At 40.1% G+C, this 271,999-nt stretch overlaps 24 protein-coding genes and 2 long non-coding RNA genes across 36 annotated transcripts; 17 read left to right on the forward strand and 9 right to left on the reverse strand.

Moving 5' to 3' along the window:
- Positions 1-2,464: 2,464 nt before the first annotated feature.
- Positions 2,465-2,871, reverse strand: LOC117149409. Its single transcript, XM_033316774.1, has 2 exons — positions 2,724-2,871; positions 2,465-2,658 (listed from the first exon to the last, which is right to left on the reverse strand). The coding sequence occupies exons 1-2, from the start codon at positions 2,832-2,834 to the stop codon at positions 2,500-2,502; spliced, it is 270 nt and encodes an 89-aa protein (XP_033172665.1). The 5' UTR covers positions 2,835-2,871; the 3' UTR covers positions 2,465-2,499.
- A 4,236-nt stretch (positions 2,872-7,107) lies between these two features.
- LOC117149271 (phenoloxidase-activating factor 2-like) lies at positions 7,108-8,320 on the forward strand. The gene is made up of 2 exons (XM_033316762.1): positions 7,108-7,457; positions 7,521-8,320. The coding sequence occupies exons 1-2, from the start codon at positions 7,134-7,136 to the stop codon at positions 8,286-8,288; spliced, it is 1,092 nt and encodes a 363-aa protein (XP_033172653.1). The 5' UTR covers positions 7,108-7,133; the 3' UTR covers positions 8,289-8,320.
- Positions 8,321-8,344: 24 nt separating this feature from the next.
- On the reverse strand, positions 8,345-13,457 carry LOC117149255 (C3 and PZP-like alpha-2-macroglobulin domain-containing protein 8). Its single transcript, XM_033316761.1, has 9 exons — positions 13,313-13,457; positions 11,674-12,864; positions 11,351-11,612; positions 11,066-11,291; positions 10,990-11,010; positions 10,872-10,928; positions 10,699-10,807; positions 9,552-10,647; positions 8,345-9,463 (listed from the first exon to the last, which is right to left on the reverse strand). Exons 1-9 carry the CDS (start codon positions 13,372-13,374, stop codon positions 8,411-8,413), a joined length of 4,077 nt encoding a protein of 1,358 aa, XP_033172652.1. The 5' UTR covers positions 13,375-13,457; the 3' UTR covers positions 8,345-8,410.
- A 1,666-nt stretch (positions 13,458-15,123) lies between these two features.
- Positions 15,124-16,705, forward strand: LOC117143979. 3 transcript variants are annotated; one of them, XM_033308937.1, is made up of 5 exons: positions 15,124-15,344; positions 15,384-15,454; positions 15,509-15,907; positions 15,978-16,288; positions 16,370-16,705. In XM_033308937.1, the coding sequence occupies exons 3-5, from the start codon at positions 15,537-15,539 to the stop codon at positions 16,624-16,626; spliced, it is 939 nt and encodes a 312-aa protein (XP_033164828.1). In that variant the 5' UTR covers positions 15,124-15,344; positions 15,384-15,454; positions 15,509-15,536; the 3' UTR covers positions 16,627-16,705. The 3 variants fall into 3 exon arrangements, with proteins under 3 accessions (XP_033164828.1, XP_033164813.1, XP_033164821.1); XM_033308922.1 differs by having other exon boundaries at positions 15,398-15,454; XM_033308930.1 differs by having other exon boundaries at positions 15,398-15,454; positions 15,514-15,907.
- A 1,776-nt stretch (positions 16,706-18,481) lies between these two features.
- On the reverse strand, positions 18,482-20,115 carry LOC117143326 (retinoid-inducible serine carboxypeptidase). Its single transcript, XM_033307986.1, has 3 exons — positions 19,985-20,115; positions 18,905-19,816; positions 18,482-18,829 (listed from the first exon to the last, which is right to left on the reverse strand). Exons 1-3 carry the CDS (start codon positions 20,058-20,060, stop codon positions 18,534-18,536), a joined length of 1,284 nt encoding a protein of 427 aa, XP_033163877.1. The 5' UTR covers positions 20,061-20,115; the 3' UTR covers positions 18,482-18,533.
- Positions 20,116-20,535: 420 nt separating this feature from the next.
- LOC117145759 (retinoid-inducible serine carboxypeptidase) lies at positions 20,536-21,971 on the reverse strand. The gene is made up of 2 exons (XM_033311528.1): positions 21,005-21,971; positions 20,536-20,949 (listed from the first exon to the last, which is right to left on the reverse strand). The coding sequence occupies exons 1-2, from the start codon at positions 21,969-21,971 to the stop codon at positions 20,639-20,641; spliced, it is 1,278 nt and encodes a 425-aa protein (XP_033167419.1). The 3' UTR covers positions 20,536-20,638.
- A 2,728-nt stretch (positions 21,972-24,699) lies between these two features.
- On the reverse strand, positions 24,700-82,028 carry LOC117144382. Its single transcript, XM_033309518.1, has 7 exons — positions 81,634-82,028; positions 59,642-60,362; positions 27,547-27,758; positions 26,347-26,482; positions 26,031-26,287; positions 25,800-25,971; positions 24,700-25,335 (listed from the first exon to the last, which is right to left on the reverse strand). Exons 2-7 carry the CDS (start codon positions 59,709-59,711, stop codon positions 25,199-25,201), a joined length of 984 nt encoding a protein of 327 aa, XP_033165409.1. The 5' UTR covers positions 59,712-60,362; positions 81,634-82,028; the 3' UTR covers positions 24,700-25,198.
- On the reverse strand, positions 33,725-34,874 carry LOC117144392 (phenoloxidase-activating factor 2-like). Its single transcript, XM_033309531.1, has 2 exons — positions 34,650-34,874; positions 33,725-34,524 (listed from the first exon to the last, which is right to left on the reverse strand). The coding sequence occupies exons 1-2, from the start codon at positions 34,821-34,823 to the stop codon at positions 33,763-33,765; spliced, it is 936 nt and encodes a 311-aa protein (XP_033165422.1). The 5' UTR covers positions 34,824-34,874; the 3' UTR covers positions 33,725-33,762.
- LOC117144403 lies at positions 37,662-38,370 on the forward strand. Its single transcript, XM_033309542.1, has 2 exons — positions 37,662-37,770; positions 37,882-38,370. Exons 1-2 carry the CDS (start codon positions 37,698-37,700, stop codon positions 38,115-38,117), a joined length of 309 nt encoding a protein of 102 aa, XP_033165433.1. The 5' UTR covers positions 37,662-37,697; the 3' UTR covers positions 38,118-38,370.
- Positions 43,951-46,287, forward strand: LOC117144354. 2 transcript variants are annotated; one of them, XM_033309481.1, is made up of 3 exons: positions 43,951-44,172; positions 44,234-45,254; positions 45,465-46,287. In XM_033309481.1, the coding sequence occupies exons 1-3, from the start codon at positions 43,963-43,965 to the stop codon at positions 46,199-46,201; spliced, it is 1,968 nt and encodes a 655-aa protein (XP_033165372.1). In that variant the 5' UTR covers positions 43,951-43,962; the 3' UTR covers positions 46,202-46,287. The 2 variants fall into 2 exon arrangements, with proteins under 2 accessions (XP_033165372.1, XP_033165364.1); XM_033309473.1 differs by having other exon boundaries at positions 44,234-46,286.
- Positions 61,811-63,155, forward strand: LOC117144374. Its single transcript, XM_033309506.1, has 3 exons — positions 61,811-62,367; positions 62,429-62,724; positions 62,782-63,155. Exons 1-3 carry the CDS (start codon positions 61,811-61,813, stop codon positions 62,985-62,987), a joined length of 1,059 nt encoding a protein of 352 aa, XP_033165397.1. The 3' UTR covers positions 62,988-63,155.
- On the forward strand, positions 76,749-78,280 carry LOC117144368. The gene is made up of 5 exons (XM_033309494.1): positions 76,749-76,859; positions 76,916-77,014; positions 77,066-77,464; positions 77,559-77,887; positions 77,950-78,280. The coding sequence occupies exons 1-5, from the start codon at positions 76,825-76,827 to the stop codon at positions 78,201-78,203; spliced, it is 1,116 nt and encodes a 371-aa protein (XP_033165385.1). The 5' UTR covers positions 76,749-76,824; the 3' UTR covers positions 78,204-78,280.
- LOC117144410 lies at positions 79,424-80,827 on the forward strand. Of its 4 annotated transcripts, XR_004459638.1 has the most exons (7): positions 79,424-79,575; positions 79,723-79,868; positions 79,930-80,101; positions 80,171-80,251; positions 80,313-80,484; positions 80,554-80,634; positions 80,699-80,827. It is a non-coding gene; the product is annotated as an uncharacterized LOC117144410 (long non-coding RNA). The 4 variants fall into 4 exon arrangements; XR_004459637.1 differs by lacking the exon at positions 79,424-79,575 and having other exon boundaries at positions 79,647-79,868; XR_004459639.1 differs by lacking the exon at positions 79,424-79,575 and having other exon boundaries at positions 79,647-79,868; positions 80,576-80,634.
- A 17,200-nt stretch (positions 82,029-99,228) lies between the features above and the next one.
- Positions 99,229-99,955, forward strand: LOC117147270 (dynein light chain 1, axonemal). The gene has a single exon (XM_033314105.1). The coding sequence runs from the start codon at positions 99,284-99,286 to the stop codon at positions 99,830-99,832; it is 549 nt and encodes a 182-aa protein (XP_033169996.1). The 5' UTR covers positions 99,229-99,283; the 3' UTR covers positions 99,833-99,955.
- Positions 99,956-110,494: 10,539 nt separating this feature from the next.
- Positions 110,495-122,644, forward strand: LOC117137529. Its single transcript, XM_033299019.1, has 4 exons — positions 110,495-110,684; positions 121,870-122,024; positions 122,076-122,286; positions 122,343-122,644. Exons 1-4 carry the CDS (start codon positions 110,495-110,497, stop codon positions 122,456-122,458), a joined length of 672 nt encoding a protein of 223 aa, XP_033154910.1. The 3' UTR covers positions 122,459-122,644.
- On the forward strand, positions 120,715-160,941 carry LOC117150405. Its single transcript, XM_033317268.1, has 8 exons — positions 120,715-121,411; positions 133,984-134,331; positions 152,320-152,531; positions 154,115-154,250; positions 154,497-154,630; positions 157,077-157,199; positions 157,273-157,462; positions 158,898-160,941. The coding sequence occupies exons 2-8, from the start codon at positions 134,169-134,171 to the stop codon at positions 159,560-159,562; spliced, it is 1,623 nt and encodes a 540-aa protein (XP_033173159.1). The 5' UTR covers positions 120,715-121,411; positions 133,984-134,168; the 3' UTR covers positions 159,563-160,941.
- Positions 123,123-123,802, reverse strand: LOC117150406 (keratin-associated protein 5-5). The gene has a single exon (XM_033317269.1). It carries the CDS (start codon positions 123,586-123,588, stop codon positions 123,208-123,210), a length of 381 nt encoding a protein of 126 aa, XP_033173160.1. The 5' UTR covers positions 123,589-123,802; the 3' UTR covers positions 123,123-123,207.
- Positions 124,703-125,030, forward strand: LOC117150409 (male-specific sperm protein Mst84Db). Its single transcript, XM_033317274.1, has one exon. The coding sequence runs from the start codon at positions 124,849-124,851 to the stop codon at positions 125,008-125,010; it is 162 nt and encodes a 53-aa protein (XP_033173165.1). The 5' UTR covers positions 124,703-124,848; the 3' UTR covers positions 125,011-125,030.
- Positions 125,086-125,616, forward strand: LOC117150407. The gene is made up of 2 exons (XM_033317271.1): positions 125,086-125,171; positions 125,241-125,616. The coding sequence occupies exon 2, from the start codon at positions 125,263-125,265 to the stop codon at positions 125,503-125,505; it is 243 nt and encodes an 80-aa protein (XP_033173162.1). The 5' UTR covers positions 125,086-125,171; positions 125,241-125,262; the 3' UTR covers positions 125,506-125,616.
- On the reverse strand, positions 125,913-126,440 carry LOC117150408 (male-specific sperm protein Mst84Dc). Of its 2 annotated transcripts, none has more exons than XM_033317273.1 (2): positions 126,301-126,440; positions 125,913-126,230 (listed from the first exon to the last, which is right to left on the reverse strand). In XM_033317273.1, exon 2 carries the CDS (start codon positions 126,228-126,230, stop codon positions 126,042-126,044), a length of 189 nt encoding a protein of 62 aa, XP_033173164.1. In that variant the 5' UTR covers positions 126,301-126,440; the 3' UTR covers positions 125,913-126,041. The 2 variants fall into 2 exon arrangements, with proteins under 2 accessions (XP_033173164.1, XP_033173163.1); XM_033317272.1 differs by having other exon boundaries at positions 125,913-126,249; positions 126,301-126,439.
- A 1,183-nt stretch (positions 160,942-162,124) lies between the features above and the next one.
- On the forward strand, positions 162,125-164,115 carry LOC117148309. 2 transcript variants are annotated; one of them, XM_033315645.1, is made up of 3 exons: positions 162,125-162,594; positions 163,139-163,309; positions 164,028-164,115. In XM_033315645.1, the coding sequence occupies exon 2, from the start codon at positions 163,151-163,153 to the stop codon at positions 163,283-163,285; it is 135 nt and encodes a 44-aa protein (XP_033171536.1). In that variant the 5' UTR covers positions 162,125-162,594; positions 163,139-163,150; the 3' UTR covers positions 163,286-163,309; positions 164,028-164,115. The 2 variants fall into 2 exon arrangements, with proteins under 2 accessions (XP_033171536.1, XP_033171527.1); XM_033315636.1 differs by lacking the exon at positions 162,125-162,594 and having other exon boundaries at positions 162,982-163,309.
- Positions 164,116-164,241: 126 nt separating this feature from the next.
- On the forward strand, positions 164,242-168,847 carry LOC117148301 (protein bicaudal C). Its single transcript, XM_033315624.1, has 9 exons — positions 164,242-164,568; positions 164,628-164,677; positions 165,002-165,071; positions 165,135-165,214; positions 165,281-165,607; positions 166,049-166,174; positions 166,235-166,616; positions 166,739-167,866; positions 168,078-168,847. Exons 1-9 carry the CDS (start codon positions 164,262-164,264, stop codon positions 168,323-168,325), a joined length of 2,718 nt encoding a protein of 905 aa, XP_033171515.1. The 5' UTR covers positions 164,242-164,261; the 3' UTR covers positions 168,326-168,847.
- A 1,287-nt stretch (positions 168,848-170,134) lies between these two features.
- LOC117140394 lies at positions 170,135-201,744 on the forward strand. Of its 3 annotated transcripts, none has more exons than XM_033303265.1 (8): positions 170,135-170,820; positions 176,198-176,284; positions 195,140-195,348; positions 196,676-196,811; positions 198,146-198,279; positions 199,894-200,016; positions 200,087-200,282; positions 200,549-201,744. In XM_033303265.1, exons 2-8 carry the CDS (start codon positions 176,221-176,223, stop codon positions 201,004-201,006), a joined length of 1,320 nt encoding a protein of 439 aa, XP_033159156.1. In that variant the 5' UTR covers positions 170,135-170,820; positions 176,198-176,220; the 3' UTR covers positions 201,007-201,744. The 3 variants fall into 3 exon arrangements, with proteins under 3 accessions (XP_033159156.1, XP_033159172.1, XP_033159164.1); XM_033303281.1 differs by having other exon boundaries at positions 200,579-201,744; XM_033303273.1 differs by having other exon boundaries at positions 170,135-170,382.
- A 13,345-nt stretch (positions 201,745-215,089) lies between these two features.
- LOC117147041 lies at positions 215,090-216,029 on the forward strand. The gene has a single exon (XM_033313777.1). The coding sequence runs from the start codon at positions 215,113-215,115 to the stop codon at positions 216,007-216,009; it is 897 nt and encodes a 298-aa protein (XP_033169668.1). The 5' UTR covers positions 215,090-215,112; the 3' UTR covers positions 216,010-216,029.
- Positions 216,030-253,979: 37,950 nt separating this feature from the next.
- On the forward strand, positions 253,980-254,843 carry LOC117147074 (protein CDV3 homolog). The gene is given in 2 exon segments (XM_033313838.1): positions 253,980-254,058; positions 254,061-254,843. Coding segments are annotated over 2 exon segments (723 nt in total). The 5' UTR covers positions 253,980-254,012; the 3' UTR covers positions 254,738-254,843.
- Positions 254,844-255,153: 310 nt separating this feature from the next.
- Positions 255,154-255,707, reverse strand: LOC117147732. Its single transcript, XR_004459865.1, has 2 exons — positions 255,600-255,707; positions 255,154-255,537 (listed from the first exon to the last, which is right to left on the reverse strand). It is a non-coding gene; the product is annotated as an uncharacterized LOC117147732 (long non-coding RNA).
- Positions 255,708-271,999: the final 16,292 nt, after the last annotated feature.

The raw sequence follows: 271,999 nt of genomic DNA on the forward strand, positions 1-271,999 counted from the left end.
ACATTCCCAGTTCGACTTAGCAGCGTCTTGACTTACTTTCCTCCAGCTTTCACTTGCGGGCTGGCAGAAGTTTCCAACTTTTTGCGCTACGTGCGTTCCTCGATTTGCACATGTATCTGTTTGCAAACGTGTGAGTGTTAGTGCCTGTTTGGGCCCAGCGCCAAAAAGGATGTTAAGCGCTTTGGTCCCAGTTTGCAGGCACACTTTCGGGCCCAGCAGGACCAGAACCAGGACCCTCGAACGCATAGCGCATACGCATACATATTCGGATCTGGTTTGCGATTTATACGTGCATGTAATATGTGTAATTTATGACTGACGGGATGTGAGCGCTTAAATTATGTGCAAAATGCTCGCAAAAGCCTCGGTGGCTTTTGGAGGCTAGCAAACTTTTGCTCAAAAGTTTTCCACCAGCCCCGCCTCGAATATCAAAATATTGGCAGTCACGTGTGGATTAGTTATTGGGATTGAGTTGAATACGAGGGATTATTTTCCAAAAATTTGCCAAATCGATTTAGCTAAGATGAATTTTTTAAAGTTCTTCAAACATTTAAAAAATACGAAATTGTTGTAATATTTGCAAGGAAATTAATTTAATATATTTAATTTGCCGTAAATTAATGAAAATATAAACACCAATTTGACAATAAAACTTGAATCCTTCATAGACTGAACAAAGTGTAAAGCTGCAGTAGTGTTTTTCCAAAGTTCGGTAGAGGCTATTGGTTACCCTTAAGAAAATGGTTGTTATGAGAATGAGTTTCTTCTGTCGTTGAAAAGTGTCCATTTTAAGGGCTCGTTGAAATGACAAAGCTGAATCGGATTATGCTTTATGCCCCTTCAAAGACCCCCAGTCCCCTGCCCGGCGCATTTGCTCATCCCGATGCGGATCCTAAATGAATTTTCATTTCCAATTACTTTACAATTTTGCTTTTGTGTGCCTGATAACTGGGATCCCTCACCCACAAACTGCCTCCCCTTTGTTCTTCGTCCTGCCCCTGTTGGCATTACAATTCGATTTCCTAATTTTCAATTTTACACGTTTGGCAAACACTCGAGTCGAACAGCCCAGATCGAAAACAGGACAAGACCCGAGAGCCCATTCCTAGTCCGGATCTGGATCCGCATCCACATCCGCATCCCTATCCAATCGCTGCGCCATCCGTATGCAATGCACAGAGACTTTTGAGAAATTTTAATTAAAATTGAATTTTCTTGCATTTAATTAAAAGCTTAGCTGGCGCGCATGAAAAATGAGAGAAGCCAAAGAAAAACTATGCTCGATGTGGATGTGGCTGCGGGCGAGGGTGCGGACGAGTATGCGGATGTGGCAGGGCACTCGAGCAGAAGTGCATGCACTGGCTGCACTAGAGATATGAGAATCATCATCGTCAGCTGGCTAAGGCGCATCCTTGAAATCCTCTATATCCTTTCATGTATTCCATCGTAAAAGGAAACATAGATGCGAACGTGTGTTTACCCGGTCCAATACGGGATCCTGGCTTCCCGGAACCGGTGCTAAACGGAACACTGACAGCTCCTGTCAAAATAAGCAACTAATCTCCCTGCTGCAATATTGTTTGACATGTAAGCACACAAACAATTGGGCCAGCTTCCATTCAAACTTCCAACCAAACTCCCATTTACAGCATGTACCATTGATTTTGGTCTAGAGACAATTGCAATGAAATTTTTGCCTCGGTTTCAGGAACAATCACCATCCCAATTGGATATCGGACTGCGGCTGGCTAATTAAGTTTTCCAGCTCTTCGCCCCCAAAATCCAGTGCAAATTGGCCCCTAAAATTTGCCTAGGCCGCAAAATTTTCCACCATTTCCGGCCACTAGATGCATCACAGTTGCGGACCGGAAGTCGCATCAGTTATATCACAGAAGGCGGCCATGCGGAATGATTCGTTCAATGATTTTGGTTCGGCTTAGCGATCATTCTTAATTGACCGCAATGACCCAGTAGCGGATCGAAATTGTCTAGTTTTTATACCCTTGCAGAGGAAATTTTGATTTCAGTCAGAATTTTGTAAGGCAGGAGAAAACACATTGAGACTATATAAAGTATATATATTCTTCATCAAGGTCATATCAGGCTTTTAGCTTGTCCGTCAACTAGATCATATAGCTGCCACTGGAATAACTATTTTATGTATTTGTCATATGAACAGTCGGAAAAACTTTGAGAAAATATTAGAAAGGAAAAAGTTTTATAAGTTTTTGCGCTTTTTAATAGTTTTTGATCACTTTAAGTTTTGGCTTGTCGAAGCTGAAAGTGGTTCTGAATAAATTTAAAACTTTGTTTACAGTTATTGTTATTGTCGAAAATAATAAATATAATTTTATATTATATTTTTCTTTCTAAAGGTTTTTTTTATAATTTATTTTTCTGAATTCTTATAAAAATCAATATTTAATTTCCATAAATTATTGTCGTCCATCTACTTAGTATGTCGCTTTGGTTTAGTTCTTGAACATTTCGGGTTTCCGATTAATGCTTGGGCCTAGGTTTCCTGGTATCAAGGGTGTTACTAGCCAGCAGATTTGGCATGCAATCCACGTTGGCCGGGACATCGCTGCCTCCAGCATTATCACCCGGAGGGGGGAAATTTGGCGGCAAAGGGCCGTCGGCATTCATTCGAGTCCCAATCTAGTAAAAATTATAAAATGTTGATTAAAATATTTTCCCAACCAATAAGAATACTTGGTACTGACTTTTTGTCGGTAAGGCCCAGCCTGATGGCGCCTGTTGTTGTGCTGGGCATTGGTCAGTCCCAGGAGAACGCAGCTGAGGACCAGAATTGCAAGTGCGAATTTAGGAGACATCTTTAGATTGGCTTGAGCGGCTGGAAGACACTGTGACTTTGGCTGGGAATCTGTGCGTATTTATACCGATTTGTCGAGGAAACCGTCAGCTTATCTGCTGCTACTACTCATGAGGAAATCGGAGTTAATGCATATTCAATTCTCAAGAAATATAATAAGATAATAAGTAGAACAAATGTTTCCAGGAAATAGTCATTGCTTAAGCTTCGAACAAAAACTTACACGTTTCAAAGCCGTTGGGCCAACTAGTCGTATGAGGTTGTTTTCAGAACCTTGATCTACAAAGTTGATATAATCAGGACCTATCGTCCGTTTCTACTCAAGCTCATTTCTCATATGCGTATAGGAAATTAATTGAAAATGGAAAATAAAATATAGTATCTTTTGTAAGAGACATCAGACTTGGCACAAAATATAATTCCTTCAAGAGTATATAGCCTTCTTCCTACTAAATCGATTTACTTTCTTGGTATCTCTGGACTATAAATTTCTTTTTAAAAAGTTTTCGTTTAATAAATGTACGTTAAGTAAGATTTTAGTACATTTTCGGCAAGTTTCCCTACTGCATTCTTGTCCATCAGCATCCAAAATGACCCCCAACGCCCCATTTATAAGGAGGTAACCAATCAATGCATAGTTGGTATTCCTTGCTTTGGCATCGCAGAATGCCATGAACAATTTCTGGTGGCGCTGGCGCCCAACTGACCAGCCAAGCGATCAATGGCCACCCATCCTGCTGCCGGAACGATGCGGCCAAAGCCACACAATTGTTTTAAATTTTTCATAAATTCCCCCGCAAAATGTTGCCCGATAAAAATGCGGCCCCTCGCCCCCACCAGCAGCTGTATGTAAGTAGTAGGTAAATTTTGCGAGTCTCGGCTTTCGAGCGCCACCCAGCCGAGACACCTCGAGATCCGGTGGCTAGGAGCCGAAAACCGAGAACCTAGGACCAGGCATAAATAGTTTAATATAAAGCGCAGACAACGGCCTGGAAAGGGAGCGGAGACAAAGTCCTTGCCTCATCTCGTGCCCGCATAGTTTGTTCAGCCCAACCTCATCCCCATCCTCATCCTCCGCACGGAGTCCGTGCAGCGTTTCTTTTGTCTTGCGGCAAGAGGGAAAATATTTAATGCACCCACAATATTTCGCTTGGCTGGCAAGTGATAATGCACCCGCCTTGGGCATCGGCTGCCTTGGCCTTTGGCAGAAGCACTGAGCACAAAGGAACCTCCTCCAACCATCCATCCAACCAAGCCCAGCCATTCAAAGTGGGCGTGCCGCTAGTCGTCAAAGCAAGCCTCCCCTGCCGATTCGCTTTTTATATGCATATTCAACAGTGTGGAAGTAATAAAGCCAACTTGCCGACAGTTATAGTAGCTGGTACAGTTGTCTGGAGACAGTCGGTGTGCCGGTATCAGGAATCAGGAAGCAGGAAGCACTCGTTGCCGGCCCAGACATTCATGGTCCAGGATGCTGGCTAGGACGGGATCCGGCACGATTGGCAACCCGAAACCTTTGACACTCGATTTGCGCGGTCTCTCAATGCACACAATTTATGCCATGATAACAGATTAATAGTTGCTTTAGATAAATTGGGGTATAAGGATACTTAAGGAAGGTGCGCAAAACTATTTCCATTAACTTATTAATTTTACAATTAAATTATATTACAATTTTTATTTATGGGGATTTATGGGAATGTGCTTAAAGTATAAACAAAATATATTTTTTCGACTTTCAGGAGCGTGTTGTAGGCCATTTCTTTTAAATTTAATTTTCCCCACAATTCGCAATTTGTCACATGACTTGATGCACAGCGCTCTGCTGACATAATTAAATTTCCCTTTGCTCCGATGGCGGCCTTAGAAGAAGAGCGTTTAGCTAATTTGCCATTCAACACACGCTTTAATCGAACCCACGGAGTCCGTAGTCCTGCCAGCCAGGCAACGAAATTGAAAGTGACATTTATGACACAGACATTGCCGACACGACATCATCATTTCCATCAGCAGTGGCGTTCCTCTGACGAAGCGAGGCGGTGCATTTTGCCCTGTGGCACTGATTTGAATTCTGTCAACAATTTCACATCGACGACATCTGCGGAGGTGCAAAGAGGTAGCTGATTGGCCGTCTCATTGCGGCATCAGACAGGAGGCAAATTTAATTGTTGTCAATCCGACATTGCCAAATTGGAGCTGCCGACGGCTGTCTCCGTTCATTTTGGCCAGATTTGTCTGTGGGTTAGCCGCCAGTTAATTTTCTCATGCTTTCCAGAATTAATTCAATGGAAAGCCAATCACTTGCATACCAGTTTGTGAATTATTTAGATTTAGTATTTTTATTTAGACTGCTTTATTATCAAAAGATATTATTTTATGAGTTTATTATATTGTAATAGTTTGTAATTATTGTTTGAACTAAAAAATCTACCTTTGTTGCCAGTGCTATGTCTGAGTTATCAATCAAGTTTGTCTGACTCTACCCCTGCAAATCTTAAAGTTCTTTTTCAATGTCATGGGCATAGAAATTGTCGACATATCCTGCGGCTCATTACCATGCTCCTGACATCCCCGGCCTGTTTCAACATACCTCTGTATACACTCCTAATTTGCGGTTGCCTCTCCTTCTGCTGCGCTTTTCTACTCTGCATTATTGTGATTTGGGCCATAATTATTTTTCTGGCTCCCTTTGAAATGCACTGGACGTGAATTTTTAGCCCCCACTGCACCGCACTGCTTAACCATCGTCCGATGTCCCAGGACGCGCCAACATTTTGCTTGTCACGCAAATGTTTCGTGTCAGATTTCTCTCCTCCGGATACTTTTCTGCAGGAAATATTCATTTTTAGCCGTATATATATATATGAAATATATATGGACCGCTGTACAGTTTGCCATATTCTTCACATAAACCATTATATATTTTCAACATTAGTATGTACGAGCTGTGTTCGTGGAAAACCGCGCTGCACGTCGACGGTCCACTTGCAGGAAGTCTGCCTGCCCACAGCCAACTGACCCATGTAACAACTCGTTTCTGCAGGAAAACTTGCCTATATGGACACAGTGATTCGTAAACCATTGATTCTGGTCTGAAAATATGGATATGTAGACATTGGCATTTTAATTTTGAATGATCAAATATTTGTATATAATAGGACTGCATTGCTAATGATAATGATAAGTGTATATAGATCAAATGTCAAGCCATAGAAATGGATGTGGGCCACTGTGCATTTTACGCTGCACGTCCTCTTGGTCGCACGCTATATTTTTCAATTTGTAAACATATCCTGCGGTGTCGGCGTTGAAAGCTGGTCTGAAAGGGGTGGCATTAGTTGGCCACGCCCACACCCCGCCACCGCCGGGGGTGAAATGCATTTGCTTCATTTGTTTGGCGTGTATTTCATGTCAACTTAATGTTTATTAGAAAACGTCTACTCGAATTGCGAGGGGCAGCAGAAAGGCAAAGGACGAAGCTCCAGCTGTCAACTGATGCAACCCCTGCCCAGTGGAGCTCATTCATCAGAAGAGTCCTTGCCGTTCTCTAAACGCCACTTGGGAAAGGTAAACTAGAATCATTCCAAACGGCTGGCGATGTTTTAATCTCCCATCCTCTGCTGGGCTAAAATGTCATCTAAGTTAAAAAGCTATTTTTTGATTAGCATAGCAAAGCGAAAGTACGAGGAACAGTGATTAAGAATATCAACACAATCCTAGGAAATAATGATCTAGTTAGAGATTGATTTAACTACGGAAATTCAAATCCACTACATAAAGTTGTGTCTGCTTATGTGAGACTTAAAAGCAAGCCTTATTAGAGCTTTAAAAAATTACTTTGAGGGTCATTCGAGTTATCAGTAAAACATTGATAAGGGGATTCTCAGTTCTTAAGAATTTAAATTCGTATCATCAGGGTCTCATATATGTGTATGACTTCTTTGGAATAAATATACAATAAAATCACTTAGTTATACTTCAAGAAGCAAATAATTTTACATTGTCTGGGGATCTTATATTTTAAACAATTAAAAAAAAGTAGTTTAAAGTGAGTCCTATAAATACATATAATCAACACAGGGATTAAAACGTATGAGATGTTGTTCACAGCTCGTTATCAAACTCAAATATGGTATTTATATACATATATGGATAAACATGAAGTACTCTACGAGTATTAACTATGCTCACAAATCAGTTCAGTACATGCAAATGCATCGCTCAGCTATGTTCTGCTGAAAATAAAAATAAATCTATGCAAATATCATAAATAATAGAATATCAAGTGTAATTAAAAAATATGTTACTACTAACAATAAGTTTGTTGGCCATTTTTTCGGGAGCTTTGGCAGAAGCAGAAGATATTGATGAGAGTGCAGATCTAGGATTCGGTTTACCAGACGAAACAATAATCACATCGACCACATCGATCCCATCGACCACTAATGATCCAATTCCAAAAACTGAAATTAAACATTGCGGCCTATTTAAAAACAAGACCTGTGTTAAGCGATCTGATTGCTCAACCACCATGCGCAGTGGTTCGAAACTCATAGTAGACCTAAAGGTACGGGCGAAAAGTGGCTGTCATTATCTTGAGGTTTGCTGCCATCCCGACGATATGGTAGGTTCCGGGGAAATAGTCTTTAAATTAATTGTCTATATTATTGCCTTGGCCTACTTTCAGCTTACTCCAATGAACGGTTCGATTCCTTTAGGGTACAAGCAATGCGGCATTGGAAATGTTGGTGGCATTTTTATGGATTTAATAGGTGGTCGTCTAGAGACGAGCCTCGCCGAATACCCTTACATGGTAGCGATTCTGGATACCGGTCACAGATTTATATGCAATGGTGTTTTGATTGGCTACAAAGTGGTTCTCACAACAGCCACTTGTTTATCACCGGAACAACCACTTGTCATAAGGGCTGGTGATTGGGATCTGTCAACTGATAGCGAGTTCGTGCCTCACGTGGACCGTGGTGTCCAGTATCGAATTGTCCATCAGCAATTTAATTGGGATTCAATAAAAAACAACATTGCCCTATTGGTCCTTGTCGAGCAGTTTCCTCGGGTCCAGCATATAATACCCATATGTCTGGACCACAACGGAGTGGATCTGGATTACGACAACTGCTTTCTCACCGGTTGGAATTATAGAGGGACTAAAAGATTATACCCGTATACCCGAAATATTGTCCTAAGGTTGGATATGGATATCGAGGAAACCATCTTCCCAAACACCTCAAGCTGTTCAGTGTTAACTGCTATTCCCCGACCGGAGCAGCCCATGTATACCAAAGGTGCTCCTCTAGTTTGTCCCACCGAGAGCAGCAGGTACTATGTGGTTGGCGCCTGGAGCACCAGCCTTAATGGAGCTATTCAGTTTACCGATATAAGAAAGCTCAAGGAATGGATTTATCGGGAGTTGCATCTGTACAATATTGTACTTTAAATAATATAGACAATTATTGCACCCTTTTTCCTCTTCAGATATTAATTATAAAAACCTTTTAAAACATACATTTTTATTAATTTTTGTAGGCATACAAAAAACGCATACCTAATTAATTCACTTCAGCACCCACTTCCGCACTCGTCGCCGTGGCAAATGTCACATAGAGAAGTGTCCACGTGATAAAATTCGGTGGCAGTGCGTTCGGTGGCATAGTAATCGTAGAGCCGAATCCAAGATGGTTTTAGATTGGCCACCGCATGGGTATATATGGCCTTCAGGGTCAGGCACTTGCGGTCACCAGGTAACAGTTTTTCGAAATAGATATGAACCTCGGTGTCTTCGTTTTTGGTCTCCACACGCTTTACGTCTGAAATGGCTTCGATAGCGGCAAAGGAGTCGGTATCGCAAACATAACCAGATGGTAGCTGCACCTGCATCAAAGCCATATTGGTGGGCTTATTCCCGTCGGAGGCTGCGATGGGGGTGTACTCGCCACAAATGCCAAGGATCAGCCGGCTTTTATCGGACTTCTTAACCGTAGTCGTTAATTTGAAGCTGGGACTCGCCTCCTTGGTGGCCACATTGTAGCGGTACGACAGCTGAACTTGTGCATGCCCCTGACCTGTGGCCAAGAACTTCAGATTGTTTCCGTTTTCAGGAAGCGTATGGGTCTGGACATTAAGTTCAGTTTCTTTAGTTATCGTTACATGTTTTTTATCTTCGATCGAAAGCCAATAGTCTATATTAAGAGAATCGGTTGATTCATGTGATTGGAGTTCGAACTTGGTTAAGGCCATAATACCGACAACGGTGTCCTGGGAGGAGACGAAACCTCCGTTGCTGTTGCGCTTGCTAATCAGCCAATCGACAATCGGTCTGTGTTCATTCGATTTATGCTGCTCGAGATGCTCGAGAAGGGCGAGCAGGACATAAGAGGTGATCTCTACATCGCTGCTCTTGCTCTTATCTGAACCGGTCCACCACTTGTGGTCACCTTGCCGACTGGCCAACCTTTCCAACTTATCCAGAACTATATTGGCTTTACGTTTATCTGCTAATGACAGGGCCAGGGCGACAATGGCCAGATCATACGGCTCATTTGATTGGCGCACCTTCGTATCCACAAAAGCCACAGCCTTATCGATAACATTCTGATATTTATGCATATATTCCTGCAAAAAAGAGGCTTAGGGTGAGTATCTCAATTTTAATTTAATAAAAATTACACATCAATATAGTAGAAAAACAATGCAAGCTCACCTTGTTTTCGAAGAAAGTCAGCAGGACAAATGATGTAAGTGCCAATGGACTTCCATGACTATTGTGTATAACCCTGCCCAATTCTCTAAACTCTCCATCTGTACCCTGTCGGGACACGAGGAAATCAAGTCCAGCTACCAAGACATTTTTGTCAATATCGATGTATTTGGCGGCCTGGTGAAAGGACCGTATCACATATGCAGTGAGCCATGTGCTGCCTGAAGGATCACTTTGCCCCCAAGCGCTGAAGGAACCGTCGTTAAGTTTGTAGTTGAGTTCTCTCTGGTAACCAGTTTCCACATAACTCTTAGCGTTATTTTCTATCTCTTGATCCTGTCGATTAGTTTCTTTTAAATAGCTTAACGCCAGTATACTGGGCACAAAGTTAAACATGTTCTGCTCTCCACATCCGTAGGGCAAGTGAACCAGATCGTCAAGGTGTTCCAGTTGAGGCGCTTGGCTAGTTCCAAACACTTCGAATTCGAAAAACTCGGAACCTTCAATAGCTTCGTCGACTTTTTCTATGAAAAGTGATTTTTCCGGTGGTGCCAAACTACGTCGTTTCAACCTTTGAACATTAATTAATACGGCTTTGTTGACGTACTTTTGGACGCCATCGGCCTCCACTTTTAGTATTTGATGGAGTCTGTCACCGGCATATGACGAAATGGCGGTGATTTTCAGAGTGGTCAGACCCACTTTCTTTGGGCGGATCATGAATGAAATGCCACGTCCCGTATTTGCGGGAATCCATAATGTTTTTTCCCTTTGTACTCCCAAATGATACTGGGACATATTAGCGTAGGTGGTCTCAATAAATTCGTACTGACCGTCAGAGTTATCCATTGATACTTTCGCCCTCACATCCATTCCCAAATAGTTAAATACAACCACGGGAATGGCAATCACTTCACCCCGCTTCACAGAGTACGGCAAGTTGGTGGTAATAAAGAACGGTTGGAACACACGAATTCTGCTAGGACTCCTGGTCACTGCAAGACCGGATTGAGGGCTGAGGGAGAAGCCTGTGATCACCCAAGAGGTCAACGTATCGGGAACAGTTTTTCTAATGATGTATTCACCGTTGGCGCCCACGCTGTAAACATAAATGTATTATGCTTGCGTTTGGAGTATAGAAATAACTTACTCATTAATATTTGAAAACAGCCATGTTTCGGGAAAGAGCTTACGAACTGGTGGAAGGGAACCTTGTGCTGTGGTTGAACCGAGAGTGGGAACAGGACCTGAGTTCTTTGCTAGAATTATTTAAGATGCCATGAGAGATGATAAGAAATTTAAGCAATTTATTGATGGGCTTACCTGACTCATCTTTAAACACCGTTCGACTAAAGAAGTTTCCAGTACAATTAGTTTTACCTAATATATGGGAATATTCGATTAAAGTTGATTAAATTATATGTTCGTTTTATTGACTTACCAGGATTGGTATAACAGCCACCTAAAGGTTCAATCGAATTTAGTATTTAAAACAGAAGCTTATGAAAATAACTTACCCGAGGTCCTGTAGATATTTATATTCGCATTTGTTAGGGTCACCAAATCAGTGGAGTATGTGGCGAGATTGTTCAATATTTGATCACGGTTCAGGTCATTTCCTGACCTTAAAAGCAGTACACTCTGGTCCACTCCAAGGAGACCGACGAAAGAGTGGGGATCGGTTTTCACCTTTAGACTCACTTCATCCCTTGGCCTTGCTTCGTTTGTTGTTGATATTTCAATCTGTGGGTAAGGGTATGGAAAATAGATTCGTGATTATTTTGTTGAATATAGTGTCTTACTGTGTTCTCAAAGTCCCTCTCGATATCCACAGTTTTCTCGTCAGATATCAAAACTCCGTCGAAAATGTAATGGACAAATATCGTAGCTTGAGGCACCATTACAAAGGCTGGCTCGAACGCAATTTCCTGACTCTTTTTTCTTCCTTCCAGGCTTATAAATTGACTCATAACAATGTTACCTCGTGCGAAAATAGTAATAATAAAGTAGGGAAGATAGGTATCGGATACAACATTGATTTTAAGCTCCTTCCTTAGTTGGGGCCTTTAAGATGAAAGAAATATGTGTAATTAGTCAATCCCAAAGCAACGCTATATTTACTTACTTCTTAGTAATGATCGAAATCATGAGTTTCTTATCAATCTTGTATATGTACCGTTCTAACTTTGCTGCAGTCTCAAAGGTAGACGTGACAAGACAACTTTTGCACGTTGAATCGGGAAGCATTATGTGCTGGGTGGCAATGCTATTTTGAAGTGAAGCTGAGAAATTTCTATAAGACTGACAGCACAACACGTTGAAGTTAACCATCTTAGAAGAGTCCATGACAGGAGAACCGTCCAAGTTTCTAACCACAGTCTTAAATTCATACAATACACCTGGCCTATAATTCGTTGGCCAAAGTAGATCCTCCTGCTTGTGGCGGTGTTGGTGGACTGTCACGTAGGCAGTACCGTTGTGTTTGAGGTCCGTCAGCTCCTCGGTAACAATGGCCGTTATTTTCAAAAGTCTCTTGGCTGTCGCTGAAATGGGAAACTCCACATTCACCTCTCCATCAATGGGCAGGCTCTTCTCTGTCGAGCTGCCCTCGATCGAAGCGACGATGTGGCCCTTTACGGGTTTCTTGAATGTGTACCTGGCTTTTATCGTTGCCCTAATATACCCAGCACTAGCCGCCACATCCTTAGCGGTTAAAATGAGCACCTCGAACTTCGGAACCACATACTTGTCCACCACTAGCACATTCGTCACGTTGCCTTCGTCTTGCACGGCGGCGGTTAAAGTCCAGTTGCCTAATACAGGTCTGTCGGACAGCTGAAGCTCTCCGGAATAGACACCCCCAGTCGGCTTGATATCTTTCCAGCTCTTAATCAAATTCTGGGCTCCATCGTGGATCTCAATTTGAATGGGCTTATCGATTACGGCAGGTCGGGTGTGCTTGTCTAGGAAGAGTACCCTAAATTGGATCTTATCGCCGGGCTTATAGGTGGCCTTGTCCGATTGAATGTATAACCAATTTAAGTCGGGTTCAAAGCCCAGCTTGGTGGAATTCTGGAATTCGATGCCTCCACTACCCAGTACTTTTAGCTCGTATTCGCCTCTGGTTAGTTTCGGAATGTCAAACCTAACCGTCTTCGAGGACATGGAAGGAACATCAACATACTTTCTCAAATTGAAAGAAGGTCCGGTCAGGCTGACTGAGACTTCAGTGGGTCGCGGTGCATCGTGGATGGCAACAACAACTTTATAAGCGCTGTTAGACCGTAGGGTTTTGGGTGCCACAACAGAGTACAGGCTGCGAAATGAAAAAAAAAAACATGAGAAATATATACCGCACATCTTACATCGAAATAACCACGATTAAATATATTTGTTAAGCTACTGTGTTTTCTTTTTTATATTTAAGAAGACCCAAAAATCTGCACAAAAAAACATCATATAAAATATAAAATTTCCCTTCCGGTTTGTTAATGTCTTATGAAATTCCCAAATGATTTCATAGTTTAAATTGTTCTATTAATGGGATTTAATATTTAAATTATTTAATCATCCTAATGATTTGCTGATAAGGGCTCGTTTTAGATCCATAGTCAAAAGTTATTTACGAGTAAAATTTAGTTATTTATTTATTTATTTAAAATTTTTTCATTATTTGAGAACAACTGTTCGAACAAGGTTTATGCTTTTATACCCTAACTCGTTTTATAAATTGAATTTCATATTAATGTCACTTTAATACGAACCCGTTAGCATTGATTAACAGCACACAATGCAAAATTGTTGAGCTTAGTATTAACCACAGCATAATGCAATCTTTTCTGCGTGTACTTATTCTTTTCAGTCTTTTAAAGAGCCACTGATTATTTGAAGACCTGCCAGCTTGAACGTCGAAAGTGTACTCAGCTTTTAATCTGAGATGGTCAGTTTATATACACACTAGGCATTGACACATACACAAGCGCAAAAGTATGTGTTTAAAGATTATATTTTCCTTCGGTTGTTTTCTCAAAATAAAATCACCCATTAGTTGGAATATGTTTTTATTCTACGAAATGAGAGGTACGGGCTTCAGCTTTTATGCTTTTGGACAATTTAAAAGTAAAAGATACATTTTAAAAACATGGCATGATATGACTAGTGAATATTAAAGTTGGTTAATTTGAAAGAAACTTGCATCTGGATACGCATTCCCAACTACCATATTTAGCCCTATTAATTCCTAGAATCAACTCTTTCGTATAGATAAGACGGAGGGTTTACAGACTAGTGGCTAGTAATCCTGACCAGGAACATATATTCATTACACCGTTGGAAAAGATAAGTTAAGCGCTTTACATACATTTAAACAATATGGTATTATTGTGGGTGCTCCAAAGCTTTTGCCTTAACCACATGTGCTGAAATTATCGCAAATGAAAGAACTCGCAGGGCACCAGCCCCCCACAGATAAGCGCCATCCAACGGCATTTCAAATTTTTTGTTCTTCCTCTTGCCCCCAGATACACCCACAATGGGATGGGGCCCGCAAATGTTTATACATTAGCAACATTTGTGCAAATGCTTGGGCGTCGTCACAGGTGCTGATTATATTGAAAATTATTGGTGAAACATTGCAGCATTCAGACTCCCGTGGAGTTGGGATAGTCGGTGGGCTAAAATGGTATGAAGTGGGCTGGAAGGGCGGTTTCCGCCGGCTAGGCGCTGCATGTGGGCTATAAAAATTGATTGCATACTTTGCGGCGCACTAAGTGCGCTATGACTGTTTGCGGATGTATGCGTGGGCTTGAATACGTGTAAGCATGTATTTAAGTTTCTTTAAAACCTTTTCAAGAACATCCGATTTAAAACTAACTACTCCATACATATTTACCTTTTTATTTATTATTACGTGGCCTATTTTTATTTCTTTTAATTCCATTGCAATGCATTGCTTGCTGTACTTGACAATAATTTGAAAACTGATGATGTGCACACAATAAAGTGTCATATATCGACACACATCAGCGCACTGGGAGGCCGACATCATGACTGCCGATGTGGGAGCTATAGAGACAGGACAGCTTTGGCAGCTTCGGAAAATAATATAAAAGTCCACACGTGAGTCGTGCCAAGAAGCAATGTGTGAAAAAAGGCATGGGAAAATCTACAAAAATTGATTGAGCGCATGAAGCGGATGAGTTGATCTGAAAAATAAAGTGGCGCTAAAAAATAAGGTGATTTGGAATTCCGCGGAGCAAGGAATCCGCAGTGCCTTCTTCCCACTTTATTACACAGTTTTTCATGTTTAATAATTTTGCTTGACTTATTTATTGTTTTTCTCTGTTAGCTTCAGCTGAAGGTATGCGAATAGGTTTCCAAATTTAATCAAAATTTGAATTTCAGTTTCTATGATAAAAATGAAATTATACCTGCAAACATTTTCTGTAACATCTGTTTCTTATCTTGCTCACTTAAATGTTTTATTTATTATCTCTACATAAAAGTTCTATGTTATTATTTAAAATCATTAATTCTGATATTTACTTGTCATTAGCAGTATCTAAAATGCTTTTCATTTGTTATCAATAACCATGTATACTGGAATGCGTTGAACTTACACTTGTGTTTTTCAATTGAGTTCCTTTTAATTGTTGCTGCAACACAAGACACGTGTTATATTTATATAAAATAACTACCACACACTCACAAACTAAATCGCGATTTTATAGAGATGATTTTTTTTGGGTCACCTGAAGCCACCATGGAAGATGACGAGGACCCAAGTTACGAGTCATAGTAAGTTGCGTCTGTTGCTAATTTCGTATATAAAGGCAGTCCTTTATCATAAGCTTCGAAGAAGAGAATATGGAAAGTTTCATCAGGCCTTTGGCGGCGAAATTAACCTGGTAATACAACCAATTGAGCCAAGAAATATTTCTACTTAAGACTTCTTCCCCAAGGACAGCTGTGCATCTTGTCGAGTAGAAGATGTTCATTGCTGCTCGCCGCATCCAATCCTTCTGGCGTGGTTACCGCGTCCGAAAGCTACTCCACCTGCGCTGGCAGGCTGCAATCGCCATTCAGCGCTGGTGGCGCGGCTTTCGCACGCGGCATATCCTGTGCGAAAAAGTGGAGCGACAGTTGCAGGGTATGATTCACGAGCACTTCCACCGTGAGGCAATTCGCATTCAGGCTTTGTTTCGGGGATGGTGGGTCAGAAAGTTCATCCACGACGTCCGAAACCTGCACCGGATGCAAAGCACTGCCGCCGAGGATCTGATAAATTGCATAATCCATGAGCTGCATCATATCAGAAAAACCGACTCCATACCGGGGGTCATCTCACTGCGAAATTCAGTGTAAGTGTTAAATTTGTTTCAAATATTGAGGAGCTTGAAAGACTTTCTTGAGAATCAATTTGTCTTCCAGCTGCCGTTCAAAAGTCGAAAAACTTTTGACCACAATGATATTCCGATTTCACAACGGTCGGGTGTTATCGATGGTGGCCAACAGAATGTCTCAAAAAGAAGAATATCGCAGGTACTTTAGGGACGCCAGATTCGTTACCCAGGTTCCCTATTCCGGACCCAACTTCGATGGACTATGTTATGTTAGGAAGGATGACCCCAGTGTACTTAAAGAAGTACCCAAAGATTTGCGTTACTCGGAAATAGTCACAGAATACGAAGAGTCGCAACTACACGAGCATTTAAGAGAAACCCATCTGCGATTTGATTTACGTAAGTGCTCAACGAATTTTCGTAAAATTGGTTTATCTTCATAGTTCACTAAGTTATTTAACTGATTTAATTTTTTTTTAGGCAAAGTTCAAAGGCAAATATATCACATCAACTCCCAAGAACTGCAATTGAAGCGTAAGTTCTGCGCAGATGTCATAGAGCGTATGCGTAAGTGGACTATATGGGATAGCATCAGTGGAAACCATAAGCAAAATGTTTATGAAAGTCGAAAAAATACACAAGTGTTCTTCAGGAGAGCGGAGCATCTGATGAGTGATTTCTGTGAGAGCAAAGCCGAAGATTCCTACCACGTCTTAAGCTTGAGCTCCTCCACATAAATTCCGAGTTAAGCATTTGACACATTGCACAAAATGATCAAATATGTTATTAAAACTTTTTTTTATTGAAACTTAAAAAATGCAATCGTAGCAATAGAAGAGCTTGGCCAAGTTCTCGATGTGATTTAGTTCAGACGCCAGATGCTGAAGAATTGGCAACATCTGCCGTTGACTGTTTACTAATTAGCACCTATTTATTCACCTTTGCTTTCTTTAATTTTGTTCTACACTCACCTTCTGCTTACCCCGTCCACATGCAGCAGCCGCATTTTTCATGCGAAGAATTTTCCTTTGTTTTCAGCAGGCATTTAATTTATTTTACTCTTGGCCGTGCCAAGAAAGAGCCGGCATACGGGAGCAATTTGTGAGCTGCGTGGTAAATCTTGGCATGCTTACCTATAAATATTTGACATGGCTACAATAGCCTTCCCCCGACCGGTGGCAACGTGGCAGCCACACATGATCCAGCCTAGGCCAGGATACCATACCATACCCAGGATAGAGCCTGTGGCATACGTGCACGAGCTTTATCCGCATTCTTGAAGCGGGGCGGGTCCTTATACGTGACTACCGTCTGCTGAGGTCCTGCAGTTGGAGGATTCGCGGTGGGAATGGGAATGGACGGGGGGTCTGGCAAATTAGATTTGCCTATAATTAATATGCACGATATGTGGCGTTAACTTGTGTGAAAATTACTCGGCACCCTGACGTGACGGTGCGCGGTTCGTGTGGAACGCGAGAACAAAGACCATGGACTCCAATTACAATCTATCTATTCGGCACTGGAGGTCCTGGTGCTGTTCGATTGCTATTTTCAGCCGTAAGTATTTCCTAATTAGTTGTTGATGACAAAGAGACGTGAGTGATTTCTGAAGAGGGGGCCTTCACAAGGCAACGCACAAAATTAAGTATGTACGGAGCTGGGCCACTTAAATCAATTGTCGAATTGGGTTAAGTTAATTTTCTGTTGTGGCACGACAAAGTGATTTCTTTGAAATATTTCAACTTTTAATTGATATCGTGGTATTATTATGGTCGGATTTAAATTGTGCTTAAAATACTGCCCTAAATTTGGTACAGAATAACGTCGTTTTCAAAGCATTATACGTACTAGTTAATTTTATTTCTTTCTTTCAAAATGAGAAACATCGCAGCCAAGAATGTAGGCATCTACAAGGCAGTCTTTCAGCAAGAAAGACACATATTCACTCCAATCAATTGACAGACTTCAGGGATTTTTCGAAAGGTCCCGGATCATCAAATTCCCAGTTCCTGTCACTGCTTGTATTCCTTTATTCCATCCAATTGAGGCGTTGCCGTAGACAAACTTTTAAGTTTTTAATTAATTTGTTTTTGCTGCGGTCCCGGCCGCCACAACGCTGCTTTTTTAAACTCAACTTCCGCCTGCTCATTTTTCCTTCGGTCGCCGGTCGAAAAAAAAAGGTTAAGTGGTTTCATTTGGCAAACATTTACCCAGACCCGAAACGGGAAGTTCCCCAGCTGCTCATCAATGCCCAAGTGTGTAAGACTTTTAATAGGCTTTTGTGTGGAAAATAAATTGATGCGGTGCACCTGTAAAGCGCTCCAACAATGGGGCTCCGCCTGAGCCAGACGAATGTCTGTCCGTGTGATGCGGCCGACCGCATCCCAGCCAGAAAGTTTGGAAGGGAAGGCAGTAGGGATTCAGTTAATTTTGAGTAAATTGTTAGAGAATTGTTTGCTGCTGCTGCTTCTGGGCAAGTCCCTTATGTGGGTGACTTGTGGCCTTGCCTCGAAATTATGGCATTTAATTACCAAGTGTTTTGAGATACTCCCGGGTCGGGAAGGTGATGTAAAGATGATTGAAATTCTCGAATTTAAGTTGTTGTCGGGCAAGCTCTGTAACTTTATTCGAACGAATTTGTACACTATCCATAGCTGGTGAAGTACCTTAAAATATACGCCATTGCCGCCGGGTTCTCCTGCTGTACCAGATGTCCCGCCCGAAAGACCCAGAACATACTGAGTCGTCCGCCGTGCTTTTCGTAACCCTCCAGCATCCCGTCGATCCGAATGGCGGTACGGGGTGCCTTGGCGTACTCCGAACTGCGGCTCCACTTCAGTCGGCGGATCCAGTTAACGGTGCCGGGCGTTGCGCACAGTAGGTCCAGAATGCCAGAATAAATGCCCACCTGTATCGGCGTCTCTTCCAGCAATTTGGTAACTGAATTTGAAAAGTTTATGATAAAATGTTCTTAGACTTGTCAACAAAACAAAAAGCATAATAAATCACAATTACCTATTTGATTCGCTGGCTTAAAAATATCCTGACTGAGTCGTTCGAAGACTGTAGAGTTTTGTTCCATCCACACGGGCATATTGTCGAGCCCCAGTGCCTTAGTTACATTGGACCGCATGAAGTGGCTCATTTGCGGATCTTCGCCGTACCGGTAGACCTCGTCCACGTGAACGCGCCGCTGGGTGTTGTAGAGGAAGACTCCGCCCGCACTGGTGGAGATCTCACCCTGAACTTCGGTCGCCTTCATCAAGGCGCGTATCCACTTTCCGCCATAGACAAGTGCGGCTAGCTCGCCGGCCAGTCGCGATATCCGACGATAGCCATCGTCATCCACAATGCCCGATTGGAGCAGAAAGGGGGCATAGGACAGAATGCTGTCCAGTGGTGAGGTCCATGGATTGCCCACTACAACGGATTTCAGTTCGCACTCTACTCCGCCCACTCTCTTCGCCAAATGCAATTCCAGCGCGAATTCGGGAGCCATTTTTCCGCCATAGCTCTCGGAGAATATATGCAGGGGCACCTTTTGGAAGTCCGGATACTTCGTGAGAAACTGCTTCATCAATTGGACAAGATCGAGGGCTATCTGCCTGTTGTTTCTGGCATAGAGGCTGTGATGCTCCACGTATGCGAATCCCGTGCCCACCGGACTGTCCACAAAGAGAACATTCACGTGCTTCAACCAACTGCTCTCCCGCGTTTTGCCCTCGATGTCGATGGGTCCTAGCTGCTCAAATATCCCGCTACCAGTGGATGCCACTCCGGGTCCCCCTTGCAACCAGATTACCAGCGGCCTCTCTGTGAAATGAGACACATTTGCAGTGGTGTATAGAAGCCAGTAAAAGAGGTGAGCGCCCTCCCGAACTTCCACATAGTCCCATTCTTGTACTCCAGGTCCCAGACCAACGCGTCCTGCAACGATATAACTAAACCTTATGGAGTATTTTTCTCAAACATCGAAATTTAAAAAGCACCCCATTTCGTAGATTTTAATAAACCACAATATTGCAACCACAATTACGCCATTTTTTGTTCACTTGGTTAACTATAGCGCATTAATGTCTGAGAACACGTACACACCTTGCACGCAGATCAGTGTTAAAAAAAAACACAGGGCACACGCCCATATACGATTTTTATTCTCATTGAAGTACATAATCGCGATGATCACAATGCAATGGAAAGGAAAGTAGAACTAAACTGCCCGCTTCGGCGGGAAATGCGCACTGACGCTGCTTTTAGCTGTTTGCTTACTTTACTAGGAAATACGTACATTTTTCCAGTAAACACTAAAAATGGAAATGGAATGGATACACGAAATGGAAATCACCCTTTCTTTTATAATATTAAAATTGTTAAAGAAATATATGTTTGGTTCATCTTGTACACTTACTGATATTAGGAATCCTGACATATTAAATCAACAGAAGAGTTTTTAATACCATGGAAAAAGTACTGTCCGACTGTGCTAAGAGTTTATACTTAATAAACCTGTTGGAAGTGCCTTGGTGTCTGCCGCCGCGTAACCAAAGTGTAGACCTCTAAACAAAATCGAACTTGTATATACACTGCTTTAAATAAACATTGACCCCCAGTCGATAGACCCACCCACAATATATATTAGCTCTGCACTTGGTTAAGACGTCAGCAGAAAATACCGAAAGTGGGCATCTGGCATACGACGTCTATATGGTAGAAATGCTTTATTCGATGTGTCTTATGTTACATATTAGATTATTCAGTTTTAGAGCTGTCATATTGCGTAACGGATTGAAGGACATACTGCATGGCCACTGGATTATCTGAAGGGGACATGTGGCCCGACCGATTTATCCAGTACATCCCGAAGTTGCCTCCGACCTTTTCGTAACCCTGAAGTATGCCTTTGATAACGATGGTTGTGCGATTGGCCTCCAGATATTCCGACTTGCTATTCCATGCCCAGTCCTTGATCAGAGCCAATGTGGCTGTAGTGGGCACTAAAGTGTCCAACTGGCCAGAATAAATATTTACCTTAACGGAAGTTTCATTCAACAGGCGCGGAACTAAAATAAATATTATAAAGTACGTAGAATATATTCGATATATTTAATTACTCACTCGTATTAATTTCCGATTTAAGGCGATCTCCGTGAAGGCTAGACAACACTTCCATAACCTGTGACGCATAGACACTGCCATTGATCTGCAGGGCTTCACTCACATTTCTCTCTATAAAGCGGATAAACTCTTCTCCATAGCCGTAGGTTCTATCCTCTGAAGCATCCACGTGGGTCTGTGTATTGTAAAGGTATACCTCTCCAGTCAGTTGCTGCATGAGTTCATACCACCTCAAATACTCATCAGTGGCCTTATCAAACTCGTGTTTCTTGAGAGCACTCAAGATTCGTTCCTCCTGGGCATCGAGAACAGCCACCCCATCCTCGTCGATCAAACCATTGACGAACAAATACTTGGAGTGCTCGCGGCTGATGTGCCGAGTTGATATCCAGGGATTGCCGAGAGTCACTGACTTGAGAGTTCCCGGTTGCGCCAACTCACCGGCGCGCATGGCTTCATCCAGTCGAATGGCCAGGGCGGGGGCCATTTTACCACCATAACTCTCCGAGAAAATGTGGAGAGGGACGTCCTTGAACTCTTTGTGCAATTTATAGAAGTGCAACATGAAGCTAATGAGGTCGTCGATAAGCTCCTCATTGTTGGTAACCAGCAGACTGGTGTTATCCGCATAGCTAAACCCTGATCCCACAGGGTTGTCAATGAACAGCACGTTGACATACTGTACCCAGTTCCCCTCTCGCGGCTCGCCATTCGTGTCCACAGGTCCCAGCTCCTGGAAATTTCCCAGGGCTGTGGAGGAGCCACCAGGTCCGCCCTGGAGCCACAGAACCAGCGGTCGATCAGTATAACTGCTCACATTGGCAGTGGTGTAATATAGCCAGTAGAACATGTGCGCCCCATCGCGGACGTCCACGTAACCCCAGTCCTGTTCGCCAGGACCAAATCCTTTGCGGGCCTCGGATATTCCGAACAGGAGACACACAATCGACAAGGCACCACACCACATTCTCAATTGTATGATAGAAAATCACTGGGCTCTTCGCGATCGAAATCGCGGCTATTTATCGGAGTGGAGAGCATTTTGGACCGGATGGAACGTGTCCATGAAAATTGTTAAGGTTCTCTTTATATCAGATAAAAGTTTGTTTATATGGATTTCTGTTCACACTCGGACTAAAGCACTCTAAAATAAGAAAGTATTTTGGTAGTTCGACAATAATGATTATCAGAACTATAATTATTACTTAAATTGGAACATAATTCGAAAAAGATACAAAATAAATATAATAACTGGCCGACTATCACTCACTTTAAATTTATTTATTTTTTTAATTTTATTTTATTGAAAGTACAATTTCTATTTAGCTTTGTCACTATGTAAATTATATAATTACGCGTTCCCATTTTCACCAGCTGAGTAACAGGTATCTGATAGTCGAGGAACTCGACTCAACGATCCTTTTGTTTATTTATTAATTTGACTAGCATCATCTCATTTGTTTACCATACCGAGGCATGAGCATCATTTTTTTAAGTGCATATAAACATCTCTTCCTTTTATTTCCTGAACTATTTACTCATCTAAACAATTAATTATCTTTTCATAGTTTTATTTTGCTATATTTAATTGCAATTAGGTGAAAATGATTTTGTATTTTTTTTTGACAAACTTAAAATTACATTTGCTGTACAATGAAAATAACCAATAGCTATAACTAAACTCTTATAAAAAAACTTTTCAATGTAGTTGTTAAACTTTAATCCTTATGTTAATTTAAGCGAGGAAATGAGTCGAAACTTTTAATATAATTTAAAATTATTTTAACATATTTTAGGGCCTTTTGTTGAATTTTTAATAGTGTAACATATTTTTGGGATCTACATATATCCGATATCCATTGTAGCATAAGTTAAAAACTTTTCTTCGCAACGTACAAATAAATAAATTAATATTTTTGGGAAGCCTTAATAAAAGAAAACATCTGTCTAACCTTTAAAAAATGCTGTCAATTATATACTTGGTCTACTATAATTAATTGTTGGCTAAAACAACATATAAGTTATTTCCAAAACTCCCTTCAACATTTTCAATTATTTGTCGAAGAAAGTTGTCTGCTTTTCATGTCCAACGCCAATGTTTTTATGTCGTAATTGTCAAAGTTAAAATTGCTTAATTTCAATTTCAACGCGTCTGAAACAATGGAAAATCCTGTGTCAAAAAAATGGAAGAATGGAACCGACTGTCTGAACGCCGGACAAGAGGAGTGGAAAATGAATCCGATTTCTGTTTTCTGTGGCTGCACCCGGGAAAAGTAATTAACAAATGTTTGTTTGTTCCACGCAAGTCAAAAGCAGGACGACAAAAAAGCTTACGATGCAAGCAGCTCCTTCGTCCTCGGCTCGTTGCGACTGCTTTTGACAACGGCAAGTGGTTGGACCCGTCAGGACCACCCACCCACCAATCAGGCCGAAACGAAAAGCACCCAACCAAACGACCCACTGCCAATTCCGTCCCGGTTGCAGTGCAGTTTTAATGAGTGCGCCACCTGGCGGCGGCTGCTGTCATCAGGGGCCAGTTGACGCTGGGATGCGACCGCAAACGGAAATCAATTTGCCACGGGAGCAAAACCGAAATTGCCAGTTCAATGCGTTTTCGATTGTCCATTAAGCAGCTCCAGCAGCTTGCTTTTTGGCCGCTGCCAAAAGTCATTTTCAAGCAATTGGCCCGACTGGCAGAGCAATTCTCCTAAAACGAGCTGGTTTTTATACCCTTACAGAGGGTATAATGGGTCGACTATATCATATAGCCTCTACAGAAATTAATTGAAAATAATAGAAAATAAAACATAGTTCGCGTCATCATAAAAAATTTCTGATATCAACTGTTGAATTTGTAAATACACTGTATAAAATGTACGCCATCCGTATGGCCGAAAAATGTTTTTGCAATTGTAGACTATTCGGTGCCCCTCGTCACTACTTGAACTAAAGTCACTAACTAACATCGTAACATTGATGGCTTGCTTACCAGTTTACCAGTTTAACTACGTAGATTTTTATATCTTATTATGTAACTTACCAAATTTATAAATCTCAATTCGAAACATATTCTAGGATCTTATAAGACTTAACGTTCAGCACAGTATACGCTCCTGGCCCAGTTTTTGCCCCTATGGCGATAGCTTAAAAGGGAGTTGGGACGCAGATATGCATTCGAGTGCGAAATTGCAAGCGGGGGCAACAATCTGTGGGATGAGCACCCCACCCACTGTGCAGCGCACTGTGCAACGTGCATGTTGCCAAAATCAGCAGCACCCATTGTACGCTGTTTTTCATGTCATTCCGCCAATTGCGACTCCAAATTTCCATTCCTGTTGCTAACTGTGCGTTGTTTTTGTCACGTAAAATACAAGTTTTCCATTTGCGGTTCAGCTTGAAAACTTTGTCCTTTGTTCTTTGTTTACTCCGTTTCAGCTGTTTTTTCCACATAAACGGTAATATTTTACATTTTACAAGAAAGGGTCAACCGAATCATATATACAATGAAAAGGATAAAGGTCGAGTGGCTAAGCCATGTAAATATTGGGCATGGAGTCTCCCGCAATAAGTTATTGTAATTTGGGTGTGTACTGATTGAATTTTTTAAATGAAACTAATTACTTACCATTGCGAGCCTTCAAAGTGAATAGAACAGCAACTAAGTGATCAAATAAAACCATCTTTATTTGGCTTTCATCAATACGCACACTTTCAACTTAAGATCACACTAAAGTTAAAGCTACGGATAATCATTTTAGTTGTACAGACACAGACGAACAGAACAATGAATCTGCCTAGAAACCACAATCTTAACAATAAATCGTCGAAAACCCAACGAAAGCAAACATTTAGAATCCTGCTTAGAGAGTAGATATATATATATATGGTATATATATGTATGTAGTATATATATATTCCTGTTGAGTATGCGAGGAAGTGCTCGATGCCTATTTACACTTTACTTAGGAATAGAGGAGTACGGGTCTTTGGAAATGCATTTGGCTTTACAGTTACGTACTTAACATAGATGTAGGTGTATGTGAGTAGGTATATTCGGTATGCTGAGGACCCTTCACTCTTGATTTGCTAATCGATTCGCTAAATGTGGGTTCCGTTATTGCCGAGCCTGAGCAGGGTTTCTCATCCGTCTCAAGTCCCGCCTAAAGTCCATCTCTCCTGCCATTGGCCATCCTATCACCGCACCGCCCTGCCGAAAAGTCGAGCCTCCAACAGGTTCCACAGCCAGTTCTCCCAGGCGCCCAAAACCCAGAAACTTGGCCACAACAGCAAAAACAGAATCGGATGCCAGGCAAATGGTCCGCAAGCCGCATCTGAAATAAAACAGAACAAAACAGATTGTTTTAGGCGGGGCTAGAGATTGAAATCCGCTTCGGAAAGGGCACTCGCCGGTGAAATTAATCTTTGAATTAATTGCTTCCAGCTTAGCGCAGAGCATTAATAAATCGCTGCCGGTCAGAGGACCAAACACACAAGGATAATAAGGTGCTCGGTCCTTTTTCGCTAACTTTGATTTAATGCCCCACAGTTTATCACTGTAATGGCGGGCGTATAAATGTTTCCCCTGTGCATATATGTATGGCTTGTAAAAACAATCAGGACAAGATCTTCAGGCCCGCTTGGGTCAGTTGGTTCCCTCATCTTCCTTACTGTGGGCTAATTTTTAGGCAGAACAAGCTCACCTAATGACGACCGAATGTATCTTATCATTTGATTGTCATTGTTCGAAAAGTTACTTCCTGATTTTTCCATGGGTGAATTTGGGAACGGTACTTACTTGAATGGATCAAGAATAGTTCGTTGTGCTCATCTCCATCCCCTGGCTGATCAAATGGATACATATTCATATCAGGTGATCTTCCAGAGGCCAGAATCCTGGGACGATCTTCCTCGATTAGTTTTTCGCTTTCCTGTGCGTAAATTTCGTGTATCCTTGCCGAACATTTCAACTGCAAAATTAATTAAACATTTTTGTTGGCTCCAGCAATGGTAAGATATGTCGACTTACCTTTAAGCGACTCTTGATGTAGTGATGTACTGTCACCACGAACTTGATCTCCAAAACCGCCGACTCCAGATGCTCGGCCACGTGCCGCTGAATGTCGTAGATGCGAAGGTAATTGGGTGGCACCTGTATGTCATTGATCCACCAGGTGAGATTCGCAGCCGGCTTGGAGTAATCCGATGAGCAGTTCCCATTTATAACGTCCCCCAGACGGTATCTTGAATGGATGCCAGTAATTATGGGTCGTTGGGTGGGCAATTCTGCGGCAGAACGCGTTGGGGGTTAGTGGGAGGGTAAGAGAAGCCACCTGCTTACTTACCAACCACCTCCATGTCGGCGGCCACGATGGAAGTATCGAAGGTGGGTGCATCTGCGGACACTTCGCAGGCAAATTTGCCCGATATTGAGGTGGGAACATTTCGCAAGAGAACGTGGCTGGCATTCGATTGGGCAGTCTGCAGAGTACAGAGAATTTGAAAAGTACTAGATGAAGTTAAGTCTTTCAATGTATACATTGAATGAATCATCAAACCCAACTAATAATTTGTCAACACCCATTGCCCTCCCTCCATACATATACTAATATATTGAATATAAATAATACATTTGAACAGTATTTTTTGTAATAAATTAATTGTGCGCAGGTAAATAGAGCTTGAAAGGCAACCACCAACTATTTGCTTTCAGCTTTTACGTACATAAGTGATTACATAAGATAGGCGTAACCTTCTTTGCTGTGCATCGACAACATTTAAATATACACTTTTTATTTCATGCGGTTTTTGTTCATTCTCCCGTTTTAATATCGAAATGTCAGCTAAAGTCAACAATGAGAGCGCAGCAAATGGGAAGTCAAAATTGTTAATTAAAACTTTTTAACATGCATAAAACCAACATGGATGCACACATGAACATCGAAAACAGGTCGATTGTTTGCAATGCCCCCTGCTGCAACTGCTGCTGTCGTTAATACCATCAGCAACCTCGCAGCAAGCTCGCAGCAGCAGCATCAACAACAACATTGCAACTGCAACAGCAGCAGCAACAAAGAAGCCCATCAGCAGCACTTTGCCTTCAGTTATTTAAAGCAATTTACATTGGCAACTTTTTGCCTTCGTTGCTTTGCCCCTCCGTGTCTGTCTTTCAGTTTCAATAAAGCCCGTCATCATCATATCACAGCACTAAGCGAGTGTTGCCAACTTGGCTATTAATAGCCATTTAAGCATTTTAATCAGAATACGACAACCAAAAAACGCAGAAAAACGAAAAGCTCACAATTCGCCTTTGTAACATCCTGTTTTGACCAATCTGTCTCAGTAAAAGCTTTCGCATGTTATATTTTCAACATTTATAACAAATTTTAAATGCAGACTTTTTACTTGTTTTTAATATTATTTTTATATAATTTAAAATTATGCGCAATTTTAAATTTATATATTTTATTTTAGTTTTTCATGTTAGTTAACATTAAAATTGTAGCCTTTTAAAATAGCCACTTAGTTGACATCTCTGCACTCACCTCGACATCGATTTCGTTCGTTTTGGTGAATATCTTCCAGGCCGGATTTTCCTTGGGCGTATAGCGGTAGAACTCCCGTCTGCCCCGATACCATTTCACCGTGTAGAGCGTGTCGTTCTCGATGTCATAATTGCAGATTAAGAGCGCATTATCGCCACGCTTAACGGCGGACGGTATGCGAACGTTGACGTTCCGCAGACCCACAGTGAGACCTGGAAAAAGAGGACGGGAGCGTTGTAATGAGTTGTTACCATGAACTCGGAGTGCGCTGAACAGTAGCAGCCGGGAGAGGCTTAAATATGACAAGTTATTGTGGCTTAATTATGATCCCCCAGTGGATTACACGGGATTCCACGCGTACGGCAGCAACTTAAACTGCTCCTCACCAAGGGGTAAATCATGGGAAATAAGCCCAAAAATAAACAAACTTTAAACATTTATATAAAACACACTCTTATTACACCTTCACAGCTGGTAATTTATTATGATATCTTTAAGTGTAAGAAAAACATTAAGAGTATAATAAAATATTTAGCACCTTGAATAAGAATCGTGAAAAAGCATGTTAAGGTTATTTGAGACTTACATAATTTAAAAAAACATGAAAAAATCCTATAAATAATTGTCCTATATTGGTATATTAAACATACATTTATTTTTTAATTATTTTTATTTTCATATTATTTTACTGCTTAAAGATTATATTTATTTTTTGCGCTGTGTACCGCACCTCTGCTGCGTGGAATAAAAAGTAGGTCACCGACCATGAAACCCCCAAAAAAGGCCAAAAACAAATAAACTCTCCGTTATACGAATAGCCCGCGCGTGTGAAAGAGACAACCGGAAGAGTCGCCCTCAAAAAATTGATTATAAAATACAATTGTGCGATCAGCAGTTGGAACCACTGCCTCAAGCTGTTCGCCTGTTCGAAATTATAAAAAGCTTCCTAGAAAATTTAAAACCGAAAGTGAATGCTTCAGAAGGGGCTGACCCTCCCCGAGAGAGCCGTAAATCATAAAGGGGCTCGGTTTTTTTCTTTTACAACCATCGATGACGAGCAAGTGAAGTCTGCCATGTAGGAAATCGAGTTGGGGCAGGCGACCAGGTGCCCAGAATCTTCAGGTGGAGCCCACTGTCAAAGGTTGCTGGGCAGCTAGCAAAGTTCATTGACATCCGGGAAAGAAGCAAAGATTTTGTGGCTGTGAGCATATTATAACAGATGTGAGTTCCGAGTAAGTGGTAGTTTATGGGTGCGTATCTGATGCTTTGGTATCTCAAGTGAAAAGTATCTCTCCGGTGATGGCATTTGTATCTCAATACTACCACTTGATAAACGAGCATAGGAGGTTGGATAGGAATCTGTTTAATTATTAGTTTTTACAAATAAATAAACTAAATTCTTGCATATACTTTACATTTATAACTTGCTTTTAATTATAAATATATATATATATTTTTAAAGTTTTTTTTTTGTTATACTGAAACCTTGCTCAACATATCCAATCCTCTAGGAGGCAAGTGGTCAGTAACCAGGACTTGTTTGTTCCTAAGCTATTTATAAATTGTTAATAGTAAATGGAAAAAAAAGACACAGTAACCGGTTTCTAGAGGTCCAACGAGGGGGTCTGTTTAAACAATTGCTTGTCCCCAGTTGGCAACTGAGCTCGTCGTCGACTGTTCGCGGTTCGTTTCTGGTTAACCTTGAATACTAATTGTTGTTTCACGTTGATTTTAATGGCACTGGCTGCGTACGGAGCGCGTTGTCGTTTCGTTTTGTTGTTTTCATATCAGCATAAAAATTTCATGCTGCCCCGTGTGCTTGGCAGCTGCTTTTTTCCAACGCTGAACGCCGGATCGAAATAGTACGAAAAAACTAATCTCATCCATATTGCCGGCTTTTCTAGCCGGCCGCCGTTTGTTGGCCAGCACAAATTTGCGTAAACAGAGCACTATTTGTTTTGCCGAATGGTGAGAAGGGTACCTTTTGAGACGGGGTAATGAGAGCGAACGACCATAGGAAGACTATTTAGAAACCGTTGCTGTTCTATTTTGGCCAGGCCAACAGAAGAGGGCCAACAACGCTGCTGCCAACTTGGCGGCACACGTATTTAACTTAAGGAAACCTTGGGCTCGTCGTCTCGATCGAACTGGAAAACCTTGGAAAACCTGAAGCGGACATCGGCTTGGAAAAAACCAAAAAGAAACAATAACAACTGCAAATGGATCGGAAAGGAGCCCATAAAACCTTAAAGGGCCCAAGAATGGATAAGATAGTCTAGAAGGTTATCATAATAATTAATAATAATTAATGTTGAGTTTGTTGTGCTGACACGTAGAAATAATTATGAACTATGAATAGTATAGCAGTGTTTCTAATCTAGCTCTAGTTCAGGTGCCATTATCTCCTGAATAGCAGCTTTAAGTGAACAAAAATGGACTCAAGGATGAAAACCAAGCTCTCAGCTTCTCGAAAAGAACATTGCCTACTTTGCCGCTATGTGGGGGAAAATTTTTAATCAGATGCTGCCTCACTCACAATTAGCTACGATGTATCCTCAGTTGTCCAGCTCATTATAATCCTTGCGCATGTATTTATTGTATCGTTAAGTACTTGCAAAAAATGTTCGTCTTACAGATTATTTTTCCTCTTATCAAAAGCAATATTCTCAATCTTAAAGTCCATGTTGCTTGCATCTGATTTCACGAAATCCCTCGTCGCTGCTCCAGACCGATTTGCCACTTGAGTGCTGCATTAAAACCAGCATTACGAGCGACCTGCTCCGGACGTCGCTTACACGTCGCCCCTCCCACTGCACAATCATTGTTTAAGTTTTGACACAAATAAAAACAACAAAACACAGAGAAACCAAAAAGCCAGCGCGACTGGAAAACGAGGCCACCAGAAGCGAACGGCCAACTGGAACTGAAGTGCGAGCCACTTGGCATTATGTTGGCCTGTTACTCGCTGCCCCTATATTATCGATCATGATTTGAAAGCGAAAGTGAAGGCGGTGGTGGCACAGAGCCCAACAAACTCATCCGCCGACGCACAGTGTCATTCATATGTGTAAATATAATTGTATAAATTTGTACGGATGTTTGAAATGGTAAAAAACAACAAAACAAGGTTTACAGATACGGATATGTGATGTGTAGATATATCAAGTTTTTAAAGATCTCGGAGATATTATAATACTTCGAGATTTAGTTCTATAAAACTCCCTCATCGATTGCGCATTTTTTTCATTGATTGCGTCCACTGTGCGTGGCAGATACAGATACATTCGCAGATACGAACGCAGTGGGGATTCAGATACGTTTCGTTGACTAGCGCTGTCTGTTCGCCTGGTCGTCGAGCAAAGCCGGCTATCGATTTCTACATAAAAAACGAAAGTGAATTTCATCCGGACGGCTGCGCGTTGGATGCTCTTCGCTGACCCACTTTTTTGGGCGCGTTCGCTGACCTCGGTTGGCCCAAGGTTCAACGCTCCAAGTTGAGTGGCCGCCAACGGTGTCACGTTCAGGGCCCGTCCCTGACCCATCGAGGGCCCCACCAGCCCCAGCAGCACCGCCAAAACCACTGGCACCCACCGATCGACGATTGAAAGAAAAATCAGACGCCTGTTGCGCCTACCAGGCGATCAGAGAACTCAACGCGTGACGCTGTAGAAGTGGTGCTTTCTTTTTCGACGGGTCAACGAACCCGGGCTCCAAATTTCGGAGATCGTTGACCGCCCCGGTGGTGGGTGAGTAAGAGAGACGGCAGTTGGTGGTGTGACAGAAACAGCGAGCGAACGACGAACAAAGCAAGTGTGAGTGAGAGGGTGAGTGGAATAAGAGAGGGAGACAAGTTGCTCGTGTTCAGCGGCAGAGAGACCGCTGACACACTTACACTTTTGATTGCCTCTGCAATCAGTTTCACAGTACGCACTCGATAAGGAAGAAAATATATTCTCACTTTCTCAGCAAATTAAATTTACAATTATTTTACTTATTTAATTTATTTAAAATTCAGTAAAATACAGTTTTATAAATAACGGTTAGCTCACTTTAATTTTAATTGTTTGCTTCTTGAAAAAACAAGTATTATATTTCCCCTAAATATAACTTAATTTCATTGTATAATTAAATATATTTAGTTTTTTCAAACCAAATTTTTTGTATTTTCGATCCAATGACTAAGTATTGTGCTAATTATATCGAAGTTTTCCTGTAACTTATGGCATGGTAGTGAACTTAGTATTATATTTGTCGAGCAACAAATTGTTACTCTGAGCCGTAAAATGCATGACTTCATCTCAGCTGCTAAACATCATTAACTTGTAGCTTGTCGTTTTCCATAGAAAACGCTCGAAAAGCAAGAGCGGCGCTGGAAATGTTTATAAACTTTAATGATCGCACACCCCTCACGCGAAAAAACATTATTTTTTTGTTAAATACGAAATTATAAACTTTTCATACCAAGCGACCAGAAACCATTTGAAAGCCGTTTGTCGAATGCATCTCGCACGCTCCACTCGAGTGGATAAGTGCCAAGGTTGAATTTGACTTGTGTAACCGAGCTATGGAGCAGAGGGGCCGCAGCGGAGGGGCCGAGAACCCGCTCATAAGCTATGACACACACAGCTGGAAAGAGATCGAGAATGATGTCGTCACTAGCCCTAGAATTCCCAAGTTCCCACAACAGCCATTGTGCAATAGCTTCAGATACATTTTGTATCCGGGGAGCCTAGGAAAACACTTTCCGTTTGTATCGCCGCTCTTCCACGCTGACCATTTATCCAAAATCCCAGGCGTTCAGTGATCTGGTGGAAGTACTTACGTTATGGATAAATTTGATTTTTACTGTGCACTTGGAGAAAACAATTAGTTAAGAATTCAAACAAAATTAAGCTTTAAAGCGACGAATGCAATTTGTTCTTCTCCTAAAAGGCACAACTGAAAACTGTGTAATATAACTTATTCCTAATAATAATAAGCTCGATAAAAGCATGCATGCGTAATGCATGTATAAGACTTAAACTAACTAATATACAAAAATATTTTTTTTAAATAAATTGAAATCTTGTTTTTTTTTGTGTTAGCTTTTTCACAGTATAGCCGACAGATATCTTCTAAAAATTTCATACATTTCATAAATAAATGTATATGTTATGGTCAATTAGTGTTATGTCTACAATGTCAAGGTTACGTTAAGTTTCTTTCAGTGCTTATGTGTTTAGGCAAATTAGTCTAAAGCTTTGTGAGAGTGCCAATAAGCAAATTACCCCAGTGCCAGACCCCCACCATAGGTATAAAAAGCAAACAGACGAATACATATATATAAATACATATATTTCAATACACGTGCGCACATAATCATTATCTGAACACAAACCCATATCTGTATATATACGAGTGTATGTCGGTGGTGAGCGTGTGTGGGTTCAGTCATAATGCCACTTATCAGTGGGTAGACGTCGCCATGCTTTTAAACGCTGCTCGCCTATTCGAATTAGTACAAAATAATACCGTATTTCCTAGAAGCTTACGGATTCACCGTTACGCCGTAGTCCCCCAGTGGTTGTGAGAGGGACGGCATAAGACGAGGAGAGCAACAACAAAAGGGCAATTTAGTACGCTCTTCGTACACACGTGCGTTTGTCCATATAACGCATACGCTCCGTTGCCTCGATCATAAACAAGTAAGTACCGGTCGGCCATGGGTGTAAATGTTTTTATTTTGTTTATATCAAAATTTAACAACAATTCGGATGGAAAAGTTTAAAACATTTTAAATAGTTTGCTAATAGAACAGGCGACCAGCACATTGAAATAGCATTCTGTTGCACCGAAAAAGCAAAATAGGCACCCGGTCAACGAATTGAATTTCACGTTCTCGTTCTCGTCGCTGTTTCGCTTTTTTTCAGTAAAAGTTATGCGTCATCAGTTCCGAGAACTCAGCAAAAGCTGGAAGTGATAAGCATGTGATTGTGGATCGATCGTGACCAGCCGCTTATGTTTTTGTTTCGGTTCCCACTAAGCTAGCGCTTATTAATTGTTTGCGTTTTAATTAAAGTAAAGGCAAAATTCTGCAATTTTAGTATTCATGGCTTTTTTATTATAAATAAATTATTATTACTTGAGATTGTTCTTTAGGCATTTATATTATATATATATATATAATTGATTAGCTTAGTTCCTAAACAAAAATTTTTAAAAATATGGAAAAATATTTTAAAGAGTTAAGTTTCTTAAAACAAATTCATTTTTGATCCAGGGCACAAATGGAGAAATATTAAGAAATCGAGCGGGTCTAGTATCTGGTTTCCAGTCCTTGCCCGATAATGCGAGTCCGGCCAGGACGTATCGCCCAACAAAGCAGAAAAGTCCTCCTCCAACATTGTGGGGACTGAACTCGTTGAACAAATCAGCGCCGCAAAGAACATTCGTATCTGAATACGAACCTGGTGGTACTTCAGCGAGACAATCCTCGTGAGTCATGACGGCGTAGTTTCTGAACCACAGGATATCCGATTGGTCGGAGGAGGCTGAACTGGAGGAGGGTTGTCCCCACCCAATGGTCCGGCAGGCGTCTTCGATGAAAACAGACTCCGGAAGAGGCATGCATATGGAAGCAATATGTGTGCCAAAGAACGGTGCATCCAGGAAGATGAGGGCCAGCTGCTCATGGAAGACGATGTTACTAACACAACGGCTGTGGTGCGGTTTCCTCTCCACCGTTCTCAGTCGATCCCAATCGCCAGCTTCCACAGAAATTTGACCCTGCGGTGTATTCTCAATCGGATACGCAGCAGTGATCACCACATCGTTTCGAATCAAAGTGGCTGCGGCTACATATATCCCATCGGCATAAATGGCCGCCATCCAGGGATTCTCACCGAATTGTGTTTGGAAAGTTTTGTTGATGGGAAAAACCTCCTGACCCATTGAACGCATGCCGCACGTATTAGACCCACTCAGACTCAAAAATTTGTCCTAAATAAACACATTTGTTTTGGGTTTTTTAAATTATTATTAGATTTTCTTTTGACGTAAGCAATTTTTAAAAGAGATATGGTATTTTGAAAAAGTTGCAATGCCTCGGATTTTCACGTGCTTACTTTTTTTTCTGGCCCAGATGTGGTTCGCTCTGCTATGTTTTCAGGTGGTCCCAGACCCAGGTCTCCATCATCGTCACTTTCATAATCTTCTTCCTGGGGCAAAGCAATCGTACAAATCGCAAGAGTCGAAATTAAAATACATTTAATAAATTCTGGGTAGAATGTGGTTCTCATGATCGGCGGCCGTGAGTCTTGAGATTACTTTTTTCCAACTGTGCAAGTCGGATGCTGCCAGCAAACTGAGTTAAATCAGTGTGCAAGTTTTTATTAACGCACAATCAGGTTATTATACAGCTTTCGGGCGGGTAATTCGTTGCGAGGGACAGCTAAGGAGTTGTCGTCCACAACACGAAATTTAATATCAAATGGACTGGTTTTTCGCTCTATAAGATAAAATCCATTTTCTTTGTACACGAAAAGAAAACTAACGAATTCTTGAGAAAATCGTCTTTCCGTCCGTTCCCACCGAATCTACTCTTTTAGCTTGAAAGCTATCTGCTTAAAAATGTCTCATAAAGCTGCTCTCAATTTTGTTCTTCCTGTTTTTCTGAACACATATTAACAGAAAGGGTATATAGGCACCGTTCGAAGCTCGCTAGCTTTCATGGTTTTCTCAGATGTTAACACTGTGAGAACGCGCATACACTTAGCCCAGATAAGAACCGTTTCAAACAAATTTAAATTCAATGTCTATTCAATGCGTGTTTGTAAGTGAAGTGATTCCTTATTTTATTGAATTTATAAATGCAGCCAGTTTTGCTGCTTAAAATAAAGTTGAATAAGTTGGCAGCCGTCTCTGGCATCTCGACTCTCCCACGATATTTCTGCAAAAATCACGTGTAAGCCGAACGAGCCTGCAGCTCGAAGTCGGCGAAGGTGAGACACTACCGTCAGTTGCCCTCAACCTCAACCTCGTCTTCGTCCTCACCCGCCAGCCTGTCCTCGACATCCGCATTGCTCGAGGGCTACTTTACACGGTGTCAGACGGGTTGGTCCTGCTGCCTGTTGCAACTTTTGCACATAATCACGTCACATAAACGGACGACAGGCCAGGGTATGAACAACAAGCTGCCGCTCCCTTTCATCCTGGCGACATGTGACGCTTGGCTTTAGATGGCCGCAAACAAAAAAAAAAAAGGGGGGTAAAAATAAAAATTGAAAGCAAGGGGAAACAGGGCCAGGAGTCCTGGGACCTTCCAACTTATTTCCCGACAGCCTGCTCCTTTCTCGCCCGGCTTTTCACTTTATGTTTATGTTGTGTGTTGTGGGCTGTGACGTTGGCCACTGTCACTTTGCTCCTGCCGCTGCTCTTCCTTTAGCTTTTCCGGATCCTGTCGCCTGTCTCGTACTTTTCGCAAGCGGATGCGACCAGGACACCTGGACACGCCGGGTGTTAAAATAACAGGCACCGAACATATTGACTTTTAAAATAAGCATTATGGCGGTAAATTTTTATGAAGCCCCTCCCTGTCACTCCTTTTCGGATCCTTGTGCTCCTGCCGCTGTGTGCGCCGGACAGCTGAGTGATTTATATATATTGTTTAATATTATTACAGCTGGCAGGTGGCCATTTGAACCCGCTTTCGCCTGGGCTACGTTCCGGCCGACGGATGTGCAAAATGCGAAAAATTGAGCACATTACAAGCTCGGACTACGACTCCTTATCCGTATCTGTGTCCATGTCCATGTCCAGATCCTTGTCCATGTCCACGTGTGGTCGGCAATAATTGTTAAAGTGTGCGGTTGGTTGGGAGAGGATACGGGGCGAATGATGAAGTGATGGCCTTTCGAATTGAAGCCAGGAAGCGTGGAAGTTTTCTTGCCGCTTGTCAAGCTCGAGAGGATTGGGCTCGTAAGCCATGAGAGCAGTTAATGGTAATTGCAATTATCCAGCGAGCTTTATTGGTTAATGAACGAGCACCGGCTTAATGTCCTCGGGATGGACAGATAATAATGCTCCTGGCAAATTGCCCATCTGGAGCTGAGGGCGGTCATCTAAGACGAATATCGAAAAGCACAGATAGCCCTCTTGAAAGCTCCCGATTAAAAGATACTCAATGTCTAAACAGTAAAGAGTGCAAAGATAATTTAAAATATAATACATATATTTTTAAGCGTTAATCCTATAAATGAAATGAAAGTTTTGAGCTGAAATTTGCTTCTAAAAAACTTTATTAATTTGTTGCCCGGAACAAGGAGGAAAATCAATTAATAAATAAATGCGGCCACAATTAAATTCCATTTTGCGATACGCCCGCGTCGCTTGGGCGCCCAATTGATTGCATTTTAAATGTGTTTGTTCAGCAGCAGGGGGATATTTTGCATTCGGCCAAAATGTATGCTGCATTTAATTCAACATTTTTTGCTCTCAGCTTTCCACCAACTGAAACTTTTTCAAACGCATAACTGCTGTGTGTTTGCGCGTGTCCTGGCAGATCATTTTGGTAATTATCGTCTGCAAAAAATGTTTCAGTGAAGAGGGCTTAACCATCAGTTCGAGTTGTGCAACCGAAATGACGGTATAATGTTGTAAGAGGATTAATAATGCGTTTCAGCAATTAAGAGTGGTAAATAAAGCGACAAAAAAATCATACAGCCTACAAGCAAAGGGATTTAAATAGTTAAATTAGGTGCATTTTATCACTTTTAAAATGTATGAAACGGTGTTGTTGCTTTTAAATATATGTAAGATGCTAATTTTATGTTACAAATTAAGTTTTTTCTTTTATTCAAGATCCTCAGAATTTTACATAATTATTAAACACCTCAATCTTAATGAATGTTCAATTTCGCTCGACTTTAATTTGGATTCGAACAATTTGGCTCAGGTCAATAGATTTAATGACATTACACTGGCGATTTCAAAGCGAAGTGAAAGCCGCACCGCCAAGCCAACCACAAAGTGCAATTGAGGCCTCGTGGTGGCTGCTTGTGGGTTTTAGGTCGCTGGCGGTGCCAATTAGGATACAGAAGTGGTGGGGTGAGACATTTCAAAGGAGCAGGCTACGCTTTTCCGCTCGGTCCTCCGTTTGAAACACAACTCGAAAAATGAAATTGAAGTATCAAAAGAAACACCAGCCGCTCGACCCAATTAAACAAGCACTTCGAAAGCTTGCACGTGGTGAGTAATGATACAATTAAGGCGCCCGGTCGATCTCATCCAAATATTTTTGAGGCTATTCAATTTAAAGCAGATGGAATAAGCTTTTAATGAAATACTTTTCTCCAACAGCGCTTGGCAAGGCTTTCTTATACCTAGGCACTCCACCCTTGTGTCCACTCCACCAGTCCAGTGCGTCGAGCCTACTGCACTGTCACTACCTAGGCGTCTGTCCAATCTGCGCCCTGAGCTCCTTTTCCGGAAGCGGGACATCATGTTCGAGTCCGTGTTCTTCGTACTGCGGCAATTCTACAACTTTGTCTGCCCCATGCAAATCTTCTACGAAATCGAGGATGCTGAACAAGTAGGACTCCAAGAGGAGTGGGATATTTGGAGGGAACTTTGAGATTCGACGGCATGACAACCAAACCAATTGATTAATGGCGGGCTGGGCGGAAACCGTTCGCAATAAAGAGATCTCTCGCTTTTCCTCTTAAGTCACCCTGGTAACACCACTCCGATTCGCACATAATTTTCGCATAAATTGTCAAATGTTTAAAGCCTTGCCACTGAGCAACAGTCAAGGTAACCTAAGCCTGCGGATTAAATTTATTGCTCCTAGCTCTTGGTTTTGTAATGGTGGGGGTGATAATGGTGTCTGTTATCAGGCATCATTGAGTGTCATTGAAACGCCAGTAATTGCGTATTAAAATTATACACCCGGGACCATTTGCCTAATGAAATGAAGCCGTGTCTAAAAGCTAATTAGGTTGTCGTTTCCCTGGTATTTATGCAAAGTAATTGAAGAAATACACAGAAGGGAGTAGTAGGTGGTATGGGAATAGTTCTCGCAGTCTCTGATCAGGATTTTAATTTTCCACTCGAACGAAGATCTTTAGTTAGCACATATCTGTGGATTTATACGGAAGGTGTCACCATCGAGCTGACTGGTTTGCAATTCAAATGTGGTCTGTGTGGCTCACCTTTGACCCCCATTCCGATTCCCATTTCCCAAACACCGCCTTTCAATAAGCCGGTCCGAGTTGCAGGTCCAGCCGTCAATCTGCCGGCTCGCATTCAATTTGTTTAGCTTGTCGAACCACCCACATGTCGAAAAGGCCTTGACATGTTTTCCGCCCTTTTGCCAGTCTTTTCTCGCCGCCCCAACAGTTGACACAATTTGACTTTTGGCATCCAAACGTTCGAACAACGCCCTGAACTTTTGAACTAATCTATTTGTATTTGTTTAGCTTGCTAGCGATAAAGTTGCCATTGTGTTGTTGTGCAATCGTGTGTATGCTTTTCACCCTCGGGCAGGTGCAAAATATATATGTATGTATGTGTGTGGATGTGTGCCAGGTGAGGCAGTTCGTTGGAGTTTCCATGATGGCTTCCTTAGTGGCGCAGACCCATCAGATTGGAACAAGTTGATTATGATGAGCAAACAAATGCTGCTATGTTAATCTACCTATAGAGATTTGCATAAAACTTAAAAGCGATAATTAAACATATTCCCTTACAATTATTAGTATATTATTAAAGATTATATTAGTAAGCAATAGAGCATACTTAGGAACTAGCCTGAACCTACTTTACTTCACGCAGCCTCTCATCCTGAGTGTTAAAGATATTTGGACCAAGGTTGCTTTCCTAAGATTATCGCGATTGCATTAACGATAGAGATATGGCATTGCTTTACCAATTATGGGGCTATTCGAGGAACCGCCCTTTCCGTTTGCTGTCATTAATACCGCAAATTAGCCCGGAAAGTGGAAGTAACCGGAGGGGAAAGCCGGGAGTCAAGGGCTCAACTAATAACTTCTACTTGCGTGAACAGCCCGTAAACCAATTTCTGCCGGCAGTGCTTTCATTAGCGCTGCCTCAATGGCCAAGGCACCCCGATTTCCAGGATTCGTCCTTGGCTCCGGCTCAGTCCAAACGATTATTGGGCTCTCCGCTTGTGCTAAAGTTTAAGCCTCTACTTCGCTGATTGCCAGATTTGTTAATTATGCACGTTATAATTAATGTTCGCTATCCCGTGTTGACCTGCCACTCCCTTTAACGCACTATCACCCACCCCAGCAAGCCCACTCCCACTAGCCAACTAATTGTCAATAAATTTGCCAGCCCAAAACATCATTTCCCAGCCGAGAATGTTGAGAACCATACCCATATCCTTGCCAGGGAAGCTCCCTGCTGTCATGCTGGCTGTCAGTTGCGCTTAATGCTTAAATGAAATCTAATCACGTTCTAATTTCAGTTAAGTGTCACAGCGAATTGTGCGACCCGCCCTTGGAATACGTTCTCTAGATCACCGATACCTCATCTTTGATCCCCTCCCCATTTGGCCCACTTCCGCTGCTCGTCTCCTTGTATTTCATTTCCCCCATTTAAGTGGCGCACTTCCACTTCGTCTGCTGTTTTATTCTTTTTTGGCATAGCGCCATTCGGAAAAAATTTACATTCAATGAAGGCCTGCAGTCGGGGGAAATGTTTAAAGGATATATTAGGAAACTTAAAGAGGATTGGAACTCTAACGAAAATGAGGTAATTAAAATATTAGGGTTATTAAAGTCCCCAGTAGAATCTATGGTAAATGACATGTATAAAATCTTTGGCATAATATACATAGGTCTCCCTTGATATTTATAGTGCTTTTTATTATACAAAGTATTTTATAAATTTTTTATTAATAATTTTACTGGACTCAATTTTACTGTTTAGAAGCTTATTATCTCCTGTTTCATTCTGCCCGCTAATGATCAGAGTTAGACGGTTTTCTCGACTGGTGGAAAAGTTGTATTCAATAGCGCAACTGGCGTTAAATCTCCCATGACCACATCCACCATCACTGCATGTTTCATAACTTTTCATTTGAAAACGACGCCGGAGGGGCCGGGAAACTATTTCGTTTTCAAATTAGCAAACGGTTTTCCCTTTGAAAATCTAGTTAATTAGCGCTCAACAACAAACAACTCGGGGAGAAAAAGCAACAGCGGCAGAATCATCACTATCATCGTCATCATCATCGTTTCGCGCCAGTCGGGCAACTTTTTTGGCGCAAAATAGTTAAAAAACTGGGTGGGAAAACTGCTCTGCAAACCACCCACTGGACACCGAAAAGTATGCAGTGCGAAAGTGTTCGTGAATTAAGCAATTAGCCAAGTCGAAGCAAAAGGAGAAATACAAGCGGAGAATTGCGAATCAGCCGGCATCCCAAGTTGCCTATATTGTTGCACAAGTCTGAAGCTGACCCACTGCTAATTGACCAATATTCCCGTCTTGGCCATTATTACCATCACGATACGGGTCCTGGCTTGGGTTTTGGTATTGATCCCCGTTTGGTATCCGTTTGGTTCTGGCATCGGCATGGTAATTGCAATTGCTGGCATTCCACTTTCCCATCGAAGCCCAGAGGTTGCGGGGACACAGCATAAATACAGCCAGCAAATGGAATTTATTCCAGCCAGCCACGAATTCCAATTTTGAGCATTAGCTTCCCTTTCCTTTGGTTCTTTCAAAGAAGCCATGGTGGCTTTTATGTTAACTGAATAAAGAAATGCTTCGATTTCTTATAGTAAAATGGGCATTTATCTCTTTTCATTGTTTAAAAACATGTGGCTTATATTCCTTTATAACTTTATAGAAAATGCGAAATCATGATTATCTGAAATAGAGTATTTTCCATTCGCATTGAGTTACATTGGAATACGTCTCTCTTTCTGTCGACTGCTTTTTGGCACATTGCTTATTGATTATTTTTACTAATTTATGTGCTAATAAAATTGTCAATTTGTATGCGTGCAGCGGCAGTTCGTTTTGGAGCGGATTCCACTGCTGTGAGTGGCTGCGATATCGTTGCGAAGGATTTCAGGGAGGAGTGAGTTGCCAAGGATGGCGCAGCTGACAAAACCATTAGACTTAAGTGTCTCCTGCTGCCCAGCGGCTGCCTCTCCTGTTTCCCTTTTTGTTCAAAGCCGTCGTCCTGTCTCATTGTCAGAGGGCAGAGTGCCAAAGGCGCTTACAAATGACGCTGCAGGACATTTCTGGTAATGATTTTCCGTCGGAGGCCAGCCAGCTTTGGCTTCAGTTTCACATTTTGGCCGGGAGCAGTCTCACCCATTCGCTGGCCAATCCAATCCTGTCTTTCCTGCGGTCTGGGATTTTAAACTGGCTTATTATGCCGCATTTGAGTTTAAATACGGCCGCAAGGATTTCGCCGATTGCCATGGGGCTATTGATAATCTTTCGCTCAGTATTTATGCAAATGTTCTGGAGAATTATGGCAAGCTTGGGAATTGAATATCAAACGAACAGAGTAGAGTTAAGGTAAGCCGCACACTCACAGGTTATCTCTAGAGAAAATAAATAAAAGAATAAATAAAGAAAATAAATATGGTATGTGTTCGATATAGGTTCAGCCGATCTGAGTTATCAGCAAGAGTAATCTGACTTTAATGTCTCATGCCTCTTCATAAGTGTCTATATATTCCATTGAAAGTGTGACGCATTTGTTGAGGGATATTCCAAATAAATGTGTAGAGCAAGTGATTGGAGCCGAACGCCTAATATAATGTTTTTCAAAGCTTACTAAAGCCACCTTATCCAGCTGTAATATATTTTCTAGGCGAACAATTTCATCACAGGAGCCCAATCTGCGTTTCCCCATCTTTGCGCCCTGAAATAAACAATATTTTCGCACATTTACCCAAAGCACCTACTTCCACTTAGCAACCTTTCGCCGGAGGAGCGCTGCTTTTACACCATTTGGTCCATTCGAAGAGGGTGGGAACAGGGGACCCTTGAGCAAACCACTTGATGACGAAGACATTTTGCCAGCTAAAAAATCGTATTTACAACATAATTTACACTCAAAGTGAGCAAGGAGAGGAGGTGGGGGAAAAGCCAGGCTGTGATGAAGAGCGGGCGAAAAGGGTGAACCTGGGCTGTGTGGCCCATTCAAAGTGCCACCACTCAAGTGCCACTTTGCCGTACTTGTGCCTGACCAGGATCCGTCTGAAAAATGGGACAATTTCATGGCCTTTAATGGCAAACTTTTAGTGGTCAATGCAATGGCTGCCGCACAACATCATCCAGATCCGGGAATTACCAGAACCGTCGTAAAGGAATGGCGAACTGGAGTGAAACTCCGCTCCTTACGTTAAATTATGTAAAAATATAATTCTCCTTAAAAAAAGAACGAGAAAAGCATTTGGTAGCTGGTGTATGGGAAAATGACGGAAAAGGTGAAAATTGTATTACACGAAGTCAAGTCGAGTTCTGCACTCGCTGATGCTTTCCGCTTGCCGCCCTTTGATGTCGTTGCGCGAAAATTGAATAAAAATAATTTGTAATGCGTTTGCACTGCGGCAGATGGCTGGTGAGTTTGTGGTTGAGCGCTGAATGAAATGGAAATTACGGGAAATTTTGTAAATTAATGAGATGTTAAGGGGGCGAACCAGCTTGACGTAATTAATGAAGAGAATGCGACCCAGCAAACCAATATATGGTAACGTATTTATAAATGCCCCCAAATTGGTGTTATTAGAGCCAACCTATGTTCGATCTACTTAAAGAATAAATGCATGGTTTTTCCTATTTTTTCCATACTATTTGTTGTATGAGTTGACAGATTCAAAGAAATACAATATATATAAAAATATAAATATAAACATATAAAAGAGCTAGCTTTCGCATATATGATTAAATTTAATGTTCTTGGTAAGCTTAAGTGTTTTAATGCACTATAAGTATATAAGTAAATATACACGACATGCTTCATCTTAATTCGTTATCGGCGGCAAGAAATTCGAAGAAGCCTTATCAAATCACAATACGAACAAGAGAGAGTGCTATAGTGGATTGCCTCGACTATCAGATACCTGTTATTCAGCTGGTAAATTAAAAAATAATAATAATAAAAATAAAAATTTTCAAAAGGTGTGTTTCAAAATTTAAAAAATAACAAAACAATCGTTACATTCTAGCTTTTACAGTTTCTGAGATCGAGGCGTTCATACGGACACACGGAAAGACGGACATACTTTATGCGGTCGGAAACGCTTCCTTCTGCGTGTTACATACTCTTCAACGAACCTAGTGTACCCTTTTAGTCCACGAGTAACGGGTATAAATTGAATTAAAGTTCGCTGGCAATACAATATGTTGACCGCTTAATCGCAAACAACAGTGTATCAAAGACAAGCGTTTACAATGGATCGCCTTTCCATTCTCCTCTTGCTTCTGGGAATCTCTCGGAGCCAGGCCCTTTTCTGTGGCGGGTCTATGGCGAAGGAGTGCGTACAGCGAAACCGTTGCCGTATTGGTACCGAAACGGGAAGGCCAATCATACAGTATAGAGGACTAATTAACGGCAATGACGGATGTGAATCTGGGCAGACCTGCTGCCCGAAAACGGAAATAGTAATGCTAATCGAGAGCTATCACTTGAATGTTCTTTTTTGACAGTTTATTGTCTTTGCAGTTACAATTTCCAGTACAGGTCGACAATCAACCGCTACCTGCTGACTGTGGCCATGCGAACCGTCAGGGATTGGGATTCACAATAACTAACCCGATGGACGTCGCACAGGACGGCGAACTGCCATGGATGGTGGCTCTGCTTGATTCCAGAAGCCATCTACCGATAGGCGGTGGCTCCCTAATTACGCGGGATGTGGTGCTTACATCTTCCACGAAGACCTACGAAGTTCCTGAGACCTACCTTATGGTGAGGGCTGGAGAATGGGACTTTAATAGCGTCACCGAGCAGAGAGCACATGAGGATGTTGCGATCAGGAAGATCGTACGACATGCCAATCTCGGTGTCGAGAATGGTGCCAATAATGCGGCCCTTTTGTTCCTCGCTAGACCGCTAAAACTAGACCACCACATAAATCTCATTTGTTTGCCGCCGCCGAATCGGAAATTTATCCATAACCGCTGCATCGTCAGTGGCTGGGGCAAAAAAACAGCCTTGGACAACAGTTACATGAATGTCCTGAAAAAGATCGATGTGCCATTGGTGGACAGATCAGTGTGTCAAAAGCAACTGCAAGGACCCTACGGCAAAGACTTTATTCTCGATAACAGCCTGATATGTGCCGGCGGAGAACCTGGCAAGGATTCGTGCAAAGGCGATGGAGGTGCCCCACTTGCCTGCCCACTACAAAGCGATCCCAACCGGTACGAACTGGTGGGTATCGTAAACTTTGGATTCGGATGTGGAGAGCCACTTCCTGCTGCCTACACTGATGTTTCCCAAATTCGACGCTGGATTGATTATAATATCCAAGCGAATGCAGTACACTATTCTCCCCCGTTCGGAAATGTAGGCCAATCACTTGTTTCTGTTGGTGGTGTTGGATATATTCCAGGTATGGGCCCAGGAAATTCTTTCGAAGGACCAGTTTCAGTCGGAGAATTTATTCCAAATGATGGCACCGTATCTGGCGGATTTGTATATGATTCAAATGGAATCCAAAATGGTGCCAATGGACTTCAAGGACCTCTTCAAATCGGAGGAAATGTTCCAAATGAAGGCCAAGGAAACAGTGGCAATAGATATGATCCAAATACGGAAATCGGAGCAGTTTCAGTAGGAAAACCTATTCCGAATGAAGGCAATCCATCTGGCGGTCTTGGATATGATTTAAATGGAATCGAAAAACTTAATCAATTTCCACATGTATTCCAAGGAAATGGTGGACTTCAAGGACCTCTTCAAATCGGAGGAAATGTTCCAAATGAAGGCCAAGGAAACAGTGGCAATAGATATGATCCAAATACGGAAATCGGAGCAGTTTCAGTCGGAAAACCTATTCCGAATAAAGTCAATCCATCTGGCGGTCTTGGATATGATTTTAATGGAATCGAAAAACTTAATCAATTTCCACCGGTATTTCAAGGAAATGGAGCCAATGGACATCAAGGACCTCTTCAAATCGGAGGAAATATTTCAAATGTAGGCCAAGGAATCAGTGGCAATAGATATGATCCAAATCCGGAAATCGGGGCAGTTCCAGTCGGAAAACCTATTCCGAATGCAGGCAATGTATTTGGCGGTCTTGGATATGATTTATATGGAGTCCAAAAACCGAATCAAGCTGGAGAATTCATTCCACATGTAGGCCAAGAAAATTATGCCAATGGACTTCAAGGACCTCTTCAAATCGGAGGAAATATTCAAAATGTAGGCCAAGGAAACAGTGGCAATAGGTATGATCCAAATCCTGAAATCGGACCGCCCACATTTGGTGCAACCGGTGCCGGAATGCAAGGAAATAATATCGATAATCATTATAATTACAATCTTGGCGACAGAGCAAAAAATGAATTGGGAGCGTTTCCTCTCGAAAATCCCAATAAGGATAATGTTATTAGCCTTAGTGATTTTGCATCCACAACCACCACTCCGAGTGCACCTATAAAATTGGTAATAGAAAAGTACTAACGTAGTTTTATAATTTTATCATAGAGCTACTAATCTATAAACATGTAATAAAAATATAAATCTAAAGCATTAAGATTACTATATAAGTGATTATAATTGATTTTTTTATTATCTGTCATTTAAATTGTGCTTTTTTTAAATGTTAAAAGCGGAGAAACACAGTATAAGCATGATTTGTTGATTAATTTTATAAACTGCCTTTAGGTCAGGCAATCTAATTTTTTGTTTAGTGGTAGCCATCTGCGTTTTTAGTTCCTGCTTGCATTACGCATTATAAATCTAGATTATAAAGCTAGATTATTAGCTAACATCAAGTTAGGCCATCAGCAGCTTGACACACTATCATCCTATTGATTCTGTGGCCCACCCAAAATCCGGCTAATTGTGCCCGAGTTTGGCTGGAGTTTATTACGAAGCAAGCTGGCCCCAAATTGCCGCCCACCAAATACAACCAATTTCGCAGAAACAACGCACAAAAACTGGCCCAAAATGGAGGCTTACTATAGTTACATGGCACTGAGAGGCGAACGTCGAATGTGGAACACATTGTGGCCCTATTGCTTTTAGCCAGAGTTCGCTTCTTGTTTATTTGTTTGTTTGACTGATTTGCTGTTGTTTATTTTGATTTCCGGCTCAAATGCCGAGTGGGCAGAGGCGGATCCTTGTCGATTTCTACATTGATTGTGTTGTCGCAGCAGGAGTTCGATTTCCTCTGCGGGAGTGTGTATATGTACTGGTGCTTGTGCAGCAGCAGATTAGTGTTGACAAACAGTCAAATGGCAAAAGGTGATGCCGGCTCCGGTGACATCATCATCAGGCCCTCCATAATCCCATAAACACCTCCCAACTGGAACCATTTCCGGGGGTGGAAAACCTTTGTTTGCCTCTCCACGCAGCAACATCAAAGGAACACTGAATCAGAATCCGAGTCTGCATGCGAATCCGGGAGTGGGCCAGTGAAAATGGCATTCCGATTGGCCTCGATAAGGAGTTTACTGCGCTTTTTGCCCTCCAACTTGGTCCATCGGATAGTTCAGACTTCATTATTATTTTGCATAAAAAATGCATTAATACGAAATTTATGTATTTGTTTTGCCGCTATATTTTTTTTTTGCTTAATATGTCACAGTCATAACTTCTGGTTTACTGTTTAACATCAACTGAGCTCAGCTCAGACATGGAATTACTTTTAGTGGTTCGGTAAAAAGCTTAATATTTCACTTTTATGCGGTATTTTTTACGGCACCTCGTAAGCGCAATATTTCTGCGAAATTTATGTTTATAATTTGAATGGGAGTGATTCATTTAAAAAAAATGCTTTAGGCTAATGAACCCGGATTAAAGGAGACAAACCCTATTACAAGTTTACGAGGTGAATAAGAATTGTACTAGACTAGCATTCTACTACTAGCATTCTAAACTTAAAAAAAAAAATATTTTGCATAAATAAAAAAGTATTATACAATTTAAACACCAACTTTCACTGTCCTGTTAAGCTTAATTGAAATTAAAATAATCTCTTTTCTTCATATATATGCATTACTGTGCATGTTGCAAGATAAGAAAAAATATATAATTGCTGAATAATATTGTTCATGTTTGCGTGCGCAAAAAGTCTTGGAAATTGTATTTGCATTTATTTCCTTTCCCGGCTAAAGTTAAACATTACGAATTAATTGAAATTAAATTATAATCATTCAGCTGGGAACGCAGTACGGTTTGTGTTTCTGAAGATAAATAGAACATAAAGGAGTCCCGAAGCACATGATATGTTAGTTCAGCAGAAACTCGTTTGCAGAACTTATGACGATGGACTTTGGACGTGCAAAAAATATGTGAATATATAAATTACAAGCAAATATATTGTGCAGAACCGAAGTGCCGAAAAATTCATTAAGGCTGCAAATGAAAAAGTAATTATAAACAATTATAAAAACGTCCACTTCACGCATGCATCCGTGAACTCCGAAAAAATAGAAGAGAAACGAAAATAATCGCAAACTTTTGCGCTGCAAACTTTTGCAAGCAATTAAATATATTTGTCACTTCAAAATGGCTGACAAGCCAGGGACCTTTTTGAAACCGCAACAGAATCGAGTGGTGCCGGGTGGTGCGGATGGCGGTGATCGTGGGGCTGTCAAACATTAAACTGAACCACATCTCCGGAACAACTTCTAGCCACCTCCCGGCAAATGCAAAGAAACCTTCAACCCGAGCATAAAGTTGCCTAGTAACTGGCACTCGTGACAAGTTCTGGCAAAGTTTTCTTTTCTCCCGCCATTTGTACTGCAGTTAACTGCAGTAGTGAAAATTTATAAAGTTTTAATCATGTGGAGCATTAGCAACTCATACTAAGCTGTTCGTGTGCTCACATCAATCAAGATGTCTTTAAGTAAAATGTATCATTTTTCAGCAAGTTATTTAAAAATCGAGAAGTTACTTGTCGGCATCGCTGTGACACATCAGATTATTTGAAATCCCACCTTTTCTAGAAAATAATCTCAAAAGCACAACATAAAATGAGGTTTTTTACGGTTTTTATGTTCGTTAAAATCAGCAAATAAGAAAGAATTGTAATGAATACAATATATATAAGTTATTCTTTGGAAACATCTAAGAAAGAGGGGCCATTGAAAATAATTCAATCATAAATCACGCGGAATTCTTAGTCAAAGTTAAGACAAGTCGAGGGTAATCATGGCCGAGCCAGATCCCAAACCAAACCGGTTTTTCGCTCATCGACCCCAACCGATCCCCAGGACCATTCTTCGTTCTCCGGCTGGTGAGAGTTACCAGCGGCAGGGACACTCTAGATGCAGCCAAGTGGAATCAATTAATCTTTGCTCGCAAACATTTGCCAGTGGCCCAGCCGAAAAAGCAACACCAGCATGCTGACATCTAAGGAGTCTAAGTCCGAAAATATGTAATGGTGGCCCTGCCGTTTCTCGCTCCAGTGCTGAGTGAAATGTTTCAAGAAAAGTGCAGCTTGCAGCTATGAAAAATGATAAATTTCACTTTGCAGCTCCCATTCCGGCCCCGGTTCCGTTCCTGCCTTCCCGATGCTATTTTATTATTTATCAAGCTTATTACGAAGGCAGCAGCATCCAAAGGGGGAAGCTTCGGGATCCTTCAGCTGCAACTGTGCAACGTCCTGGCAACCCTGCCATGGGATTGCCGCTCGGTTTGATATTGAAAAATTATTGCTTTTTATGAAATAGTGCCATAAATTATTCGTAATACATTAACAATTATTTAGTAGTTGTTTGCCTTCTCTCTCGCCGGCATCTACTCAAATGTGTGATATATGACTCGTACTTACTCAAGCGAGTCTCGACACACGAGAGGGCAGAAATTAATATTGTTTTGAAATCAATTACCTAAAACGAAAAAGCAGAAAGTGGGATACTTGGTATTAGGAGATAAATTTAATTTTAGCTTGTTCAATATATTAACAAAAGAAAAACAATTTAACTATAAAATCGAATCAACACTTAATTATAATGTTTTGTTAGCAAACTCTCAATATAATAATAATTCCTTGACGCTATATCATATCAAATCATATCAATATTAAACTAAAGATGCAGCCAACACGTATTCAAACAAAAAATTTTCGATCACAATTAATAAATAATATCCAAAATAGAACTAAATATTATAGCCATTCTTGTCGATAGTAATGTTATTACAGCACCACAACTTATCTCGAAGTTGAGACACAACCTACACTACTTCACTCTGGATCATCCTGCGCACTTTGCAATAAGCCGAAGATTAATCTTGAGCCAGACTTTATGTCACATAATGCTTCCCTTTTTTGGCATATTTACATCGACAAGGGAAGCCATCAGGCGGGTAAACACCCCCAGGACTCCTGCCCAGGACACTTTTATTGATTTATCACGTCTGGCGTGAGTTATAATTGGATGCCACGCGGGGCGGAGGACGTGTATCTGGGGGATCTGGGGGACCTGTCTCCCATCAAGTGCAAAGTGAAGCCGGAGCAAGTGACGTATCCTGGGCAAATTTATGGCATCTTTTACGAGTGTTGCCGCTTGTGTCTTAGCGATGGCTTCTTAAAGCCCTTCTTGGGTGGCGGTGCAAATTGTGTGATTAGCTGATGAAAGTGTAATTAAATTTGCGAGGCGGCACTTTGAGACGAGTGATTTATTTGTAAAGTGCCGCACAAGATTGCTTAAGTTTATTAATTATGTGTAATTAATTAACCGACTGGTTACGGTGTCAGATGTATTGTGTGAAATTAGTAGGGGAGCTGTCAAAAATTCTGCTTTTCGGTTTTTAAGTGTGTATTTAGGTAATTTAAGTCTTGATGGCCTCCTCAAATGAAGATTATATATTTGTTTAATTACGAAATACCTTCCTTTTAAAGTAACATATCTAGCTTTGAACTATGATATATTTTAGCCAATGTAACCCTCCAGCCACAATAAAATTCAGTCAGTCAGTATTATATAAACGACTATTTTCCAGATGTAAATATTCGACATGCGTTTATATTTGGAATGCCTAGCACAACATTTGCAAAATATTGCAGACACCGCTGTGAAAATATTCCACAGTTACACAGCGTGATGGAATATTTTAGGCTAACCATTTTTAATCATGCCGTTGGCACCTGAAGGAAAACAAACACCCATGAAACCAACTGCAGTTGCTGAATTTTCGGCCAGCCAGCAATTGTTTACCATGTGTCTGCGGCAAAATAGTTATCAAAATACAAACAAATTCTGGCGAATGCAATTAAAGGGATAGAGGGCGAGAAGAGGCTTCTACCATTAAACCATCTGTGGGCACAGGGGCCCACATTGAGTTTCCCACTTGTCAGGCGGCCCTGTTTGGGATCAGGAATCAAGATAGTATCCATAAGAGGGAGAACTGAATACATTACCCGTAATATTACACACATTTGCCTAGCAGGGAGCTGGCTCGCACCGCGCACTTCAGGAGCAGTAGGTACCCCTCCCTCTCTTCCTGCACAGAACTTCCTAGACCCGACACATATGCTTATAATGGCATTTCGCAACTGCCACTCAACCACCCATCCAACGGCAACCACCAGCTAGCAACCAACCACCAACAAGGAACTACGTCCGCAGGGCCAACATCACGAGTCCTGGCTGCTGTCGAGTCGTCATTGTTGTCGCTGATGTTTTCTATTGCCGCTAAAAGAGTTCATCGGCAAGCACATGGATTTGGACTTGCCCTGGAGTGTTAAAAAACAACGGTTACTAATATTTTGTTAGACCGATTTTTAGGTAAGTGTATATTGGATTTAACCAAAATAAATGACCTTATAAATAAAAAATTTCCCTTCTCGATTATTTAAGTTCAATGTAGTTTATCTAGTATAAGTTTCGTGGAAATTGTTACTATAACTTTGAATCGCAATTCACAGGCAGTGAATAATTTTGGCCATATCAGTGTATTACTTTTAGTATACTTTTAGCAAGGGTATTCTATGCTCACTTACTCTACAATTTTTCCTTTTCCCCTCGCCATGTTATTTCCTTGTTATTGTCATTTATGTAGCTGCACTTTGTTGTTGTCGTGTCCGTGGGTCGTGTTCTTTAATTGCGCCTTTTGCAGCAAATGTTGTTAAAACACACACACTCACAGACGCACTAACACTAGCAGCACTAACCAGACCGGAAGTCAATGACTTTTTGCCGGGAACTTCCAGCGGTTAAAATCCAAATAGAGACGTTAGCACTAGCTTAAGTGAGGCTCTACATGGCGCAATTGCTGTTATTGCTTTTGCGGATAACACGACCTTTAAAGGCACGCAAGTTGGCAAAAAGGATGTGAGCGGGACATTAAGTCATTTAGGTTTATTAGTCACAACGCAACCGGGCAGCATGGGGTTAAGTATATGGGTTAATTGCATAAGTTAAAGCCGAATGAAGCGGCTATTTAAATTATTGCATACCACGTGTGTCCCTCAGTTGGGCAAAAAAGGAGCGAAAGGCGAAGGAAGGTGGCGGCATAAATCATTGTTGGCATTTTTAAATTGGCTTTCTGGGCCGACACATTCCGCTCTTGCTGCTGTTGCGGCTGATGTGGCCGGTGCTCTTGGCCAGGATTAAGGCCAGCCCAAAGGAGCTCCCATTGCGCCAACGGCAGGTCCACAAAAAGGAAATGCCACGAAAGACAAGGCGAAGTGAACGGAAATTTAACCAAAATTGACTTAATTTGAATAAGCTGCGAAAAAAGGGCAAACAGAAATATGTGAAAGCAGAATTGAAGGTAGACAACAACGAAAGCGAAATAAAAAAGGCAAAAATAAGTTAAAAGATGTGAAACTCAATGTTCGATCCGGATATATTCACCTGGCCACTTTAAATGTATCTCTTCGCTTAACTTTTGTGGCAATGCCAACATCAAATATATTATTTTAATTTGATATTTATTAGCCAAACTATAAAATCACAATTTAATAATTATGTTCTAATTAAGTGCTATTATTGGTATATGCTAACCTTTCACTATTCGATTATCTATTTAGCAATTAATTATTCCTTTAATGAAATTTCCACCGGATATTGACACAAAATTCAATCAGCTCTCGGATGATCAGTCATTATTTTTCTTCGAAGGGACACGCCGAAATTCGTGTAGCGCGTCAAAGTTTCTCATGTTAAATCGAAATAAGTTTTCAGCAACATTTCGCCAAGTTTGCCAAACACTTGAAGGCGTCATCACGCACAAACAGACAGCCACGCAAATGCTGTCAATTGTAGCGCGAAAGTATGCAACACGAAATTATGAGTGGGTCTGCAAAAGTTTTCACGGAGGCGGAAAACCCTCGGACAGCCAACGTCCTTTTGTCCGGAGACGGAACTCGATATAGAAAGGAGACCTTCACGAAAGGGCCGAGGTTGTTGAGCTGTCCCATGCCTTGATTGATGAGCATGTCATGAACTTATGACTCTGATAGTTATAAATTATTATTATTTCGACATTGTGCTCTTGCCCGGAGCTAAATGCACAAAACTTTTTCCACGACGGCATCTTCCTTACTTCCATCGGGCCAAACATTTGACATCTAATTGACATTTAAAGTGCGCCCAGGAAAAAAGGAGTCGAATACTAATGATTACCGACCACGAGGTCAGTCAAGTGATGAATCATTTTGCATTTGAATGAAATATCTTCTTATTGCCTTCCTTTTAAAATGAGTGCAAGCATTTTTGTTGTTAAAAAGAGCACGATGTTTTAATGTTCATCTATCAAGATTGCAACACAGATAAAATACTTAAAAGTAGTTGATTTGTAGAATTTTGAAATATAAATATATTTTACTTCTCTAATATTTAACCCCACTTTTATAAATGGCTTTTCTAGCATACCCATTTAAAAAGCTCACCTTAAACTCATATTTCTACTAAACATCCACGGAAACCTTAACTTTCAAATTTCTTTAAAGCACTAATGACCAAACACATTTTCTATTTTCTGTTTGTTTGCGATTCTGCCTTGTCGCATTGCCATTGTTTTTGTTGCTGTTTATCATTTTGGCATCTTCATCGCTGTCATTAGGCGCACATTAAGCTGCCCACCTGCCAGTTTCAGGACCTTCCAGTTTCATGATCTCCCAGGAACTCGCGCCTGTTGCCCATTGGCCGCCTGCCCACCTGCCGTTTTATAAATGTTTCAAAAATACACCCAGAAAGCAAAATAAACGCTGGCACTACACGGTCGGAGACCAAAAGAAAAAAAAACAAATTTATAAAGAGGGAAATTTGATAAATGCTTCTTGCGGGTTTATTTAATGTGCGCCAAGTGCGTTCATTGTGTGAAATCATAAAAATAATAGGAAGAAAAAAATATAAGGAAAACGATGAAGGGGTGGTGGTCCATTTTTTATTAAAGTCCATGAGACCCTTTTGTGAAAGTAAGCAAAATAATGTATCGTCATTTTCATACACTACTGAGAACGGATCACTATATAATAGTGCTGCCTTAGGTATAATTAAAAATAAATAATTAAAATCAAAATTTACTCTCGTTGCTTTCACTATTGTAATGATCGAAGGACAATTTCTTTCTTTCTTAGCAAGAGTCCCAAAATTATTTGAAAAATAATAGAGACGAAATCATAGTTTTTTTGCATTAAAATAAAAATATGTTGTATTATACTGCAAGGATTTGCGTCTTTAAATGTGACTTTCTTAGGGGATACTTTGTTTCTAAGTCTTAAAGAAGTATATTTAGTCTTCGATTTTAACCGATTATGAGATATAATTCTGCCGTTTAAATATGCAATTTTATGAATTGCGTTCATCATCCAATTTAAATAGTTCTATTTAAAGCGGAATTATGATAAACCGAGCGTCCGCTGAATTTTGGATGACTTAAAGCTGCCAGGAACACCCGACGCTCGAAATGGAATTACCATTATTCAAAATAATTCCAGAGCTATGAATATGCAATGTGAAATTCATGGAACACGTTCTATGTCTTTGTTTGACAGCTCCGTCGAAAACTCAGGCATCAGTCCACGAATGCGAAAATGTGTGTATATATATTAATTTTCATGAGTCACATTGGCCACATATGACGCGCCACGATTATGAGGTTGGAGATAAGGGCTATTACTTTCATTGGAGGCCTCAACTTGCGTCTGAATAAAGTTTGGAGCTGCGTACTAGAAAAATGTTTCTTAAATTACATACATCATTTGGTAGTTGATTTTGTTTTATATTGAAGAATCGTCCTTATGTTATGCGTAACTATTTCTGCGATATTATAGCGAAAAATTTATGAATTTTGATTTTTTATTGTATAATTATTGAAAAAGTAAAATATTTACTTATAAAGTCATTCATAGAAATATGTATATTTTTAAAAGAATGGTTTTATATAATTTTTTTTAATATTTTGCAAAACAAATCAGTAGATAAGACACATTTTTTCAACAAAAATATCGATATGTAAACATCAGCTGCCCGTGTTGTTTTTGAATCACACAAATTATTATGAAATATAATACATATATTTAATATTCTTTGAAAGTTATTTTAGTTGCTTGTTTCTTATCGGGGATTATAAATAAAGAGAGTGCCATTGATACAGTCGCATTAATTTTCAATCCGAAGTCAAGTCGCATTGAATATGAGGCGCATATTTGCTCTTAAGGTTGTTTTGATATGGTGTCTTTCTGTTACAATCGGAAATTTCTGTAATAAACCTGTCAATTGGTGGGATTATGTAAGTAATTCATCACTTTGACCATTTTTTTAATTTGAACTACGTATCATTTTAGTAGCAATATAACCTTTTGAATAAAACTTATAAGCCAGTTAGCGACTCTCTGCCAGTAACCTACGATCATAATTATGGTGTTGCGTTCCGTACTGTACTTGGGAGTATAAATTTAAATAGGGTAGGAAAACACAGATTCCATGCCAAGAATTATCCATGTGACCAATACAACATACGATTCTATTATTGGCTTCATGAGTCCATCCCACGATCATGCGGGTCAGACTAATAGTACTATAAAGAAATTAAATTAATTTAAAATAATTAAAAAATAAAACTTGCGAAAATCTTCATTTTCTAGCAAAACCAATAATTATTTTATATTGTAAGGAAAAACATTTCCGCTTTCATAATTGGCAGATCAACAATAACCATGGTGGTACTGTGGCCTGAATAATTTGCGCACTTTCATTAAATTTACCTCCTGCTATTGTATATACGAAGTATATATGTATTCCCATTTTTTTCGTATTGGCCTTTGTTTTTAACAGCCAAGCCACGCCCCCATTGTCTGGCCGCATTAGCGCTAGGTCCAGTGAACCAACAACACCAGCCAGCAGCAACAATAAAGCATTTCTCTTCCTGTACGGGAACTTAATGAAAATAAATCTGAAAAAATGTAAACAAAGCAAAGGCGTCGAGAAAGAGGGGCGTGGCAGGGTAGTCGCCTGTTCACAGGTGTATGAATTAAAGTTGGAATTCAGCTTGGGGGATTTCTTGATGACGCATTCAACAGCTTGGAAGTAATAGACCCTAACAAACAAACCAAACAAAAAGCCTTCCCGCTGCCCTTAGAAAATGTAGTGCCAAATGAGAGCAGGAAAAAATAATTCAAAAAGGAGGTCCTGAAATTTAAGGAGGACGTGGAACTTAGCCAGGCAGTTTCTTTACAACTCAAGCACAATTACGGACTACTTGGAGCATGTGATATGCGACTTGCCACAGAAACATGAAGCAATTGTTTAAATAATAATGCCTTATTTGGGTTTCCCATTTCAAATAACTTTGACACTTAATCGATCCTATTTTCTCTCTTTTAATTGTGTTGATAACAAAATTGTAATTACTAAGCTCAAGAAATACATTTTATTAACGAGGCTCGTGCCTTAAATAATCTTTACATTAAAGCTATTTTTAGAGATAAGCATTTCTGGCATCTGACCTACTTAATATGCCCAAGGGAAGCCACACATTTTAAATCAATTACGAATATGCTACGTTCCATCTTTCAATCAATCAAAGTGAATTGGTTGCCGTGGCTTGTTTTTTCCCGCTCACTTAATATTGAATGCCATCAATAACAATAATTTTCATAAATATGATAAGACATAAATCACAAAGTAGCAGGCGCCACAAAGTGCCTGGCCAAGGGTCTGGATTTAGGTCCCCCTCCCGACAGGTCCATCAGTCGGGGTCACCACCCACCACCCATCGTCTGCTCTGTCACTTGGTCATGCGAGGCACGCGCTTCTCTCAGGACGACAGCGTCACAAAAAGAGGAAAAAATAAGAAGAACCAACTTTCAAAACCCGAAACTTACATACCCTGGCAATAATAGAATAATATTGATTTGTGGACCTATAAAGTCAGATGTACGCATAAAAGACCTTTACTTAAAAATGTAAGCATATATCTTATTTTAAATAGTTTGAAGCAAAGGTGTATATTATGTATTGTATTTATGTATTTATGATGCCAAATATTCTCATACAGAACTTCCTGTATTTGGAATGCTCTTGAATACAAGATGCCTTTGCATCTAAGATAAAAAATGCATAAACAGGTGCTAAATAGCCATATATATCAGATTAACATTACAATACCCTTTGCTAGGGCATAAAAAGAGCAGCTAAGCAGGGACCGCCCACTTGGAGGCGATGGGTGGGGGTTGTTTAGCGGCAGGACGCGGAAGGACGCGGCAACGTCACGTGGCGTTGTCATGGCGCAATAAAAATAAAAATCTAATTAGTATGCCGTTGACAGTTTAATCGTGATTACGCTGGCAAAAATGTCAGCTAAGCGTGGCAGAAGCGGTGGGTGGCGCTTGCCAGTGGGCGTTGGATGATGGGTGGTAGTGGGAGTGGGAGTGGTGCAGAGGCAAAGCGTCAACATCAACATGCCAACAGTTGATTCCTGGCTTTGTTGTTCCTGCTCTTGGACGTTGAGCTTGGCATTTCCGGCAGACGCCACATGCATCGCGTGCGTGTCACAACAACAAGTGTGTGTGGGCTGGCGGACGTGTGTATATGTGAGTGTTACCATGTGTGCGGGTGTCAAAAGTTTAGCACTGAAAATTGCCCGCCGGTCCGTTGCTGGTTTCCCGAGTGGGCGGCAGCAAAACGCTATACAAAAATATAAGAAATAATAAGCCATTTCTGGTGCAAAGGGAATAGAAGTGAACTGAAATCCGAGATGTTGTTCAATAGTTGATGAACATATAAAAAAATTACAAATATCTTTAAAAGAATTTTTCCTATTAAATATTGATAAAAACGTAGTTCTATGAAAAAGGTTGTAAAATAAATTATCAAAAGTTATGGGCTTACGAGGATGAACGTTCATTCCAAAAATTAATAGCGTTATTACATTTATTATTATAAATGACCCAAGCTTTCCGTACAACCAAAAAATATAAAAATAAGTTTTTCTTAACGATCTCATTCAAGTAAAAGCTGGAAACGGGGTATCAAACGAATATCGCGCTTGTGGGCCTTTTATTTTTTTTAATATGCTCCACGGCCAGACACTCTCTTTTTGGAAGCCCGCCCCAATGTTGGCCATTGAAATGCGTGTCTAGTGAAGGATCCGCGAGACGTGATTGGAAGTTTTTAGCAGGTCCTGTCGCCGTTTCCCCTTTGTTTCGATGGAATACGAGTGGTTTGCACCAGACGGGTGGGCGATGGCACACGTCTCTTTGCCAAATGCCAGTTAGTACGAACTGGAGGAGGGGGAGGCGTGTGACTAGCCCGAATTAAGAGCAAGCAAGAAGTGCAGATCTATCCCAGACCGGAACCGGAAGTTGCTGTGATGAATTGCTCTGCATCGACAGCCGCTTCCGTGCCTTTAAAGGCTGCTTCCCAAGTACATCTTACTGCGCCGCTCGAATCTTTCAGTTTTTAATATAAAATGCCTGGGATTTATGAGCGCCTCTTTTACAACTTTATTATGCCCCAATCTCACAATGAATGGCGGGCCGAGTAGGAGGGAATGTCGACAAGCCAAAGGAATATGAAACGAAATTAAAGCTGCCGGAAATGCAGACAAAGCGACAACTCATTGCAGCAGCTATTTTGCCCGGAGTGTCAGACAGAGATGACTGGAAAAAATCCTGAATAAAGCCGGAAAACTGAAATGAAATCCGAATCATATTGCATTTGGTGGGGAACGTCAAGAGTGACAAACAAACAGCTGAATGTAAGCTGCAGTCAGGCACCAATATTAAATTAAAATCCAGCAAAATTATTAATACTCGTAAAAGGCCGTTTTATATTGGGGAACTTTGACGGGCAAAAGGAATTGTGGGATATACAGCGAGGCAATGGAACAACGGCCGTCAACTTATCAAGGGAAATTAGCCGGGTATAAATGGATAGTACATTGTGCTTAGGTTGCAGAAGTTGAACATAATACCTAACAAATATCAGTCAGTGAAGCATTCATTTATAACAGCCGAAATTCAAGCAACTGCTTTGTTAATAGCATATTGAATTTACATTGCGTGTGTTCATAGAAATTACAATGAGGCCTTACTAGAACTGTAGCAATCTGATATTTGATTTCGTTTGAAGTAAAGATATTTCATAGGAGCAGCAACAAATTGCCATAATATGTATGTTTTATTCGCCACTTTTTGGAGCTTAATTCGATTTGTCATGGCGTTTTTCCGAAACAAAAGGAAGAAAGTTCACGTCCGGGGTTGAAACATTTTCACAAATAGTAACCGCAAACATAATTGAACCGCAAATGATGTGGGAGAGCAGTAAAACAGTGGGTGGCTTGCCCAGTTTGAAAACAGCATTCCCCATGGCCATAATTTTCGATTAATATTTCAGGCCAACTGTGTGTGCTGGGACATTTAAATTAAAGCTCGAGTGTGGTCAAATAGTAAAAGGTGATGAGGGCGTGACAGTGTTTGCTTTTCGCATTTAACAAACTTACCTGGCAAACTGGCTATGTAAACTGCGGTAATGATGAAGAGTCTACGCAGTTTAAGCGCTGGCTTTTGCATTTTATGTCCTTTTGCCAACAAATATGATTGTTTATTTATAAATCAGCTAATTTTTTATGTCACGCTGCCCTTCGCAACCGATTGACGTACATATATGAGCAATATCCGCTATATCCAGACCGCAGAAATCAATTTTTATATTCGCTAACTGGTTTTGTCATCCTTTTGTTTTGCTCTGCGCTCAGTATGTGCAATTTCCCCTTTTTTGTCGTTTGATTGGTTTTACTTTTTGCTCTATTTTGTGGTTGCATTTAATGCATTTTTCATTCGGCGCTCTTGCTTTCTTCGGTTTACCAGTCAGCCACAATTAGCAATCTGCACAGTGAGTCGCATTTGTATTCGTACTGTGACCAGGTCCTGTGTGCCCCGAACTACCTGAATGCCACTGCTGTTGCCTTGCATGTGAAATTGTGTAAATACGCTCGGCTTAGGGTTAGCTGCATTTCTCATTGAACTCGATTTGGCTATTTGCATTTTTCATATCCCTTCTGCCCTTTTTTGCATATTCATTTCCTGCTTTCCACAATTTTTCCACTTTGCTGCTATGTATTTTATATGACTTCGGCTCACTCCCAGCTTTTCCTTTTCCTGCTTGGGAATTCCACAATGTTGCTGGCTGATGATTGAACTGGATTCGGCTTCCGAATTAACCTAAAAAATTTATGAGCAGAGAGGGATAGAATTAGATCCAGTTGTATGCTTAGAAATATTTGAATTCATTGTAATTTAAATTTCGCTACGACAGCATTTTTTCAACATTTATCTACACCTTATAATCATGAAATCTTGTAAGCTCTCTGGCTCTGCATGAAACAGTTAAATAAATATTTGTAAATATAATCATACAATTTTATTTTTTGTATAAAAATTCTGAAAAATAACTTCTTGTGACATTGTTTAATTTTTGAGTTAATTATATTTTATTTGTATTTCCTATAGTGCGGACTGTACCGAATTTATTTAATCCTGTTATATTTGTGGCTTCCTTTTCCGCTTTCGTGGAAGTCTCAAATCTTGACAACTCCAATCATCATCAAATTCAATATCCCAGCCGAGGATTTACTGTCTTCGACTCGGAGAATCCTACGGTTCTAAATCATTGATGGACGCTTTAAGCTGCAATGGATTTTGGAGTTTTGCGAAAAACAATACACACGCACAGTGCATTTTCCAACTGATTTGAAAATCCAAAGTTGCCCATTAGCAAACCAAATACGCGCAGTTGCCACCGCAAACGGGGACGTGGCATGTGCAAAGGGCAGGGAGCAGGGAATTTCGACTTTGGCGCCACACGAAAAGCCGACTGACTTTACATGGGAAATTGGCAAAAGCCAAGCCATGAAATTGTACAACACGATTTTCACATTTCGTACATGACACCATTTCGTTTTCGACTGCCGAGAACAGGGACAGTGGCACACATGTGTGTAAGGCGCCCGGGTGGCTCGGTTGCCTAGTTGACATGCCTGTGTGCGTCGAGGAAAATTCACTTATGGAAATCGAAGATTTTCACTGTGCCCTCCATTCTTTTTCGATTTTTTTTAGGGAAAGCGAGGGAAAACTAAACTGATATGAAGTATCAGCATTCAGTATTCAATGTAAATCCTTTAAGCTGCAAGTGCGTTCGAAAGGAGACTCTCTGCCACGTATTCATGGATTCCTGGCTGACTGACAGGTTGACTGCGGCTCTGAGTGGAGCTCCTGCCCCATATTTGGTGGGTTCTGCGGGAAAAAGCGGAATGCGGTCCGTGTGATGAAGGCAGAGAGGGCGGTGCCTATATCCAACCAGAAACCAGTAACCAGTCAAGAGATGTGTGCCAAGTGGCGCAGCAGAGGGAGAACTTAGTACTTATTATCGTACCCATGGTGAGTACAGTATCACAGCAAAATAAGCCCAATAATTCTGCAGAATCAGCGTTATTCGCGATTAGTTGACAAGATTATCTTGTGTATTTTATGGTAAACGCTAAGTTTTTTTTTTGTAAAGGTGTTCCCTAGAATTTTCTATCAATAACTTTTTTGAATTCAATTGAACTACATATAGCACATTACATCAATACAGTTATACACAAAAACATACGCAAGAATACGACTTGACCATGTTCCTACAATGTCCTTCTGTGGTGCGAGGCTCTAAACACTTTTCTCAGCACATGAGCGATTTCAGTTCTGGAAGCCATCAGAACACGGACAATTTCAGCGATCTCTGGTTGGAGTCCAATACTAGTCAGGATTCGTACTTCGGTCAATCTAGTCGACTAAAACTTGCCCTTCTGGATTACAAGCAGTTCAACGCTGCAAGGACTATTCAGAGTCATGTGAGGGGATTCTTGGCCAGAAGGAATCGTAAAAGGCAGATCGATGCTGCCACCACCATTAGCAAGTGGTGGCGTGGCTTCTGGGTGCGCCACTCAAAGTTCTCCTTTATGCAGCAGCTGTTACAGCAGAGGATCATCCAGTATCACCACGATATGGCCACCAAGATCCAGGCGCTGTTCCGCGGATGGATGACTCGCCAGTACTTCCAGGACTTCCAGGGCATGAAGTCGCTCCGAATACAGTATGTGGAAGATATGCTCAGTTCGCTTTACAGAAAGGTCCACAGAATGCGCAAGGAGCATATGCTACCAGGCATTTATGCATTAAGGGAATCTGAGTAAGTCTTTCAAAATCGTTTTTCTTTCCACACACTAATTGTTGTTGTGTCTTATTTGCAGCTTACTAAGTAAGATCGAGGACCTTTCTAGTACCTTTGGCTATCGCTTTCATAACGGCCGTGTGCGAGCAGCCATTGCCATGAAGCGATCCTTCATAAACGACCGGCGACATGAGTTCCGAAAGGGAAATACTTATTCCAAAGTGCCTTATCCGGGACCCTATATAGAAAACATAAACGACTTAGAGTTTACCTTGCCAAAGCGATTGACACCGCGTTTGCAGCGTACGATTCTGGTATATGACAAGGCAATGAGGGATAAGAATGTGGAGAAGGTGTATATGAACTATTCAACAAGTAAGTTTCGCACCTATATTCCTAAATATGATAACAAACCACTATTTATCATTGCAGAACGTCGTATGAGCATGCATGTCATGCGAGAGAATATGCGAAATCGTTTTTGCAAAGATTTTGTAAAGCGTTTGGCAAAAAGGAACAAGACACGAAATGCACAGGATCGTAATATTAAATTCTATCTTGATGATCTTCTAACGACCGCTGATGAATATAATTGTTTTTGCAAGCCCCAGGTAAAAGACGATAGCTTGTGCCAATAGGTTGTCTCAGTAATTAACTTTCCATAAGACACTGAGTGCTGGGAAAATCTATTTTCACATTCGATCTGTTTTACATTATGGGCTCTTCAAATTGTGAACCTGTATTGAAAATAGTTGATGCATTAGCATGCAAAATAAATTAAAGTTACATACGAGTATGAAAAACTATAAAGCAATTTTACAACGTAAAATGTAAATAAACGTTCGTTCTCACTTTTCTTCTAATTTCTATAAAATCTGGGCAAAAAATTGATGCTGATTTACATTCTTATGCACAATACAACTGGCAGCCATTCAGATATAGCTTGAACATCTGTCCCACCTTCCATTTGACTATTCCAAGTGCCCGGGGGAAACGGACAAAATATTTCCATTTCTTACTGTCATCAGTCACAAAATTTCAGAAATTCCTCGACATAAAACTGATTTTGTCCCTCATCTGAAGACGAATAAAGCAGAGCGCTTAAACTTTTTTAATGTCAAGGCAACAAAAATTGGGGAAAAACGAATTCCGTTCTCCTTTGTGTGGATGACTGTGCGTTTTTAGCAGCTCGCAATTTATTTGCAAACATTTATTATAGTTACTTTTGTTTTATTCGCTTTGAGTACTTTCGCGCGTTGAGCGATGGAGATGGCAAAAAGTAGGGGTCACTTTTTTATGCGGCATTGTTTTATGGTCGCTTCGTGGCTGAAAATGTAATGCCCCAGCCATAAAGAAACTCCAACACCAGCCCTGGGCTGATAAGTCCTGTGAGAGAAGAAGGCAATCCAAGCTTGGAAACAAATTAGTTTAAAGATAAGTGGGTTACACAAATTCGAGTAGCATACTTTGTGGCATTAAGTGGCTGTCTTGATTAGTTCGTGCAGATGACTGACTGACTGAATGGCTCAGTTGGAAGTCGACCAGGACGAGAGGGCAAATACAATCAAGCATCAAGGCTGCAGACTGCACGTGAAAATGTTTAACAGCTGTCGATTGCAGGGAAAAGGGGGAGATTAGGGAAAATGGCATAGAGCAAACATCCTGGGAATCGAGCAGCAGCTCCAGAGCCCTCAGTACAGGACTCTCAGCCGAGGACCTTGAGGCATGCGCGTAATGCGCCTTTGGCCAAGTGCACTGTAAATACCAAAGCAATTTTCACTGCAAAATTAACAAGCGCCAAACCGCAACACAAGCCCGAGGTGCTGAAGTGGATTGGCTTGGCTATAGCCCAGTTGGCTAAGATGCCTGCCATACGTACAGTTACCACTAAGTCGAGGCGCCGGTCCATAATGAATTTTCCCAGCAGCTCCTCCACCTCATCGTCGTCTCCGTCCACGGTTTATTTGCCTTTCTTCCCATTTTTTCTGGCTCTGGCTCTTCCGACACACGAATGCAATTAAACTGCTCAGCTGGTTGAAAAAATCGAAAGTTTACCTTATTCCTTTTCCGTTCTTCATTGAATCATCAATTCACGGAATGAAAGCCCATTCTTTCTCAGTACCCTTACTTATAGGACTCATCTAAGTCCATAAACTTGGTGTAAACTAAGAATGTGCACTTTTCGGACTTATTACATTGAAAAAGGCACACCCTCGCAGCATGTTTATTTAATCCGTAACCATTTACAAAAACTTAAATTTACATCTGACCGTCCATATACATTTATTTATGATGGAATTTGTAGGCCATGATAATTTTATGATTACTCTCCACATGGCTAAACAATTTGCAGTAATCATCCAATTAAATAACCCCTTACCGCAGCCACTTATCCTACTAACTTGGTAAGGATTTTCAGTTTTTATTAAGTGCTTTGCTGCCCAACTGTCCATTAAGCAAAGACACGAAAGAATTCAAATTAAAGGCCCCAACCTTAATCTTAATTATGGCCATATACAGGACATGTGCGCGAGTGACCGAGTTGAAGATGAACCCGCAGACGTCCCGATTGGACAATAAACTAACACTAAACTGCCGAGTGCCGCCAAATGCTTGGGTCATCAAAATGTGTCAGGCCGGTCCATGCAAATTTTCCAACTTAATCATGGCAAATTATATTACGAGAGCCAGTCATTCCACTCTACAGGCCATTCTAACCCTTTGACCCTGGCCAAATGCCCGTTTATCAAATGACCCGTCCCACAACAGCTGTTGGCTCGAGAATAGTTTCCTTTATTCGGGTTCCTTTGCTCGTGGCTGTCAAATGAGATTAAAATAAGCTCTTCCGTCAATCGAAATCATCGACTTGGACTCTGCTGCTCCATTCCCCACACGACAATAGCAGGGTTCCCAGTTCTCATCTCGCCTTTTCCAGTGCCCAGCCCCAGTCTCCCCGTTACCAATTCTGAGTTCGTTCCCCACCCTCGAAAGCCACACCCAACGAGCAATATAATGGGCCAAGCGAATTTATAGCAATTGTGCACTAAAAGGGTTTTATCCACGCACAACAGCTTGACCAATAAAGCAACTAAGCGCATTTGTGCACCACTTCACAGGACCCGGATCGTGCCTCATATATACTATATAGTATCGGTTTGGGTTGGGGTTTTGGGTTTGGAGTTTAGGGCGTGGCAATCGGCCCAGAGCTCTGAGTGCCAGTTTATTGCCAAATTGAGTCCTCGGCGACAAAGCGTCGAGTGTATGGAGCGTTGTCAACAGCAGCTGCACAATTGAGATAAACTTCAATTTTCGTAAATTGTTTAGTTTATTGAAAAATCTGCGACATGTGAAGACTGCCAGCGGATCTATGCGAGTGTGCGAGTGTGTCCTGTATGTTTGCGGCACATTAAGCGCTCTGAATTTTAATTCAATTTAACTTTAGTTTCAGTTTTGCTGCTTCCGTTGCTGACGGAAGAGACAACCATTTATTGGCACATTTTATTTACGAATTTATTGGCTTTGATGGGTCCAAGCTGAAATGAATTGGACTGCACCCGAGCCAATGGCAGCTAGCAGCTGCAAAAAATTGCACAGCAACTGTACATGAGATTTTTTTAAAAATCGTATTAGGATTAAAAAAATCAACTTTACTTACACAATGCCTTTTAAATTAGTATAATACACATCATAATTAATGGCTGATACCGATGCACTTAAAAGTCACTAGAGATTCCTATTTATGGATTCATATGAAGTTACAAAATATGATGACCAGATCGATTGAATATGATGACTTGTTGATGAAAAGTTCTATCCTTTTAGTCTAAGCATTTTGAAATATTGCTGCCCTTGGCTTTTTCCCATCAGTCTCGGCTCCATTTGTAAGCAGAACAGCAGAGCGCAGATCGAACTTTTTCACCTAAAGCGACCAAAGATACATTTCTCTTATCAAAGGACCCAAAGGTCTGCCTAAGGCTCTCAGACACAATATCCGAGGGCCCCAACCAATCCCTTCGCCATGTTCTCGCATTCACGTACTCGCATTTCCCTTGAGAAAAGTGCTGCCTGTGTGAGCTGAAATTATGCGCATGTCGTTGGCATTTTCCTTCTCTGCTCAGCACGATTTTCAATTCAAATGTTTTTCTTTTCGGGGATTCGATTTCGCCGGCAGAAGGTGAAAGATGCGGTTACACTGACTCGGTTGGCGAAAACTTTTCGCATAAAATAAGGCAAGATAAATTGTTAATGCGTCTGTGGGGAAGCGATTAGCGGCAAATGTGCCGAGTTTATGTTGAAGTTCGTTTTGAAACCCATTTATTGCGAGCAGTGCAATTTTAATATTATTTTCCGTTTCCTTAAAGTGAAGCGGGAAGTACATCCATTTGAAGCAGAAACAGCTGCAACAACCGAATCAACTAATGTCTGGCCGGGACCAAAAAATATGTATGTATGAGAAACACAAGCAACAAAAGGTGAAATCAGACTGTCGTTGCCATTGGCAATTTATTTCCACAAGTCAAAAAACTCCAGTTCAGGGATTTAGTCCTTGGCCAAGGCAATCCTTACAGCCAGGATTGGGAGGCACTTCAGAACGCATTCAGGTGGGCAATTGGCAAATGCAACAGCTAGTGCAGCTCATGATAAATCGTTATTTATAATTTGTTTTGTAAGCGGAGAAATTTAGTATTTTACTTCGTTGTCCGGACTCCGGACTATAAGTGGTATATGTTAAATAAAGAAGAAAAGGGTATGTGGGCAAAGTAAATTGTCTAACCTAAGACGTTTTAATTCAAGAAATGGCTATTGTTATTGAATATCTATTTAAATGTGCTGAATTCAAAACTTTTTTCAGCTATTTGTTGGCCTAAAGAAGATTCGAGAATTAGAAATTTCAGGAGCATGTATTTATCCACCTCATGTAATGTATTTGTAGGGCATCTTATTATTTTCAGATAATTTAGATATTTTAGCCATTTCCCAACCACGTTTAGATTGAAAGTTTTCAGGTGTTTAGTTAAATCATTTTACATAACCATTTTCATTTTGCTCGCTCTTACCAGCGTATCAAATGCGTGGCTTATATTTAGCTCCAATCTGAATCTGAAAGCCGAGTTCATCTCTGACCCAGAGTCCTGGCCAAAAAGGAGGTAAATAAATGCAACTGTCAGTGGCAGCAGAGCTGCACGGCAACTGTCAGCGGCGGAATGCCAGTGACAAGTTTTGTGCAGCAGACAGTGTCAGGACTTCTTTTTCTTGGTAGCCAGGACTTTCCTCACAGTGATCCTGCCCAACTCCACCTGGTTTAATGTGCCTGATAAATTACCTGGACAAAGTTGCGTAACGAATCAGGAGTAAAGACTGGGGTTGGCAGACACTCCAATGACAGATGTTATTATTCATAATGATTCCCAAGCTGGCTAGGATCCGTAACTTGCTAGCCAGCATATATTAAAATTTAAAAGCACCCCAAACAGAATATCTAGAAAGAGCAATTAAAATAGTCCGTATTTTCTTAAGAAGTTGGCTTTGCGAAATTTATTAAAGCACAGTTTTCTAATATAATATGCGCGAAGGCCCACTTTCAGTTTTGACTCTATATTTATTGATTGAAACTTTGGAAACTATTTTGGTAAATGGTGTGGGCCTTGTAAGTGACTTAACCCAGAACTATTGCCTAGGCGACAATCAAATAAATCACAAGTCCTGCGTCTAATTAAACTTAAGCTGCGCGACCCTTAGCACTTGAGCTTGGCCCATTGTCTTAGCCGCATTCTCGCTCATTTGCATAGGGACGCGTTTTGCCGCCTACCAGCCAAAAGATCAACCGGGGAGCCATTTTCAGCCGCCGCCTACAGCGACGACCTCTCTCGCCAAGGATTTTGCGACACTCGAGATGTGTCTATGCATATGAGAGAAACTTTGTCCTTACCATCCTGTTCCTATGGCCCCTTAACCCCAAATGCCCCATCTCCTCCAAATAGTGTGTCACGCCCGGGTTTTGTGTCATATGTGCCAATTAAAGTCGCTGCCACGCCCACTCCCCAAAAAAGGGGGTTAAGCTTAAAGAAGAAAAACAATGAATGAGCTCAGTTGCACACTGCCCAAAACGAGGGAACTATAAAAAATGCAGTCATCATTTTCGGGCAACAGTTACAATATTTTTTAAAAGAATCAAGCGTTTTTTTATGTAACATTAACACATCCAAATGGAGCATATATCGTTGCCCTAAATATTTGCATCAGTTTTAATTCAAATTTAAGTTCCTAGAAAAACCAGAGCATAAGTTTTTTTCTCAGACAAAGAACTATCCAAGTGAATAAGGCTAGATCCTCTTGCTTCCACATCAAAGTACAGTGTATGGGGGCCCAAGTGGCTTGCTCGACTCCTGCTTTTCCTGCCTTTCGTCCTGCTCCGTGGTCCTGACTCCTGGCTGCTCGTTGTGCGCATTATTAGCTGTCGTTTATTTTACCCAAGCAGCCGCCAGAAGGAGGCGGCCTGCAAGGACCTCCAGTCGGGACCTCCAGCTGCTCTGTAGGAGAGGGGGCGAAACAAATTTCAGTTGTCGTCGTCATCGTCGCTCTCTGGCTCGTTGAGCTCCTTGTGCCCCGTCGAAAACTCACTGCATATGCCTTGGAAGAAAGTGGCTTCTCCATCCGGCTGCTTATCTTTGTACACTTTAAAGTCATTAGCCACCCTGGCTTTAACTAGATGCTTTTCAGGAAAATCAATGCCAGCCCCTCGTCCGAAAAAAGTCACTGGAAAAAGCGGGCCGCCAGGGCAAAACTGCAACTGCTGTCAAGTTAAGGGTTTGGCAGACGTCGCAAAAGAAATTATAAAATGAAAACAAAGTGCAAATATTTTTCTAATGTCTGACAGCAGCTGTTAAATGCTACGGAAAATCCCGACACAGACAAGCAGCAAAAGGAGAAAAGTGCTGGCCCAAAGGAGCAAAAAAGGGGCTTTGAAGAGGGGCCAGCGCACTAATGAACTATGAAAATAGCAGACAACAACAAAAAAACAAAGCGGAAGTGACAAAAAGTCCTGTCCACGAGAAGGCAACTTAAAGGACACACTGGCACAGAAGTCCCAAAAATAAAAGTTGCAGTAAAATTTTTTCTTTTTTTCAATGCTACATATTGATATAAAAAAATATATATATTTAAGTGATGATCAGAATCGTTGTCTTAAATTTCTTTGTACAACGAGAACTTTTGCGGCAAAATGTGAATCGATTATTTAATAATAGGTATACAGAAAAGCTTGTAAAGATATAAACAAATATATTTAAATTAATTTTGCTATTAATTATTTACCATATAATTTGCCCGAAGTAATTAGGAACCATATTTTCCAATTCCAACTTTTATAGAATTTTCTATTTTTTCTACAGCAAGCCCACAGTGTAGCATAATTAATTAGAAAACAAAAGCAGCTCACCGGAGAAAACAGAGAGAGCAACAAGCAATCACTTTCGGAATGGAAAAAATAGAGCAATATCCAAGTGCGGACTTGTGGAATCCACTCAGTAGTGCAGTCGCCACCGGAGGAAGCGGAAGTGGGTGGAATCGGTAGAAAGTGGAAGTGGGGTGGTGCCACCTCGACTACTCGCCACAAGATGGCGCTGTGCACTTACTTTTCTGCAGCTTGACAGCGCTCGAAATGAGACAAGTGGCAACAGCACGCGCAGCGAAAACGAGAAAAAAACTCAGACAATGGTGTAGAAGTGGGTGGTCCATCGTCAAAATGCTAATGCCAACGATGCAGAGGATGCGACGGGACGCCAGAAGGTCGAACATAAGGTCGGCGGTGGGGCGAAATCGAGTAAAATGCAATCGGTTTGTTGCCAGGGCAACTCAATGCGTTCAACTCGGGTTTGCTCTATTTGGTAATTTATGTGGCGACATTTTCGCCACCCAGAAAACCCACCAGGATTCCCGTTTGTTGTTGTTGTTATTGTTGCGAAATCAACCGCAAGGAACAAAACGAAAGCTGACGGGCAGCATTTTTGTGACAAGCGCACAAGTTTCACGCTTCAACGTGCAACCGAATGGCAAATGTGGAGGAGCGCAAGGATGCCTGACCTGTTCCCTAGTGGCAAGTGAGTTAGAAAATTAAAAGCACAATATGTTGGGGCTTGTTTGCTGCTATTTTTAGATCCGTTCTAACACGCTCTCATTGACATATTGACAATCATTTGGAAAGGGGCGTCAATTTTGAAAACTTAAAATATAAAAGGTGAAATTCAAATTCGATGTCCATAAAAGTGCTTCGTAGTCTTGGCGATCTAAGTCATACATATGTTTCTTTAACTAATTATTGGTTATAAAGACTGGTCTGTGATGTCTGTATGAAATATTCGGAATATTAAATACCCACAGCTGATATTCTACTCAACACTCGTACAAGTATAGCCCCTAAGCCCATGCACACTGATTTATTCACACAACTCATCCTAATTTAAAGCATTTAAAGGTGTAACCGCGTTGTACTTATTTTTGTCATATTTATATATATATGTATATATTTTTTTTTGCTACCTGATGTGAACAACTTTTTCTGTTGGCGACATTTCCTTCAAGTTTTTGCGTCTCGCCGCCCGATGGCGGCGGCTGTTGTTATTATTATTCAGTTACTCTGTTTATACAGGCAAGATATTCATACATTCATGAATATATATAAAGCACGTATCTTCCTTTTGGCGCTGCCCCAACACACAGGGCGAGAATTTGCATAAGCACCAGAGTACAACAATAACAAGATGTGTCTGTGGGTTGGCCAAGGAAAAGCGGGAAAGGCGGGAAAAGCATCCGCAGATAGCACGAGATGCGGCTTGGCTTACTTTTAAATTTGTGCTATGTGCAATATACCCTGTGCATGCGGTATCACAGAAAGAAAATATTTTCCAATGGCAAATAATATAATATAATATATTGGCTCGAAAATCAAAAGAGCTTTCATTGCATCATCGGTTAACTGTCAATAAATTTCACTGAAATCTTACCTTTTATATTTTATATTATAAAAATTTGTAGTCTCACATATATTTAAAAACTCTTTTCAGTGCATATATGTAAGTACGTGTTTCTTTCGCTACCACTTCTTCGACTTCGGCTGTACGTCTATATGTATGGGGACTTATCTTGCCACAGTCCTCGGAGTCGTATGCATGTTTATAAAATTGTCTAAATTTCCACAAGTTGATTTAAACTTTCTTCGCCTGCCTCGAGCATTTGGGTATGTATGTTGGTATTTTTTCAGAAATAAAAAAAAACCTTGCCTTTGTTAGTTAGATGCCCGGTGGTGCCGCTCAGGACTCTAATGCAAGTATCTCTTCTGGGCCCTCTGCTGGTTTTCCTGTTTTCCCGACCCACCTCGCGTATACGTTATATTTGTGCAAAAACCAGTTGGTTGCACACGAGCAGCAAAAAAGCGGAAGTATCGTACATTGTATTGTTGTTATTTCACCGGTATCCCTTTCATTGTAGAAAATGCTGAAAATGCACTCAGCTATTGAAATCTGAACCGCAGAAACAGCCCACTATATTCGGGCATTTGTCAATTTTTGTGGGTTTTATATTGAAACTCTATATTTACTTTATTTATACTTCTCTATATTCTCTATAACTCTATATTTACTTTACAGGTGTAAGGAAAGACAGCAGACAGGTGCCCGTAGCCAGGCAAAGAAAGAAATAAAGGTATGTGAATTAATTCTGAGTAAGATTCTTTTAAAACATTGAAATTGTACTACACAAACAACGAGATAACGTTAACGTAATGATGTATGAAATTCATACTATGAATACACCTTAAACAGAACCAAAAACTAATTGGTGTTAACCAAATGACGATTAAGACCACTCAACTGGAAATAATATATTTATTATATGTGACAGAAACGATTTGCCAATTTAATTAGATTTGTTTTAACATAAACAATTCGTGCCTCGAACTAACAATTCCATTAATTAATTCAGCTGTAAGCGGTTATGTTCTATTTGAACTGAAATGGGGAAACAAGTGTTTTAAATTTTTATTTAGCGTAGGCAGCAATTATGGTTTTTGGGCTTAATTTGAGATATGTTTTTGTTTACCTTGCAAACTTAAAGTTTGCAAAAAAGAATAGTTAGGTACTGCAAATCACGCATTAGATATAATAAGGATGTGCGTTTACATATACATAAATATGTACATATGTAGCTCGCTTGGTTCTTACATGCTATGAGCTTAGCCCGGTTGCAAGCCACTTGGCCCACTTACACACTTCTTTCGACGTGATCAAACTAATCTTCTTTCCAACATCTGTTTATAATTTTAGCCGAGAAAGAAGAGCATCTGGGCCTATTTGCCATTGCACTTGACTGAGCTTTGGCCCGGCGGCGCTCACATTCGCACTGTCACCCACTCAGATGAGAAGCGTTTTAACCAGCTAACCACTTCACTCGAGTGTTTGCTCACTTTGCGGGCTGTCTCCCCGAGAACCTTTCTCCTGCTTTCTCCCACTTTCGCCATGCCGCTACCGCTTCGGTTTGTGGTTACTGCTCTTTTTTTCGCATATGTTTTGACACGCCCTTTTTTTGTGCGCCCAGATGTTTTTGCTCCCCAACGATTTTCTTCGCTTTTCTTTGTTTTTTGTTTACGACCCCTCGAGCTCCCCTGGTATTTCCATTGTCTGTCGGCTTTCACTCAGTTTATTTGTACTCATGCATCATAAGGGTTTAATGGATTTGCCGTTGGCCTAGGCACGGCCTCGTTCCCGTTTGCTTTGCATCATTTACCCACTTTTCACACGCCCCTAAACGCAAAGAGTGTGTGTGGACCTACGCAATGATTATCATATTACGGCCATTGTGTCTGGAGCCACACCTCACTTTCCTTCCATTCCGCACTTACCACTTGGCTTTATGACTTTATTTTCGCCTCCCCTTCTCGACGGCAGTTAATACATTTTTATAGACTTGCCAAACTACTTAACAACCCCACTTTCGGCTTATTTTCCTTCCTCTGGTCTGTGTCTCTATTAGCTTTTCGCGTGCTTTGTCATTGCCGTTAATAGACTTACTTTCCTTCGTGCCCCAATTTCCAAGGCAATGTAGCGACAGACCATTAAAGCCAACGGCCCACCTGACCATCTGAGACTGACCACCTACTTAGCCATAAAAAATTTGGTCAACTCGGCGTATTTGTTTATATGCCTTTTGGATTTTACCAATTTTGTAGGCCTTGAACTATTTAGTTGGCCATAATTTCATAGTCGGAAATCGTATCTACACTATTTTATCAATTAAAAATAGTATTAATTTTCTGTAATTATAAAAGAATGGTAAGAATCCGCTTTTTAAACATATTAATTCAGAGGCAAGCACATATGGTATTAATTCCCATAACCACCATCTAGTGCACTTAGCTCAAGTTTTGCCAAACGCCTTCCGGAACAGTTTGCTCAGAAATTCCGTTTACATTTGCCAACATTTTTGCAGACTTCAGAAGCATCTGTAGTAGTCAGATCGAGTAGAACAACAATGAACACTACTACTGGTTGCATTCGGTTGCCCATGTACTTGGCTTGTTGTCGTCTGAATCTGTCTTCAACACACATCAATGGCATTATTAACACCGTATACAAGAGCACGGATTCTGAATGATGCCTTCAAGCTGGCTCCCAGGCCAAAAACCAAAAACATGCGTCGTTGTCCTTGTTGTGTATATGTATAAGTGGCTCTATGTGCGAGCGTATTTATGAACCACTGTGCTACGCCACACCACATATATATGTACATACACACAGCTAGCTGGTACATACGCATGTAAACTGCTTTTGGCGTGCATTAAGTGGTCTTAACTTCCAACCCAAGGACATGCTTTTTGGGTTTAAAGAATATTTTTTTGCAAGTGCGCCTGTGCAGTCAAAAGTAGTCTAAATAGTCTAAGAGACTATTTAATTTCATACGTATTTTACTAAATGCAAAACTTAGTGCACACTCAAGCCATGGAATTTTTTATTTAAAGTGTGTTTTCCTCACCTTCATTTTAATTGCATGCCGATCTTTATTAACAGCTTCATTTTTCATTCATATTAAAATAAAATCATAATAGGAGCACAAATTTATTTATCAGAAAGTTGTATACCACTACCTGATTAAAGATGCTAAGTGCCAAACATGCTTTTTTATTTCTTTTAACTTATCTTACCTGAATTTTGATTAAATTTGTTACGCCTTACCTTCGTTTACAACTTTATGCTTGCCCAGTGTTCAAAACACGTAATCCTACCTATTTGGGTTGTCTGGGCCAACTTTGAATTTACAGCTGGCAATTTGAAAGTCAGAACCCGTCTGACCCTTTTTACTTTCAGCTCATCAATGAACCAATAAAGTATGCTACCAAAAAAGGGCCGGCAATTGATGTTTTATTTCCTCGTTACATGTGTGAGCCATACAAATGCAGTTGGGAAAATGTTTACCTCTACATTTGCAGCCCTTGTTTGTTCTGCGAAATCAGGTTAACGAAGAGTCTTCTTCTGGCCAATTTAAGTGCGTGCGGAATTTCCTCCGATGAAGAGCTGGTTACAGTTTTCGACAGATACAATTAGCATTGTGAGTCTAAAACTAGCAAGGCATTCAAGGATTTTTAGAAACGCCCAGATGATATGGACGCAACTGTGGCAGTCTGATAAATTGAAATTTGAGCTGAATCGTAGAGCTGTTCGTTAGTTTGTTGCAGCACTTTAGCCTAGATCCAACCACTTCAAAGTTCGCGTTGTCGCCAAGTTCGGAGAGTAATGAAACTAACGTGCCTCCTTGTCTGACGTGGTGGCACTTTCACGAAGGCAGAAGAAAAGACCCCAGAACAAGGACGAGGACGTGACGGCGTCGAGTCGCAAGGTGGTTGAATTCAAATTAAATAGCAGTTTGATGAATATTGATTGATTGCCTTTGCCTTGGGACAAATTAGAAGAGCAAACCGACAAAGTTTTTTACTTGTGAGCCACAGGCGTTTATGCCAAGTTCAGTTTAACACGGAGCGTATTTGATTTCGAATAATTTTCAATTTCAATTTAAAGGAACTGCGAATTCTATTTCGTCAATAAGGTCAAACACAAAATGAAAATATTAACATATTATTATTTTGTTTGCCTCTTAAAGGCTGTTACTATAAACATAAGTGAAATTTTAAATTTGCCATCGATCCTAAAAATTAAAACCATATATATATATATTTTTTTTTTAGCTTGCAACCTTATTGTTTACAAAATTTCCCGCATAAATTTCGTTCCGCGGGTGTCGCTGTGCGCCTTGTTAAATATGAAAGGATTTCCTGGCTCTAGCTGCCGAGGCAACGTTAAACCATTTTCGTAATGGAGGCTACAAAGTAAGGCAGTCTTCGCAGACGACAGAGGACCCAAAAGGCAAGGCAATGTCCTCCGGACGAAACACAATGCAAGCGGCAACCGGAAATGAGTAAACAAGCGTCAAATAGTGAAAACAGCGGACCCAAGTACAATGCAATACCCAGTAGTCCTGGCTCCGTCAACATCCACTCCTCGAGTCCGTTTTCGTGCCTCGGTACGAGAGAACAAATAAATGAAACATTAAACAAGACAAGGAGCGGCACGAAAGGAGAAAAAGTACTGTGCTGGAGGGGGAACGCGCGCCGCATAAGGACGAAAAATGAGCACCGAAGACAACAACGGGATATCCTGGAACTTTATAAGGAGCTCCCCAAAAAATGACAACAACAACAGCGGCAACGGCAAGGACAACGAAGTTTATTTTAACTTTTGATTTCCGCCTTTTTCGGCGCAGCCCTCAAGTGCATTGGCAAATGATTGCATTGAGTGGCAAAGTTGCGCTTTCCAGAGAGAATATCGAGTAAGTCGGCTCAGCATTAAAAATGAATTAAACTGACAATATTCTGTTGTGTTGACGGAAGCTGCAAAGAAAACAGAGTACATTGATTCCTTTTGCACCTGACAAAAGAACCTGATACACACCTTTCACGATCATTTTTAAGTAATAGGATACTCTCTTAATAATGATTTTACTGAACCATCATAGGTCATTGGTATATAGATACCAAAGATTTTACAGCTTGAACGACCTTTGCCTTTATCAACACCTTAAAATATACAACGCCACAACTATTTTCGTTGGTTTAGATTTCTTTATGAGAATACCAGTTTCTTTATTAATACATATCCAAATTTTGAGCACTGAATCTTTGATTGAACAGAAAAAATTCCACCAGCCAATCCAATAACATTTTGTTAGATAGATTCTTCAGAGACAATATCACTTTAAGAAAGTGCTTTAAAAACAAATCTTCCTGTATTTGCTGATAAGTTTATTTTTAACAAATAAGCTTTTGCTTCATTGTCTATAGTTCTTTATGACTTTAGACTTTGATTTCATATAAAATTCATATACAAAATAGTACCACTGTCTCTGGAAGAGCTTTTTATATTTTGTAATAAAATGCCAAAGCCCTCAAAACAGGACTCTATCTCGTTGTAAGAATAGGTTGACCAAACGAACTCAATTTTTTTAGTATTATTTTTTTTTTAAGAAAATCCAGTAACTCATCAGTTTTTTTGGAAGAAGGCCAATTCGAAAATCTAGAGGAAGAGCATGAGGATTGCATAAGTTTATCCTCCGACTTAACAAGGTAAGTAATTTACGTTATAGTAAATACCTCTAAGAAAATAAGTTTCAATAGAGTACAAAGTGTTATTTTGGACTACAAGCAGTTCAAAGCGGCTCGCACAATTCAGCGTTATTATCACGGATGGCTAGTGCGAGAAAATTATCGAAAACTTCTGAAGTCTGCGATAATTATTCAAAAATGGTGGCGCCGTTTCGAGGCTCAGAGAAATTTGCTTTATGTGGCCGAAAGCGCTCTGCAGTCGGCTGTTTTGGCCCATTACGAGAAGTCTGCTACCCTGATTCAGACGCTCTATCGCGGATGGTGGTCGCGAAAACATATCTTTGATCTTACCATGCTCAAGAGCGTGCAGATTATGTTGGCAAAGGACCTGATCCACTCCTTGCTCAAATACTTACACGCGACGAAAAATTCTGAAATGCTTCCAGGCATTTACACGATACGGGATTCGAGGTAAGTGATTGGTCACATAAACAACTATTAGTGAATATGTGAATATGCAAATCATATAATAATAATAATATTCTGATCCTATACATTTTTCTAGCATATGTCTGGAAACTTTGGAGGAATTGATGGCAACATTTGGCTTTCGATATTATAACGCTCATGCTTGCTACAAAATGAAGGAAACGTTGTCAATGGTGGCACAGAGCCGAAAGGTGTTTACGTCCACATCCTATTTCACGGATGTACCATATCCCGGCTTTAATGATCGAGGATTTTGTGGCCCTCGGCAGCATTCTACCATGACCATGAATGCCAAAGATCAAGAACATTATGAATTGATTCACATATTCCTGACCGGTAGTAGAAAAATGGGCATGACTACGGCTAAGATCGAACAGAAAATAGCCAACCTTGCAGAAGAAAATCGTAAGTTCGTGTTGCGACTTGAACGTGTGGTACAAGCTATTCCTTTTTTTTTTAATTTACAGGCTTAAATATGTTGATAAAGAGGGACAACAAGAAAAAGAGTTTTATTAAAAGGATTTATCTTGACATGAAGAACTGGCATTACTCAAATGGAGATCCAATTCTTCCCATCAGCTTGTTCAAAAATAGTGAGATGCCTGCGGTCCTGGAAAGTGCCAAGAAAACTCTGGAATCAATTTTTGGTGAACTGGAGCCATGTGTTTGCCCAACGAACAAAGAAATATCTTACCTTTTAAATTATCTTAATGATTCTTAAGGAGTTTATAATCTTTGTGTATTATATATCTTTGTAAACCTTACGAATATTTCACAATAAAGAACCTTTAAGCTATATTTTACAATATGCTTGTCAATGTTATTTTCTATCCAAATATGGACTAAATCACGAAATTCATTAAAATTTTGAGCATTTAATGTTCAGTTTGACTATAGCTATTCTTTTTTTTATTTGAACTTTTGCTTTGGTGTAATTAAAATTAATCATTTTAAATGTATTTAGCGAATTTTATTATTATATTAGTCCGATCGATGGTAGTTTTGTAAAATTTCTAATAAAATAAAATTAATTTTAAGTAAACAAATAAAAAAAATCCTCTTCGTGGGTTAAGCTAGTCTGGATCGTATTTTTTATTTATACTCAAGCTTTTTAGACCTGACATTCCTCGTCGAGACTTTTCCTCTTTGTTTATTCCGCACACACAAGCATAAGTTCAATATTGGCAGCAAATTAAATTTAATGATGTTTGCTGCTTGCAGCCCAAAGAAAAACCGTAGCAAAAAGCCAAGCCAAAATTGCCAACTCTGGTAAATATTTGCCAACCGACTCTAATGAACTTAAGCATACAAATAGGGAACTAGCGTATAGGTCCCAGACTTTGGGCAATGCCAGTGTCTTGCAGAAGACGTTTCCCAAAAAAATGTACAGGCATTCGATTGTGCTGGATTTTGTTAAAGAGTAGAGTCTTGCCTGCTTCACAAAAAAAAATCCATTACTTATAAAAGAAAATTGGCTGAACATCAATAAACGTGTTTACACCAGAAATGTGTATTTAGACATTTCTCGTATTTTTGCGTGGGTTGGCCATTGTGATGCCACAAATGTCTATGCATAGCTTGGTCTAACCTAGTTGAAATAAAATGTTATCACATATGCTGAGACTTTTTCTGTCAATCGAAATTTCGTACCTAAGTATGAACGGGAATAATACAATTCAGTTGATTTCCGTAGTTCAAACAAGCAACACCTTCGGAATTGAACTCCAAATTCTAAGTGATTTTCGGTTGCCTTTTAAATTTAACAAATTTTCGGCTAGTTTTAAGAAAAAAGTTTTGTTATTTCATATTAGTTCTAAGTATAAAGTGAAATTACTTATATCGAATCATAGTGCACCAGAATTCTTGAAGCACCAAAAACTGACTCGGCTCTTCCTTCTTTTTTCGTTTGGTAAATATTTGTTATATCGTTTAATTTGATAAAATTGCTTCTGAACAGTACAGTTTTAAGAAAAAAGTTTTGTTATTTCATATTAGTTCTAAGTATAAAGTGAAATTACTTATATCGAATCATAGTGCACCAGAATTCTTGAAGCACCAAAAACTGACTCGGCTCTTCCTTCTTTTTTCGTTTGGTAAATATTTGTTATATCGTTTAATTTGATAAAATTGCTTCTGAACAGTACCATTTTTCTTTTCAGTTTTTTTTTTTTTTTAAGTTTTTAACACATCTCCATTTATGTTTTCGGGATATGCAAAACTAACAAAACAAACCGTTATAGTGGTAAGACTTATATGTGTAATCGCCTACGCTGACAATGGGCAATAAGAATGAACTCTTGCCCCGTATTGAGAGGATATCTCTTTGGAAACTACACCATACTTCGATGAAACACACCAAACTGGCAAAGAAAGCCTTCCGAAAATGGTAGATATTCGTTATATCGTTTAATATAAAGTTCCTGCCTTACAGTACCAATTTTTTGCAGCCATGATGACACCATTACATGTGTTCTTCTTGCAGGAGATTACATAATAAAATCAGAAACACTACCAGACTCAAAACCATATGATATACATCAGTTCGCAGAATATATGTGGATATAAAACTAAAACCGTTATACATAAGAATAATATAATATTTTAATACTAGTCATGGAGGTAAGATCATTTTACGCCTACGCTGACAACGGGCAATCAGAATTAACTCTTTCCCCGTAATGAAAGCAGATAACTCTCTCTCCTCGTTCAGACACACCATACCTGGATCAAACACACCAAACTGGCCAAGCAGGAGACCTTCCCTAAATGGTAGATATTCGTTATATCCTTTAATTTTAAGTTCCTGCCTTACAGTACCAATTTTTTGCAGCCATGATGACACCATTACATGTGTTCTTCTTGCAGGAGATTACATAATAAAATCAGAAACTCTACCAGACTCAAAACCATATGATATACATCAGTTCGCAGAATATATGTGGATATAAAACTAAAACCGTTATACATAAGAATAATATAATATTTTAATACTAGTCATGGAGGTAAGATCATTTTACGCCTACGCTGACAACGGGCAATCAGAATTAACTCTTTCCCCGTAATGAAAGCAGATAACTCTCTCTCCTCGTACAGACACACCATACCTGGATCAAACACACCAAACTGGCCAAGCAGGAGACCTTCCCTAAATGGTAGATATTCGTTATATCACTTAATATTATTAAGTTCCTGCCTTACAGTACCAATTTTTTGCAGACATGATGACACCATTACATGTGTATGGGGAATTACATATTAAAAACAAATGCTCGAGTACACTGAACATCAAAATACATTTGGATATAATACTAAAAACTTTAAATATAATAAATTTACACTTTTACACTTCAAGCGAATGTATTTATTTGGGTGACAAAGAATAATTAATTAGGCCGAAGTTAAGTAAAAAAACAAAGAAACGATAAAGCCAAAACGAAAAATATTAGTCATGGGCAGCAAAAAAATCAGGTTAGCCGAGTTAGCCCAAATATGCAAATAAATCTGCCAACAAAAATGGAAACAAGTCTGAGCCAAGTTGCACATTAACTTCCGCAGCTCATTAAGTCACTGTCAGCCGTTCGAGGCGGGAAGCTTGCTGGAAATACATATAAATTTTTGTGACGCCAACTGGACGACAGTCGACCACTGTACAAGGCCCCAGAATCGACCAAGAATTCGCATCGAGCTGGAAAACAACATTTGGGTGGGAGGTGTGTAACAAGGACACCCTACGTATTTAGATAAATCTACAGGGGTCGAAAAAATTGCTGAAAAGGTTGGAATGAAAATGTCGGCGCTTAAATTAAATACGCAGAAAACAAAAATATGACGCGTCCCGGCCTCTCTTTGCCGGAAGTTTAATTGGGTCGATTCCCTTATTTTGTTCGTCCAATAAGAAATGGTTGGTTTTTTTTTTTTAATTTTTTGCCATGCGAGGGTCATGAGCATTCCTACGGGGCCAATGGCCAGGGCAGGCCAAACTAATTAGTGGCCATTTTGTGGGTGCTCTCAGTTGGATTAATTTTAAATGTGAAATTAATTGAATCGCAGTAAAAAAGAAGGAGATCTCTTTAAAAATTTTTACGTTCAAAAATATTGCAAGTTACAGTAAAATTTACCCTATATATTATTGTATTGGGATGATAACTCACTTATTTGCCATTTTGAATTGCCGGCATTTTTAAATTTTATTTGATTTCAGTTCAGTCTATATCATTATCGCACAAATTTGAGAGGAAACCCACAAGCAGATTGCACACGATTAAATTAATTTGCTGGTTTCGTTGTTGTTTTTGCCAGTGGCACAGTAATCCACATGGTCTATATAATTAAACACACGCGCTGCGAAAAAACAAGCGAAGAATCAATGAGCCAAGTATTGGTTCGAGAAACTATGGCTAGTAAGTCATCAGCAGCATTACTTCTGAGCAAAACACGATATAGTGCATTACAGATGTCGTTTTTAACCTGTTTACTTTGTAAATTTGCAACCACGAAAACGAATTTTGTGACAGTGCAGCTGGTCGGCGTTTGACTGAGATCCAATTCGTTGCGCGTTATCAATGAAACTGCTGATTTTTCTCGTCATCGTCGCCAGCATCGCCCCAGAAAGGAAATACCTTCGTGGCTCCTCGGGTTTTTGTATTCTCCCTCTCAATGGCGCTTTGACAGGACCTTTTCTCTCAACTTAACGAAGGACCTCGGAGAGAGAGAGCCCAGGGATATTTAACGGTTGGAACGTTGAAATAGTCAAAAATAATTTTACTGTTACATTTAATTTTAAAAAAATTTTTATTCACCTTATACTATTATATTAAATTTTCTAATTTAAGAAAGAGTTTCGCCGAAAAAAATTTGGCAGTAAAACGTTGATTGTCCCAACACTGTTAAAATATTGGGATATTATTTAACATAGTTACGCCTGCAGAAAATAACATAAGTGAAACCTCTTTGATTGAAGGACTTTATTTCCAAGCTAAGCTATATCACAAGTTAGTTACGCTGCTTATTATTATACTTAAAATGAGTTTTCTATAATTATTAAAAAACATATTATTGTTTGTTGTAGGAAGTTCACGACAAGGTGGTGAGCATTTTAATTTGATCGAGTATACTCTTCACTCGAAGGGGTTGTCTATCCATTTATCCTAATGAAGTCTATATCTCGAGAAATATTAAATATGGATAGTTAGTTTAAGATTCACGAAACTCCAGTTGCGGAAAAAGTGGAATTACATACTTCTTTATGGTTTTATTTTACCTCACTAGGGAGGTATCAAATAGTCGAGGAATTCGTTTATTAATAAAAGCAATTGACAATCAATGAACTCCTTAATGAAACAAATCATATCATTCATAACACCTTTAACAGGGAATAGATTTTCATTTGCAAGCTTAATCGCTGGGTGAGGTTTAATTAATTGCCATTAATTAGGGATAATGCATTTACTGCTTAGTGCCAAGTCAAGGAATTAGGGTAAGCCCCTATCAGGGATCCCCTTACTCGAGAATCACGGTATTACCCCCACCTTTTCGTAAGGTTTTAAGGTGCTTCAATATGCTGGGCCCTATGCCGCATAACCGACTGACTCCTGCCTACTTAAAGTAAGGAAAATCTTTTATGACACGTTATTAGTTGGCCCTGAGCAAAGAGAAAGCCGCGAGTTGTGCGCCGCGAAGGGATATGTATGTATGCACATATATGTGCATGTGTGTGGAGGGGCACCGACTCAGACGCGGCGGCAAGCTTTAATATGCTTAATGTAATTATGAGAATCGCATAGAAGGGCACCGCATCCCTGCATACAAATGGAAGCGTAATTCGCAAAAGGATGGAGGGTGTCAGGTTGTAAAAAATGCCGGAGGACTTTTGTACCCGCCGTTGTCATAAAAACACACGCAATTTACGTATACAATACTCAGATTTTTTATTGTTGCGCGAGAAAATAAAGATTGCATTTTAAGGTCGGTCAATTACAAATTTAAATATTGTGCTTTAATTTATGATGCACTACAACTTGGCGGAAGAAACAGTTGAAAATATGTTCCGAGCATTTAGCGTTTGATAATAGAATATCCATTTACAATTACCTTTCTGTACGAACTTATCGCTCAGCGCACTAAGCCAGCTAGCACACATTTCTGGATCATTTTTTTGACAATTCTCGAAATCCATTTGTTAAGTGTCCATTTTTTAAACTTCTGCTTCTCAGCACCTGAGCCACATTAAAGAAAGTAAAACAAATCGGAGATCAGGCAGCCTACTTATATTTACATTAACATTGCAAACATATTTATTCCTTCGCTCCTAAATTCGTAAACTGACTTTGCGGCTAATGCAAATGGCAGGCGAAGCGAAGCGTAAAATGCTTTGTAAATTATTATGCCAAGTCTAAAAAATGGGGAGGGTCCTACGACCCCACATATATAAATATTTTTCCAGAGATAAACAAAGTATTTGCGCAGTGGGACGGCATGTGTCATAAATTTCAATTGACTTATGAATATGGAGGGCAATCTGTTCCCTTGGAAAGTTTTAGCTCCAACACGTGCATAAAAGCCGATGAATACTGTTTAAATTTACTTGCCATATTGCTGATTTTTTATGCTTTTATTGGAGTTTCGCGGCTTTAAGAACATAAGATGGTATAAAATATTTTAAGTCAAATGTTAATGATAAATAAAGATTAAAAGGATGCTTTAAAATATTTTTATTTTTCATCATATCCATACAACGGCCAACTTCGTAGATGTATTTATGTGTTTGTCAAATCTCTGGCCGAAAACAATACACAAACTTTCAACCGGGGCCAATGCATCATTTTTATGTGGAAAATTTTAGAACAGCCTAAGCTTTTAATGGGCCCCGCAGCTCAGTGGGGCGAAAAGTCCCGGCCAGGACCTTCACATACTCTCGAAGGCAGTAACACCGTGGCCAAGAGCACCCCAAAGGATATTAACAATAATCTAACCAAATTAACTCAAAGCACTAAAGTGTAAGTGACATTAAGTTAATTTTCGTGTGCGCCAGCGAAAGAATAAACGAGATGAAAAAGAAAACGCAAGAGGCGAAACAAAAAAAGTGGCAAATAGGGGGGAAAACTTACGTTTTATTTTCCGTATTCTATGCTTTTTTTTCTACTACTTTTTTGTACTTTTTTCTTTTGTCCCTGCTGCCGTTGGTTGCATCAACTGTGCAAAATTTCCCACGAGATCAATCAGCCACAGGCTGGAAAACAGGACGGCCAACAACAACAACGACGCCTGTGATGAGGTGGTCTTTGTGGGTGGGAAAAACGAGCAGGAGCAGCAGTTCCTGTCGCTCCTTGTTGTGGTTTTTGTTGCTATTACTGCCTCCGTTCAAGTTTTTCCTTTTGTGTAACTTTGACCTGCTCGGCTCCCAGAGCTTTTCTTTTTCCCGCTGCTTTATTGTCTGCAAGTAGTAGCAGCTTCTTCCCGAAAATATACGTATGTAGTAGGGCTCCCTTCCTTTTTTCACCTCTTGGCATTGGCCTTTGGAGTGTGCAGCTAATGAAGCGAGAGTTGATGAGCCAACTCGGGTCAGGGGCGTGCGAAGTTCAGTGCGAGGGGGCGAGCTTAGCAACTACTTCCAGAGTCATAGGTTGGGCAAGGAAATGTACGCCAAAGCCTGAGATTTTAGCGAATGCTTTGGATCCTTTTCAAACGCTTATTTAACAGATTCTTCTTTTACTCAGCATTCGAAATTATGAAAATATTAAATGTAATCTTATATAAATTATGTTTCTTCAACCCCCGAACAATGAACGTAGCTATGATGCTTAAATATAATTTCAAGCTACTAAATGGTATTAAGCCCAAAATATATTTCAAAACTAGCCTGCAAGCCGCCACCTCTGCTTGAGACACCATAAAAAAGCACCCGGAAGTCAGTGCGAGGCCAAAAGTTGTCGCTCATTAACCGAAGACACTTGAAGGAAGCGCATAAGTCCCGGAACTGGGCGCTAATTGTCGCAGAGTGCGTGTGTGAATTCGAGTGTCCTTTGACCGAATCCAGGAAAGTATGCCGCTAAAAGTAAGCCACTTCATTGATTAATGGATGTAAGGCGGCAGTGTCGAGGCGACAAGTGACCAAGTCAGGCTGTACGGGAATTTGCTGCCGCTAAATGATGTGCCAAGTTAGACACGGAATGAAGACAAGTAATTCTGGTGACCAGGGGGCAGCGATGATTCTTGGGGTCAAAGCTGGGGCTCCCCCAGAATGAAAGACAAAAGTGGCAAAAAGCAATAAACCGTCAAAATGGCGCCCGGCAAATGACAATAAAATTGTTTGAAGTTTCATTCCGGGATGTCGGTAGGCGGCTTGTATTTCGGCACCCTTTCCGGAAACATTTAATTTTGCTCCCACCCAGAATTCGATGCAGAGTTTCTTGCACAACTTGCACTTCCGTCTACTTTTGCATTTCCGCTGCATTTCGTTGGTCCGGACCACGAAGACCTGGGCTATTCCGATCTCGAAATGGAGTTCGGGGTCCATTGCGGATGTCCGCGTGGCAATTTTAATGCAATTTTTATGCGCCCGCTTTCGGCTTCCGATTTTTTATTTAACCCCCCGTTTCGTTGCCTTTTCTGTTCTTTCTCTGCCATTTACTTTTTATCGTGTGCCATAATAGCAGTTTGTCTCTCCCTCGACTGCAGTTTGTGGCCAGGGGAAATGGCAGCCGGGTCCTGCATCCTGTGCAGCGGAAGTCAGGTATGTAGGGAGCGGAAAAATTCGGTTGTATTTCGGTTTAGTCTGGGGTTGCTTGGGGCTTTAGCTTGTCTAATTGCGTCCTTCATTACATGGCGAAAAAGAGATTAGAGTTTGCCAGTGTCATGGGTGAGGATATGAGCCTGAGATAAACCGCACTCATATTCCGTCTGTGAGTTTTACTAGTAGTACTTTAGTTATACACATTTAACCCAAACCAAATCATACGTATATTCCATATATATATCTTAAAAAGTCTAACTATGGATTTTATTGGAATGTAAAACACTTTCTATGAAGCCTCAAAAATATATTATTTCGTAAACTTTATATTTCCAAAATATATATATATTTGAACCATACAATCATGATTTAGTTCTAAGTTTAACAAATTGTGTAGCTGCGCTTATTTCAAGTTGCTGATTGATCATAATCCATTACAGGGCGCTTGTCGCCATAGCGGAAATTTTCCACTCGAAACTTTTAAACAGTTTCCCCAAAAATAGACCCAAAAAACTGCCAATGGAAAATTTTTGCATAAAACCATTTTGCTTGCAGCAACCGCAAGACAATGTTGTAAACTAAGACCAGTACTCCCCCGACACCCCTTTCTCGCTTTACTGAGTTTTCCCGAAAAGTTGTTGCTATTCGAGAGCCCAAGAAAATTTCTATAAAAAGGCATAATAGACGTCAGCAAATGTCTGCGACAGCAGCAGCAGAAAACTACAACAAAAGCATCAATAAACAGTGTAAAAGACAGTAACTGGGTTGGAGTGCCAGAACGAGAGGATGGCATTGGGTGGGACAGAGAGGCAAGGACAAATGCACTACGCAAAAAGGCAATTAAATCGGAATTATTCTATATTAACCTCATTTATAACAAATTCTAAAATATTGCTTTTCTTTTCTCAAACACCTCCATAAAATACAAAATAATATATTTCTCGACTTCTTCGAGATCTCCATGTCACGCCGACAGTTAAGCGAGTTTTTTTCAGTGTGGTTGAAGGGACAACTCTGGACTTGAGGTTGCGGCTGAGCTCTAAAGCTTCCGTTCATATTTTTATCGGGCTTGGAAGGGGTTTTCGGTTGGCAAACGGGTAAGAAAGGGTGATTATGGAGCGGCGTAAACCATACGTCAAAGATGCTTTATTGAGCGGGACAAACAAAGCCCGTAGGAGAAAGGGGTGTCCAACAAATTTAAAGTTGTGCGGTTGCCGCACCCCGGGCCTCCTCGATTTCCAAACCGCCCACAGAATCAAGAGCTGGCCACCACCAACAGCTGCCAATGATGCAAACAAACAAAATGCTCCGGGCGGGATTTTAAAAAGCACTTTACGAAGGCCAACAGAAAATCTTGCGGGATGATGGGCGTTGGGAGGCGTGGCAGTTGCCGGGGGCAGCTATAAGCCGTGTGTGTGGTGACAGGGGCGGAACAAAAGGGGGTTCTTTGGGACAGCAGGCGGCTGGTTTGATGGCAACACAAATTTGCAAAATATTGACAAGCGACAATCGTCTTCGCTGGGGCATAATTTAATAAATCAATATTTTATTATCTGCAGAATATGCGTATGCAGATGGCAGCGAAGTCGTCGATTGGCAAGTTGTTAAGAAAGCATGAAGTGCATTTATATTTGAATTGATGTATAAGATGTAATGGGGTATAATTTAACGAATGTATTTATTTAAAAAAGTAAGCTTTTATATTTAGGTCCCTTGCAAAATAAATTAAATAAATTAAATCCCTGCAGTTAAAATTAAATGCTGGCCAACTTTTTGGTTTTGTTTTCTTGTTGTTCTGTGGCGCTTTACGCACTCGGCAAAAATGCCCAACTGGCTGCTCTTTTCATTACTTATTTCTTTATGACGCTAATGTCCTTAATTCGTCAGTGTTAACCTAATTTCGCAGAATGGCAAAAGCGACGCTGGCGGGAACTTGAGCGGCAACACGACGACAGGCGAAAGGAAAATAGAAAGAATTATGCCAAGAAAGTTTCCTATTTTGTCGCAGCGGGCAAAAGTTTTGCGGCCAATGCGACGACTCGCCCGAAAGTATACTACGTATCCTGGCCAAGTCCTTTGTGCGACACTCCCAGTGTCGGCTGTCTGTCCCCGATTTCTGTTTCCTTCTGCACTCTCTGTCCGAACGAGAGTGTGCTAGTGTGTTTTAGTGCGCATTCCCAAAGGCCATATAAATCATAATAATTTTGCAATGTAGCATTGGCCAAAGAGCATCCGAAGAAGCGCCGGCATATCCTTGTGGCATTTCTTTTATTTGCTACGTGTTGATGTCCTTTTGATGGCTCTCCTTCGGTCCCCTCATTTCCTCGAACTCCCGGCTTCACTCCTATTCCCCATCGCATATAGGCAAAAGCCCCCGGGGGCAAATGACAGCCCCACAAAACCGCCGACCGTCCGACGGACAAACCGCCTCACCGTTGAGTCCTGCCTTTGTCCTGCTTCAGTTTGCGCCTCAGTTTCTGTTCTAGGATCTGGTTATGGTCCTTTGCTCCTGTGCGTGCGTGCGTGCCGTCTTGTATTTGTAATTCCGGACGGCATGTCCAGCATAAAAATATACTTAAGTGATTTCTCTTGATTCACTTACATAGATTTGGGTTACATTTCTGCTGGCGCTCCTATTTCTGGTTCTTCAAAGCAAATAAATAATTTTTATGATGGCCTGGCTGGGTCCCAAACCCCAATTCATTCTGTGCCATCCCGACTGATCCTTCATTTAATTTCGCTCAAAAGCGTCAAAAGTTAAGCTGTAATCATTTAAATGATTTATGTTGCTTGATTTACCATATCCCTTAGATATTTTGCTTGGCTTGACATTTCCTCTTTTTTGGGGCAATGGCTTGGCATTTCCCTGGAGATTTATACCGACTTTCTTACGGGTTGGAGGACACACTCAATGATAATTTGTTGCGGCGTCAAAGTGATTATAATAGATTTATATGCGTATCGCTGGCAAAAGGTAAAATTTTATGTTTATTTTTGGGCAGCCACTCGACGAGGGTCATGCGATTGGAGGTGATTTTATGCCGCATAGAATTGTTTAATTTATTATTCAACAGCTAGTCAAAACCGAGATATTTCTGACTACAAGCTCGTCTATTAGAAATAATCTCTTGCAAAAATACAAACTGCTTGCTAATTGGATTCCATTTAACTCTGGGAATATTTATGTCCAGGAACCTGCCATACACTTCCTTCATTAATCTCTTGGGGAAGAGGAAAATCACTTTTCGATAAATATTCGAAAATATGCAACAACTTCTGGCAACAAAAGCCAGCTCAGCGCTTATCCTTGACCTCAGGGAGCTCGAAGTCATTAGGAGATTTTTGCATTGCACACAAAAATTGTTTTAATTGTTATTTACTTTTCCGCTTTCTGCCCCGCGGCAACAGCAGCAACATCAGTGCTGGAAAACAACGCTAATGACCAACTTTTGGCAAGCAGCTAGCAAAAAATGCATGCCATGCAATACAGGGTTGATCCTGCAACCACTACTCGTCCTTTTCCCTCCCCTGCCCATCGGATGTTCTCCTTGTTGCTATTGGCATAGTTGTAGTCGTCGAAAACACTCAAAACCCATTAGGAAACACTTTATGCTTAGTTTGAAGTTTGAAGGCACAAAAAACTGGCATAACGACAATATCAGAATCTTTCAGCTTTAATTTACCCTGTCACCTTTTAGTAATAAATATTTTAATATGATTTTATAAGATGTTTTCCTTGGACGCAGTTTTAAAGTTCTATCAACTATTTTCCCATAAGTGATTGATTCAGAAATTTTTCAATCATAACGCATTTTTAAAAAGGTAATTAAATGTTTCAGATATGAATTTTTAAATTCTTTTATGGAGCATCAAAGAAATATCATTTCTCCATGTATAGTGTTTTAATAACTGAGACTAAAATGGATAATAAATTAATATTTGAATCGATAACAAATAAATTTATTAATGCATTTACTAGAACTAACAATATACCCCAATTTTGTTACAATAGTGGGCATGAATACGCACACAAACATACCGAAACAAAAAAGTAAACGTGGAAGAAGACAGAAAAAAACATGAAGAGTGAGTTTTGCATATTAGCAGAGCGTAGTATAACATTGAGCGGCCTTTGTTGGCTGAGTTTCGGGCTGAAATATGTTTGCTGGCACTGTAAAAACGTGGCTCAGTTTAACAAGAACGGCAACTTTGAGCAGAGCTTGCTTACGAGAGAAGGGGGCGCCAAGAGGCGTGGCGGCAGGGTGCATTTAAAATGCAATTGGCATACGCGACGACGAAGAACTAAGGCGCAACACCCATACAATGCAAATGAGGGGCCACGCCCTCAAGGCCTACGCCCAAACTTAAGTCTTCACGCCCCCAAAAACATTGCAACTCTTAGGGAACGAGAAGCAGCTGCTCCAGGCGATGCGTTTACATTGAAAATTACCCCACTTACAGTGTTGACAAACGAGCTGAAGACGAGCGCACACGAGAACCAGATGAAGTGGAAAAATGGTCTGGGGATTAAACAAGGCTGTTAAAAGGATCAGCCGATCAGGGAGGGATTTCCAAGAGTATGGCAGAGCACTAAGACTACAATTACATGATCCTAAAAAATAAATTTTTTATATATATTTATTTTACAAACTTCATCGTCTAACTCTGCGTGCAACACGGAGAAAAGTTTTAATTTTATTCACTTTTTAATAGTTCAATCAGTGATAACATTACTTTATAACTTTTTTTAAAACACATTTATCGATTTCCATAATATTCATATAAAGTGCGGAATCTAACCCATTCCTAGATTTTCGAGTTTTCGCATCTCGGTTAAGTCTTTTGGTCCCATCATTTAAAGCCGCCCGACATTAACATAAATCGAATGTGCGGCAAAGGACGGGGTCCCACTTCGTCCCGACTCCTCTGACACTCGCAAATCACTCAGCGCCATGATAGATGCATCCTGCAAACACCACCTTTTCGTCCTTTCCCCGTTTATCCGCAACATCGTTTAACGCCATAGCGCCAACTATAAATTTTAAATTAATTTTGAAGTGCAGCCGGAGCCGTTGAGCTATAGGACTGACTCCCGGAACAGTCGGCGCACACTCGCCAAAAGGCAGCCCATCAACTTGGCCAAGGGAAGGGGGCGTGGCACTGGACGGGAGGCGGCGGATCGGCTCAGAGTGACGACACTCCCATGACACGCATTTTATTGCGCGTCAGTCGCCGCAACTGACTGAGGACGGAGCTTTGAGTCGGGTCCTGCGTTTTCGCGACAGAATCCTCTTTTACCCTTTCATGGGTTCCTTTTGAGCAGAGCTCGAGTTCGATCGAAATGTGTCACAATAGGAAGCTCGAGATAATTACTCAAGGAGCCTTGATAATAAGAACGATTCAATCTGAAGAATGTCTTTTAACTAATATATTTATAAAGTAAATAAAGGTATTACTATTAATATTATAATATTTAATTAATAGTGATAAAGTTTATGTTAATAGTTTGGGTGAACCTATTGCAGCAGTTATTCACAAAATAAAAGGTAACAGAGCTGTCAATGGGATGGGATGTGTATTTAATTAGTCGGCTATGGCCCGAAGGTATTTATTTTCACGCTATTTTTTTGGGTCCTTCTCGGATGACGACTCCTGGCTTCTTGAACGCTTTGTTGTCTGTCATTACAAGTGCATAAATTATTGTAACCACATTTGGCGGCGACAGAGAAAAGCAGTGGAGCGAGTTAAGGAAGACGAAGTCTGCACGATGGTGGTGGTGGTGTGGCTGTGGTGCAGTTGTTGGTGGTGCAACTGCTGGTGGCGGCAGTGGTGGTGCCATGGTGGCCATTGCAACAGTTGCCAGTTTTCAGTTTCCAGTTGCTGATGCCGCTGATGACATGACAAAATATTTTCCCAGCTGACTTTTGTTCAGCCCTCCATCCGCTGGGAGCAGATGTAGCATTTGACTTTGATGCCATTGCCACGCCAAATGTGTCACCACCCAGCCAACCGCCCAACCACCCAGCCCGCCGAATCCACACACTCCCACGCCCCGTGACCTTTGTGCAGTTGATGTCAGAAGGAGTTAAGGATACATACATACATTCATTCAGGGTGCAGGATGCGTATGCATCCTCCAACTTCTTCCCAGAGCCCTCCTTTTTGTGCATTTCATCGTAGATTCTATCATTTTCTGCTCGCATGCTTCAGCAAATTTTGGAATTTTCAATTTGTTCAGAAATTTTTGTAACAACGCCCTTTCGTACCGTTCTAGCATCCAAAAAGAATTTATTGAGTTTGTGCGGGAAAGAGAAGTGGTTACATACATGTAGGATATGGGTATAGCACAAGTGGGCGTGGTTCGTTTGAGATAACGTAACGTATTGACCCTAGCGTCTCTCGTAATTATAATATAATAGTAATTTTACACAGCTAAGATAGATAGTAAAGTTCTTGTATACCCAAAGACTATCAACTTCAGTATCAACCAACAAAGTTGAGCACACATATAAATATTTAATCTGACCATATCGAAATACATTGAACTTCTGTCGAAACAAGTCAATTAATTGACTTTCCAACTTGTGACCTCTGCGCTCCACAGGAGAATCGAAATCAAAACTCAATTTGCCAAACGCCAAACATTTCTTACTTATTAACCCAAACTCTACTCAAGTCCAAATTTATTGCTGACCAAGATGACTATAAATATAATTCACAAATGTATTCATTTAAGGCGAAAACTTTAACCAAAGCAGAGGCAGTCCAAATACAAGATATTTATGAAAGTATGGCCAAGCACTGTCAATAATAAAACGCTTGATAAATGCTTTGAAAATGTGCGCAGAAACGGTTTACATGCGAATTAACGCAATAAATTTGATGACCGACGAACAAAGGGCACACAAGAAGATTTGTTGGCCAGACATTTGTGTGGGCACCGAAAAAGTTTGATTGGGAAAAGCATTTGTGATTTATTTGCGCAAACATTTAATAAATTGCCATCGGAATATATTTATTTTATTCGACTTGGCTGGACCAATGACTTCGCTCTACTCTTACGTAGCGTAGTAAATCTCCGATTCTCCAGCGCCGGGCAAATAACTTGATTAAAAAACCGCAAAAACCTATTTGAGGGCCCCCGAACGACCGCAGCTCCTTCCGTCCCTTCCCTTTTTGGCCACAATGTTATGGCCGCCGCAATCCGATTCAATGTGTAATTTAACACGAAATGGAAAGCGATTGGCAGGAATGCCCATGTGTGTATGTGTTTCTGTTAGTGTGATGGCTCTGCACCTGTTTCGCCCACCTGAGTCGCCCAGCTGAACCGCACACCTGGTTTTCCCATTGGCCCCAGTGCCGGAGTGTTCCGGTCGAGGTGCCCGGTGTGTCCATCAGCGGACCTCTCTGGTTACCCGAAATCTCAGGCTAGTCGGTCCGCCCAGCCTGCCACATTTCCAGGTCACTTTATTGCTGTTGCCGAACTTTAAGGGCCGAATTCACATAATCCCTAGGGATTTGTCTTAGCGAAACGCGCGCATAGAATTTCGGTTAGGTGTAGCAGGAGGGCTTACGAATATTTCCATGAACGGAATCTATTTTGTAACTGAATTATATTTATATTTGGGGTAGAATGGAATTTAATCCCCAAAATATCGAGAACTGATAGAATAGCGACCGTTAACGAATTGAATATAGCGATTACATTGGATAATATTAATATTATCCTTATCGATCATGGGCGTTGAGACATTTCTTAATATATTATCACTCCGTTTTGGAATTAATTTAATTATTATAGAAATATATTCATGGTTTTTAACTAATGCAGAATTCTGCTCGTCCGCTTTTTTGACCAGGCCACCATTAAGTAAAATCTCAATTTGAAACCTTGGAAGAAGGGTGACCACATTTTCTGCAGACATTTTCGATTAAAATGCGTTGCATACTTTTATGCGCATATTCTCACAATCACTCACTTACACACACAGCCACAGATCTCCATCAAGGACTTCAGAGGCACAAATAATTAAGTTTTTCTCTAACTTTTTTTTTGGCACACTCTGTTAGTTGGTCCTGGTTGTCTCTGTGATCCTGCCCCTCGACACGTAACTTTCAATGGGTAAAAACTTTTGCATTTTATGTCCTGCACACCAACGCACGCAGGAACACAGGAACATCAGAACACCCACAGACAAAGAGCGGTGCATAAAATGTTTGTAAGTGACGTTGAAATTGAGACACTTGTCGCTTAATTGTTTTTCGAGTTTCCACACATAAAAAGTGGGATGGCTGGGCGGTCTCCTTTCTTTTGTCCTTTTTTGTTGGATGCTGAGACGTGCCAGGGAAATTGAAAAGGGATTTGCCTTTTGCCTTTTTAAGGGGAATCATTTACACTCCTCATTTATAGGGCCCTACTGCCATTAGATACCCCCCAGTTTGTACTTCCCGGGATCTGTTCTGTTTGCACGACTTCTTAGACCATCGCTTCTGGGTGGGCGTGGCCCTGGGCCGGATTGCATTCGCCTGTGGTTACTTGTCTGCAGATTATTTTAAGTAATTATCAAGCGATTTGCGTAAAGGTCTTAAGTGTTCTCAACTTCTGAAGAGGTCTCTGATGACGTTGCCGATGATGATGACGATGGGATGGAGGAGATGGGCGTGAATTAAACATGTAAATTTAAACAGCTAAGTGGAAGACAGTTGCATGTAATTGCGGTGGCATAGTGCCAGGGCCAAAGAGGAACCACTTTTATATTCTGCAGCCATGAAAAGGCGAAATTAAATTGTAGTTAAAACATGTTTTGGTATCCATTGGAAGTGTATACGGGCTCAGGATTTCCAGTGACCAATTATAGATAAATCGCACTATATTTGCTTTTGTAAATGCAAATCAAAATAGGTTAATTTATTTTCAATGAATGTGCCAATGTATAAACGTATAAGTTACGGCATACTAATTTAGTTATCGAAATCGAGCGACTTTAAATTGGCCAAGATAGATAGTGACTTGAAGTACAAAATTTAGACAATAGGCCCATTTATCCCTTTTTTTTAATTCCAAACAGTTTCAGCCCTTTTTTATGAACTCAAGTGCAAACTATTCTCTCAAAACAGAGGTAAGGCCATTTTGCACTCAGTTGTGCTGATGGATAAACGCTTTACGGTCGGTTAAATTACCAAAACACAGAACATTTAATACAATTTATTGTGGTGTGCGGAATCTATTTCATTGCGGAGAGGGAAACTGACTGACTGACTGTCAAGTTATGGCTTCCCTGTCCTGAGTGTGTGTGTGTGTGTCTACTGCCCTATGTTATATAACTTATTACGACCATAATTAACACTAAATTCCCCAAATGGCAACGGACAACTGTCAGCTGCAAAATCATTTGCGGTAAGGAGTCGTAGCAATGCTCGCATGCAGAATGACTGCGATGCGGCTGTCCCTGTTTTTGCTCCCTGTCATGTGGATGTGGACTCAGGATTCGGCTACAGAGTGCTCCTGATCCGTGTCCCAGGACTTCTGCTGACTTATGCGCTGCGTCGTGCTGCAGCAAATTATAAAATGTTTGCCCTGCTGCATTTTCCACACATCACACAAGTCATGTCCTGCAGGCCGCTTGGTTCGCCATAAGACGACGGGTACACTGCTGCATTAATTTTCGGTTTCCCTCTCGTAATCAAATTAGCAAAACCAAGTTTCATTGGGGTCACATCTTGCAGATGCAGATTCCAAAGCATTCACCCTAAATATATTTCCAAGAACCATACTTTTCCAAGTTATACAATATATAAATTCGATTTTTAGTTATATTTTCATATCAATTATATATTCTGCTTAATTTTGCAACAACTTTAGATGGTAATAATACTTACTACGGATTACACTTACATGAAACCTATTGCACACTTAATATCCTTGAGGTAAGTTAACAAATTATGTATAACAACGAGCAGGACCAACTAATTTTCTAAGCCCTGTCAGATAATATTCAATTTAACATTTCAACCATATTGATTATGAACATTAATCTGGACTAAAACAAGCTATTGTGTCTGTCTGCACTCATCCCTGACGTTATGAGGACTATCTAAGATGGCCCAGGCATTGATGGAGCATTTCGTACCGCAGGAGCAAACAAACCCTCTAATTGAAGGGGGGATGCTGCAGGACTCCGCTCCTTATTCGGTGGAATCGATGCAGGGCCTCACAAATTCCCAAATCGGTAGGATCCGGAATCTCATATATATTACCCAACTTGATAGGGCCCCGCCCACTGCCGCACACATGCAATCGAGTTTTGAGTTGCGAAACCGCAAATAGACAAGCACTCCTTCCAGTTGAGTCATCAGGTTTCATGGGACGGGCAACTAGCGTTTTGGCCAAGACAATAGTGTTCGGTGTCTGTTGGGGAGCCTCTGACGTTTATGATTGCAGCAAACAAAGGCCTCGATGACTGCACTTGAAATTGATAATTACGTTGGGCAATATTAGTATATTGTCGCTGCATAGGCTTTTGAATGCGAATCAAAGAGCTTTATTTATTACTCATCGTTTCATTTTGGAGCGGATCAGTGATTGAGTGTGAGGTGCCCATTTAAGATGAAATAATGATATACTTACAAGTTTAAAGTCAAAATACCTACTAAAGTTAGCTGGCAAGTAATGTTCAATTTGATCAATAATTTGTTAAACAACTTTGCCATTTTGCCTATGAGAACTGTAACCAGATAGAAAAGGATACTCGACTACCTACAACCTATCTCTGTTATCAGACAATTTTCCACCATGTTGTTTGTCCAATGGGAAAGTTTTCAATATGCAAACGCTTCGATGGCACTCTCCTCCTTTCTGAGTATGGCCAGGTGTTTTATGCGGAAAAAATATTTTCTTATGTACAAGTTTTATGGAAAGAACAACTCAGGCTCGAGCTACCAGCACAAACTTGGTGTCCTTGGCTGAGTTTTGTCACTTACGGCATAGTTACTTGGGCGAAAACTTAACGCGTTGATAGTGAGTTTATGTGAATGCGGCAAGAAAAGGTAGAATTAGATATATTTTCAGATTTTGCTGAAATAACTTATAAACTAAAATATTATTCTCTGTTCTGTAATGAAATAATGCTTTCTGTGTTTCTTTAACTAAATATTATCTTCATTTTCCATCAGCTGCTAAAACAGCAAAGCATTTATCTTATGGCTTCCCTGGCCACCATTCGTTTACTAGCTCGAAGGCAATTCATTTCGCAAATGGCTGACTAGAAAAGAATTAAATAAAATGCGTGACAGTTGGCTAGCCATTTGGCTGGTTCCCGGCTACCAACCCCTCTCGCTGCAACGCGTCTTGTTAACTGAAACTAAACAGTACAAACACGACTGTCAACAACTGCAACATTTACCGCATGTCCACGTCCAGCTCGGCGCTGGGTGACAGGACATGTTGTGGCTGCTGGGGCTACCCGGATTGCCTGCCCACCCACAACCGCTCATATTTGTGTGTCCATATGGCCGTTGGGGTCCACCCAACTACCGCCACTTTTCGCCCGAAAAGAGGACCCGGTTAAATTGGTCAAGTGCATTTTAGAATTGCTTCTACTATTCTAGGCTAAGCCATGGTGGGTTAACAAAATTGGAAAGGAAAAAAGTGAAATACAATTTTCTTTTACAATCTTATAAACACTTTAATTGTACTATGTATCTATGATTAAATACTTCTAAGAAATGTATTGAAAATGTCTGATTAACTTCATTAAATTATTCTGAAATAGTACTTTTCATACCCTCTTTAAAAATTGAAATTTATTTGTTTTGCCCGTGACCATAACAGTCACAATTTTGAGAATCTCAGGGAAATGACAGCTTGGCACTTTTTTAAGGCACGTCATTTTGGATTCACGTTTTTCGGTAACTTTATCGCAAATACTTCCATGAAAACAGCCGCCTCGCTGGCCAACTTTTCAGGCCATTCTTTTGGCTTTCCTCTGACAGCCGGCCACGCCCTCGCCACTGACATGTTCCACTTGCCAAATATAGTTATATATATATATAACCTACTCATTGGAGTACCTTTCATCGCTGGTATGCCTTAGGCCAATTCATAAATTAGACTTTGCATGCAATTTCGAGTGATTTTCCAGCCCACCCCCCACTTCCTGTGGCCATCTATATGTTTTTGTTGGTTTCCGTTCTGCCGCATTGAACATGCAATTTATGGGAGCACAATTTTATTTGAATTACAAAAAATAAAACCGAAAATAGCGGAAAGAAATCAAATATGTTTTTACCAATTTCTGGACGATTATCAAGAAAAATAGCCAAAAAAAAACGCATGTCCCAATTTAAACATTTTCTCTTTGCCGCTATTCGGACAAATAAATTCAATAATTTATTGCCGAAAAATAGCTTGCTGTGCCCGAGATAACAGCTGTAGCAAATATTTAATCAAAATACTGTGTACAGTTTAAAGTGGACTACAAATAAAACAGGAGGTCCCGATAAAAAAGCAAAACAAAAGGATGGCCCCTTGGGGCGAAATGTGAACTGTATTATCACCTCAAATGTGTGTAATAAAGTGCGGAGGAGGCCTCTCACACAAAACAGCTGGATTCTCCCTCCACGACTGCCAACATGACGCAAAAGAAGGCAAAGTACGCGAAGGGTAGTATATGACAAAGGGCAGCCCCCTCATCACGCAACTCAGACTCCAATTTCGACCAGGACAAAGAACCCGGCCAATAAAGTAATCATTGTGCGCCAGACAAGCCAACATACAGCGATTGGGGAGTGGCGGGCACATGGGCAAATAAATAAATTACCCTTGGGCTCAAATCAGCTACTCAACCTAAAAGGTGGATCAAGATTGCATGGCATTGCATTTTCTATAAGCAAAACTTTAAACCCTCAAAGATACTCTTAAATTGTTAGCTATAAATGTACATTCATAAGTATTTGATAAGAAATAAGTAAAATACAAAGAAGTATAAGAATGCGTAGAGAAATAAAGCACATTTAATTGACTTTATTTCTCACTTAAAACTTAAACATTTTAAATATAAATTTCATACATAATGTCGAAGCCGACAACCTTAAAGGACGCGTTGGCCAAGTGGGAGGACCGCAACAAGCAGCCAGCCGCCACTGCCACGGAAATTGGACTGCAGTTCCAATATCCGCCGATCGAGAAAATGGATCCGATTCTCAATTCTCTTACCGAATGCCAAAAGCTCAGCTTGTCCTCAAATATGATTGAGAAGATTACTGGAATTTCGGGAATGAAGAACCTGAGAGTCCTGAGCTTGGCACGTAACAATCTTAAAACGCTCAACGGCATAGAACCACTGGCCGATACTCTGGAGGAATTGTGGGTCAGCTACAACAACATCGAGAAGATCAAGCCCCTGGAATCGATGAAGGCCCTACGTGTATTTTACATATCCTTCAATATGATCAAGGACTGGCCGGAGTTCATGCGCATGGGTGTTCCACCAAATCTCAGCGAGATCACATTTGTGGGAAATCCTTTGAACGAGAACATGGACCAGTCTGCCTTCACTGCGGAGGCAGTCCGTCGTCTGCCCAACATGAAGAAACTCGATGGGGAGCCCGTCATTCGTTAGGAAAAAACAAGCTTCACGGTTGTGTTGTATTCCAAATAAAGGAGAGTCGAAAGTGGGACATACCCCTTGATCTTAGTGTTCGACTAAATCACAGACAACAATACATGGCTAGAATCCAGAATTCCACCGACAGCTGAACGAATGTGATAGGCATTTAAGCAGAAAACATGTTCCATTGAATTTTCTTATATTTGTGATTTGGCATAGCACAGAAGTGTTCTTCCGATTTTCAATGCGTTCCCAATGCTGCTGATGAGCTCCATTGTTTTGTCTGTCTCATGTTGCCTTCGACTTCTAACCCAAGTCTATTTAAAAAAGTTGTTTTGTGGACAACTGTAGATACTCTGAAAGCAACGGGAGTATCTATTAAGTCGAATTTCATATATGAATGTCTTTAATGCGTTCTATAATTTACAATTGAAATGTAATAATTAAATTACTTATTTATTATTTATCTCTATATTAATAGAGCATTATTTAGACCAATTGATTTTAGCATTCAATTTTTAATCAAGAAACTTGAACTTCTGATTTGGTGTACTGCATTGTTGCATATTTTAAAGATGTTAAGTAATGTGCTTGTCGTTCCCTAAAAGAGAGTTCGTTTTAAAAGATGGTAAAGGATTTATGAAAATATTTAAAGAGCTTGTCTCATATATTAACGAATATTCCATCGCAATAATTTAATGAAAGCCACTTGCTTTATTTCTATCAACAGCAAGTTATTCATCAACAAATACCATAAAATGTTTTACATGGAACCACAAGCCAACAGGAGAATCAAGAAATAGCTAAGTCAATTGAAGCCTGAAGAGACCTATAATTTCGACTGGATGTGCTTTCTGTCGGCACATGGTATTTGTTTCCCGTGCATAAATAATCAAGAATGTCAATGGATGGGGATGGCGGCCAGTCATAGATTTTTGGCAAACAGACAACTAAACAAAATATACGAGAATGCGAATTTCTGTCTGCCAAACCGAAAGACACCAGATAAAAATGTTGAATAAAATCATAAAAACGGCAGCCAAATCCCTGCCGAACCCTAAGCAAACCGATGCAAACCAAACCAATTGCCAGACACGAAAGTTTAATGATACTTTTATGTCTTTTCGATTTAACAACTTCTCTATTATGGCTATTCTGGCTGCTGCTTCTGCTGTTTGTATTTGATAAACAATAATATTAATGTAAACATGAAGGCCGTCCATAGTTCGACATTTTGGCAGACAAACAGAAAACGAGACAATTGTACAATTGGTTGCACACAAAAATATTTTCTGGCAGCCATACTTGTCGCTTGGCTGATTAGGAGACGAAAACGAAATAAAAACCTCTTTAAAAGTGGAAAGTAAAATTCCATTTTATTAAGAATTTAACTATTTAAACTTTTAATTGGAAATTAGTGAGAAAAACATTTCATTGGCGTTTTTATGTTTACACATTTGATTAGATGTGTACTTATTTTTTATGTAATCATAACCATTAACTAGATGTATCTAAAATCGGACTTAAAATATCTTTTGTTTTTGTTCCTTTACCGGTAAGCCAGATATCTTGGCTAGTAGGTGTTGGATGTGCAGATAGTCTGGCTTCATATTTAGCTGAACATATAGGAAACGTTGAAAAGTTACCTCAAAAAATAGTTGCCCCTCTTGCGATTGAAAAATAGTGTGGCACCAATCTTAATGCCAAATGCCGAAACAGTTTGGGGATGTGTGTCTGCGAGGGCTTATACTAAATTTACGTTACAAGTTTGTGTGGCCAGCTCTGGCCCATGTTGTTTTCTGGTCGTTGGCAACTCTGGCAATGACAACACCGAACCGAACTACAACGTTCTCTTCCCAGAACAATCCCGCCAGGATATGTATGTTGGTCAGGACGGGCTATGGTGGGAGTGAGTATGGGTGGGCGAAACTTGGAGTGGTTTTTGCGCTGTGGTTGCGCAATCGTCTGTGTTTGTGCTCTGCGGGACGGGTTTTATTTTTCACATTTTTGCACTTGCTGTGGTCAAGGGTTGTGTCGGTGTTGCCAAAGTGTTGCCATATATTCTAAATATGTTGGTTCGCCCTTGTTGGCCAGTTGCGGCAGCAAAACGTAAGAGTGGCTAAAACGACAGTTAAACGCAAAACGGTCGAAAAAGCCACTTGGCAAACTAAACGCGTGATTTATGCTCCAACAATGATAAGAGAAAGCACGGGAGAAAAGGCGTAGAGCGCTAACAGGCGGCCAAGCAGGTGAAAACCAAAAAAGAAAACTCTTTACCCAAAAAGATAACGCAATAGTACAACTGAAGCTTTAAGAATTTAAATAAGCTTTCACTGGTTAAATTAAAATTCAATTCGTCCTAAACATTAGTGTTTTTCGATTTTTTTGACAGTCTTTTCATCTTCTACTTCCTTAAGACCATATATTACTTGCAGAGTGTTTGGGTCCGACAGTACCACATCTTTAAGACACTTTAAGCTAGCCCATTCTCTCATGCAAGACTTTCCTAGAGATTCGCATTCACATCTTGTGCCTGTCAAAGAAGCATAAATCTATTCAAAGTCTTTACGAAAAATCCAGACAAATGCCAGAGATTACAAAAAGATTTCGGCCCACATGATGCATGGTGGCTCGGGCAATGAGAGGGCCGTGGCGGTGGAGGTGGAGGTCCTCGTGGCGAGAATCCATGTGTGTGTAGATCTATCTGGCACCACAAATGTAACCGAGCGACGCACACAAAAACAATTAAAGCCTGATTAATAGTTGCAGCCCACATCCGCCAGCCGTTCCACCTTTCGCCAAGTTCTCTTGGCCCCAAATCTCGTCCACATCCGCATCCTACTCAGGCTGCCACTGAGGCTGAGTTATGACTTTTGCTGGCTGTTTAGCATACTTTTAGGCTTCAGACATTGTTGTCCCGCATGGGTGTGAGTGCGTGTGGTCCTCGCTCGCGCATAAGTCAAATTGTTGTTAATTTCACAAGGTTTTAACCCTTAAACCAGAATAGCAGCAGGGACATAACATAAATTCATTTGCATCCGCCCCAGGGCCTCACGACCGCCATTCAACCCGCACTCTCCCATTGAAACATTGTATAAATCATTAAATTTTAATGCTTCCCAGGAGATCAATGAACATGACCGCAAATTATACTGAAGCGTGCTTTCAGGCGCATAAAAAGATTTCCCTGCATAAAATGCATTTAATGCAAACAAAAAAAGCAATCATAAAAAGTTTCTGGTTTGAAGTAGCAGTTTGTGCGGGTGTCTGCCTGTCTGTCTCTACCCAGCAGCAAAAGGCAAACATAGTAATGATATTGCATTGGATGAGTGACTGTCTAGACTTTAAATGCGTTGAGATGGGCAGCAATTTAATGTGAAACAAGGCATAATTCGCAATTGCATCTCTGTATGCACAGACTGGCCGATGTGGTTGAAACAATTGTGATTCCCAATTTAAATAATCTATTTTACTGTCTAAGAGCATAGTGTTACTAATCCGTTTCTATTAACATGACTCTCTGTAATATATACCCCGTTAACAAAACATACATGTTAAAAATTGTATGATTTTATAAGTAACGCAAAGTAAATTAAGTTGAAATAAAGAAACTTTTCACTTGAAATGTATTTTTATTAACACTGTTGTCATGGCGACTTCCTGTTGCAAATAGAAGCGTAAACTGCACTTCCGGCGCCTTAAAGCATGGACTACAAGATGAAACATGGCATGAACCAACCAAGAGGCTTGCATATGCAAACGTACACTCAGATAGTAAATCAAAAAGTTCTGCAGTGCGAAATAGAAGCGAGCAAGCCCTCTCGTTCAGGCAGCACTTGTATCTACTCGTACTTATTTTAACGGCATCTGCAGACACGCCCTCTTCGAGGTACTCTTACCAGCGTATTTGACATGAGAAATCATAAACAAGTTGTGCAAACTTCTGCTGGCACACACAAAACTCCATTTTGCAACAGGAAGTCGCACGCACACTGCCCCTCACTCATACACACATAGCTGAAAATGTATAAATTAAAATTTTCGCATCGCGCAGTGGCCACCAAAAAGATGAGGCCGTGCTGCAGGGATGGGGCATTGCAGCCTGGGAATGGCGAATTTTGCATTCGTTCAAAGTGGAGAGAATATAGTTTACACTGTGGAAAATGTCAAAAATAAAATGTCACCTATTAAAACACAAATGTTTCTTCAAGTAATGTTGTGTTTTTAAATTAAAAATACAACACTTCCTGTACTAACATAATTTCATTTAAATGGTGGCGACAAATGGTTAATATGTAAAAATATTAATATTAAATAAATAGGCTTAAGAATTGAAGTTTAACTATTTTATAGACTCTAATAGGAATAGGATGAAATAAATACTTAATAAAATACATAGGTATTAAAATCTGATCAAAAACTGTAATTTCTATTTAAATTTTTTCATTTGATGCTGGTTTTGTGTAGTTCCCGTTTCTTCGTGTGTCTGCGTATTTTGTTTATGCGTCTTACATAAATAGTTTTTCATATTTAAATATTAAAGTTTTTGTTATGCTCTGCATCATCTTGGGCAGGAGTTTGCTGCCCCTTTGTCTACGCCCAAGGTCCTTGCCCGGCCAACTCCCTTCATATTATGTTTTCTGAATAATAATTAGCTTCCGCTTTAAGCCGGGGTCTCACAATCCTTCTGCTGCCGCATGGCGTATGTTTAATTTCCGGTATTGCGCATACGCCTAGTATTCATAAACGGCATTTAATTTCACACAATTTTGCATTAATTTCGAGAGATTTGCCAGCTTTGCAGTCAACTGTTGTTCTCTTCATTTCTAGCTGGAAATATTATTAATGCTGTGATTAATTGTCATGTCTGAGGAACAATCAGAAAGGACAATTTGTTTTCACTGACAACAGACTGTCACCGAGCTGATAAGAGTATGAAATTCTTCATGGTCCGTGACAATTTGAAATTCCGGACAATAGCTCGGGATATTTGGATTTGGCTCCCCGACCATCGTAGCAAATACACAGATTAAGGAGAGCCCCATGACCAGACGACTTGCTTCGACTAACAATTTGCGAACTATAAATTTAGCAGATTGCGGACCAACGCCGCTGCTCGGCACACAAATCTTCAGCAATAACAATCTTTCGGCTTATAAAATTCAATTATGCATATTTCGGGGCTCACGTGATAGTCGTACGATGACAAATATCCTTAACCACTTGTCCATACTGCAATGCAAATTCGGTAATATCGGGCTCAGCATTTATGAGTCATCTTGTTTGCCTTTTCCATGCCTTGCGGCTTTACTTTGCGATTAGTGGACAAGCAATTTGATTTTCCTCCGGCAGTGTTGAGTCTTGCTATTAAGCTGTACTTGATTTGCTTACACATTCAACTAAATAGTTTTCATAGTTTAGGCCAAGTGCCAGGAGCTTGTGGCACTGTGGTGTGCCACAATTTGCTTTAAAAAATAATAAATATCATTACCTCTTTGAAATATTGTTTTCATTATATTCAGATTTTACGATCTATCTGTAATAAGTACATGTTGAAACTATTTTTATATTTAAGTTATAAAGAATCTTGTAAAAGTACCAATGACAAAAAAGGTTGCCTTGCGATTTGATTTCGCAGCAGTACGAGGCCATATTTCGTCGCCTCCAGATACTTAACAAATTGTTTTTCTTTCGGACTTTCCCAGTGCCCTGTTCTGATTGTTTTTTATTGCCCGCTTTGTCATCTGGTCGCGGAGTGCCGTCCGCCTACTTCCTTGTCGTCGGGCTGTTATGCAACTTCCTGTTTCCGCTCAGATCCCCAAAATGTCCCCTTCTTCCTCTTACGCGCTTCGCTGATGTGTAAATTAATGTCATTTTGGGCGCGATATTTTTCGGGTGTTTTTCCTTTCGTTTTTCTGTTTTTTTTTTCCCTTTTATGTTTGGGTTCAGGGCTTCCTGCCATTTGCCTCGTAGCCTGATTGAATTTTTATGATGACGCGCTTTGGTTTCCCGCTTTGCATATTGTTTAGCATTCCCTTTTTGTTTTGCGGGGAGAATGCAAAAAACATAATTAAGGTGATTTTATGCAGACTCCTCCGTATGCCACTCATTATTATCAGTGTTTTCTACTCTTCTACCGCTTTTAATTGTTTTTAATTAATTTTTTATAACCGATGTTGTTGGGCTGTTGGGGTTCTTAGGCCCGAGGCATTGGCACGTGGTAATTGCGGTGGAGCGTATTCGGCAAATACATATATTTCTCTCCTCTTCTGAGCCTCTTAGGCTGTTCCGGTGATTATTTTTTTCGGTTCATGTTAATTGCAAAACTTTCCCGACCCTCTCTCCAAAAACAAAAAAAAAGTGGGAAGGAAATGGGAACTATCTGAAAGGCCCTTAACACTTATTCTGATTGTTGTTGCGCACTCGAAAAACAATGAAATGAAATTTGTACACTAAAGTTTTACTGCAGGCGCAAAACAGACACAGAAAGTATATGGGAAGCGTCGGAAAACTCATTTAGTTAGCATAACAAAAGACCAAGTTGGAGTCTGAGTTTCCAGGGGAGGCCTTAATAACCCACTAGCAAACACACTAATTTGCACTTGAGCCCAATAATGAGTGTGCCGACGAGTGGCTGACTGGATGACTAGATGAGTAGATGACTGGATGACTGGATGAGTGGGGCGATGAGAGATCAGCTAGGATTGTGCTCCAAGTGCCGTGGTCTGTCTGGAAGAGAGGTTCGAGTGCGTGTGTGCGAGTGTTTGGACTAATTTCTAATTTGAATGGTGATTTATGCAGCTTGAACTAGGGTTTTAGCATGGCCAAGTCGGGTTTATGCCTGCTAACCTGTTGAGCCACCCCTGCAACTAATTTAATTTCCACTAAGGCCAGCACCGAAAACAAATCCCTGCCATATCCATCCAGACCTTAACCCCTTGGTCCCGGACAGATTTTGGGCTTAGCGTACAAAAATTAAATACGCTGAAGGCGGGACGCCGTTAAAGGTTAATCTTCACTGCTGCCGCTTGCCATTGAATGCCTGTTCGGTCGCAAAAATAAAAATGATAATTATTCCCGGAGCTGGAGCCCAAGAAGGAGAAGGTAGTCTCATAATAACCGTAAGCCGTCAGGAATTAGTTGCATTTTCATCATTTTCATTTCGGTTCGCCCTTCACAATTTCTAAAATGGAATGAAAGCGAAATGTGCTTTGTGGTCGGGTGAAAATGAAAAGGATACGGCTCAGGTCGTCGTGCCTCCTTTTTTCTCCCGCTTCTGCTGCTGCTGGCAGCCAAGATTTTCATGGCTAAATGAGATGGTTTTTGTGGTCGGATGAACTAAGAAATATGCTGATAGGAAGAGCGGAGAACTGGCATGAATCTGACAGCTGTTGGCCTGGAAAAGTGGAATGTCAAAGGGCCGGGTCCGAGCGAAGTAATGAAAAGGGAAATTTTTGAATGGCTTCCATAGTTTGGAAATGTAGTTCAGGGTTTCAATTGAATGCCCGGAAGAACATTTTAAGGTGGTTACTGTGCCTGCCGTGGCTTAAATATTACTTTAGGGAATATTGCACCGAAATATGCATTCAGTCTTATTATGGGCAGAAGAGTATTTTGAGGTAGTTTGGTTTATCCATCAGTTTAGGTGCACATAAAATCTACAAAACTACTCAGAATTTTTGTATATAATATTTTAAACTCGGTTATGGGAATACTTTTGATTATGACCAAACTAGATTAAAATGACGATGGCATTTGACTACCGAACTTGGCACATTTAAAAAGTTTATTCGACACCTGAAGTTTCGATAGCATTATGAGACTGAGAATTGGGAATTTTTGAGCTTCTTCACTATCTTTACCTTCATTAGGATCGGAAATTGCAGCCTGTCAAAGAAAATTCTCCCTGTCGTGCAAGTCCACCAGGGGCAACAATTTATCCGGAAAATTTTCTGGCAAGCGGCAAAGAGTATGCTGCACTTTCTTGGGCAACTAAACAAGCTTAACAACTATTTTAATGATAAGTTTCCTATGCAATACCCAAACAAAGTGCAATTAAAAGTTTTAGGCAAGTCCCAGAATGTTCCCCAACTACGGCTGCCAGGCTTAAGTTTGCCCCTCGCTGACTCTCTATCTATTTGGTTAATTAACGCAAAGGCAAATTTAAATATTTATAAATATTTTTGGGAATTTACCCTCGAACCATTTGGCGGATTGTTGGTGCGTGCAACCGCCGGGCTCAACCGCTGCAACCATTGAACCACAGCGGTGCAACAGGACATTCGGATAAATGGCAGGACATGTGGTGGCTCCTTTCCGTTCCCTAACTCGTTCGCTCTCCTCTGTGTGAATGCTTTTGTACTTTGCACTGCAATTTAGCAAATCGATTGGTTTTTCCCTGCCCACCAATGCTGACGCCATTCGATTTTTATGGCTTTCAAAAAGCCAGCGGACCCCAACAAATGACCTCCGCCCACTTCCCGTACTGCGGGCAGGACATGCAGCGCAATAAAAAGCGCATGCCACTGCCTACAGAGCTAAAGTCCCGCCCATAAAAAATCGCTAAACGGCAATAATAAAGCCGGCTATGGCAATAAAAACGCAGATAAAGTGAATATCTCTGTTGTCGCAGCGAAGGTGGAAGTGGCGGTACTCTCTCTTTCCCAACTTAAGAAGTTTGGTTGTTTTAAAACAGAAAATTCACACAGCGATAGGAGAAAATGTCCTTTAGTAAGTGGAAGAAAGAAATCGAGATATTTAATTAGTCGGTGTAAAGCAATAAACCAAGGTTATATCCTTGCGAAGGTTGATATCACTTTAGTAATTTGTTTACAATCAACTTTTATTAATCCTGTTAGCGTCTTAGTGGATTTTAACATACATGTATTTATAATTTATAATTTATATACATACATTATGGTATATTTTTTAAGTTTGTGAAAGAGTATAACAATTCGACTTTCTTTTTTAACAAATTAAGTAAGTACAACAAATCGAATTCGCATATTTTACTGTTCAATTTTTTCTGCTTTATAGATCAGGTACGAAATAATCTTCAATAAACTAACTTAGGTAAGTAATGGGGAAATAAAAGCTTTAAACTTTTAAAGGCCTTGAAAATAGAAGCGCTACGCATTATTCACATTTGAAAGTTGAAGCATATATGAAAGTTTCATCTTTAAAAGAAGATCAAAAGGCATTAATGTGTTAGTCGGTCGTGGCCCCAAAACGCTAGAGGTGCAGAATGGTCTATGGAGGCTGCTTTCCACATTAGTGGTAACCATTTGAAACTAATTTCGCATGAGGAACAGGTGCGATGAGCACACACGATGGGATTTTCGTTTTTGGTTAGCAAACGACACGCGCAATTATTGCTCGACCATTTTATTTGATTGTGTGTGTGTGGAAAGAATACGTGGCTCGAATTTGGCTCGTTTGATCAAAGACAGCTCGGCAATCAAACAAATTGAATCGAGATCGATTTTTTTTTTACATTTCAAGTAAGTTTACCTAAATTTCCGCAAAATGGCGCTACTTTAGTGTTGTTGATATTTTACACATACTAGCAAACCTAACCAAAAATGTATTTCTGACTTGGAGGGGTTATACATAAAGTAGATGTAATACCTATAAGAATATATAGCATACATATATAAAAAGGCCCAAGACTTGCACGTTATTTTAAACTCAGAAAAACACATGGAAATCAAGTCACGCTGTGCTCCACTTTCGTGTTGATATGTTCCACATTTCTTGGACATTATATCTAATATTTGCAATTTTCTCGTCCCACATTCGTGGAAAGCCGCTTGTGGGTGAATCATTGTTATTGCTTGGCCCAAATGCACGGAGCACATTAATCAGCGAAGGAATCTCCTTCTGGCGGCAACAAATTAGTTAAAAGCGAACTGCAAATGTCAAAGAGAGACAGCTGACTTGCCTAATTAGGAGCCAAGTGAAATAAAAATATTACACATACGCCATGTATGCAATTTTTCACTTTTTAATTTGCCCCCACGCAAATGCGGTTGTGTGTGTGTGTTTGTGTTGTATTAGAGGGTGGAAAACTGGGTGGCTGGCTTGAAAAGCTCGACTCTTGGCTGCATTTCAATTGACATGCCTAACGGTACGGGAGGCTAAAAAATACTGTTGCAGATGTTCTTGTTGCCGTTGTAATGCGCATTCGGAATGAGCACACGCATAAGAATTGAGGCCACACATTAATACACGGCATTGGCGTAGTTTCAGCCACCAAAGCCCCCCTTAATTTGGTAATGTAATGTAATTTTCATTTTATCATTGCATCCTGTACTTCTCGAGAACTATGTCCTTGTAAAAATGTTATGCAATAAAATTTTATTTATTAAAATCGTTTTTAAAAAGTGTCAAAAGATTTCAAATGCTAATTACAAAATGAATAAACATTACCATTTTAAATCAGTACTTCTACAAAAATGTTTTAAAACTCCTAAATATACTAAATAATAATAGAATTAATAAAAATATTAATGCCATATCCCTCTGTTGTAATACTGCAGACGACGCTGACACACCCACACATACGCTTTGGGCCGAGAAGCGTGAATGTTAATTTAGAAGCCTCATCCAAAAACAGCAGCCAAATGCAGATTCAAATGGGCATGCAGAAGCCGCGAGTCCCAAAAGCAGGCGACCATGTCGAGCCACGCCCTCCGGGAGACTGGGGGATCGAAACTAAAACTGCAAGCCAAGCCAACCACAAAAAGCTGCCATGCAGGATGCAGCTCCCGACAAAAGCCTCGACGCCGCCCCTGCTTACCCATAGCCAGGATCCTCATCCACATCATCCTCGGCGGCAGGATTGCGGATTGCGGCTTGCGCCGCTGTAACTCTTTTCAAATAATAATTAACAATTTATTCCCCAAACAGAACGCACACAGTCAAGTGTGCGAATGAGGCTGTCAGCGTTGGTCATATTATTAGAGGCAACGTGTTGCTGACTTTTTGAGGCCTGCCAGGCTTGAGGGAAATCATGCCAATGACGCTCAGCAAGAAACTGTCGGTATGTTAAGTGAGCATTAAAACTAGACATCGATTTAACACTATAACACAAACAATCGATCTATAAGGACAATAAAATCACGGATAAGAGGGCTCAGTCTTCATTATCACATAATTCAAAATTGTTTGGACTACAACTTAAGTTCTAGACAAATACAACTTGAAACTAATCCTGTGGACGAAATAAAGCTTAAATAATATTCAATGTCAATATATTACTCTTCCTTGTGAGGTAATTCAGCCAATATTACATGAAAATAGTTTCCCTTAAAACTATATATTTTAAACTATAAATTTGCATGACATCAATCAGATATTGGGAAAGAGTATCATACTAACAACCGAGACTTGTCATTGGTTTTTTGTAGCTATCGCTGTTGACATTTTGTTCGTAGGCGCTCAGAAGTATGCACTATATTTGTGTTTTTGCGGTTTCGCTTTGTATTTGAGCACTGCGCACACCAGCACACACCAACGCACACATTGACAGCCAGCCATTGAGCAGAGTCAAATGCATGTGCAGAACATTCCACGTCATGTCAAGCGTAAATGAGTGTCTTTCATTTTTGTTTGCCCCTCAGTCGGGGATCTCAGCCCTCAGAATCCAGCCCTAGGAACTCCCTGCACCCCCCTCCCCCTTTCACCCTGTCGCTTACTGTTAATTAAAAATGGGCGCCCAAAAGGATGGGGGCGGGGCTGGCAGTAACAGAAGCGCAAGTTGAACGCGTCGTATGAGTATTTTAATTAGTTTGCATAATTATGTGTGCTCCCTGGTCCTTGTGCTTCCCACATAGGCACGCAAACGCACACGCACACATATCAACCTATAGGTCCTTGGCGGCCACAACACAAAGTTACGAATTCCTTGCTTTCTTTCATCGCCGCCCCGAAAAACCTTTTCATCTGCCGCATTTTATGAAGGTTTAAAAACTTTTTGATACAAATTCTCATACCTACATGGGGACGTACGTGGGGTTTGATGTTTGAGTCCAAGGGCATTGAATTGTACCACTCGTCTTTCGGGTGCACTGAGAGAAAATTTCTAAATAATCAACTGATTTTTTTTAAATCGAATAAAGTTTCTATTGGATTACAGCCAAAAATAAACCAAAGTGTATGTGAACTTAAAATAACTTAGTATTTATCTTTGATAGGTTTAAATATTTTATGTTTTTCAAGAAGTGAAATGTAATAAATATAAGATAATTATTTTCTTAGAATTCATCTTGCGTATATTTTTGGTCTGTGCAGCGCCGTTTTATTGAAAAGTTTATTGATATTTGTCATATAATTCCTCCCAGCAGTTTACTTTGCCCGCAATGAACAATTTTTATGGGTTCGGTCTGGTCTGTTACTTCCTTGCTTTTCAGCAGTGAATCTGCATGATGCCCTCCATAAAATGCGGGAGATTCGCCTGCTATTTTTGTAGGTCTTTATTTTTGTGCATGGTAGCAGAATATTTACTTGCATTGGAGTGCCTTATACGGGGATTTATTAATTAAAGAAAACCGGTAACAGGGAATATCATCGGTCATAGTCCACTATTTATAACTATTTTGTAAACGCAGCTTCCCAATCTTAGCACTCAGAACCAATAATTTCAATTTTAATTTTATTTAGATTTTCTGTTTTTATTTTGTAAAAACTGGAGCACGGAAGGTATCCGCTGCGCTCGAAGTATTTTCGTGAATTTTCTTAAGATATTCATACAAGGTTTTAGCCTGAAGCGATGAGTTGTTATGCGCTCTTATGTATATCTTATGTATTCTTGAAATGTCGCAGTTGCTAAGCGCTGGAGGAGGAGGAGTGCTATAGGCACTTATGGTGCTCGGTCAGCATTTGGCCGGCGTAAAAACGCTGACTATGCAATTATCCATGGTGGTCTTCAAGAGGGTGCTCACATTACGCCTGCACTTGGTCTAAACTGTTTACTAACCCGCGCTACAATTTGTTTGCATTTGGCTGTTTTAATATGGCTGGTGACATATGGGTACAGTGGGTACCCGTTTTTTGCCCCCAACACAATTAAATGGTTAGAGAACGATCTAAATTAAAACCACAAATTAGCTACGCGTTCTTTTATCGAAAATTATTGATCAATGAACTCTTTTATCTGGTTCGCATCTTTGGTCTATTAAGTCTTCATAAAGTGTCACCCTGTCCACAATTAAATGAACAACCCCTTCGCTCTGATTTCCGCTCATAGATAAGCAAATTGCCCACACAACTCGCCCTTTAAACATATTTATCAAACTGAATAAATTTGTAAATATTCTGTGTAATCGTCCCACTGGCATGTTAAATGTTTTCAATGGCCCGCACACTTTATGTTAGCAACTATATAGGTTTAGTCATAAAAGCATATGCCCTCGGTTTACACCCGATTTGTCAAAGTAGCAGCAAAAAAAAAAAAACAATTAAAATATTAAACAATTGACAGCAAACACATAAAATTATTATAAACAGCAACAGACAAAATGGGAAAAAATTATTATATGAAATACCAAACGAACGACTGCAAAAACCTTTGCTTTAACATTTTAGCAATTAACATTCGCAAACAGATTACGCGATAAAATGAGCATAAATAATGCAAGGGAACCGGGGGGAAGCTAATGTTCGTGATGGGATAGGAAGGAAATATCCGATTCGTAGACTGGGTATTTTTTGTTTTGTGGGACGGTGGCACATAATTAATAGAGCGTAACAAATGACAATAAAATGCCTTTGACAAATTATTCAAATGCGGCTGAAGTATTCGGAAAAAACGTTTCGCAAATCCGAAATGGTAAAGACAATAATGAAATGAGTGGAAAAATAATATTTGCCCAAACTATAAATGCGAAGGGAAGAGATGACAGTGACTACTAGCCAATCGATAAATTATTTTCACAACTAATATTTATGCAGGATAGCTTTTTCCCTTTGTAGACAGCTGAATGCATGAGTATATGTATGCAAATGATTGATTAAAAAATCTTTGAAACAATGTCACATGTTCCTTTTATACCCTGATTGTGAATTTTTCATGTAATTAGGTTTTATTTAAATTTTAATTGATGGTGTAACAAGCTTGTGGTTGCAAATGCTTCGCTTTGAATTTTTTACGCTCGCATTTTATTTATTCAAACACTATTAAAAAGTATTTTTGCGCGTCATTTGGGATCCAAGCTTTTTACCAATTTATTTATCCCGTAATAAAAATGTACTTGATTGCAATTTTTACGCATTTGTTGGCCCTTAAATTCAATAGTCAAGTTGATTGAAAATTGACAAATTGGCGAAAGCACAAATACCTTGACAACGTAAGGAAATTCATTTTCACATAGTCATATTGTCCAAAATGAACAACTCACAAGATAAATGAAATATCTATAGTCGAAAATAGCGCGGGAGAAATAGAAAAAAATGTATTGAGGGCAATTGTCTTTCCCTACTTTTTGCCCTGTCAATATTAAATTGTATTGTCATTGTAGAGCGATGAAGGAGGAGGATATGCCAGGATATGCCTGGGAGTACAAGACAAACTAGTCAGCCTCTTTGATCTTGATGACGTCGATGTCGATGATGATGATGCGGCGCAATTTCTCAATAACAATTTCAACACCATCAATTTATTGTTGTTTGTCCTTTTGTACGATGCTGTTTTTGTTGCTCCCAGTTCGTGTTGCCATTTGTCAGATCCTTAAGGAACACAATAGAAAATTGATACATGTGGTGCGACCTCAAATATTGTCAGTGCGCGCAGAAAATATGTTGATTGGCACCGAACGAGTAAATTGAAGCTCGTAACGACTTGATATACATTTCGAAGAAAATTGCAGATCAGTTGAAGTTCTTAAAAAACTTAAGAAAATATTCAACTGCATTGTTATCTATGTTCAACCGCATGCGATCAAAGTATGATTTGCATTTAAAGGGCAATATCACTTACACCCTACATGATCCGTTCTCGACAATTTGTTGCCTAATGAAGAGTAGCTTCCTTCCAGGCGCCAGATGCTTAAGTTTATACAGTTGTTCATCACAAAATCCTGATTCCATCACCTCGGCACACCACGCATAAAAGGTTGCAACTTGCTTGCAGTTTGTTGCAAAGGACCTGGCGATGATGAAGAAAGGTCGACGTGCTGCGAGGTGAGTGAATCGAGTTTATATAGGAGCAAAGGAGGTCCTCCGTAGGGATACAGGAAAAGTTGCCAGTTGCCAGTTTCGAGTTTCACTTTCGTGCCCAAGTGATTTCCTAGGAAGTGGGCGTATTAGTGTGTGTGTGTGTGTGCTACCTTGCGGTGCACATAACAGTTAAGTAATGTCTTAAAACTTCAGCCATGAACAAGGTGAAAGTAGGAACCAACCACACCCATCACACCCTCTGCCCAGCCGCAACTTACACACAACAAATGTGCAAATTATGCAGCCTCCGGTAAAGTGCTTCAATGAGTGGGCGTGGCCTAAGCTACTTTTACCGCAAACTTTATTAGTTGGCCTCACCTTTCTGGCTTTCCATTATACGTTTTATGCATCCAGAAAAAAGTTTACCCCTGTTTGCTGAGTAGAAGTTAATCAATTTTCTAGTTGGCCATAGTTTAAATATTTAAAGCTCGCGGCATAGTCGAAGAATATTCTTAAGAGCCTTAAATAACTTTGTTGCATCCAACATATTGTAATTAGCCAACAGAGTACTTCATTTTCAGATTCCTTTCACGTTTTGCGTTTATAAAAAATCTTTAACGCAAAAGATATTATCTTTTATTAGCTTAAGAAAAAAGTTTTGAAAGAATGCAGACAAAGTTGATACTTTTGGTCCGTTTAACTTAGTAAAATAAAAAAGGGAACTTATCCCTCACTTTGTGACTTTTTTTAATTTAATTAAATGTATTTCAGTTAAACGCATCCTTCGGTGCTGTAAATTATAATTATCAACTTTCCAATAAGTGGGTCTTAAAGGAACGTAACTTTCTTAGCAGCCTTAGATAAACGAAAATTCTTCAAGATCAAGAGATTCCTTTAGTTGACCACTTTTCTTTGCTTGGGCGTGCAGAAAAAGAGCGCAAGAAAGTCGCTGAATGAAGAAAAAAGGAAGCAATTTTTGCTATAAAGCGTGTCCTGTGGCAAATTCCTTCGAGTCTCACATACACATACACCAGAAACCCGGGCATAATTGCAGTATTCTCTTTTCCTCAGATGCCGATTTTTTGCTTCTTTTACGCGTTCCGCTTTCAACGAATTAAATGGCATGAAATTAAAAGTTACTACGAGAAATTTTTGTGCTGCATTTGCAGGAAAACGTGAGAAATTATAAGTACAAAAGCGTGGAAATAAAAAGAAGGAAGCGCGAAAACATGCCAACCAAAAAAGGTACACTATAGTATATACAGTCCGGGAAAGAGCAAGTAAAAGAATGATAAAATATGAAAGTAAGTCTGGCCATGGAAATGGAAAATGGGAAACAGTTGAAAGACAACAGGCAAATCTACTTAAATATCCCAGCGAATAGTAAGCCTTTCTTTGCTCTTTCATTCTTTGTGAATTATTCGGTTGCCCCTTTGCGGGGATTCCCCTTCCGCAAGGATTCCCTTTGTGTCCCGGTTAAGTCCGTTTTGCGTTTTGTTCGTTTGTCCTTCCACGAATGGAACATTATGCAAGTTATTTTCGCAACCTTGTGGAAAAATATGAAATCAGCGAAATATATTTATGACTTATTTTGTCCACAGGACAAAGGACCCGCCCACCAAAAAAGCACAGAAGCCACGAAGAGAACAGAGCAAAAGTAACTACATGTTGGTATATTTTAGGTAAGGTAAGGGTTAAACTATATATGTAGTTATTGGACTTAGCTTAAATCTTTAATAGCTGAACTTAAATTAGCTTAGCTTAGATTTCCGAGAACTCCCAATGCTTGTACAGGGTATTTGTAGAGGAAATTGTGTGTTGTCTAAGGGTATAATCTATCATACTATATTTACAAAGCTGCCAAGATTATTCAAGGCTAGATTATATTTAAAAGCGTCCTTAAAATCACTGTCAACTACATTTTTTTTAATCTTTATATATTTACAATACATTGTGATACCCTTTTCAAAAGTATATACAACCAGACATTTTTATGAATATGTAAAAATACTAATAAAATTTAAATATAATATAATTTCAAATTTGTATGTTAATTTCCCACGAATTATTTTGACCTACTTAGTTTCCAAAATGTTCCCCATTACAAATATTTATTCGGTCTCTTTATGTGTGGGTTGTTTGAACGCAAATTTTTTGCAATCATTTACTATACGCATTTGTTTTTGCCCCTTGTTGTGGTGGGTTTTTGCTGCTTCAAAAGCTGCCATATAGTTTAAAGTGCTGTAAATATTTGCGATACAACAATGTTTGCACTTGGTTTGAAATTCACAGCCATTTTTTACAGAGCTTTACGCCATTTTTTGCGCTCCTCGTAGATCGAATGATTTAGGTATTTTTTGCCAGTTTATTTATTATTTTTATAGCTGGATTTTGACATGGATTTAGTGGGCGATATTTTGTTTAGCCCGTTAAACAAATATTTGACGAGCAGCGGGCCTGAATCGCACAAAAGTAATTGCTGCCGATAGCACAGGGAATATTTGAACATCGAAGTGTCAAACTTAAAGTTGAAGAGCACGCAGTTTAATTTCATTGGATCCTGCGCAGCAGATGGAGGCTCCTTGGCCTGGCCTAATTGAATTTCCACTAATCCAATAGATTAAGAAGCAGCAGCAAGAGTTGCTCCGTAGTTGCTTGTAATGCAATGCAGAAACAATAACAAAATTATGCTGGCCAACAGGAGAAGGAGCCGCTGACAAGTCTAAGGACATCCTAAGACACTCCCAGGATGACCTCAAAAGTGCAAGGCAAGTTGCGAAAAACAGCCGACTCTTGGTCCCTAAGAAGAGGCTTAGTTTTCCCTTACCATGCACTTTCTTTGTTTGTTATGTTTTTCAATTACAAAAATTTAATTAGCTGCGAAAAGAGACCGGCTTCTCCGTGGTAAATTTAAATCATGCATAAATTAGGAAATTTCCGCATTCCCGGTAACATCCACGTTTACTTAGCGGCACATTGGGCGCCACAATTAATTATATGTTGACATGACATTTATTTGACTTGCATAAATTAGTCAATTAGTTGATGAACGTTAATAAAGTTTATGGTAAACCGCTAGGGAAGGTGTAAGCGGGTTTATTAGTTGCTTTCTTGTTCATTGGGAAAAAGAGACACTATTCTTATGACTCAACTTATTTGAAAGAACATCTGTCATAATTTTTTTAAGTATAAAGTCTATATAGATTTACATATGTATATCGTCAATTATTAATTGTTATACTTCTTATTTTTACCCACCTTTAAAGACTTACGAAAATGATAATACTTATTCACAAGTTCACATTGTTTCAAAAGCAATAGAATTTACCTTTTTCACTTTACTCAAAGTCTCCCACTTGACCATTTGGCAGTGGCTTGTCCTGCTGTCAGCAGATGGAAAATTTCTTGAAGGGCAAGAAAAGTAGAGAGGAGGTCCTGGAAAGATCTTGATGGTTGTAGATTGTGTGCTCGCCGAACATTTTATCGCCTGCACTCAACGAAAAGGTGAATGACGATGGACGCACCAAATTTTCGACACATTGTGGCGTCCGTCTCTGTGTGAGTATGTGAGATGCACATGGCGTATACGCAATAAAAGAGCGACACTCAAAGCCGTGGTTATCAGAGGAGCTTCCCCCGGCCCCCACGCTTGTCGTCATTAGATTAGAGTGGAGCAAGCCCAGCGGAAGAGAGATAGAGATGAATGAGTGACAGAGAGGGAGGGAACACACAGCGAAATGTCATAGTAACAAAAAATTAATTAGATGAGAAAATGTTGGTGATTCCAAATTAATAATATTTGTTTGAATAATATTTGTTTAAAAGTTTATTTTATTTAACGATTACAATTTAAATCTATTCCTTAAAGAATTAAAATAGAATTTAACACTCCTAAGTGAAATATAAGTTTCATAGAAGAAAACGAATAATTCAAAAATATTGCAATGTGAGTAAATCGCACTCTTTCAAATCAAAAATACTTTCTTTATTAACAATTTTGTTCCTATGCTTTTTGCTAAGTGCACGAATTTCATGCACACATCGAGGAGACAAAAATTAAACTATGGGGCGTTGCCTTGCTAGGATGTGCGTTAAATTGTAAAACACGAGGGGCTGTGTGGTGCGACTTTTTACTGGAGAGGGGACTGTGGGGCAATGGGGCAAGGGGGCAAAAGGACTGCGCCCAGCTGGCCAGTGTTATCCTGGCTGTCATGCTGTGGCCAGTTCTCGTTTATTTTGCGTATTAGACGCTGCTATTTTGTGCTTATTGTCGCCATGGCCCTCTCTGTCTGGCAGCCATGTCCTGCCGTGTCCTGTTATTTTTCGCTTGTTTGGTTCCTTCGGTGTGCCATTGTCAGCTCATTTGTAATTTTTGGCACAACGATTTCAAATTAAGCAACCGGAAATGAGCTGACATTTTGTATTCTGTTTCCCATTTGGTCTCTCGTTCGTTTCGCTTTGAAACACTCGCATTCGGTAGTGCGCAGCTTAACGGCACTTTTGCGGTTATTCGTCAGGATCGGGATCAGGATCCATACGGGCAATCATCATCGTATCCGCTTGGCCGTCGTCGTTATCCTCTCCGAACACCCCACACACTCCCCCGCCTGCTGCCTTTCAAGTTGTCTTGTCTATTATGACAATATTAATATTTACATTTTACAGTTATTGTCTAGCCAAAGCTTCCCACACAGGGTATCCACCACCATGGATATATGTGTATAAAATATATGTGTATACATATAGATTCGTGTTCTCATGTATCCTTTCTGTTTTGTTTGCTGCCAGTGCTGCTTGTCATGTTTGCTGGCTCGTATGCATTTGGTATTTTCTTGTTTATTGCTTTATGTTTCAACCGCTGCTGCTCTATTTTCCACCCGTCCTACAGTTTTCTCCATGGATACAGCATCTTGTCAATATGGTTTCCATTTTGCATGTTGTGCATTAGTTCCGTTTGTTGTTGACCACTTCAGTCGCTGTCTCTTAAGGTTCAGACTTCAGTTTCTCCTTTTCATGGACGCCACGCCAGTATATTTTAATTCTCGATTTATTTAAATTTCATTAAAGAGAGATCCAATTAAGAATATGAGTAAACTTTAATATATTTCAAGCTATGCAGCACTTAATTCCGACGATAAATAAGTAAAGCATTTTATTTTATATACTAGCTACGCACAATTAATCGAACCGTTTATATGTAGTAGCCACTCAGAATTCTGTACGACCTTAGTTTAAAGATAAGGTTAGGATATTACGAATTAGTATTAATAGTAAATAAATATATGGGGGTTATTCTAATTATTAAATGGGAATTCCTGTTTCCTAAGAATTACATTACCGAATGTAATTTTACAGAGTCTGTTAACTTATCTGTTAAATAAATCCCAACGAAACTCCCTGTTAACAAGCAACCCACTTTTCGAACATGAAAGCTTTTCATCAACGACACACGAAATCTCTCTCTTAGTTGCTTTCTACCGCACTCTCTGAAATTTCCCTAGCTTCGGCTCGTGTTTCGTCAAGTGCCGAGGGCCGAGTGTCTCAGCTCTTTATTCTGTGCTCTCGCTGGCAGGACACGAGTACAGCCGAATTCCTTCGATTCCAGCTTCTACTTAACAGCATCGGCATCGGGTCCTTCAGCAGCAGCTGCTGTTGTTGGGATTCCGGCGAGGGCCGACAGCTTCCTGCCGCTGATGCTTCAGTTACGTTGATAATGTCAAATCGTTTGGTTCGCTCTGCTGTCGCCACCGCCCACGAGTACAACCACAACAACACTGCCAACGACGAGGGCCAGCGAGCCAATAAATTTTAATAAAATCTCCATCACAACAAAGAGTAAACAACAGCACAAGCAGACAACTCAAAAAAATCGTATAACAAAAATTGTGAAAGAATCTGCAGTTCGGTGGGACAAGCGAATGCCGGCTAAAAAAGTGTCAGAATTTGTGAAAATTAATATTTCACCAGAGATTTGAGTGTTTCCAAAACAAACATAAAACCCGAACACTGCAAACAGGACAAACTTTTTCGTTTCGCCAAACTTTTATTTCGTACACACTTTTTTGGTCCTACGCGATTTGCTCGCGAAAATTATGAAAAATATGTGAGAAATGTGCAAAATCCGCAAAATACTAAAGTAAGAGCAAGAGGGCATAGGTCAAGCCCTATTCTCCAGTGCGGGATATATATTCTGGACGGCCCCAAAATCCCCTGACGTTGTCCTTTCAGTAAACCAACCACCCACCACCGCCCATCTAGTGTCATGTGTATGTGCGGAAAGAAAAGCAGCCGAGTTGAGTGTGTGTGCGCCTGGGTGTGGGAAGTCGTGTAACGTGCTAAAATAAGTTAATTTATTGCCGGCACAACAACAATCACAACACACAAAGACAACAACTGCCGGCAGTCATAACATTTGTGTTGTTCACCAGTTACCCAAAGGTGAGTTACTTTCAGTTGAGCGTTCCGACTGGGTGATGATGATATCTGTATCTGTGATTTTGCTCCGGCTTTTTGTGGGACTCTTAAAATATAATTTACAGTCATGTAGGCTGTGGATTTTGCAAAACAAAGCAGATTTTTGGCAGGAGAAATATGTTTTGGCAATGCGATTACACACAAATAAAATACTTATTAAAGATTTTTAGATTTGTATTATCATTCAGAAATAAACTCCTAAGAGAGAAAGACTCTCTAGTTCTAATGGTTTTAAAAGTTGGTTTGTTAACCTGATTGGTTAAGAATAAATTTGATTTTTTGCCGTAAAAGACGCTTTAAGCCAATTACTCATGCTGTAATAACCTGCATTAGCCATAATTCGATTTGCTTGACACTTCGTAATAACTAATTTATCCAAGTAGATGAATAGCTTAGAATAATGAAACGACTTGTGCCGTAAGTCACATTACAATTACGCGTTTGTGAAATTCATTTACATTTTAGAATTTTAGTAGTGGAAATTATAGTTCTGTGTCGTCCTTTACCGACTCAGCAAAGGCAATTTCCCATTGTGAAAAACAATGGATGTGCCGCCATTAAGAATTCAGTTGACCCAGTATGTTGATATTTACATTTGAACAATACATTTCAAGTTAAACCATTTTAGCCCATATTTGATGGTAACTTTTGGATAATAACCAGGTGGTTGAAATACCAGAATACAAAACCCTTCGAATGTTTTCGGGAACATTATTCACCGGATATGCCTCTGGCGACTCGACAAAGTGTTTTTCTGGAAACCGACAATAAAAATTATGCCGTTCACTTAACTTGTTTGGGCGCAGATTCGTCTGAAGAAAGTGATGGAATGGCCAATTGTAAGTGAAAGGAGATTTTCAAATGTTCACTCAGATCTTGGCAATTTGTTGTATAGATTTGGTTCAGACCTACGCCATTGACAGAAGGCCATCAGTTAGAATTATGAAGAAAATTCTGCAGGCGCATAAAAGGCGCGGCTTGGATATGAAGTTTCTAAAATATTGCGTGTAAATATATTGGGAAAAATTATTTATTTCCATTGAAAAAAGGGGTCTCTAGCCAATAACTATACTACGAAATATCATGCTAAATTTTAATTAGACAATACATTTGAGTTTGGTTTTTGTGCTTCCTTACCAAAACTAATGTATTAGTTTGTGAGCCAAATTAAATTGAGGTTTAATTAAAAAAGAAATTTATGGCTAGAAGTGCGTCAATTTGTTTTCAACTGCGGCAGTTTTTAAACGAAAATATTTTGGTGACTCGAACCGTTGTCAAAAAGTTCGTTCAATTGACCTGTCTTCGCTATACAAGCGTGGCTAAAAAATACAACCGAATAGCTGAACAAAAACTGTCAGATCCATGACCTACATAAGTACGTCGTGTAACCAAATAGATTGGAAGGTTTTCGAACGAATATTTTGTTTTTCCCCCGCATTCGCTTCGTATGCAAAACCAAAACAAGCAGCTTTCAGATTTTGACCATTTTTCCATTGTTTTGCTAGCCTCTCGAATGGAAACTTTTGCCTGCCCATTTCATTCCTTTTTTGCGGGCTAGCTAACAAAAGTTCGAATGTTAAATGATTTTCATGGCGCAAACTTTGGCAACCCTGAAACTGGACCCCGGTCATTTGTTAGCCTGTCAGAAAGGTAACAAAAAAAGGGCGCAAATATGTAAGTCTGGCTGACACGTGAATTTATTGCATTCAAAAATATGAAAAGTTGCAATAAAAAGTGCAACAACAGGGTACTACAGGGTATTAGTACAGCGGGCCAAAGCAGCCCCACTCCCAGCAATTTTTGCATTTGTTCGGCACAAAATAGAAAGGTGGCGCACAACCGCCGCTGCAACATCCGCAGTTGCAGGTGCACTGCATGCAGGGCAGCAGGGGACCCACGGGGCCGCAGGTCAAGCGGTACGAGACCACGGCACAGGGCGGAGGGCCACAGCATCCGCCACAGGATCCACCACCACATGAGCCGCCACATGATCCGCCGCAGGATCCGCCGCAGCATCCTCCTGAGCCGCCCCTGCAACAGGAACCACCAACGCAGCAGGATCCGCCACCTCCGCCGCAGGGCTTACGACCGGACCCACAGGATCCAAACTGCGGTCGGCATCGCGGCGCAGCACAACTCATCCTAGAAATTACTTAGCCCTTTGCAACCTGTTGCTAAGTACTTGCCGCTAAAAAAAATGCTAAATACTCCGGGGCAGTGATGGACAGTCAGCTCACAGCTCCAGGCGCCTATTTAGCACCTTTTTTGTCCGCCAATAGTCACAAGTACGCTGGGAAAATTTTATAGTTCCTGTCGAATAAAAACTCTTGCAGTTCCCTCAAGTATTTCCTGGAAAAGTGACACTTAAGGCAAGGATACATGCGGTTGAAATCATTTTAAAGCAGGAATAATCTTATATATTTGCTTAAAGTATTGGAGACTAATTCCATGAATAAATTGCAATATATTTGGTAACTTAACCAATCTTCTTCCTTTTTGGGTCTATAAAAGCACTTTTCTTCCATCAGTCTATTTTTGTCACCAGAACATTACAATTAAAATTACATTACAATTATAAACTCCGCCTTGCGGTACCATTTAAAACCAACGTATGTCGGCTAGGAATATCCAACCAGAACCACCACGCTTCGTCGAACCCATGTCCTCTCAGCTACATTTGCACAGTTGACCATGCGTGGGTTTGTCTACTAGATCCTCACATGCAGACACCCTCTTACATGGCCTCTGGTCCGTCGGGAGATATTGTAATTGATTGTCTCCGCCTGGATGAATGGGAGGTGGATTGAAGTATCATGGACCGGAGTGGCAAAAAGTTTCATCACGGTTCGTTATTCGGCGGATAGAAATTTGCATGGCCAACGGTGCGGGTTGAAACTCTTGGTAGAAGTGATAGGATTATGAAATTGTTCTTAACAGTATGCATACTCGTATTTTATTTTGTAACGCTTACTTGATTGGCTGAGTCATAGAGAATACCAATACAGTAATTCAATTTCTATATTTCTACAAGATGACATAATATGGTATCCAATTCTTAATTGATTGAAGATCCCGGCTTTGGGTTTTCGAAATTTAGTTCCATTCTTTTCACTTGAGCATCAGTGTGCCATCCACTTTTTGGTTCCGATTTAGCCAGCTTTTATTTTAGGCCAGATATCCGAAGCGAACTACCCCGAGGGCGGCGTCGATGAGATTGTCAATAGCTGTCAGAGCGAAAAATCGCCTTTGCTCCCTGGAAAACCCATTCCACTTCAGTTCCTTTTCCACTTCGGCACCAAACACTCGATTTTGTGTCTGCTCCAGGGCCAATAACTATACACCACTCCCCCCAAAAAAAAGTAAAAAGAGCACACGTTTCGGAAAACCTAAACCAAGTCAAGATGTGTGGTGGCTGGGCCTGTGCCTCCTACAATATCGCCTGCTGCAATCCCCGTCTGTCGACACTGCGATTCTCTGGCCGCTGTTTCGCACCCACGCCCTGCGGTCCATGTGATGACTGCTCCATTTACGGCGGTTGCTGCGGTGGCTGCTGCGGGTGCTAGCTGAACTCTGACCTGGAGTAGCCACAGAGTTGGGTGGGGTCCGGAATTTAACTTTCTTGAAGTAGGCCTTGGGAACTGCTGGCTGTTGTCAGCCATGAAATAAACACCATTCAGTCCCAGTCCAGTCCTTGTCGGAACAACAACCTTAAACTTTCACCGGGGTAAGTTTCATTTATGCTTTTATAAAAATTTTTTAAATTTTATTTTTAATTATTCACATTTGTACATAGTTCCCACATCCCTTTCCTAACCATGTGTGGTGGCTGGGCTTGTGCCTCCTTCGACCTGGCCTGCAATAATCCTCCCTTGTCCACACTGCGTTTCACCGGTCGGGACTTTATACCCACGCCCTGCGGTCCTTGCGATAAGTGTTATGTTCTAGATACTAGCCGCAAGAAGAACACCAACAACTGCTATGTTCCGCACATTCTGTCCCCACTGGATGCCCAGCTCTGCACACTGGCGAGTACTCAGAAAAAAAAGGAGGACGAGTAATCGCCAGGAGGAAATGCGGTCTTATACTACTAAAATTATAAGTGTTGATCTTCTTGTACCACCCATTTCCATGGGAAACCAATAAAAATTCGAGGGACTAATACTGAAGAAGACTGTTTGTTGTACCCTTAGTTAGAGAATTGAGCCTCCGCAGGCAAATCTCTCGTAATGCCACAAAACACCTAATCGATCTTCAATCCTGGTGTATATTTTCTCATTTTTCATATGTATCTGTATCTGTATAGAAAAAGAAGTAGACCTCAAGAGAATTCGCGGATCTGCATAAAGTTTGAAAGCTTAGGATATTCAGTCCTGGTAAGATTTGTCAGCTACGATTCTGGTATATTTTCTCATTTTTCTACATGTATCAAAGGAATATGAAATTTCTCAAGAAATTTAAGCCATAGTTAATAAGAAGTAAGTACATAAATTTATTGAAAAGCTCGAACCATTGTGTAAGGGAAAATGTGGTTCAAACCAAAAGCACAAAAAAATTTCACGTCTTTTTCTTCAGGAATTTGTGTTCATTGGGTTTCTCAGTAAAAAGGCCCAAAGCAACCCCATTCGCCGGCGCAACAGCACCTGTTAGGAGGACATGTCCAGGGTCCACAGGGAGGATTGGGTCCACAGCAGCAGTTATTATAGTTCATGGCTGGCAGAGCGGGTCCGACGGGGCCATAAGCCAGGGCATAGGATACCGATCCACAGGCTCCTTGGCAACACATCTTCGGGAGGATAGGTTAACTAAACGAGATATTCGATAGAAAATCTTTCGGGGAAATTAGGACAACTCACATTTTGTTTTAGGCAAGAGAAATGCTTGAGTAAAGATTTCCAAATATGTTTAAACACGAAATTTTTTCGTACTTTTGGTTTATGTACTGGTGAAAGCGTACGGAGCTGTTTACAAAACAAGTAAATAGACTGGAATGAGTTGAGCTAAGAAAACCAAGCCCATGCTATGGGAAATTCTTCCCGAAGCCAACTTGATGTGGAAAAATTTAAAACCAGCTAGAAAGCCAGAAAGGAAATCAAAGTGGGCTAGAGAAACTGCCTTTAAAATCGATCAAAGTCAAGTTGTTGATGCTGCTCTCCTCCTGGCTGAGCTCACAAATTTCACACATCAATGATTTAACATCGAAGCGACAAATACAAAAAATTGAATTTCTCTAACGACAAAACAGCAGCGCAACAGATTCGCCCCTCTGGCAAAAATAAGAAATCATTGAAACATGTCTAAAAAAAAACGACGACTCTGGGCAGAATAACACCAGTATGAGATGGGTTGGAAGATGCCGAAAGGATTCTTTACAGGACTCGCTCTAAACTGGGGCAACGGCAATGTCGAGGCAGACATGAAAGTCTATTAGACTCAACGAAGCAACCTTAACGCTATTTTCCAGCTTCCTTCGCTTTTCGGGGGGGTTAATTTTAGGGCATGTGTGTGCGGGACAGGATATAGGATATACAGGACCTCGTGTGCGTCTGCGGGCGTTGTGATTCACAAAAGCTGACAAGCTCATCGATCCCTGAACATTAGCTAAACATAAATTACGCAGATGACTGCACAACAATTGAGGCGTTTATTATAATGTGTGTTCACACTTGAGGCTTTCAAAAGATGCACTCACAGCACATACATATATGTATATCCATATATATGAGAAGGCTGTAGCAGAAGACTAAAGATGTAACTTATTTAAACGAAATTAGAATTGTTCAAATGGTATTAAATCGGCCAGCTTGAATATTGAATAAAGAGAAGCAATTGTTTTGGTTGTGATCAGCGTGCACAGCAAATGTCATATAACTACGCTTCAATGGATAAATATTTGAGCTTTTATCATAAACTTAGGTTTGAAATCGAATATGATGATTGCAAAAGAAGATTATAACTGAAAAGTATTTCATAATATTTTGTGCAATCTAATTTTGTGCTTGCCTTAAACGCTGCATTTTATAACAATTTCACAAGTCCTCAGTATTAACATTGACAATGAATCCTTCGCTATTTGGGATTCCATTTGCCCACATTATTTATTCATTCAACTTGTTTAAAAAGCAATTTACATCGATTTACCTATAACAGCGCGCTGTTGGAGAAAAGGAAAAACCACAGACCCCCAGACAGTTAAGAACTATTGCGAAACTCATTTCTAAACGAACCAAAAAAGGGAACCCAGCTTCAAGACTGCAATTGAGGGTCCTCCACATTCCTTCGAACCGAAAAACAACACCCCACTTAAGATAATCTCATTGGTAGGATGCCAAAAACTTATCCCCCTGCACACACACACAGTGTATAAAAATGTCACCACAAAAAGGGCGAAACACCAGGGAAAAGCAAAACAGCAGGGTAAACAAGTGAGGCTTCAACTAAAAAAGGTATTTCCTTTTAAATCAAATACAAAAATTTCTGCCGGGATTCCAATGCCAGTGCCTCTTGGCCGCCCTGCCTCTTTTCTCTTTTTTCTCATTTTTTTTTCTTTTCCAAGTGGATACGATGGGCACTTCATTTCACTCCAAAAACATATTGAGCCGGGCCACTTGAGTGTGCGCCAAGAGATAAGCGCAATTATATGGCTTCCACTCCCTGAATCCGGACATAAATGGGAGACCGCAGGGGCCGCAGGACATCGGGACAGTGGACACTGGCCAACCGCCCAGCGTAAACTGTATAAATTAGGTAAAAAGGAGAACTTAACGTTACTTATGTGACACGGCCTTCATTGAGACAAATGTGCGGTCTTTAAGTGCAACGCTATTTTCACTTTTTTCCTTCGAGCACTTTAAATTTATTTGCCACAAGAAGCACGACTATCGGGCCACCGATACTCTCATGCCCCGAAATAAAAAGGTATACAAAAGATGTGAAATTCCTCTGAACTCTGGCATCTCACATTTTGTCCCTGGTCAAGTGCTCGTTATGGGCAATTTCTGCTCAAACTGCTTTCTGGGTGCTTTTGTTTTAGTTTCTTGTTTTTTGCTGACCGCATGCTGAGTATGGCTCTTCTATTTTGTGTGGGCCTCCATTTGAAGTGCCTTTGTGGCCGATCTCAAAAGAGGCAACTTGTCAAGCATTGGTTTTCGGGGAAAAGCTCATAAGTGACCATTGAAAAGTTTACACTACGAAGTTGTCAATATGTAGGAAATATTCTTAAGTGCAGCTTATTACAAGTTGCCTAAAAAGTATTTTTCTTTTTGGGCATTCCTGCTGCTTTGTGGAGTATATACATAGTAATATTATTACATTTTCAAGAGCGGATAGTTGTCTCTATTTTGCATTACAGTATTTGACTGCGACAAAAAATATTAATTTGTGCAACAAAACAGACACTATAAACATAAAATCATATTGAAAATTATAATCTGTTAAATATGTACCTGACCATATTAGACTTTTCCATATTGGCTAACTGTCTGAATATTTGCAATGCTCTCTAAAAGGTTTAAAAAATTATACTAAATACGAAATTGAATAAAACCTAATTCCAGTTGAATTCAGAGCCTTATTCTTAGTGATTCTTTTATAGGGCATTACGATGCATAAATAGTAGCTGAAATTCTGGCGTTTCTTTAGCTCTTCGCTTCTATTTGAAGTACAAAATATTTTCGTTTATTTACCCAACGCCGCCTGGTTCCCGCCTGTCGTCTCCTTGGCACCGTTGTCGTCTGCAGGATACTCCTGCCGCCACTCCTTGGAGCGGCTGCCTTTTGGTAAGTCCTGGTTGGTCTGGGCACCGAGTATTTTTTGTATTTGTTGTTTTTTTTTTCACTATATGCTATTTCTTTTCTAAGCGCTTTTGCCATGCGGCGTCAAACGTCGGGCGCCAATCCTCGTGTGCGTGGGTGCGTATGAGTGATTCTTTTTCTTTTGGCTCCATCCCCCGGCCGTTTCATTGGGTTTTTCTTCGCTTTTCGTTTGGTAAATGCTGCGAAACATAAAACATCAAATGTAAATTGAAAGTCGTTCGTGTGTGAAACTGAATGTGTCATCAGTTGAAGCGTTTATCATTTTTTTTACTGCTTTTCGTATTCGTTTTTAGCTTCTTCGACCCCTCTGCTGCAATGGGGATTGGAGGGGGGAAGGGGCAGAAAAGATGAGGGTTTTCTTTAAAAGTTTAGATTTTATTTGCCGGCGTGTCAAGTTGCCTTTAAACGTTTTTCTGGCTAAGTTGTTTGCCTGCTGAATTGTCTGCGCACTGCCTTGTAAAATCTTTCATTTCCTTGCCAAAACTCGACAAATGTGGCAGCGGAGGTATCAAATTTCACATATAAATATGAATATAAATTTGAGCATATGAATGGCTAGCAATATATGGGCATTGTCAATTGAATTGTGCAACTTGTCTTGAATGAAGCTAGCTCACGAAACTGTTTTCGTTATCTTCGTCATTGCATTCACAAGGATTTGGTATATCTCTGCCATAAACAGTTTAAATGTTTAAAAGGTGACCCCGATTTGGCAATATATGTTTTTAATTGCCCTGCGATTCGGATTTAATCGCCTGACTTTCCAATTTATATGCATGAAGTATCAAGAGAGAAAACTAATTTGGCAAAATGCACCCTCAGAGAAAAAGCATCAAAACAATGATGGCTCTTTTATTATTGAAATTTATTGTTCTTTTTTTCACTCCTCTGCTTATTTGCAAATTATTTGGAAATTAATTGAATGCTGAGAAACCCAGAACATATTTCATTTTCAGCTCGAACTTTGCCCCCCATTGCCCCCTATTTTTTTGTATTTGCCATGCAAATGTCAAGCTCAAATAAAACAATGGATGGGTAAATGCTGGTGCAACAACGACAGCTGCCAACTAGAGCTGTGGTTGCCCTTAGTCAAGTTGTCGCCTTTTTGCTCCCTTTTGTTGCTACACTGGTTGGTGGCACTAACTTCATGTCAATCCTTTTGTGGCTTTGCCGGTCGTTTAATTTGAATTTAAAATGTTATCCCGCCAAATGCAATAGACACAGCAGAGCACAGCACAGCAACCCAATTTCCCCCATCGGTCACCCCCCTCTTTTGCTCGGCACTCATTTTCCACTTATTTACAATTACCACATTTTATTATATCCCCCTGCCAACCAGTCAGCCAGCCAGCCATCCAGCACTTAACCATTTTATTTATACCCCTGTTTATATTTGTCACACTTTTGTCTTTTGTTCCAGCCACCCACTTTCAGCCCCCATGGACCGTTTTTAACTGCATTTTTGTGTGTCTGTCAAATCCTGCCACCTTCTCCATCCTCCCAAAAACACAAAAGCCCCTCCCCACCATAGCAGACCTTGCAGATTTCGATTGTATTTTTGTTTATTTTGTTGCAATTTTAATTACTTTAATGAAAGTTTTAATTGCGAAATAGCAAAAACGCAGCGAGCGACAGGGACAGCGTGTGCAAAGGAGCACACAAAGCGGGGAACTGAGTTGGCCAAAAAGGGGGCTGTAATGAGTTTTTGTGGTCTAAGAAGAAAGGTTGGCAGCTGCACGGCAACGATGACGTGAGCACACCCAGCCAGGTGAGCTTCTATGCCAGGTGTAATTTCGCGAGAAAGGGTCTCTGATGTTAAACGAACAATGGAAGGTGTGCTTGATTGACCTTTTTGGTATTCAGGAATCGTTTATAATTAGTATGGATTTTCTCTCTTTATAGCTCGCTAATATGATTATACTAGGTTTCTATTTTAACAGAATTAATGAATGCAAGAAATCATAATTACATATTATAAAATCTTAAACATAGCTCGATTTCTTAATATTTAACTTGTTATCTTCAAATGGATTAATTAAGTACCATCGAAAAACTTTACTTCCCGTATTCAAAAGTTTCATAAATGCGACACAAAACTTGATATGACTTCAATATTGAACAGATAACATTTCCGTAAATAAAAACAACACTTTTAAAACACATAAAATGGTGTTTAGCATACGATTTATATAATAAATCAACTTTGGTGATCATCAGTCGACGTTTTGCGATTCGCACATATGGCAACGGTAATCTGATGTTTCCATCAACTTTGATCTGCTTGTAATTGCAGTTGGTGGTTGCAAACGCATCCATTCAAACACAGATAGGTTGACATTTGCATACACATCTATATGCACATGCACGCTCCACTTGACCCACAAATCTAGGCAAGCAAATCGGCACAAAAATGTTTGTCATACTGGCTCTCGTTTGCAACTTCACTTCCGAACCCGAACCGAAGTTGAAATAAATTGTGCAAACAATTCGAAAGCCACAAGGTATCAGGCAAATGAAATAAGTGAGCCGTATCCAAGGCGGAGCGGGGATAAAAAAAAAATCAAATGAAAATAGAATGGAAATCAGCATCAGGGAGGGCCAATGAACTGCATGAGATGCAGAACCTGAAAAGACGGAATGCGAAAGCAATAGAATAGACTTTTTACTTACAATACATTACACATTGCATAATGGAGCCGTTGACTTTCAAAGAAAAATAAGTGTTCTTCGATTTTCATGTTTGTTAATCTACGAAAGCAGAGATTACCTCAGAAATGGTTAAAAAAAATCTATATATATTATCTTAATAAATATGATCAACACAAAGGAAGAGTTACGAAGAAATGTAAATTTGACCATTTTCTGTATTATTCCTCTAAAAACAACTTCAGTATCATAATTAAGACGACTATTATTTACTATAAGAATTTTCAGCCAAAAACACCATTAAGCAATTTTTGCACTTTTAGCATTCAACATTTTATATTTTTTAGTTCTTCACTACGTTCACCGTAGCATCGTTAAAAGCATTCGCTGTCGGTTGGTGCCCATAAAGTGCATTAATGCTTTGCATGCTGTGCCCAAACTGCAAAGTCCAAGCTTAAAAATATACGTACCCAATTATGTACGTGTGTATTCAGCAGAGAGCAAAGAAAAAGATACGTAAAATTGCATTTTTGGCAACAAGCTTTTAATTGCATTTTGTATGTGCTCATTACCTTAAATGCAGTGTGAGGGAAATCTCATCCAGGGGGACCTACAATTAAGTTGCTTTTTAGAATGGTTCTGCGTTGCTAGTGCTTGGATCGACAAACTTGGCAAACTTATTCGGAAACCAACAAAAAGTAAATAAAATGCCAAAAGCCTTAGCATTTTCGAGAGGGGAGTTCCGTATATTTTTATTTGGAAAAGTAAAACTCATTCAATGTAAACTAACTGATCGATCAAACCCATAAAAAACATCGGAGAACGCTATAAAATTAAAAAATCTGATTGCACCTATTTTAAGGGTATTAAAAAGTGCTAACTTATTCAAAAGGCCAAATTGGGTAGGGGTGTATTTGTGTCACTTTTGTTTCGAAAGAGTGTAAAACTGGCAAGGGCGAAAGGAAAATGGCCAAAAGCGAAGCCGCTTCTGAAAAAAAACATAAAAGAGAGAAGAAGTTTTTGCGACATAAACAAGCAAATGGAATGGGGGCGCTTGTGTGTGTATGTAAATGAAATGGGCATGTGAGTGTGTGAGTTTTATTTAAATGAAAAATAATTAAACTGCGGATTGAAGTTTCCCCCAGTTCCCTTTTTTTTGGCGCAGAGGAAAGACAATTAGGAAATGCTCGTTTACACGGAGAAGAGGGTATCAGAATGGGATAAAAGGATTGGGAATAAAAATAAAATTCTACAGAAAATAAAAGTTTTATATCCTCTTTAGGACATTATAGAGTTTCTTATATAAACGCAATATACCATCCAAGGAGGTTATAATATGGGATGGTAAAAGACCATGCATTGTGTAATAATAGGAAAATAAACGAATTACAATTATATCTATAATAATTAACACGACTGTTAAAGCTATTTATCGAAGGATTTTTAATTTGCCAGCTTGTCCTGTTTTTCTTGTTTGGTCTTCCTTATATTTTTTCTGTGGATTAAGTTTTTGTCCAGGGTCTTAATGATATTATTTTTTCATTTACCCTGTGCAACACACGCACGGATTAGTGTTCAAATGAAATCGATTTGAGAGTGTGTGTTTGCTCTGCATCTGTGTTTGAGGCGATTTTTAATTAAAGTACTGCAGTTAATTGCATTAATCACTGTGTTTGCCGAGAGTGTTGGGGCGTGCACGTGGTGCTGAATGCCATCAAATGGATCTGGTCCGAAACACTTAATGAATTATTCAGCTGCATTTTGCTGAATTATTTAATGTGCAATCAAAAAGCAATAAAATTTAGCAGTGCTTTTGTTTTGGAATTCAAATGGCTGTTATTTAATATTAATGTTTAATTATGATCCTAAATGGCTTCAGTTCGCACTTAATATTTATTTCGTAACCGACAACCCCTAAAATACTGAAAAATTAAATATATAAGTTAATTTATAATGGTAAATAATAATTTGGAATATAATAGATAGAAATAACAAAATTATTGCTATAATTGAGTACACTTAAAAAAAATATTTTTCCCTTTAAATCTAATCTAAATTTGAATTTTCTTACAATTACAGTTGAGTTTCTGTCGCTCAGAAAACTATTTCTACAAAAAAACTCGAATTAGGCCAAATTCAATTGACATTTATTGGCCCATATATATTTATAAGGACCAAAAGGAAGCAAAGAAAGATCGAGCAAAGAAAAATAACAAAACGGAGGACACAGCCCCTACGCAAAAATAGTAAAAATATCTATTTCAATGGCGAAGACGACTATTCCGGAGGCAAGCACCCGTCACATGCAAATGGCCAAACGGTGGAGGACGGAAAAGGACGTCGGTTTCCATGGATTCCATGGTTCCCAAAGTGGGCGTAGCTGCATTTGCTGGATATCCGTGGTACTCCTACTCATTGTGGTGCCTGGTAAGTGAATTATAAACTGAGCGAGTCCAAATCACAGCTAAGTCAAGTGACACAAAGTCGTCGAAGGACGACAAAAACTTTGATGAGATGCTTCAAAAAGTTCGGCAAAGCCTCCAAATATAAATGACAGCCGTCCGGGTGACAGACGAAAGTCCTAGATGAGTCCCCCCGACTTTGGCGATAATTAATTTTTAAGCCGCGCAAAATGAAGCGAGGACAAGTGGCCGAAAAGTGGGTGGGGAAAGTGCGGCGGTCGGAAAAGCTGGCTAAATGGAGCGGCAAGCACAGAACGGAAGACGAAATCAATCGTTCGTAAAATAAACAAATCTTATTTTTCCGCAAACATTATTTCTCATCAGCCGACGCGGAGGCGAAAGCACATTCAGCAAATGGCAATAAAAACAACAGTGCTGCGATGACAACAACATTTTTCATAAATACGCGCATTCATCTGCATGAAACGATGGTCAGGAAAAGAAGAAGAGCGAGCAGGAAACAGTTTAATAATTCGAGGGTGGACCGTATTGTTCTGAAACATAAAGGGTGCTTAGCTCAAACAAATACAAAATAGCTTTGAAAATGTTTTCTTTTCTAAATTAGTAGCTTATTTTAATATATTTAATATTTATATGGCGATTGATTTTATTCTATTATGTTGTTGTATTATGGTATTATATATCAATAAACATGAAATATAATATAACATATAGAAAGGATATAACATAGAAATGTATATAACATAAATGTATTTATAATAACATAGAAAGGTTAAGCGATCAATTGTCGGATCTGCCCCAATTTCAGTACTCAACGGATTCAACTCATTGAGCTTGTCTTCTCCTCTCAAATGCCACCATCCAACCGCAACAAGGCCAAAATGATGATGTTGCAAAAGAAACTACGATACTAAATATACAACCAATGCCTCTGAATGCCGTTTTTGCTGTCTATACTCATTTTTCTGGCCAAAAGGCGCGAGCAGGACATTGTGTAAACAAGCAAAACAAAAAGGCAACTTAAGGCCAACAACAACAACAACGGTAAAGGATATATAAATAAAGATAGATGTATATGAATGGGTAAGGCAAGCAATTGCTGCCTAGAGACGGAGAATATTTCATAATTTTTTGCGTGATGAAGTCGCATTTGTTGGGATTAAATGAGATTTTCTTGCAATTACCGAATGCGTGGTTAGGGCACAAGTTTTATTTATTTCCCGCTCGTCTTCCCTTGCCAACCAAATCCCCACAGTACGAGTACTCTTCGAAATTACAATTTCTGTTGGTTAGCAGCTTAGCCGAAAAACATTTCCTGGCCCTGGTTATTGATTTGAAACTTTTTTTCGGTTGCGGCAAAGTTGCCTTTTCAATTTCGCCACAGCTCGATCGATACTTTCTAATTTATGCTAAACGCACATACAAAAGGGGCTCGTCGAAGGGAAAGTGCTTACCGTGACCATCCCATTGAGGGGCAAACAATAAACAATGCACTGCATCGCATGTGGGGATTAAGTGGAAAACTCATCGGCCCCGAGCCCCAAAAAAGGGAAACTATTCCATTCAACTTGGGTCTGGCGCATGTGAAAACATGCAACATGTTGAGGGCCCTTCCTAGCGCATTCTCCTTCCGAACAAAGGCCAAAATTGGCTATATCCCTCAATATAGGTTTGCCTGGAAAAAGTTTCTGCTCTGCGGCCAGCTTCAATCACAATGGAAGCCAGCAGCGACTGGGCCGGAGATACCGTTTCAATTTTTCAGAATGCACAAAAGTCAGTTAGCATTCTTCACCGCCATCATCATCATTATCGCCGTCATCTTCATGATCGTATACCACACATATCACACATACGCCCCGTGTGCCTGCGTTTTATCAGCCCTTCGCTGGCATGGATTCTGTTTAGCATCTCAGTTCCCCACCCACTTACACCTCGACAAACCAGTGCTTATATATTTGAATTTTAAGATAATTTAATATATTTCGATTTATAGAGAACTATAGAAGGAAGATTCACAGTATATTAATGGTTATCATATAATTATACTAATGCCTTCTATAGTATTCATGATGTGGAATGAAAGGTTTGTTTCTTTGTTCTTTAGTTTTAGGGGAATAAGAACCACTTATGTTTCAGTTCCAAAGCATGAGTCTTGGAAGTGTTCTTTCAGTGCACCACAAATGCATATAAGCCCGCACTGAAACTCCATCATGCACTCCACTTTGCATATCACATGAACTTGCACTTCGGGTTTTTGTTTTTCGTATTTCGGCAAGCGAGCAGGTGGATGCAGGAATTAGGGATCTGCGATGGGATGACAGGAGCACGCCATGAAGCACCAAAGGCTAAGGGGCTATGGTGCTGAGTCGTCTTTGTCTGCCAGACATTTGCCGTTTACTGTTCTGACATTCCAACTTGGCTGCAATGCAGGCAGGCGACTGACGTGCCTTTTGTCAGCATACGACAATTGCGTGAAATGTGCGGTTGATGTCGGCCAGTTTGTCAGGCCGTCGAGCAGCAGAAGGTAAAAATATTTTCGTAATCCGATGGCTAATGCTGTTGAGGAAAAATGTATGAACAATTTATTTCTTATACTGCAATTGGGAAGAACAAATGGAACTTTGAAATGCATAGGCCATTGAAAATATACCAGCTAGTGGTTGAACTAAAACCTGCATAATATGCTTAATAATAAGCTACCTCAATCATATATATTTAAACGAAGCGTTTCCAACTTATTTATTGGAACGCATTGCACATTTAATTTGTATAAATTAATTTAGCGCTTTCATCAAACCGAGTTCCATCCAAATTGTTTATCGCAATTGAAAATTAATATGCCAGCTCTGTTCTGTAATCCCATAATGTGTATCAACTTCAAAGTGGCCAACGCACGTCATAGCCGGCTGAGCTGCACTTAAAATGCTTTATTCGAAAAATTGCATTTAATTTGCACAATGCAAGTGAAAAAAAATTGCCTTAAAATGCAATTTTAAACGTACTATTTGTACTATGTGCATACGATGTGATAAAAGATTATGAAATATCATCAAAACGATGTGAAAAACTGGCTTAACATCTCATATATGTACATATGCGGTTATAATATACAAATATCACATATAAATGCAACAAATTTGCGGGCAACAACCATTCGAGCCACTACAATGGAGCGCCCAACAAGATGGTCAATGTACCCGTAGATTTTTATTCTCTTCTGTTGCAGGGGTATGAAATATGAGTCAAGTTTTCAATGCATGGCGGATGCATTCATTATGCCGTTGACGAGAAAACCCCCGAATGGGCGGAAGTGAGAGGGGTAGAGTGCGGGTGTGGGACGGGTGTAGTGTGAGTGTGTGTGCCGTGTATGCCATTATAGAGTTTCTTTTGGGGTTTTTTGTGTGCATTTATGACAAATGCATTGCACTCACAAAGCTCACACACACACACACGCGCACTGTCGCAATCTTTATGATCTCATGCATATGTATGCGTTTATAAATGCCACGATACTGTCGGCGAAAGAGAAAGCTGTATGTGCAACGGGATAGCACTGTTTTTTATCCAAAATGGTGGTCACTTTGGGCAACAGGCACTGCCAAAAAGATAGTTTTTTATATTTACTTAAATATTTGCAAATACTATAATGGGAATACTTGTCATATGATTGGGATCTTGTCAAGATAAAATAGGTTGCGATTTGAAAATAACATTACTCGTAAAAAAGGACATTGCCCACATTAAGTTTGATTGCCAAAAATTAAATTACCTATTAAGTTAAACAAATACCAACCCGTTCAGCAGACTGGAAATAAGAAATGCATTGCATACAAGCAGGCCTTGGAAGTAAGGGCTTTGCCAAAAAGAGTGATTGGAAAGAGCTGAATGAACTGGAAATGCCAAGAAAGAAAAACTCTTAAAAAAGGTGTTGAGAACGCCAAGTCACGAGATGTGGCACTTGGCTGAAAGGCGTTTGCTAATTTTCTAAGACATCAATTCGAGGGGAGCGATGAAAGTACGTGTGACAATGTCTGACCCCCTTCTCTTCCTTAGCACCCAGCTACGCAGCGTTTTTTGCGCTGATTTTGGCACGCACACATTTTGCATACTGATCAGCAATCAGTGGCAACGATTCTTCCAACTTTCTCGAGAGCCTGAGGCCAACTAGGAAGTGCCGAACGCAAATTAAAATTCCACTTTGGCATTTGGGGAATTCAATTATTTTTCGGTGCTCAAGGGCAGGGGCAAAGTCGCTCCACCCAATGGGTAACATGCAAGTTGACAGTTTGTCTTCTTGTTCGGCTCCTTCCTATTGACCACCAATAAATGGGGAGTTGGGCGGTATCGCAATGGCAGTCGGAATACCCGGCAAATAAATACCGAAGCATCGCTTACACATGCCCAGATTTATTGCCTCCCATCCACTCACTCTGATGCCAATTGTCAGGCAATGCAATCAGCGTGTTTATTGATTTGGAAAATTAAATATTTTTCCTTGATTTCCCACTGCGGCGCAAAATGCGAATGCGAATGCAAAAGTCGAAAAGTCGCGGCCCTCCCACATATTTCACCATAAATAACGCAATCCGATTTGCCGCTGCTTATGCTGCCATGCTTATTTTATGAAATTTCCGGCTGCCCTTAGAAAACATTTTAATTAGTTTAAATTCCCTGACAGAAACTACAAGAGATCGCCGCTCTCGGGGAATAGACGAGGTCTGCTTTGCGAGGGGCTGGATGCTAGCTAGTTGGATGCATGCTAGCTAGTTCACCGCATTGTTGTCGCTTCCGTATGGCATTCCGCTAAAAGCAAAAACATGTCGGCACACACGGCGGAGTGGAGACGAAAAAATATGGTCGGAATTTCGCTTGCTTAACGGAAATGTATAAATTGCATTTTGCGCCATCGCAAAAGAGCCTTAATGCGTAAATGGCGGCAGGAGTTGAGTGGATGGTCGGGCTGAAACTAAAGCAGGTGCATCTGGAGGAATGTTGTGCTAAATTTTAACACACGCACTCATACTCGAAAATAAATTGCACAGCTGCAGGATACACGAAATGGGCGTCAAAAGTGTCGCTTTCGGATTCGGAACGGTAACTAGATCAGAGTTAACCGAGTTAATGGTGTGCAGAAAAGTTCCAGAACTCCAGATAATACGGGTATTTTAAAAGAATACATTGTTATTTGATTATAATTCTTTCCTATCGATTTGGACTACCTAAAAATAAGTTTGCGAGCTTACTCTTGTGCAACTAGAATATTATTGGTTTTATAACAACGAAGAGTAAAAATTCTTGTCTCACGCCTCGTTGCCTTAAATTCATTATGAACATAACTTGCCAACTCCATGAGCTTTCCATTTTAATATCGGGTGTCAGGTGGTTAACTCCGCACAGACTCAGCCACCACATAGAGAAAAAAAGGTAGAAATAAAAGACGGGAAAAAAGATTGAAAGTGTTAAGAGCATTTTAGCTCTTCGTCTCGCCTGGCACACAATTCCCAGACATTTTTCACCACCATTCTTTAGCATCCTTTTCGGCAAGGAAAAAGCACTTGACACTAATGCACCTGAAAATTTAAAACATGTCATAACATAAACATTTATCATCGCGACAGGAACCGGAAGTTGAATTTAGCACTTAACTTGCTGATAACTTTTAGTGATTTTATTGCAAAAGATAGAATATTTGTGAGTGTCTTAAATATTTTTATGAACTAAAGTTCTAGTTATTTTCACTTTATTTTAAATTGCCTTTCCCAAGGCACTAGACGTATATATGCACAAGGTTAAGTACGCTGAAGTGCAAATAAATCATTTATTTTGCCTACACAAAGAATTAGAGTGTTACAAAATGCTTTCAATATTGAGCTAATTGATTTTCTCAGCAAATAATAAACACTTTTCCCATTCCACATCTACTTAATTGTGTCTCCTCACTTTAGCCAGAGCCAAATACAAACAAAGCAAAATAAGAGTCCCCAGAAAGCCTCATAAATTCCATCAAGAATATTCCTTAGCGCCTATGAGCAAATGTAGTCTAAGTAGCCCATAAAAAGCTTTGTCTAGGGCTTCTCGGCTGGGAAATGTGTGTGTGTAGGCAAATTTTTAATTTATTTCAATTTCACTTTTAATTTGGGCACTAATCTAGGCAATTTGTACTCTTACACGCCATTAAACAGTACATGAAACGGGAAATTAGTCGCGATCAGGCAACCAAGGCGATAATTAAAATACACTTTCCAAGTTGTTTTCGAAATAACGTTTTTGATATAAGGTGAATTATAAATATGATAATATAATTTTATTTAAAAAACCCCGTCGCATGATATTGTCCAGCACAACACAAATAATGCCAAATATTTCTGGAGATGTAACATTTTTGTCGAAAACAAAGCAAACAAAGTTTTAATCCAGCTGAGTAACCTTAGGCCGGTAAAAGCTTTATATTCTCGAGATAACAAATATGATACAAACAGGCAACGCCTTGCTCCATCGCCTTGCTGAGATGCCGGTGCCCTGTGAGCCATAAAATGCCCACGGAATATTTATTTGCTTTCATTTATTTTCAATAATTTCGAAATTTCCATTACATTAGTTTCGGTTGTTGTTTTTTCCCAGCGTCCTTCCCTCATGATGTTCTTTATGCCTTTGCACGAAAACAAACAAATTTTGGGGCGATTTCGAAGGGCACCCCATCGACAAATTCTTGCTTTGATTACTAAACTAAATTTCACCCCCTGGAAAAGTTGCTACAAATATAAAATAAATGCCATCGGTCTGTGGAGCCGAAAACTTTTCTCATTTCTACTTTCGATACAGCAGCCGCGGCTGTTGGATTCTCTTCGAGGCGTTTTTTCCTCAGGGCTTGTGGATACTTCTCGATACTTTTCACTGCTAGCCACCACAAATCCATGTGACATTTGGCACTTGCCCTTCGTCCTGTCTTGCCGAACAAATTTACACATCTTTTGAGTTGTTTTCGGGTTCCTTTCTTCGGTTTTTTTTTTCGCTCCGCGGCTGCTTCTGTGGAACTTTAAGTTGCTTTTGTCGTACAGCTTCCGTTTCCTGTTCATTTGTTCACATTTGGCATGTCAGATGCGAAAATTTTTTTAATATAACTGTCAACAGTTGATGTAGATTAAGAAATTATGGCAGTTCAAAGAAAGTTTGCCCTGGCAATGTTCGGATTTGTGTGCGGGTGGGGTGGAAAATCAATCAGCAACAAAGTTCTTGGAGCGACGAACTAATAATGTGAGGGCACTGAAAGAAATTGTTCAAAGTATTATTTGCTATATTTGTAACTATACTTTTCAGTTGAATTACCTGTAAGATAATCAACCATTAAATTTTTGTTAGTTAATTGGTATTCTTAATGCATGTAGCATGTTTACTTATATTACACAAAAACATCAATTTGTTTGGTATTTATGAGAGACTTATTGAGAAAATATTTTGGTAAAGGACTAAAAGTTCCGAATACTATAATGTAAGATGTACTTTACTGTATTTATGTCAAATATCTTCTTTCAAGCTTTCCATAGCAGACAACGCTATCGGCCATCTGCATGAACATTTTTTTTGCGGCAGCCATTAGGGACGGAATATGGCCAATCCATAGGCCACTTATTGCATTTTGATCGGAATCCGATTTGGATTTCCACCCAGCTCAAAGGCGAACATCTTTATTGCCCCTATTCAGCTGCCAAGACTCAGGATATGCCTTGACCAGTTTCACTTCCCATTCCAGAAACTGTTGCCAGTCGACACTGTTTCGATTTGGCATTCGACTGCACCAGAGTCTTGCATAACTGCATTCTGAAATGACTATGAATGGGCCATGGGTTTGCTAGAATTAGCTCAGCCATCGAAATTTCCCTTTTCTGGTTCTCAGAGAGAAGTTGCACGATGCAGGTGAAAGATACATTTGCCAGTGGCATTTATTTCTAATTAGGCAACTTTGTAACTGCTTTTAACTTTAGTTGTCCAATTACTCGGTAAAAGGAGCTAAATTGCAATGTCACATAACTTAAATATTTACGGCCATGAAATATTGAATTTCTGTGAAAGCTATTAATTAATACGTACATTATTATTAAGATGCTTTTAGTCAAGCTCTTTGAAATTAAGTTGAAACTTAACGAGCTTGACAATTGCACGTATCGAAGTGTAATTTTTCACCGTGACGATTCCACTCCTATTATTAATAAACCGATATGAGAAGTATCCAACTGAGTTCGTAATGCGAAAATAAGGACTCAGTTCGAGAGCGTCGCCACTTTAAGATAGTAGATAACTGCCAGGCGAATCAGTTAAAGCCCAGGATTCTGTCCCTTATCAAAACCAAATTACAAATCCCCGACTAGGAGACGGAGGGGCAAGCCCAAAGGATAATCTTGAACAACAATGGGATGAGTGAAAGGGCCAAAGTCTTTTATCAACTGAATGTGCCATAATAAATGCGAGGAAGACAAATGTGGGGAAACCAAAACGCCGTGGTCTCTTCTTGTTCCTTGCGTTGACTTTAAGTTACAGAAGACACTGGAAATCTCAGTCACTCGAAAATAATCGGGGGCCAGCAAATAAAACAAACCGGCTAACCAACTAATCGGAGAAGGGACCGACTTAGCGCTGTTGTTGCTCGACTATTGATAAGCATCGAATTCATTAATTTATATGTTCGATGAGTATCAAGCGAGGAATCGCACAAGCAGAAAGGAGTTCGCCTCCTTCGTCAGGATGGCTTTGTAATGTGAAACTAAGTGATTTGAGCCGGACATGTGTGCGATTGTATCCCTGCCCCCGTGCGTGTTTGTATCTAAGAATGTGTCTGTATATCTTCATTACAAATCCTAGCTGGGTTTCGCCTTGTGGATTTCAAATGAAATGTTCTGCCTGTCCTCTAAAGCTATGAGCCAAAGCCCCATATAAAATCGCACAGTGGGTCAGTAGCAGGTTTCTTACCAGCCGCGGTCAAAATATGATGTCAATTTATAAGGCACTGACTACTTTAATGTAAGATTGTGCGAGAGTTTTACAATATATTTTCCACTTTACGCTTTGCTATAGCCAAAGTATTGTGCACGAATATATACAAAAAACAGTTTATTCATGCCGCTGTCTACTACTAAAGCTAATTGCCTTTTAAGACCACTGTGCCATCTTTGCACTGTCTTCATGGCAAGAGCTGCCTTTGCCAGTTGGCTTTCCTTTGGGGGGACTTGTAGCTTGACTTAAGTAGTAATTTCAATCAATTTGGCCGAGCCACCACACAGAGACGCACACTCAGCCACGCAAACAAAGACAGAAAGAAAGCTCATGCCCAGGGACTGAGAACAATAAAATCTGAACTTAAATATGTCACAGCAATTAATACAACAGCAGACCGAAAACCAAACCCAAGCCAAATACAGACACCAGTCCGAAATGCCAGATACAAACATGGAACAATAACGGGGCCTTGTGTCAAAGGGCCTTTGCAAACGAAAGTGAAATCCCACACCAAAAGGCTCTGTGGCCAAAAAGCATTTGGTTATGGGGTGCAACGGGTCGTATGCGTAATATGGGCCAGGCCAATTGCTCAACTTCAATAGGTGGAATTCTGGACTATTTTGCATTTGACAGCTCATTTGTGGGTTGTTTCTTTGAAATTTCGGACTTGGGCTTTTTATTAATGTGAAAATTGTCAACTGAACATTGGGGTCAAATGATATATGGCCAATCGATGATCCAAGTCAAACAAAACAAAAACATTTACACAATTAGAATATAACCCTGGCAGCTCTATAAATCAACAAATATTTACATATATCACAGATGGAGAAAGCTAGTTATAAATCAAATTGCTACAATCAATTAAAATACTAAAAACAAGGACATTCAAGTTTTGGTGGTTACTGTTGTGCGGGTTTTAACATCCGTTGAAGGACGAAAATGTTTATGCGTCAAAATAATATGCAAGTTCATTTGTTAAAAGCTTCTGTGGAATTGCCTTTGGACACAACAAAGAAATCATGGACAACACTATCGGTTGAACATGTTACAATTCAATAACAACTCAGAACTTTAGGGATTGTGATATTTCTAATTTATTGGTAATAGTTTCGAAAAGTTCATTTGCTTAAGTTTATAAAATTAAGTTTAGTGCTCTTGCAAAAATATTCTTTTTAATAAACCTCCGTCTTTGGAGTCATCACTCCAATCGCTTTGTATCTGCAGACCATCTTTATCATTTTCCACTGCCGATGTCAAACAATCAGACCGTCCTCCAGACCAATCAATAATCCCAAAAGCTCCATTTGAGTGGCATAAACAAAATGTACGGAACTCGAGACCTTTTGGTTTTCAATTCCCCTTCACACTCCCTTTCCAGTGGCCTGACTTTCACATAAATTTCCTAAGATTATAGTGCCCACAGATCCGAAGAAGCCAGCATGTCAAGTAGCAGCGATGATGCTTAGGTGCTGGAAAATGGCAGACAGCAAGTGAAACTGCACACGAAACTGGAACTGGGATCTGGAAACTGGTAACTTGGAACTTGGCATTGAGGGGGCGTGGCTGCCCGGCCACATTGTTTTGTAATTTATTTTGTTTCCGACAGTTTTTCCATGGCGATATGCAGGGCGCCCCGGACCGAAATCAACTTGCTACTTATGCGTCGTCATTGCATAAACAAGGCACTCGACGGCAGCAGGTTTACCGGTCTGGTTTTCCCTGAGTTTTTCCCCACTCACTGAGAAATTGCAACATTACGTGCCCCAGGAGCCACGTCCACTTCTCATGCAAAGCATGCACAATTCTCCAGAGCTCTGGACTAAAGATAAATTGATATTTTGGGGCTGACTCTGGTACCCCGACATTTTCCTAGGTGCCTTATTTTTTTCTCTTTTTTGGTTAGGCAATACGCAAATGGTGAAACTGTCCATTAACAGAAAAGAAATAAAAGTTAAACAAGAACAAACAGGGAAACAATAAGGTGGACGGGCTGCAGAAAAAAAATTGAAATCCTTTATTGTCCATTGTCGGCCATGGAGTTCTCTATCAGAATGCCTTAATTAAGAACGCTCGGAGTCTGGCCAAAGAGTCAGACTTCATTTCGATTTTTAACAGCGCAGCTGTTACCAAAAACCCAACGATTCCATTCGCCTGAAAAACTCAACCCAACCAACCAGCCCCACTTCGTCCTGTCAGGGAAAAAATGGAAACCAACAATTTGCAGTTTACATTTAACAGCAGATCGAGGGGCGGTGCGGCATGGGACACGTTATTGGAAAAGCAGTGAAAATTGGTTTGTTTGACGGCCCGATGTCTGGCGGAATAACATAGCCCCGCACCTATACACATACACACTCAAGCACACACACAGCGAACGTATATTTTATATCGCATATAGTTACCGTCATTGTCGAAAACTCTCGGATAGCAGAAGAAATTACATCGATAGCGGAAAAACTTTACGATCAAGAAAAAATAAAAGTAAAATGATGAGCGCCCAACCACCGATAGACAGTCAATCAGGACCCTTATATTGAGTTGCATTTTTTGTGTCTCTTCATAAATTTACCGTGCTAGAGGATTCCAATCATGTCGCTGCCACTGAAAGTATTCACAAAAAATATGACATATTTTTAATGAATACATAACGAATATATAAAACAAGAAAACTACAACATGTTTTCTTGTTAATATTTATAAAATGGAATGTTTTCTTTTTCCAAATTATTTGCAGTAGGATCGATTTTAGTTAGCAACCTTCAAATTTTACATTGATAGGTATAAAGTAGAATAAGTTTAGGTAGGAAATGTGGCGCTACAATAATGCATATACATAGGTGCTTTACAAAATATTAGTTTCTACCTTCCCTACCTCGCCTAATCTGCCAAACATTTGCGTGCATTTTGAATCGATGAAGCATTCATGGGCAGCCACTCGAAATGCAAACTCCCTCTGCACATATTGAGGAAATCGTTTTTCGCAGCAAATATTTACAAGAAATACGAATTTTAATTTATGCAACAATCGACGAGACGAATCGTCTAAATGGAGTTCGTCGGGAGTCCAGGGGGCCAAACAAATCGATCCATCAACTGCAGTTGCAGCTGCCCATGCAAGATTGCTGGCGAAAAACAAAAGGTATATTTGTATCTATGCATTTTGTATGCGGGTTTTCAGCAACTGTTGTCCACCAGGTAGTTGACACAACCCACTCAAAACCCCCCGGTTGCCCCATAAATTCTCGGGAGCCCAGCAAACCATTTATGTTTATATTTGGCACATTCCACACTTGTCATCCGCTGCTCCGAAATTCCCACACGCAGGCCAATGCAAAAGTGAAAATCAACAGCCCCATTTTTAGACGACACCAATGGTGTTTGGTTACCCGTCCAAATTAAAAATGGGATTTACACGCTAATTTAGATATTATTTATTTTTTTTTTTTTTCAATTTAAAAATTATGTTTTTTGAAAAATTATGAGTAGAGCAAAGAATAAAATAAAATCCTTTAAATAAATTTATGAGACTGTGACGTGTAAATTAAGATATTTAAATTAACTTATGCGTTTTGTTTTACCAAAATTGTGGTCACTTAATATTGTCGCCGCTAGGTGGAGCTCGTGAGAAACCTCTGGAAACAGTCGCATTGCTTCTAGCATATCTCAACCAGCTTTATACTTGCATTAGCTGACTAACGTATATCTTACAGTCGGACACTCGACTAAAGCATTCTCCCTGGTCCTTTCACTAAAAAAGCGGCATTGGATGGGCAAGGGACAGGGTTAAAACTCAGGGCTTTGTTGGTTTCCATGTGCGATGATGCTTTTGGCGCCGCTTTGGCGGTCGCCTGCAAATACACACACAGCCGACACTCAGGGAAAACTCGCATGAATGCCAAATCCAGAGTGCCTTTTAAGTCCAGATCATCCTTTGTGAAGGACACACCCCTTAGGATCTCACGTGCAAAAAGTCTATGCTTTCTTTTGTCTGAATAATTATTTAATACGTATGTGTTTTAAATGTATAAGTTTTCCACATAAATGGGATAATAAATCATACAACCAATTTCGTTTTGGCCCAGCATTATAACATCTCCCTTTGTTTATTGTTACATTTTAGAAACAATTTCTAGTGCGCAGCTAATATGTATTGTACCGCACCCTAGTTTAGAGTAATACAATAAATAATTAAATAAAAACATACAAGTAGTGCCAATAAACTTTTAGGCAATTAAATTTTACATATATATTTTTAAAACATTTTTCAGCCAGTTCAGCCTCTATTCAAATTCTCTTTTTTGTATCTTATAACAAAATCTTGGCTTAAATACTTAATCCGGTATATTTCATTCAATATATTCAATTTGAAGTGCTGCACAATGCATACCGAAAAAACATGACAAAGAACAAGTGTCATGCTAAAAATTGCACAGATTTTCATTTAACATAATTCCCGAAACACAAAAAAAAAAGTTCGCCAAACCAGAGTGGCGAAAAACCAAACAAAACACACACAAAAGTGGGAGTCTGTCGCCATTGTCGCGGCTCCAATTCAATACAATAATAATAAAATTTGTATGCAAAATAGGCGTTGAGTGTTGAATGCATGCAAAAAGATTGCAGGACGAAACCACTGGGCGGGCGTATTGTGGTGCCGGGTGTTGCAGGGTGGTGTATCGCATAGTGGCTCGATTTACATATACAAATATGCAGGAGAGCGGCGATGTTGTTGGCTCGTGTTGAAAAATCGTAATCAAAAATTGCGCAATAATTTGCATGTTTATTTAATAGCCGGTCGCATAGAGCGCCCAAATGACCTGCCGCCCGGCCATTTTCCCCTTTGAAAATACAGGAAAAATGCAGGACAAAGTGTCCTTTGCTTATACACACACATATGTGAGTGCCTGGCATTGCAGTGACAAACATTTCGGTAAATGCCACAAACTGCGAAACTCTGCATGTGCTTTTTTCTTTTTAATGCCTTCGGTCACCCTCATTTCTAGGCTTTTACCCCCTTTTTGGCTGCCATTGAGTATCTCATAATGTGAGTAATTTTTTTAGCTTCCACGCTAATGAAATTGTCTGCGGGCTGAGCTTTGTTCGCACTCTTTTGAGTTTGTTTTTGTCATTGGGGGGGGCAAAAACGTTGGCCGCAAAATTTTATGACACTCTAAAATCAAAACAAAACACCAACCAAACAGAAAACCAACAAAAGAGACCCCCCAAATTAGCGGACAATTTTAGAGATAGAGGTTTTTGTTTGGGGTATTTTTGCCCGAATGCTGAATCACAATCGTGGAGTTGCAAATGAGCGGAAATTAAGAGCAATCGTATCATAAAATTTTAAAGTATTAACAGAAAAAAAATTGTATATTTTTTGAGTTTTTTTTAAAGTTAACTTGTAATAATAGTGAAAGATAGGCCTGCCACGTTAGGCCAGAAAATAAAGCGGCAGCAGATTTATACCTTCGAAAAAAGTGTACCAATAGTCATATATGACTTCACACATAAACACATTGCATCGCATTGGCAATATTTTGACTGTTTCGTAATTTATTTGACATATTTATGGGGTTCATAAATACAGATACATACATATATAATGCATTTATTTCTGTTTGTCGATTTTTTAGTTTTTATGGCAAGCAATGAAGTTGCAAGCAGGGAGACCCATCAAAAATGTATTTATACGTTCAAGTTTGGACTACTTCCAAAGCCCAGCGACTATGAAACGCAACAAAAACAAATAATTTCACTATTTTCGCTGCAGTTGTTGCTCTGCTCACACCCCATACTCCGCCTGGTCAAAGTTGCAATAGCAAAACATAAAACATTTTTTATGTAATGGTTTTTATTTTTTCCCACCCCGTCCCAGCAGATCTTCTCCTGGCTTATTTTCCGTTTTGGCTTCTTTCTGTGGGCAGCTGCCTGAACTATTGACAGCTGATGATAAAAAATTGTTTGAAAAATAAACCAAAAGCCTGGAAAAAATATAGAGTGGGCGAAAGTGTGGGGATGAATAGGTACTGGAAATGGATTTCGAGCTGGGTGGAAAAATGGCCAGCTAGATTTGGCTTAAAAGAAGAACTGAAATGCATAGCTTTTGCGACTTGACTTGGTCAAGTGGTTGGTACCGGAGTGATATAGTGACTAGGTTTTCCAATTTACTTTGAACATTTAGGAGCTTCAACAAGTTTGCAGTTTTGTAAATATATCATAAACCTACTCTTCTTCCCATTACCATTATATAAATATTATACAGCATTGTTCTAAAGGCCAGTTTGAAGAAAATCCCTCCGATTACTGCGAAAAGTCTTTTATTTCAGACACTTTTTCCATTAGACCAAATCCTGCATTTAATTGGCATTGGCATTATATAAAGGTGAAAATTGTGCCCCTCGTCGCCATAGTCCTGTAGTCAATCCATTCCATTTGAGTACGTCCCAACGCATCCATTCGCGAATTAAACATTTTTCGCCTTTACACTTTTAATTTATGTATTTACTTTCCTGGTTTATTTGCCTTTCTTTATGCCAGCCGGCAACTTGGGACCCTCTGTGGCAGCCACCTGCGGCATTTTCACTTTCCGAGCCTCTTATTGAAATTCCAAAGTTGAAATGACTGCAAAGTGAGAGAGGACGGATGGGGCAGGACGAGGACTCCGGGTGATGGTCGAGGTCCTGGCAGTGGCTACAGTGTTGACAGCCATGTCAGTTACCATACCCATCGCCGTCATCGGTTGCCGTTTTCCCGTTGAGCTCCTCTTTTTCCCTGGTCGAGTTTTGTGGTCGCGTTTCGGTCTGGAGTCTGCTTTGAGTCTGCTATATAGCATAGATATATGTATGTAGAATAATACATTTTTGGGGCTTCATTTAAGTGTGAGAAGCACTTGCAAGGCAACTTAGAGGCGACCCTTTCCTTGTTTTGTTTGTTTTGTCTGTGTTGTCTGGCACTTTGTTTTGCTGCTTAACTTTTGATCAGCTTTTAATATAACTTAATGTGGCCAAATTAAATGCTTTTTGTCTGTAAAGTTTTATTGCAAATTATACATTGAAGTCGCGGTCAACGCCTCACCCGATTGCAAAATCAATAAAAACGCAGGGTAAGCCAGAACATAAATTTTTAAACATGTTTGCTATAAGCTGCTATAAGCCACATAACCAAAACAACTTATTTTGAGATCCTCTGGGGCTTAGCAATTTATTTTGGCAAATTAATGCAATGTTTGTTAAATGCTGAATCCACCAGGTGGATTTATTATGTAAATATTAATGAGCAAAATGAAAACAAATTAAAAAACAAACTGCTTAAAACAAGGCCAAATATACAACGGATTTAAATAATGAATTTGTAAATACATATTTTGTCAGGAAAAACGCAATCAAACAACAACTTGGTACTGTAGCACTAGTGGCTGCCAGATAGGAGAAAAGTGGGCATTACAGATGGTTTATAAAAGTCATAACAACAATACAGCCACATAAAAGAATACAAAATAAGACGAAGCTGGCGTCGGAGTATAAAATAACACACAATAGAACATAACAATATGTATAATAAAGCTTGTCAAGGAGCAGCTTCCCCACTTTCTATCCCAGGATATCCAACTTTGCGGAGACCTGAGCACGTTGGCGTCCCTCCAGTTAAATGGTGAACCATTAAAAGTGGACATTTGTAAACATAAACTGACAGATAAACACCGAGAGCAGACACAAAACTTTCTCCGGCCCAAGGGTGCATGGAAGGAAAGTGAATGATACGAAGAGTTGGCCATGCAATTTTCATTGGTTTTCATTGCACAGCCACACACATTTATCAAGGCAAAGGTACGAACCCGACCCGCACACATCTGACCAGGAAAAGCAGTTAGAATACTTAAAAAACGTAGATTGTGAAAGTTTTTATAACAATATAAAATGGCTGGAAAAGTTGTTGTTCTTGCTGTGGTTTCTGGGGGCGGCCCTCGAGGATTGGGTATCTGGTGGTCACTGCTAAACAACATTGTGCAGCTGAAGGACAATTTTGAGCGCCCTGCGATAAATGCAGGTACATCAAGTGCGGGTCGCACTACCGAGGTCAGAGGTCGGAGGGCACAACAAAATGCTCGCTCGTTATATGGGTCAATATGGGAAACAAAAGCATTGTTCACCGGTGGAAACAGAAAAACAAACTGAAGGCAACGGAACAAAAAACAACATGCACTGCGAAAAGTTTTTAATTAATGTTGGAGATTTTAAGGAAAATATGTAGTTGAAGTTTGGAAATGTTTAAAACCAAAAACACAGGCATTAGCAATAGATAAAAGCCGAAATAAAATAGCTTTTTAATGGATTTTAGGAATAAAAAACTACAAGCTGCTTTTTACTGGAGCGTACTTTAAATTTGTATTCAGATATTCAACTAAATGGTAATTTTATACTACATTCAAATTAGGCGATTTTAATCAGAATATACACAAAATTGTCTAAAACAGTAAGGGAAATATCTCAGATTTTCTTTTAGAGTATATATGTATATAAACTTCCGTGCAGCATTTTTTCTACCACACCCCTTGCCAAATGATAGGGACTATAAAACAAGAAAAGGAAGCAAATCGAGAAGCCGGTGGTCGGATGGAACTCTACTTTGTTTTCAACATTTTGTGTTGTCATTTGAAACATCGAACGGAAGGCAGCGGTCGGATCAGCTGGTCACTCGCTTATCAAAGAAGGGGTTAGCACTGTAGTTAGCATCGAATTGGAATCCCAAGACGAGGGGGAGTGTTCAGTTCTTCACTCAGCTTTTTGGTTTGGGGACCCTCGTTAGATGGGGTCAAGTTAAAACTGGACAAGGACGAGAACCCAACAGTTATAAAAAAATTAAAATAGAGTCTTTATCATTAAGAGCGGTATTTTGAATGGGTGTTCTGCCAAGCGAATTAAACTTTTAAAACAGTCTCTATATATATACGAAGCCAGATTCATGCATATTTCACTTACCAAACTCATTTTATTTGCAGATTTTATTGAAGCACTCAAGGATGTGTCGGTAATGATACCGCAGGCGGTGAAACGTGGCAGCAATGCGCTATTCACTTGTAATTACGATATGGAAAACGATACTCTATATTCGGTTAAATGGTATAAGGGCAAGCGTGAGTTTTATCGCTATACGCCCAAGGAGAATCCGGCGATGAAGGTCTTTGCCATGACAAGTGGTCTCAATGTCGAGGTAAGTACAGCAGTGCCCAGACACAGGCTCTCGTTGATAATGTAGATGAGGATGTGGATATGGATATGGATAATTTCCCTTAACTCCGTGTGTCCCCATAACGCGCACATGTTACTGCAGTTGCGTGTAAATTATATCCATAATGGCTGATTGCCAGGACCCCGGCTGTATTCGTTCTCATAACGACATTTGCCGGCTTAAATGTCCTGTCCCACTGCCCGTTGTAATTATGCCAGTCCATCCGGAGACGGATCCGTTAAGAGTTGTTGGGCGTGGCCAATTAGTCGCGCTTGCGATTGACTTGCGGCTCATTAAAAAACAATATATAGAGATTGCATATCCCGTAAAAAAAAACTACACCAGCGATCACGAAAATACACTCGGTCCACACAAATTTTAAAATAATAATGTCCTTGTAGATAAAATGCAGTTTCACTTTAAATTGTTAGATACATAAGATACTTGAAATTTAACTAAACAAATAGCTGCTCACCTTCATTCTTGCCAGTTTAATAAGTTATTCTAACAGACCCGTTGGCAGGGTATAATGACAACCCTTAATTATTACGGCGAAATACACAAGGGCCAATTAGGCATCAGCAGCAACAAATTGGGTTAAACATTCGCACGAGCCTCAGCCATTGATCCTCTGGAAGCAGCAACGACCTTTGCCCCCACTTGCCGCACTTAATTTCGCCTTCTCCATTGCACTTATGTGACATTTATTCTGAAAATAACGCACAATATTAAATGCAATTTATTAAATTTGATTTTTATTAAGTGAATTGTGTTATGTGAGGTTTCCTCGTTTCCTCTTCAAGAGATTAAATTTCGTCAGCTTAACAAAAAATATATTCCCATTTATGATTGGAGAGCTTAAAATGGCCGATGTTAAAAAGTGGGTTAAACAATCACAGCTACACCATCATACAAGTTTACTTTAAAATTCTTTGAACTATTATACAGGTAGTTTATAAAAACAATTAAAAGGAAGTTTTAAGTTACGTCTAATATTATTATATTTTTTTTTTTTTATGTATTGTATTTTCTTATGTTTTTTTTTTTATGTTTATGTTTAAAAGAACAAAATACGTTTTCCTTATTATTTATTAAATTTGAACAACAAGTGCATTAAGTGGTCAGGAACAGAGCCCTTAAGATTGGTGAAGTTTTTCCCCTTGCTTTCGTATTATTAAAAGAAAAGTATGGGAATAAGGATTACACTCGTGAATCAAAAGAAATCTGCCACTCATAGCCCCACGGCAAGTTGCTTTGACTCAAAGAAAAACTTAATCAAATCGAGATGACCCCTTCAGCTTTAAAATCAACCCTTCACCCTTCACCTTTGTGCCCCCAATTTGCAGTCACTTTCCAGCAAGCTGCTGCTGCGCTTTTCATCATTCAGGACCGAGACAAAATTTTCATATTTTCCCCATAGCATTTTTCACTTTCTGCTCGCTCTGTCGCGGGTTATATTCAATTTCTATGCACCGCGTCCAGCCAATTTTGGGAGCAACTAATTTTTATTACGTTCTTCATTTCCCCGCCGCTGATTTTCTCCATTCGCTTTATCCTTTCTCCAGCGCAACCTTTCGAATCAGAGCCACGTCGTCCTGCAGTCGGTGCCGCTGAATATTTCGGGCAAATTTACATGCGAAATATCGGTGGAAGCGCCCACTTTTCAAACGGCCATGGTGTCCGGCGAAATGGAGGTGGTTGGTAAGTGAAAAATCCAAAAATGTTCATACACACATACACACGTATATACATCCAGATGTGGCGTTAAGAATTGCAATGGACTAATGGTAATGGAAAGGCAAACCGGCGGTCGGGGCAAGCAAATTAATTAGAACAAATCTATTTGAGCCTGCCACCGGCCAGGTCCTTTTCGGCTAATTTTACATTTCCATTCCTTGGCTAACTACTAACGACTGTTTCCCCTCCTTTTTGGCCAACTTTTTGCAGAGCTGCCGGAAGAGCACACTGTGGTTACCGGGATACAGGCACGTTATCGCATCGGCGATTTGGTCGACGGCAATTGCTCAATTAAATACTCGAAACCGGCTGCTAATTTGACATGGACTATTAATGGTATTGTGGTAAGTTTTGGTTTCGTTTACCACTGTTATCCGCATCCGGACACGCCCACCATCCGCCTATACCGCCCATACCGCCCATACCGCATTTCAATTAGCCGGCGCAATCGGAAAACGGTGAACGGAGGTCTTTGATCACTTTCTATTGATGGTCCGCCAGTTTTTCAATTAGTCATCAGTTCAGGGAGCAAAGGGTGATACTTCGATTCGGGTGCGAATGCACTTTGAGTGGGAAAGTGCGGCTAATGCATGTTTATTGGATGCTAGTAGCTTGACTTAAGCAAATAGTTCTCTATTCATTTTAAAAATATATTTCAAATGAAGGCAAAATATGTGCTTTATAGTGCAAATATAGTTAATTGGCTTAACCATTAAGGTTCTCCATTTCAATAATGCTTACAAAACGTATAATTTTTCACCCTTATTGATTTTGTATGAACTGTTTCAAATAGAAGTATGTACATTAAAGAGTGAACTTCGTAATTACCTACTAGGTGTTTTAAAACAAAAAATCAGGTGAGCCGTGGCCATTCGGTTTGCAATTTTTTGCGTTTAGTGTGCAATTTTTCATTCTCCGTCTGTTGCATACTTTTTGGCACCTGTGTGTGCGTCGCTTTCATTTTGCAGGCCCATCTTTTGGCATTTATATTTGCCTAGAACCACGCTCTTTTCCCGCTTTTTCTTTCGGCTCTTCGGTTTTATACATACATTTTTTGATATCCCGTCAGTTTTTATGCCATTTCGCTTGTGCCAGGCTGAGCTGTTCTGGGCGGGATTGGGCTGGTCTGGATGTTTTATGGCCGCAACCACAGCAGCCGACTGTCGACTCCAACAGAAGGTCACCCTGCCACATTGCCACACTGCCTCCTGCCAGTTTGCGCCCAGCTGCTGTCATGGCCCTTCTCTCCGCATGATTGCGCAGGTGTGATGCGGAGCAGCAAGGATCCCTGACATGTCCTGGCATTTTGCGTTCGGTTTTTCAAGAAACGTTTAGGTTGTCAGCTAGTTTTTCTCTGGCGTTTTTATGGCGGCCCCGTACATTACGGCCTCTCTCCCAGACTTTTGGCTGGTGTTATTGTTATTGTTTCCCCAATCCAGACAGACGGTTACCTGGTGGCAGCTGGAGTATAGTAAATGCGTTGTCAATGTCACGGAGGCACCTACTAGTCATATTTCAAACTTGGGGCCTTTGTGTGTGCTGCTCTGGGTGAGAAATCAAGTTGTAAGATTGTTGGGCTTAGTCAGTGCTTAACTCTAAAGTAAATGAAGTCGACTTTATGGGTCTGGAGCTAGAAATTAGAGCTCAAAGAGGCCCATTTAACCAGTAATTAAAGTTTGAAGTGCTTAAGATAATGTTAAGGATGTCGTTGGCGTCGTTTGCCATATAAGTTTTAATAGTTAAGCCCTTCAAATGGAATGTTATGAAATTAGTTTACATTATTAGGGTAGCAATATAGGAATATCTGAGTAAAATTCTAAGAATTTCTAATGCTTATCCTTTTAATATTAGAAATTAGTGACAAATAAAGCACCTAGGAATAAGGAAGTAGAAAAAATCTGTCTTTCACTATTCATGCAAACACTTAATGCTAGTTTATGCGTTTTGAATGTCAGCAATATATTGACCAATTAAAAATATTATAAAACGGAATTTTGGTATATGAATTATGTTTAAAAATCCGATCAATAAATGTAGCACCGGTTTTGGTTTTAATCCGGGCTACAAATAAATAGAATTATTTTTGAAAATGCCAAGTCTCGGACTTAGTCGGCATCAAGACAAGCAATTCAGCAAAAAACATATTTATAAATATACAAAAATAGAGCAGGGAAAACTAACACAAACAGCACTTGAGTGTTGCCTATAGTGGGTGGCCATGCACAGTGGGTGCGGCCACTTGATCTTTTAGCTAACGAGCGCATTTCAACAGGAGCACCACTCACCCACCGACGACCGCCCACCACCCAGAGCCATCATGTGTGCTGTCAGCTGTGGGTGGTGCGGGTGGTTTTGGGTGGCTTTTGGGTGGCGGAGGCCAGGGCTCGTATCTGCCAGGCACTTCAAACTAAACTCACCGCAAACAAAGTGGCCTCGTCTTCTCGACACAGCTCACCCATGTCCTTTGGCTCCTGTTCCTGCATTCCCCATCCTTGGCATCATCATAGTCATCAGCATCAGCATCACCATCATCTGCTCTAGTTAATCACTCAAGCGTAAATCTATTCATCATTCATAAGTTATAAATTTGCCTCGGCCGCTCCGTTCGTGGTCGCCTTTATTTTTCGGGTAAAAGCTGACACTTTGGCTTTGGGGGAGCAGTTTTCGCTTTCATATCGCAGCCCACTTCATCGAAAAAGGATTGCTGAATATTTACAAATTGATTTCGCTGCAAAATCGAAATGCCACTTGACATTATTCGTCCTTCTTCTTGTTTCTCGTCCATTGTAGGTGCCACCGCATCACATAAAGACCTACCAGACGGAGAAGCGGGAGAACAGCACCCTGGAATCGGTTACAAGTGCCATACATTTCATGGTCACCAATCAACATTTCCTCAAGGGCCAGATGAGGGTAAGGAAACAATCCGCACCAGTTGAGACACTAATAATAAAGCCCCGTTCCATTCACCATTTCCCGTTGTTAGCTCAAGTGCACGGCCAATATCTTTGACATCTTCAAGGAGGAAATGGAGAGTGTCATCGAGGAGGACCGACCCAGGATAATGGCCTCCGGCAGATCGTATGACATCAACAATTATCCCCTCGAGGAGCACACGAATGGCGAACGGGGCGGCTTTGAGGATCACAACGAGTCCTATTTGACGTACTACTCCGGTGAGTACTTACAGTTTGGAAAACGAGAGAGGTTATATTGCCATTAAAACAGGGGAGTTAGGATGTAAAAACTCTAGGATTAGTAACAATTCAATGCAAGTATTTTAAAATTTAATAGGTTTTGATATACATGATCCTATACTTGACTCTCAATTGAAAAACCGTAGACTTCAGTATAGTGCACGCGTATAAATTGGATTACAATTACGATTACTGAGTGCCAATAAAATTATTTATTTAGATTTGAGTTCTTCCTAATCGGCAATATATTTAGACAGGTATCCAGTTCAATAACTTACCAAATCAAAAATATCCGGCTGCACATTCGATACGTTTAAGTGATCCCATCGCAGGAGAAGCAAAGCCCTGGGCAAACAAAGAAGATGGACTGAATCCCACTTAGTTCGGCCCACTGCATCCTGTCGATGTCGGGGCACACAATGTAAATTATGTAAATAAAATTGTGCAGCATAAACATTCCTCCAGACTGCTAACAACTAGGAGCACGGAGCAGGCTTATCGAATCAGATGGCGGGGAATCAAATTGCTATAAACTAAGTTTAGACATGAAAGATTGTCGCGGAATTGCGGCAGACTGTGTGGGACGGAAGCGTGATTGGGGCCTCTGGCAAAAATGTGGGGTCCTTTCTATATCCTTTCATTTTTCTTGCGCTTCTCGCTCCTTTTGCGGTTCTTTTGCCACTTACTAGCGACAACATTTACTTAACACCAAGTAACGACAACACCAGAAATAACAAGTGTGTAAACGCATTGAGCTGAAAATTGTATTTAAAATTGAGTTCACTGGCTTACCGATGAAAGCAGCTGGGAAATGGAAACGGCGGAATTCCAGCGAAATATCAACGTATGCGACAATATTTTGGCCACAGCGCCCAAGGGAAGCCCTCAAAACGGAAGTTTGCAAGCCACCCTCGTTATTAAGCAGAAGGAATGGGGAGATTGCATGTTCCGATTCCTTGCTTGCATTCCGCTCTGAACTTTATGCAAATGCAGTGTTGACACACCCACTCGCACAGGAGAACTTGTCTGGTTGAATATCCTTTTTTTTTCATTTTGGTAGGAAACTGAATTTTCTACCACATTTCCCCCAGCCAAAATTGGTTACAAGAGAAACATTATTTTGAAATGCACATGATGAAAACTTAGGTGAATTCTTAAAATTTTTACTAAGCCCTATAGGTAAAAGCTATAGAGGGGATCAAAATAGGTAACGATTCAATGTACGATTATTGGCTTATAAATTATTAAAGCTGCCTAGCAGACCTTGACTTTTCCCAAAATCGAACAGTAGGTTGCGTTGTTTAGTTTTCACAAAGGCATCAAAGGGGGAAAACTTGAAGCCCCTTTAATGGCAATGTCCCTTTTTTTTTGTTACCTCCACCCAATGCTCACCTGTGCATCTCTCTATTTCCAGCGGATAACACGGCATCGGGCGCCTCGACAGCTGCACACGAAATCTTCTGGCTGTTCTGGCCATCGCAGCTAACAAAGCTCCCCATCAACAGGCAGTTGGCGGGGGCGTGGCACTGGCTATGTGGGGGCGTTGGAGCGGCTGCTCTTCTCCTCTTTTTCCTGCTGCAGCAAGGGCCGCTGGCCCATCAAATTATCAACTGTCAATACACAAAGCCGGCGACTGGCAAGGTGCAACAGCAACAACAGCGACACCAACAACGCAGCAGCGGCAGCAGCAGCAACATCGAGGTGACAGCTCCAAAAGCGGCAACATCCGCATCTAGCGTCAAATGCTTTTATAATTGTCAAATGGCTATGGCGATGCCAACTCGAAGTCGTGATGATGATGACCGTGGTGATGCGTATATTGGCAGCACGAGTGCAAATGCAGCAGCAACAGCGACAGCAACTGCCGATGCTGATGCTGCAGATGTTGCTGCTGCAGGAGGAGTTGCGAGTTGCAGCATTAAGCGGCTGTCAGCGACACTTGTGGGGGGCGTCAATGCTGTAAGGGGCGTGGCCAGTGGGCCGGATCAACGATTATTGATGACTCGGCGGCGGGAAAGGCGGCAAAAGAAATCGCAGGCGATGGATGCGATGATGCAGTCGCGTTGGAGCGCGTGCTGATGCCGAATTGATGATGAAATCCATTTTCGAAAGTAGCTTAAGGTGCTCGCCACCGTGCAAAATAGCAGTATATGGCTCTTTTCCTTTCGCACCCGAATTGTTGAAGGGCATAATTAATATACATTCGTACTCATACTGATTGCATCAGCCAGCTGCATAAATCGATCTGGTCGTAGCTCTTAAGTGTTGAACGCATAAGGTCAGGGAAAGTGCAGTATATATTTAATTATTCGAAGAGCATAGTCAGCAAGTAGCTATTAAACCGATGAATAATAACAGGAAATGAATTAATGTTAGGTAAAATACAACATACGGTGAAACCATTAAATAAAAAACACCCTGTACGACGCTATCTCTCAAATTTGTTTGTTTTCGGCCTACTTACATTTTCGCAACACAATTACACGGAAACAAATTGTGCTGTAATTCACCATGTGAAACTATTTATTTTATTAGTTAACTTTTAAAAATAAATAATTATTTGAAATATTTATTATTTTGTAAAAATAGTCACACATCTTATTTTCCGCTAGACATCACTTTACAGACAATAATATCTACTCAATAAACATACATATATGAATGCTACAGCAAGTTTTTTTCACTTTTTACTCCCGATTCTTTCGAGCAAACTTTTACTGTGAAAAATAAAAGATCACAATAAGCCACGAATGGCTCTCAATGAAGAGAACATAAAGAAATGCGGAAAGTAAAACCAGAAATGCACAGTTGCCTGGGGACTTTCGTACAGGGTGAGAAAATGCGTGTGCTTAGTCACTGAAAATCAAAAGGTACTTAGAACAGATACGAAGTACTTCAACCTCTTATGTTATATATCAAGCGTTAAATATATCCAAAAAAATCAAAGAGTTATAGGAATTGTGCACAGTGTACAGCAAGCTGAACTTTAGACTGCACTTGAGCTTAGCTTTCGGGTACCGTAGTGCATTTTAAAGTGGGGTTTTGACAGCTTAAAAATTGTAAACAACCAAAGGTAATTTAAGTCAATACTAATACCCGTTACTCGTAGAGTAAAAGGGTGTTCTAGATTAGTTGAATCGTTTGTAATATTCAGAAGAAAGTAACAAAGACCCAAGACAGAAAGACCCAATATTAGGTATTCATCTGAGTAACGGGTATCTTATAGTCGAGACAATCGACTATATCTTTATTTTGTTTGTTTTCTCCTTTCAGAATGAAGATGACATTATGTCAATGTGTAAATAAAAGCTTAAAACCAAACACAAAATTAATATTTTGTAACATCCACTGTACAGAAAGGAACTTTTTACGGTTGTGGAAATGAAAAGCAAAATTAATTATTATAGCAAGCGTTTATTTGTAGAAAACGACGAATACATAGAGCAAATTGAAACGAATAACCTTTATTTTCAAGTCTTCGGCAATATTAAAACTCGATGAAAGCAAAAGAATTATTTAAACATTTTTGGCCAACAAAAATCCAGCGGTAAATAGTTCCTTTACCTTAAACACAATTCAATGTATGCAATGGGTAATCGTAGCCCAAAAACAAATGAAAATGTATATTAAACAAATAAATAATAATCGCTATATCGTTTGGATATAATAAATATAATAAATGTTGAATAATTTATAAATTCACTACATATATTTAAAATGTAAATAACATAATGAAACGTAATAGTAAAACTTATGAAATATAAATTAAATGGTGTACATGCTAAAACAAGTAATACGAATAGATAAACATATAATAATAAACTGCATGCCCCCAGATTTTTGTAATCAAATCGTGTTGTGAAAGTTGTCTTCCCTAATTTATGCCCATTACATCTAAACATTGACAGGGGATTTTAATTTTTATTTCAGTATGGTTTCAATTATAGCCATAAAATTATAAACTATAACCATATGTATAAGAATGTAAAAAGCTAGTGTTATGTACATAGAAATGGGACAAACATTTTGATGTTACTGAATAAATATTAAAAGTATTAACCAAGAAATATGAAAGTAGGATAAAAAACAGTGAATGTTTCCAGCTGCTAGGAAAAACGATAAGTCTTAGATCTATAAAGAGAATCAAAAACGCGGGCAAATGCATAGCACATAATATATTCATATCCCCAATAAATAACCCGAAATGTGTAAAGCAGAATAAATGTAATAATAAGATTGAAGAAACCAAAATAGTGATGTAAAAAAGCAGCAAGGAAATAAAGTAACCCCTATTCAATAACTATTGTTGACGTGTTTTTTTCTTACATGCCATCATTTGTTTATGTAATTTAAAATGGTTTGGGCTGCATGATTTAAATTTTGATTTCCGGTCGCACAATGGTGAGCATACTTTCAAGACCCACTGTGTATTATTACTTTGGTAAAGTGCCGGTTGGGGAGTTTCAGAAGCTTGCAAAGCTCCGTTTCCCGTTATAAAGCTCTTGCTGAATATCCGTTATCCAGTGGACTGGCAGCTTTTTAAGGTAGTTCGTGCACTGGCTTCACTACCCACAGAACACAGAGCTTTGGGATCTGAAGGTCAGTTGGGACTGGGACCCACATGCCGAGCTTAGTTTGATAGTCAGCGCGCTTTAATGACGACAACTGCACGGCGCGCACACTCCATTAATAATATATTAATTCAAAAGAGCTATAAAATATTAAAAAATATTCAAATATAACTAACCAACGCGCAGTGCACGATTTTCTGACAACAATTCAGTTTCGCTTTTCATGAGACTCCATTGCATTTTCCTTTGTGTTTTTCACACACGTGGTGTTTTTCTGTTACTCGCACTTCGGTAGTGGTTATTTTTTTGGTTACATTGAAAAAATACACCGACTGCCAGCCGAATTCCCATTCGAACCTTAATTTGACCAATTGACGGAAAATTAATTGCGCCCAAAATTAATTAGCAAGCGGATATACAATTTTTTTACGTGAAAAGAGCGTGTTATTTGTCGAAAAGATTTTACAATTGATTGTGTTTAAGTAAATTAACCTGATATATCTATGTGTTTGTGCTACGATCCGAATTTCTGACATTGCGGTAAGTGGCGTGTTTTTGGCGGGAATAAAGTCGGTTCCTCTTTGTCTCGTATTTCTCTACCGATTTTTCTGGCGCCAAAATGAATGAAAACGGTTGGCAACATTTCACACTTAACATTGCAACATTCTAACCACTGTTAAGCGATGTCTCTGCAAGTTGTTGTAGCTATGTTGGAGTTCTGGAACTCCTCTCCCTCCGACTTTGTTTTGTTTTTCGCTCTCGACATATGCAATCGAATCTCTTATTCCGGGAGCGGTTCATTGACCCAGCAACAACAATATTCGCCAGATCTTCTCCTGCCAGCGGTTTGCGGAATTCATCCGCTCAACAGTTAGAAGTAAATGCCGTCGAACAGCGGGCAAAATCGATCGGCGAAATCGAGAGCCGCGTTCAGTTGCCTTCAAGCCGTACTTAGAAGAAGTGCTGGTCCCCCAGTAATCAGAGAGATTTTCCCCAACTTGCACTTTTCCAATACTCTGACAAAGCCCCTCAGACCGTCGCAATCACTCAGCTATATACTGATATATAGATCTTTATTGCGCAGATCACAACTTAAATGCCTTTCGTCGAGAGATTTCAACAAATACGTAATTTTGTTATGAACGTCTGCCTCGTCGAGGCCATCCAATTCGTCCAGGACCTCTCGCACGCCATCTGTCTGGACCTCCAGGGCCTATTCAATCTCAAGTAGAGATCCCCGAGCGATCTCCCAGCGGTAAGTAACGCCATTGGTTTTCGGGCACAGGGAAGTGAAAGTGAAGGCACGGGTGAAATTACGGTTTTCGGGATCTCGAGAGAAAGGGGAAAGTACGAACCTCATGGCAGCAGCACTCCATTTTGAGAGGTTATGTGAAAGAACATACAGAGGTGGTCAAAAGTATTTACACAACGAGCTTTTTTTTCAATTAGTTGACAATTGAAAAAAAAGCTCGTTGTGTAAATACTTTTGACCACCTCTGTATAAGAAAGTTTGGAATTTTCGACTGGTGGCGACCAATAATAATAGTGGTATCCATAATAATTATAATTAGTTCATTATTATTACAAATTTTCTCGCCATGCATTATTCTCACATATTTCTAAGAGAGATTTTCAAATAAAGACACACTGTTCTTTAGAGTTAGTGATATGTAGTGATACAGTGATACTTAGTGATACAGTCTTGGGAAAAATCGATAATTAAATACTAGTTTCACCAAAAAATTAAAAGAGATCTCAATTTTTAAGAAAAATCGTTTTGTTTGTAAAGTGCACCACTTAAATTATTGACCCAAATTATTAACCCACAACCAAAATAAAAATAATTCATTTTTTGTCTAGTGTTTCAATATCTATTGTAAATTAAGTAGACTCGCTTTCTTACCACACTCTTTTTATTACCAACATCAAATTTCTTGTTACATCATTTCGGACCTTTAATTTTTCATCACCAGCTCATTTCATCAATCACCCAGATACACTTTACTTCATTAAGTAGCAGCAATCATCTAACAAAGCTGACCAAACAACGGACCGACTTCCAGAATCCTTAACTGAGACGGACGTTTTGCTTGGTTTTTAAAACTAAACGACTATTCGGTACCCACACCTGTTGACCTCTGACGAATATCTCGATCCACTGACCAATCCACTGATCCAGTGATCATCATCATCATCCGAATCCCACAATGTTGTCCTGTGCCTCTTTCAATAAACTGATGTATCCGTCGGCCACAGATGTGGCCAAACCGCCAATGGTGGGCTTGGAGGTGGAGGCTGGTTCCATTGGATCCCTGTCCAGTCTCCAGGCCCTTCCATCGACCACCTCGGTGGGCAGTGGAGCCCCCAGCGAGACGCAGAGCGAGATCTCCTCCGTGGATAGCGATTGGAGTGACATACGCGCCATCGCCATGAAGTTGGGCGTTCAAAACCCAGACGATCTCCACACGGAACGTTTCAAGGTGGATCGACAGAAACTGGAGCAGTTAATAAAGGGTAAGCCTTTATATATATAATAACACATTCCTAAATATACATTGCCTTTTTTCTTATAGCGGAGAGCTCCATTGAGGGAATGAATGGAGCCGAGTATTTTTTCCATGACGTGAGTACATATTTTTAAGTTTTGGACACTTATTAGCAATATCCAAACAATATATATAGTGCTTCCCACTTTTTTTTGTCCCAGAATGCCATGCCTTATAAATATTGAACATATAATAATATGTTTTCTATTCAATAGTATAAGTTATTTAGTTTTTGAGCAAAATTTTTAAGTTAATTGATTCATGTCCCTGTTTGGCTATCTGACCTTGCATCTATAAATTTCAGTGTATAACGCAAATTGTTTTAAGATACTGTTAGGACCGCCTCTTTTGACTTGATATAAAAGAAATCGCCATATATCCAAAACATATTCTTTTACTAGATCATGAACACTACGGATACTTATGTGAGCTGGCCTTGCAGACTCAAAATTGGTGCCAAGAGCAAGAAGGGTACGATATTGAAACATTTTCAATGCTTAAGAGTATTTTTTAAATAAATGCCTTAAATTAAAGATCCCCATGTGCGAATTGTTGGAAAGGTGGATCAGGTTCAGCGGGCAAAGGAGCGCATCCTTAGCAGTCTTGACTCCAGGGTGAGTGAGCCAGAACTTAATCCAAATTAATCTGTTTTAATTGTTTCCCCGGTTTTCTCCGAACAGGGCACTCGAGTGATCATGAAAATGGACGTCAGCTACACGGATCACTCGTACATCATCGGACGAGGTGGCAACAACATCAAGCGCATAATGGACGACACCCATACCCATATCCACTTCCCCGACTCGAACCGCTCCAATCCCACGGAGAAGTCCAACCAGGTGTCGCTGTGCGGCAGCCTGGAGGGCGTGGAGCGAGCCCGGGCTCTAGTCCGGCTCTCTACACCGCTGCTCATCTCCTTCGAGATGCCCGTTATGGGGCCCAACAAGCCGCAGCCCGACCACGAGACCCCCTACATCAAGATGATCGAGACCAAGTTCAATGTTCAGGTGAGTTCCAGATGTCGGAGTCAACAAAGTGTAAGATTAAAAATGTATAATAATTTAATCATGGCAAGTTACCAAATATAACTTGAATTTAACTATAATGTTTTCATTAGTTTAATTTAGGTTAGGACTTATAATATATAATATACATTTAAGCGTGGGAATAGAAAATTAAATATTACTTTTTCCCAGCCGTTGAAATTTGTGATTTTATATTGCTTTATAAGAATCTTATCTAATGATGTTATATTAGGCTACATTTTATATGTTGTCATTATTATACATTTGTTAAGTAATTTAAAACGCATTTAAAGTAATAAAGGTCTTGAAATATTATATGTCGAGCTCGGCAACCTTATATTTCAACCAATGATTTTTGTAAACTGTTTTTTCATTGCTCCTAATTATTATTGAATATATTTTAAAGAATTTTCCTCCTTCCAGGTCATATTCTCCACTCGTCCCAAACTGCACACCTCGCTGGTTTTGGTCAAGGGATCCGAGAAGGAATCGGCGCAGGTCCGAGATGCCACTCAGCTGCTGATCAACTTCGCCTGTGAGAGCATTGCGGTAGGTTCGGAAAGGATAACTCAAAATAATGCTCATCGGCGAATTCTATTTCCTTTTTAGAGCCAAATCCTGGTGAATGTCCAGATGGAGATCTCGCCGCAGCACCACGAAATCGTCAAGGGCAAGAATAACGTGAATCTGCTGAGCATTATGGAGCGAACCCAGACCAAGATCATATTCCCCGATCTGAGCGACATGAACGTGAAGCCCCTGAAGAAGTCCCAGGTCACGATCAGCGGACGCATCGACGACGTCTACTTGGCGCGACAACAATTGCTTGGCAATTTGCCCGTAGCATTGATTTTTGACTTTCCGGACAACCACAACGATGCCTCCGAGATAATGAGCCTCAACACCAAGTACGGCGTCTACATCACGTTGCGCCAAAAACAGCGGCAGAGCACCCTGGCCATTGTGGTCAAGGGAGTGGAGAAGTTTATAGGTAAGATTTCTAAAACAATGCTGTACTCTTTATATTTTAACAAGCTTATTATAAATAATAAATAATTACCTAATAATAACTGAGTTAAATTTTCATATTAATCCGTTGTTGTCCCTCCTTAGACAAAATCTACGAGGCCCGCCAGGAGATACTGCGCCTGGCCACGCCGTTCGTGAAGCCCGAGATCCCCGACTACTACTTCATGCCAAAGGACAAAGATCTTAATCTGGCCTACCGCACCCAGTTAACTGCTCTGCTGGCTGGGTACGTGGACAGCCCGAAGACTCCATCGCTGCTGCCGCCCGCCTTGGCTGGCCAACTGACGCCCTATGCCAACAACAATCACCTGTTGTTGAACGCCAATGGCTTGGCCACACCCACTGGGGTTTGTGCGCCCACCCAAAAATATATGCAGTTGCACAACAGCTTCCAGCAGACTCAGAATCGTGCCATGGTGGCTGGTGGGCAGAACAACAATGGCAACTATCTGCAGGTTCCTGGAGCGGTGGCGCCTCTCAAACCGCCGACTGTTTCGCCACGGAACAGCTGCAGTCAGAATACCAGTGGTTACCAGAGCTTCAGCAGCAGCACCACCTCCCTGGAGCAGTCGTATCCGCCGTACGCCCAATTGCCGGGCACCGTGTCGTCCACTTCATCCTCCACCGCGGGAAGCCAAAATCGGGCGCATTATTCGCCAGATTCCACGTACGGCAGTGAGGGTGGTGGCGTTGGCGGCGGAGGAGGTGGTGGGGCGCGTCTGGGACGCCGCCTTAGCGATGGAGTGCTGCTGGGGCTGGGTAATTCCAGCGGTGGAGGAGGTAACTCCGGTGGAGGAGCCCACCTCCTGCCCGGCAGTGCCGAGAGCTATCGGAGTTTGCACTATGACCTTGGAGGAAACAAGCACTCCGGCCACCGTGCCTTTGACTTCGACATGAAACGGGCCCTGGGCTACAAAGCCATGGAGCGCACCCCGGTGGCAGGGGAGCTGCGAACACCCACAACCGCTTGGATGGGAATGGGCTTGAGCAGCACCTCGCCCGCCCCTGCCCCGCTGGAGAACGGGGAAAATGGGGCTGCTGGTGGAGGAGCATCTGGTGGGTGGCGGCTGCCACCAGGACTGGGCTCCCCTTACGGACTGAGTGCCACCACCGGACTCCTGGACGCCACTCCAGTCAACCGACGGATGCAGCTCGCCAAGCACAAGGACATCCAGACTCTGCTCACCAGTTTGGGTCTGGAGCACTACATCAGTGAGTAGCTCCGCCGATCATGTCCGTTTTTACCAACTGTGTACTAGAAGTCTTCGATAAAGCTATCTTATGTGTCTGGCTTGAACTGGAGAGTGTTTTATTTAAGGCAAAAGTTTTTTCATAGTTAGATAAATATCAACTTAGGTTGATACATATTTTATATTTAATGTGCACAAGCTGGGAAAACTACAGTTTATATCTCTCCTTTCAGAAATATTCGTTCTAAACGAAATCGACCTGGAGGTGTTCACCACGCTGACCGAGGACAACCTGATGGAGCTGGGTATCGCGGCGTTTGGAGCTCGCAAGAAGCTGCTGACGGCCATTCACACGCTGCTGGCCAATGAGGCGGCCTGCAGCACAATGCCCAGCAGCAGCTCCTCGCAGAACTCCTCGTCGCCGCGATTCTCCGGAAGTGCGGCACCAGGCGCAGAGCGCCGTCCCTCCAACCAGTGGTGATCCGCCCCTGTCGTTCGACCCCATTGCCTTGAATTCTTTTTTTCTTTTTTTTGCATGCCCATTTATTTGGTAGTCGTAAGATCAGGAGAATCGGAACGGTAAAAGTATAGGAAGAAGTCAGGAAGAAAATGGCAACTCCCTGGGCGAATAGCTTTCCCGCACAACACAGCCTTGACCTTGACTTATACTCGCATTTGTACTCAAATTCCAAGTAGCATAGCTGCGCTCGGGAAAGTGCACAGTTTTCCCAGTGTGCCAATAGGTCGTAGTTGCCTTTATTTTAAGCGATTAATTTATTTTGAAATTATTTATATAGGAAACCGTCTTAAGCAAAAAAAATATTGTGAATTATTTATGAAATCTAACTAAACGAAATCACTTGTTGTAAGAAATGAATTTTTGTAAACTAACTGAAAAAGAAAAAAAAACTTAAAAACAAAAGCACAGCATGTATTAAGTGATAAGCAAAGCAGTCACGCACAAACATTTGATATGAATAAATTGATGTCTATGAAAAATCAACTAAATGTACTTTTTTGATACCCCAATTAATGTTTTTAAGGTTTCAATAGAACGCTGATTGTTAGATTATTATGATTTGCTTAATTCTGTAGAAACATATGTAATACATGTACATTAAGTCGTTGCCGCTTTGAACTCTTTTAGCCTGGTTAGAATAGAGGTTAATGACTTTATTGTCTCCAGTTGTCTGCATAATTTGTATTGCCTCGATTCGTGCCAAGAAGTCTTGCAAAGCAACAAAATCGAATGTGTGTCCTTACACGAACTAAACGGGCGGCAAAAGGGGCGTGGCTGAGCTAATGAACTGGAAATGTTTTGCTCCAGTTGCCGGTGGTTGCTACCGTGTTGCATCAGCATAATTGCAAATTTTTATGATTATGACACTTTGGGCGCAAAGTGCCTTTGCCAATGGCAACTAATTTCTGCAGCCATCTCAGTCCCAGTCTGGTGGTCATCTACATGGTGCTCTGCTCCACTTAAGTACTTCGAGTGGGCTTTTGCGGGACATTTTGGCAAGCGGTTTGATTTACAATTATGCTGGATTTGAATTTGGACCCCAAGTGGAGTCACTGACCAGCCCGAGAGTCGCCAGCTTCGGCCTCCATTCGTCAATTTTGGTCCCATTTTAAGTAAAGGAAGTGGTGTGTAATGGGAGTACATAGTTAAGTGGCCATAAGTATAATTTAAGTATGTCTTTCCTCGGCATATCAAAAACAGTATAGGCTAAAATATATTTTATTTATTTCTTTCTAAAGAAGTTAAAAATTAAATTAACAACGTTAAATGTACTTTTCTTATACATATTCCGAACACTTAGGAAGATTTTTCTCAAATATATGTTTATTTAGGCAAATTTACCTTCCGAAGTCTTCTAACATATTTTTAAGAATTTAAGGCATATACAATTTTAACATATTTTTTACATCTGGTTTTTATATTTTGTCCACAGTGTGTTTTCGTTTAAAGGGGAAGTCGTGGTGAGTACAATCAAGCTGTTTAAACAAAGCAGTGCAACCACATTCAAAGCAGTTTAAAGGGGAAATCAAGCAGTGGTAGGGGAACCAAGCAGTGGTAGCAATAGAAGCATTTATGGATAAGAAACCCACCACACGGCTGCTCTCTCTCTCTCCTCGCTTTTCCATTCGTGATTTTCCGATGAAGGACGTCGGATTTTCCGAACCATCTTCGTTGGCCATTCGCCAATTGGGAAATCTGTGCACAGGACTCGCAGTGTCGCGAATCCTTCGACTCCTGCTGCAGTTTACATTGCGTTGTCCTTGCGTGAGGACGTGCGTAGATCATCATTTCAATTTTCGCAGTATTACGAGCATCGGAAATAACAGAAAAAATTGTTAAAAAAAATTGTTGAACTGCACTGAAACCGCAGGACTGAACCCTGTTTTTGCTGTGGCGTGCGTGTGTGCGAGATGCAGTTTTTGTGTTTCTGACATAGCATTTACCAAAACAGAAGGCGGAAAATAGGGGGAAAGGATCCGACGAAGGATCTGCGATAGTCCCAAGCTGTGTGTGTGCGGGTAAGGCTGTTGCTTCTTCGCCACCAGGGCATGTGTGTGTGAGTGCGAGTGTGTTTGTGCAGTCACGTGTTCTAAGGTGATTTTAACGAGTTCCGTGATACGCGAAATGAGATAAGGAACGAGGAAGGAGCAGAATCGGGCGAAGCGAACGGCTTAGGCGGGCACAAAAAGGAGCAACAAGAAGCCACGCAGCCAAAGCCAACAACCAAATCCCCATTCGCCAGGACACACAGGATACTTGCTCGGTGCGCCTTAAAGGATTCTCTGATAAATCAACCGAAAATTGCATAAAATAAAATTGTTTGCCAAATTGTGCGCAGCGAGAGAACCAAAAAGCAAAAAACAAAACCCCATACTCACATGTGAAATATGACTAGCCAGTTGCATTGAAAGTACAAGAAAATAATAAGAGAGAAAACTAACGCAAATAACCTGAAGGTAGGAATACATTATAATCTCTTTGACATAAGCTGATGCTTTGGGATATGATGTCAGGAAGGGTATTGGGATATGATTACCAACATTTAGACTAAATTTTAAACGGTATTTTAAGGCAAAGAAGTTTTTTTTAACATTTGAAATTGAAAAACTAATATTTTAATGTTGCTTCACAACAGAATTGTAGGAAAAAAGTTAATAAAGTTTGTAATTGAGAATATTATCTTCAGGGGCATGCAAACAACGTTTGAGTAACAGCTCATAAGCCAGTTCAGCGAAAGCATCAACCTTCCACGAACTTTGAAACATCCTCTGCGCTTCTGTAATTTCATATATCGCAATCTGCGACGTTTAATTTTGATGCACCATGTCCCTGCTCCTGGCAAGGCAATTTGAGGATTCCGGGGTATCCTTTCACATCCCAGCCAGCGGAAGATAAGCCGGAAGATGTACAGAAGGGCGTGTTCGTCTCATCCAACAGGCAAACAAAACTTGTCAATTGCCAGGGAGCGTGTCTCCGGGACCTCGGGCTCATCCTTTTTTGGTAAACATTTCCCATAGTTGCCGGCGAACTAGGCAACAATGTCTTGGGCTCAGCCCTAGCTGCTTCGATTTGCCCATTTTTTGTTGATGGAAAATGTCAACTGCCTGGCAGAGTTTTCATCCTCACTTTCGGGCAACCCACTGACTAGGCAAAAATTGTATTTAGTGGGACAATCAATATCGGATGAGGGAGGGGCAGTCAGTTGGGCGGCAGTCAAACATTTATTTGATTGACTGATTGATATGTGAAATGATTTATTGCTGCCTGAGGAGGAGGAGGAGGACGGAAAGGCGAAGGACGAAGAAAAGTGCTGGCAAGTGTCCACAAGCAGCTGAGTCGAAAAAGTTCCGAAACAAAACGAGAAAACCTTTAACCAGTCGAGCAGGAACATTTATTTCCCAGTCTATCTGTGCAGTTTTCCATATCCTGCTCTGTTTTTGCTGTTGAGTTTCCACAGCTCTGTAAAAATGGCTCGGACCAAACTTTTTCGCACGCTTTATGGGAGAATAAAGTAAATAATGAAAGCTATTTAGCACAGCCAAGGGGCACATTAAGTCGTCGCCAGCCTTTTCGGATTATCCTGCGACCGGCTTAAAAATAACAATAGGACCAAGCAAACAGAAGCACACTGTAAAAAAACGAACTTCGGCAGGTTTTTAGAGTTAAAACTATATATATCTGTCAAAAGGAGTTATTAAACATTTTGACTAACGCTCCTAAAAGAAAAGTGCTTCTTTAATGAGAAGGAATATAAAATTCGTATGAACTTTATGTCATACTTTTCCAGAAATCTACGAAACTTTTATCATAAGTCATTACTAAAGGGAAATATAAACATTTTCGAGTTATTTTACTAGTTTATTTTCATGTAGTTTGTCATCCATTACCAAAGTTTCAGTATAATGAACTTCCTTTTGGATTCGTATTATTTTACATGCATAAGCTCAAAAATGTGGCCAGAGATTATAAATTCCAACCAAAATCAAATCCTTTTCAATAGCACAATGTGTTCACCGAACTTTCTGGCGCTTAGTTTGAATTTTGAAAATCGTCATAGTTTTCTTTCAAATAAAACTGACATCATAGTATAGTATTGGCATTGATAAATGGTGCGGAATCCGTGTGACAGCTCTTCGTATTATATTTTGGCCGTGTAATATCCGTCGAGAGAGGTGAACTGTGGCCGGCGTTTAATGAGCTGTGTCCTGATCTGAGCCTCGGATGACCGGCGGCTCCTTTCGCCAGTTCTCTGTTGAGCTGGAGAAATTTCAGCCATTTTTTACTGCCACCTGCAACGGTGTCGCATTCTTCTCTCGACCAGGTATTTCTCTTATAGCCTGGCTCTTTTATTTTCGTTGTTTTTTTTTAACAATTTGGTGCTGCTGCAAGTGCTGTGGCTTATGAAAAAGAACGCTGAGGCACTCCTAAATTCAGGCGAAAGAGGAACTTAACTAGGCGTGGGTGTTAATTAGTTTTTCGGCAAGTGCCCCGAAATTCTGGTTTCTTATTAGTTTTCACTTATTTGTTTAAGCTGATTATGTGCGTGTATACTCAACCAATGAGTTGTGCTAATCCTAAAGGAATTTGCTCGCAAATTTATGGCTTCGTTATCCCACTTGAGCTTTGATCTACAAAAGCTGGTTAAATGGCCAAGGATTTATTCAATTAGTATTGGCATAACTGAATTAGTCTTGGTTTCTGCCCGGCATTTAATATTTATTGGATAATTAAATGTTTATCCAATCATGCCCCGATTTTATTTATTAACTTTCTGTTAAGAAATATATTGGAATTTAAAATGGAACAATAAATTCAACTCCTTACCTTATCATTTGTAAATATGAATTTTGATTTAAGGTTATATCATAATTTATACATTTTTGAACAAAATGCTTTATTTAAGTGGAACATGGTATATTATATATATTAATTATATTATTTGATAGAGGCAATAAAAACCAAAGAACTATTCTTTTATTTGCCAATTTCTTGGAATCGAACTTTAAAGAGACTGGAGATTTCCGTCAAATTTTAAAAGCAGGCTGACTTCTCGCGAAAAACTTTTGCACCATTCCCAATTTTAATTCTTATCTCTTGTGATATATGGATGGATAGAACTTTACAAATTTTTTACTGTCGGGATGAACAAATTTTTTTCCGCCGCATCACAAATCTTGCACCGACTCAAACTTCGCCCCAACAAATACGAAAACATGGGGGTGCACAAGACCTTGGGGCTATTGAAAAATATCTCATATGCAAACCCATTGTTGTTATTGGCATAGCCACTAGTTCTCCAATTTCAAGGATCTCGAGTGGCTCCCTCGACTGCGGCACTGTGTGTGTAATCCAGGGCCCCTTTTTCTACTTTTTGGCGCTAAAGGCGCATCTCAAGTGCAACATTTGCCAGGGGTAGGAGAAGTATCTGTACCTAGCATATTTGTTGTTCCTTTGCGGCTGCGAAAATGTTGTGGCATGTGGAAATTTATTTCATAATCTCTGCAACAAAAATCCAAAACTGCACAAAAAAAAAAGAAATGGGGAAAAACTTTTGCATATGAGCGGGCGCATCGGGATAGGGAAACTACGAGTAGCTAAGCATGTAATTTATATCCTTGAATGGTCCCTCTCTTTCGCCCTACAAACTCACTTCAGTTTTCGGGCTTCTCCTGGGTTTTTGGTATCTGCATCATGCAGTTATTGCCGATGCCCAGGAGCGTGGGCAGGAAAATTATGAAGGAGAATATCGGGGGCCACTACCACGGCGTTTATGTTTTTATATAACTTATGGAGCATGAACTTATATGTGCTTCTTTTAATCAGCATATTCTTATAAAAAATACATTTATATAATTCATTTAATTTGAAAATAGGATATAAATTCTATAGCAAAATTTCGGGTACTTGCAATTATTTAGCAACTGCGCCTCTGCCCATATTGCAAAATATTCCTCTTTCTGTGGCGGAAGTTTTGCGAGTTTTCTGGTATTGGACTGAGCGGTCATAAATTTGTTTCTGCTCCTGTTGTGGTGTCTGGCTTTTCTGCTCCTGCATTGCTTCACTTCGGTGCAATTTTATTTGACCACATAAATTGTTTACCAATTTTCACAAGTTCTGTGCAACTCCATCTCCATCTGTGTGTGTGGGCCTTGCCTTATGCCTTTGAAGGCTTAAAGCGGTTTAATCGGTCCCTTCCTCTCAGCAAGCCCATTTTGATTTAGCTTGCATTGCCCAGCAATCTATCTTGGTGGTTTTAAAAATGTATTTACTTGCCATTGTAATCGTTGTTCGTAGTTGTTTGGTAATCGAGCAATCTGTGAAAGGCAACAGACTCAACAGCAGCAGATGCCATGGCAATTGTTAGGGATGACTGGACATATTTATTGCTATGATTGTTTTGCAAATTGCTCTAAATGAAGGAAGCAGGATTATTGTGATTGCATGACTCTTTCAGAATTTATATACTTCACTTTTGAAATGAAAAATCAAATTCTTCCGCTCGAAATTGCATTGTATGAAATTAAGTAATTGACTTTTTATCATACCAACCTTTGGCGATTGTAACCAAATTTTTGCTAAATATGTAAGTAAACAAATTATATATATTTATATTTTATTTCCGTACCGATTTTCCAAGTCCGAAAAATCGTTAAGCTCATTCAGACTCCCGATTACATTCGTTTCCAGTGGAATGCGAAAATGGGGACTAAGAATCTGTTTCCTTCACTTCGTTAGTTAACTTTCCTCCAGATGCAATTAACGAGCGGCACAGGGGTTTAAGGGCAGCTGATTTTTATTATATCCTTCTTTTCGGTTTTCTTGTCTGCTGAAATAGAGAAAAGGAAACGGGGCCAGAACGTCTGGAAGTGCAGTTTGCGGCTTATCGCATTGGTAGCAGACTTGGCCCCTTTTGTTTGTCGCACTCCGTCGTTTCAGTTTGTCAATGCATAAATTAAGAAGTTGAAAGTTTTTACCCAATTCTCCGCCTTTCTGGGTTAGTTTTGTGCTGACCTTAATGAAGCCAAAGCAATTAAGACAGGGTCCTGCAAAGTTAATGGAGTGTACACAGAATGGCCATTTGGTGGAGTCTTTGGGCCATGTGAGCAGCACAGGATACTCGCATACGAGATCTCCTTGGCCTGACTTTTTTGGCCCGATACTGTAATACAATTTGCTGCCATAAAAGATTACAACTTGTTAAAGTTCCTCCATCGAATCCCTCGGCCAGGGGATTATTATAATCCGATTTTCAACTTGAAATGCGCTCCGAAAAAAGAGCCAAGAATTTATGGAAACATGCTATGCTCACAGTCTCGAAGGCAGCAGCATTTGATGTGCAGTTAGACAACAATGTGTTTTTCGGACACATCCCCATCCCCATCACCGTTAATGGCAAACTTTTCACTCAGACTTTTTGGCTATGTATGTATATGTGTGGGACGAGGAAAATCGCTGCAGTTTTCTTTATAGTTATTACTTTATACAGTTTCCCCCGGTTCCTTTCCTTCTGATTACGAAATTGCCAAAGTAGTGACTATAAGAAACTCACTTTGCAACACCTGCCCCACGGAAAGCAGTCGGCCCAGTTGGTTGCATTGGCCAACGAGAGTTACGTGTTGCAGGCAAAGTTTAACGCATTAAGAACCGATGTTGTTGTCTGGCCACATTTCGGCATTTTGCGGTTGGGTCTTAAGGCATCAAATGGCTTAAAATTTCACTAGCTATTAGTTTTCAATTTTTAAAGAAAAAGTACGTCTTTATTCTGGGAAAGAAACTACATTTTTGATTTGTTACTTACCTTACGAAATTAATTTCACACCGTTCTCATTTCAGATACCATACGATAAACTAGCAACATGCGGTTTCCACAGAATGCCTATCAAACGGCATTGACCACAATACTTCTGGCACTCACATTAGGTAAGTAGATTTCACATTATTTCTAATAGACAAATAGGCAAATTTACCTACAAATGTTTACATATAAAATGAAAATCTGTTAACAGCAATTTCCTCGTTTATGTCAAGCTGAGATTTGAAGCGCAGCGGTGTATTCATAGTATTATAGCTTTTTTAAATAATTTCAATCAATATAATAAGTTAAAATTAATTTCATAAAACACAGAACAATGCTCTTCTTATGGAAAAACTTGTGTTACAAAATTTGAATTTATTAAATTTAATTGATGGGAAACATTGAAATGCAATTATGATGGAGAAAGACAAAAAAAATTAAACATGTATGGGCATTAACTTTGTCACCCCGTGAATCATGATTTACAGACCGAATGATAATTAGTTCTGATTAAATTTGATGTCATAGAAATGAGGCTGATTCGAACTTATGACACTACGCTAATATAGAACGCTTTAAATTTATTTCATGAAAATCGATATGAATATTTCATTGAAACTCGCTTAATAGCCCTAATTGTAGTTAAGTCGAGAATGAATACGAGATTAGTGGATATAAAAAGTAAGCCTCTTTGACGGAGGTTGTGAAACTGAATCTATACTACAGTTCATTCAACTAACAAACGGAAACTTAATTTACGGCGATTTAATTTCCAAAATCCGTTTCAGACCTGTGCGCATTTAAATTACACATGCATACGAAATAACCGGAATATTTATCAATATTTAACTGTGCAAAAAAATGAAGCATAAATTATGCTAATAATTTGCACAAACACACTATGAGCTCATGCGCCACCACATAACTCTAAAATTTGATTTAGAGTGCGGCCACATTCAAGACTCAATACTTTAAGCCAATAACTCATGCTGTCATCGTCTTCTGCTCTTCGAGCAAACATACCTACTATATGGGATTATATCTGGCCGCGCTTTACACACACTTCAAATTTTTATTGCCTCGTCTTTGCGGCTTTCGCCGCCGTTGGAGGTCTCATTTTATTTACCATCGCACATAAATTTCAGGAACCGCACGCACAGTCGAACGAACGTACACATAAATATTTCAGCATCTGCTGGGAGAAGAAGGCATCCAAACTGATTTATTCAATAAATCACACAAGTTGCTGCCACCACTGCCATTCACCTGGCCTTAACCCTTGGACGTGCGCCGCAGATTCGAGTCCTATCTGCATCTTCGGCCCAGTCAATCGCTTCCAGGAGCAGACTGCCAGGACACATGTCAATGAAGCGGCGAATGTATCACACAAACGCATTTGCCTTTGGCCCAAGTCGTAGGCATTTCTCTATGGGCCAAAACCGGGGTCTGACAGTTGATTTTTCTTCAATATATATAACTATATCCATCGCCCACTCCACATCAACAGAAACTTAAATGACGGCGAATACATCAAACGACATTTAAGCCCTTCGCGTGACTGAAATTTTCGACTCTTTGTCACTCGAAGCGATCTGGATTCGGGCCTGTTATCCTTTTCCACAGCTCCATCCATTCCCGCTACCCAGCTCCTCGCTGCCACACGACATCTGTAGGTGTATGCGAGGACTCTTGATAAATGCCTCCAACGTGCCTGGCATTTGTTTCGTGTAGCATACCTTTTTGGGCATTATTTAGTAGTATGTCCCACTACTTGTGTGTAGGCTGTGGATGCTGTGACAAGTTACTGTCTGGCTTAGCTTTCCCTATTTTCCCTGCAGGCTGTAGACAAAATAAGGCCAGCTTAAAGCTGTGTAAATATGGGATTACAAAAGTTAGACTAAGAATGATAAAGGTAAAAATAGTCAGCAAAGAAACATAAATGTACACATTGTCAAAATATTATTATATTTGTTGCCAAAAATAGTACTTGCATATTATAGATTTTATATAGAAAACTTGGTTAAATTTAACTTATCTCTCTTTTCTTTCGATATAAATGTTGAAGTATGAGTTTAATACTATATATATGAGAATTTAATCTGTGTTTTGCAAATGAGTTTATAAAGCTCTCTACTTTATTCGTAATCAGCAAGGTTGATGACCATTTATTGTCCTTAGCTTGGACTCCGCCAAAAGCCTTCTTCGTATTTTCAAACATAAGCCCCATTGAACCGTGATTCAGTGCACACAAGCCGTGCATCGATAGACCAGACCGCCATGTGTTTCGCTTGAGCCTTCGGTAGGCGGTAGGGGGTAGGACATTAGCCATGCAAAAAGGACGAAGGACAAAACTCTGCCCACACCTGCGTCGTCTGCGTCTGGCCATACGTTCAGTGTCGCACAAAAACGTTTATTAACCTGCCATTATCGAGCCGGGCCCAAGTGCACTCGCTGTAGACGACGACGACATTGTACCACACATCGGGGACCTTCAGAACCACCCACAGAACAGAGCTCCCAGAGCACCCACAATTCACGGGCCCTGATAAAAATCTCCAACACGCACAACAATCGGGGAAACAGCAAAATGTTTTTGTACAACCGTTTTAGAGGTTTCAGGTGGGGGATTCAGTTCCCCTTCGTGGCTGAGTACCGGGCTTAGTAGTACACAAGTGGCTAATTAGTCTGGGGCTACGTAAATCGGCCGTGCACTTGATTTACTTTTAATAACCACATGCCGAGAGTGCTTGCAAATTTGTGACAATATTATTTCCATTTCTGTTTGTTTCAAAACTCGCGTTAATGTCTTAATGTTTGGGGAAATTGTCATTTATTTGTGGCTTGCTCAGATCTTGCCGTTGGGTGGTGGGTGAAATTAGTGACTATTGACCGCAATAGGTTGTAATTTGTATTAGCCGCAAATGTGATTTAAATTGCAAGGGTCCGGAAGGAAGGTCAGCTAAATGGAAAGGTGTGGCTTTCCCAGACTTTATTGATTTTCTTATATTGGGGTTACTAGAGTCATAGTACTTTGCCCATTAGCCAAGGGAGAACAATAAATTGTGATTGATCAGCTTGGGGAAAATGTATATTAACGATTAATATTAATTGGATACCCCATATCTTGCAGCACTTGGATTTATTTAATATCTCGTGTCCTCTCAATTTAATCCTGCTGATGAAACTAAAATACCTTAATTTCAATTCAAGAAATCAATTAATCGCTGCTCTACAACAACAGCACACAGAACACAAACGCTTCAAGTGGCAGCCTCGCCCTGTCTTTAATTAAAGCTCAATCGAGGCAACCTCTTTGGTTGGAAAATCAATTCCTGTATATATTATCGAACCAATTACAGTGCATTCCGTGGCGTAGAATTCCTGATCCGATGTCATCTCGCCAACCACTTTTCCACTCGAGACGGGCCACCGCTCGGTTTCCCCCCCTTAAAGGATGCTTGACTCGGCTTCTCCTTTCGCTTGGCATACTTAAAACTAACAGGCAAATCAATGGACGAGGGGAACGGCAAAAAATATGAATAAGCTCAGCTCTGCCAGAGTGTTAGGAATTTCGATTTTGAGTCCTCGTTTACAAAAAAATCATAGTCACAACGAAACGAAAAACGAGAGTATACGAAACCAACAAACACACGGAAACCAAACGGAAATCATCAAATTTAAGATTTAACGATTATTAATAATAGATCGTTAACATTAAATCTGATACCTAATATTAGTTCTAATGATTGAGTTCATTTACAAGAACAAGTTATGTAGAAAAATCCACTTTTTATGCAAAAATGTTGCATTCAAATTGAGCTTGAGTTTTTTCCCCCAGTGCATCTGTGGATGCCCCCAAACAACTATTATTGATGCAGCGTTGGTAGGAAGGTGGTTGGATCGTTACATAAAATGCATGAAAATCTCGATTCGGCTAAGAGCAAAAAAGCGGTCCAAAACCGTGGAGAAGGGGCGGGGATGAGGAAACAAATTGAAGCTTTAGCCACGACTGACAAACTGCAGCTGTAACGGCCAAATGTTTTTGGCCATTTTATTTTTCATTTTCGCTTCGTTTTCGTTGTCAAGCGGATGGGATGAAGCTTAACAATTTTTATGGCGACGTCCCATCGAAAGAGGGGCTGCAAAATATGGCTGCAGCCATGGGTTAAGCGGCTTAATTGCTCTGGTAAGGTCAATTCGGGGATGCAAACCCTCGAAAAGGAAAACTATTTCCATGGCATGTGCCTGCGGGTGAGCCATGAAGAAATTTGCATAATAACAGGAAACAATCTCGCCTGTGTGCGAGTGCGTGCCCCGTGCGACCATTAGGGTTCCCATCTGACCCCGGTCATTGGCATCGGTTGGGGCCTGGGATCCCAACTATGCACCGGAAAACGATGTGTTAGTTTGACAAAATGCAGCTGGAATGCCAATGCAGCTGTTGGCTACTAAAATGTTTCCTAATTTTATCGTAGTTATCTGGTAAAACTAGAAATGCAATTCATTTCGTCATCATCTTTTTTTTTTTGGGAACAATTTCATTTAATTAAAATGTTAAGCACTACAAATATAATTGAATGCGCTAGTCAAGCCCGTTTATAATCCTATCATATAAATTGAATTTTAGATTTAAAATCCTGTAATTTTATACCAAATACCAGTAGAGATAAGACGATAATAAGCCCTTGAACTTCACCCATGTATCCGAGAGCGAATTTTAAAGGGGCGAGTTTATAAAGGACATTATATAAATCATATTTAAGACCCCTGCGGCACGTTATTGTTTTTAAAACACACTAATTATCTGGATTGCCCTCGGGCTCGCGACAGATTTGCATGCTCGAGAATTTTAATATACGCATGTATGCCAGCCATTATATCCAGTGCTGTTATTGTTGGTGTTAGTGTTGCTGTTGCTGTTGCTATTGTTGTTGTTGCTGTTGCCCGATCCTGTTCCTTGCCATGCTTGCAAATAGTTAATAATCGTTATTAATATCAACGTGGGCAAAAGGGCTGGCGCATAACACCAAAGCGCTGCATATGAACACAAACTGGGGCGTAGAGACAACAATTTTCACCTCCATTATGCAGCATGCCACTAAGCCGCCCACGTGCCACGGCCCATTTTTACCGCCCAATCGGGCTTTACAAAAACGGATTATAAAGTAAAATTACGCCTACAGGCGAAATTTTAATTAAATTATGACCTTTCCCCTATTCGAAACAATAAACAAAATTGTAACGAATGGGGTTTGTGTAGTATTCAATCGTTTCCGGTGTAAATTCGCATTGAGTAGCATTTGAGGAATTTCATAAATATTGTATATATATAATATTGTTGCATTGTGTAGGTTTTTGGGGCAATTCACTAACTGATTGATTTAACTTGGACTCTGTTAAGTGGGTCAAGGGTTCGTGTCCCAGAAGTGTTTCTGCTCACAAGCAGCTTTAACTTGACTTTCAATAAATACTAAATTGTTTTACATAGTATTTTGCAGTGAGTTTTGTTGCAAACAAAGACTTTTCACTCTCATCATTGCCCTGAGCCTGGAGTCGCAGGTAAATTCCTTCGGAAGCCGCCCCTTTTTGACTGCCACTACGAAATGCATTGCAATTCATAACTCTGAGAGCGAAAAGGGTACCGGATTCGGGCGCGAAGAGGTGGTGCTGCATATTTAATGGCCATATCGCCTTCACATGTGCAACTACTGGCGTTCCCGAGTCGGGGCAATCAACAAACGGCAGAATACGTGACCCGAACCTTTCACCTTCGACCTCATGCCTTTCACCTGCAGACATAAAAACTTAATGAAAGCGTTTTCCATGAATACTTGCCATTAAACAATTTACGAGACACTGCAACAAAACAACAACGCTCGAGTGGCAAATTAATAAACTTGACCGCATTCCCTGCCCTTTCTTCTGCAAAAACACCTCGTAATTGCTGCGACAACTAGGAAAGTAATCAAAGTTATTGATTAAAAAATTCCCACTTCCAATGCCATCTCCATGTCGTACTGTCGACATGCTTGGGCTTCGTTGCTAACAAAAGTTGTACAGCTAAAAATTATTGCACATTTCGTCGAGGCGGATGCTTTCACTATTGTTGTGACCTCAAATAATGAACGTGCAACGGGGTTTCCAATAAACACGTACGTATCGAAAGGCACTGGCGGGTCACAGGGAAACTTTCCGGAGTTCTGGCATTCGCCAATTGCAATTGACATTCCGGTGGAGTCGGGGCTTGGCTCGATTTATCGGAAAGTGTGGCAAGTGAGCTCCAAGAATTACTGTCAATTTAATTGATACCATACTTTATTGTTATTGGCAAAGGGTGTATTCGTTTAAGCTGAGTATCTGAGCTGAAGCGAAAATAAGAAAATATAATTTAAAATTTAGTAGGGGCATCAGTAATTTATAAAAACATTTAATTGAGTTGTAAACTATTTAGACAAGCAAACTGTATAAACTGTATAACTTTTGTCATATTTTCCAAATTGCGACCACACTTCCTACTTCTTTCCAAAATTTCTCCACCAAGAAACCGCAGCCAGCCACCCACATGAAGCCGCAAATCAATGAATATAACTTCACACAAAACTCAATTTTCAACAAGTTTTCCGCATTCTAAACACATTTTTCTTGCGCCCCGCCCCACAAACAATTCGAAGCGACACAATGTGGCCGACACCAAAAACCTCGAAAGCCGAGACTGAAACTCGAAATTAAGGCCAAGACGTCATGATAAAAACTTTTGTCCCTTTCTTGTGTACGCTTCCTACTGATTTTATTTGATTTTTTTTTCTTGCTCTGACAGAGGCGGTTTCTTGCCTTTCACACGCCAACTTGAACTTGACGCATGTTTGTTGGCAAACAATCCGACATCTCACGCCCCAAACTCGAATGGGCTGTGTTTTATACTCATTAAAATGCGCGGCATCGGGTCGGTGCCATCAACGAAAGTTAAAGCCGGAGGGCCAAGGATGTGGCAAAGACATTCTGCGGGTGGCCAGAAGGACCTGACCTGACCTGAACTGAACTGAACCGAGCCGAAGTGAAATGCCGTTTCGGCATCTTTGAACGGCAGCCAAACAAATCTTATTTAATTTGGATTTGGCGCCTTCGCACGCCAACCAGTCAGCGAAGTTCCATTAGACGCGACGGAGATGGCATCGTGAGGGGACATCCAAAATTGGGCCAATTAAAATGTAAAATGCAATTATTTCTAAAAAATATTTCATGAAAAAAATATTTTAGAAGGAATATAAAACACAGCAGTTGGTCAAATTATACTTAATAGAATAAAACATCAAAATAAAATTAATATATACGTTTTTGTATTCAAAAATGTGAAAAACCTTTAAGGGAAATTTAGGTTTTGACAGATGTTCTAACTTGTGTCTAACTAGCTCAAAAAGTCTGAACACGTTTTACGATATTGGATTAGAATCATTAATCATTTTGCATTCTCATTTTAGATTAGTCCCAACTAATATTTATCCGACAGCTGGCCATGCCAATCACGTCACGTTGGCATCGCTGACGGAAATCCTTTCTGTTTCGTCCTCGAAAGGACACAGCTGTTGCTCCCGGAATCTCAAGTGCATTTGAATGGCTTGCTAACTTGCCGCCTCACCGAATCGCCGATCGCCGGGCTGCTGTTTGCCAAAGTGTTAAATGTCATGAAGGGAATGCGCAGCTGGGCCTTTGAATTTATGGAATTTCCACGGCGCATTTACATTTACTACACGCCATATTTATTATTTATGCTCGCAGCGGGAGGGGCACTTCAAAATGGGGGAAGAGGCGGCCAATAGACGGGCTGACAAGACGCGTTTTCCACTGATGTCTGAGTCAAAGTGCCCTGCTTGCCATCCCATTGGCGCGCCATTTCCGCTTTTTATACGCTGCCAAAGTTTTTCCTTTGCTTGTCAAATATTTCATAGCTGTTGCACACATTTTCGTTGGAGTTTTGCATTTTCTATATAGTTTCGGAGGCGATGTAATATATGAAAGGTCACCGGGTGGACGTGGACGGGGCGAACTTCCGGTTTGCTTTCGAAAAGTTTAAATTGAATTAACGCCAAAAATTATGCAGCTACAGTTGGCCATTTTATTATTCCGGGCACTCAGTAAAATGAGTGCTTCCAGCACATGCATGCCTGGCATGCTAATTAAAGCCAAATTGATTTCCCACAGCTCGACAGGGGCAAGCCTTAAAGTCCAACCAAATTAGCCATCAATTAGCCGTCATGACAGCCATATATTTGGCGAAAAAAGGAGTTCAGTAAATAAATTATAATGTTGAGTTGCTTTCACATAATAAAATGTATTTTGGCTTAAAGTAGTTAAGTATAAGTTCTAACTCGCTAGGATCCACTTAAAGATTCTCAACTTGGAAAGGGATCTTGAAGTTCTATTCTTTGTCTCTGCAAGAATTCCAACTATTTAATGATATTAATTTTTCCAAAATTTCTTATACCCTTTACTTAACGAATTCTTAACCCATCCTCCGCATAAAATATCCAGCAAAGAATGCCAAATCCCAAAGCCAGCAATACAAGTCCCCGAATAACATTTCAACAACATTAATAAATTAGTTCAAGTAATTGAAACTTTGCGGTTGTTCAAAAAGAGAATGGAAAAGTTTTTTTTGTTGTTGTTTGCTATCAGAAGGACAAATGGAATTATTGTGAAAATAAGCAGAAATCGCTTTGTGACAAATCGTTGAGATGCCCCAAAGACCGGTCTCAATTGTTGTTGACAATGCTTTCGGGAGTTGATAAAAGATAATATAATTCCATAGCCTGGCAGCGAAGTGAGTCTAGGGACTGAAAATTATTTTCCAAATGAATATTTACCAAGAAAAAAACCGTCTTGACGGGCCCCGACCTCTCAGGTGTCGATTAACAAGTGACCAATTAGACTAATTCGCGCAGTCAATAGAGTAAAGTTAATTAAGCGTCTGCCCAGTCCGCCCTCCTGCTCTTATCAATTTCCTGCAAAAAAAAAAACAATTAATCATTTATACGCTCATTATACTTTAAAACTGGCTAATTTCAACTTAATTTGAGCCGGCCAAACGAAATCGTAGAGCGCTTTTCCGGCCGGGGAATCCAGTCCACAGGACTTCCCCTTTCCTTTGCATCTCCTTTTCATGGCAGTGGGTTTAATTGAGCTGGCTTCAATTGTGCTTGAAATTTGCACGATTAGCGAAACGTTCCGGCGTCCTGGAATTGAATCCAGGGTTAAGCGGAATGTGACAAGAATTTTGGCTGGGCACAGACACTGTGCAATGAATCATAAGCTTTTATCGCACAAGTTTTAATTAATTGCAACGAAACCTCAATAAATTGTACAAGGCTGTGCGCTAGCACTTTAATTCAGTAAAAAATAGCGCAGTATGAAAGACAGAAAAATTGTTAACTATTATGTTTAGCACTCTGATGGTATATTCAAGTTCCAAGAAAATTAGCAACTTCTGTTCGTCTTTCGCAATTACCGCAATTAACATTTATGCGGGTGGCCTCCAATGGCAGAGGAGACTGGCGCTCCCACTCAAAAAACCCGTTAGGTAATTAAGTAGAAAATTGCAAAAATTAACAAAAGCAAAAAAGAAAGCACTAAATCGAGAGCAGCTATGAGTTTGCCCTGCTTGGCCTGCTGGAGATTTTGGCGTGGCAAAGTCTTAGACTGCTTAGGGAAAATTAATTAAAAATAAACATGGCACACGCTTGTACTTAGGGAATGCCAACAAAAATAGACCGCAGGCGGCTGAGAAAAAAAAAAAACAGGAAAAACAAAAGGAGACGTGAAGGAAAAACCCATATCCAGACAAATAAGAAAAATGAAAGCCAAGCTAGCCAAATTCCAAACAAAAGCTCACGAAACATTTTGCGGGCACAAATCCGAGGCGATAAGAAAATAAGTAACAAAGAACGCAGTGTGCAGGACGAGAGAAATGAAGGAGGAGAGTGCAGGAAAAAGGTCCTAGCCAGGACAGAGAAAGCGCCAAGAGTATTTAGTAATTACGTCAAGGCGGCGAGTGAGGAGCGATTAGAAGGGAGATCCCCTAGCTAGGTGAAAATTGCATTAAAAATGTTCTAGTAGGTGGCCTAAGCTTCTTCTACACTCTACGTAAATCTTCAGTGCAAGGTGTGATTCTTTTAACAACAATACATCAAAATAAAACATGTTTATTTATTATTTAAACATGTTTATTAATTTATTTAAGGATATTTCGGAGGCAGTAAGCCTCCTAACTTTTAAGTTATGCATGCTTTTAGTATAAAATAAGGAAAACTTTTAAACTTTAACTTTAGTTTCCCAATGTTTTCTACTGTGTAATATTGCGAACATGCAAGCAAACGAAATACCGCACGATTTTCCCCCCATGGAACAGGCATAGCAGGTCTGACCGTGTGGGCGGTGGGTGGTAAATTGGAAAAGGTGGTTTGGGAATGTTGGGGTTCCATGGGGCAGACATATGAAAACTTTAGCACTCAGGAAACAGGAAACTATTGTTCTGCGGTGTCTGCCTCCTGGCTTCGACGGTAATTGTCCGGCCCCCCAAAAACAGACCCCTACCCAACAACCAAACGGGCCAAACAGCAGGTGAGCCAAGCAATGTCAAACTGCCTGATGTTTGATGCATGCATATATCTAGGCAGCTAAGTATATATATGTATATGTGTGGTAGTTGGATATTGTGTTCCTGGCAGGTAATTTGCGTTTAATTTGCTGGTAACTTTGACCCCCTTTTCATTGCGGCTGTGGGAAAAAGTGCATTTGACATTACCCATTCGGGTCAAGGCAAATAAAAACCAAACTTTTTATGCCGAATAATAATATAAATTAATTATTTGCACAAATGCTTGTTGTATCTATCCGCTATAGACCGCAAGGCATATATAAAAGTTATTAATGTGATAACCTCTAACCTGGCTTAACATAACTGTCATAAATGAAGCCTTTTTGTTACTACCTTAATATAGTTTAATAAAGCGTATGACCTCTTTATTTTGCTTTAATACATTTACAAAAATACAACAAAAACCGCAGAGAAATTCCATCATTTTAATATAAGCTATGTAAGGTCAGGAGTAAGTAAAAGAAAAATTATAATTTGTATGTGTATGCGGAAATCTACTTAGAGACGGATATTAAAGGCCGTGTAGTAAAGAAAAAAATCGAATGCATTTTGCATCAAACGAGGAAAATAATAAAATATTCAAATAAATCAAGAGGAAAAACATAATACGAAGGAAACAACTTACGAAGGATATTCGCAGGGGAAAAAGGATATGTATAACCCAGAAAGATAAGCATATTTCTAAGGGAATATTGCAAAAGCTTTCGCAAACACATGGCTCGGTTGAGTGGCTATAAGTGGGCGAGTCTAAGAGCGCCAATAAGTGCAGATTTTCAGATTGATTGCTCATTTCTCATATGAATATTAATATAATTACAGGCAATGGAAATAGCCAGCTAAATTCACAATAAATAAATAACTTATAAACAAAGATACAGTTCGCTGGTATTAATTTAATAAATAAACTAATAAATTGTTCTAACTATTCGTGGTATTGCATAATAAATAATAATTAGAAGATACGCGCTCAAAGTTTCATCATAAATATCAAGCAATTAATTACTCATTTTCAAAGAGAACGCAAATATCTGAGCCAACTTGGCCTAACTCGTTGCCATTCATGGGAAATCTTTGCTCCATTTTGAATGACAAACTTTTATTGAACATTTTGTTTTCCCGCCAGGCTGAAGAAATCAAAGCGAATTAAGGCTGTCAGCTCAGAGCCAGAAATTCGTCTTTCAATAAATTGCCCTCTACCACATCCCCTTTGACAGTAGAAAACTCTGGCTTGGATTTTTCCATTCGGGTTATTTGTGTCATTGAACTGCAGCAGGCAAGTGGAAATTAACGCAGGCCGCTTTAATTTGCAATTTCAATTCATTTGGATTTATCGCAGCCCCCCCTTGACTGTCTTGCCTGCTGATTTCTAGACAATAAAGCCCGATTCCGAGTGCATGTCGAGCAATAATATATTAAAAGGGGAGGAACCTTCCTTCCTCTCGCACAAAAACCCAAACCCAATCGATACACCCTCGGCCACAAATCTTCCCCCCACCCGTCGCGTGTCCGGGCCAAATTTTGGCTGGCAATCAAAACGCATTGCCAATCAATTGATTTACACAAAGCCTCCCTCCCGCTAACATGTCTGATTTGGCAAATAGCTGTCATTGGGTTATCATAATGTCACTCACAGCGTTTTCGGCAGACATGCCATCCAAGTCTGTTCTGTCGAACAACTCTGCCCAAAGCCGTTTTTCCCTCCATTCATCTTGACAGTATTTTAGTTTCGGAAAAAGGGTAGCTATTTACCCAAAGGACTCTGTATAGTCGAATTAGGTTGGCTTAATAGTCCACCCATACAGATTTTCAAATTGAATGGGTATTTGTGTACTACTTTTTTTTAAATCTATAGTAAAAGTGAGGCCAAGCAAAATAATTAAAAGAAAAAGCTTAAGTTAACCTAATTATTCGAATTCTACATACTCTTATATTATAGACAACGATTATCTCCCCCAAGTTCTCGTGTATTTAGATTTCAAGTTGCATTAAAAATGCAAGCAAAGTGACAAAGTTGATAGCTTCGGCTTATAAGCCAAGCCAAATAAATTGACTGCATCTATCTTGGATGCTGTCACCTTTGTTCAGCTAATTAAACTAATGCAATCCTCGACCGAAAATCAACAGCCAGAGTGTTAAGTCAAGCCAAAATGTACGTTAAAATTGATGGTCTGGGCTCTGGACTCCGGGCCGGACTTGCTTTTGGCCCGGACAAATAGGATAACAAAACATGACAAAACAACAAAAGCCACTGAAGCGGCTGGCGGAGCAGTTCCGCAAAAGACTAAGTTAAATTTATAGGCATCGAGGGCAGGAATTGCAACTTCCGCCCAATACACACACACACGTACATGTCAGAGGGAATTCCCCAGATTCTGAGCACTGGCAACTTCATTTCACAGTAGCTGGCAACTTTAGAGAAGTTTGCTCCACATGAACCGACGACAAGGCCAAGATAAAATATAAATGGTTTCGGTTTACTTGCGAGTGGGCGGACGCACACACACAATACATACATACATCGAGGGGGTCCTGGGAAGCGGAAGTGCCACTGATAGCCGTCACATGCTGGAGATTTACTTATTAATGCCCGAGTCCCGAGTCCTGAGTCCTCGGCCGACATCCTGTTTAGTGGGAGAAGGGGTCCTTTGCTTTGTTTTGAAGTCGCTTCATTGGCCCCTCTACCTTTTTTTCGACAGCTCCTCTGTTGACTCTCGACACCCTTCTGTGTATTTGGGACGTAATTTGTGCCCCGAAGGAGGTCGCAGGACAAAGGAGACTGCAGTCAGCAGGGACAGGCTGTTGCTTCGTGCTTTTAGTGACTTTGACAGTTTTATACGATTTATGTCATGGTAAATTAAAAATTACGCGTGCTTCCAGTGTCTCCGTCTTACCAGCAAACTCAGTTCAGGCAGAGGAGGGTAAGTCCTGAGGTTGGATATGTTTGGGTGCGTCGGGGGTGGGATAAGTCCATTGAGTGGGTGAGATTAGAAAATAAAGATATATAAACTGGCATGGGGGTGGCTTGATAATGTTTCTATTTTGCTGATATGTGGAATACTTTCCATGGGCAGAGATTTATGAGTAATTTGATAAATGGTTAGTATTTGCATAACTGTCTGTTTTATGGCTTGGACAGAAATAAAATTCTACACAAGCGATAAGAAAAATAATGAATTAATTAATAAATGTTTCTGAATAAAAAACAGAATTTATATGTGGCATACTTAAATAAAGCATGGCTTTTGGCTTGCAAGCTGAAATGAAAAATGTTCCAGGTCCAGCCATATATCGTCCATCTAAACTTGTTAGGCGAATCTAAAGCTTCACTTATTCTATTCAACAACTCGCAAATCTGTGTTGCACATTTTTCCCATTCACAAACCCAATCGTTTTTCATTCCCCGTGAAATAGGAGCTCACAAAAAATGTATAAAATTTCGCCAGCAAATCTGGAACGTTAATCTCTTCGTTAAACTCAAGTTATTTACAGGTCAACAAGTCAGCAGCTCTTTTTGCACTGGAACCGGAAAAAATACAAAAACCAAACCTTGAACCCACCCAGTCCACCAATAGAGTTCCCCTCGGCCTAAACGACCATTTAACAGACACTTGTGTGGCCCATTTTGTCCGCCTTGCCGCGACAAATTGTGTAAAAAATAAAATAGGTTGCTGGACAAAAATTGCAGAGAAAGCCGGAAAATTTAACAAATCCTCAAATAATTTGAACGTCTGGGCGCACCACCCTCTATGCTAGTGTGTGTGTGTTTGGGGGCGTGGCAACACGGTAACAGTATAAATTTCCACCTGTGCTCCGTGCAAGGAAAAAACATGCTGCCACTGCAATTTTCGCCTTTCGCATTGGAAAATGAATGCAAAAGCGAGCAAAAATCATGAAAAAAAAAAGAGAAAAGCTGGTATTTCACCCAGCCACACATACACACAAGTGAGATCGAAAAAGGATAATAAAAAGCTCATTGCAACAAATTCCTGCACAATTTTCTGGTGTTAGATTAGAAACGGTAGGCGAGGGCTTTTGAAAGGAGCCACCTTTAAAAGCAGACCAGACACCACATGAAACCCTGGTCCTCCATTTTTCGACTCATTCCGGAGGCCAGCATTTTTACTTTTCCTATTTTCTTTTATTATTTAGCCCAGCTATGCGAGTGTGCCTCACTTTCAGCTGTTTGATCCTTGCACTTTTTCATAGCTTTTCACCCTGCAACCTCCTTGTTCCACCCAACTATCTATATTCCTTTTATACTTTTTTTTCGTACTTGAACATTTCCCACGTTGCTTTACACTTGGGCACTTGTTCGTGGGATTTTATGAGCTTAGTTGGCGATTTAGCGATGCTTGTCTTATTTAGTTTTTAAATAAATGGCCAAGGATGTTAAGTTGGCTTTGGGCTTGGCGATTTTAAGAGGAACTGCTTGAAACTTGTTGGATTTCTTATCTGATTTTTAAGATTTAGAAGGCATTAGCTGGACTCAAAAGTCAAGAAATTACTGTTCGTTTTGTTTTATATATATATATTGTTTTAATAATGTTAAACACAACATATTAACGATGAAGAAATGAAATCTTTTGTGGTTCCATATTGGTTGCACCGTTCAGCGAATGTGCTCTCAATTACCGAACGGAAGACATTAAATTGTAATATAGCATCCACCAAAAGCCAACCGAAAAGTGGAAAATGTGCCATTAAAAGCCAAACACCACGAAGCCAACTCTTTAAGCGTAAACAAAAAAGGAGGGCGGGCCAGACTGTCACGGGTTTTTGTGCTTAAATTTCATAATCAACACAAAGGACAGGCGCAGACACAGATACAGACTGAGTCCTGGATGTCGGCGTTGAATGGCTCCAGCGATCCGGCAGAGGGGAAATGGCGACTTGGTCAGAATTGGTGGTTCTGCGATTGCAAGGACCACAGCTCATGTGCCTGTGACTGACGGAGTGGGTCTGTGTTGGTGTTTGTGTTTGTGCAGGACAAACAACAACAGCAGGAGCATTCATTTTCGCTAAACCAGAAGAAGTGACATAAAAATGCATTAAGCTGAAATTGTCAACAATTTTTCAAGCCACCCCCAAAGGACGAAGGAGCATCAGCGTCAACATCCCCGACGCGTTGGCGTCAAGTCCGCCTGAATAAACCTCCCTCGGTTTTCGAAACGGGAGGCTGATAACCCCAGCTGGCAGTCAAATCTGACTGAATAATGACTGCACAATGTCGAGATACTAATAGTGCTGGATGGGTCCAGAAACAAGGGGAGTGGCTTGCACTGGGAATCGTATTGGGTTTCAGCGAAATAGGATTTTACATAATGTCAGACCAAATTATGATGTATTTGGCGCCAGTTATCCCCATGATATTTCAGAGGTCGAGGGGCTAAGTGCTGAACAACCCCAAGTTTCCTGCTAATAGAAAATTAAAATGCCAGTTTGCAGTCTTGGCCCATCTGTTGCATGGGAGTAAGTGTTACTCAAAAGCCAAGCTCCATAAACTTGTACTTTGAAAACTTTCCTTCACTTGGCCAAGATACTCATACTTAAATAGTTACTTGCCGGTTACTTCGTGTAAACTGTGTGGTCAGTCAGGCAAATTGTGCTCTCGAACTGGGAGTTCATGTGGAAGCGAAATTATGGGCTAGATGGGGTCATAGTCCTGGCCAAACTTTCAGCTTACTTCTGCATAGTTTTGCTCTTTTCAATTAGCTGGCCGTAAGTTTCCGAAATATGCTTTGACAGAAAGTGTCATAATTTCAACAGCAGAGAGCTATGAAAGGATATTCTAAGGTCGAAATTTAATTCATTCTGAACAAATTTCAAGTTAACATTCTACAAAAAAGTCAGCAGGTGAAGAAAAACCAATAAAATATAAATTGGTATTTATGATATTTTTATGGGGTCATATTTGAGCAATTTAAAAATAACTCTTGTCAAAGAGAAATATTATTGTTCGTTGATTTCGGGTTAATGGGTAAAAAGATATGTTTTATTTTACCGTTTACGTTTACCTAAATTAAAATTTATGAGTTAAATATATATATAACTCGATTAATTCTCGAATCCATAGTGTTAAAGTCGGACTCACGTTCAACTGGGGCACAGGTCCTTGGAAAAGAGTTGGAAAGGGGAGGTGCACAAAAGCCATGCATGTGCACCATCCAATTCGATTATATGATGTCGCCTAATCCAACTGAAATCCTTGGCCTGCGCAAATGTAACCAACCCGCAGAGCAATCTGTTAACCGAAGCGACACTTGGAGCACTCCCATCTCCAGATCCACATGGTGGTGTAATGCTGCCCGGGTGTAAATCAGAGCGCTGCTGGACATTTGCTTGACACTCGAGTCTGGTCGGCACTTCTTAATATATGCCATGCATGTTGCATAAACAAGATTTAAACAAAAGGCAGCGGCAGAAGCAAATATTTGCCGCCGCGTGTCGCCAACAATGAGGTTGGATGCTCTCCAAGGATTTGGAGTAGAGCATGGGCAGGATGGCCAGGGTGGCCGTGATGCCCTGCTGAATCTGCCTTTTCACTGCCACACTGCGATGCCGAGTGCGGTCTCGTTTTTACTTTGTGTGCCTCTCACGTTGTGCTCGTTATTCATATTTATTGCACACGTTGTGGGGACGTAGTTCCACCTCCTCCGGAGGAGTCCTGCGGGACCGCCCGCATCCCCGTTACCTCGGCCATCCGACAAATGGACGGGTTGCATGTGCATTGTCCTTGCGAGCGCTTGGTGGCCAGAGGCTCGGGGGCCTCATAGGCGTACTCCTCGTGTCTAGCTGTAAAAACTTTGCAATTACAGTTATTTGATGGGATTCACAAGGCACCTCCCACGGTCGTGCTGGCTTGTTTGGACATTCATTTGTTGCCGGATTGTTGCAACCTTGTCTATTTACTGTGGCATGAAATGGAAGCCACAGACGGCAAAAGGCGCCAAATGACAGAGAAACAAGAAAAGAGAGGGGCTAACCTAATGAAAGGGAATTGAGTTGCAGTCGGGGGAAATCGCTTTATAATGGTAACTTGACTCGAACATAGGTGGAATGGGTTCCGAGAGCTGTGTAATTGGATAAAAATGAGAGTTTCTATATCTGAGGTGGCCCATGACAGTTGTAAAAGTCCCGCGAGAAAATTGTGATCATATTTTATATATGTTTTAAGGACACAGTACAAATTTATTTGTTCTAAATTGATTTTTAAATGCTCATATACATTTTTAAATCCCATGTGACATTTGCATTAAGCGTATAACTGCCGTGAAGCGTTTATCCTAGACATAAAAAATCAAATACTTTGTCTCCGAGTTTATGAATATGTGACAAATGTTTGATGACCTCTCAGCAGCGCTAAATTTTTTACGACATGGACATAAAATAAATTTTAATTTCAACTCACATAATCAGGCAACAATTTATTCATATTTTATTGGTGAAAAACAATAAATGCAAGCAGGTGTGAGGGAGTGGGTTGAACACACAAAGGCGTTTTTTTTTTTCTTTGCCTGTTATAAGCTGATTTATAATGCCGGGCTGGGACCAAAAATAAAAATATCGTGACAGTAAAACAGGAAAGCCGACATACGTAGAAATGTCAGACATATCCCGAAAATATATTTTTAAAAATACGTATGGGCGAGCATATGGGTATGTGAGTGTTCAGTCAGTTAGAGATTTGTGGCATAAAACCATGCCGAAAGCCATGTCAATACGTGATCAGACTGGATATTAAAATTTCTAAATTCAATAGCGGTTGGTCGATATGAAGTTACTCTTTCGACTAAAAATAAATTAAAAAACCAAAAACATAAAAACTATTTGAACAGGCAAGAGGAATAAAAATATGTAACATTTAAATACTAGTTGTGTAGTCGGATTTCACTTTGAATTTCTACATTTCCGAGATTATTTATTTGTTATGAATGTCGCTTAGAATTTCAAGTACCAGCTCAACTGAAAGGGTAAAAGCTTGGCCTAAAATGTCGTGGGAATTGTCGAGTCAATAAAATCCGCTTGGGATTTATTTAATAAAAATTCAAAATAATAAAACACAAAATGTGCGTAATAAATTATGCACAACCTAAACCAAAACGAAGAAACGTTGTTAAAAAATTAAATGATAATAAAATAAAAGCAAACAGTGAATTAAAAATGCGAATAGCGATGATTTTTTATCGCCTCCGGATGATTTCTATTAGACACGGCCCACGGGACTTGTTTGTTTAGTCCCTTTTCGGGAAAAGCATGGCAGCTTTAAATAATTAAATATAATTTGTTTTTACGCTCCTTTTTCATTTGGCGTGTTTTTGTTTTATTTCAGAGATGACCGCAGCTTTACGGGATGTCCGGGTTCGAGTTCCTCACGCGGTGAGGCGCAGTGAAAAGGCCATATTGAAATGCTTCTATGACATCGAAGATGACAGTCTGTACTCGGTGAAATGGTATAAGGGCAGACGAGAGTTCTATCGTTACACTCCGAAGGAAACGCCGCCCATGAAGGTCTTTCACTTCCCAGGAGTCAAAGTGAGAGTAAGTTAAAACACTCTTTTTGACATAAGTTTTCAAATGATTAATCAGTGTACTAAAATAGGCAGGTCGCACTTTATACAAGCAATTATTATTAACATATTCTAATACGAAATATTCAATTTAGTCATGTTTTAGCACTTTTGCGTTTCAAATAACTTTACCAAATCACACCTTTTTTTTTAGATATTCAAATAAATCTGGCGTGGGAAACTGTATTATGGCCGTCGATTTTTATTTTAGTTTTCTCATGCCATTTGCAAAGCCAATAAAAGAGCGGACGAAACAGGAGCAAAAATCGAAGCCAAATAAATTAAACTAAACTAAACGGGTTGCGGCTTAAACAATGTAAAACATTTGCATTTTCAGGGCATTCAAATCGAACGAAACGATACAGTTAACGAGGAGGGGCAGACACATGTGAAATTTCAATGCGCAATCAAATCAAAACACGGTTTTTAACTTCCGCTTCATGGCAGTTAGGAGCCGGAAAAACAGAGGACCCGTGTGCTGAACTTTTGCATTCCCTATTCCCTTTCGGCTCTAGATCTATGTTTTTTAGTTTTGGAAACGCTCCGAGCATTGCCGGGAATATTTTTCAATAAATATTGGCATTTTTAAATTGGTTTCAAAATTATTCAGGCGTATAAAGAAACACGTTGGCATTTTATTTATTTGCTTACCGCTTTTGTGTGTTTGTCGTATTTTTCATTCCAATTTCTGTATCTCACTCATGTGACAAAAAATACGACCAAAGTTCATTCCTTTATTTGGAGAGTTATCCTTTATTGAAACTAGTGAAAATAGCGGCAGAATAGAATCAGTTGCCAATAGAAAAAGAAAGTACAAAAAAAGTGAACTGCACAATATACAGTCGAAAATTTATAAAAATATCGAAGCCGTGTTCAAATGCCTGCAACGATTCTGTGTGTTTTAAGCAAGACATATGGTTTTCTGTGAAAGGTTAAGTTGTTATTGATATCAAAATCTAGTTTCGACATTGAGTAAGCAACGGAACAAAACAAAATTTAAATTATTAAATATTCCTAGAAGAACGATAAATATTCTGGTACCAGCATCAAAAAAACGGGTTCATATTTTAAACTATATTATTAAAAGCCCCTATTAAATATGAGTAAAAAGAATATAAATGGAAGCCGGAAGTAATCCAACGAGATACGTTTGTTGAAATTTTTCATCTGGCCAACAAGAAGGATATGTATAAATAAATATGGGTAGAGGTTCGCTCTGGACAGTTAAAAAAATATATACGTTTTATATCATCCTCCCTCCACTCATGGTACCTGTATTTTTGTTAACTTTTTTGCAGCGCGTGTCCTCGAACGAGAGCCAAGTGGTGCTCGATGCGGTAACAATGGCTACATCCGGTAAATACAGTTGCGAAGTATCGGCGGATGCGCCCTCATTTCATACATTAATAGCGGCAGCAGAATTGGAAGTTATTGGTAAGTGAAAAATGCATTCACGTGAAAGTATGTTGAGAAACATTTCCGCTCATATTGTCGAAGGGGGTATCTGAATCTGGTGAAATTCGTTAAAGAGGTTGCATGGAATCGATAAGCCAAGTAGCTTTAAGTTAGCTTGAGCGCAGATATTAAACAAATTTCGGTGCTCAGAAATGTGAATGCTCAACTAAATTAATTTTCATTTCGACTGTTTCTCAAGTCGATCAAAAAGTCAGAAAAGTCAAGCTTTCCCCAGGCGGAGTCAAAGACAGAAACAAACTTGCCAACTTGACCAACTGTCGTATTCAATTGGCCAGACCAAGACCAAGAAGAAGACCTTTCGGAGGACTCGAAATACTTGTGTGGGGATTGTGGACATAAAACTTAAAAATAAGCTCCAAGTTCGAATGTTTTGGCAGTTAAGCAGACAAAATACAAACAAATTTGAGGGTAAACGAGATAAAGATGAAGACATTTAAGCCGGCAAACAAAGTCAAAGCCTTGAGAGCAAACATTTTCCCAATGCCAATGGAGACGGTCAATAAACTGCCGAAACGACTGTGTGGGTTGTTTGGGCTAGGAAACGTTGACGTAGGTGAGCTCAAATTGGCTTGACAAACTTTTGAAAGTGTCTACTTCATGTGTATGTGTCACATGGATGCGGTTCTGAGTCTGCAGGCTTCCATTTCGATTTTCAAGGATAATGGACAGCTCAAGGAATTAATTTTTTTTTAAGACATCTGAGACTGATGCACTTTGAAGAAAGTTTTCTCACTTGTCACATATTCTCCTGAGTTCCCAACCAACTAAAATAATTTTAATCTGTTTATCATAAAAACTTTGTTAAAATAGAAAATATAGAACTTTAATAAGAATTTCGGTTAAACTGATGACTCGCCATAATTAGAATATAATTAAATTTTTTTGTGTTACGGCTCGTCTGTGTTTTTAAATTTGGGGCTTTGGGTCTCATCACAACACGAAATTAAAATTCCAACTCTGCAGACCTGGAGAGTTCGTAATTATTTCAATTATGAAATGGTCCTCGACGCACACACAAACACACAATCGCACATCTGTGTTATATTGATTGGGGAACACACACACCCACACGAGCATCCACATGTACATCCACATTACATTACACATACCCACTTGGCAATCTCAATTGACAGGACGACAAGTTGGGTCAGAAGTTCGGGCCGGATTCTGGTTTTCCGATTGCCGCAGAGAATCAAAAATATAGTGACAATCGATCCGGTTTACCTTTGAACTGATGCCATCTCATTTTTGCCTATTTTCCACCTCTCTGTTTACTTTTTTCGTCCTTGCAGAAACGCCCCACAATGCGCCATTCATAACGGGCATACGTCCTCGATACCGGGTCGGCGACATATTGCGAGGTAATTGCACATCGCGACACTCGCGGCCGGCGGCCAATCTCACATGGACAGTGAATAATGAAGAGGTGAGTGTCGTGCCCAACCCCCCATTAATGGTGCCCCCACACACACACACACACAAAAATCCCGCCTGCCAACACCCCTGGATGCGCCAGAAATTATGCAAACACAATTTTCTTGTTTTCAAGCGTTGGCATCTGCTGGGAATTTATGCGCCTGCTTTTCGATGGGTGTGAGTGGAGGGGTGCAAGGTCCCCCTGTAATTACCAGAAAAACACACGCATTCGCGGATATCAACTCAATGGTTTTACGCCCCTGACCCGCCCACATGTCGGTAGCATCACATTTTAGGTGTAGTTTTTTGCTCAACCTAACCATATCCATATCCGGAAAACAGGGAATATGGAAATGGACCGCGAAAATCGGCAGAATTAAGAGGCAGAGGGAAGCCCTCTTGAATCGTGAACAACTTTTAGCGTTTTGCATATTACAATTCGGAGTTATTTTTGCCCTTGTCGGAATACAGAATCACCAGGAAGACCAGCAGAGCTATAGATGCCTATTATAAATTTGGAGAGGAAAATCATGAAAATTAAGAAAATGTTTTATTCAAAACAAAAAATCTAAGAACTGTAAAGACTGCAGTGCAACATTGAATTTTTTATTTTTGATGTAAAAATAAAAGCGTCTTATTCCAGCCAAAAAATATGCCTGATGGCACAAATGTTACTTGCCCTTATCCTGCGAAACAAAACGCTACCGAAACATACAGAAAATATATAATAAAACTAAGCTAAATAATTAGCTTACATATCCTGTTCAAGCGGAAAAGGGAGTGAAAGAGAAAGAAGAGGCAGCAGAGCGGGACAGCGACAATTTCACCATCACTCAACGGCAAACAATGCTTATTGATGCTGCATAATACAAGCCACAGCGGAAACGGGGAAATGGGTAACAGGCGGTTGAGAAAACAAGGCTAACACGTACACTGACGCACAACACATACGTGCAACCAACACACACACACACGCTCACACACTCAACGCGTATACCGTTAAACCCCACACCTACACAGACCACAATGGGGCGATGGTTGAATGGAAAAGCGAATGCCACCGTACTGGTAGTCGAATTGAGTTGAGTTGGCCACGCTCGGTTGATTGGATCTGCGAAGCCCAGGCTTTCACTACATTCCACGCCACTCCAGCCCGACCCCGCTCGTTGGCCACAAAATGCGCTTAAACAATAAGCCAACAAAGACATACCGCCAAAACCAGGCAACAAACCATCGAAATAAACGCGAAACAGCGCAACTAGCCGAAAGTTTGACGCACAAAAAGAAAAATCTCCAATTGCTCTTAGCGATTTTAAAGTGAAAACTGGCATAGAGGGCAATCTAATTTACCAGCCATGAAGTCAATCAAAGTCAAAGTTCTAAAAGCCAGAACACGTCAAAGATAATGGCTCTTAAATGCCAAAACCTGGACAAGTAAAAGTGTTAGCGATTTGCATTCAACATTTCAGTTGTGCCTTCTAAAGCAGAGCCAAGAAACCCAATAAAAACGGCTTTTAGAATTTAAAATCTATTATTGTTACTGCTTATTTATTTAAATTACATTTTTTTATTTACTTAAAAAAAAACATATATGTAATCCCTATATAAATCCCATATTCTCCAGGTAAATCCTGCCCTAGTGCGACACCATAAAATACTTCGTGATGCTCGTAATGACATGGAAACTGCTGTTGTGGGCATCCACTTTGTAGTCACCGATCAACACTTTGATAATGGAAAGCTAAAGGTATGACTTTTAGATAATATGGTATAATTTGGTGTAATACTCACTAACAAATATTTATGAAAACAAACAGCTCCGCTGCAGTGCCCAGTTGCACGATGTCTATTGGAAGACCACCGAAAAGATTATCCTCGAAACAGATCTTTTTCCAAAACACGGAAACGGCGCCAATGGAAATCATGTGAATCCCGACGATTTCTATGATCAATATGCTTTGCATGAGGATCATTTGCACAATAAAAAGAATAGCTATCTGACGCAGCTACAGGGTAAGTTGAACGGCCTAATATCTTTAGTAAAACAACACACCTACAGTACACACAAACACTTGCGCAAGAGATTAGAAAGATCCAATAATTGCAGCCGAACTTTAGAAGCATTGCATTTGTTTCTTTCCCATTGTGTAATGCCTAAGAAATGTCCAATTCATGCATTAAGCTACAGAAGTTCGTCTGTAGTTAGATGGAGGAAGTTCCAGAATACATCGAATACATGTCCTGCATTTCTGTCTGCATTTCTCTCTATTTCTCGCTAGAATTCTTTTTCTATCATTTTGTACCCTCAGGCGAAGAAGACGACGGAACCGAGGGCGGATTAGGGGATGGAGGAGCCGCTTGGCGAGGCGCCGGTTCGTCCAGTTCCCGCCTGAGTCCGAGCTCAAGTCAATCCTGTTGGATGGTCGGTGGATCGCTAATGGCGGTGCTCAGTTGGACGCTGGCCAGGCAATTAGTGTCGCCGTTGCAGGCGATGATGACAAAGACCGGCGGTGCAACGTGCAACATGAGCGGAAGGTGCACCAGCCGGCGGACAAGACCCCATGGAATGCGGGTCAGCGCAACAAAGCAAAAGCAGAAGCAAAGGCAAAGGCAAATGCAGCAGGAGCATCGCAAGTCCTGCCTGCGGGTGTCGAAAAGCAGCTGGAAAGGACGTGGATATGTGTGCGGATGTGGATTCGGCAGGATCAACAGCAGATGTATCAGGCAATTAACATGATTCAATTGTCACACAACTCCAGTGCCACACGCCAGGGGTAGAAATTAAAGCGGAGTCCAGCGAAAGCTATAGTTAGAGGATGTTGGAGGAGAGTTCAGCCCAAGGCCAAGACCCAGAAGCAACTGCAGGATGTATCTAAAGTACTTACACTAACAAGACACCAGACACTCGTTTCAGCTAGCTCAAAGTAACTTCAAATGCATTTAGGGGAAGCATACAGAGACAATGTAAACCAGATACGCGATATACAAGCAAACCGCCAGTTCATCATAAATGCAACGATATCTATTTGTTTGACTTTCCTACGATGGAGATGGTCAGGGAGATTAACGCTTTTGACAGCTTTCAAAAATAAGATTTCTTGCATTTCTCGTAATGCTAATTTAATTTCAAAACCTCTCCAGAGTTAATTTCCCAAGGCAAATGAAAAATGTTGTGCTAAGCTTTTAAATTTAGGTTCTCTATACATTTATATTTATATATCAAAGTCAAGATTATTTATAAAACGTATAAATGATATTTATATATATATGTATATGTTCTATATAAAAACAAAATTATAACATATTGCGCCTAAATGTATTTGCCCCAAAATGAAAACGAAACATAGGGCAAGAGTCAGCAATTAGGTCTTAAGTCTAAATATTGCCTATATATGTAAAAGTATATATGTATTGTAATTGTATATATTATATAAAAGAAGCGAAACACAAAGGTCGAGACATGTATGATATAAGAATTTACGGTAGATAATCAAAATAAAAAACGAAAGCGAGGAATAAAAGGGTATTTTATTTGATGGAAACTAGCTAAGGCGTATTGCAACTAGGTTTCTCTTTCACTTAATTAACTTACACATCTCATTTAAATAATTCGTAATTAAAAAAAAAAAAACAATTTGTTTTCTTCCGAATTACCACTTAATTGCAATCGTAATTAGATTTCTCCCTAAACCTTCATATTCACCATTTTTCCGCACAATAACATAATAAATTGCTCCACATTTGTCAGTTTCTCAAGCAACAAAAAAACAAAAAATTCCATGAAACAGGCTACTAGCCCCTGGCTTTGATGATCTCGGGGCATTCTCTTATAACAAATGGCCAGCAATAAATGCGAGCTGGAATTGGGGACTCGAAAGGACATCTCGCACCGGCCATTAGCCTCTGCTGTTGTCCTTGTTGCTGCCAAACAATTAGCATAACTAAAACGCTCAATTAAGCGCCTAAAATGCTCCTGCAGAACGGACCCTGATCCTTTGTCCAAAGCTCTGTCTCCTTTGGGCTAATGCAATTTTCACCTGGCTCCTTTTATTACACACTTCTTCGCTTTCCCTTTTTTTTTCTCCTTTTGCATTGTGAATTTTCCTTGGTTTCTCTCCCATTGTCTGTCGCCGCGTAATGTTTATTTTTAATTATATTTTTTCGTCCATTGCTGTTTTTGCCCGGCGCCTCCATTTGGTGGTTTCATTTTTGTGCATGTGCTCTTTGGTTTTTGCCGGCAGTCGGTGGGTGTAATAAACGTTAATGGCGGTTGACCACAAAGAGAAATGGTCGCACTTCATTCTTGGTTTATCGGGCCGAAGACAATTCTCTGTCTTACAGGCATTAAATTTTAGTGGCCGCGTCTTAATTGGAATATTGTTATCAGCTGTTTAGTGGCTTAATTATGTCAAAAAAAGAAGAACCCCATCACGAAATCAGCTGGAGTTGAATCATGCTCTTATTCAGGCAAAGTACGAAAATCGTTTACCATTTCGAGCGGAACTTCTGGCCAAAAGTTGCCAACAGAAATCGGCTAAAAGCATTTAACAGCCAAAGTCAAGCCCAACAAGAAGTGCACGAAGACGAAAGCCAGAGAACTTTCCATTCTATTTGGGATAGTTCGTTTTTTCTCCTTTGTTGGCTGCAGCTGAAGAAAGTTTCGCTCGCCTGGCCCAAACAAGAAAAGAAAATATAAAAAAAAGAATTTAATAAACTTGACGTCTTAGAGGGAAAGTAAAGCGGCTTTTAAAAATGTTGCAGGCACAACTCGGCTTTGGCTTTTCACTTAGCCAACAACAGGAACAACAGCCAGATACATTTAAGTAGATGTAGCTACATATTCATAATGCTGATTTCCACCCGCACCTCGCCGTTGTCCTGGAGATTGAAAATTTATTCAAAAGTCTGCCGAGTTTTGTCAAGTCTGGCACGAAGGCGGGCCCAGGTCCTGCAAGTGGCTCCGCCCCAGGATAATAACTTTAACTTGAAAAGTAGCCTGGCAAGCCGCTTTCCTTTGTTAGTTCCCCGCTATACCAAGCCTCCGAACTGAAATTTACATTCGGGGATACGTTTAAGTAGGAGAAAGTAAAGCTGCCTGTTGTCGTAATTGTGCAGAAACTCAAGATGTTTGCCATGAATATTATGTGTGATTAGTAACACTCGAGAGGTCATCAACTGCGAACCAGCTGCAGAGGCTGCTGCATTTCAGATAAGCACTTCACATATTTTGCATTCCATTCACTGAAGTTTTTCTTTCTTGCGGCGGGAATTGGCCAAGTCATTTTTATTGGCTGGCACGTAAAACAAGTTCTCCATTTGAAGTGTTTAATGTAGATTTTCTTTTGCACTCTGCTACTACTACTTTAGCAAAAATCGGCATGCCAGACTAACATATTCCTTTAATTGCTAACAAATTAAATACAATTTGCATATTTTATTTTGAGAAAGCCACCATTTCTGCAAGTCTAAAATATTTAAAGGGCTGTGTGCCAGTTATCACTTTACCACTTTTAAGTCACCCTTTCAGCAGGTGCAAGTGCAAAGAAAGTCACGCATGTCATCATCGCCTTCTCAGGAACTCGGGAACGGGAACTCCTTTCTCCGGTGATAAAACATGACTTGGGGGCGCCCACCGCACTCCAGTAACCACAGGGCACACAAACAGACTTACGCACAAACACATTTAAAGTCATACATTTTTATTTATATGATGATGACTTAAGTTCTACGTGCGTTACCTCAGCACCCGAAAAATCCTGCCCCTGATCCTGCCCCTGCCCACCAAATGGTTACAACATCCTTTGGCTGGGCTTTAGTTAAGTGCATGATTATGCTTTTAGTGGCACGTTGTGGTTTTGTCAGTCAGTTTGCGATGGTGGATTTTCGCCCCAAAACGCAACCCTCATGCCAACTCAGACTGAGATTCCCAAACCGAGCTTCAAATTCTTTTTGTTGCAGTGTGGCAAGATGAACAGGTCCTGGTCTTCGACTCCGGCACACGTGCGTTAATGGAAAATTCTCTTTGGATTTTCGTTCAAGCTCGTATCAAGCTCCGGTTATGGTTGTTCTTTAGTGGTTTTTAGTTTTGAGTTGTTTGAGTTTTGTTTAAAAAATGTGTGGAAATAAAATAAAAGCTGAGTTTTGCTTATGAAAAATATATTCCTTAAGAAATCAGGAAAGGAAACTAGCCATCATATAAAAGATATAAAATATTAACTGTATTAGTTGGAATCAGTACACGTCAGCGATCATTTCGTTATATTAACATAAAAACAAAGCTCAAGCAGCGTAAAATTTTCATGTTTTACCTTAATAAAATAAAAATGGTAGAACATAAAATTGTGAACGAAAAATATTGATAACCTATAAAAAATATAGGCTGAATGCATAGATTTAGTGCGCGTTTGGCCGCAAACTAGTCACATAAACAGGCGCAGCAGCCAAAAATAAGTAATCAACTTTGATGGCCGTGTGTTAACGCCAAGAAGAAATATCAAGAATATTCTGCAAAAGAAACCTAAACTACAATAGAATTCATTACATCGACATCCGACATTCCGGCTATAAAATAACACCAGAAAAAACAAAAGCTATGAATTATTACGACAGAGCAACAAACTAACGAACTGTCGTATACATTTTAATGGCGCATGCCGCTGACTACATAAAATGTGCAAACATAATTATTGGCCAGAATGCAAGTCAAACAAGGATTTAATGGCCGAGCACAGCCAGCATGAGTGCGTAAATTATTGTGTCGGGCCAAAGGAATTAAAACATTTCTGAAACAAGTGCCAGACAAACCAGCGCAGACAGTGTCTGCGCGTTTCAGGAGGCACTTTGCCATGAGTCAGCTGGGGGCTTGCCAAAAAAGCACCGACGTAAAAAGAAACATCACCATAAATTCAAGTCAAACAAAGCGTTTCGCGTCTTATTGCCACAAGCTGTGAGTTGGGCTAAAAGCAAGTTTGTCGCCTTGCCAACTGCCAGACTGGATTCTAATGCGCTGCCATCGCCGAAAATGTTGCATTTTATAAAGCGTAAACACTCTCAGTGAGAGTGCCAAAATCACTCAATCGAGGATGTTCTTGAAATCTCTAAATTAGATCAGTGACGAAAACAATTAAAGCAAATTTAAATAAATATATTAACGAGCTAGAGAGCATTAAAAGGTTGTTTTATTACATAAATAATTCTGAGAGATCAAAAAATAAGTTTAAATATAGGGTTATATTTTTAAATGTTCTCAATTATATATAAAATATGTATTTAAAGGTATTCAATTGCGCTTCTAAATGTTGAGTCAGCTGAAATCGAGAACAAGGACTTTCTTTTTTGCATCTGCACCACCGACACCACGACAACCACCACCGACCGACACCACAATTATGTGCGATGGCTTCGTGGGATGGCAAACATTTGCCCTGTCGCCTGAGAGAATCCTGCGGAGCAAGAACCAAGCCAGGACAAAAAAAAATCACAACTTCCGTGCGTTGGCATGCGTTGTCTAACTGAGATTCAGTGGGGCTGTTCCCGTCCCATTGGCTGCAGTGGTTCCAGTGGTGCCAGTGGGTCAGGGGTTACTACTGGAAGCGGTGGTGCCGCCGGGCTGTGTCGTCTGCGGTGAAATGATGCGACAAAGTAAGTAGCAAATGAGGTTGCCATTTCTCCTTCTTCGGCTGCCTGTGTTTACTGCAACATAAATCAAAATCAAAGCCAGGACAGAAAAACAACACGCCTGAGGCGAGCCAAGGATTCGCATACATATTTCCACATTTTCGGGCTTAGAATGGAGTGGGGCAAGTCGGGCAAGGGTTTCAGGAAATGCAGCCATGTAGCCTAACACAGTTAGATATGTTGAGATAAACAAATATTTTCCAGTTTTCCCTCTTTTTTTCGTACAGAAACAGTGAGTCAAGTAGACTTTTTGATGTTGCGTGCAAAGTGTATGATAAGTGAAGTGTGTCCTGGGCATCAGAAAAGATTCAATTCGAGACCCTCTAATCCTTTAAGAACTTGGAAAGAGGAACTACAAAAATAATGGCTTCTTTTCCTCAAATTTGTTAATTTCAATATATAAATATACATTTGTAAAAACTTTAAGCCTCAATTGTATGATAACACAAAATATATTGAATGTCTTATCTTTTGGCGCTGGAAACAAAAATATAGAGGGATATATGCCTGTTTGTGTTGTGTAATTTTCATCAACAGATCATCCGCTTTTGCAAAGTTTTTCCAACAAATTTCAACTGCCACAACCGTGAGTGCATTTTCCAATTAGTTTAAAAACTAATTGCAGCTGAAACAAAAAACGTGAAAACTAATAAAATTCACAAATCCATTTAATTAAATGTCCGCTCTACTTGGTGCCCGCCTCGGGCGATGCCAGTCGTCAATTTTAAATTTAATAATGAACAAAACAAAACACAAATATGCAGTGCAAAAAGACACAAATAAAAGTGGCGAAATCCGCACACGTATTAGTCGATAAGCACGCACATATCCTTGCTTTTCCCACTCATTTCGCAGCTGATTGTTAATGAAGTGCACACTCGAAATCATTTTCAAACCTACGAGCGCAAATTGAACGCAATGAAACGAAAGGGAAACGAATTCATTTCATTTGGAGCCCACGCCGCCCGAAATAATATCGAAAAAAATGGCAGGGACAATTTTGGCATCTTCCACTGAATGCGTAAGTAAATAAAATTACATTCCATTACGAAAACAGGAGAGTGTAAAAGCAAATGCATGCATTTAAAATTTCGCACCTGTTTGGACGGTGAATAAATATTTTATTAGGCACACCGTTACGTCGAAATGAGTTTCAGTCGCCACCGGCACGTACATATTTCCGGCCAAAAACGCGCCTGTGGGAAGCGAAATGAAACCGAATCCGGCAATGATTTCAAATCTAACAGCCGCCTTCTGTTTGCCGTCGAAAATATGCAAGGACATTGACTGCGCCGCGCGAAATGCGAAGTCCTCTAATGAATGGGCACAGAGCTCATGCAAACGGAAAATGGGGGAAAACCCTCTTTTTGCGGGCTGCAATATGGGAAACTTTCCAAATGCCGTGGAAACATTGGACTGCTGGACTTTTCTTGGCGCCTCATTTGCTGACTACAATTTTTGAACAAATGTCAAAAAATTTTATAAAAAATACATAAAAATACATATAAATGTGTTCAATTTTTGGTCAATTATAAAATATAGCAATATAATTTTGAAATATAAATGTAATAATTAACTTTAAGCTTGTTTACCTCGAATGTTTTATCAAGCATTGAAAACAATTTTGTGACCTTCTTCACTTAACAGGATATCCAAAAGTTGAGCACGTTTATCTGCAGCTTTTCAACTGTTTTTTGAGCTTTCAGTTTGTTTTCAATTCCATTTCACATGCATCTGAAATAGGCAGACGAAAAGCAACACTTTTCCCATTTCCCTCCCTTTTTCAGCACTTCTCAGCTTGTCGCTTCGCCATTTTGTCTATTATTAGGGAGTGTGCTAGGCAGAGATTGAATTTTTTTATTTTTCTTATTTTTGACTGTTTTTTATGCCTTCGTTTCAATTTCAATGAACGTTGCTAGAACTCACAGAGTTCTCAAAAGTTTCTAGTATTCCACATGTCCAGTCTGTATTGATCTGAAAACGTTGGATAAATTTAGGGAGGGACAAACGAGTTGTGGGTCTTTCACTAAAACCCCTTAACCAAGTTCGATCAATTAACTTTGCTTTGACTTAAGATCGAATATTTTAGATTTAAGTATTTAGTAAAATTTAATGGCACAAGATTAAGACACAAGATTATTAATTAGAATCATATTTGCATTCAACAAATGCCCCTTTTGGGTAATTTCCTTGAAACCCATTGACCACTTTGTGGTGCCGCTTAAAACGATTTGATATTTAATAAATTTTAATTAAAAGCCAGTTCCCCTTCCTTGATCTGGTACAGAATGTTTGCTATGCAAATCGAATGACAGGAGCCAAAGGGGCAATTTGAAAGCTGGAAAAAAAAGGAAAACGGAAGCAGAAGGTGCAGCGCACTGTGGAAAACGGGGGAGGGGCTGTTGAAAATAACCAAACGCATTAATTAATATTCAAGTGGTCTGCTCGGCACCCACACTCAACGAATTTCCCATTTTCGCTCCTTGCCCCCCAAAGCTGTTATTTAATTTCCCACAGACAACATCCAGGGTTGCGGAGGAGCTGGAAAACTCCCGTGGATTGCCCGAGGGGAACTTATCAGTGTCAACGCTGTGCCAATAAAAACTATACTGGCATGCAAATGTTTCCACAATCAAACAAATAGCAGCGGGAGGTGCCGTGCGGTGTGGAGAAGCAAACACAATACAAACAAGGATGAGCAAACAAAAAGAATCTGGGGCTAGGATCCCCAAGGACGAGGCGCCATGTGAAGCATGCAGAAATAATGGCAAAAGCTGGGCCAAAAGGAAAACTTCGTTGGTCGGCGGATGGGTGGGCTGTAGGACGTTGGGAGCGTGGTAAGTGCTGGAGCAGCTGGCGCACGTTTTCCTTTTCCCGGACGACGCAACAGGACATCACAGGAGTGGCTCTGACTGCTGCCGGTTTCCTTAGCCGCTTTTGGCTTTGATTTGCCAAAGAAGAAGTGCCGCAACACCAGCAGCAGCCACTACAATAACAAGAAAATTTGCATAGCTTACTGCAATTCGCTGGTTTTCTCTTTTATCTTCTCCTCGAACAACAACAACTCCAATTCCCCAGATCCCGGTTTTTTTGCAGCACTTTTTATTTCACATTTTACTTTAGCGGTGGTAGCCGAAGATGAGAAAAACACGCGAACAAGTTGCCAACTTTCATACGCCATGTGGGACGCACTTTTCTGTAGCCCAGCAAGGAATAAACAAAGAAAAAAACAGAAATGGCCAGGAAAGTTGTTTTTAAACTGATAGAATTTTTGAATCCCTTAGCTGACCTTTATTGTTATCCTCCGGCAGCTAGTTAACTTTTATTTCAGTAAGTAAAAGTTTCAATTTTTTTTGGCCTTGTAAGGGCAATTTCTTTTATGTGTTAGCAGCTAAAACATATCATATACAACTAAAACTAATCCCTATTTTATGCCTAATTATCATTTTGATGTAAATTAATGGCATTGCATCAGGATTTTAGTTATTAGACCATAATTGCCCACATTGGTTTGAAAAAACTCCCTATATTTCCCTCCCTTTTCTTTCTTTTATTTCTTGATGAACTGAAATTGATTGTGTATTTTTTTATCTCATGTATTTTATTACTTTGACACCAAAATGTGACACATAATACACGTTGTTAGAAATCGTAATATATTATAGATATTTAACTCATTGAATGTAAGGACAAAGTAACTTAAGCTTATAGGTTTACGAACAATTAAATTTATAAGGATTAATATCTATCCCCAAGATTATGATTAGCTTAATTCGGAATTTGAGGTGTCAATTTCTAAAGTCTATGTCAGTTTCAATGGTACGTTTGTACTCTACAATTTATCATTCTAATCGAAGTTCACAACAGCAATACAACTTTTTAATTGGCTCATTGCCCCAACACGACCCGACTCGCCCCTTCATCCTTCCCCTCATCCCTTTGGCGTTAAACGCATTTGTGCCAGCCTGAAGCCCGTAAAAGCCACTAGAATAGAAACTCTCTCCGGGTAGAAAGACTCCTGCTTGCATCAATTTCCCCCGGCATCAGAAAACCAGCCATTTACGCATTTTATGCAAGCTTACGCATTTCGCAATGCCTGATGGATTGCGGGTGCCGGGGGAACTTAACCGTAATGGGAGGCGGACGGAGCGGAGAAGCTCGGCTTGATAAACTATAAGCCACAAATTTGCATGAAGCCGCCGCCTTCGACTACAAATTGCCATTAAATGCAGCAACAAGGGGCGTTTGGTTGCTGCTGGGCGTGGCCGTTAACGAATCCTCCAGACGGATCCTAACCCACCCACATCTACATCACCTGGCTGTCCCAACAATAACTGACACCAGTTGCTCCACTCTTTCCACTATCCACTTTGTTGCAACAATTTGCGCGCCCGAGGCGCCGGTTGAGGATGTGGGTCGATGGGTGACGTTGCACTGGTAAAAAAAGATTATCGGCTTTGTTACGCAATCGCCATGCTAAAACCATATTTTACTAACTCATTTATTATTTTCGAAGTTAAGGAATCATATTTCATTAGCAAAAGATTTATGCAGAATTTCAGTTCTTCATTAATTTAAATGAAGTGGACTATTTTTGTCAGTGCCGGCTGCTGCTTCATTGCATTTAATTCATTTTTATTGCACAAGCTTACAGACAGATAGAGGGAAAGGATATAGGTGTGGAGCAGGAGCAGCCAGGACGAGGGAGTAGTAAAGGCCACTTGGGTGTGCTCTTTAAATTATATTGGGCAGAATTTTATGCAGTTGGAGATGCTAAGCAAGGCGATCCAAAGGATGCGGCTGCACGCCCCCCTTCATCCATCGTCCTTGGCTCTACAGGATCCACGAGACTCCCGCTGGCGTTGCATGCCATACAAAAGTTTTTACAAAGTAGCTGCGGCAGCTGCTGCAAGTTTGAACAGCATCCATGATGGCAAAGGAGTGGAGAACAAGGAGCGGTGGACAGACAGGCATTTTGATGAAGCTGCTTTATATATTGGGTGCGGGCTTTCGCTGGGCGGCCCAGCTCCTTGCAGGAGCATAATTTAAATAGCATGTAAATTAGACGGAAGTCTAAAATGAGTGCATAATGTCTACTAAAAGTGTTCTAAGTGATTGTAATTTAGGTAAAACTTGCAGCGAAAGCGCGCTTAGGGACTGTCGTGGCTTATAAACTCTGGACTTGGGCAATTTAGCGGCATTTTAATGTGCGGTTAGCAGCTCGACTAATGGAATGATAATCGCAAATTCAAAATTGAATTCCATAAAGCTATAAGCAAGAAAACCCTTAAACTAATAAATAAACTATGACTATAAACGGATTGGTATTTAGTGAAAATATAGTGATTCGTGAAATACGTTTATCTTTATCATCATAACAATTATTAAAACAAATCGAATAGCTGGCTTTCATGATTATTAGGAATTTAATTTTGAAAGAACTCTCCAATGCAATACTATCATGAAAAAATTTAGAATTTATTTTCAGTTTAAGAAATGTAACAAAAGCTATGCTCTGTTTATTAAAAGAACATCTCTGAAATACTGTTAATAAAGAAAACAATGAAAGACCCATCACTCTTTCTTCAAAATGTACTACCAAGGAACGAAACTTAAAGTACTTTGCTCTTCAAGACTTTTGTGTTTTTCTTTGTTCTCGAACTTCCTTTAACAACTCTTCTTCCAACAGCTTTTCTTGGCCTTCTTCTAGCCACTTTTTTCCGCAAAAAGACAATTGAAGCGAATAACCGAAATGAAATTCGAGGATTGGGAAAGCAAAACCGAAACAGCATGACCCAGCTAAGACTTGGCTCAAAGTCTGGATTTTCCGGGGTCTTAACACCTTTCACATCGGCATTTCCTTTTGCCGCTTTTCGGCCTATTTTGGCCCAGTAGGAACGGTTCAAGGAAAAAACCGCATCACCTTTAGATTTGAAGACATACTTTTTCGGCCTTTCCCAATTTGCACGTGCACTTAAAGCGTTAGGGTTCAAAGGGTTTCTCTAGTTGAGGTTAAACTGGAAGAAGCATATGATTTTTGAAACAAACTTGGAAAAAATGTCTCAACTAATTCTTCAAACACATACATAAATAAATGATTATTTTCTGAGGCGTTTGGAATGTCGACAATGCAATTTTAAGTTAACTCTTACCTCATTTCCATGTGCAGTTTTGGCATATAGAACATTTCCCTAGCTCATTTTCAGTGCGGGAAAATTAATTAGATGGGAGTAACCATTTCCAGCCGCTCTTCAGAAACACTCGAACAAATGTCTAAACTTGTTTTACCTTTGGCATGACAGCCACTCGGCAAACTGCAGTGCAAACAGACTTTTGGATCAACTTTGTTAACTTCAGCATTAAAATACTTAACCCCATTCCGGGGCTCCGTCATCGAAAACAAACCCTCTTGCGCCGTAATCTATCAATAATATTATTACTTGAAGTGAGTTTGTTCGTTAGTTAGTTAGCTAGTTAGGTTCTCTTCAGCTGGTTGCACTATCCGCACCCAGAAGTTTTAACTTCAGCCAAACTCTCCTCCGCTCCTCACCGCACCAACGGATGGCCACTCGACGGGACGCTGGGTAATTCCCTAGGTAAATTTATAATTACTGGAAGCGACTTGAACCAGTTATGCCGGCGGCTGGAGTCCTGGGGGCCCCTTCTGGGTGTGCGGAAGTGGCCAGTGGGTGGCTGGGTGTGGGCAACAAGGCGGATTGGGCTGCAAAAGTTGTATCAAGTTGTTGTTGTCTGGCGAGTGACCAGGGCGCCAGGCAATCTAATTTCCATTTACCCATTTGCCGGCGCCACCCAAAAATACCCCTACTTTGTTGGCATTTTCATTAGGTTTCCATTGGGAAGCAGCCGCACCTGGAAGCTGGGTAAAAAGTTTATTCTAGGCGAAATTAAGTGTCATTTTTATTCGATTTTGTTTTAGTAGTTTACATTTTGGTTGTGAGCAAAGGGGGCTATGGCATAAAGTGCACTCGGTAGTTAAGCAGAGTTTTGAGAGCGTTTTTATATTCCCCAAGTCGCTTGCTTTTTATTGATTTTAATGGAAATGCAATTAAAAATTTAACAGTGTTCCAGGCGTAAGTGCATTAACATTAACTGAAAAATGATTTATGCCGTGTTTGACATTTTAATTATGCTCGCCGACGCAGCAACAAACAAACAAACAATCGTGCATATATGTGCCATGTGCCAGCGTGTGAGTGACTTTCATAAAGTCTATTTTATGCTTTAAAATTTCCGGCCATTTGTTTTAATATTTGCCGTTTGGTGTTCAATTTTTAATGTTCAATTAATTGCATTAAATTATGTGCAAAATTATGCACTTAAAATGCAATAAGTTTCCGCCCATAGACAAAATACGCACAGATCACTGCGCATCAAATGCATAAAAGCGAGCAGGTTTTTTACATTTTATACATTAAATAATGCACTTGATCGGCTGAAAGTCATCATCCAGTCGCACTTTAAAATTATACACCTTCAAATCTATTTTTACCAGACAGTATAAATGTCAGCTTAAAATCAATAAATATCGTTTGATTATGCAATCGGACTGACTGCTGAAGCCACAAACCTTCGGATACTATATATACTCACTTGCGGCTTTTTGCTCCGCAACCAATCGCTTTAATTAAGCTTCATCTTGCCGGCCCTTCATCTCATTTCCCTGGCCAGCACATCAAAAACCAATTAATTTTTATACGTTGTGTGGTTGTTTTACTCAGTGTTTTTTTGTTGCTGTGCGGCGGACTACAATTTGCCAATAGGATACTGGGCAGGACATACGCATACAGAAGCTATTAGTCAGAAAATTTAACACAGTTCATTGGGCAAATTTGAACACGGCTGAAGCTAATGACATAATTTCGCCATTGACTGGATTAGATAATGCCCAGGACACAGTGTCACATTGGCACACTCTAATGCTCTCGCCCCTGTCTAGTTAATTGTTGTAAGGTCCTGTCCAGGACACATTACAAACATTACAATCTGCTATAAGCCCGAAGCCAAAGATTAATGATCAGAAATGCCTAATGAAGTTATTCCGGTGGGAACGAGGGGAGTCCTATTCTATTCCCTGGGCTCTTTGAATACAATGGAAGTGTGATGAAGTGCCGAGTCCTTGCGAGTCCGAAGCTCCTTCGTTTTTATTTATGATGCGCTCAAATTGTTGCTCTTTGCATATTTACCTTGTTATTTTATTACGTGACGGAAATGAACAGAAATATAAAATACAATAAAATAAAAAGAGAAGCGACGGCGAGAGCAGCGCCCACATAAACAGCGCGAAAACATTGTCACAGCATGAAGTCGAATGGTTTTTACATGCAAAAATATTTCATTTCCTCCTCCAGCAGCGAACTGTTTAATAATAAAAAAAAGGAAGAAAGGGCAGGCGAAATGAGCGACAAAGTAAATTTCATAGTGAGTGAGGAAAAGGGAGTCGGCGCAAATAAAAAACTGCAATAAAAATCTGTTTAACATGAAGTGCGGCAAACGCACAAAAGTCTGAGGAAGATCCTCGGAAATCATCTTGTTCTGTCTCTGCTTGCCTTTTGCCCATACACTTTACAACTTATGAGTGCTAATAAAATTCACTCGGCACATACAGATACAGATATATAGCGCACAAGCTCACCGAAAAAAATCAGCAGCAAAGCGAGTCCTTCAAGGTGTGCGCTTTGATAAAGAATTCCCCTCCAAGCAAGTCCTTTATGGTTGGGGACTAAGTGGCGAAGATATCCCAATGGACAGAATAAAAGGCAAGGATTTCATTTAAAATTTCTCAATTTATTGCGTCAGCTCTGCGGCGGTGGAGTGTTGCTTGCATTGTGCAATTTCTGTGATAATTTTGCAAAGGATGGTTTGCCAAATGGTTGCCGAATGAAGAAAGGAATTCTTGATAAAATCTTCGATGCACAAGCTTATTGAGCATTATTAGGTGTGCTATTGCGATTATGACTTGCACTGAATTTCTGCATTCTGTGCAGCTTTCTATGGAAAATGCTACTGGCAAAGATTTGTATTTGGAGCTAACAGTATTTAACCGAAGTTATCTTTAAGTTTGCAAAGGTCTATGACCCACTGATAACCAAGTTCACTTAAAAAAATCCGTCATAACCTGGGAACTATATACAAATAATCAAGAATTATGAGAGAAAAGTGGAAAGCTCTGTTGCTATTGCTTCAGCTGCTGGCTCATTTGGAATCGGGTCAGGCTATTTGGTTTCCCTGGTACTTTCAGCGTTACGGACTGGATCCACATTCCTCGCGCCATGGCGGAGGTCATAAAAACCACACAGACCCCGGGTCAACCTGCCCACCTGGCTACGAATTAAAGGCATCCGTGGCAGGATTGTCTGGAGGAATGCCCGAATGTGAACGCGTTGATGGATCGAAAAAAGCAGCACGCCTATGCGACGATAATCCCGTGTTGATGCAACTGGCGCGTCTCTACGTGGTGAGTCCTGAGAGGATTGTGCTGCTCCTGGCGCAGCCCTCACTAACAGAGTCCTGCGCCGAGATCAGCGATGTGCTGGACAACATTCGGAACTCCATGCGCAACTGTGTCCTGGCCCCGGATAACATATACGGTAGACTAGCTGAGGGACTGAGCTACTTCCAATCGGAGGTCTGCGTTGGTGACGATAGCAGCAACAGGAAGCGGTGCACCGGACTCCAGGAGTCGCACAACTGCCTCAAGGAACTCCGGACGGACATGATCGAGTGCGAGGCACCGGCTGATTGGTACGAACGCAGGAATGCGAGCAAGGTGTGCCACATCTTCAACGATGTCCTGAACTGTTACTATACGAGGGCAGCCTTGTTGTGCGGACTCGAGGTGGCCAGGCAACTAAGGTCCTTTGCAGGAGACAGCATGGGCAGGGCCATGATCCACAAGTGCGAGGTCAGCAAAAGACTGCCCCGGGTTGATAATGCCATGCCCATCAACGGAAGTTCGAGGGCTAGCTTAAGGTCATCATGGTTGGGTGCATTCAGTTCATGGATTTTCCTTATTTATTTTTCAGGCATTAAATATATTTTTTGATAATGATAAGTAGTTGTGAATTTTGGTACATTAAAAATATATTTCGTATACTCTCAATTATGAAATAGCAGTTTACAAATTTTAGCTGTTGTATACCATTTTTGGTGTTTCACTGTTCTAAGCTCTTTAGCATCTAGAACGTACTTAAATTTGGAATGTATATGAGAAAAATACAATTTAGTATCACGTAAAACTGTCATCCGACTCAATAAAGTTTAAGAGGTCTGAGATCGAAACTAAATAGACGGCTGTTATGTTGAGCCATCATTTATCTTGCGACGGCCCGAAATGCCAACTTAAGTGTTTAGCTATTTTCAACTAAATTTCAATAAACACCTAAGGGACTTAGGCTGTCGACAAAGTAAGCCAATTCACCGACACACCCGCATAGTTTCGAGGTGTGTGGATATCGTTGTGTGTATCTGTGTGAGAGAGGTGACCGCAAACATACAAACACTGCTCACGGGAAACCGATGTCGACATTCGCCTCTTGCTTAGAGCGAAACTCATCAATTATGTTGACGCGGCTGGAAAATGGCTGGGTGCTCCGGGTGGCTTGGCTGTTTGGGTGGTTTGGGTGGAGCGGCGGTACGCCGTGCTCGCCTTTGTTAATGACACCTCTACCAATCGCCTGAGTCGGCCATAAAGAGCGAGATCGGAAAGCTTTGGGGGATGGCTTTTACATTTGCATCGCACTCGTGGAGGCTGGCCGCAGGATATCTGGGTTACAAAATGTACAACAGAACTCCTCCACTGAGCATCAAAGTGTTGGGACCACAATTTAGGTTCTTTAGCAGGCAATTTCAATTCAATTTGACAGCTGCCTTATAAAGGTATTTAAATATGAATAAAGATCTAATACTACACTTCTGCATTAATACTAGATATTATATTATAAGTCACAAAACACCATAAATAAATATGGTATCTATAATCCAATTTTTGGGTCCAAAAATCCATAAAATTGCTCAATTATCGCCATATGTATATTCATTTGCACCCACAAATTATTACTCATAAAATCGAGGTGGCTGGAGTTATGACTGCTAATACTAAAACTTAATGCCACAATTAAGTAGAGCAACAGCAAATGAAGAGGCGCTTGACACCCACACAATCGCGATGAAAGAACGCCCACCGTGTGGCAAATAGGGGCGTGGCATCTGCGCAGGACCAACTAGGATCTAGTGTGGCGCCCGTTTTGTGTCGCCATGGCTGACGTTGTCTACTCCATTAAAATGAAGTTGTACCTTTTGTGCTCTCTGTTTTTTTCCTGCTTGGCGCCGACGAGACTGCGAAAACAAAAAGCAGATTGTTGCCAAACAAAACACGGTGCCACATTTCAATGGGGTTTTTACCTGTAAATACGGCCAACCGACCGAAGAGGCACACAACAGTCCATCTGCCCGACAATCGCCACGCAACCCTCCTTCCAACGGATAAAGTATCTTTTCTCTTCGAGTCTCACTCGGTAGATTGGCATACCCTCGAGGAAAGCATGCATTCAAAGGCTCCATCAATTTCATCCTCCTGCTAACAATGTTTTCAAAATAATGTAAGACTTAATGCAAATATCAATGCTTAGATATATATTTTTGTCTAATACAAAACAATTAAGCATCATTTAAGCTAACAAGCTTCTCACCTTTACAGGGTATGCCGAGATCGGTGAGCAGAAATTAGCTTGGATTCCCTTTTATTCCATCCTGGTTTTCTTTGGCTAAATAAAAATAAGTGCTCTGGAACTGAGAGCTTTGCCTGCTGCCTGCAATTGACAATAAACATGGGAGTTGAATGGAAAGGAAAGGCGAACAGGACTCTAAATGTTGGCCATTCCCTCGGACGAATGTCCTATGGCCATATGTGTGACTCAGTTGATGATTCCAGCCACCGCCTTCATTATTATCCCCTGACAAACTGAAATACAATTCAGTTGGTAATGGTAAATTTGAAAGTGTTTTCAGTTTCGTTTTATTTTGTTAAATTTCCTGAATATTGCGAATGCATCATAAGATTAAATTAATTTTAATTACTTGCCATTAATATCATTCGCTGAAAGTGTTCAATTAAGCGAAATGCGCACAGATGCCTTTGTTTATTAATAGGCTACCACTTCGTAATTTGAGAAAGTTTAAATGAATTTAATTTAACACACTTAATAGTTTAACACAGTATCCGCTAATACTCATCGACATTACCACCTGGCTAGTGAGTATCGACATGCACTGGTGGATACAAAAATTGACAAACCTGCGCACTTTTGCATCGCAAACACAAATTCCTTCCGGCAAAAATATTCGGATGACACAACCGTTAGCTGTACTCCATCAATGTTTTAGCAAATATTTTGCTGATATAATTCATTTCAATTCCACGCGAATAGAGCTCAATCACGCCCTCAGCGCCACATACCCGTACCTTATAATTTCATCAACATCAATTTAGCCGCATAAGACCCGGGGCCAGGCGATCCGACCAACCAGACCGCATTTGTTTGTGCCATTCCGACCATTCAAATGCCCCGGCACGTATGGAATACCACAACGGCTTTCGAAAAAGGCAGACAAAACAAATTCCCCCCAAAAAAAAGGAGCATGGAAGTGAGCATATTTAATAAGTTGACAAAACATATTTCACACGCACAAATGCGCCAGCTTTCGGTTGGCTTCCATTTTGTTTGCCCTCGACTTACGGCCAACTGCCTACATATGTCAAGCATCATTATTAACAGATTTTCGGGTGCGACACGCACGAGCCCAAAAATTCTCTGAGCTCTCCATTTATCCCCGGGGGCTAGGTGGTCCATAAAGGTGAGGGTTTGGGACCGCACAGCGTGTGAAAATGTTATTGACATCTATTTCAATATTTATAAGCGCACGCTGAAAGCATTGCCATATGCGGCAAATACAGATTGAAGGATTTCGGTTTCATTCAATGTGCCGAAGTCCAGCAAAAAGACCAATATTAAACAATTTATCCGCAAGCTTCCAAACTTTCAGAGTAACTCATCCAAACGCAACAAAATCAATTCGATGTCAAGTCAAGAGAAGTTGTAAAGTTATGTGGGACATGGACATACAAAATAACAATAATGATTCCCTTTTAATTAAGTGTTTAGGTAGTACAATAAAGATTGTGTATTAATTGTGTAATAATGAAAATTTACATTTACAGTTTATAGTTAGAAATATTGGCAGTATATTGGTATTTTTCACAATCAATGTTCACTTAGAAATTTACAAATAAATGCGTTTTGTCAGATTTGTGATACCTTTTAAGTTCGACTAAAAATAACTTTACAACTTTAGAGTTCTAGACTCCTCCAGAGCAGCCAACAACTCCCACGAAATATGCATCATTTAGAATTTTCGATAGAGATTTTCCATCGGGGGATTGGCGGCGGAGAAGAGCTAGCCCGGATCCACCGTTGCCTTCTGGTCCGGACTGCTCGACTGACTGGCCGCAACACAAATGCCATGGCATTGGACCTGACACTAATACGCAAAGCTTGGCTGGGCAACTAATAAGCGTTTGCCGAGGTGTGTCCTGTTCCAACTTCCCGGCGGCCAAAAGGACAGCGCCGCCCCACAGGCTGTCAGGACCAAGCTGTAGTTGTGGCTCCGGGGGTATCCCAAGAGTAAGCAATACGCCGGTTCTGGAAATGCAACAAGCAAATTAAACCCATATCAAACTGGAAGCATTGAACTGTTATAAGCCGGACTAGACATCTTGGCTTCGGATGCCCACACCATTCACCTCGAGACGTGCTCCTTTCCAAATGGCGTCCAAAATACTTAGGCACTGTGGATAAATTAAATTGGATACATAAGTTTGTGCATAATAATAGAAGTACCCTTTTTAAGACTATGCTTACCATTGTCTCGATGCTTACCATAGGTGATTAAAGTCTCTCCAGAATTTTTAATAAAAAAGGTCCGTAAATTTGGGTATATGATTATTTTTGCTTAGTTTTATTGCCACTGTAAAAGTTTTGCGACTCCCATAGTGCACTTTCGTCTGACCTTTTAGGAATTTAAATCAGCGCAATACTAAAGACACGTCCCAGACATGCAAAAATGGCGAAAAAGCAGAAGAACAAATCTAACCGAAAGGAAAATACTCGAACGGCAAGCATATCGTTCGCATATTTATGCGCCATGACCGAAGGATTGTGGCAGACTCCAAGGATGCGGCAGGGTTCAATGCATTGATTATATTGCCATTACGCATACGCCGCGTTGTCCGTCGCATAACAAAGACAGAACCAATATTAAATTGATACCTGCTTCAGTGGGTCGGGACGAATTCAGTAATTTATTGATTGACCCCACCAATCGAAACTTAAGCCAATTTGGGCATCGGAAGGACGAAACTCAACAGACAACATGCAAAAGGCCATGGCGCTTGGTAAATTTATAATCAACATGATCAAATCACAACCAAAACCAAACCCCAAGCCAAACCCAAATTGAGTCAATAAAAGTCAGAACAGAACTTGTGGCATTTTGTGCTTATTATTGGGCATTCAAATTGCCTCAAGCATGAATTATGTGCGACCAGCGAATCAAATTTGGCGCAAATTCACGCACTGTTTTGCATGCCATTGAAAGTCGTCGAATTGAATGCAAATAAGCGTAAAGATTCGCTTAGTGACTTTGACCCAAAGTGCTCGGCGGCATTGTTCATTGATAAGTAAATGGAACTTTTGTTTAGTTCCTCGATGACCGAGGAAGTTGAAGTCACTGAAATAGTTGAATAAACTTTTATTTCAGCTGAGCAAGGTACCGTCGGCATTCTTAAAGCGAATTTCCCGTCTATAGCCAGTTCTGAAAATTGAGTTCTTCACGGTTGGTTAAACCACTGTCAGAAATATGTTGAATAAAGCTAAGCTGAATTTGTCACAAAAAATTATTATATTACATTCGAATATGAGGTTGAATAAGCTGTATTATTTTACAAAATGGGTGTTATCCTTTATGTAGCTTAAACGAATAAATGATTTCTTTATTTTATCGCTTGTATTATTCGGCGTTTGCCATGTATTATACGTAAGGAAGTAATCAATTATTAAAATGAGTTGACTTTCCTTTGCCGGTGCTCATTAAAAACCAACGCCCCACGAGACCTCAAAAGAGACATGTCGACTTGAGTCTACTTGTTGAGACGAATCTCCCAAACACCTTTAAACGAAAATGAAGCGCCGCAAGAAGAGCTGACGTCCTTGAGGACTTGCCTCAGTTTTACTCTAATGACATGCAATTTAAGGGATTTTAAATAGTGGCAGCCAAAAGTATGCCAACAGCATGCGGCATGTCAATGTCATTATGCAACAAATGGCAGAGTGACGTCGCGACGGCATTGCGGCGGCGGATATTCGTAGCTGCATTTTCACACCGCTTGCATTTTTCATTTACCACAAATACACAGACGAACACAGACCAGATGAAAATTACACAGGAAAACGCGTATGCATGTACATGGCTGTATACATACGTAAAACAATAAGTTCATTTTTAACGCAAGATATACATGTGTGATGTATGTACATACATCCATTTGCCTCGCTGCGCATGCATAAGAACTGGTCCGAGGTAGAGTGGGTTTGTAAAACATTTTTATGCTCCAATTTACAATCAAGCTACGCACCAAAAATTCATTGCCACCTGAAGCATGTGCCAGAATAAAGCCAAGAGCGAACGACGAACGCCGATGCATACTGCACCACTAGCCACTCGCAATCCTTTGATTTAAGGACTCTATTGTGGCCACTCAAAGACTTTGACGTGGCTTAGCCATCCTTTCATCGTTCCAAAAGCTCTTACTTTCAATCAATTAAATGGAGAAATAAATCGAGGTTCGAAAAAATAACGAAGAATTTATTGAATCTTATGTTTTCCTTAATGAATAGGAAACAATTAAAACAATTTTGTTGAAGAGAATGTATTAACATCGAATAAATTAAGTACCCTGATAAAAATAGAATCTTGAGAGCACATCGTTCTTGAGCGTCCCTTATACTTATTTAATTTCCGGCTTCAGTCAAATTAATTAAAAATAAACCCAAAGCGATAAGCAATACATAAGCCCCGCACTCACGCACTGGCACACAAATCGAAAGGAAGACCAACTCGAATTGCTTGCAGAGCGGTAGATGGGGAAAATAATTACTTAGCACGCAACAGACAATGCAAGGTGAAAATTGCATTTTCCGAAAGGGGAGATGGGCGAAAGAGCGATGGGGGAGAGAGAGAACTCACATTACATGCTTCTTAAGTATCGTAAGACTCATACGTGCCACGCGCGCTGGCTAAGGATATTTATACAAACTTGTTGTGTGCTCCTCGCACAGGATGCTGCAAGTAAAATGGTAGCGAGAAAATGCATTTAACAAAAACTCGAGCAAAATTGTAATGTAAAGAAAAGGAAATTATACAACTTGTTGTTGCCGCTGCATCCTGAAACTGAGCAAGTCAAGAAGCTCCCAGTTCCGGTGTCCTTGCTGCTGCTGCTGCTGCACGCTTTTTTCTATACACATTTTGTTTTTTTAAGGGCGAAAGTGAAGTCCTGGCACCTTTATTTAAGACACCGCCTCAAGGAGCTTCACTCGCTGCATGCTGGCGATTTAATAGCACGAGTTTTGGGTGGGTGGCTGGCATCTGAAGCGACATATGTTATGTCTCCTCCGCCCGACGTGTTTCCCGCAGTCTGCCAGCATAAAGTCATTAAGTGGGGGAAGTGAAAATAAATTTACGCTCGGTAAATAAATCTTTTTGATTCTCTCCACTTGTGCGCTCCATTTTCTTTTGCCGAACTACTCGAAAATACTTTAATTAAATTTATTTTAAATTCGCCGGCTGAGCGGGCGAAGGCAATCGCCAATCCCCGGTGTAATGAATGAAACCTTGATGAGCTTCGTTTCGTCTATTGCATTAAATATTTGATTGAGAAGCTTCTGTAACTTGTGGTTCACTTTATGCTATCAATAACATGTCCACTATATCGTATACTGAAAACAACACAACACAACACACTATCAGCCATGATTTTAAATGCGATTCTTTAGTTTTGAGTCAAAGAATCAGTAGGTCCTTTTCACATTTTCGAATAAATAGAGTGCCCACGTTTTATGGTAAGACTCAATCCGCTTGCCAATTGCTCCCTTTTCCAGTACATCATACTCCACTCCCAGATGGTGGCGTGAACTTTCGGTTTAATGTGGCACAGCATGCTCGGAACTTCTTTGCCAGTTGCCACAGAAGCTCACTTAACCCATTTCAGCCATTTCAGCAAATGCGTAAACATTTCACGTAATCGCTCAACACCTAATCAGCATTCGGCTTCAACCCTTTCGCCGCTGCTCTTGGCATTGTGATGCAACAAAGTTTCCATGGGCAACCGTGTTACCCCTTTCCGCACTTTTTCCAACAACAGTTCCTTCGAAAAAGCCACAAAAGTTGATGCACTGAAGAGACGGGCGGGGAAAACGAGCTGAGCCACGTTTATCGCATATTCTTGTTGCTCCAGATACTGTGGCCTGAAGTTACTGGCAAGCATATGAGCATAAAGGATATACGCTGTAAATTTTCATTTTTATGAAGTTACACAAAGTACAGAAATGTGGTTACATTTTGGATTAAACTAAGGTAAGTATGCAAAATACTATAGTATGTGCTCCTATGTATGCACATATTTTTTGGCCACACCGGAAAACAACAGCAAACAGGATAGGAAAAATAGTCGCACCTATGAAGACCCTTTGAAGTAAATGTAGAAAAAGCTGTTTGCACTAAAACGTTTTGATATTATTAATAAAAATTAAAAACATAAGAACAGCATTTTACTATTGTGTTGGTCATCTAGAAACTATATTGTACCAAAAGCTGGTTTTTAGAAATGTCTTAAGTTCTTTCAATGTTAAGGGTATTCACCTTTTAGTAATTGTATATAGCAGTAAGAATGGCGCCAGTATTGCAGCCATAAAATATGAAAAATATTCCGCACTTATAGCTCGCCAGTAAACAAAAGATTATTGACATCACCTTAAAGTTACCTTAATTTTACTATTTATTTTAATGCAGATATAGTCTGAAATGCACTCCAACACGACAACTATGTTAAGAAGCCATCTTAAAATCAATTAAAGTGCAAGTAATCCTCATGAGAGGTTTGGTTCTTTAAGATTTGTTTTTATATGTGTTGTTAAGATGCTCTTTAGAATGTATGGTTTCAAAGCTTAATAAACTAATGAGTTATTAAAAAAAATTAAAGTAAAAGCGAGAAAAGGTCCTAAGTCATGACATCTGACCAGTTAAAAGATGTGAGGAATTTGAAATGGTCTGAATTAATAACTATACCTTTTCCGATATATAGAGCGCATTAAAATTTTAATAAGTCATAAAGTATTTTAATCAAAAACAATGGAATTGCCTGTACTTGAAAGTTCTTTTAGTTCGTTTCAATGCTTAAATTTTGTTGAATCATTCTCCTATGGTCTCATCTGTTTTTCCATGAAGAACCTTTAACAACTTTCGTTCGTTTTCTGTGACTTTTTTGTCTTGAGCATGCTGGGAGAAGGGGAACGATGTCCTATGCTTGATTTATTTTACATGTCACGACATAAGCGCACTTCCAAGTGCCAATCGGAGGTCCCTGCTGCATAGAAGACCGACTTGGAGGGGGCTGTCTGCAAATGTGACACGTTTGTGTGTTTTCGTGCGTGTAATAAATTTTTTATATGCATTGCGGACGAGCAGAAATAATGCTAAATTCTTAATCGACACCTGTCAATAGGGGTTTCCCCTTCTCCACCAAGGATGCGTTGCGTTGCGACGGGATTGATGTGTGTTCGTCCTGTCAGCAGAGGAAGACTTCCGGACTCGTTTTTAATATGCCTCCCATGTGCTTAAGCATAATGCTTTGCATATTTGCCGAGGTCTGGGGTTGCTCTGATTAATATCTGGAAAGTATTGACAGCTGAGATTTTCTCTTTCAGTTTCGAGTGGGGGCTTAGAGTGGAGTTAATAAAACATCGAATGACATGTTGTCGGTTGCGAACGTGGGTGAATTTTTGAAATAAGTGTTCATTTCCTTTGTGGTCCACGTCCTTTCATTAGGCTTAGCATTGTGCCAGGCTTAGGTCTTGAATTGTTGTTCGTATTTTTTATTAAATATTCCACATTGTGTGCTACTTTCATCCTAGCCGTAGGCAAGCATAACTCATTCGCCGAGTATGCCGCAGCAACCGCAATCCGGGTGGTAAATGGGTGGGTTTAACTTCATCTCGGAACGCTGGATGACCCCAACTCTCCGCCTCGACCTGGTCGCCAGGTAAGCTCCAATGGCTGCAGCCCAACAAACATGGTCTAATGACAGAGATTTATGCTGTAATTGCATTTAGTGGGTCGGCGGGAATAAAGAAACAACTTTGAGCTAAATTAGCGAAGAATTCTAAATACCCTTGCTGAATGAGTTGTTAGAGCTCAGGTAAAATGTACATTTGCTTAAGATAGAATTTAGAACTAGAGTCAGTATTTACAGTCAATTACGATCAATCAAATGGATAAAATAAAGTTAGAAATAAAAGTAAAAACTTCAATCAAATTTGAAATTGATTCAAATTTGAATAGTGTAGTATACAGTATAATGTATACTGGAAGTCGAAATAGAACAATGACACTAATAACCTCAAATACGAAACGTAATTTAGAGCATATAATATATATATAATGACCCCTCACCTTGCTTAATTTCTGTGTGATAATTAAGTTAGTTTAAACTTAGCATTTCCCCTTGGATGAGAGTATTCGTTTTGAAAGAAATGCGGCATAAATAAGCACTGAAACCAATTATAAGTTTGTTTTGCCGCTCGCAATTGCACATTGCTCCTTGCTTAGAGCACGGTGACATCGAGCAAATGGCCGAGCAGCAAAAAGTTTAATGAAATTGAAAATAAATGAGAAAACATTTTACACGGCGCCATTACCCATTCGAGTATTTTAATTGCAAAACTGCAAGTTAAGCGCTTGCGTAATCTCCAAGCTGCGTCCCCGAAGAGAAGGCGATAACGCACAAAAACGCAGCAAGTTTTGGCCCAGCTAACATCGTCATCGTCGTCGGTAGCACCCAAAAAGAAAAAGAAAAAAGCGGGCCAAAACAAATGGCCAAATTAGCATAGGACTACCCCCCTTCGTTCCGCTCACACGTGCGCACTTCACTTGGACTTCATTGCACTCGGGGAACGAGGAGTGGAGCACATACTTGCCAACTTTATGGGTCAAGTGTTTATTACGCCCACGGGCGTGGCACACGATGAGTACTGAGTAGTGAGAACTGAGTACCAAGTACCGAGTACTGAGGACGTAGCTCAAAGGCGCTGCTAAATTGTAGCACATTGTTCAGAGTGCCCAGCTCTTGAAGAACCGTCGTTTGTTTACTTATGTAATTGTGACGTTTCCGTTTCCCTTCGAGCCACTCAGCCCACTCGAGTGGGTGCAAAACTTTTGTCCGAACTGTAGGCAACTTTAATTGAAACTTAATTGCGCGAAATACGACTCTTTTAATTGGAAGTCCGCATTGTTTTCGCTCCGAGAACAGGCTCCAATCAGCCATCTGTCACTGGGACAGGAGAACCATTTATTGAATACTGCACAATCGTTGTCAAACGGACTAATTAAGTGCAGCCAAATGAGTCTATTCCAATGCCTAGTAATTGCAGTTAATTGAAGCAAATTGCTGTTTGACCAATATGCCAAGGGAATCTTTCTTGCTCGACTCATATGTCCGAGAAGGCTGGAAAAATATTTGGAATGAATTGGCTGCCAAGCATTCTTGGTTATGGGGGCGTTGTCCTTCTGCAGTAATTGGAAATTTCGTGTGGGCAGCAGGAAGAACTAACAACATTCAGGGACAAATGTAAATATTGGCCTTGACCAGTAATGTGAACAAGCCATCAATTTAAACGTTGAACTTCATTTATAGTTATCAGATGAACTCATAGTTTTCTTATGAGTCGCCTGAAGCTGCTGCAACATTAATGAGCAGCCTCAACATTGTATATCAACCGCTATGCTAGCCCACTTTTGTTTTTAACATATATAAATTATTTTAATCCTCACTTTCGCTGCTGACAAGCCGCTTGTAACTCTGCTCACATCAAATCCCATTTAATCTTTTATTTCATTATTCCGTATTAACACATTTACATACAAGTATAGAGCGAACTGCTCTTTTAATGCCCTGGAACTACGGTGACATAATTTAAGCTACGAACACAATTTACCAATTAATTAACGAAGTGATTAACGTTCTGAGCCCCAGGGCTTCATGCCACAGAAGCGTGCAAATCAAATTTTAACGCCTTTTTGGTCTTTTTATAAGAGCAAATTGAAATGAAACTGTGCGTAAGGGAGTGACATAGAGAGGTAGATAGGTAGTCAGTTTCAGCTCACAAAGCCGTGAAATTACAGCAACCTCTGCATCCTTTTGGTTGTCGATCCAGTGGATAATCAGGAAATTGTGCTGATATCAAAAGCAACATTTTCCATTTTGACGGCTAGCTAATTTCATAAACCTGTAATTAATTATAACTTTAAAACGTTTTGTATTTAAATGAATTCGCCCAAAGGTAATTCCATAAATAAAATGTAGACTTTAAATTTAGCTGATTATAGGTAAGCTTTAAATTATTTTTTGGTTGTGATTAATGATTTCATAGTTTATTGTATGTTTCCTTCTTAAAAGCCTCTATCCTTCATTCATTAAAGGCCTATAAAAGTCGATCCAGAAATCACCTCCTTTGGCAGTGGTTTATATTTGACATTAGCCCAAAAACTTTCGCCGCCCCACAAGTAAAACATATATTGGCGAACAGCAGAGGCAGAGTCAAGCCAAATGGTCTAATTAACTAGCAAATACCAGACCAAACAGGAAATAGACCCTCCCTTTCCCTTCGGGCCAATCTGACCCAACAAACTCATCTCAATCCGGCTGATATGTTTTCGGAGAAGGACGTGGGCGGGGCAGGTCTCATTCGGAAAACTAATGACAATAATTTGGCAAACTCTCATCACCAGTGTGCCAGCTTCTGTTGCACAATAAAATAAATATACTCGGGTCTATTTCGCCACTTACATGTCATTGAAGTAACTTTTGAGACTGTTATCGTCTTAATGGGGATTATGGGCGAAACTTTGCCAGGGTAAAAGTCGGAAGTAGGCTTTCATATGGCAAATGGATACGTGAGGCATTATTCCTTGAAATCAACTCTTTCCGGTTTCAGGATTTAAATGAAATGGGTGGGGCGAATGGGGCAAATTTTGTGCATTATTTGTCACGTTCGCAGTAGGCAAATAAATAGTTTGCATTGGCTGCACAACCCCGCGTATACGTGATGTTATTTCGTTTGACATCGGCGACATCACCATCATTATTGGCCATCAGCGGTAGTGGCAGCGCTGCCATTGAGCTTTATTGTTTCACAAATCGAATTCATTTGTATTATGCGCGCTTGGATAGTTTTTGTCTTTGGTTCCCAATTTGTGCAAGCATTGCATTTAAAATTCGACAACCGAAAAAACGAGCCGAAAAAACGGACTTATTACTTATTTTAGTGGCTTATAATTGGATTTTAAATTCACGCTGGATTTTCATTGGATGGAAACAAGCACTGAATTATCGTGCTTTCTTGGAAAAACTAGAGTAATGCAGTTCATAACTATCTATTTATAAGATTCATCATTTTAGGATACATTTATTTATTGAACTAGAATTAAATAGTGAGTGCAGTTCTTAACTTTGTAAGACTCATTATTTAAATTATTTAGCCGCGTTCTAAATCATGTCATGAATAAATCAAAATTATAAAAATTTTCAATAATTCTATGTAACTGAAACCACAGAAATCCCATCATATCACTAAAGCTCCATTAAAATCTGTTATTGATTGATTACCCCAGAAAAAGCGGCCTGTTAGGTGCCTAGTTTAACAGAGGAAAATGGGTGGAAAATGTCCCGACAATATGCTAGCTAGAAGTTAATATCCCATAACGTGGCCATTATAGCAAAGAAAGGACAAAAATTAGTTCAAGTTACGCCTAAAAAAATGAAAGCGGACGAAAAACTGTGGGGAGATGAAAATTCGCAACCTTTTGGAAAATATTTGGGCTGTCGTAATTGTCTGACCGTCTATTGTCCAGCGCGTGCTCCGCTTTGTCCATACACTTTCCAAACTGGACACTGCCATTGTTCCCTGAATTTTCACCCACTCCACCACTCTGTGACTTTGTTTTTTGGCCATGTTGAATAGAATATTGAATTACGCCTAATGGGCAAGTTCACATATTACATACATAAGGATTCTGTCTAAAAGCTAAATCATAGAAAATAATAAAATTTGTAATAAAAGCAATGAAATATTTTAAATATTTGTCATATTAAATATCTGACTGAACTTACATTCTGCTGGCTTTAAAAAGAACCTTACTGGCTAGACCACTCGGAAAAAGCCCCTTCACTTCAATGGAATCACTTGTGCAAAATTGCCTTCCCTTGGATTGGAGAATGTCTTGTGATTATTGAATACTCTAAACGGAAAATTTTGATTTTAATTCTTTAAAGATAATTCGGAAAATTATTTTCTAAGCCATTTCGAAGCCAACCTGATTTTAGAAAGCAGTATGTTAGATATTAGCAAACAGAAAAAGAAGAACCACTTATACAGTCTACTAACACCTTGAAGAAGTCATAGAAATGCGAAATTTATGCCAAAAGGATGCGGTGGGAATCCTTTGTGCGGATCTTTTTGAGTGGATCGCATCCCTTCTGTTTGATGGCATAATAAATATCTCGTCTGTCCTCAGTAAATAGTGCCAACAATGGACCACTAGTCCATTTCAATCTGAAGCGCAAACGTTAAGTAAAACCCAATGTCCGAAGCGTCCACACAAGCGGAAGTTCAATATGTTTGCATAGGCCAAAGGACCAAGATCCTGGACAAAGGTGGCCGAAGGACGGGACTTTCGTCTTTTGTCAACGGAAGCCCCAAAGACAACTGCCCTGAAATCGCTTTTTTATATGCCATTGAATCGGCGCTCTCTCGTGGTTTGTTTGCCTATTTAACCTCCTTTTCATTGAAGGACCAACTATTTCTGTTCAATAAGAACGGACTGTATTTTCAATCCATCGAGGCGGTGGAAAAAAACCAACCACGTAATGGCAATCAATTAGCTGGGATTAAGCTCTCCATCAGTCTATGACCAGGTTCATTCCATTTTGAAGTGTTTACCCTCAAAAGGCGTTTTGTGCTACATCCTTTTTGCCTTTTTGCCGCCGTAAATATACAAGGACGTAAACGGGCACTAGGTGCCAAAGCTAAATAACAAACTTGTTTCGCTTGATTCTTCTCTGGGGCCTCCTTCGTTTATTCTTTTTCAAACCTCCGAGCCCCAAACAAAACACAAAGTTTCAATGACAATGGCAACGAGGGCAGGAAGGAAAAGGCTACGCACACGGAAGTTGCCTTTCATTGAGGTTTTCGGCTTTTCTCCTCTTTATTTACTTTTAAATTTTTTGTGTTCTTGTTGAAAAGTAAATGAAGCCGTGTTTGTTGAGGGTCTTAGGTCATAATAAAGATAAATGATAAGAAAGTGATAAGACGTTTTTTTAAATAACCGACAAAAATGCTGCAAAGGTAGCGGGGAATGATTTCAAGCATATAAAAGACACAGTGGGTCAAGAATATAGAAAATCATATAAATCAGGTTACTAAACTAAGCCAGAACAAAGTCTTTTTCTCTGCAGGTAAAGTAGAATTTTAAAAAATTTATCTAAATTTTTTAATTTAATTGTATAATTTTTTCTGGCATCCTTGATTTAAAAGAGGTTTCTGTATATTGCAAATTACTGTACAAAGTCTCTTCCATATTATTTGGCGTGCAAAAGATGAAACACATCGCGCACATATTTGGTAAACAAGCACTAATCCTTTAGGAATCTTCGTTACGCTTTGGGAACGACTTGCAAGCCATAAACTGGGCTAAAATTTTACTGAGGCGAAAGCGGCTTAAGCGAAACAAAAATTCGATTACATAATAATAAAAGACCAATCATAAAAGCCGGAGGGAAAACGCGAAAAAAAAATTTCTGGTGTAAACAACAAATTGAATTAAACGATGAGAGCTTTAAAAGAAAATTCGTTATAAAGCAAATGGTTGAAATTTAACTGCCCCTGGGCAATTAAGACGAGGAAGTTCAATCGGACTAAGCCAATATCCGGGTCAAGAAACAATGTCCTTTTGCAGGGCTGGGCAGCCACACCAAATATTTGGCAAATAAATATCAAAGACTCGAACGCCCGCCCATAGACTTGCATAAATCAATTGATTGTCGACGCCGTTGCGATTTAACTTAACTTCTTAAGACCACCAACCACCCACCCGCCATGGGGGGTGAAATTAAGTGGGGGAAATGGAAGTTTCCACCCTAGTTTTCCGGCACGCGCTAAAAATACTTTGCCTCGAATTATGTGCAACATTCGATCTCATCGGGGTTCATCGGGTCATGTCAAGTTCAGGGGGGCTTAAATGTGTAATGTATTAATTCCGTGCCTGGGGGGTGAAGGATACGCATTTCGCCGTCTCATAAAATTGCAAATTCTTACTCGGCACCGCCATAATCCGAACGCAAAAAAGTTTCGCAAAGTCGTTGGACAAATGTCGAAATTTGTGGCTATTGATTTGACTTCCTTTCGTTGACATTGGGGTTGGAATCCATTGATTAAGGGGACTAGGAAATTACTTCTATTCACATAAAGACATTTATAGACAAATTGGCATGCGGGGTGGACCGAAGCGATAACATGTTGTGTGCGACTGCATAAAATGCATTTTAATGCGGGGGTGGCTTTCACTAGGGTGCATCTTTAATTTGGGGTGCGGGTGCTAATGGTTTGATGACCATTAGGAATTCTAAAATTAAACTGCGCGAAAATAAATTTAAAGTTATGGCAAGCAGCTCTGGAATGAATTTCATTTAGATAAATTATTGTGGATAGAAGAACAATTTTAATGATGTGTACACACAAAACCAAATCAATCCAATCAAGTTAGATATCCTTCACCCTAAAGCGCTCTTATAAATGGCAATAACTTTCTACCCTTTCATACCACAAAATTCGACCAACTTTGTCGATTAAGCTCACATCGAACTACTTCGCTTCGTGATGGAGACGGCGTGTCTAGGTAATCCTATTGCCACCAATCAATTTAACATCAACATGTTGCCACTGCCCGAAGCCCACCCCATTCAACTCGCAACCCGGAAAAAAACCTGTCAACCATCTCACGGCTCTAATCCAATTGCTAGCTGCCAAACAAGTTCTATATAAATCGGCAGACCTGGAAAAATACGCGAAACTTGGATCCAAAGAAAAAATGAATTGAAGTTTTTGTGAACACATAAATTTCAAAACGCTAAATGCTATTTGGATTTTTAGATCTGTGTGCACAGGCCCTCAAAAATCCATAAGCTATTTAAAAGGGAGGTTCGAGTAAAGCACTTAAGCACTTAAAAAAGAATTGCAGTTGCAATGAAGATTGTGCTGTAAAGGTTTGCAGTACAGTGAAATGAGTGCAGTTTTAAGCAATATAGCTTTAACTATCAACTCAATCTATTCAAAAGAAATTCCAAAATATACATACATGAAGTTGGCCAGGCAGACTGTAAATATGGCATACAAATTGATGGAAGTACTTCACAGGAAAACAGTTTTTAAATCTAACCAACACCTGTACTTCAAACTTTAAATTTGATTCCTTGTTCTACAAGACGATATATATTTTTCTTCGTTTTTCAAAGTGAAAACCATCTTTTCAAGCTCGTTCCATTGCCCGAAATCCCAATATTGCCCCTCCAAAGCACCTGGAGCAATGTCACCAATGCGATTTACGACCATTATTCAATCAGTATGACTGTTTGTCATTTTGTGCGAGCACTTTTTCGAGTTCTCCGCCGTTCTGCCCTGTTGAGAAATCGGTGGAATGGGCTCGGGGACCATGGATGATGTCTCCTGCGAGGGAGTTGAGGTTGTGATGTGGAAGTCAACTTGACGCCGTCTCGTCTGGTGCATTGTTGGAAAAGCATTTTCTCGCAGTAACTGGCTTGTCTCCTTCTGCCGCTGTCCTTGTCCCGCCCCGCTCTGTTGCCGTCTCTTTCGCAACTCCCGCGCGCCGTCCTTTTCCCCCACTCCCCGTAGTCAGTCAACGTTGACGCGCGCTTTTAATGCATTCTTATGTCATTTTTTGCACTGCACTGCACTCGAATGTCATTTCTTTTGTACGACTGGAGCACCGAAAACCCCAACCCACCCATCGCAGGACCCTAACCAACCTTTAACCACTCTTCGCTGCCCGTGTTGTTATTGTGCTTTTCGCTTTTCATTCATTTTATACTTTTAGAGTTGCGACGGAGAGAGAGAAAAGAACGGCGTCGCCAAACTTGAAATTGTGGGCGCATTTCATTTATGTTGACAAAAGGGTTCTCCCCAGCCCGCTGTCCATTTTTTTGTACCCAATTTGGCGACTTCTCAGCGATATTCCACTCCCCAAAGAGTATCCTTGTTTTTGTAGTTCCTTTTTTTTTTTTGTTTCCAGTGGCCGTGCAGTTAGAGGGTATTGTAGATTTCTCGCCGTGCTTGTATCGCCATGTTGTAAATTGACACTTTGGGAATTGCAGACAGGACTTGAATATGAAACTTTAAAAATGTTATTTTATATATTATATAATGAAAGAAATATCAAAATTAAAGGCAATATAAATACTATAACATTGTATATGTTATATAAATATGAAACCAATCGCGTTTAGAATAATCTTTTAATGGACAAACGATTAAAAAGGGTATTTCCACTTCAATTTAAACCCTTGTTTGTTTTGTTTTGTTTTTTTTTTTTCTTCATTTTTTTTGAGTTTATGTGTTGCGTTACTTTCTGGCTTCATTTGGAGGAGTTGATGCCCGGCGCTTTTGTTGCCTGCCATTGTCGTTGCCCAGGGAACATACGACAAGCCATTGGGGATGGGCTTGGACAGCGGGCAGTAGGGTGTTAAGGGACTGTGTTATCTGTATGTCTGTAGAGGAAATGAAATGGCAACAATCGGTAGCTTAGTGTTTGGGGCGTTAATTGATTTTGATTGAGATATCGAGTCAGAATGGACGCACCATAAAGGGGAATGATTCTAATGAAAGGAAAAAACAAGCGATCATCGACAGCAATCGTATTCATTTCCAAGTATTGTGTTGCAGATCCCTTCAGAGCTAACATTTAAAATTTCTGTTACGATATACACAATTTTATACTTTGATTCTTAACTTTGTTAATATATATGCATTTACCACTTTAATTAAAGTTCCGATTACAAAAGCTCTAATGAAATATCCGTTCGCTTTTCATTTTTACCTAGAACCGTGGCGCAATTCGCCGGTAAATCCTTGACAAATTTTGAGTTTCCTCAACCAACGTGGAGGAGCCAACGTGGTCGGAATAAATTGAGGTCAATAAGAGACAACAACAGGAGTAAAGCTTCTCTCAAATTAATACGAAAACTTTCTTGATTATTTGCGAATCACCTGAAGAAGCCGAGTCACACGGAGGCAACAAATGTTTTCCATGTTTGCCGACGCACAGCGACACATGAGACAAAGTCTACCCGGTCTCCATTGGGAAAACTTTGATTCAAAGCGAAGACTCATGGGGGAGTTGAATTTTTGGATGGTGTTGTCAAGTAGTTAACTAATCCGCTGCTCAGAAAACACGGCTGGTTAGTCAAACAGGGGAGATAAAGAAAAATCTTAACTCGGTTTGATTTTGCTCGGTGGCGAAAATTTGTTGTGCGCGTGCCATTTAAAATTGTGCAACCGTGCGTATGCGTAATGTTTTTCATATGAACTCCGGCCTTTTTGGGGTGACAGGGCAGCGAAATTGAAATTCAACAGACACACCGACCAGAGTCTGGGTTGAGATGAGTTGACTTGACTTGACTCGAGTCAACTTGACTTTTTGGCTGAGTGCACCAAATGATGATGTTTTAATTTTTTCGGTTAACCGAAAAAGTTAAATAAAATAAAAAAAACGCTCATGCGAAATGTTCCGTACTCTATATTCCTACGTTCTGTCGGTGAAAAAAACTAATTTGTATGCCAGCCACCAGAAGTCGTTAAGTCGTTTCAACCAGGCGAAGAACGAACCGACTTCGCTTGTCTTTGAAGTCCCGAAAAAAGCAGGAAAAAAATAAAATAATAAGAAAACGCAGCCAAATTTCGTGCTAGAGGTTCCTCCTCTCTTTGTGCTTCTGCTTGCTTGCCAAGTGCAAATTGAATTAGTTTTGCTTGGGAGGGAGAGCTAATTAAAATGCCGCACATCATTTACTAGAAAATGCATTTTAAATAACACTTGAAAAATGATGTGACAATTTGCCATAGAAAAATACAGAAGGAAAACGATGGTGTCATATAAAAATTTGGGTCGCCAATTTTAATTAAAATTTTCATTAGTTGAAACGGCGAAAGATAGACAAAGCGAGAAAACTGTTCTTCTTGGTAAAATTACTTACACTCCAAAAGTTGGAAAGTTGTTGATTTTCTTAATGGGTCTGTTTAACAAAGAAATGACAAGTAACATTTGCGAGGAACAATTGTTTGCCATTTCGAAAGAAACTCTTACAAAACCTGAAAAGTTATTCAAGCAAAAAACTCAAAGTTATTTAAGCATTAAGCTATGAATAAATATTCAAGATAAATATTTTCCAACTTGGCTACATTTTAAACTCAATCAAATTTTCCAGATTATTCAAGCATCTCCGGCATATTGTTTGCCCCCAAGTCACTATGCAAATCACTCAATAATATGTTGAAATTGAACATGTGTAATTTGATAACAAAATGGTACAGATTATGCAGCCAATTCGGCATCAACCTCCGTTTCTTTGCCTGTGCCAGCAACAATTAGTTATGCAAAATAGGGAAAAATAAGAAAATTGTAAATTTACAAATGCACAAAGTACCTGCCAGGCAGTAAGCCCATAAAGTTGTCAAGACAGTCGAAATTTTATTACAGTTGGTCTGTTACTCTGCCTTCCGCCCAAAATCAAAGCTCATTTTGTTAGGTTTCTCAGCATCTGATACTCAAAGGAATTTTACCCATCCTTCGAAAAACGACTGCCTTCCATCTGAGGCTGATTCCCAATTCGAAGTTCTCAATTTGCTACCCGTCCTCAATCACTCAGCTCGGCAATACAAAATGCTTTGCGTGCCCTTGCAATTTTCTCATACATCAATTTTCATATTCATATGTTTGTACATATTGACTTTTTTCCTTCTTTTTCTTTTGTGGAATTATATTCGCTTCAATATGGAACGACAAACGGGTTTCTTTTGTTCGCATTTTACGCACGATTTCATATATGGTTCACATTGTTTCGGCGACTTTGGCATTTCGGGCTTCATTCCAATTCAAAGGGGAGCTTAGCTTTCATAAAATAAATTCAATCTCAGCTTAGGTAAGAATTCTGTCCTGCTGTTGGGCATTTTTGAGAACATAAATCTGTTCTTACAACAAATATTCGGTCAGTTTCTCGGCTAAAAATGGTGCTGATGATATGGGGGCATGAATGCAGGAAGGGACTGCTTTAGAGGCTGCATACATGTTTAAACTTCTTAATGAACTGCAAGCTAACTTTAAATTTATTTTAAATGCCTAAATAGAGCCACTTTTGAAATGTAGATCGGTATGGGTAGACCTCAAAGGAATCAAGGACTCCTTTGTCTTTGTAGGCGCTATTTACTCCTGACTAAAGGCTGCATTAAAAAAGATTCGAAATCTAAATTGGCTAAAAAGCGGTTCAAGTTCGATAAACATTAATGTATCTACTATAAAACTTGTATTTTTTGTACTAAGTAAATGGTAGTCGAAATAATTGATGCTCTAATTTCATTTGCATTTATACGGTTTGCCAAAGCCGGAGCCCATTTTCGGCATTTTCGATTAATTTATTTGTCAGGGGAGCATTTTAAAATTATTGAAAATATTATTCCGTCATTGACAGCTGCGGCGCTCCACATCAAAATTGCATTTATCGCTCAGTGGGTTGGTTATAAACATATATGCAGATTGGCCAAACAACAAATAATCGGCCGTATTGGATTACGCGGAATGGACAGGGCAAGCGTCAACGGAAGTAAAGTGGCTATCAATGGTTGATTCAGTTTGGAATCTCTAATTTAGATGTGCGGTAAATATGTGCGGTAAATATTCAGTGCATTCGGCATTTGTTTATTGCACTTAAATGGATAATGAATATGAAACCCAATGATTGTAAGGGGTTATTGGTTTTCGGGTTAATCATCGTGTAAACAAAGGGAGGCTTATTAGACTTCATAGTGGTTGATAATGGCACAGTTTATATTTATTTGAGGCCCAAACCTGATCTGAACATTACCTTTCTAACAAATTACCTGGAAGTTTGGTCATAATATGAGAAATACAGCTTATAAAGCTTTCCAAAAATTGTAAGAAAACACATGACTAATTCGACTGCAACTTTAGTTTTATTACTGCATACTTTTAGACAGTTTTATAAGTAATTTCAGAGCCCGAGTGGTTTTCCCTTTCGCATTGCTCTATATCAAATGTACGACTTAGTTATAATTATGTTGAGCATTTTCCTCGAGCGCTATAGTAGACAAACTAATTTATAAATTCTATAATCTTTTTGGTGAAAAACTTCACTAATCCCGCAATAAGATTCGCGTTCTTCCGTCTCTGTCTTCGGCGACAGCGTCGGAGTGGGAAATCGCGATAAGCGACTCTGACAAACATTTATCTACGGCGCATGCAAATTTCCACCCTCAACTTTACACCCACATACCGAAAACTTTTGACTGCAGCGTTGAAAGGAGAAAAGCTCCAAAAAGTATGCCACATAGATAAGCGAACCGCACCGAAACCAGCTAACTGAAATGGGTAAAGTGCGACAGAAGGTGGTGGTAAAGGGGCTTGCCGGCAAATTTCATTGTCATTGTTTGCGATACAATTGAAAAGTATAATTAATTAGACAGACGCAGTGCGGGGTAGCCGAAAATAGAGTCGAGCACACACATTCGTACTGAAAGAAAAGTTGCACTCTAATTGAACGGAGATATGTGCAGGGTATTAATAGTTCCGTAAGTAACGAATTGTACCTAAGTACCTATTGTACCTAAAGATATGTGGGTACAATGGTCTTCTCCCAAAATAAATAGTAATTTATTAATTTATAAAATGAGGATTGTTAGACCTTTGATATAATAAACAGAATTTACAGAGATTTGACCGACCAAGTTACTCCGAAAAAGTAATACCAGTAAAATGTACCCTTTTGTACGCACATTTGTGTCTAATTGCAAATTTGTTTCTCTCGGTACATGTGCTCCTCCTATAAAGGGCACTTCACTAAAGCAGCTTAGCCCGAGACAGTGAAGCCGGAACGAGAGAGGACATGGAGACAGAGGTAGCCCCCTCTGTATGCCCTATATGTCCCTCAATCTGCTCAAATCCCGAACCAAATGAACGACCCAAACGCATTGCAGTCACAGGCACTGATGGCAGCGGGGAAAGCGATGGGGGGAGTGAAGTGAAGCCCACTCAGCATTGTTGCCTGCAGTGTAATTAGCATATTAGACAGTTTCAGTCAAGGGTCCTAGACCACCATTGGGATGGAGGTTGAGGTGGTGCAGAGGGGGCCAGCCTCCATCCGAAACGAAGGCGTCCAACCTGTCCCAATTCAATGCAATTAACGTAAGGCGCCATGAGCCGGGCCAGAAGGGGGAGCAATCTCAGCTCCATTCGGTGCTCGGTTCCATCTGTTGATATGACAATTCAGATTTCGCAAATTAGTCTGCATGCGTGTGTTGGGGAGTGCAAATGTTTCACACATACCTGGACAACAAGAATTGGCAATGCAGTAACGATATGGAAACCATATCGATAGTGAAGTCAAATGTACCATATTTGAAACCTGACAGAATATTTATAGCTTCTGGAATTAGAACAGTTAAGTTACAATTAATCGTCTTATGCCTTGAGTTCGGAAAAACTACAATACAATGCACTTGATTAGTACCGGTTAAGTCCTTCATTTCATTTCTCAAACATAGTCTGAAAAATCTGAATAAATAGCGTGTGAAATGAAAATCCCTTGAAGCTGTGTAAGCTCCCAAATAAATGTATATATACCCTTAAGACGACCCTCTCAGTGCACTCGATTGTCTGTCGTATAATTTATGGGCAAGTCAGTGTGCTGGCCAGAAGAGACCAAGACATTGGCCCACACTCCTGGGAATGAGGGAGAAATGCAACTGTGTCGCTCGCTGTTCCACTGGCACGTTATCGTCCTAAAATTGAATTGTATCCCCCGCCAAATGGGTGTAAAATTCCTGCAGATATAGGAGGAGCCGAACAAACGTAATGTTGGTGTTAAATTTACAGATATTCATGCATAGTTGCCCCACAACGGGCAACACAGAAATTAAGACGGCAGCGAAACAACGGCGCACAATCAGTCGAAAAACAAAGCCGGCAATAAAGGCGAATGAAAACAGCGTAGTCAAAGGATAACCAAAATAAAACAATAAAAAGCCACAACTATGTGCTGGCTGGCAGACAGGGGAGGAAAATGTGGAAAACGTGGAAAATGGGGAAAACTGGTCACCAGGATCTGTAGTTGGAGGACAATGTCCGAGACAGGATAAAGCGACCAGAATTGCGATGCGCGACACTTGCAGCGAATGTCCTTTTCAAGCGCCACGTTTTGTTTCAATAGTCCGAAGGGGTAGTGTTTTTGGGTAGCGGGGTAGGGGGGTGCAGCACAGGCAAATGTTGCAAAAAGTATGCATTTTATTTCTATTGGGGTCATCAAGCTGAACGCGACTGGTTATTGCTCGGTTGTCTGGTCAAAGGTCGCCCCCTCCCGCGGCAATTCGCTAGATTGCGTTTTGTGTTTTGGCTCTTGTTTTATTCATTTTCCTCCCGCCAGCCGATTATGATTGTCTTTTGTTATGGCCGCTGTTCAGAGAGCAGCGTAATTGATGGCGGGAATGCGAAAACTCTTTGATAGCAGGTAACTGATACTCCTTTTTTTTCTTTGGTCTGTCGGGCTAATTTGCGTTTTAGTTGGTGGTCAGCAAGACGTAGGTCAGCCGTCGGCACGGTTAGTTAGATTGGTAATAGAAACTAAGATATTGTATACATAACAATTTAAATATCTAGTTCATCATCTGCATGTCCTTGCACAATATTTACTTATACTTTCCGGGTCTCAACGTTCATACGGAAATGACCACGTTCACTTTGTCTTGATCAAGATTATATATTTTCAGAAAAGCTACCTTCTGTCGAATCAAGCATACCCTTTACTCTAAAACTAACGTCTATTTAGGGTCTTCATATATGAATCAACAAAATTCCTTACACCCTGCAGTCATCTCAATCGTACAAACAATGTGAAAGGAACGGAAAATCACCGGAGGCCACATAATAATCCCCTTCCGACAAGCAGGATCAACGATAAAACGCCTGCTCTAATTACACACAACGGGCAATAAATAAAATATTGACAAATCAAGATGTTTTCGTGTCTGCTTGAGGTCACTCCCCCTCGGCAATGAAGTCGACAACAACAAGGATTCCCGCCCACTCACAAAACAAGTCCGCAAGCCAAACAAAATCGAGGGACCAAATGCCAATGGGAAAGCTCCACAAAAGAAAAGCCCAAATCACTTGATTATGTGGAATATTTTGCTATCATTAATCTTCGAGAGGGAACTGTGTGCTTATACGCTTATAATAAATGGCCCAAGCACATCTATATTAATAACTAATAGATGACAGCATAATTGTGATTTACAAGAGCGAAATAAATAAATTTTTATTAGCCCACTAGAAAAGCGTGAGTTGAGAAATAGCCGGGAAAGTAAGTAAGTGGCAGGAAGTGAAATAAAACATTCTCTTGCAATAACAAGATATCATACAAAACCATGTAAGTATATAAATAGAGCAGAAATATAGCTTTAGTTAATGTACATAATAGCCTACTTTTATTAAATTAATATTTGAATACAAATTTCTGTTTCAAACCAAGTTTCTGTGCAATTTTCCCCTTTAGGCCCACTTTCTCGCACCTAGAAAATATTTAAGTGGCCGCGAACCACCCTTCAAAGCCAACTCCAAGTAACTCCTTTTGGCCTTCGTCAAGTGAACCTGTTGGCAGTTTAGAATGCTAAAAGTGCATTTCAGCAGGTTTCCTCGAAAAGCTTAATGGACATTTTATAGCACTCTCCCTGTACACACACACAGGAAAAAAACAGAAAAAAGTTTAAAAAAAGGGTAGCGAAAAGAGTCCTAGTCTGGACCGGGTGCCATGCATCATTTTAGCATTTCAAATACGTAGGCACATAAAAATCTCTTAACACCAAGTCGACGGCAAAAATGAAGCAAACAAAAACCACCGGAGTGCGAGGGAGAAAAAATTGCAATTGTAATTCAACTTTAGTGTTTCCAAACTGTCGGCATGGAGCTGCAGGCGAGGGCACGAGTGCCAGCAATCTGACTGCTCTCAAAATGAAAAATTGAATTTGTTTCCTGTGCTCCACCCTCACCCTCTCATCCGTTCGAAACCCCAAAAATAAAAACACAAGAAATTTCGAAAGAAGGCCAACAAGAAAAATGAAAGTCTAGCTCTTAAATTGAAACGCTCGTTACGCACACTTTGCACTGTTTATATGCGTGAAACTCGTCGTGATTTATGCAACAATTGCACTCGCAAATAAAAAATGGAGCTGCGGGGTGGAAAGTTGCGTTCGGGTTGCATAAAATCTAATAGGAATAAATGTGAACCTCAAGGAATTTATGCGGGGCAACTGCACATAATTGAATTTTATGAGTGGAAAATGCAGGTGAACATAAAAATCGAGCGAAAGTGAAAATGAGGGGTCCGAAAGTGATAGTAAACAGCATGATACTTTACATAAATAGATAAAATATACCAGGTAACATAAAAGTTTATTTAATCATTTGCACGTTCTATTCAAATCAACTTATCTTTCAGCACGGCTATGATGCGGATAAGAGTCAGCAAACATTTTTGCTTCACTTTAGAAACTGAATTTAATTGAACTCGCAAAACAATCACAAACAGTCAAGCAAATCATCCGAAACTTTCGCATTGATTTAATCTTAACTTAATTTCGTTTCATCATTTCCCGGAAAGTTTGGCAGGCAAATTAATCCACTTCTAGGGCCAATAGCTTCCGTTATACCCCTTCGCTCCAACAAGCAGTAAGTGATGCCAGAAGCAATAGCGAAACTATTAAAAATTATTCATTAAATACGGAACACAATAAGGCGAGCAGGAACAACAATGGGGAAAGTGCAAGCAGAGGAACAAGGAAATGAAAAACTTACTGGGAAAGCCCCCCAACCATCCTCTTGATTCCACTCCACTCTGGCAAACAATTGCGAGGTGCCGCCTTTTCAGAGTTTTTATGCTCGCCAAAGTATGCAGCGAAATTACAAATGTACGGTGCATTGTTGGCGAGGTGAGCAAGGGGGGTGGCACTGGCAGTGGGCGTTAGGCGGTGGGCGGAGTGGGCGGTGGGCGGTGGGCGTGACGAGGCCAAATCTCGAACCAGAGTTTTCCGCCAGGAAGCCGCCGTCGAGTAGTGAGCTGAAAAACGCCAAACTAACTAGACTTTCACTTTATTATTCATGAAAAGTGAAAAGCGTGCAGTGCAACAGCCACCAGAAGATGATGGCGCTGGAAAATTGAAGGCGGGCCTGGGCCGAAAGGGGGCGGGGCTGGGCACGGGGATCAGTGGTGGATTGCCAAATGACTAGCAAGAAGTGATGTTATGTGGGGCGTGGCAGAAAATTAAATGATATTAAATGCAGCAACAGAATGAAAGGCAGAAAGTGGACGTCGGAGTCTAGAGGAAATGTATTTAAATTAAGATACACAGCGCAAAAATGTGATTGCCTTTCTTTGTAAGCTAATAAATTTCAATATCAGTCTGGAAGGATACATACAACTAACATGTTTTAGTATTTTTGATAAACAATAAATATTTAAATATTTCTATGTTGATGCCAATTACAAAACGAATGGTGCTTATACGCGCATGCCTTTAATCAATTTTAATTAATTTGCCAGCCAGCGTAGGAGTATAATTTTATAAATAAGCAACACTAATCGTCGCACCTACGCCCTGCGCCCCTATCAACAAACTGGCTGCACTAAAGGCCGGCAATTTGTTTCTATTAACAAAGCTGCGCCTACAAATGGCGCATCATTTATCAAGGCACGTGAAAGCCACGGCATGGAGTGGGTGTGTGAATTCAAGGTGGGTGCGATTGTGTGTGTGTCCGGGTGTCAAATGGTCAGGGACGGTACACACCTGAGAAATTGGTAATGGTGTGGAATTCATGAATAACAGCCAGATAGGTTGAATTAGCGAAAGAAAAACGACCACTGACATGCCCTGCCATTAGTTAAAGTTCCCCCATTAATAAAGTTCTCTGGAAAACATTTTAATTGGTCAATGAAATCACATCTATTTAGAATAAAACTTTTTATGCGCTGAGTACATAAATACATTTCATAATATCTGAAAATCGAAAACAAAAAATAATAAATTCAATTTGTATAAAAATAGGGTTTTAAACATCTATAATATATAATGTATATTGTGTATATCTGTGTTACATTATTATATGTAAAACGATTAAATAGGCTTTTTCTTTTTTATTCACAAAGCCAAGATCATAGGTGTCCATACCCAACCCCTTTACTAATCACACCAATAGAAGTACCCACCAAAATGAATTCGCGTTCAGCCGACTTCAGACATTCGCACATGTGTTTCAACATGTAAACGGGCCATCGTGTACAAAGGACTACACGTATGTGCCGTCATCATCAGAGATGGCCAATTTGAAGTCATCACTCAGCACGGACAAACAACAGCCGGCAGTTGGTGGTCGAGGCGGAACCGGAAACGTTCTAAGCACCCCGTCGCACTGATAACACCAGCTCCGCACACTTTTACACTGCGAAAATTGAAGACTGACTCTTAAATGCTTAAAATGGTATCATATTGCAGGTTACTTCAAGAAATCCATTTCTTGAAACCCACAGTAGATTTTAAGTTTCTAATTTGAATATATTATATCTTATAAATGAACTTAAATATTTATGCTATAAATGCTGTGAAGTATAGGGTATATTATATTACATATTCTTTAATGCAATAAAAGTCTGATTTCTTATAGCTCGAACCAACATAAATAGAGTTCATTATTTTTCTTAAGAATATGCTAATGGTAAAGAATTGAAAATTCCATGAAAGTCCTATTATTTCAGTTCATGGATTTTTCCGAGTATGCACTTAGGGCGGCAGGCCATGTGTGAGGAGGCCATGGCTAGGACGCCCAGAAAGTTGGCAAGTCAGCAGTGAGTCGGGTCGAGGAGCTCAGACATAACTCACAAAAACACATCAATTATGCGGAGTCTCCGCACATGTGGGTGTGTGCGAGTGTGCGAGTGTGCCGCTGCCTCGTGCTCTTTATTAATGACAGTTAAACTGTCAGTATGTGTCTGTGCGTGCCCTTGCAGGTGGCAGGAGTTTCGTCCCGAAAGTACCCTCGAATTTTCCCACTTTGCGGCTGCACCCCGTAGAGCGCGTTTTGAGTAATGTGCGCTTGTCAAATTTCAACCAAACTGGACAGCCATAAGTCAAGTATTGCTCGGTGGGGGTTTGAGCTGAGGCCATAAACTTGCTGCCCAGCCATGGTTAGAGTATGGCCAGAATATTGGAAAGCTTCAATTTGGCTTGACTTTATTCGCCTTCAATTTTCCACAGCTCGTCGGAATTTCATAGGAAACTAGAAATTCGGCTTTAAAAAGAGTAAAGGTGGTAAATTAAAAATATTCATTAATCAATATCAGCTCAAAATTACTTTAACAGCATGATAAGCTTTTAAGAAAGTGTACCAGTTCAGAAGGTAAAACATAATCAAAAATTTCCAACACTGTTGCGATCCTCTTTCCATCAACTATCCGCCATACATCAGTTGGGCAAAGAACACATACATCTAAATATCCTGGCTGGCCGAGCTATTAAAACTTAAATCGACTTCCTTCGGCCAAACAACAGAATCCCATTCACTTTAATTGCTAAACGAAGAACAACAGGGCCTTCCACTCCATATACCAATATCCGTAGAATTTACTGTGCAACGCCTAAAAGTATGCAATAAATTCCATGCCTACCACGCGACGTGCAGGAAAACCCATCAGCCAAAAAAAAAACAAAAATAGGAAAACAAGAGCCGGGAAAGGAAATGGAAAATAGAAAAACCGAACATATGAATGACTTTCATTACTATTTTGATGTGAAATGCTTTAGCATCCAGCTGAGGCCTTCCGTTGTTGTTCGTCGCTCATTGTGCTCGTGCCTCCTCCATGGGCATAGAATGTTTATCCATTGTTATGTAATCAATGACAGCCAGGGATTGAGGCTGCTGGAGTGGATTGAGTGGAAATCCGGGTCGGAGGCACCGCTTCCCTTCGCCAATTCTGCATGTCTGCCTGCAATTCGCAGCGAAAGTGGCGTTAAAGTTCATTGAAAATAAATGATGGCATTATTTTGATTTGATGTTTGCTTTGATTGCTCCACCACATACATTCGTATACACAGATAGATACGTGGGTAAAAGCGAGGGAAGTTCGGAGCAAATGATGTTGAGGCAGTACGCAAAATAGTTGCAAATGGCCCACACACACGCCACACACTCTCATCAGCCCTTCCTGTCCTGTGAGTGTGGCATTTTATTTCGTTGCTTGACTGATTTAGCTTGTCATTCAATTTCATGGTCAGTGGCTTTCACTTCCAGTAGAAAATTCTCCGGGAAATGTAAAAAAAAAAATGAAAAACACAACATGAAAACAAAAGAATAACAAAAACACAGTCATTTGCATTGTCCGGGAAAAGACAACAAATTGATTTGAAAGTGACCCAAAAGCAGCTGAGACAGTAGCAAGCGAAAGGAGTGGGTTTTGAAAGCAACGTTGTCGGTCCTAACCATGTTACATCCATTGCCCCTTAACATTTCGGAAAAGTCCTGGATATTTCGCTATTCCAAAATAAACTGTAAGGAAGCTAACCAAGCAGGGAAAACCGTGGGGGTATGGTATTGTGTCTGTAAGCAAATACACAAAACTGAGGATGCAGCTTAACCACTAACGATGTCAACGACTAAGCCGCATTTGTTTTCTAACAAGCTTCAAAAAGTATCCACAGGAAGCTACATTTCTCGGTTAATAAAGTCATTAAATGTTTTACATTATTATGAGTGCCTAATCGTGAAGAGCATTCGTTTTTAAATCCCAACAACCAAGCGGTATATGCTGAGCGGAATGCCACCGTAATAATTTTAAAAATTAAAGTTAAGAACCGCTAAACCATAATATTAATTAAATCATAGCTTGATCTGCAGTATTTAATTTGGTCATAAGAATGCTCCAATAGTTTTGAACAGCTGGTAGCGGCTCATGGCCTTTTAATCATTTAAGCTGTTATGCAAGTGCCTTGTTGACTGATAATATCCGCTGAACAGCCACAGACGTGTAAACCTTTAAGCCACAAACTGCAATAACAACTGGCCCCCAGAGAACAACAACCAACTTCGAGAGTGGCAACAATTACGCGCCAGCTGAGCGACTAACGCCAAAAGGCCAGCACAAAAGCTGCGGGCGGCAAACAACATACAACAAGCAACTTCAAACAAAATAACAACTTGTCGAAGAGCAACAAACAAACAGCCGGAGTGCAAAAGCAACAAGCAGCTTAAACATACGCGGAGAGGCATGAAAGAAGTTTGGCATATCACTTTTAATAAACACATTATGGAACACTTAATTGCACTTAATAGCGTACTTAGAGTCCTTAAAGTGAGAGGATCCTGAGAACTTCGGAACATGGTGTTGAGATGGAAATGAAACACTTTTGAAGTTCATAGTCATGCGAATAGATTGCTAGTTTCATTTCATTTCTAATCTAAATGACACTAGATATGATATGCTTAAATTTAAATTGTGGCATCTATTTAGTTTGCTTCAATTGCATTTATTGCGCATATTGAAGCTATTTTTCAAAAGCAAACAAAAATTCTACAATGCTATGTATCTTTGTCCTTGGAAAGAGCCCGTCTTAAAAGCAATCACATTGGATAATGGCCTCCTCAAATCCCTCCGCAGATACTTCACTCCTGTCATCGCTGCAATATAATTACTATATCTGAGTTGCGTGCCCATGTGAATTTGTATCTGCGAGCGCAAACAATGGAAATTACACTTGAGTTGGCACCGACGAGTGCTGTCTCGCTTGAGTCCTGTCTGCGTTGCGTGCGCTTAAATGTTTCAATATTTACTGTTTATTAGCTGCCATACAGTCGGTGGTGGGGCGGCTATCAAGTGGGCGGGGGCGCCGACAATGGCAGGCTGGGGCGTTAAGGTGTGGCAAGTGCTTAAATGCTCAATGTGTCTGGTGTGAAGTGCATATACAGGCGCTACAAGTGAACATTTAAATGCCCAGATGGTAATCTAAATGGACAAATGACTGTTCTAAAGACATAATAACTTTAACGCCGCCCTTGAGTTTTTAAGTGATTTTTTTAATTTTCATTATATTTCTAAAGCACTCAAGAACAGCAAGGATTTAATTAAGTTATGGCGCCTAATATGTCAAATTAACAATGCCACCAAATACCCTCAACACATAAATGAAAAATGTAAATAAATAATGCTGTAAATGTAGAAAAAATACAAATTAAACGTAAATATAAAAATAAATGATAACAGAACTATCAATGTAATTTCATATATTAAATTTTAATATTAATTAAAATTGTATTTCTGGTGCTCAATGCCAACATATTCAAGAACAAAACGACACGTTTGTAAAATTCCATTCGAATATATGCACAATCAAATGTATTCTCCTAAATTAGTCTTCGTTGCTTTCAATTGTGAAACAAAATGTTCTGCTTTCCTAAATACAAGTTCGAGTTCATTTTCTTTGGAAACATTTAATGGTTAACTGGTTGCACTCATATTTCGTAAGCAAAAGCGGAAAACTAAAAAGAAAAACAATGAATATGTGAAGAAATGCATACCCGTTGCTCGTGAAGTGCTTGCATTTAATGCTATTACGCCCATATAAGGAACTTTGACATAAGATCTCTACGGAAATGATTTCGTCTGCGTTGTGCAGCTTGAGTTAACTTCATAAAAAAGAGAGCAAGTAAACATTTTTAAACTTTTGCTACAAAAGAAGTGCTCAACAAAATGTGTTTTCCACAAAATATCCGTATGTAATGTGGACAGTTCCGTTGAGTTGCTATTGTATTTGCCACAAAATGTGGCAAGTAACCCCAGGAAACACAGAATTTGTTGTGCATGTTAGGGTTTTGTGCTAAATAGTTGCGAACTTTAAAATATAAATTATGTGAGTGAGAAAGCTAAAGTAATGGGTTTATTTTATATTATTACTATTGGCGACATTAGAAGCATTATTAAAAGATTTTATATCTATTCAGTTTGTTTATTATTTTATTTTTATTCACTGGTTTTTTAGAACAGAACATACAATTACAATTGTTTTTTGGTAATTTATTTAAATCCTTTTCGCCACTATATTATGTTAAGCTCAAAAGTGGCTTAAAGGTTTTCGGTTGTTGTTTATGACTTTGTATTTAACAACAGCCTGGGCGCCCAATGCTTCATATGTGCTCATATTAAATAAACGCCAAAAATATTTAGACTATTTGTATTTCCCGTTCAGACAAAGCTAAACCCCAATCAAAAAGTCAATCCCGTGGCACACACCACCCCCACAAGGGCGTCTGAAAACTTTTGTGAAAGTCAAAGCCACAGACAGTGGCAGTCAAAAATATTAATAAACCGCAAACGCTGTCTCAGAGCCCCAAATTCCCTCTGTTTGGCTCCGTGTTCCCCTTGTCGCTTTGCGAATGATATAAACCACAGGATAAAAACTCAAATATGCAGGATCGACAATTTTCCACAGCCACGTCGGGCGGGGGTCGGATAAAGAAAAAAACTATGAAAACATCATAAATTTTCCACAGTCAGAAAAGTTTTAGAGAGCTGCTGACTCACCCACATACTCGCTAGCGCACACATACATACGCACGTACAAAGCAAACGAGAATCCAGAGCGAAGATAGCTGATTATCCAAATGAACTTTTTGCTGGCCGAATCAGTGGAAATTGCAAAAGGCCTTCCACTCACAATTAATGCCTCGATTGGAGAGAAGGGGGAATGTTGCAGCTGCAAGTGCAGCAGGTCGAGGACTCAGACCATCGCCATCGCCGATTGCAGCAGAAAACCAAGCTCACAAAGGTCACAGAATTAGTCGGTAATTTGGCTGCTGAAGGGAGGGAGGGGTTAGCAGGGCAGTAGAGCCCTCTGCACATTTTCGTAGGTCGGGTCTTGGGTTACGGGGTTCAATTTTGGTGAGTCAACCGGATCGCCTAATTGTCCTTTAATTGACTGAACTGCAAGGATGCCAGAGCTCATTTCCTGGGCTCTCGGTTGAAGAGAACTTGTCATCTGATGATGTGAAAAACATTGAAGTGGGATCCATTGCAAAATAAATCCTTTCTAATTTATAAGTAAAATTTTTCCAATTTTATTTAGCTATTGAGCCGTTGTACAGCCTGTATTGTTATAGAGGTTGTTATAAATAGAACGGAAAAACATTGCACCTTGAGCTGTAACTAACGCTTACCATCAACCCTTCATAGTTATTGTCTGTCAGACATAACAAACATGTGGTCTTCAAAGGGTTTACTTTTGCCAGATCCGCTCGCGTAATACTCACATAATTATCATTTGAAAAGGCGCAATGAAAACACCAAGAAAACCACAGCGGAAATTATTGTGCAGAGTGCTGCGAAAACATTATTAGCGTATTTGGGTCACAATCGCACCAGTACAAGTGCTGGAAAAGGCACATAGAAGCTCCTTGCATTGCACCAAATTCTTGCCAACTTGTAGGGAGCATTGTTTTTCCAGCGTATTTTCCACCGCACACAACTTTTAGCCATAAATACAAATATTCCCCATGTTGGGTGTACCAGTGTTTTGCCTACCATTGCTGCTCTCTGCCTTTTGTTTATTTGTTTTATTATAATAATCTGGGCCTCCACTCCCAAAGGCAACACTTGTAAGCAGAAGTGCAAGTGACTACCAACTTTTCAACTCACTTTTGGTTTGAATAACATATTTTTGTTGCTCCAACCTTTATAAATGCGATATGGTTGGTCCGCAACATTTTTAAAATTCAACAAATAAGTAGAGAGTTTTTTTATTTTTGGTTATCATGTATATTTTTTGAATAGAGGGTTTTCTAAAGCCTTACCTTCAAATATCCACTAAAATCAAAATGATAAAATAAGGCAATTTTTGTATTTGAGACAAGGCGGTGAAAAGGGATGTGGTTTTTCCTAGCAATCACTTCCTCCTGGATCAGCCTGCTAGTCCTTCTGACTCCTTATTGAATGATTCAGCCAACAACTTCATCGTCCTTGCTGCGAATCATTGAAGCTTACACTCATCAACAAAATTGAGCTGGCGAGTGAAAGGAGAAGAAAAAACGAATACATCTCCGTACAAATATTATGGCAGTGGCAATATTTACACTTTTCACGCTTTTCACGTTTCGCCTGGCTTTTCATTTGCTCATTTTTGGCACTTTGCTATCTCGTTCCATCTTTATCCATCTATATATACATATATATCCATCCAACCATCCATCTATTGAACTTCACTGTGCACTTTGCCATCTTCAACGCTTCGTTTTGCCGCACTGGGTTTGCCAAAATAATATTCGTAAATAATTTTTGCACCTTGATGTGATTTGTGCGCAAAAATGTTTTCCAAATGATTTGTTTGCCTAGGTATTTGCTTTTATCTGTTTTTCCCTGCTGTTGCCGAGGTGGCAAAAAACCCCGAGCAGGAGCACTCAGTGTAATTGTATTTGCCTTTCGAACTTCCTTAGCGTCATTTTACGCCCACGCAACGAAAGTCAAATGCAAACAAATAAAACGCTAAAGAGAAAGAGGGGGCGCCAAAGAAAATTTGGGGTGGCGTGGAAAATGTGTGCCGGAAAATGGCGATGCACATTGATTAAATCAAACAAGACGAAGTCAAATAAGAAAATTGGATAAAGGCAATACAACAATTTTGTTTCGTCAATGCGAACATATTTCAACATACCGCAACATTTCAGTTTGAATTCGTTTATCTGGAGCTTTAATATGGTCTTCATAATACAAAAGTGTGATAATCAAACTATAATTTAAAATTGAATAAAATGAATTGAATTTACCTAATTGCCAAACTAACAAGTTTAATCAAATATATTTCTGATAAAGCAATTTATGTTTTTTTAGTTTCCTCGTATTTCGGTGTGCGTTGCTCTTTTCGGCTGGACTTGGAAAACGTGATGCCGCCAAGTTTCCCGCAAGAACTTTGTTATTTCCCAAACAATTTTCATGGCACGCAGGCAGGCGAACGGTGAGAAAAGCGCGAGCCTCCCTACGTGCGTGCTGCGGAAAAGTGTATAATTTAAATATGTGTTGTAACACTTTGCTTTAATGGCTGTAAGTTGTGCGGCGACTACAAATTGTCGGTCTGTGGCCGCCAGTAACTGACTCATTGTCAGTAAAATAAAAGAAAAATTGTTAACTCTACGGCGGCTGTGGGCGATAAACGGCTTTAAAGTAATCGAGTCGCATAATAAGCATAAAAATATAATGCCCATATAAGCTTACAAAGTACAGCGAAGGACGGCCAGGGGGTGAAATAAAATAAAACTGAATGGAAAAGTTGCGAACTGAAAACTGCTACTGATGGCACCACCGATGATGGCGATGATGATGTCATCAACGAGACACCACGCAAGGATGTTCCCGAATTATGCATCCTGGTGGTTGAATATACCCAGTCGAGAGCACAAAACTCCAACGAAATCAATAACAATAACAGTGGAGCTGAGATCTGAAGCAGACGTCGCCAACTCTCCGGCCAGACGTCCCGGCAAAGTGGCGCCAATATTTTTAGCAGTCTCGATTCCGGATCGGGGTTGATTACCTCCCCGCATCCGCCTGGAAAAACCGCCCCCGCCCACCCTGCACATCCCTTGCCAGTGTTTGTCCTGTTCCGTCTGACTTGTCATGGCTTTTTGATGGCTCTGGTTTGGGGCTTTCCTCCGATAGTTTTCACTGTTGGCCCTCCTCGACTTTTGTGCAGCGTGTGTTATTCGTGACTCATGTAGCTCGGAATTTTTAAGTCTGATGTGCTCAAATTTATTTACTCTAAATGAAACAACAGTAATATTCCTTTGAACCAGGCAGCTTTCCCAATCAGATTTTTTCCCTCCCTCGAGGTCTATCGAAATTTTTAATTAAAACTCGAGGAAATGTATAATAAAGGTATTTGTATATTGTTACTCTAATTTGTAAGCCCTGCAGTTGCTGGCCAAATTCTCTTTGAACTTTTAATTGGCGTCTGGTGTTAATTGAATATTAATTAATTACAGACTGACAACTGCAGTGGCGATTTCTCGCTCTTGTAACTGATTAAACAAATTAAAACGTCCTGCGGCTAAGAAGAAATTTTGAAAGAAGATCCAGTCCACTTTAAACAAAAGTAACTCAAATACTTGGTCTTTATTTTTGATTTTTGATCATTTGACGCTGTAAATATTTGAAGAAGAAGATCCAGTCCACTTTGAACAAAAGTAACTCAAATACTTGGTCTTTTTTTTTTTTGATTTTTGATCATTTGACGCCATAAATATTTGAAAAAGTCCATTAGTCAGACTCGCATGTATGTATATAACCTAGTTAAAACATTCTGAGCAAGGACCATATTCTCTACAAGTCTTTATGTGATACGCTTGCACCCACACAGACACACGCTCATCTGGTTGCACTAATTAAATAATAAATTTAAGTAGAGACATGTTCATGGGATGTTGTGGCGGTGTTCTATAACATATATGTACGAATGCTTGCAGTCTTTTGACCAGCGCCTTTGTTGTATGTCATCGTCATTTCATAAAAAGCTTCTGCCATGACGACAAGGACGACCTGCACTTGCAGGTCCCGCCACTGAATTCACATTGCGTTCCTGTTTCTGGTAATTACTCAAGCAGACGTCGAGGATTCGAGGAGGACCTCCTGCTCGGGCGCCATCTACTTCCCACTTGTCGGCTGGCAAACATAATGAACATATGTGACTACTCGTAACACGGCACACTGGCGTAAAAAGGCTCTCTCGACTCACACACAAGCACACCCACGCCCACAGGGCCAAGTGGGCGTATGCAGTGGATGCACAAAAGGGGCGTGGCCGGGGCATTACGCGCACATAATTCTAATTAGTGGCATATGCCACCAGATAGCAGATACCATTGCCCACAGTAACCAGTGCATAGTCCATGTCTCAAATTATGTTATTACGCCTTTTGAGTGCACGGATAATATAGCCATGGCTATGGAGTAAAAAAGATGGCATAGATGGCGAAAAAATCTATAAGAATATTTTTAAATATGTCTGTTATTTTAGACTAGGTGTTACAAGAACTTAAGAAGGAGCAGCTAATATAGTTACCCACATCATGCACTTATCATTTCATTTTAGTTCTACATGTTTATTTTTCCTTTCAGAGAATCTGTAACTACATCATTTTGTTTATTATTTAATATTTATTTGTCTATGTGACAAGTAGACATTGAATTAAACATCACAAACAGCACTCAAAACGATTGAAGCTTAAAGTCACTTTCAAGAAATTTTGGTACCGTCAACAACAAATTCGGAAAATAAGCTGAGCAGAATGGCCAGTCTTGATGATTTCTTTGCCAAGAAAGACAATAAAAAAACTAAAAAAAAAAACCCAATTACTTGGCCACCGATGAGCTGTACAAAACGCTGGAGGAATCTTCAAAGTTGGCCACGGATGACGATTACGTAAAGAGTCTGGAAAACGAGAATCGTACAGAGGGGCCAACTGAAACTACAGGATCGGCTATGAAATCGTTAGAATTTTCACTTCTTTACCCAAATGAATCTGTTGAAGAGGAGGATGAATGGTCTCAATTTACAGAGGATAATCGTATGCAGCACATGAGCTTGCGCCACAGTTCTGCCTCAGCAATTCTGACTCAATTGGCCGTCGGCGAGGTCAAAGCTCAAGATTCGGTGCAGAACGATACAGGTGGCGATGGCATGGACGTGGGTCAGCAACTTGATGATGACATCGGCAATACCACTTGTCCGTGGGTGAAAATGAAGCAGCCACTTAGGCAACAGGAGCTGAAGGAGCAGAAGGAGCCGATGTCCGTGGAGCAGCCGAATAAGAAAGAACCGTCCGAGGTTAAGAGTCAAATCTACATACCACCTGCTCTCCGCCAGAGCCAAGGTGACTTCAATCACCGGGATCAGGCTGAGAGCCGTCTGCGCAAGGTTCCATCCAAGATGTCGGGAAAACCTCAAGCTCCTGATCTCAACAGTGACGAGTATTTCCCCAGTCTTAGCAAAACAACCAAACGCACCAAGTAGCCCTATCACGATGATAAACTCTTTAAACTTACCGTTTGTGTTCACTATGTTTAACGATATCAATTTCTCTGGTTGATCTGATGCGGTGCCTCGATTAAATAAAATTGAAAGCAATCAGCCGCCCCTCTGTTTTAGTGGCGTTTTACTCGTAAACAAATTTGCACTCAACAGGCCCATTAGCATTACACGTCTTTTTGGCTGGTCCCCGACGTGTCGTTAGCCGTAAACGAGCCAAATATTTACAATCAAATGGGGCTTAGCCCTAAATGCACCCGGCGGACTGTAAAGAAACCCAAAAACGGCAAATTACGACATGGAATTTTGTGATTGTTTCCACAGAATGCATGCTAAATATTTAATTGGGTATATTAAGCCTGTTGATAGCAATATATGAAGTGAAATGATAGTGCGCGATCTTAGAATTATACGTTGAATTTATTAACATCTATTTCCGATGGCATAATCTTTCATCGAACACAAATTTTTGGATCCATTTCGCCTGAAAACTTTTCAGCATGGCTCCTCATCTTCGACGAGGCCTCACGGCTGCAATCTTTAAAGCTCCTGTTCCAGATCGCGGATAAAGAAAACCTACATTCCTTCTAAGCAGGCTAACAATGTCCTCCATACGGTCCGTAGCACGAGCAGCAACCATATGGGCCACAAGGACCACAGCAGTGGTTGACCGAACGGAACCACTGGCCATTGTAGGGTCCGCAGAGCAGGCAGGGTCCCAGTCCGCCAGTCGGTCCACAGCAAGTGCCGGGCATCGAGCACATTCCTGGATTGCACATTATGTTCTGAAAACGAAACGAATCGGGGATATTTTCAAGAAAGAAATTTTTTGATTTTTCACACTCACATTAGCCTGATTACGGAAGTAGGATTTTCAGTCCCAGAAATTTGGTAGTCGTCCAAATAGATGTTTTCTGTTGGAGAACCGAAACTAGAATGAGCTAAACCCACTCGCCTGGTTCACTAAGTGCTACAGATTTAACTTTGATTTCATGGCCTTCTATTTTGTAATTCATGGCCTTCTTTTAAAAAGCATTTTTCGAAATTTTAAAATTTCATTTTATATATTACGAGGCCTCTTATCTAATTTGTTTCAAGAATTTTAATTCATAAAACCGTTCCCGTTTGTTTGTATGTCCCATAAAATTCCACTCCATTGCTCCTCCAAAAATACTTCACTGCGTCTCGAAGGACTTCCCATTCCCCTAAAACTCTCGATGTCATAATTTAGCCAAAGGCGCAACAAGTCGGAAAAGCCAAGCCGCGACTGATTTTTCCTCTTTGCCCCACCTTTCATTGTTTTACCGAGAGCAGAGTTTTCTTAAGCATTTTGTGTTGGGCAATGCACACAAACCTATTTTTCTTCGCAGCCCGGGATTCCGTCTTCTTGTTTACGGACAACAGAGCCGGGATTCGCAGTCAAAGTGAAGTAAAGTCACTTGACAAGTTTTGTCACGTGCGTCACATGTTGGAATGCCCACCAAGACCACCCACTTTTCCGACTCCCCAACCCTATTTCCACTCTGGCTTCTGAGCATTTCAAGCAATTTTCCAGGCATGCCTTGCCGCTTCTGTCGTTGTCGTCATTTCATTGTTTCAAAATTGTTGCTCATGTTGTTTCTGTTGTTGACCTGGTTCTCTGTTTTCTTTTTTTTTTTTTTGCCACGTTTCTTGGTTGCCAACCGGGGGCTTCAACTGAAAAGAGCTCTTGCTGGCGTAAATGTGTTTGTGATGATTTAGTTATGGCATCTAATTGAGTTTTGTGTTTGTTTGGCTGGCGCGGGAGTGTGCAAAGTGTGCTTATAAAATAGCTAATTGAGTCGATTACCCCAACACTTCTCACGTTTTCATCCAAAATAAGCTATAAAGCTGATTGTAAAGGGATTATTAATTAAACAATCTTGAAGTTCTTAATTTTTTTAAATTTAAGAGAGTAAGTAAAAAAAACTGAAGGATTACTCAATTCTCTACATTTTACAAGTTGATTTACTTATAAACCGAATGTACATCGATTTTCCAACATCACTATCACGTCTATTTCTTAATCGAATTAAATAAAGAAAAGGCAAGGAAAATTTGATCGGATTAACTTCTTATCTTTTACCAACATTAAATTAAAGCACTTCCGCCCTTCGTAAATAGCCCGTTCGTTTGGTGGTGGCCCTTTCGTCTGGTTGAGCTTATTTTCTGTTCCGATTCCGGAACCCCGAATACCCCGGGAAAATTCCCGTACCCCCTTCCGTGGCCAAACATCATCTCCATCGCGTGTTGGTCTCGTATTACAGCATTGCATACTTGCAGGCGCGTGCGCTCCCATTCGATTTGAACTCCGTGGCGACTTTAAGGAAAATGCATCGAAGAGCCGAATATGTTGTGACTGTGAAGCTTAATGTTTCGTGTTGATGTGACTTTTTTCTGCTGTTTTTTCCGTCTTCTTCGCTGGCATTTTTACAGTTTTCAGCAATGCCTGTTCCAGCCCGCTCAGAAGTTCAATGTCCGCCATTTTATGAGCGTCCGTGCAGCGGAAGTTTTGGAGCGATAAGTTTTTTGTTCCGTTCTTATGTTTTTGATTTATTTGTTTGTAACTCACAGCTTAAAAGCGGAAGAAAACTCCATTAAAATTTTTAATAATAACCAATAATGCATAATTGCACAATAAATTTTAAAATATACACACATATTTAATTAGGAAAGCTACAGGTGCACACTTAGATTCTACATAGCCAATTTATTTTAATTCATTTAATTTAAATTCACAAAATATTAATTATTTGTTTAATTATAAAAATTATAATGAGTAACATTATAAATAGAAACTAATCTTAATACACAATCTGGACTCTTTAAACATATTATTATTATATTATTATTATAGGCAACACAGGAACTTTTGAGGTAATAAAAATAAATCTCTGATTAATAAATTGGCCAAATACCTTCAAAGGAAGTCTGTTGTGGTCACTCGCCTGTCTGAATAATCCAGCGATGGGGACTTTTATTGACGAAGCACTTGCAGTCAGGCGCAGTGGAAATGGATGCTGTCTGACTTTGTCAGTGAATCAGTGAATCAGGATACCATATCTATATCTGCAGCAGTCCGTGTATCGGCATCAACAACATGATTATCGTTGTGTGGGAATTAGAGCGAGTCAAGTGAACTCCTTGCTTGCATTTTCCCTTTCGCTCACCCCATTGCAATGGCATTTCTGCAGGGAAGCATAACTTATGCCCATTGTAGTTATGCATTGAATGTTTTGCTGAAGTGAACAACCAAACAACTGCTCAATCACTCACCGAATCCATCAGTCAATGCACAAAAGCTTCGACAATGTGAAGACGATTGTGGACTTATAAAGCCCTGCCAGCATTTATCCGCCCGAGCGGATTTTACCTATGGCCAATTATACGTTCGCGGGGAAATAAGCAATTGTGGGAGCTGACTTTGCATTGTGAATTCAATAAGTTTTGACAGAATAGAGAGCGCGATTATATCTGGGGATTTTGCTTTTGAACGAGTGTTGAAATCTTCGGGATAGTGCATAATTATAAGATTATAATTAGATCTAATGTTCAGCCCTCAATTAAGCCAAATAAACAAGCCAGTTAAAGCACCAAAACTTATGAAACAACTCATGCAACAGTTACCATAAAATGGGCAATTCTATTAAAGCAGCCCACTAAGTAGTTTACTTAACATAATTCAAGCCATTTAAGTTTCGCGACATAAAAATCCATAAAATTTTTGTAAACTAATGACGTACAATTTAAATACCGTCTGAAAAAATTATATTATATATAATAATATTAGCATTAAATATTCCTATGGCCGTTAAGATTTTTTTTTTTAATCTTTTGATTAAAACAAAAATATCCCAGCTAGGGTAAAAAATGCTTCTCATGTTCCACTAACTGTCATTACTCATTGCCCATTTAGTTACCACACAGCAAATGACCCTTGATATTCCAATTTTGATCTGATTTGCACTCTTCTCCATCGATATGAACACACACATAGAAATCAAATTAATATTTTTTGCCCATCAGCAAATGGAATTGATTTTCTCCACTGCCCAGAAATTTGCAATTATACAAAAAGGTTTTTGCCATGCAATATGTAAACAAAACCAATTTCAAGTGTTTGCATTCGGTGAATTTAAATTTTCGGCTATTGACCGTAGAGGCAGTTGAAAAATATGCGCATAAATCATGCAATTAATCTTAATTTGAGCTACTAGACCAGATGTCCGCACCTGTTTCAATAAATCTAATGAATTGCCTCTTTAAAGTGTCGTTAAATTCAGGTTATGGGATAAAACCCTAGAAGAGCAGTGGCAGAAAAAAACTTTATAATTAAAACTTCACGCACGTTTTGGCCAAGTAAATAGAACAGACGCCCAACACAAAGCCAACACTAGCGCAAACGGCAGCCCTGGTTTAGGTCCTTTTTGTACGCATCCAGCGTGCGAGAATTTTGTGTTGCATACTTAAGTGGGCAGAGTCTTCAGAGACATGGCAAACATATGCCATGGTTAAAGGATACGCCAGGGTGGGGTGGTGGCAATGTTGGGCCTTGAGATTGACACTAATTATGGTACCCAATCTTTCTGGCAGTTCCTCGCATTTAAATACTGACCAAAGTTTAGCAACGCCTGGAGACCAGGGCTTTTCAGCTGTGTAACCATCTCGTAACATATTATTCATGAGCAACTGGAAAAACAACAGCAACCAAAATTGTAAGTCAAATGAAAGTTCATATGTAAATATTTTCAACATGGCTTGTTTGTTTTAAAATTTGTCCGAATAGTTTGGGTTTGGTCAGTTGATTGTGGGTTGCTGCATAAATAAATGAAAATGCTACAGTTCAAAACGGTCCATAGTTTGAGTCTTGGTTGCTTTTCCACCTACGACTAAAGTTAAACTACTTTTATTAAATTATTTCGTTTGACTATTATGAAAATTGTTGAGAATAAGTGCCTTAAATATTTGTGAAAAGAACGCAAACCTTTTAACGACCAACCTGAATGAGCGAGAGTCATTTCGAGATAATTGTCTGAGAATAGTTCGATGCATGTCGGCGGTTTCGTTTCATTTTATTTTTCACATTTTAATTGTATGCAAATTATTGTAAACTGTTGCGGCTTTGTCTTTTGTGCAGGACAAACGGTTCGTACGTACATCGAAAACACACTTACCAAGGGGTATAATGTGTTTTTAATGATGAAGGCAAAATTGAATTCTGATAAAATAAAGTTTGGTACCAACATAATTGATTAATATTGATAAATAATGCGTTCCTTAAATGCATTAAAGAAACTATGCCACCCCTCATATTCAATTATTTTTTTACATTCTGCATGCCAGGCGATTGTTTCAGTGTCTGCTGGCCATTAAGGCAAGGTTTGCGTTCAAAGTTCACTCTTTCTGTTATTTCAGCGAAAACATTTGTCACCCAATTGCTGCTTTTTCCCTTCCGGCTCACATAAAATGGTTAATTTCATTGAAAAGTGCATTTATTTGCATTTCCCATGCAAGGCAGCCCAAAAAGTTATTGCATTTAATTATATAGCATGTGTTTTCAGTATTGTTCTTTCATGTATGAGGAGGGTTCATAGTTAAAAATGTGTAGAATTAAAAAAAAAACCATTACATCAATTGTAAGCGATTGCAAAAAGGAACAAATAGATTGTAAAATGTTTTATTTTTGTTTAATTGAAAATATGTTTGAATTGCGAAAAGTAATTTGCCAACTACATTGTCTTTAAAATCGATAGCTTAAATATTTGTGTGCATGAAAATGATTATAGCGAATGTGCTTTTTCCACGTCCATCCTATTTCTTATATGAATCAGCACGCGGTGTCGCCGGCGTCTACGACTTTGAAAAAACGCAGGACCACTGCTAGAGAAAAGTTAAAAAAAAAATCTTAACTCTGGAACATCATTATTCACATAGCACAAGGCAGGATTATCACATCGAGCAAGTAAAGCACCAAGTAAAAGCCAGACAAAGAGGCAGGCTCAAGTGAAAGTCAGGCAGCCAAATCATCGTAAAATGTAAAAAAAAAAATTGTGTCTAAGAAAATTGTAAAAATTATTGGTAAAAGTCACAAAAGACACAAAAAAACTGAACAAGGCCATCTAGTATTGATGGACAAGCTTGTTCTACGACAAGGAGGATAACTTTTTGCCGTACTTTAAAAGGATGTCCATTACTGGTCGACCTTGATTGTAGTCCTTCATTTTGTGGTTAAAAAAAACTAGCTAGCCATGGCTTAAGAATTCCAAGCCGAAAACCTAAATCTTTTCGTTTGATAAATGTCTGCCAAAGTACTAAGCAACTTGCAATGATAAATTAGAAATGTAAATGGTTTTGCCAAGGATATTTGGAGTTTCTTTTTTACGTTTCGTATTTTTTTAGATTAAAAGTAGTAGTTGTTAGTGTATATTAAAAATATATTATACATATTAAATTTTGATTTAATATACATACTCAATACTTTTATAGGAAAGTGTTGTAAAAGGTTGAAGGAATCGTTCCCGAACCAACAAGTCTATCAGCATCACTAGCCGAGTTGATCTTAGCGAAAGTCCGCCTTCTCTCTGTTAGTAGATCCGTATAAACGTTAAAGGTTTAGGCGTTATAAAGATACAATTTGGAGATTCTACGGACCCTGCTGCAGTGAAAAGGAAATTTCAACGAATTAACCCCTGCAAATGAGCCGTACTGGTTTCCTGCAACAAGACAAACAACTTCATTTCCTCAACATACTTAATCTCCTTTAAGTCCTTCACCGCACCACCTAATGGCCAGCGAGCCACCGCAATCTTTAAGCCCAAACCAGATCAAACCCTCATTTTCGTGCTGCGGCAGGGCGTAAATGTGGGGGGCGTGGCAAATATTATCAGTGTAATGTTGCATGGCGTCCCAGCCGTCCACAGCAATCTATCAGCAGGACGTTAAGGTAGAGATAGGCCATTGTGCAGGTGGTGCTGGCCAGGCCAGAAGGGTTTTCAACGTCGTCCTCGTACTTGTTGTCGGTATGGAACGGTATTCGTGGCCCGGATAATGGGGGGCCGATAGGGTTGCCAAATGCAGCTCCATCCGAGACTACCAATCTGCAATCATCTCCGACTGCCTGCCGTTGATGATGCCAATAAAGTGCTTTTTGTTGTTTATACCGATAATGATGTGTCATCCTGTCCGACTGACTGGCAAATGGGTTTTAAGCCCCCGTCCCCATGGCTTTAAGCGATTTCTTTATTTGACATTTTCTTGGGTGGTCACCAAGGGTTTACCAATGTTAACGGTGAACAAATGCAAATCTGCAACCCCTCCCCGACCCACAGGTTAGGCAAGTTAAAGACTTTTCTATGCAAATTAAGTTGACCCTCGATAACCCCAAATATTGGCCTTTTTAAGTGTCCCGAGCAGACTATTGGATAAATTATGAGTTACGCGGGAATGCTGCAAAATAAAGCAACGCTGCAAAAAAAAAAACTTTCCATTGAAGAGATATTTTACGACAATTATGCACTTGCGTTATTGCGAAACTTTACAATTTTTATTTAATTTGCCTTTATTTATTCATATGGCAAGCGGTTTATTGCATTGCTATGACAACACATAAATGAAGAAAATCATCGCGAAATGGAACATGCGGTGTGGTATGGGCGATTGAGTTGGATCGTATATTATGAATATAAGTGCAGTGTAAAGGGCGAGATTAAAGATATGTGTTCGGGTAATAAATTAAATGCAGCATTAAGCCGCATTACAAAATTAACAAATAAATGCAATCTTAAATCATTTTCAATTTGCTGCTGTATGATGTCGAATACGCTAAAGCTTAAAACCAAAAAAGGGTGACTTTATAAAATTTATAAAAACACATATTTCCAATTGTCTACATCTCTTTGATATCTTATGTTTGAAAACAAAAACTGAAGCGGCTTTCTCAAAAGTTAATTACTTTTTTCTGTACCATTTTGATACAGTTTTTCCCATGGTATTTCCACACTTTCATTTCATGTGTAAAATATTTACACTCTTTTTGTTAACTACATATCTGTTAATGTAAGAAGCTTCCCATGCATGTATTACAACCAGCAACCAACAGATCCAGCACAGCAGCTGGTAGATACAAGATGAATAAAAATAAAAATAATTCTTTAATGCGAAAACTGGCGGGCGACATAATAAAAATGCGCATATGCATGCAAGGGTATGCCTTACATTGTATATGGGCGAAAATGTATATTATATGTGGGCTTCACCAAATGTTCGTCGTTGCAATTTTTACATTTCTGCGGCCACGCACAAAAGCCAGCCTCGCCCGCCCACTCGATCACGCCCTCGATCCGTCCGCTTTCGTCCTGGGCATCAAGTGAAGTACTCCAAAAAGCCCAACCCATAGTTTCCTCGGCTCATGCAAACGAAGTTATCCTGAGGTTATTTGTGGCTGTCGTTATGATGTCGGTGGAGTGGAGAATGGAGAACGAGGACGGGTGCAACCGGATATGTTGCCATAGCCATAGCTGAAGCCAGTGCCAATGCCTGGCAATTGATTAAAGCTTAATTGAATTTAAAGTCAAGTCGAGGGCTTTAAGGATTAATTACAATGTCGTTGGACGGCAGACATATCACTGGAATTGATGAGCCCCGCCCGCCATTCTTCGGCCAGCCAGGCAGGCAGTCAGTCGACCAGCCTGCATTCCAGCCACAATCTTCTTAACCGAATCACGCAAGCCGATAAGGACACGACACCAGGTTGTGTGCATCTTCTTCGGCCAGAGTTTGACCAGCCAGTGTTTCGCTTAAACCTAATTAATTATGGCAATTAATTGCAAATGCATTGCCCGGGCAAAAGGCAACACTCCACACTCCGCCGACCACAAAAGCCATCTGACAACTGACCGACTTTCGCCGCAAGGCCGGCGACTCAGCCGGGGCTTATTCCGCCCGACTTGGTTTCCATTCCATTCCTTTCCGTTCCTTTCCTTTCCTGTCCGACTCCCTGAACCTCTGACATACGAGAAGGCCACCGTCGTGATTAGACAATGAAATGCGAAACTGATAATTGGCTAAGCAGCTAAAAGATAACGACGATAAATGCTTTCACCTTTCCATTGTTTGTCTTGGCATTAGGCGAACTGGCAAATGTGTCAGCTGCTAGAATTTAAGGCTCAGTTATGTTTAAATTTTAAACCCCGCACCGGCCAAAGCCGAGAATATATGTCTGTTCACTCAATATTATTCAAATTTAACGTGTACATATCCACATGCTATAGCGCTAATTTATTGTGATAAATCCGAGCCTTATGCTGCTGGTCAACACTGGCTTCTATGTTCAATTGTTTGGTTGAATCATTAATCCTTGGCAATAAAATTTAATGAAATTTCATTAAAAAAGATATTTTAAATGTCACAACATTTTGAAACGAATAGTTTTGCGTTAAAACAGTTTTATGTTTAAAGCAGCTGAACTAAAAGTGTATACATATGCTAAATGGCATAACACGTTTTCCAATACCAACTGTTTTCCAATATTGTCAACGACAAAAGCCTGCTTCGTAGCAGATCAAGCTCCACCTTGACATTCCTATGGATCCCAAACGTGTTTATACATCCTGACTCCTGTCTCGGGTCGGAAATTAATACACTTCCGTTTTTGGGTCTGCCATCGCATTACTCAAAATGTGTTTTTGCCGCTTTCCACGCACTGAGAGACATAAAAATTAATTTGCTTTTGCCGTCGTCAGGATGCCGGAAGCTCGCTGTAATCAACCGACAAATAAATTAACACTGCATGATGAAGGGCACGAGGATAGAAGCTCTCTGCGCTCCGGATTTTTATGAGCGCCTGGCAAATTGTTAGCCCCGCGAATTTTTTGACCTTTCACTTGATTTCCGTTTATGACTAACCTTAAACCCATTTTTGGCAATATTTTACCCATTTTTTTCCACCAGTTTTGCTGCCCTGGCGTTTAATTTTTAGGCGCCCGGCGAAATGAGAAGGAAAATAAATGTTTTTTAATATGCAGGGCACGTCACGTTTGCAGGCATTATTCAATAAGCAATTTAAAAGTGGCGCGAATCTCCCGTGTTAAAAAGTAAATATTAAATAGGGTCAATGCAAATAAAACGAAAACAAATACGTAATCGTGGTGGCAATATTAAAAAGAATCTGATGAACAGAATTTAAAAAATGAATGGAATTTTCAAAATTCATATTAAGTATAAATTTGTTTGAAAGAATACAGTTAAATTGGCGTTAAATACAGTTCATACGAATTTCATTTAATAGCATTCTTTATTTTATTTTCAGTGCTATATGAGCTTACCGAAAATAAACCTTTTGAGCTTTACAGTTACAGAAACGTATTAATCATGCTACTGTTGTTAATTTATTCTGTGCAAAAAGTTTGTTAGTTCAACAAAAGCTTTAAACTTTCCCGCGATAATTGTTGGAAGGCGCTCGGCCCCCGACCAAAGCTAAATTTTGGGAAAAATAGAGGGACTGCCACGCCGCCCTTGCCAATTACTAACCAAAAACCAGCCACAACAATGTTAGATGCTTAAAATGTCGACGAAGCGCACATTAGGCTTAATTATAAGCAAGCAGACAAACGAAGCGCTTGAACATTACCCAAAACCAAAACAACACGTATACGCCCCCGATGTCCGGGAAAGGACATTGTTCCCACAGTATAGTTGTTGTTATTACAGCCTGTTATGGTGGGCAGAAAACTTCACTTGCATAACTAGCGAACCAACCTAAATGACCGAAGGACAGGGTAAAGTTTTAGCCTTTAATTTCGAGTGCTGCAACGGTCACATTGGTCAGCCGGCATGCAAAAGGGGGAGTGCCAGTGTGGTCAACTGTGGCTGTATTTTTAAATACATTTGGGCTCCTTCAAGTAATTATAATTCATATTCAAAATTAACTTATAAAATTACTCAAAATAATCTATTTTTATATAGCTTAAACTATTACCAATTAATACCATACTATAATATTTGATGTTCGAATTTTAAGTGCTAACCCTAGCTGGTTGTCCTAATATCTAGACAGACGGTCAACACTACTAAATGTGTGAGAGGAAAACGTGCGTTTGGCACTTGTTGTTATTGCTGGAAAACTTTGGCAGAAATCCCCACCATCTGCACTGCATCTGCATCCTGTGCGGCTAGCCTGCCTTCGTTGTTGTCTAAACAACTTTTCACTTCCCCCAAATTCCCCAAGCACCCACCATTCTTTCCTCGTCCTCGTTGTTTGTGGCTCATTAAAGCATTAATCATAAGATGGCGGAACGATGTTTGGTTTGAGTGTACACATAGCAATGTGGTCCTGGTCACGATTGTACAACTTTAATGGCATCACGTCGGCCATCTCAATTTCTTTCACTTGGGTTGCTCAGATATGAGAGCAAACTTTACACACATAAGCAGATACACTGCGAGATGAAATTGCGATGATATATGTGTTATTTTAAGCTGAAACCAGTCCTATACCATGTTTTGTATGTTTAATTATCTTAAATTAAAAAAAATGTATTGAAAATAAGAGAGAAGGCTATAAAAGATTTAGTTTAGATCTTTAAAAATTAGTTTATCAATCTTCTTTTCCTTACATAACCTTTCCGCAGATAAAATTATTTTAATATAAAATATTAGTATTAATTGATACCGTATCACTTGTTTAGAGTATTAGGTGTTCGCTTTCTCCCATCCAAAGGACCTTCATTCTTATTTGTGGCATACTTTTGTGTGGCCGCCAAGCTAATTGTTTCGAAGCTTGTTGCGCGCCTGGCCCATAATTCTTAAATGCTTTATTACTCGAGCACAATCCCCCGTTCCTCCACTTGGCCACACCCCCAGTTGCTCCTCACACACAATCTCGCAAATTGGCCCAGGGCAATGTTGACGGTAATAAAAATTAAATAAAACGCATTCGCTTCCTACAAATTTCTTAATGTTTACTTGCCTGTTTGTCGTGGGCACATATGTGTGAGTTTGTCATTCTATTGTTGTGTTTCATTTTGTTTGTTATTTTTTGTTTGTCGCTTTGTGCATTGCTGTGGTTTTCTTTTTTTTTTTCCTTTCAGTCCTCTCTTTGTCATTTCCTTTTGGAAGTGGGCGGATCGCCCCCACGGGACTTGACATTTATAGCTGGGGCATTAAAAGTCAAGAGTGGCAAATGGGGAAGGAGTTTCTGGAGGGGATTGAGGTCACACGTCGGGGCTCATGTGGGTCTGTGTTTCAAGGCACTCTCACTTATGGCTCGTTTAGGGTAAATAGCGCAAAAAAAAAAAGACTGAGGAGAGTATAAATATTGTTCAACTTAAGGGCAATTAATTATAATTAGTTTTTGCTTTTTGTATCTCTTTAATATTCATAAATAAATTATGGGAAGCACTAAATTTAAAGGCCTTGGCTGAGGTGAATTCATTTTAAATATTTCCTTAATTTATTACCTTTGCAGCTCTTTGTTATATACGTTCAGTATTATATAAAAGCAGCCTACGTGATCATGGAAGAACAAGTAACTTTAACATCTTGAAGTTTCAACTCGGAATTGCTTGTGACATAATTAGTTCCAGCGATATAAATCTTCATATGCGTGTTTGTCCGTGTATCGTGTTAATTAATACACAAATGCAACTTTTAATTGAAATTAACCTGAGTGGAAATTGAAATCGCCCATGCTCATTTGTACGGACACATATCCGTATAGGGTTCAAATTGCAATGCATAAATCACAAAATAATCAGACATTTACTGCCCTTGTTTGTGTATTATATATGTGAAGCTGGGTGCATTTGGGAGGCAGATGTCAATCTGGCAAGCCAATTGTCAATTGAATGCATTACAATTACCGAAATCCCGCAAATATTTCCTTCACCGGTGGTGGAATGGAGCAAAAATCCAAATGCAAAACTTTGCTGCTCGATTGCATAAATACTTAATATTGCATATGACTGTGGCGGCACCCACTCGCCACCCCCTCGAAATTGCACAGAATTACAGAATCGCAGTGTGTATGTGTGCAATGAAAATTGATTTATCACGAACACAGCATTTACGGTCACGCATCCAACATAAATTTTCATTCACTGCCTTTTCGGAAGCAGAGGCCGCCGCATTGTTTTTCCTGGTGTATCTGAGGCGCTGGAAAATTGTTTTGTACGCAGCATAAATTGCAATTTCATTCAGAACCAACGGGGCTTTAGCCGATCCGTACACCCATATGCGCATAGGTATAGGCGGTGCATCGGTGCAGTAAAGGAATATAACTCGTTGGTATTGTATATAGCAATAAAATTGCCATTTACGAGGGAGAGAATGCCAAAGGTATAAGTATTTACAAGTACTTTGCGGTTACGCGTGCGGTTGTACAAAGCATAAATAATTTGCTTAAACGCGGATTTCGATTTTTATAGACTTAACCAAATGTTTTGTTATAAAATTAACAGAAATGAATAAGCAAATGAGACTTTTTCGAAAAGATTTAATATATATTAATGATATAACCTATGTTGTCATAGCTGTTTTAGGATATTTGAAAATCTATATCCAATCACCATGGAACATATTGCGGAATAACGCACCATAAATTTCAAAATGAAGAATGTCACTCAGTTGACCCGGTGACAGAGAATGAGCAGCAACAATGGGTATTGTAATGGCAAACATTACGGCAGAGATTTGCATGCCGAAAATTCATTAGCACTTTAACAATGACAATTTATGTTATACACATTATGGCCGGGTGCCACGCCCACAATTCACCCATTACCGCCCCCGAAGTGCAGTTTACACTCCTCACATACGGATATTAGATTACAGAGCCAACGTAATTATTGCTTTCCGAGGTAACAATGTGCATTCCAGATTGATATTCGGCAGTGAGTGCATCAATTGGCAATTACAATTCACTCAAATGATTCATTCATTAGTGCCGCCTAAATGGAAATTGAAGCGAAACTTTGCCGGTATTTAAACATAGATTTGGGGCAAAGTATATACCCAATGCGATAAGGCTGATACCTCGGAATGGACACTTTTTAGCAGACCTTTCTTTCTGGCCAAATGTCTCCCAAGACACCACTAAACAAATTAGCGTTAATTTAATGACAGACATTACCGCCCCTTTCTCGCCGTCTGGCAGGATTTATAGGTTTCTATAATAGATGACAGCAGGTTAGGTTCCTTTTCAACTGCCACACAGCCTCCAGAAGAAGAAGTCCGAGGCGAGGCAATGTGCAGACCATAAATTCCATTTGATTTTCCTCCGAAAACTCCAACTCCATCCAACCTGCAATGTCAGCACCAACTGTTGCGTGGGCGTGGCATGCTGTTGAATGGCAATGATGGTGACGATAATAAACTTGTCGCAAGGAATTTCCGATGCGACGCTGGAACAGCCGGTGGAATTTTCCATTTTAAAGGTGCCCACTGAGCAGCAGGGAGTGGAGGACTTTAATGGAAGGTCTTGAATCTCAAATATATTCCACGCTTTTGTATATTCACAAAAAACTATCAGACTGTCAAGTACCCATAGATTTCATATTCTATTAAATATTTAGACTTATGTCATGAAAATCATAGGTGCTCGCTCTTGCATTTGGTGGCATAATTTAACTTCTTCGCATTGAAGAGGTTTAAGCTTTATATAGACACTTCGACACTATCTACAAAAAGAATAAATAACCTTTTGTAATTGGTACTTGAACAAGCCAATAATGGCAAAATTCCTATAGATATCAATCGCTTTGCAAAATAATTTGACCTACATGAGAGGGGATTGGCCAGCCCCCAAAATAGCATCAAATGCTCCACCTCCCTCGTCTGGTAAATAATAAATCCGTTGCAATTCTTTGGACAGACAAGCGAACAGGGCAACATTCCTAGACAGGATGGCTGCATTTTAGATGCTTCTCTGCTCCCGGATGCTTTGCCTGATGTTCTACTTAAAAATCGTGACTGGGCTACCGTATTCATATATCTGACATGCATACATTAAACTTTGCTCGGCAGCTAGAAAATTTAATAAAAAAAAGAACTGTGAAAATTGAAATGCTGCTAACTTTGAGTATGGAATATTATTTTTTTTTAAAATAACATGTACTTGTTCAAGGGAGAAATATGGAAGTTTTTGAAAGCATTTTTTGCCCAGGTGTGCACAAAAATTGTTCGCACCTTTTCAGTTGCTTTGGTAGTTCCTTAGTTGGGCAAAGAGAGAGAGTTTTCTGCTCAGCTGACAGGGCAAAACCATCCACAAATTCCTATTTGTTTGCCAGCGCTGTTGTACATAAGTTGTGCTTCCCCTTTTACAGAAAACTTTTTGCATACAACTAATGTGCACTTCCGCTTTTTGCGCGCGCCATTTTCTTTTCGGCTCTCCAACTTCTTCACTTCCGTATCCCTAGCACTCACCATGGACAGCGAAAGGTCCTTGCAGCAGGACCGAAAAATATGCGTTGTGTACGATATTATTTTGTGCTTCGAACTTTTGCTCACCAAGAAAGGTAACGCGGGGAGTGCGAACGTAAAAGTCCCGGATGAGTGCAGGGATGCATGTATTTATTGGCAAAGTTTGCGAGGCCCTCGAGAGATTTTACCGGGCTGGCCAAAGAGTTCAATCGGAATTGTGCTGGAAAAATTTAAGTTTTTCATTGAATCTTCAAGAATGTGGCTCCTTATATTCTCTTTAACCGCACAATAGGCTTAAGTTTAAGCGAAGGAAAAATTTTCATCCTTTTATTTTATATTATGTTGCAAATATTACAAGCGAACAAAAGGTTGTTTCAATAACGGCCACACTTAAAGTCAGTGGAAAATAATTCCAGACTGTGCGGAAAATCTACTCCAGCTCTTCCTTCCTTCTAGCCAGGAGTGCAGTTGATGGCCCAAGGTCCGTATAAATGAATCCCATGAAGAGACCAACTCTATATCAGTGCCTCCATGCCCATGTACGAGAATATCTATGCACTCGGTCTGTTGGAAATGTTAAACAAAACAATCAAGACACCCGCTCAATGGGGAATGGACTCCTCTGTGTGGTTAGTCAATAAAAATACTGCCCAAATGGAATTAACACGCACTCGACCAGATCACCAGCTGCTGCAAACGAATCTCAGGTTTGCATTCCGCTGCCATGCCACGCCCTCCGCCCACAGACAATCCTGCTGCATTGTCGCAAAACACTTTGTCTCACTTAATTTTTTGCTCGTCTATTTTTGCTTCCTTTCATTTTATTTTTTGCTCCGATTTTGCCTGGCACTGGTTTTATCCTTTGCTCGTTTTTTGGTTTTACTGCCTGCTGTTGCGATGCGGCAAACAATTTCAATTTAAATTGCCAGCTTTGCTTACCTTTTTGCCATGCTCTGGGCACACTTATCAGTGTCAATAAAAGTCCGAGGGGACAACTCCGGCCAAAAGGAACTGGCCGAAACGAGTAGCCAAAGGAACACGGGCAGCGGCAAAGACAGATGTGACGCATCCAGCGGATCCAAGAAAAAAAGTGCAAGTCGCAGCAGATAGAAGAGTGCCACGGATGATGGTGTGGCTACCGATATTTAGTCCCTGCCTATCACATGAATTTCGACCCAGCTGGGGGTTAAAGTGACCAAAGCGAAACTCGAAGCAGAGATTGCAGTTTTTAAAGAATGCTATCAGGGTGCTAAAACTGTAAAGGGTATGGTGTTTATACTTAATTAACTATGTTATGAATTTGGTGTTTAACTACAATCGATGTCCATTACGAATGAATGGCTGCCTTATTATGACATGAGTGTCAAATATAAACATATAATTTATTATATAGGAGATGAGAAGATAAAGCTCATAAGTTGCACAAAGTGCTTATGATCCAGGCTTAGAAATACCAATTTTTTTAGCATTTAAGGTAAATATGCAAGTATTTTAATATTTTTAGATGTTTAAAGGGATGCGTACTATTGCCTGTCTGAGTTAAATCGACATATCTGTCTGCGCGGTCGAACTATCTCCTTATGCACTTCATACTATGATTTTAATATTCATTTCGAGAAAAATGGAATTCACATTTTAAAGCGTGGAAAATTTGTTTTTGATTCTTACCTTTCTTAATATCTTCTTTCACTCTTTTTTATGTTTCCATCAGAGCAATATTAAGGGACATGAATGTAAATATTCCGTGTAAATATGAAGCGATATGAAAGCGGGCAGTACAATAAATGAAAGTCTGCTGAAAATGGTTGAAATGGC

Source organism: Drosophila mauritiana, chromosome 2L (assembly GCF_004382145.1).
Source record: "Drosophila mauritiana strain mau12 chromosome 2L, ASM438214v1, whole genome shotgun sequence".
NCBI lineage: Eukaryota > Metazoa > Arthropoda > Insecta > Diptera > Drosophilidae > Drosophila > Drosophila mauritiana.

What these genes read in the sequence shown, in the direction of transcription:
- LOC117150407 (XM_033317271.1), top strand. Translation starts at nt 125,263, where the DNA reads ATGTGTGGTGGCTGGGCTTGTGCCTCCTTCGACCTGGCCTGCAATAAT.
- LOC117149271 (XM_033316762.1), top strand. Translation starts at nt 7,134, where the DNA reads ATGTTACTACTAACAATAAGTTTGTTGGCCATTTTTTCGGGAGCTTTG. An exon ending in GCTGCCATCCCGACGATATG is followed by an intron (nt 7,458 to 7,520) that starts GTAGGTTCCGGG and finishes GCCTACTTTCAG; the next exon opens with CTTACTCCAATGAACGGTTC.
- LOC117150406 (XM_033317269.1), bottom strand. Translation starts at nt 123,588, where the DNA reads ATGAGTTGTGCTGCGCCGCGATGCCGACCGCAGTTTGGATCCTGTGGG.
- LOC117140394 (XM_033303265.1), top strand. Translation starts at nt 176,221, where the DNA reads ATGCGGTTTCCACAGAATGCCTATCAAACGGCATTGACCACAATACTT. An exon ending in ACTTCTGGCACTCACATTAG is followed by an intron (nt 176,285 to 195,139) that starts GTAAGTAGATTT and finishes GTTTTATTTCAG; the next exon opens with AGATGACCGCAGCTTTACGG. An exon ending in GGACAGTGAATAATGAAGAG is followed by an intron (nt 198,280 to 199,893) that starts GTGAGTGTCGTG and finishes CATATTCTCCAG; the next exon opens with GTAAATCCTGCCCTAGTGCG.
- LOC117150409 (XM_033317274.1), top strand. Translation starts at nt 124,849, where the DNA reads ATGTGTGGTGGCTGGGCCTGTGCCTCCTACAATATCGCCTGCTGCAAT.
- LOC117150405 (XM_033317268.1), top strand. Translation starts at nt 134,169, where the DNA reads ATGGCGAAGACGACTATTCCGGAGGCAAGCACCCGTCACATGCAAATG. An exon ending in CGGCGAAATGGAGGTGGTTG is followed by an intron (nt 154,251 to 154,496) that starts GTAAGTGAAAAA and finishes AACTTTTTGCAG; the next exon opens with AGCTGCCGGAAGAGCACACT. An exon ending in GGACTATTAATGGTATTGTG is followed by an intron (nt 154,631 to 157,076) that starts GTAAGTTTTGGT and finishes CGTCCATTGTAG; the next exon opens with GTGCCACCGCATCACATAAA.
- LOC117144382 (XM_033309518.1), bottom strand. Translation starts at nt 59,711, where the DNA reads ATGCAAAAGCCAGCGCTTAAACTGCGTAGACTCTTCATCATTACCGCA. An exon ending in CGCCGACATGGAGGTGGTTG is followed by an intron (nt 26,288 to 26,346) that starts GTAAGTAAGCAG and finishes GTTCTGCCGCAG; the next exon opens with AATTGCCCACCCAACGACCC. An exon ending in ACTATTCTTGATCCATTCAA is followed by an intron (nt 25,336 to 25,799) that starts GTAAGTACCGTT and finishes GTTTTATTTCAG; the next exon opens with ATGCGGCTTGCGGACCATTT.
- LOC117145759 (XM_033311528.1), bottom strand. Translation starts at nt 21,971, where the DNA reads ATGTGGTGTGGTGCCTTGTCGATTGTGTGTCTCCTGTTCGGAATATCC. An exon ending in TAAATCGGAAATTAATACGA is followed by an intron (nt 20,950 to 21,004) that starts GTGAGTAATTAA and finishes TATTTATTTTAG; the next exon opens with TTCCGCGCCTGTTGAATGAA.
- LOC117144403 (XM_033309542.1), top strand. Translation starts at nt 37,698, where the DNA reads ATGAAATTGAAGTATCAAAAGAAACACCAGCCGCTCGACCCAATTAAA. An exon ending in ACTTCGAAAGCTTGCACGTG is followed by an intron (nt 37,771 to 37,881) that starts GTGAGTAATGAT and finishes TTTCTCCAACAG; the next exon opens with CGCTTGGCAAGGCTTTCTTA.
- LOC117148309 (XM_033315645.1), top strand. Translation starts at nt 163,151, where the DNA reads ATGCCTTTCGTCGAGAGATTTCAACAAATACGTAATTTTGTTATGAAC.
- LOC117150408 (XM_033317273.1), bottom strand. Translation starts at nt 126,230, where the DNA reads ATGTGTTGCCAAGGAGCCTGTGGATCGGTATCCTATGCCCTGGCTTAT.
- LOC117144392 (XM_033309531.1), bottom strand. Translation starts at nt 34,823, where the DNA reads ATGAGAACCACATTCTACCCAGAATTTATTAAATGTATTTTAATTTCG. An exon ending in CATCTGGGCCAGAAAAAAAA is followed by an intron (nt 34,525 to 34,649) that starts GTAAGCACGTGA and finishes GTGTTTATTTAG; the next exon opens with GACAAATTTTTGAGTCTGAG.
- LOC117143979 (XM_033308937.1), top strand. Translation starts at nt 15,537, where the DNA reads ATGTTCATTGCTGCTCGCCGCATCCAATCCTTCTGGCGTGGTTACCGC. An exon ending in ATCTCACTGCGAAATTCAGT is followed by an intron (nt 15,908 to 15,977) that starts GTAAGTGTTAAA and finishes TTTGTCTTCCAG; the next exon opens with CTGCCGTTCAAAAGTCGAAA. An exon ending in CCATCTGCGATTTGATTTAC is followed by an intron (nt 16,289 to 16,369) that starts GTAAGTGCTCAA and finishes ATTTTTTTTTAG; the next exon opens with GCAAAGTTCAAAGGCAAATA.
- LOC117147041 (XM_033313777.1), top strand. Translation starts at nt 215,113, where the DNA reads ATGAGAGAAAAGTGGAAAGCTCTGTTGCTATTGCTTCAGCTGCTGGCT.
- LOC117149255 (XM_033316761.1), bottom strand. Translation starts at nt 13,374, where the DNA reads ATGCTGTGGTTAATACTAAGCTCAACAATTTTGCATTGTGTGCTGTTA. An exon ending in ATTTCGATCATTACTAAGAA is followed by an intron (nt 11,613 to 11,673) that starts GTAAGTAAATAT and finishes TTCATCTTAAAG; the next exon opens with GCCCCAACTAAGGAAGGAGC. An exon ending in TGGCTGTTATACCAATCCTG is followed by an intron (nt 10,929 to 10,989) that starts GTAAGTCAATAA and finishes CCCATATATTAG; the next exon opens with GTAAAACTAATTGTACTGGA.
- LOC117144368 (XM_033309494.1), top strand. Translation starts at nt 76,825, where the DNA reads ATGCCAAAGCCCTCAAAACAGGACTCTATCTCGTT. An exon ending in TTATCCTCCGACTTAACAAG is followed by an intron (nt 77,015 to 77,065) that starts GTAAGTAATTTA and finishes AAGTTTCAATAG; the next exon opens with AGTACAAAGTGTTATTTTGG. An exon ending in CAACCTTGCAGAAGAAAATC is followed by an intron (nt 77,888 to 77,949) that starts GTAAGTTCGTGT and finishes TTTAATTTACAG; the next exon opens with GCTTAAATATGTTGATAAAG.
- LOC117149409 (XM_033316774.1), bottom strand. Translation starts at nt 2,834, where the DNA reads ATGTCTCCTAAATTCGCACTTGCAATTCTGGTCCTCAGCTGCGTTCTC. An exon ending in CTGGGCCTTACCGACAAAAA is followed by an intron (nt 2,659 to 2,723) that starts GTCAGTACCAAG and finishes AATTTTTACTAG; the next exon opens with ATTGGGACTCGAATGAATGC.
- LOC117148301 (XM_033315624.1), top strand. Translation starts at nt 164,262, where the DNA reads ATGTTGTCCTGTGCCTCTTTCAATAAACTGATGTATCCGTCGGCCACA. An exon ending in TTAGCAGTCTTGACTCCAGG is followed by an intron (nt 165,215 to 165,280) that starts GTGAGTGAGCCA and finishes TTCTCCGAACAG; the next exon opens with GGCACTCGAGTGATCATGAA. An exon ending in TCGCCTGTGAGAGCATTGCG is followed by an intron (nt 166,175 to 166,234) that starts GTAGGTTCGGAA and finishes TTTCCTTTTTAG; the next exon opens with AGCCAAATCCTGGTGAATGT.
- LOC117147270 (XM_033314105.1), top strand. Translation starts at nt 99,284, where the DNA reads ATGTCGAAGCCGACAACCTTAAAGGACGCGTTGGCCAAGTGGGAGGAC.
- LOC117144374 (XM_033309506.1), top strand. Translation starts at nt 61,811, where the DNA reads ATGTTCCTACAATGTCCTTCTGTGGTGCGAGGCTCTAAACACTTTTCT. An exon ending in TATGCATTAAGGGAATCTGA is followed by an intron (nt 62,368 to 62,428) that starts GTAAGTCTTTCA and finishes TCTTATTTGCAG; the next exon opens with CTTACTAAGTAAGATCGAGG. An exon ending in GTATATGAACTATTCAACAA is followed by an intron (nt 62,725 to 62,781) that starts GTAAGTTTCGCA and finishes TTATCATTGCAG; the next exon opens with AACGTCGTATGAGCATGCAT.
- LOC117144354 (XM_033309473.1), top strand. Translation starts at nt 43,963, where the DNA reads ATGGATCGCCTTTCCATTCTCCTCTTGCTTCTGGGAATCTCTCGGAGC. An exon ending in GCTGCCCGAAAACGGAAATA is followed by an intron (nt 44,173 to 44,233) that starts GTAATGCTAATC and finishes TTGTCTTTGCAG; the next exon opens with TTACAATTTCCAGTACAGGT.
- LOC117137529 (XM_033299019.1), top strand. Translation starts at nt 110,495, where the DNA reads ATGTCGAGCCACGCCCTCCGGGAGACTGGGGGATCGAAACTAAAACTG. An exon ending in GGATTGCGGCTTGCGCCGCT is followed by an intron (nt 110,685 to 121,869) that starts GTAACTCTTTTC and finishes TTGTGCCGTAAG; the next exon opens with TCACATTACAATTACGCGTT. An exon ending in AAGTGATGGAATGGCCAATT is followed by an intron (nt 122,287 to 122,342) that starts GTAAGTGAAAGG and finishes TTTGTTGTATAG; the next exon opens with ATTTGGTTCAGACCTACGCC.
- LOC117143326 (XM_033307986.1), bottom strand. Translation starts at nt 20,060, where the DNA reads ATGTACTTCAATGAGAATAAAAATCGTATATGGGCGTGTGCCCTGTGT. An exon ending in AACACTGATCTGCGTGCAAG is followed by an intron (nt 19,817 to 19,984) that starts GTGTGTACGTGT and finishes ATATCGTTGCAG; the next exon opens with GACGCGTTGGTCTGGGACCT. An exon ending in TAAGCCAGCGAATCAAATAG is followed by an intron (nt 18,830 to 18,904) that starts GTAATTGTGATT and finishes TTTCAAATTCAG; the next exon opens with TTACCAAATTGCTGGAAGAG.